This window comes from Stenella coeruleoalba, assembly GCF_951394435.1.
Source record: "Stenella coeruleoalba genome assembly, chromosome: 1".
Lineage (NCBI taxonomy): Eukaryota > Metazoa > Chordata > Mammalia > Artiodactyla > Delphinidae > Stenella > Stenella coeruleoalba.
This window is the reverse complement of record NC_137169.1, coordinates 167571380-167859737: the sequence shown is the minus strand read 5'-3', so window position 1 is coordinate 167859737 and position 288358 is coordinate 167571380. Positions and strand designations below refer to the sequence as shown.

General features: G+C 43.8%; 4 protein-coding genes across 7 annotated transcripts; 2 read left to right on the top strand and 2 right to left on the bottom strand.

Moving 5' to 3' along the window:
* The first annotated feature begins 10107 nt into the window (after positions 1–10107).
* Positions 10108–107612, top strand: LOC307183675 (uncharacterized protein). Of its 3 annotated transcripts, none has more exons than XR_013827549.1 (7): positions 10108–10211; positions 11396–11546; positions 45726–45867; positions 61643–61711; positions 82487–82601; positions 93342–93424; positions 95363–96846. XR_013827549.1 is itself a non-coding variant. In XM_079916520.1 (7 exons), exons 4-7 carry the CDS (start codon positions 61694–61696, stop codon positions 107089–107091), a joined length of 345 nt encoding a protein of 114 aa, XP_079772646.1. In that variant the 5' UTR covers positions 10108–10211; positions 11396–11546; positions 45726–45867; positions 61643–61693; the 3' UTR covers positions 107092–107612. The 3 variants fall into 3 exon arrangements, 1 of the variants encoding a protein (XP_079772646.1); XR_013827550.1 differs by having other exon boundaries at positions 93339–93424; XM_079916520.1 differs by lacking the exons at positions 93342–93424; positions 95363–96846 and adding exons at positions 106319–106505; positions 107067–107612.
* Positions 107613–134678: 27066 nt separating this feature from the next.
* Positions 134679–145501, bottom strand: NENF (neudesin neurotrophic factor). Its single transcript, XM_079937093.1, has 4 exons — positions 145125–145501; positions 137263–137323; positions 136190–136293; positions 134679–135236 (listed from the first exon to the last, which is right to left on the bottom strand). Exons 1-4 carry the CDS (start codon positions 145299–145301, stop codon positions 135060–135062), a joined length of 519 nt encoding a protein of 172 aa, XP_079793219.1. The 5' UTR covers positions 145302–145501; the 3' UTR covers positions 134679–135059.
* Positions 145502–150769: 5268 nt separating this feature from the next.
* PACC1 (proton activated chloride channel 1) lies at positions 150770–193230 on the top strand. Its single transcript, XM_079903061.1, has 8 exons — positions 150770–150910; positions 154979–155075; positions 178030–178239; positions 179658–179809; positions 184688–184830; positions 186071–186215; positions 188734–188841; positions 190514–193230. Exons 1-8 carry the CDS (start codon positions 150875–150877, stop codon positions 190673–190675), a joined length of 1053 nt encoding a protein of 350 aa, XP_079759187.1. The 5' UTR covers positions 150770–150874; the 3' UTR covers positions 190676–193230.
* A 95-nt stretch (positions 193231–193325) lies between these two features.
* Positions 193326–285195, bottom strand: PPP2R5A (protein phosphatase 2 regulatory subunit B'alpha). 2 transcript variants are annotated; one of them, XM_079903047.1, is made up of 14 exons: positions 284266–285195; positions 237124–237320; positions 234362–234463; positions 211110–211202; positions 207584–207714; positions 205226–205285; positions 204193–204301; positions 203106–203159; positions 198635–198670; positions 197971–198021; positions 197563–197682; positions 197347–197474; positions 196339–196440; positions 193326–194541 (listed from the first exon to the last, which is right to left on the bottom strand). In XM_079903047.1, the coding sequence occupies exons 1-14, from the start codon at positions 284447–284449 to the stop codon at positions 194409–194411; spliced, it is 1500 nt and encodes a 499-aa protein (XP_079759173.1). In that variant the 5' UTR covers positions 284450–285195; the 3' UTR covers positions 193326–194408. The 2 variants fall into 2 exon arrangements, with proteins under 2 accessions (XP_079759173.1, XP_079759174.1); XM_079903048.1 differs by lacking the exon at positions 198635–198670 and having other exon boundaries at positions 284266–285194.
* Positions 285196–288358: the final 3163 nt, after the last annotated feature.

Below are 288358 nucleotides of genomic sequence, written 5' to 3'. Positions count from 1 at the left end.
AAATGTTTAATACAGAGTACTAATTAAATAAATTACAGTACAAAGATAATAAATTAACTCAGCAGTCCTGTACAACTATTTAAGATGATGTTGTAAAACACTTAGTGATGTGGAAATATGTTTAAACATATTTTAAACATCTTGAGTTAAAAAAAAAAGAAAAAAGGCCCAAACTTCCTTGATCCTGTTAAGCTAACCCATTCCCTTAATATCTGTGCTGTGGACACACAGGCATTTAGCTCCTGTCAACGTCCACCCTTCTCTTCTTCCCCATTTCCCTTTGGAGGCTGTTCTGGGAAGAAGAAATAGGCTGGTATCAGGATTCAGGGAAAAAAATATTTTAAAAAATGAAAAGAGAAAGAGTATAAAACACTGTTTTGGTTGACCATTTTTTTTTAATTGGGAAAAAGTATATGTGTACATGATTAGAAACTGAAACAGTCAAAAAATACATATGATGAAAAGTCCCTATCCAGTCCTAGGTGCCTTAGTTAGTTTTTCTTATCTTCTTCTAGATATATTTTTTAAGAAAGATATCTATGAAAAGGAACAAACAAAACACAAGAAAGAGAAAAGAAGGAAGGGAGGGAAGGAAAAATAGAGGGAGAGAGAGAAAAATAGAGGGAAGGAAGGGGAAAAGATATAAAGGGGGAATATGGGGAAGAATTAGAATGAGTTTATTCTATGAGGGGTCTAAACAGCTGAAGTTTATTTTAGAATATACGTTAAACATTTGGATCTCAAATGTTCAGCAACCTGCTACTAACTTAATAACACTATTACATGAATATTAAATTATTTACAAATATTTATAAAATAAATCAAGATCAAAAGTGAAGAGCCTTTTTACTTGAGATGCCTTAATGAACAGTGACTGTGTCATCCAACCCCAAATTAGGGTTCCTAGCCTGGCAAGCATTAGTGTACAGGAACGGTGGAGTTGAGCATGTGAAATCAAGACTGTCCTGGACTTGCAGCTCTGATAGAAAGAGCAATGGAAGTTCAGAACCTTAGAAGCGCTCCCAGCCTAGATTTACCCCAACTGGAGAGCGTGTCTAGGGCAGAAGCGCCAAATGACAGACACTGGGAGCCCACATGTTTTCTTTCCTAGCATCATCTTCATATGTTAGGTATAGGACCACATATCCTGACTCTCTTTTACAACCATTTTGGATTGATTAGACATGAATGTATTGGTTTATATTCACTGCTTGAAGTAAGCCTAACAATATTATTTCAATGGGTGGGGAGAGGAGAAATCAGTCAATCCAGATAGTCCACCAAAAACACATCTGGGCTTCTCAGTTGAGGGCAGGTTAGGATTCTTAGTGTGTGTCTCTCCCTGGGGGCCACCCCCTTTTTTTCCATGATGCAAATGTAGAACATTCAAAGGTAGTGTAGTCAAGGGATGAGATTTGATAAAATTAATTTTTACTGCTTCATCAAAGACATTCATTCCTAAGTGAACAGAAATATTTCTGTGTGTGATCAAGCTTGGTAGCTTAAAAATAATTAACTATTTGCAAACAATTTATTTATAAGTGAGCTTATAATTAGTTTAAGACATGCTCTTTTTACATTTAAAAAAAAAACAAAAACCCTTACAGTATTGACCATTCACCATGAGAATGACAGTTGGTTAGAAACCGTAAGACAGTTTATGATATGAGAAGGAATGCCTGGCGGGGGGAAGCAACATGGGAATCAGAACAGAAGGAAGGAGTTAACTTAGGTATGGAGGGAAGAGGGAAAAGAAGGAGACAAAAGCCCTAGAAGCTGAAGCAGGAACAGAAAGAACAAGAGAACAGAGCTATCCTTGAAGTCCTTATCAGAATTTGGAAATCTGTTCTCGCATGTAAAATCAAGTGAGTGTTTTTCCCATTAAAAAAAAAATAGCAGGGTTAACCTTTCCTGATTTCTCCTTTTCTTTTGTACCTTTAAGCGTGTATCTGAGTGGAACTTTTATTTTTCAAGGGTTTATCCAGTCCAACTACTTATCTTTCACCTGCCATCACAATGTCCCAAACTAGGTTGACTTTATTGTTATTACACCTGCAGTGATGATTTCAGTTCAAGGTTCAGCAGGTGAAATTAAGCCTGACAGTTCTCCTGATGTACCTCCAACATATAAACAAATTAAATTTACTGCCATGTTTTTGAGTGAGCCTTTTCTAAAGGGGTTTCTGACTTGAGCGTTCTACTTCCATCTGATTTTAGCAGTTAGTCCCAAGGATGTGAGCGGTTATTTTTCCTTATTAGTGCTGGTGCCTCAGTAGATGAGTCTCTAAGCGTGGCCCCACTTGCTGAGCCCCCCAGCCCTGGGCAGACGGAACTAAAGGCAAGAAGATAAAGCCAAGAAGACCAAATAAACAGAAGAACAGAGTTCTGATGTCCAAAGCTTTTGTGTCATTTATTAATTCTGCAGATACTTACTGAGCACTTACTATGCACAAGCTCCAGGTTAGACACTGGGGGTACAGTGGTGGGCAGATACTGTTCTCCTACCCTCCCAGAGCTCAAGGCTCATCCTCTCAGGTAGGCAAAACAAGTGTTATTAATATTCCCATTATGAGACCAGGAAACAGAGGCAAAGGACAGACACAGCTTTGGAACAGGAATGGAGCTCAGCTTTTCTCTCCTGAGGTCTAAATTGTTGGCTAACGGTACTCAATGGCTCTCAAACTTTTCTCTTACTAATTAGACAACGGAGCTTTAAGAAGGTATTCACCATCCACCATGGGCTTTTGCTCCCCATCTTTAAAATTCAGGAAATGATTTGTATCCCCATTCCTGTCTTAGAAGAAGTAGCCCATTTCTTCACACAACTTTAGACGATTATTATTATGATGATTAATACTGGCAATAAATCGGCTTTAAGAAATAATTTGCTGAAATCTTTAAATCCACCTTTCCCTAGAGTTGGCTATATAAAAACTAAGACTATGAAAAAGTTTGCTTTCATATAAAATGATCAGACATCCAGGTATTCAGATTAAAAAATGCCAGATCTGGATCCTTTCTCAGGGAACTCTGAGTTCACCTGCCTTTCAAGAAATCTGAATCCTTTCCAAGGAAGAGGAACCCAGAAAGAAAGGTTCTTTTCCTGAGAGCATTTTCTTATTCTTTCACTCCTTTCAGCTGTTAGCAGCAGCTGGTTCCCTCAGTGTGCTGAAATGCCCGCTGCCTTGTAAACATTCTCTCTAATACCGCGCATTACTCATAGTTTGAAAATCACTTTGACTCTTGAAACATAATTATGTTAATGTCAGATGAGTCAGCAGGGGGACAGCACGCTGCTCCTACGGCAGCGGCGCCTCCTCCCAGCCTCTCAGCGCCTGAGGCTTCAAAAACAAAAATTTCAAAAAGAGAGAAACGCCCTTTTGGTGGGAGAGAAGAGAAATTATGAATATGGCTCAAAGGACGGCTTCAAAGGAGTCGTCGATTTCATCTTCGCTGCAACATGAAAGGGAGAGTCGAAGTAAAATCGCCAACCCTAGGTTAATCCGTTTACGTGAAGAATAAACAGGAATTTGGAGAGTTTCTCTAGAAGAGCTGTGATTTTCCCGCAGGGATGGGTTGAGACAGGTCACTCTGGTGAATATACAGCGTGATGTTATTTCCAGGGTTCCCCTTGGAGCTGTTTTCACACCCATAGGAGGTGATGCCGGGCAACCCAGGAGGTGCTCGGCGCAGGACTATTACGCTGGGGCATCCATAGGAAATGGGAGGGGGCTCATTCGTACGCGGATTCCAGGCCCTGGCCCGGGTCCCCTCGGCCTCTTTGCTTTGGCGCTGTGCCCACCCCATCAGCGCGACCCCTCAGAGAAGAGTTTGCAGCCACTCTCTTGGGCTGTCCTCAGCATCACTTACAACCTCTCAATTGTTTCCCCGTCCCCGAGCTGCTGGGAAGTGAAGAGGAACCGCGCAGGACAGGGTTGGAGGTTTCAGGGCCTGGATAACCACACCACCACCTGCCCCTGTTCCCAGTCCCAGTCCTAGTCCCACCTGCCAGTAACCCCAACCGACCCCTTCTCGGCCTGCCTTCCCCCTGGGAACTCAGGAAATCATTTAAATACATTTACATGGTGCCTCCCGAAGAGGCTTCCAGGTTCATTATCTCACCCATGTCTCATAAATACCCCTATTTTATAAGTGGGGAAACTGAGGTTCAGAGAAGGGGTGTCCTTGTGCAAGGTCGCACAGCGAGTGGCAGAGCTACACACTCAGACAGTGGGGCCCTTTCTACTCCACCAACAACAGAGCAGGGAATCCACACCTAGAGGCCTGGAGAATGCCAGCTAGGGTTAAAGGACCCCCCAGAGTACGTATCTTTACAGACAAGAAGAGTAACCAAAATCTACAGAGAGGCAGTGACTTGCCCAAGGTCACAGGCTCAGAATGTGACAGAAGCAGCTGCCAAACAGGGTCTCCTGACCCCTGGTCCAGGGCTTTTTCTCTCCAGCCTCCTTATTTCCTCACTCTGGACTTATTCCAGTTTAGACACACAGGAAGAGTCTGCTCTCCGCAGTGAACCTAGACATCTACGCTGCTGATACAAAGCATTCTGTTCCCAAAGCACAAGGCTGCACAAGAGGCAGAGACATCAAGGAGGAGAATTCACTGGAAGGAAAGGGTTAACCACATCCAGTGGCTTTCCATTATGGTATGACTGATCAGTACCCCAGATTAACTACAGCACTGATCAGTGGTACTGTCAGACCATGGCTTCATCCAGGCTCATTTCAAAGGCTCAGACAACATCACTGCCTCAGTGGGCTGCTGATTTGGCCCCAGTGTAGTTATGTAACCTGGGAGGGTAAAATGCCTAATCCAACCTAGAGATTCTGCAACACCCTAATTCCAGGCCTTTTAATACCCTACCCTCGGACCACTTCTTTGGGTGGCATATAGATATCATCTGATGGTGTGCGGAACTCACTTTCCCACTCCTCTCCAGGGTGGGGCTGACCCTGGCCGTATTGGGTATCCCTCCAGCTAGAGGCTTCCTGACCAAATACCTTTTTCCCATGGCATTTCCCCTGCTTAGCCCCCCAAAACAAAGAAAAGTCAAGACTCACATTTTGAGGTGGGTGCCGAAAAGCCTTAGGAAGCTGTGGAACACCCTATTTAGGGGAGAATTTCTCTTGTCATGTCTCCCTGTCTGGTCCCATCCAATTTATCCTTGAGGCATGGTTGGTCAAGAAAAGCTGACCCTGCCCCCTGCTCCCCAAAGCAACCAACAGCTGCTTCTATATTGAGTGGCAATATGATGTCATATCATAGGTGACTAACCCATCGAGGCTTCCCTACGAGCCATCATCTAAATATGACAGCCTTCCATCATCCTGACCTTTTCACGGGAGAAAGCTGAGTGGGGGGCTTAATGTGCATCCCTGGGCTCAAGGCCACGTCTGGCATTCTGTGGCCAGCATCTGTGACTGAGCATGTGAGAACACACATGCCCACTCCCACACACAGATCCCCTTCCTAGTAGAAGGTCACTTTCACTCAAGGCAGCTTTCCTCCACTGGCCTGACTTTGAAATTAGTAACCATCAGAATGTTTAATAATCATAATCATTAAGGGAGGAATTGGGGAGGGGTTGTCTATATTTACTTGTATATCCCAAGTACTGGCTTAGACACTTTACATATAGTTTTTCATTTAATTTTCAGAATGCTCTGAGGAAGGCAGTACAATCCTGTGGAGTTAGAGAAACTGAGGTCAGGGGGGTTAAGAAACTTTCCCACAGTTACAGAGCTGGTCACGGTGGGGCTCAGATTCCAGCCCAAGTCTCTGTGACTCCAGTGTGGACTGAACTCTACATACAGAAGGGTGTTATCACCTCACCTGGATTAAAAAAAAAAAAAGACTTTATTTTGTAGAGCAGTTATAGATTTATAGAAAAATTGGGCAGAAGTACAGAGAGTTCCCATATGCCCCTTATCCGCCCTTACCCACACTCTCCCCAGCTAGATGTACCAGAGTGGTACATTTGTTACAACTTACGAACCTACGCTGACACATCATGATCCCCCAAATCCATAGTTTACATTACAGTTCGCTCTTGGGATTGTACATGCTGTGGGTTTGGACAAATGTACAAAGACACATTTCCCTCATTGGATATCATACGGAGTAGTTTCACTGCCCTAAAAATCCTCCGTGCTCCCCCTATTCATGCCTCCCTCCTCCCTAACCCTTTGCAAGCACTCACATTTTTACTGTCTTCAAAGCTTTGTCTTTTCCAGAATGTCATGTAGTTGGAATCATACAGTACATAGCCTTTTCAGGTTGGCTCCTTTGACTTAGTGATATGCATTTAATGTTCCTCCATGTCTTTTCATGGCTCTATTTATTTATTTTTGGTACTGAATAATATTCTATTGTCTGGATGTACCACAGTTTATTTGTCCATTCACCTGCTGGATCACCTGCGGTTAAAACTTCATTCTACGGTGGTTCATATTAAAAATAGGGATAGCTGCAGGGCCCGGTCTTTCTCTTCTGGACCTCATACCTGCTTCCTCACTACTGCCACCCACACAGCGCCTGTCAGGGGGTGCCACTTTGGCATCCCTTGTCTATGCATCATTTCAGCAGCCTGGGAACCAGCTATTCCTCCAGGACAAGCTCTAGGGCAATCTAAGGAGAGCTCACACGTGCACATCTGCCCAAAAAATCACACATTCCCTTTTCCCTCCATGCCAGTCATACTCTCGTGTTTGCCCTAGAGCCCCCAATACAGTCATTCCTAATATGTCTCACCAGTTCCCACATGGGTTTTCTTTTCTTTTTTTAATTCCAGCCATCCAACCACCCACAAGTATTTACTGAGCACCTACTATATGTTGGTCCTAGATAGTAAGTCTTCAGAGGACATTGAATGTCATTATGTGAGTTTGTATGCAGAGTCACACCCATCACAGCACCCCACTCCGTTAATAAAGATGTTTGATGGGGCGTGTTTGTGTGTGTGAGTGTGGAGGTAAAAACAAAGACAAACATAGTGAGCAAATCAAAATAAGCCTGTGAGACGATCTGAATTAGCATCATCAAATTATAATATATTTATTACATATAACATTATAATTATAGAATTATTATGATGATAAAAACCCTTATATAGCACTTTCTGTGTTTTGGTGCTTCTACATAGATGGTAAACCTACTTGTTGCCTGAAAAGGCTGTACAGGCTGAAATAAAAATAGATTAAAGAAAGTTTCAGATAAATTCTTGGAGGGCAGATCTATAACAAGTCATTAAAGTGGAGTTAGGAATAACCAGGGTGCATTCCTAACCAATGAGCATGATATCACGAAGGGCAAGGGCCATACTCTGGCCCAGCCATCTTAGTGGCTCCGCTGGAGGCTGGTGCTCAAGTGGGACAGAGCTCAGGACTAACCCCGCAGCCATTGCTAAGCAGTCACCATGGACTTGGGTCTACCCAGGGACCCCTGAACTTCCACTACCCTGGGAGCCTGCCCAATGGCTCCCTACCACGCCCCCTCCACCTCCGTCAGGCAAGAAGATGTGTGTGTTGTTCCCTGTTTCTCCCCCCACAAAAGAAGCGCTTTACTTTGTGTCATCCAGTGAGTCACTTGCACGGTTGGGAACAGACCCAGGATTCCTGCTCCTTTCTTTGCTAGGGCTGTTTGCTGGAGATCACAATCCTTCCACATTAGTGGCCAATTACATTTACGGCTCTTAACAACATTTAATGGGGCTTTGGGGATAGGAAAATGATGGGAAGTAAAGGCTGGGAGATAAAAAAATCAAAACCTGAAATGACACACAAGATCTTGATTACGGAATGTTTAAAAATGGCAGTCCAACCCATCATGTCGTTCCATTGGGAAGTGTTCCTAGGTCTGAGGAGGAATAAACCCCTCACCTATCTTGAGGCTGGATGGGAAGGAGAGGAAAGGAGAAGAGGAAGTAGTCAGAGGTCCTCAGAAATTGTATTCTCCAATCTGCCCTACAATTTTATCTCTATTTACTTCAAGTCACTATTTGTCTTCCCTCCCATCATGTATATGATGTATTACAGTTTCTCACACACATATATGCTCACTGTTCCACCTGAGGCTCATAACAGAGGTGTGATCCATGAGAAGAGCAGCGAGCTGGAAGTCAAGTGATTAGGACTCTACATAACAGGCCATGTGACCGCAGGCACATCACCTCACCTGGACCTTAGTCCCCTAGTTGTAAAACAAGGGCTGGCCTGGTTGGCCTGAAGGTCTCATACTGCTCTAAGCTTCCTTATCTGTGCGTCCAGACCCAATACAGAGGGAGAAGCCACTGCCCACAGCTGAGGCCGCCTGTGGTTTTTTCCATCTCCTGCCAAGGCTGCGATGGGAGCACACACAAGGTGTTTGGTCACAGGCTCCAGGAAACCTGGAGAACAGGAAGAGCAGTGGGCAGTGACTTCAACAGCATGATTAAGGGGAAAGGCGCAGGGGACCCAAAGAGAAGAGAGCTTGGTGGTGGCTGGAGCCCTGGGATGCGGGGAGAGGGGTCAGTTCGAAATGTCACTGAGGGGTGAGCTGGGGGGAGGAAGGTACTCCTGGTAGATCTGGCAGGTGTGGCCTGAGGATGGGCTTGTGACACTCAGCCAAGGACCAGTAATGATTGTCAGAAGGTAACAGTGGCTTCATTTCCAGTACACAGGCAGCATTATTTTGCTCAAAACTTTAAGAAGCTGTTGTCATCTCATTTGTTCTTGGCATGACTATACTGTTCCAATAGGAAATTTTCTGTTGCTTTATAGAGAGGGAATTATGATGGAGGAGAAACAAGGTTTCTTCTGCACTTGGGTAGAACTGGCCACTAGTGTGCCAGGCCAGGGCGCAGTAAGCAGGATGTCCTCTCTAGTTTCAAGAGAGAAAAAAGTCAAGGGTGGGTGTGGCAGGGCTGGGACTAGGGTGCGGTGAGTGAGGTGCCTAGGGCGAAAATCTCAAGAAGGAGGCACTTGCTCTCAGGGTCCTGCAAGTACAGGACAGGCACTTGAGAGGCAGTGCCTTCTCACTCACCTGACTGTCTGCCAGGCCTTGAGGCCCAGCCCTCCTGCTCTGGGCATCTTCAGGCAGGGGTTACTTGTGAGTTACTTGTTCAGAAGCACTGGGATTGCACTAAAGGGTGAAAGCTGTTCTATGGGACTCAATACACCCAGAACAAAACATACATTTCACAGCTCACCTTTATCACCAGAAACATTGACTTGGAGTACAGCTGACTTGGAAGTGACTTTCAGTTTGCTAGTCTTTAGCTGTGTAACCTAGGGAAGCATACTTAACCCTGCTGTGCCTTGATTTCCTTCCTCATCCATAAAATGGGAACAATAACATCCACCTCAGAGAGGAGATATGGGAGGGAGGATAACGAACATATCTGCCACATAGTAAACCTCAGTGAATTGTTAGCTCCCTGTGAGGATGCGATAGTGCTGAATGATGAAGCACTGGACAGGGTTCCTACCTCTGGGAGCTTCCACAGGCAACATAGGCATAAAAGGAGGATTGGATACCAGTTCACAAATTTCACATCTAGAGTTTCTTGTTTCAGGTCACACAACTAATGAGAGAGTTTGGATAGAGTCAAAAACAGTGACAAAAGGGCCAAGCTGGCCCAAGTTGATGAATTACATCAATAAACATTCAAACCACAGCCTTTCTCATCAGTAGAGGTGTAAGCCTATGGGCAGGGGCTATAAGTGAAGGGGTAGGAAGTCAAGGGCCACGGAAAACTTCCTGACTTTTGGGTCAAGATCAGATTCTGGTTAATCAAGGAGGGCTTCCAGGAGGAGGTTCTGGGGCTTCTGGGAGCCTCCAATGAGGCTCAGTTGCTCTCGTTTTTTCATCCCTATCTCAACAATCAACTTTTCTCAGTACAAAGGGATATAAAACGGGCTCCGACTCTACGGATGGGTGATTGGGGTCATCTCCCCACGTTTTTCACGATCTGAGGACTGGTCCCTTTAAGGCATCGAAACTCAGTGAACGTTCTACGGCCGGCCTAGCGGCCTTCCCGAGGCGCGCTTACGTCACCTTTCGGGGAAGCGGCTGACGTCAGCGCGTCCTCGGCGGGTGGGGGCGGAGCCATGACTCACCCGGCCGGCGGCGTTGGCCCGGCTGCGCACAGTGCACGTGAGCGCGCGTCGCGCTCGTTTCTAATTTTAGCTCCGGCGGCCCTGGTGGGGTCCGGCGAGGTAAAGGCGGGCAGAGGGTACATGGGGGCTGGGGGCGCGTTTCTCCCCGTCCCTTGCTGCCCCGCTGTTGGTCCTCCTGGAGGACGGGTCCCGGCCCGAGCCGCTGGAACGCCGGCGCTTCCTTAGGCCAGGGCGAAAGGTCTCCTCCGCGTGCCAGCCCAGACCTGAGCTCAGCGTAGGCGTTCAATAAACGAATTGGGGTTCCCTCCTAAATGAGACTCGGGACTTCCCAGAGAGGGCTAGGGTTCTGTAAAGTTCCCTGGTGGATGGGGTGCGGTGTGGACTGAAGTCAGAACGGGAGCGGGGCTCGGCGAGGGCTCGGGCAGGCGGTGTGGACCGAGCCCATCGGGGCGTCGGTCCTAGGTGACCTCGGTGGGGCGGTCGCTCAGCCTTTCTGAGCGGGGCCCTGGGCTTGTCCGGCGTCGCCAACAGTGGTTTGGGGGGGGGGCGGCCGGGCCCCCACTGAGCCGCCGTGTCTGAATCAGTGGCAGTGGTAGGGATGGTGCCTTCGGTGGTGTGAAGGCTGTCCAGGGGTCGGGCTAAGCACAGAGGCCTGAAGGTCACCGGTTGAGGAGACAGCGCCCAAAACAGGCGCTGCATCCTGAGCCCTGGGAGTACCGAGGTGACCTTCCAGGAATCAGATAAAAGCTTCATTTTAAAGGAAGCAAGGCCAGACGTTTTATAAAATCGACACTTTCCCGTTCTTTGGGGCGGGGGGGAGGCCGGAGGCGGGGAGGGAGTTATGGAAAGAAGCTGTCAGCGTAAAGTGAACTACAATTTTGACTTTGCAGAGCGGTCTGACGTATCACAGTGACCTGCATTCTGTTGGTGTGGCATCCTCAGGTTTCACAGGGATTGTCTGTGTAGGCAGCTTATAAAACTGTTCAAGGAACCTTTGACCTTATTAGGTGAAGGGTGTTAGATGTTACAAAAGAATATTAAATAGAATGATAAACTGGGAATATCACATGGTAGTAGAGGAACATTTTCTAATTGTTGGATCATTCAAATTTGTAATGCAAGTTTTTGAAGGCTATAACCTTAAAAAAAAACCTTTTCATATGCCCTTTTCTTAGAAAGAAATGGTGGAAAGTTGTGGAATAAAGGTAGCTTTTAGCATTATGACATGAATGAATGACAGAAATCCATAAATCAAATGTGTAGTTTTCATTTTTTTTTTCCAGAAATACCACATTGGCCTTGGTAAATTGGAGATTTTTCAGATATAAATATGGAAACTGCAAGAGTTTAGGGCATTATTCCTTATTCGGTATCCATCTTAACAGTTTAAAAAGGACTAACAGTTTACAATCCAACAACTGAATACATCCAGAGGTATGTGTAGTGTTTTATATTGTTCTATAGCAACAATAGTCTCTCTGTCCTAATTTTGGCGAGTTGCTACCACATATTCCTCAGTGTAATGCGTATTTGGGGAGGGACTTAAATTGAGCAGGTGTGAATGATGATGAATCATGTTCTCAAACTGAGCTAATTTCCCTTTGTGTGGGTTATTGTTGTGTGTGTATATAATAGATTATAAGAACCTGAACGTAAAGTTTTCACATTCAGAAATTAAGGTTTTTAGTCTGGAAATTGAGTTCTTGCTTTAAAAATACTAACCTTGGAATGGACCACCTGCATCCTGAAGACAGCCTGTTAGCGTTTCTGTGAAGTCTTCCCTTTCCCCAAGTTGTCCCTGCTTTCTTTGAGTCACATCTGTTATTCGGTTGTTCACTGTGCTGTGATCGTTCACTTACGTGTTTCTCCCACTAGACTAAACTCTTGGGGCTATGAACTAGTATCTATCTTTGTATCTCTAGCATCTAGAATAGGGCTAGCATGTAGTAAGAGCTACAGTTTTTGTAGTTTTGTTTCATTGAGTAAATGTGAGTTTTCCAAACCAGATTGCCCATTTGGGGAAGGGAGAGTTTTTTTTTATAGTTGAGAGGACTGGGCAGTGGACCTATATTGCTGCTGTAGGGGACATGGTTCCCTTCTTTTCCAGGCCCACCTTAACCTCTCCCCCAGTCCCACCACCACCACCCATGAGGAAGGAGCCAAGGCAAATAAAACCAACGACCAGACTCTTAAGTTATTTTGGGATCTCAGTAGTGTGCTGTAGTTTTAGATGCAAGATGATAGAACTTTGTCTGCTCTCCAGGCCAGAACTAATCCACACACTGGCATTAGTCAGGTTCTTTTCACAGAGGAATTGGCCAGTCTTTACTCTTTTAAAAAATGGGAATTTCAGAACCTCCACTGCATCTGTGGATAGTTAAGACTGGTTGCTAAATGAAATGTTTACATTTGAAATGGAATCAGTTTCTGCACAATGATATTTCATGCTTATCCTGAGAAAAGATTTAAGAATATAAAATGAAGATATTATTCTCTTCCTTAAAATTGTCAAAAGGAGGGGATATTTACAATAAAGCGTTACTAGCCAAAACTCTTAGTAAACTGGAATTGATGCCACACTTAATTTTATGAAAGGCTGACAGCAAAATAAATTGCTATGAGAGATTTAGTTTTGAAAATACATCATGCATTACAGTGATTACTAGTATTTTCTGTAAAAACTCAGTACCACTGCGACATCCTAAATCAGAAGGGCCACATTTTTACATCCACTGTGTTTAAGTCAAGAAAAAATGATGTATACTTGGAAGATTTTTTAACAAGATTTTTTTTTTTTTTTGCTGTACGCGGGCCTCTCACTGTTGTGGCCTCTCCCGTTGCCATGGCTCACGGGCCCAGGCGCTCCGCGGCACGTGGGATCTTCCCAGACCGGGGCACGAACCCGCGTCCCCTGCATCGGCAGGTGGACTCGCAACCACTGCGCCACCAGGGAAGCCCTTTTAACAAGATTTTAATTAGATTTAGATTTTAATTTTAGAAAGTGGTTCAGCTGAATTTTCCCATACAAAGAGTTACATGAGAGATGAAACAGAGAAGTAGCTTTTGTGATAATAGGGGAGAACACTAGAAGGAAAGAACAAGGGACTCTTTGCTGTTGACTAGGTAAAGCTTTGACAATTCCTACACATGTTCCTACCACCCTCACCAAAAATACGTCTTTAGGTCCTGTTTTACCTGTATTTTTTCCTCAAAAGAGAGCCTTCTGTAATAATAATAAAAATAATGTCGACAACAAGTTCTATTTATTGATCACTATGTGTCAGATACTGTGCTCAATGCTTTGTGAAATTATTTCAGTTAATCCTTGCTACAATCCTGTGCTAAATGGATTTTTAATTATTTCCATTTTATAGGCTCAGGGAGGTTAAAGGGCTTGCTTAAGGTCACATAGTTATTAAGAAACAGCCATGATTTGAACCCAGGTTGTGTTAGGGTTCTCCAAAGAAACAGAACCAATAGGATGTGGATATATGTGTGTGTATATATAATATATACATATATAGAGAGATTTATTATAAGGATATAAGGAATTGGCTCATTTGCTTATGGAGGTTGGCAAGTCCCAAAATCTGCAGGGTGAATTGCAATCTGGAGACCCAGGAGAGCCAAAGGTATCATTCCATTCTGGGTCCAAAAGGCGGGAAAAAGCCGATGTTCCAGTTTGAAGGCCATGAGGCAGGAAGAATTCCCTCTTACTCGAGGAGTCAGCCTTTTTGTCTCTTCAGGCCTTCAACTGACTGAGGGCCACCTACGTTATACAGGGCAATCTACTTTAGTCGTCTACCAATTTCAGTGTTAATCTCATTGAAAACCCACCTCACAGAAACGCCCAGAATAATATTTGACCAAATATCTGGTTAATAAATAAGTTATCATTCAGATCCATTTGATTTCCAAAGCTCATGCTTTTAATGTTATTTCACAATGTCTCCCTCCCACTCTAGGTTTCGCAAAGTAGCTTTAACCCTGGATCTTTTCCCCTCTCACCTGGAATGTCTATCAAAGTTCACCCCACTCATACCAGATGAACACCTAATTAGTGCAGGTGTTTGAATATCAGTAACCAACTCAGAATCCCTTTCCCAATAGCACACACAGCACAGCCATTTTCTTCCTTACAATAACTTCCCAGCCTCCTGATTATACTCCAAGCGTTCTGATTTTCTATGCATGTAACTCTGAACTAATTCCCACCACACTAGCAAGTCTTACCTGACTCCTTCTTCATCCTCTTCCTTGACATCTTTGAAGACACCAAGCCCTGATGGTACAGCCCAGCGAGCCCATGACCTTCCCTTCTCTCAGCTCCCTCCTTAGGACCAACCTTTCTTATCGTTTACTCTTGACTCCTGCCATCATTGTCACTGTCATTTTAGAACTCTAACCTCTACCCCTCCCCCCAAAAGAAGGAACTCACTGCAGGGATTTCACTTGGTTGAGTCTTGTGAACCCACATCCCAGAGATTGCTTATTTAAAAGTACTTCCATGATCTATGTACTTTTAATAAATACTGTTGATTAAATTTATTTACTTGGTTACCATTTTAGAAAGAATAAAAATTCTTAGGGTAATTTTTGCCTAATTGGCACTGTTCTCCTGCATCCTAGGACATCTTATACAGTTATCGTGGATATCATTATGCCAGTCCTTCAGCATTTTTTCATGAACAGTTTCAGAGCATTTGTTTTTAGCAAGTTAATTGTCCTTTAATATCCAGATAGTCATTCCTAACAAAGTAATGCTTTGCATACTTTCTGTCTCATAGATATTTATGCTGTTTTTCATTGTTACGTATTATTAAGATAAAAACATTAGAAAACATTCAAAAAAACACATGGACAAAATCAGATTTTTATTGACATTCAAGAGATACAGTCAAGCCTGACAAGCTTTTAAAACTGAAAATTTTAAGATCGATTTTGGAAGATGAGCTGCTTTGAGAGAGGGCGGTTGTTACAGAGAGTTGTCACATATTATCACTTAGGGGATAGTTCATTCTTCCAAAAGTTAATTTACCAAGCACAACACACTTAAAAGGGTATTTTGATCAAAGCCACAAATAAAAACACATTCCTCTCCCATATTAGAAAAAAATCAGGTATGTATTTTTTGATTGACAATTGACATCTGCCACAGATATATTACTTTAATCAAGGCAAGAGAACTCTTCTTGTTAAACAGTATATTTCTTCTAGGTTTTCCAGGGCTTGGAATTACATTACCTCTCCTAATTTAAATTGACTTGGTGGCCTTTGGTATGTCTGGGAGAATAAAAACAGAGGGTATTAAAGTAGGAATCATAAAAATCTGAGAAGTTTGATGTGTAATTTGGTACTATTTTTACAAGCCAAATTCCAGTGGCAGGGAAGTGACTTTGGTCTCTAAAACAATTCTGAGGCTGGGTCCTTTGTAAATAGTTTATTGGGTGTATTTGCTTCTATTGAAGCTTTAATAAAGAAGAGACATCACTTAATTACCCTTTTCTGTGTTCTTAATAGTGTTTTTTTAAAACCCAGTTTTGTTGAAAACAATCATTTCTTTTTCTTTGCCTTTTTGGAAGCTGAGCTACAATTATGTTTTAGAACGCAGTTGAATCTATCAAGTAATGAAGCTATCTGGTAATTTTTTGTCCTTAAGTATTAAATGAGGAGTTTTCAGCATACTATGAAAGCAGGATTTATGGTAGTATTCTGGAAGTTTAAATCTTTGAAATTTTTAAGAGACTTAGATTGTTATTTTCTGAGATTTTAAAAAAAATAGCATTGCTTTAACAACATTATGGTTATAATAAATGTTTTACAATCCAAATCCTTATTTTTTAAAAAATAACATTTTAATATCCTATTTTAAAATATTGATATATTTATTGAATTATATAACATTGGATTATTAGCATTATAAATAAATACAAAAACTTACTAGACCTGCTTTACTTATAAAAATAAAATTGGTCTTGTAACCTAAATTGTAAATTGTGTTTTAAATTTTGTTTTATTTTTAGCTGGGTAGTTAAGAGTTCAGGCTTGTTTTTTAAGTCGGGTGTGTACTGAGGTAATTTACATGTAGTAAAATTCATCATTTTAGGTATAAAACCTATGAATTTTGACAAACACAGTCATATAATCATTTCCACAATAAAGGCAGAACATTTCCGCCACCCGAGAAAGCTGACTTGTGCCTGTTGTAGTCAATCATTTTCCTGAAAATAGAATTTAAAAGTAAATTAATGAAATAAGACTTTAAAAAACATAGCTGGTACACTGGTTTGGGGGTCATTATTGTAAGCTGGATGATAACTTTAGTGGGAAGGAAAATGTAATGGAAACAAACCTAAGATTTTGAATATATTACTCTAAAATGATTGAGTAGAAGTGTTACAAACAAAACATAAAGGACTGATTTTATTGTGTTTTAGTCCATCTCCCTGATGTATGTTTACTTTTCTTCACTCTATGTCCATCTCCCCAAATATCCTGATGTGCCTAAATCCTTAAGACATTTTCTCTTGCAAGCTTGTATTTTAGTCTTTTCAGTGAATATTAAAAGTGGAATATTGTTTCTGCCCACCTGAAATAAGCAACGGCAAGGACCATGTCATCTTCATTTGTTTATTACCATCTCTTCCATAGAAAAGAAGCTGAAATATTTGTTAAATGGATGAAATTTTACTTTCACTTGGATGGTTTCAAGCTGAGCAGAGAGTGATCTGAGAATGACTTGGATTTTCTCAAGTAAATTTTGAGAGTATTGTTAATACTAGATTAAAACTTAAAACTCATTTAAAAACCTAGGTTTTAGAGTTGGATCTAAATTTGAATACTGCCTTTGTCATTTAGCTATAAAACTTCAGGCAAATTCATTTCTCTTAACATTGGTTTTCCTATCTATAAAAGTCAGAATAAAAAAAATGAAACAAAATACATGTCTCATTAAAACTCTATGAGGGGGCTTCCCTGGTGGCGCAGTGGTTGAGAGTCCGCCTGCCGATGCAGGGGACACGGGTTCGTGCCCCGGTCCGGGAAGATCCCACATGCCGCGGAGCGGCTAGGCCCGTGAGCCATGGCCGCCGAGTCTGCGAGTCCGGAGCCTGTGCTCCGCAACGGGAGAGGCCACAACAGTGAGAGGCCCGCGTACCACAAAAAAAAAAAAAAAAAAAAAAAAACCCTCTGTGAGGGAGAATTTGAGATTAAAGCACTTGGCACAGTGTCTTGCTCATAGCCTAATTCTTTAAAAAATTTTTTTCATTGAGGTATATAGTTGACTATAGTTGTGTTAGTTTCAGGTGTACAGTGAAGTGATTTAGTGATATGTATATTCTTTTTTGGATTCTTTTCCACTATAGGTTATTACAAGATATTGAATATAGTTCCCTGTGCTATATAGTAGGTCCTTGTTGTTTATCTATTTTAAATATCTTAAAAAATATATTTATTTATTTACTTGGCTGCACTGGTCTTTGTTGCGACATACGGGATCTAGTCTCTGACCAGGGATCAAACCAGGGCCCCCTGCGCTGGGAGCGTGGAGTCTTAGCCACTGGACCACCAGGAAAGTCCCTATCTATTTTATATAGACTAGTGTGTATCTGTTAATCCCAAAGTCCTAATTTATCCCTCAACTACCTTCCCCTTTGGTACCATAAGTTTGTTTTCTATGTCTGTGAGTCTGTTTTTGTTTTGTAAATAAGTTCATTTGTATCATATTTTAGATTCCACATGTAAGTGATATCATGTAATATTTGTCTTTCTCTGTTTGACTTCATTTAGTATGATTATCTCTGGGTTCATCCATGTTGCTGCAAATGGCACTATTTCCTTCTTTTTATGGCTGAGTAATATTCCATTGTGTGTGTGTATATATGTGAATATATATATATATATATATACACACACACACACACACACACACACACCACATCTTCTTTATGCATTCATCTGTTAATGGACATTTGGCTTGATTCCATGTCTTGGCTATTGCAAATAGTGCTGCTATGAACATTGGGGTGCATGCATATTTTCGAATTAGAGTTTTTGTCTTTTCCAGATATATGCCCTGGAGTGGAATAGCTGGATCATATAGTAGCTCTATTTTTAGTTTTATAAGGAAGCTCCATACTGGTCTCCATAGTGGCTGCACCAATTTTCATTCCCACCAACACAGTGTAGGAGGGTTCCCTTTTCTCCACACCCTCTCCAGCATTAATTATTTGTAGACTTTTTGATGGCCATTCTGACTGGTGTGAGGTGATACTGCATTGTAGTTTTGATTTGCATTTCTCTAATAACGATATTGAGCATCTTTTCATGTGTCTGTTGGCCATCTGTATGTCTTCTTTGGAGAAATGTCTATTTAGGTATTCTGCCCAGTTTTTGATTGGGTTGTTTGTTTTATTGATATTAAGCAGTATGAATTGTTTGCATATTTTGGAAATTAATCCCTTGTTCACGTCATTTGCAAATATTTTCTCCCAGTCTATAGGTTATCTTTTCATTTTGTCTATGGTTTCCTTTGCTGAGCAAAAGCTTTTAAGTTTAATTAGGTTCCATTTGTTTATTTTTGCTTTTATTTCCATTACTTTAGGAGATGGATCCAAAAAAATATTTTTGTGATTTATGTCAAAGAGTGTTCTGCCTGTGTTTTCCTCTAGGAGTCTTATAGTATCTGGCCTTACATTTATGTCTTTTTAAAAAATTTTTATTTATTTATTTTTGGCTGCATTGGGCCTCATTGCTGCACTGGGTCTTTGTTGCTATGTGTGAGCTTTCTCTAGTTGCGGCAAGCAGGGGCTACTCTTCGTTGTGGTGTGCAGGCTTCTCATTGCAGTGGCTTCTCTTTTTGTGGAGCGTGGGCTCTAGGTACGTGGGCTTCAGTAGTTGTGGCGTGTGGGCTCAGTAGTTGTGGCTCGTGGGCTCTAGAGCACAGGCTCAGTAGTTGTGGCACACGGACTTAGTTGCTCCACGGCATGTGGGATCTTCCTGGACCAGGGATCAAACCATGTCCCCTGCACTGGCAGGTGGATTCTTAACCACTGCACAACCAGGGAAGTCCACGTTTAGGTCTTTAATCCAGTTTGAGTTTATTTTTGGGTATGATGTTAGAGAATGCTCTAATTTCATTCTTTTACATATAGATGTTTAGTTTTCTATTTGTAGACTTTTGTTGTTGTTGTTGTTGTTGTTTTTGGCGGTACGCAGGCTTCTCACTGTTGTGGCCTCTCCCGCTGCGGAGCACAGGCTCCGGACGTGCAGGCTCATCGGCCATGGCTCACGGACCCAGCTGCTCCGTGGCATGTGGGATCATCCCAGACCGGGGCACGAACCCATGTCCCCTGCATTGGCAGGCGAACTCTCAACCACTGCACCACCAGGGAAGCCCTATGTGTAGACTTTTTAAGATGGCCATTCTGACCTGTGTGAGGTGATACTTCATTGTAGTTTTGATTTGCATAAGAAATATATTTTTAAAATAGATTTTGAGCTAACCTTTAGAAAGATAAATTTTTGTGCTATTATCTCTTTTGTGTCCAGTAGAATATGTTTATTTACACATAAATAGCTAAATCACTGACATCCTAAAATTCAAAACCTTAAAAGTAGACTTCTGTTTGTATAGTATTATTAACTGTTCTTTTCCAGGAAGCTTATTAATAAGATTATTTTTCAAAGTAATAAACTGCCTGCCTGCCACTTACAGGCCCGTTATTACTGTGCTAGCATTTCTGTTGTCTTTAGGAGAGTCTAGAAATGTTTGAAATTGAAGCCTGGAAAATGCCACGGTAGTCCGATAGAGTCCTTGGTAACATTTTTATTCTCACCTGAAGTAAATTACTATATATTAAATGGAGATTCAATGAAATAATATTTCTTCACAGTTATATCTACATTTAGCATTGCTATAAAAACATATCTAGCCAGTTTTTTTATTTTTCATGACTACTATTAATTTTTGGCTCTCTTTAAAAATAGAAAAATGTTTTTCGCAGATTTAATATGACTTATAAACAATGGTCTCTGAAGTACTGATTGACATGTTCCTGTAACTATAACTCATAAATTTAGAAACAATCTTTGTAAGTGAGAAAATGTCAGATTTTAAAGAGCTTTTTCCTTTGTAAAGTTTTCCCCAAATTTAGCAAACTATTATGACTTCAGAAAAATCTATACATTAAAAATTTTCAGGAGTGACATCAGCAAGATGGCGAAGTAGGAAGCCCTGGACCCTTCTTCCCCTGCAAACAAACACACCAATTCAGCAACAGTTCATGAACAAATTCACTTTGTGAGAAATCCAGAAATTAAATGAAAGGCTCTTGTACCCTGGCTGAGTGCAAAACCAGGCTCACCTAAGCCAATAGGGAGATTCAGGACACCTTCTCACCATCATCCCTGCCCCCAGCATAGTGCCATATAATCAGGAAGAGACCCCATAGCTCCCAACTTCTCCCAGGAAAGGGAAGGCACTGGTTTGTGTATCCAGCACCCCAGCTTTTCAAAGCGGGCTCCCCAGAGGACTGGCTTCTGTTTTGCAGGTCTTGGAACTCTGGGGGGTCTGGTACAGTCTAGCTACCCGATGGAGAATAGAGACAGAGGCTTGGGCTGGTAGATGTCATAGATCCTTTTTCCTCCTCAGCATAGAGTGAACAGATGAAATATTCTAGCTCTCATCTACCCCTTGGGAGGGAAAGAGTAGATCCATGTGTACAGAGAACCAACTTCTCTGGGGTTGATCAAAGAACTAGAATCTGTCTTGCCAGTCTTGGAACTCTGATAGATCTGATGCAATCTAGCTGCTTAGGAGAGAATGGAGATAGGCTGTGGTTTGGGCTAATAGATACAATTGCTACCCCTGGCACAGCACAGAGCAAGTGGACAAAGCTGTAACTTCCTGCTTCTTCTTGGAGAGGGAAAGCGGTGGTACAGGTCCCCAGAATCTCTGGAAGGGCTGACTGATGGGAGTCTTCTCTTGTACAGGGCCAGTCCATGAGGACTGGGAGAGATGCCTGCTTTGTCTATGCACATACACCAATATAGAGAGACAAGGAAAATGAAGAATTAGGCAAAGGTTTTCCAAACAAAGGAGCAAGATAAATCTCCAGAAACCAACCCTAACTAAATGGAGTTATATATTTACCTGACAGAGAATCCAAAATAACTTTCATTAATGATGCTTACTGAGGTCAGGAGAAAGATGCATGAACAACGTGAGAGTTTCAGCAAAGACACAGAAAATATTTGAAAGTACCAAACAGAAATCATGGAACAGAAAAACACAATGATTGAACTGAAAAATTCACTAGAGGGGTTCAAGAGCAGAAGAAAGGATCAACAAACTCAAAGACAGGTCATTATTGGAAATAATTCAGTCAGAGGAGGAAAAAAAGAATGAAAGAGAGTGAAGAAAGCTTAAGGGGCTTAGGGGACTTATAGGATAATCAAATAGATTAATATACACATTATGAGAGTCCCAGAAAGAGAAGAGATGGGGAGAGAAAGGACCAGAAAGCTTATTAAAAGAAATAATATCTGAAAACTTCCCAAATCTGGGGAAGGAAATGGATGTCCAGATCCAAGAATCACCCCGCCCCCCCAAAAAAAGATTAAGATAAACCCAAAGAAATCCACACTGAGACACATTGTAATCAAATTGTCAAAAGTCAGAGACAAAGAGAATTTTGAAAGCAATAAGAAAAAAGTAACTCGTCACATATAAGACTATCAGTGGATTTTTCAGCAGAAACCTTGCAGGCCAGAAGAGAGTAGAATGATATATTCAAAATGCTGAAAGAAAAAAAAGAAAGCCAACCAAGAATACTCTGTTCAGCAAAACTGTGCTTTAGAATGAAGGAGAGCTAAAGATTTTCCCAAATAAAAGCTGAGGGAACTCATGACTTCTAGACCTACCTTACAAGAAATGCTAAAGGGAATTCTTCAAGTTGAAATGAAAGTGTGCTAAATAGCAACATAATAGCATAAGAAAGTATGAAACTGTGGTAAACATAAATGTAAATGTAATAAATGTAAAAAATAATAAAGATACTTAGATATAAATTGTGACAACAATAACATAAAGTGTGTGTGGGAGATGTTAAATTATGCAGTTTTTGTATGTGATTGAACTTAAGTTGTTATCACCTTTATTTTTTAATTTTTTAACTTTTTTGTTCTGACAGAAATATTTTTCTCATAAAGTGTGAACAGTAGTATGCTACTGTGATTTAAAAATTTTTTTTATTAGATCTTTATTGGAGTATAATTGCTTCACAATACTCTGTTAGTTTCTGTTGCACAACGGAGCAAATCAGCCATATGCATACACATGTCCCCATATTCCGTCCCTCTTAAGCCCCCTCCCATCCCCCGATCCCATCCCTCTAGGTCATGGCAGAGCACTGAGCCGATCTCACTGTGCTATGCTGCTGCTTCCCACCAGCCAACTATTTTACATTCGGTAGTGTATATATGTCGATGCTACTCTCACTTTGCCCCAGCTTCCCCCTCCCACGCCATGTCCTCAAGTACATTCTCTATGTCTACCTCTTTATTTCTGCCCTGCAACTAGGTTCATCAGTACCATTTTTTTTTTTTAGATTCCATATATATGTGTTAGCACATGGTATTTGTTTTTCTCTTTCTGACTTACTTCACTCTGTATGACAGACTCTAGGTCCATCCACTTCACTACAAGTAACTCAATTTAGTTTCTTTTTATGGCTGAGTAATATTCCATTGTATATATGTGCCACATCTTCTTTATCCATTCATCTGTTGATGGCCATTTAGGTTGGTTCCATGTCCTGGCTATTGTAAATAGAGCTGCAGTGAACATTGTGGTACATGGCTCTTTTTGAATTATGGTTTTCTCGGGGTATATGCACAGTAGTGGGATTGCTGGGTCATATGGTAATTCTATTTTTAGTTTTTTAAGGAACCTCCATACTGTTTTCCATAGTGGTTGTATCAATTTACATTCCCACCAACAGTGTAGGAGGGTTCCCTTTTCACCACACCCTTTCCAGCATTTATTGTTTCTAGCTTTTTTGATAACGGTCATTCTGACCAGCATGAGGTGATACCTCATTGTAGTTTTGATTGCATTTCTCTAATAATTAGTGATGTTGAACATCTTTTCATGTGCATCTTGGCCATCTGTATGTCTTCCTTGGTGAAACGTCTGTTTAGGTCTTCCACCCTTTTCTTAACTGGATTGTTTGTTTTTTTGATATTGAGCCCCATAAGCTCTTTGTATATTTTGGAGATTAATCCTTTGTCTGTTGTTTCATTTGCAATTATTTTCTTCCATTCTGAAGGTGCTCTTCTTGGCTTCTCTATGGTTTCCTTTGCTGTGCAAAAGCTTTTAAGTTTAATTAAGTCCCATATGTTTATTTTTGTTTTTATTTCTGTTACTCTAGGAGGTGAGTCAAAAATGATCTTGCTGTGGTTTATGTCAAAGATCTTTCTATGGTATATGTTTCCTCTAAAAGTTTTATAGTATCTGGTCTTACATTTAAGTCTTTAATCCATATGGGGTTTTTTTGTGTGTGTATGGTGTTAGGTAGTGTCCTAATTTCATTCTTTTACATGTAGCTCTCCAGTTTTCCCAGCACCACTTACTGAAGAGACTGTCTTTTCTCCATTGTATGTTCTTGCCTCCTTTGTCATAAATTAGGTGCCCATTTGTGCGTGGGTTTATCTCTGGACATTCTATCCCTTACCATTGATCCGTATTTCTGTTTTTGTACCAGTACCATACTGTCTTGATTACTGTAGCCTTGTGGTATAGTTTGAAGTCAGGGAGCCTGATTCCTCTAACTCCGTTTTTCTTTCTCAAGATTGCTTTGGCTATTCGGTGTCTTTTGTGTTTCCATACGAATTGTAAATTTTTTGTTCTAATTCTGTGAAGAATGCCATTGGTAATTTGATAGGGATTGCACTGAATCTGTAGAGTGCTTTGGGTAGTATAGTCATTTTCACAATATTGATTCTTCCAATCCAAGAACATGGTATATTTCTCCATCTCTTTATGTCATCTTTGATTTCTTTCATTGGTGTTTTATAGTTTTCTGAGTACAAGTCTTTCACCTCATTAGGCAGATTTATTCCTAGGTATTTTATTCTTTTTGTTGCAATGGTAAATGGGAATGTTTCCTTCATTTCTCTTTCTGATTTTTCCTTGTTGGTGTATAGGAATGCCAGAGATGTATGTGCATTAATTTTGTATTCTGCAACCTTACCAAATTCATTGATTAGTTCTAGTAGTTTTCTGGTGGCATCTTTAGGATTTCCTATGTATACTATCATGTCACCAGCAAACAGTGACAGTTTTACTTCTTCTTTTCCAATTTGTATTCTTTTTATTTCTTTTTCTTCTCTGATTGCTCTGGTTAGGACTTCCAAAACTATGTTGAATAAGAGTGGCAAGAGTGGACATCCTTGTCCTCATCTTAGTAGAAATGCTTGCAGTTTTTCATCATTGAGTATGATGCTTGCTATGGGTTTGTCGTATATGGCCTTTATTATGTTGAGGTAGGTTCCCTCTATGCCCATTTTCTGGGGAGTTTTTATCATAACTGAGTGTTGAATTTTGTCAAAAGCTTTTCTGCATTGATTGAGATGATCATATGGTTTTTATTCCTTAATTTGTGAATGTGGTGTATTACATTGATTGATTTGCATATATTGAAGAATCCTTGCATCCCTGGGATAAATCCCACTTGATCATGGTGTATGATCCTTTTAATGTGCTGTTGGATTCTGTTTGCTAGTATTTTGTTCAGGATTTTTGCATTTGTGTTCATCAGTGATATTGGTCTATAATTTTCTTCTTTTGTGATATCTTTGGTTTTGGTATCAGGGTGATGGTGGCTTTTCAGAATGAATTTTGGAGTATTCCTCCTCTGAAATTTTTTGGAAGAGTTTGAGAAGGATTGGTGTTAGCTCTTCTCTAAATGTTTGATAGAATTCGGCTGTGAAGCCATCTGGTCCTGGACTTCTGTTTGTTGGAAGATTTTAAATTATGGTTTCAATTTCATTACTTGTGATAGGTCTGTTTATATTTTCTAATTCTTCCTGATTCATTCTTGGAAAATTGTACCTTTCCAAGAATTTGTCCATTTTTTCATGGTTGTCCATTTTATTGGCATATAGTTGTTTGTAGTAGTCTCTTATAATCCTTTGTATTTCTGCAGTGTCAGTTGTGATTTCTCCTTTTTCATTTCTAATTTTATTAATTTGCATCCTCTCCATTTTCTTCTTGATGAGTCTGGCTAAGGGTTTATCAATTTTGTTTACCTTCTCAAAGAGCCAGCTTTTCGTTTATTGATCTTTGCTATTGTTTTCTTTGTGTCTATTTCATTTATTTCTGCTCTGATCTTTCCTTCTACTGAGTTTGGGTTTTCCTTGTTCTTCTTTCTCTAGTTGTTTTAACTGTAGGGTTAGATTGTTTATTTGAGATTTTTCTTGTTTCTTGAGGTGAGATTGAATTGCTATAAACTTCCCTCTTAGAACTGCTTTTGCTGCGTCCCACAGGTTTTGGGTCGTTATGTTCTCATTTTCATTTATTTCTGTGCATTTTTTATCTCTTCTTTGATTTCTTCAGTGATCTCTTGGTTATTTAGTAGTGCACTGTTTAGCCTCCATTTATTTGTGGTTTTTACAGTTTTTTTTTTCCTGTAATTGATTTCCAATCTCATAGTGTTGTGGTCAGAAAAGATGCTTGATACTACTTCATTTTTCTTCAATTTTCTGAGGCTTGATTTGTAACCCAAGATGTGATCTATCCTGGAGAATGTTCCATGTGCACTTCAGAAGAAAGTATATTCTGCCACTTTTGGGTGGAATGTTCTATAAATATCAATTAAATCTATTGGGTCTATTGTGTCATTTAAATCTTGTGTTTCCTTATTTATTTTCTGTTTGGATGATCTGTCCATTGGTGTAAGTGAGGTGTTAAAGTCCCCTACTATTGTGTTACTGTCGATTTCTCCTTTCGTGGTTGTTAGCATTTGCCTTATGTATTGAGGTGCTCCTATGTTGGGTGCATAAACATTTATAACTGTTTTATCTTCTACTTGGATTGATCCCTTGATCACTATGTAGTGTCCCTCCTTATCTCTTATAACAGTCTTTATTTTAAAGTCTCTTTTATCTGATACAAGTATTGCTACTCCAGCTTTCTTTTGATTTCCATTTGCATGGAATATCTTTTTCCATCCCTTCACTTTCAGTCTGTATGTGTCCCTAGGTCTGAAGTGGGTCTCTTGTAGACAGCACTTATATGGGCCTTGTTTTTGTATCTGTTTAGCCAGTCTCTGTCTTTTGGTTGGGGCATTTAATCCATTTACATTCAAGGTTATTATTGGTATGTATGTTCCTATTACCATTTTCTTAATTGTTTTGGGTTTGTTTTTGTGGATCTTTTTCTTCTCTTGTGTTTCCCACCTAGAGAAGTTTCGTTAGCATTTATTGTAAAGCTGGTTTGGTGGTGCTGAATTCTCTTAGCTTTTGCTTGTCTGAAAAGCTTTTGACTTCTCCATCGAATCTGAATGAGATCCTTGCTGGGTAGAGTAATCTTGGTTGTAGGTTTTTCTCTTTCATCACTTTAAGTATATCCTGCCACTCCCTTCTGGCCTGCAGAATTTCCACTGAAAAATCAGCTGATAACCTTATGGGGATTCCTTTGTATGTTATTTGTTGTTTTTCCCTTGCTGCTTTTAATATTTTTTCTTTGTGTTTAATTTTTGTTAGTTTGATTAATATGTGTCTTGGTGTGTTTTTCCTACGATTTCTGCTGTTTAGGACTCCCTGTGCTTCCTGGACTTGGGTGACTATTTCCTTTCTCATGTTAGGGAAGTTTTCCACTATAATCTCTTCAAATATTTTCTCAGACCCTTTCTTTTTCTCTTCTTCTTCTGGGACCCCTGTAACTTGAAATTTGGTGCATTAAGTGTTGTCCCAGAGGTCTCTGAGATTGTCTTCAATTCTTTTCATTCTTTTTTCTTTATTCTGCTCCTTGGCAGTTATTTCCACCATTTTGTCTTCCAGCTCACTTACTCATTCTTCTGCCTCAGTTATTCTGTTACTGATTTCTTCTGGTGTATTTTTCATTTCAGTTATTGTGTTGTTCATCTCTGTTTTTCTTTTGTTCTTCTAGACCTTTGTTAAACATTTCTTGTATTTTCTCAATCCATGCTTCCATTCTATTTCCAAGATTCTGGATCATCTCTGCTATCATTACTCTGAATTCTTTTTTCACGTAGATTACCTATTTCCTCTTCATTTATTTGGTCTAGTAGGTTTTACCTTGCTCCTTCATCTGTGACATTTTTTTTTTTTTTTATGAGTGGGATTATGTTCCTGTCTTACTGGTTGTTTGGCCTGAGGCTTCCAGTGCTGGAGTTTGTAGGCTGTTGGGTAGGGTAGAGCTGGGTCTTGGTGCTGAGATGAGGAACTCTGTGAGACCTCACTCTGATGAATATTCCCTGAGGTTCTCTGTTAGTCCAGTGGTTTGGACTTGGAGCTTCCACTGCAGGAGCTTCGGCCTGACCCCTGGCTCATGAGCCAAGGTCCTGCAAACTATGTGGGGTGGCCAAAAAGTAAATAAATAAAAAATAAAAGAGAACAAGAACAAAGTAAAAAATAAAATTAGGCTAGGAAACTAACAGATATGTTAGAAACAATATAAAAATATAGATGAATCAACAACTGGAAGGTATATCAGTACCACAATAGTAAGAAAGAGGAGGGAAAAGAAAAAATAATTGGGGGGGGGAAGGGCTTGGCTGTGGAGGGCGGGGCCTAAGCAAGGGCAAGTTTTGGGCAGTGGGAGGGGCCTATGCTTAGGACCCACAGGGCTGGAAAAGGCCCTGGGGGCTGTGGGGGTGGGGCTTAGGCTTAAGGAACAGAAGGGTCTCAGGCGTGCTCCCCACCCCTGGTCTCAGAGGGCAGGGGACCTCACCTGGGAGCCCAGCAGGCTTCCTGGGCTCGAGTGGTCAGGGCAAACGCCCTCCTCTCCTCTCCTGCTCCTCCAGTCTGAGAGGGCCCCTCCTGCTTGCATCTCCTGATCTCCCCGGCCTCCCTTCTATGCCCTCAGGACCAGGGTGGCCAGAGGGGAGGGCCTTGGAGGTCAGGGGGGCTGGCCTGGTAGCTCAGCAGGCTCCCAGGGCCCCAGTGGGTAGAGCAGATGCCTTCTGCTCCTCTCTCACTTCTCCCAGATGGCTCCTCGCACCTGCCTCTCCTGATCTCCCTGGCCTTCCTATAATGCCCCCAAGAATCCACTGTAAGATATTTTACGTAAGCGCCAAGGTAACTACACACAGCTTAAAAATTCCTATAGAAGTTACAGAAAAAAAGAGAAAAGAATCATGGCATACCAATACAAAAAATCCAAATACAAAGGAAGACAAAAAGAGAGGAAAAAACAGACAAAAGAATTACAGGACTAACAGCTAACAAATGGCAATAGTATACTTTCCCCTATTAATAATTATTTTAAATAAAATGGCACAGAGTAGCTAAATGCATTAAAAAAAGAAAGACTCAGCTATGTCTGTGTACAAGAAAGTCACTTTAAGGCTGAAAATGAAGGGAAGGAAAGAGTATTCCATGCAAATGGTAACCAAAAGAGGGTGGTGGTGGTGGTGGTGGGGTGCTATACATATATCAGAAAAAATAGACTTTAAGTCAACTGTCACAAGAGACAAAGGATATTATATAATGATTAAAGGGTCAATCCACTAGGAAGATATAACAGTTATAAATATATGCATCCAACATCAGAGCACCTTACTGTATAAAGAAAACATTGGCAGAAATGAAGGGAGAAATAAACAGCAATACAGTAATCATAGGAGACTTCAATATCCCATTTTCTGGATAGAACATCCAGATAGAAAATCAGTAAGGAAACAGAAGAGTTGAACAACACTATGACAAATGAAACTAATAGACATATACAGAACATTCTACCCAAAGCAGCAGAATACACATTCTTAAGTGCACACAGATCTTTCTCCAGGATAGATCGCATGTTAGGTCACAAAACAAGTCTTAGCAAATTTAAGAAAATTGAAATTGTGTCAAGTTTCTTTTCTGACCACAATGGAATGAAACCAGCAATCAATAGTGGAAGGAAAACTGGAAAATTCACAAATACAAGTTTCCCTCACTATCTGAAACTATAGTGTTCCTATGAAACCTTTTGTAAGCCAAAATGGTGTAAAGTGAAGAAGCAGTTACCTTAGGACACATCTTGATAATGGATGCACAAAATAAATTAAAGCACAGATGCCCACAGGCACAGTTCAAAGCTGTGGTAGTTTGATGTCAAGATGCTGAATAAAGTTTACAGGGAAGAAGCTTTGTGGTGCCTCTCTCACTGCTGGGGGTGCGCACTGCCTCTGTAATGGCTCACTGAAAAACAAGTGCTGAATGCTATTTTCACTTTACGTTTTTTTGTTTTTGTAAAAGTGAAAACCCCCTTCAGATTTCTTTAGGTTAGTGAAAACAAGTACTAATGTAAGTCTTTCATAAAAGTGAAGTGGTGTAAAGCGAACTTTCAAAAAGTTGGGGATACCTGTATGTGGAAATTAAACAGCACATTCTTGGACAGCCTTTTGGCCAAAGAAGAAACCAAAAAAGGAAATTAGAAATACCTCGAGATAAACAAAAATGTAAATAATATACCAAAACTTATGGGATGCAGCAAAAGAAATACTAAGAAGAAAGTTCATAGTGATAAATACTTACATTAAAAAAGAAGAAAGATCTCAAATAAACAACCTAACTACACTTCAAGGAGCTAGAAAAAGAATAACAGACTAAGCCCAAAGTCAGCATAAAGAAGGAAATAAACATTTTATCAGAAATAAACAAAAGAGAAAATAGAAAAAAAGAGAAAAGTCAGTGAAACTACAAGTTGGTTTTGTTTAAAAGATAAAATTGATGAATCCTCAGACTAAGAAAAAAGAGAAGAGTCAAATAGATAAAATCAGAAATGAAAGAAGAGACATTACAATTAATGCTACAGAAATAAAAAGGACTACAAGAAACTACTATGAACAATTATATGCCAACAAACTGGATTACCTAGAAGACATGGGTAAATTCCTGGAAGCATACAATATACCAAGACTACGTAATGAAGAAATAGAAAGTCTGAACAAACTCATGATTGGTGTGGAGATTGAATCAGTAATCAAAAACTTCCCAACAAGTTTGGTTTCACTGGTGAATTCTACCAAACATTTTTTATTTTTACAGCATAAATTCCTTTTATTTATTTATTTTTATATCTTTATTGGAGTATAATTGCTTCACAATGTTGTGTTAGTTTCTGTTGTACAGCAAAGTGAATCAGCTATAGGTATACATATATCCCCATATCCCCTCTCTCTTGAGCCTCCCTATCCCACCCCTCTAGATCATCACAAAGCATCGAGCTGATCTCTCTGTGCTATGCAGCTGCTTCCCACTAGCCATACATTTTACATTTGATAGTGTATATATATCAGTGCTACTCTCTCACTTCGTCCCAGCTTCCCCTTCCCACACCGTGTCCTCAAGTCCGTTCTCTACGTCTGTGTCTTTATTCCTGCCCTGCCTCAAGGTTCATAAGTACCGTTTTTTTTTAGATTCCATATATGTGTATTTAGATTCCATATATGTGTATTAGCATACTGTATTTGTCTTTCTCTTTCTGACTTACTTCACTCTGTATGACAGACTCTAGGTCCGTCCACCTCACTACAAATAACTCAATTTCATTCCTTTTTATGGCTGAGTAATAGTCCATTGTATATATGTGCCACATCTTCTTTATCCATTCATCTGTCGATGGACACTTAGATTACTTCCATGTCCTGGCTATTGTAAATAGAGCTGCAATGAACATTGTGGTACATGACTTTTTTTTTTTTTTTTTTGCGGTACGCGGGCCTCTCACTGTTGTGGCCTCTCCCATTGTGGAGCACAGGCTCCGGACGCGCAGGCCCAGTGGCCGTGGGCCACAGGCCCAGCCGCTCCGCAGCATGTGGGATCTTCCCGGACTGGGGCACGAACCCGTGTCCCCTGCATCGGCAGGCAGACTCTCAACCACTGCGCCACCAGGGAAGCCCCATGACTCTTTTTGAATTATGGTTTTCTCAGGCTATATGCCCAGTAGTGGGATTGCTGGGTTGTATGGTAGTTCTATTTTTAGTTTTTTAAGGAACCTCCATACTGTTCTCCATAGTGGTTGTATCAATTTACATTCCCACCAACAGTGCAGGAAGGTTCTCTTTTCTCCACACCCTCTCCAGCATTTATTGGTTGTATATTTTTTGATGATGGCTATTCTGACCTGCGTGAGGTGATACCTCATTGTAGTTTTGATTTGCACTTCTCTAATGATCAGTGATGTTGAGTATCTTTTCATGTGTTTGTTGGCAGTCTGTATGTCTTCTTTGGAGAAATGTCTATTTAGGTCTTCAGCCCATTTTTGGATTGGGTTTGTTTTATTGATATTGAGCTGCATGAGCTGCTTGTATATTTTGGAGATTAATCCTTTGTCAGTTGCTTCATTTGCAGATATTTTCTCCCATTCTGAGGGTTATCTCTTCATCTTGTTTATGGTTTCCTTTGTGTGGAAAAGCTTTTAAGTTTCATTAGGTCCCATTTGGTTTTTTGTTTTGTTTTGTTTTTGTTTCTTGTTGTACATGGGCCTCTCAGTGTTGTGGCCTCTCCCATTGTGGAGCACAGCTCCGGACACACAGGCTCAGCGGCCATGGTTAACGGGCCCAGCCGCTCCACGGCATGTGGGATCTTCCCGGACCAGGGCACGAACCCGTGTCCCCTGCATTAGCAGGCGGACTCTCAACCACTGCACCACCAGGGAAGCCCCCATTTGTTTATTTTTGATCTTATTTCCATTACTGTAGGAGGAGTCAAAAAAGATCTTGCTGTTATTTATGTCAAAGAGTGTTCTGCCTAGGTTTTCCTCTAAGAGTTTTATAGTGTCTGGCCTTACATTTAGGTCTCTAATCCATTTTTTTTTTTTTGTGGTACGCGGGCCTCTCACTGTTGTGGCCTCTCCCATTGTGCAGCAGAGGCTCCGGACGCGCAGGCTCAGCGGCCATGGCTCACGGGCCCAGCTGCTCCACGGCATGTGGGATCCTCCCGGAATGGGGTATGAACCCGTTTCCCCTGCATTGGCAGGCGGACTCTCAACCACTGCGCCAACAGGGAAGCCCTCTAATCCATTTTGAGTTTATTTTTGTGTATGGTGTTAGGAAGTGTTCTAATTTCATTCTTTTACACATAGCTGTCCAGTTTTCCCAGCTCCACTTATTGAAGAGGATGTCTTTTCTCCCTTTTATATTCTTGCCTCCTTTGTCAAAGATAAGGTGACCATATGTGCGTGGGTTTATCTCTGGACTTTCTGTCCTGTTCCACTGATCTATATTTCTGTTTTTGTGCCAGTACCATACTGTCTTAATTACTGTAGCTTTGTAGTATAGTCTGAAGTCAGGGAGCCTGATTGTTCCAGCTCCATTTTTCTTTCTCAAGATTGCTTTGGCTATTCAAGGTCTTTTGTGTTTCCATAGAAAATGTAAAATTTTTTGTTTTAGTTCTGTGAAAAATGCCATTGGTAGTTTGATAGGGATTGCATTGAATCTGTAGATTGCTTTGGGTAGTGTAGTCATTTTCACAGTGTTGACTCTTCCAATCCAAGAACATGGTATATCTTTCCATCTGTTTGTATCATCTTTGATTTCTTTCATCAGGGTCTTACAGTTTTCTGCATACAGGTCTTTTGCCTCCTTAGGTAGGTTTATTCCTGGGTATTTTATTCTTTTTGTTGCAGTGGTAAATGGGAGTGTTCCTTGATTTCTCTTTCTGATTTTTCATTGTTAGTGTATAAGAATGCAAGAGATATCTGTGCATTAATTTTGTATCCTGCTACTTTACCAGATTCATTGATTAGCTCTAGTAGTTTTCTGGGTACCAAACATTTAAAGAAGAATTAATACCAATCCTTCTCAAACTCTCCCTAAAATTGAAGATTAGGGAACACTTCCAAATTCATTTTGTGAGGCTAGCATTACTGTGATGCCAAAGACAGATGAAGATACCACAAGGAAAAAAAAAAAAAAACAACTAAATGAAATATCCCTAATGAATATAGATGCAAAAAATCCTCAATAAAATACTAGCAAATCAATCCAACAGCACAGAAATAAATCTATGCATATACAGTGAACTGAATTTGACAAGGATGCCAAGAATATACCATGGCGAAAGGATGGTCTTTTCAACAAATGGTGCTGGTAAAACTGGATATCCACATGCAAAAGAATGAAGTTGGACCCATCTCTTACACCATACACAAAAATCAACTTAAAATGAATTAAATACTTAAATGTAGGACCCCAAACTGTAAAACATCTAGAAGAAAACAGGGGGAAATCTTCATGGCATTGGTCTTGGCAATGATTTCATGGATATGACACTAAAAGCACAGGCAGCAAAAACATACATACATACAACTACATCAAACTAAAAACTTATGCACAACAAAGGAAACAATCAACAGAGTAAAAAGGCAACCTACAGAATGGGAGAAAATATTTGCAAACCATATATCTGATAAGAGGTTAATCTGCAAAATATATGTGATAGTTAATTGTGTCAACTTGACTGGGACAAGAGATGCCCAGATAGCTGGAAAAGCATCATTTCTGGGTGTGTCTGTGTGGCTGTTTCCGGAGGAAATTAGTATTAGAATCAGTAGTGTGAGTAAAGAAAATCTACCCTCACCAATGTGGGCAGGCATCACCCAATCCATGGAGGGCCTGAATAGAGCAAAATGTGGAGGAAGGGTGAATTCCTTTCTTCTTGAGCTGGGACTTCCATTTTCTCCTGCCCTTAGACATCAGAGCTCCTGGTTCTTAGACCTTTGGACTCATACTGAATTATACACCAGCTTTACTGGTTCTCCAACTTGCAGGGGGCACATTGTGGGACTTCTTGGCTTCCATACCCATGTGAGCCAATTCCTATAATGAATCTCCTCATATGTATCTATCTGTATTTGTATCTATATATCTGTATCTATATACTATTGGTGCTGTTTCCCTGGAGAATCCTTAATAATACAATATATAAGGAACTCCTACAACTCAATAGTAAAAAACTAATAACCTGATTAAAAAATAGGCTAAGGATTTGAATAAACAGTTTTGCAAAGAAGACATAAAAATAGCCAACAGACATGAAAAAATGCTCAATGTCACTAATCACTAGGGAAATATAAATCGAAACTACAATGAGCTATCACCTCACGCCTTTCAGAATGGTTATCATTTAAAAAAACAAAAGATGAATGTTGGTGAGGATGTGAAGAAATTGGAACCTTTGCATACGGTTTGTGGGAATGCCAAATGGTGCAGCTGCTGTGGAAAACGGTATGGAGGTTCCTCAAAAAATTCCCAGTAGAACTACCATATGATCCAGCAATCCCACTTCTGGGTATCCAAAAGAATTGAAATCAAGATATCAAAGAGCTATAAGCACTCCAGTGTTCATTGTAGCACTATTCACAGTAGCCAAGATGTGGAAACAACCTAAACTTGTTCATCAACAGATAGATGTGATACATATATACATATGTAATGGAATACAACAGATAGATGTGATACATATATACATATGTAATGGAATACATATGTAATGGAATACAACCTAAACTTGTTCATCAACAGATAGATGTGATACATATATACATATGTAATGGAATACATATGTAATGGAATACAACCTAAACTTGTTCATCAACAGATAGATGTGATACATATATACATATGTAATGGAATAATGTTCCATTCCATTACATATGTAATGGAATGGAACATTACATATATACATATGTAATGAAATTCTGCAATCTGCAGCAACATGGATGAACCTTGAGAACATTATGCTAAGTGAAATGTCAGTCACAGAAACACAAATATTACATGATTTCACTAATATGAGTTATCTAAAATAGACTTACAGAATCAAAGAGTGGAGTGGTGGTTGTCAGGGGTTGGGAAAAAGGGGAAATGAGGAGTTATTTATCAACAGGCATAAAGTTTGTTAAGCAAGATGAATAGGTTCTAGAGATCCTCTGTACAATATTGTACCTATAGTCATCAATAATGTACACTTAAAATGTTAAGAGCACATGCTGTGTTAAGAGTCTCGTGTTCTTACAATAAAAAATTTAAACGACTTTTTAAATGTAATTTTCAGTTGTTGGAATCTTGTATTTTCTCCATCAAAAAGTTCTGACGCTCTCTGCTATATAAAAATTAGCACTTAAATCAGTAGAGAAACTAGTTAACTTGGATGTAAGGAGAAAATCTATAGCCATAGGTGCTTATAGCTAATAACTGACTCATTGCTCTCCACAATCCCATCAAATTCATAAGTATATATTAACACTTTGGTTAAACTGGCTAAAGGCTCTCTTGTATGTCATCTACTTATGGGCAGAACCAATAATATTCTTTGTTCAACTGACTTAAGTTTCTCAGTGTTAAATTCATTTTGTGAATGGAATAGAAATAAAATGTTCTTAAACATTTTAGAAACTGGTAAATTGAAAAACTGTTCAAGTACAATGCTTTTTCAGATCTTTGCTTTCTAAAAATCAACTGACCAGCTACCTGAAATGTAGGCATGTGGTACCAAATCTGCCTGCTGCCTCTACTTCTCTTCTCTCCTAGATGGTGAGCTCCTTAAGTGAGAAGTTGTGTTTTTTCACATTTGAAACCTTAGAGCTTATGAAACAGAGACAGCACCCAGTAAATTCTTGAGTGAATTTGAATGACCAACAAATAGCTACAAAAAGTGAATTACTATCACCAGTATTTTGGAATGAATCAGATAAGGCTGTCTACTCTTATCCTTGCTCCTACAATCTCTATTTCATATCCTTGAATAAGCATGGCTCGATTTTGCCTGGATGCTTGGTGTGTGTGTGTAACATGAATGTTTCAATGAGGTACCCACTTTTACACACCCACCCTCTCTTCCATCTCTAGTTTAGGATATTTCTGATACATAGTTTATATGTCCATTGAATAATTTCCCCAAGTAAAGATATATGATTCCTTTATATTGAATTTACAATTTCATACAATTAATTAGTAGAGGGAAAAGATCATCCTAAACTACTTATTTATTTATTTATTTGGCTGCACTGGGTCTTAGTTGTGGCACGTGGGATCTTGCTTGCAGCATGCAGGTTCTTTAGTTGCAGCATGCGAACTCTTAGTTGCAACGTGTGGGATCTAGTTCCCTGACCAGGGATTGAACCCAGGTCCCCTGCATTGGGAGTGTGGAGCCTTAGCCACTGGACCACCAGGGAAGTCCCTAAAACTACTTTTAAAAGAGGGCATTGGCATAGGATGGAGCAAATATCAGACCGCCAGCAATAAACATTCTAAGGGAGTAGGGGCAGGAGTACAACCTGAGCATGGACTTGGGAGACCTGGATTCTGGTACTGGTGCCCCTCTGACTAGATCTGAGATCTATACTGGTCCCTGGGTCCCTGTTTGTGTCCTCATCTGGAAAATGAGGGGGCTCAGTGACCTTTAAGATTCCTTCCAATTCTGTGGTTCTATGCTTCAAATGACTTTTAAATGACAGAGTACTTGATTTGCCAAAACTTAAGCCTTAAGCCTTTTTTGCTTGGCTCTATTGTGCTTTTACCACATTATTGTGATGTAAACATGAGTTTTCAGAATTTCCATTTTTCAGTTGGGAGTCTGGGCCGGGTGACTTTGGGTCATATGATAGATTGCCTAACCTCATTTTAGGCGGTTTCCTTAGATCATCATATGTTTAGGAGGAAAGCAAGCTAGTCTCATCAAGACAAGAGAGCTTATTCTACCCACTGTTATGCTGGTCTAATCAGTTATTCCCTAACTTTTTCAGCCAGATTAAATTGAGTAATCCCACTTTTCACATTTCCCCCCAGCCTCTCTTGTTTGCAGTGTTCTTTAGAACAACTGCAAAGTAAAAATCCCTGTCCATGCTTCATGGTGTAAGGTCCTATCATAACTCCCTTTTTCCTCCACAAGGAGCTCCCAAGTTTTGTTCCCTTTCCAATATTAGAGCACTCTTCTGGATTCTTGATGTTTACCCACCTCTTCTCCACCCTGAACACTGGGTGACTACTCCTTCCATCAGCATTTCAAAAGCTTTGAGGGACAGACCACTAGGTAAAACACAAGGACACCAGACATTGCCCAACTATCTACATATGTTAATCCTGGTTTTTCAAATAGAAGAATGAATGCATGTGCAAACAAATTCAGACAATGGAAGAAGTCTTCTTTTCACTCCAGACCCTGAGTACTTATTTCCAGAAGTAAGGCTTTTGAGTTTTTTGCCATAATTCCTATTTTTCAAATAAGACACACATTATTTTTGTTTTGAGCTACTTTCTCTAAGTGAAAATTACTAGCCTGTTTCTTTTGAGCAGTAAACACACCTGTTACATTACCATTGTTTAACACTTTTACATGCTCTACTTTAATTTTTAAGATGAATAATAGATAAAAATCAAAATTATATTAGAAATGAAAAAGGATGAGAGGACACCAACCTGAAAGCAAAGCTTGGTTTTGGTACAGACTTTACCCCTTGAACCAAATAATTTATAGGAGCTGTCCACTCAGAAATCATATAATTCTGTGACTTTCTACTCCGACACCAACATTTAAATAATAGAATCCTTCAGAATCACAGTGATCCATGTGAGTCTTCTCTTAATGAAAGGGAGGTATGAAGCTTTTTTTGGAGAGTCTGACATACCCCAGATCTAGTGCTAATAATGAGACATAATTACCTCATATAGCTTTTTTTTTTTTCATTTAATAATGCAATTCAGTCACTCTAAGTTTCAGGTTTTAAAAGGGCTCAGACTTTCTATACCTCATTTAGTTTTTAAAGAACTTTAGGTGATAAGCTTGTTCTATCTGTGATGAAATATCTTCAAGATAAATTATGTTTAAAAAAAAAGATAAAATACAGATGAGTGTGAATGACATGTTCCCATTAATCTTTTGTGGTTTTTTTTGTTGTTGTTTTTTAAAGTAGGTCCTTGTATATGCCTAGAAAAATTCTGGAAAGCTACACAAGAGAATGTTAACAATAGTTAATTCTGATAAATTTACTGGGGTTTAGGAATAAAGAAAAAGATTTTTACTTGTCATTTTATATTCTTTTGTACTTTTTTTGAAAACCAAGGGCAGGTATTAATCTAGTTCTTATATCCCCTTTAGGAGAAAAGAAATAAGAGGAAAATTTGAAGAGCTAAGGGAATCAGTATTTGTAGTACAGCTCATTTTATTGTTTTCTTCGTGTGAAGAAAATATTAAAGTAGAAGAAAAGATGGTTGCCTAAGTACAGATAAACCCATAAGGTTTTCTTATAGAGGGGTGAGAGGGGAGAGCCTAGGTTGTCTGCTCTGCCTTTGGAATCTAACTTCCAATTTTTGGCAGATGCAGCTCAGAGGTAATTGGAAGTGGGTGAAACAAAGGCTTGCCTGTGCAAGTATGATGCAGTCACAGTGATTCAGTTCTTGTTGCACAATGTAAGATTCATTCATTTCTTTATTATTCTTTGCTTTGGTGTGTAAAATGTGTTTTACATTTGAATAAAATGCCCTCAAGTATAAGAAAGAATTCTGAACCCCTACATGGTATTCATAATCTAAGCCAACTGTAAAACACAAAGATAATAATCCAGATATAGAGTTGTCTGAGAGACGTAGTATGTGATGTTTACTTTAAATAAAATGGCAGTCCCCTCCTTAGTCCCAGGCAAGAGAGGTCTCTGCCCTGGATCCTGGGCTTCAGAGGGCTTTGCAAACACACACACACACACACTGTACTATAGGATACATGAGTACCTCTATCTCAGGATCTGGTGCTCAGCACAATATGGAATAACCTATAACCCTAAGTATCTACTCTAGTAACTAACACAACTCAGGTCCCAGGGAAACACCTCATCACATCTCCTGCTAGAAGTTTTGTAAATTACACTGCCACCAACATCAGAGTCAGACATTCTGCTGGGTATGAGGAGGATTTGAGTGGAAGCAGTAAGTTCGTGAGGTAATAGAAAAGAAAAAATTCACTTGTCAAATCCTTCTCAGATACCACGAATACAATAGATTCTTCCATGAAGAAGTACCCTTTCTTCCCCTTCCAGATCCTGAGTCCTTCTTTCCAGAGGTAATGCTTTTGAGTTTTTTGCCACAATTTCTATTTTTCAGATAAGCCATATACAACTATTTACATAGCATTTATATTATATTTGGTTTTATAAGTAATCTAGAGATGATTTAAAGTACATGAGAGGATTTACATAGATTATATGCAAGTACTACACCAATTTATATTAAGGGACTTGAACATCTGTGAATTTTGGTATCTGTGGGCAGTCCTGGAACCGATCCCCATGGATACTGAAGGACGACTATATGTATTTTATTACTCATCCAGCATTGTCAGCTCCTTGACAGAATACCTAGGCATATCCAATAATAAGGAAATTCTGTTGTCTTTCATATTTTGCCCATATGAAAACCACAGATTTCACCTACTTTTTCAACTTGTGTGTTGGATTAGTCAGCTTGGGTTGTCATAAGATACTACAGACTAGATGGCTTAGACCAGGGGTCCCCAACCCCCAGGCCAGGACCAGTACCTATTAGGAACTGGGCCTCACGGCAGGAGGTGAGCAGCGGGCAAGTGAGTGAAGCTTCATCTGTATTTACAGCCGTTCCCCATCACTCACATCACCGCCTGAGCTCCGCCTCCTGTCAGATCAGCGGCGGCATTAGATTCTCATAGGAGCGTGAACCCTACTGTGAACTGCGCATGCAAGGGATCTAGGTTCCTTATGAGAATCTAATGCCTGATGATCTGAGGGGGAGCTGAGGCGGTGATGCTAGCACTGGGGAACGGCTGCAAATACAGATTATCATCAGCAGAGAGGTTTGACTGCACAAAGCCCATAATAAATCAATTGCTTGCAGTCTCATATCAAAACCCTATCAGTGAGTGGCAAGTGACAACAAGCTCAGGGCTCCCACTGATTCTGCATTATGGTGAGCTGTACAATTATTTCATTATATACTACAATATAATAATAATAGAAATAAAGTGCACAATAAATGTAATGCGCTTGAATCATCCTGAAACCATCCACCCCCCCACCCCCAGTCTGTGGAAAAATTGTCTGCCACGAAACCAGTCCCTGGTGCCAAAAAGTTTGGGGACCGCTGGCTTATACAACAGACGTTTATTTTTTCATGGTTTTGGAGGCTGGAAGTCCAAGATTAAGGTGCCACAGGGTTGGTTTCTGGTGAGGCTTCTCTTCTTGGCTTGCATATAGCTGCCTTCTTGCTGTGTCCTCACATGGCCTTTCCTCTGTGTACTTGCAGAAAGAGATTTCTGGTGTTCTTCCTCTTATAAGGACACCAGTCTTTTCAGAGTAGGACCTTTTTGACCTATTTAACTCTAATTACCTCCTTAAAGGTCCTGTCTCCAAATGCATTCTTATTGAGGGTTAGGGCTTCAACATATGAATTTAGTTGGGGACACAATTCAGTCCATAATAGGTGTTCTGAAGGTGTATTTGTCAAAGTAAAAATATAGAACATGCTTTAGTTAACAGTTTTTTAATTTATATAACTTTTACATATTTATACATATGGCACATGGTCCTCCATTTGTACTTTTGGGCCCTGCAAATGTAAGGGGCAGGCCTACAACAAAGAATATGCTACAATTTGTGCCTAAAAATGGCTTCCATCAAACCTAGCCCAAGGGGTATTTCCAGAAGTATTTGTCAATGAATAAAGCTGTCTTTCAAAGGGATGAGCTATATTATGATGTAGTAAGAAGGCTCCAAGGGAAATCCCTTTAAGATAAATACATGCATATCAAAAAATATAGGAAAACTATAAAACTTTAAATGAAAAAAAGAGTTGGACACCATAAAAGGTAACTTCATTTGCTAAACACAGACTGTGTAAGGAACTGAAACAGAAGGAAAAGGCACAAAAAGTGGAACTTAGGTCAAATCCACCAAGAAGAGGAATGAGGCAGAGCAGTACTGAAGGCTCAGAGTGATAAAAGCAGAAACCCCCGAACAGGAAATGAAAGTCAAATGACAAAAGATAAAGGGAAATTAAGAATTCTTTATATAAGGAACTAGAGGAATAAAAAGGAAAATATTGCCTTATTTGGTGCTGGAGGGGGAAGTGCACACTTACTAGCCTAGTCAACACAGAGATTCTGAGGGAGTCAGTACTGCTCCATGGAAACAGGCAGGCCGCCTGGCTCCCAAGAGGCCTCCCAGCCTGGCATTTGTTACAGGGAATTATCTCCAAAAGCCCCAGTTTCCGGAATTGTAAGTTGAAGGTAGTAACAGTGGTTCCTGAAAGATCAAATCAGACAATGTTCATAAGGTACTAAGCATAATACTGGTTCCTAATAAATGCTGGCTATGTGGTAGCTGTTATTAATGTCATTACAAACTTATTACTCCAATTTTTTATTCTTTCCTTATGCTATTATTTATTACAGATAATAGTATGGTAGTTATATGACCTTGAAATACACACGTAATTACCGTCCCACTAGATAAGGCCATCATTTGTAATAATCTGTTTTCATCAACACCCTTGACAATGAGCCATTAGTGACAAATTTTACTAACTCAAATTTATAAAAATGGAACAGAAGCAGCTTAAGCAATATTACCAATGTGATACAGTAAATCAGTGACTTAGCTGAATACAAGACTTGCATCTCAGAGTCCTGTACTCTAGCTAGGATGTCCTGCTAGGATAAAAATAGCTATTTAGTTATTTTACATTCTTATTTATAAGCAATATCATGAAGCATAATCTCAACAATGATTTAGACTGATTTAATTATAGAAAAATCTATATTTGCAAACTAAGGACAGCCAACATTGAAGGTACAGAAGCATTTAATAAGTAATTATTAAATATTTTAACAAAAAATATTATTACAAATTTTTCACAAGTTGATACACTTATTAAAAAAAACCTCCTGATCTTACCTATCACACTAGAAGTGTATATGTTTTATATATTTGGCCTTATTTTCTGCCCCTCCATAATACTAATATAAATACTAGTGATATTAATAGCTAATTTTATTCCTTTTTCCTTACACCTTCCCTGCCTTGAAGGTCTCCAGCTTTCACTTATAAGACATTACATAGAAGAAGGATATAAATTGGTGAAGAGTCTACAGAGTGAACATTTATCCATCCCAAATACCATAGTAGGAACCAGAAAGTCCAGACAACTAGAGGCAGTAAACATCCAGACTAGGGGTTCCCGGATTTAGGGTTCAGGGCTCAGTAAATTTTCAAAAAATTGGGGGGATGGGCATCAAGATGCCACCATCTAATTTGCCAAGTAAGGACATTTAAAACAGCAACTACTACCATATACTAACATTCTTTACTAATAGAAAAAATGTGAACTTTAAGAAAAACCAGGTAGGTAGGACAAAAACATCAGAGTAAAGGCAATTAACAAGAAATGATAAGTGATAACCCTAAATCGTTTTCTCATTTTGTTGGAGACCAGTGAAAATGAACTGGCCTAATTCCGTGGACTGGTCTCTGAGAGCTGCTCCAGAGACTTCCAAAGAATCATTTGGGGGCCAAATAAGTGTAAAATACAAACATAACCAGAGGACATTTATTGAGGGGTCACGCTGTTCCAAACCCTGTGCTAAGGAGAGATGACCTACTGCGGCGTTTGCATAGAGGGGCCTGCCCCTGCTGCTTTCTGATTCTAATCACCATGAAACCATTACGACCCAAAAGATCTCACTGCTGAGCTGGTGTTTCCAAAAACATGATCTCTATATGACATTTTTTTTCTTTTTTTTTTTTAAACATCTTTATTGGAGTATAATTGCTTTACATTGTGTTAGTTTCTGCTGTATTCTGGATGAAATTTTAAAACTCCAGTATAACAAAGACTTGAGTGGCTCTTTGGAGGCCATTGCAGCAGGATCTAGCCACAACTAGGATTCAAAGTTCTTTCACAAAGGGACAGAAAGTTACCAGACTTTTTGCCACAAGCTTCTGTGCTATGACAAAGCACTGCTTTGACCAGTGTACTGGCCCTGGTCTGAGACCACAAGAGCCAGCCAGTTATGACAAATCAAAAATAGCCCCATAATCTAAATCAAGACACACGGAGAATGATCCCCCTGAGTCACCCAGACCCATTTGCTACATACTTTATTTTTGGATAACTTTAGTGGGTACAGAAAGTGTTTCATTTGCTGGTTTTTCCTCTTCAGATAAGAGTACAAAGAAAGGAACTAAGTCGTGTGGTTTTGTTTAACTTACTGTGAAGGTTGCATCTAGTATGGATGATGTGATTCCTCAGCTTTGGAGAGCCCATGGCTAATTGGTTGGGATGATGTGTCTCTCTGGACTCCTTAAACTGCCAAAAAGATCTTGGCTCATAATCTGTTGCATAAGAAAATTTTGTTCCGAGGACTACGTGTTTATCGTTCCAAGATCTTTGTTGCCATTCAGAGTGAGAAAACACAAGTAAATGAGAATGTTGATGAGGAACAGAACATGGTAGAGAGCTTGTTTGCCTTATTTAGGCTTATTTCCTATTTGAGATTTGAGTTAGTTGTATAAGTGTTTATAATTTGCATTGTAAATCTTTTTTATTTATAAATTTATTTTTATTTATTTACTTTTGGCTACATTGGGTCTTCATTGCTGTGCACGGGCTTCTCTAGTTGGTGGCGAGCGGGGGCTACTCTTCGCTGCAGTGTGTGGACTTCTCATTGTGGTGGCTTCTCTTGTTGCGGAGCACAGGCTATAGGCACGCAGGCTTCAGTAGTTGTGGCACGTGGGCTCAGTAGTTGTGGCACAGGGGCTTAGTTGCTCCGTGGCATGTGGGATCTTCCCGGAGCAGGGCTCGAACCCGTGTCCCCTGCATTGGCAGGCGGATTCTTAACCACTGCGCCACCAGGGAATTCCCTGTAAATCTTCTAAATGTTTCATTTTAGCAAATGTATTATTATCCTTGTCCTTAAAAATGATTTCCGTGTTTCTTCACCATCACCTGGTTTTCCTACCACTCCAAACATATCCTATAGTTCTTCTTCCATTCACTGCTGCTCAGCCTTCTCTTTGTTCTTGTAAAATGCCAAGATCCTTCTCACCTTAGAGCCTTTGCATTCACTGTTTCCTCTGCCTGCAGTGCTCTCCCTATCATCTTTACATAGCTGGTTCCTTAAATCTCTGTTCAAAATAATTCATTGGAGAAGCCTTCCCTGACCACCTTGGCTGAAATAACCCATCCCTATCAGTCACTCTCTAGTGCATTGCCTTATGTTATTATCTTTACAGCTCTTATGAATGTCTGAAAAGATCTTGCTCACTTATTTGTTAGCTTACAGTTTATCTTCTCTAGAATGAAAGCCCTGTGAGAATAGGGAGTTTGTCTCGTTCGTTCTTATAGCTCAGCCCTGGAATAGCGTCTGGCACATAGCAGCACTCAATAAATATTTGTTGAATAAATGAACAAAAGGATAGAAGAATTCACCAGCTTTTTCATATTTTGTGACCTTTATCCTGGAGAGTTCATGACTAAATGGCACAAAGTCTAAAGTACGTTCCTCGGTTCTCTTGATAATTTTATCAGTAAATATAGGCCAAATGACTGATGATGTCAGTTGTCTGGCATGGCTGTCTGTGATTGGTCATATCACTAAACGGTTGTCACATCTCCACTTCACTGAAATTATGTCGCTTAGTCTGAGAGAGCAATCAGATAAGAACACAAATAAACTTTAATATAAAAAGGAAAGGTTAGATACTGTGATTTAGGATAGATAAAGACTTCTTTTTTTTTTTTTCTCAGCTTGCAGGATCTTAGTTCCCTGACTAGGGATGGAACCCATGCCTCCTGCAGTGGAAGCATGGAGTCCTAACCACTGGACTATCAGGAAAGTCCCAAGACTTCTTAAAATAAAAATATCTAATTTAAATCAACAGCTAACCTGAATATTATTTGTAGAAAAAAACCCACTGAAAGCAAAAGGCCCATTCTTTTTCATTTGTAAAATATTGATATAGAAGTTCCAATCAGTTAGAAAGGTAAGAAAAAGAAATAAATGATATAACTATTTTAAAGTAGAGACAAAATTATCTTTATAGATAACAATTATCTACCAGGAAAGCTTAAGATAATTTTTTAAAAGGACTAATAATGGAGTTCAGTGAGGTACAGTTAAGAAATTATAAGCAGAAATAGTTATTTAGGAAACATGAAGGAAAAAAATAGCTAAAGAATGTTATAGATATTACTAGACTAGCTACAGTTTTTTTCTTTTTGTAGTGTCCAAACATGGCATTAATCTTAGACTGCAGAATATATGACTGTGGACTTTAATACAATATTGTGTTTCCTATGAAAAAGCATAAATTATCACTTGTTCATTCTGCTAACATTTATACTTCTACTCTATTTATAGTTCTGTACCAAGAACTATGTAGAAAATAAAGGTAAAGGAAGAAAACATGGTCCGTGTTCTTGAAGACTTTATAATCAAGTTGGGAAGAAATAACGTACACATGTGAAACTACTAGAAAATTTCTTCTGGTAACATTTATTTAGTAAGTACTTATTCAGCATCTAATGAGAAGGTCCCTTTGCAAGTTGTATGTGGAACAGTGGGTGGACTTACCATAATTATGATTAGAACTCAGTCATTGCCATCTGTGCAAGCCATTGGGGGAATAAGGCAGAAACCATTATAACAATAAAGCAATTAAGCTGAACCTTGAAAGAGGAAGGAAGGCTTTCCGTGAATAGAGATAGACCAGATGGCATTCCAAGTGGAGGGCATGACTGTGGGTAAGAAGAGAAAGTATAGGACATGTTTGTGAACACTGAGTACTCCTGTTTGGCTGGAGCACAGGCAGAGAGGAAAGGGAACTGGCAGGTAAGACCAGAAGGAGAGATTGGAGTTCAGGTCTCAGGATGGGGGTCTTGCATTCCGAATTGCAGAGTTTAGATTATAATTTTTGAGCCTTCAAACATTTCCAAATAAGGAAGCAACCTTACAGCTCAGTTATAGGAATATTTGTCTGATGGCAGCATATGGGTTGAATTGAAGCATTCAATTCAGGATGGAGGGTTTGTTAGGAAGCTTTGGAAAGATAAAAGAACAAATAAAATTTTAACGTATAAAGGAAAAGTTAGACATGATTTAGGATAGACAAATACTTCTTTAAATTATCTACTTTAAACTAACAGCTAACATGATAATTACCAGTAGAAAAAAATACAATACTAAAGGCAAGAAGCCCATTTTTCCCATTTGAAAAGTATTGATCTGGAACTTCTAACCAGACCTGAATTAGTCTGGAGTAGACCCGAGAGACACTGCAGAGGTGATACTGAAGGACTTTGGCATCCAGAACAGTGCCTGGCTTTTAATAGGTATTCAGTAAAAATTCATCAAATGAATGCTTTTCTGTCCTCCCTTTGTAAGTTCTCAGGGGTAAGACCAATTGCCTCTCTCTCTCTCTCTCTCTCTCTCTCTCTCATTCTCTCTCTTCTTTACTTTTTCCACACTACACCCCCCAGAGTCTGGCATTCAATGAATGCCACCTCCTAGAGATGTTGCCTCATTAGAGGTGTGTCCTTAATGAATGTCACTTCATTAGGTATGGGATTGAGAGAGATGGAGGAGTGCAGAAGTATTCAGTTTTGAACTTATTTCAATGTTAGTGGCATGTTTTCTTTCACAAATATTAATAGGGAATTTAGGAGAAGGGGCTGGTTTGGGGGAGATGATTTGTAAACTTTTAAACCGATGCATTTGAAGGACTAGGAGAATTACCTAGATGATGCAATCCAGTAGGTGGTTGAAAATATGAAGATAGAACTCTGTAAATAAGTTGGACTAGGGGTAAAGATCTGGGACTATCTGCATGGAGATGTTAATTGAAACAGTAGGAGTATTTGAGACCACCAGAAAGGAGGTATACAAAAGGAAGAGAAACTGAGTTGAGGACAAATCTTGGGACATACCCGTGTTTTAAATGAGGCAAAAGAGGAGCCAGCTGAGGAGATAGAAGTAAGTTAGAGTTGGGAGGCAAACTGTATTCCAGTTGCCCCACAAAGGGAGAAAATTTTCAAGAGTAGTTCACAGCTGCATCAAATTCATTAGGAAGATTAGTGAGGCTAGAATTCAAGAAAAGCTGTTACATCTGGCAGTTAGCGTGAGCATTTCAGCGTCTACATATGTGTGGAGGGAGTGTAGGAAACAAAATCAGATTTGAATGGACAAGGTATGAGATAAAGGGAGTAAAGATTACTCTCTCAAGAAATTTGGTGGGCAAGGGAGGGAGGAGAGAGAAAAGATAGAGGTGTCTTTGTAGATGCCCCACCATTAAGTGAATAACTTGCCCAAATTTTCAAACTACACACTAGTGCTGTTTAGCGTCTATCTGTCTATAAAGTCCCGTGATATAGTCTGTTGCCAACAAATAGTTGCTGCTGACCTCCTGGAGCAGCAGCATGGACTGGGTTCCATGGAAGAAGACGCAGAAGTGTAAATATAAGGACAGCAAGTTGAGAGAAACTACATATGAAGCAGCAAAGAACCACACAAAGAGCAGAGCCAGAAGTAATCAGCTTGGTTCCTTAACATCACTGACCCCGTGTTCTGTGCCAGGCACTGGGATCTGGCTAAGGGATGAGTCTGGAGGGCGAGTATGGTCTCTGCTTCATGGTGGGATGAGTCTACTAATAGCTTCTAACCTGGAATAGTGAGGGGCTGGAATAGGGAGAGATGTCCCTAAACTGAATTTGGTTTTAATGAGTCAGAGGGGGGAAGAGGAGGCAACTTTCAACCTGTGGGACCCACTTGAAGACAACACAAGCACAAGGACTGCCTTCCTGTGGGCCAGCGAAATCCCCTTCTGACCGCAGTGGATGTGGAGGGTTTAAAGGCGCACGAGATTACAAAGGTGATCCTGAAAGCTATTCGTTGACCGTGAATAGCTACCCCTCCTTAAAGCCTGAAGAAATTGTTTCTTTTCTGCTTGTTTTTGTCTCTCCCCCACTATTTCTCTGAGTTGAAAGCAGAACTATTCTTCTTTGTCATGGTCACACCACTGGTTAGGAAAATCATTTCCTGCCAAAATAAAAAATAAATACATGTTCACAATCTATGATTTTCACGTGAAAGTCCCTCCCAAGATCGGGCAGTGCTTGGCCGTTCACCTTTTTGGAATAGGAAGAAGGAGGAGCTCAACATAGTCATCAGAATCCACCCACTCTTTTTTTTTTTTTTTTTTTTTTTTTTTTTCTCATTCTTTTTAATTTCTGTTTTTGTCAGTTTTAAGGAACATAATATTTATTTATTTATTTTTTTTTTTTAACATCTTTATTGGGGTATAATTACTTTACAATGGTGTGTTAGTTTCTGCTTTATAACAAAGTGAATCAGTTATACATATACATATGTTCCCATATCTCTTCCCTCTTGCGTCTCCCTCCCTCCCACCCTCCCTATCCCACCCCTCCAGGCTGTCACAGAGCACCGAGCCAATATCCCTGTGCCATGTGGCTGCTTCCCACTAGCTATCTATCTTACTACGTTTGTTAGTGTGTATATGTCCATGACTCTCTCTCGCCCCGTCACAGCTTACCCTTCCCCCTCCCCATAACCTCAAGTCCGTTCTCTAGGAGGTCTGCGTCTTTATTCCTGCCTTACCCCTAGGTTCTTCATGACATTTTTTTTTTTTTTCTTAAATTCCATATATATGTGTTAGCATACTGTATTTGTCTTTTTCTTTCTGACTTACTTCACTGTGTATGACAGACTCTAGGTCTATCCACCTCATTACAAATAGCTCCATTTCGTTTCTTTTTATGGCTGAGTAATATTCCATTGTATATATGTGCCACATCTTCTTTATCCATTCATCCGATGATGGGCACTTAGGTTGTTTCCATCTCCGGGCTATTGTAAATAGAGCTGCGATGAACATTTTGGTACATGACTCTTTTTGAATTATGGTTTTCTCAGGGTATATGCCCAGTAGTGGGATTGCTGGGTCATATGGTAGTTCTATTTGTAGTTTTTTAAGGAACCTCCATACTGTTCTCCATAGTGGCTGAACCAATTCACATTCCCACCAGCAGTGCAAGAGGGTTCCCTTTTCTCCACACCCTCTCCAGCATTTATTGTTTCTAGATTTATTGATGATGGCCATTCTGACTGGTGTGAGATGATATCTCATTGTAGTTTTGATTTGCATTTCTCTAATGATTAATGATGTTGAGCATTCTTTCATGTGTTTGTTGGCAGTCTGTATATCTTCTTTGGAGAAATGTCTATTTAGGTCTTCTGCCCATTTTTGGATTGGGTTGTTTGTTTTTTTGTTGTTGAGCTGCATGAGCTGCTTGTAAATTTTGGAGATTAATCCTTTGTCAGTTGCTTCATTTGCAAATCTTTTCTCCCATTCTGAGGGTTGTCTTTTGGTCTTGTTTATGGTTTCCTTTGCTGTGCAAAAGCTTTGAAGTTTCATTAGGTCCCATTTGTTTATTTTTGTTTTTATTTCCATTACTCTAGGGGGTGGGTCAGAAAGAATCTTGCTGTGATTTATGTCATAGAGTGTTCTGCCTATGTTTTCCTCTAAGAGTTTGATAGTTTCTGGCCTTATATTTAGGTCTTTAATCCATTTTGAGCTTATTTTTGTGTATGGTGTTAGGGAGTGTTCTAATTTCATTCTTTTACATGTACCTGTCCAGTTTTCCCAGCACCATTTATTGAAGAGGCTGTCCTTTTTCCACTGTACATTCCTGCCACCTTTATCAAAGATAAGGTGTCCATATGTGCATGGGTTTATCTCTGGGCTTTCTATCCTGTTCCATTGATCTATCTTTCTGTTTTTGTGCCAGTACCATACTGTCTTGATAACTGTAGCTTTGTAGTATAGTCTGAAGTCAGGGAGCCTGATTCCTCCAGTTCCTTTTTTTGTTCTCAAGATTGCTTTGGCTATTCGGGGTCTTTTGTGTTTCCATACAAATTGTGAAATTTTTTGTTCTAGTTCTGTGAAAAATGCCAATGGTAGTTTGATAGGGATTGCATTGAATCTATAGATTGCTTTGGGTAGTAGAGTCATTTTCACAATGTTGATTCTTCCAATCCAAGAACATGGTATATGTCTCCATCTATTTGTATCATCTTTAATTTCTTTCATCAGTGTCTTATAGTTTTCTGCATACAGGTCTTTTGTCTCCTTAGGTAGGTTTATTCCTAGATATTTTATTCTTTTTGTTGCAATGGTAAATGGGAGTGTTTTCTTGATTTCACTTTCAGATTTTTCATCATTAGTATATAGGAATGCCAGAGATTTCTGTGCATTAATTTTGTATCCTGCTACTTTACCAAATTCATTGATTAGCTCTAGTAGTTTTCTGGTAGCATCTTTAGGATTCTCTATGTATAGGATCATGTCATCTGCAAACAGTGACAGCTTTACTTCTTCTTTTCCGATTTGGATTCCTTTTATTTCCTTCTCTTCTCTGATTGCTGTGGCTAAAACTTCCAAAACTATGTTGAATAAGAGTGGTGAGAGTGGGCACCCTTGTCTTGTTCCTGATCTTAGTGGAAATGCTTTCAGTTTTTCACCATTGAGGATGATGTTTGCTGTGGGCTTGTCGTATATGGCCTTTATTATGTTGAGGAAAGTTCCCTCTATGCCTACTTTCTGCAGGGTTTTTATCATAAATGGGTGTTGAATTTTGTCAAAAGCTTTCTCTGCATCTATTGAGATGATCATATGGTTTTTCTCCTTCAGTTTGTTAATATGGTTTATCACATTGATAGATTTGCGTATATTGAAGAATCCTTGCATTCCTGGAACAAACCCCACCTGATCATGGTGTATGATCCTTTTAATGTGCTGTTGGATTCTGTTTGCTAGTATTTTGTTGAGGATTTTTGCATCTATGTTCATCAGTGATATTGGTCTGTAGTTTTCTTTCTTTGTGACATCCTTGCCTGGTTTTGGTATCAAGGTGATGGTGGCCTCGTAGAATGAGTTTGGGAGTGTTCCTCCCTCTGCTATATTTTGGAAGAGTTTGAGAAGGATAGGTGTTAGCTCTTCTCTAAATGTTTGATAGAATTCGCCTGTGAAGCCATCTGGTCCTGGACTTTTCTTTGTTGGAAGATTTTTAATCACAGTTTCAATTTCAGTGCTTGTGATTGGTCTGTTCATATTTTCTATTTCTTCCTGATTCAGTCTTGGCAGGTTGTGCATTTCTAAGAATTTGTCCATTTCTTCCAGATTGTCCATTTTATTGGCATAGAGTTGCTTGTAGTAATCTCTCATGATCTCTTTTATTTCTGCAGTGTCAGTTGTTACCTCTCCTTTTTCATTTCTAATTCTATTGATTTGAGTCTTCTCCCTTTTTTTCTTGATAAGTCTGGCTAGTGGTTTATCTATTTTGTTTATCTTCTCAAAGAACCAGCTTTTAGTTTCATTGATCTTTGCTATTGTTTCCTTCATTTCTTTTTCATTTATTTCTGATCTGATTTTTATGATTTCTTTCCTTCTGCTAGCTTTGGGGTTTTTTTGTTCTTCTTTCTCTAATTGCTTGAGGTGCAAGGTTAGGTTGTTTATTCTAGATGTTTCCTGCTTCTTAAGGTGGGCTTGTATTGCTATAAACTTCCCCCTTAGAACTGCTTTTGCTGCATCCCACAGGTTTTGGGTCGTTGTGTCTCCATTGTCATTTGTTTCTAGGTATTTTTTGATTTCCTCTTTGATTTCTTCAGTGATCACTTCATTATTAAGTAGTGTATTGTTTAGCCTCCATGTGTTTGTATTTTTTACAGATCTTTTCCTGTAATTGATATCTAGTCTCATGGCATTGTGGTCAGAAAAGATACTTGATACTTTTAGTCTGTATGTGTCTCTAGGTCTGAAGTGGGTCTCTTGTAGACAGCATATGTAAGGGTCTTGTTTTTGTATCCATTCAGCTAATCTGTGTCTTTTGGTGGGAGCATTTAGTCCATTTACATTTAAGGTAATTATCGATATGTATGTTCCTATTCCCATTTTCTATATTGTTTTGGGTTCGTTATTATAGGTCTTTTCCTTCTCTTGTGTTTCTTGCCTAGAGAAGATCCTTTAGCATTTGTTGTAAAGCTGGTTTGGTGGTGCTGAACTCTCTCAGCTTTTGCTTGTCTGTAAAGGTTTTAATTTCTCCATCAAATCTGAATGAGATCCTTGCTGGGTAGAGTAGTCTTGGTTGCAGGTTTTTCTCCTTCATCACTTTCAGTATGTCCTGCCACTCCCTTCTGGCTTGTAGGGTTTCTGCTGAAAGATCAGCTGTTAACCTTATGGGGATTCCCTTATGTGTTATTTGTTGTTTTTCCCTTGCTGCTTTTAATATGCTTTCTTTGTATTTAATTTTTGACAGTTTGATTAATATGTGTCTTGGCGTATTTCTCCTTGTATTTATCCTGTATGGGACTCTCTGTGCTTCCTGGACTTGATTAACTATTTCCTTTCCCATATTAGGGAAGTTTTCAACTATAATCTCTTCAAATATTTTCTCAGTCCCTTTCTTTTTCTCTTCTTCTTCTGGAACCCCTATAATTCGAATGTTGGTGCGTTTAATGTTGTCCCAGAGGTCTCTGAGACTGTCCTCAGTTCTTTTCATTCTTTTTTCTTTATTCTGCTCTGCAGTAGTTATTTCCACTATTTTATCTTCCAGGTCACTTATCCGTTCTTCTGCCTCAGTTATTCTGCTATTGATCCCATCTAGAGTATTTTTAATTTCATTTATTGTGTTGTTCATCGTTGCTTGTTTCATCTTTAGTTCTTCTAGGTCCTTGTTAACTGATTCTTGCATTTTGTCCATTCTATTGTCCATTCTATCTCCAAGATTTCGGATCAACCTTACTATCATTATTCTGAATTCTTTTTCAGGTAGACTGCCTATTTCCTCTTCATTTGTTAGGTCTGGTGCATTTTTATCTTGCTCCTTTATCTGCTGTGTGTTTTTCTGTTTTCTCATTTTGCTTATCTTACTGTGTTTGGGGTCTCCTTTTTGCAGGCTGCAGGTTCGTAGTTCCTCCTGTTTTTGATGTCTGTCTCCAGTGGCTAAGGTTGGTTCAGTGGGTTGTGTAGGCTTCCTGGTGGAGGGGACTAGTGCCTGTGTTGTGGTGGAAGAGGCTGGATCTTGTCTCTCTAGTGGGCAGGTTCACGTCTGGTGGTGTGTTTTGGGGTGTCTGTGGCCTTATTATGATTTTAGGCAGCCTCTCTGCTAATGGGTGGGGTTGTGTTCCTGTTTTGCTAGTTGTTTGGCACAGGTTGTCCAGCACTGTGGCTTGCTGGTCGTTGAGTGAAGCTGGGTGCTGTTGTTAAGATGGAGGTCTCTGGGAGATTTTCGCCGTTTGATATTATCTGGAGCTGGGAGGTCTCTTGTGAACCAGTGTCTTGAAGTTGGCTCTCCTACCTCAGAGGCAGAGCCCTGCCTCCTGGCTGGAGCACCAAGAGCCTTTCATCCACACGGCTCAGAATAAAAGGGAGAAAAAGTAGAGAGAATTAGTAGACGTATGAGGAAAGAAAGAAGGAAAGGAGGGAAGGAAGGAGGGAAGGAAGGAAGGAAGGAAGGAAGAAAGAAAGAAAGAAGCAAAGAAGGAAAGAAGGCAAGAAGGAACGAAAGGAGGGAGGGAGGGAGGGAGGAAGGAAGGAGGGAAGGAAGGAAAAAACAAAAAGAAAGAAGATACAGTAAAAATAAAATAAAGTATAATAAAGTTATTGAATTAAAAAATTCTTAATTAGAAAAAAAAAAAAAAAAAGGACGGATAGAACCTTAGGACAAATGTTGGAAGCAGAGCTGTACAGACAAAGTCTTACACAGAAGCGTACACATACACCCTCACAAAAAGAGGTAAAGGGGGAAAAATCATAAATCTTGCTGTCAGAGACCACCTCCTGAATTTGGGATGATTCGTTGTCTAAAGGAGGGAAGGAAGGAGGGAAGGAAGGAAGGAAGGAAGGAAGGAAGAAAGAAGCAAGGAAGGAAAGAAGGCAAGAAGGAATGAAAGGAGGGAGGGAGGAAGGAAGGAAGGAGGGAAAGAGGGGAAAACAGAAAGAAGATACAGTAAAAATAAAATAGAGTAAAGTTATTGAATTAAAAAATTCTTAATTAGAAAAAAAAAAAAGGGACGGATAGAACCTTAGGACAAATGTTGGAAGCAAAGCTATACAGACAAAGTCTTACACAGAAGCGTACACATACACCCTCACAAAAAGAGGTAAAGGGGGAAAAATCATAAATCTTGCTGTCAGAGACCACCTCCTCAATTTGGGATGATTCGTTGTCTAAAGGAGGGAAGGAAGGAAGGAAAGAAAGAAAGAAAGAAAGGACGAAGGTAAAGTATAATAACGTTCTTAAAATTAAAATTGATTATTAAAAAAAATTTTAAGAAAAAACCATGGACGGATAGAACCTAGGACAAATGGTGGAAGCAAGACTATACAGACAAGATCTCACACAGAAGCATACACATACACATTCACAAAAAGAGGAATAGGGAGAAAAATCATAGATCTTGCTCCCAAAGTCCACCTCCTTAATTTGGGATGATTGGCTGTCTATTCATGTATTCCACAGATGCAGGGTACATCAAGTTGATTGTGGAGCTTTAATCCGCTGCTTCTGAGGCTGCTGGGAGAGATTTCCCTTTCTCTTCTTTGTTCTCACAGCTCACAGAGGCTCAGCTTTGGATTTGGCCCTGCCTCTGCGTGTAGGTCGCTGGAGGGCGTCTGTTTTTTGCTCAGACAGGACGGGGTTAAAGGAGCCGCTGATTCGGGGGTTCTGGCGTACGGAGGCCGGCGGCGGGGAGGGAGGGGCCCGGAATGCGGGGCGGGCCTGCGGCGGCAAAGTCCGGCGTGACTCTGCACCAGCCCGAGGCCCGCCGTGCGCTCTCCCGGGGAAGTCGCCCCCGGATCCCGGGAACCCGGCAGTGGCGGGCTGCACAGGCTCCGCGGAAGAGGGGAGTGGAGAGCGACCTGCGCTCGCACACAGGCCCCTTGGTGGCGGCAGCAGCAGCCCCAACGTCTCCCGCCCGCCTTGGGGTCCGCGCCTCCGGCCGCGGCTTGCGCCCGTCTCTGGAGTCAGCGCCCTCAGCCGCGGCTCGCGCCCGTCTCTGGGGTCCGTGCCCTCAGCCGCGGCTCGCGCCCGTCTCTGGGGTCCGCGCTTTCAGCCGCGGCTCGCGCCCGTCTCTGGGGTCCGCGCTTTCAGCCGCGGCTCGCGCCCGTCTCTGGGGTCCGCGCTTTCAGCCGCGGCTCGCGCCCGTCTCTGGGGTCCGCGCTTTCAGCCGCGGCTCGCGCCCGTCTCTGGGGTTCGCGCTTTTGGCCGCGGCTCGCGCCCGTCTCTGGAGTTCCTTTAAGCAGCGTTCTTAAACCCCTCTCCTCTCGCACCAGGAAACAAAGAGGGAAGAAAAAGTCTCTTGCCTCTTCGGCAGGTGCAGGCTTTTCCCCGGACTCCCTCCCGGCTAGCTGTGGTGCACTAACCCCTTCAGGCTATGTTCAAGCCGCCAACCCCAGTCCTCTCCCTGCGCTCCGTCCGAAACCGAAACCCTAGCCTCAGAGCCTCAGCTCGCAGCCCCGCCCGTCCCGACGGGTGAGCAGACAAGCCTCTCGGGCTGGTGAGTGCCGGTCGGCACCGATCCTCTGTGCGGGAATCTCCCCGCTTTGCCCTCCGCACCCGTTGCTGTGCACTCCTCCGCGGCTTCGAAGCTCCCCCCTCCGCCTCCCGCAGTCTCCGCCCGCGAAGGGGCTTCCTAGTGTGTGGAAACTTTTCCTCCTTCACAGCTCCCTCCCACTGGTGCAGGTGCCGTCCCTATTCTTTTGTCTCTGTTTATTCTTTTTTCCTTTTGCCCTACCCAGGTACGTGGGGAGTTTCTTGCCTTTTGGGAGGTCTGAGGTCTTCTGCCAGCCTTCAGTAGGTGTTCTGCAGGAGTTGTTCCACGTGTAGATGTATTTCTGGTGTATCTGTGGAGAGGAAGGTGATCTCCGCGTCTTACTCTTCCGCCATCTTCCCTTCTTCTTGGACAGCAGAAAGCAGGCAGGACATGGCAGACATCTTTGCTCTCCACCCACTCTTTTACCCACAAACTGCAAGGAGGGTACAACAGCCTCCCCAGATGCCTTGTTATCTTTGGTCATCTTTGTCATGAGACCAAGACTGTGCTCCTTGAAGACCCACGTGATTCAAAGAAGTTGGTTGAACTTTATCCTTCTTAATACCACTTGATATCAGACCCTTTTCTTAAGAGCCATTTCATTTTTAATATTAGGGTTAAGCAAAGTGACTGCTAAGATCCCTTCCAAGTATAAAAGACATTAAGGGCTGGGTGTTAACTAGTGAACTCTCTCGAGGGGCACTATTAGCTTGTTTACTCCACTAAGTCTAAAATACAGGGAAACGAGGCTTCCAGAATTCAGGAGAGCATGGTTGTAAGGAAGTGACTGTATAATATTCTACCACAGGCCCTATTTCCTCAGGATAAATGAGAAGCAGAGATGTCCACTGAGACTGAGGACTGTGGGTCTAGGCAGTAATTTAGAGGACTCACGCGAGTTCTTTCACCTGTGATATTCCAGAATGACATCCTTGAGCTTAATGCGGTACTTTGCCCATCTTGTTTGATTAAAAGTTTACCAATAAACACAAATTTTCAGGAAAGTTCTGAAGGCTTGGAAACTGTGTAATTAGTATGAGATATTCAGTGAAGAGTGGCAAAGAATCCTGTCATCCAATCAGTCTTTAATATCTGTGAAATGGATGTGCTAACAGCTGCTGTCTAGAAAATCACAACCATTCCAATGAAGGTGTCAGGTTAATGAGTTTTGAAGAATCCACAGCATGACATTTCTATTCAGTATGGATCAGATAACTAACTTTTGGGATTTCTCTGGGGTCATATGGGATTTTTAATGTATAAACTCAAGGGGTGGATCTAGGAAAAGGCCTAATGTCCAGCAGCAAAAACAACATAGTCTTCTTAGGCATCTCAGCATAATCATCTCAACTCTGGAGAAGGGACTAACTAGGTGGATGTGTGTTTTTGGTCTTCAGTTTTACCCCCAAATTTGTATCACATAAGACTGTAGAGCCCATCTGGCTGGAGTCTCTCCCTTGCTGGCTGGAATGGCACGTTGCAGGAATAGTGGGTGAACCCTCAGGAGGAGCTGAGGGTCCTCCTGAGCCAACAGCTCGCAAAGAAACTAAAGCTCTCAGTTCTATAACTGCAAGGGATGGCTTGACCACATGAGTGGTTGGAGAAGCAGATCCCTCTCCAGTCAAACCTTCAGATGAGAGCCAGCCCTGGCTGACACCTTGGCTGTACCCTGTGATACCATAAGCAGAGAACCAAGTCAAGCCATACCCTGACTCATGACTCACAGAAACTGTGAGATAATACATGCGTGGTTGGATGCTGCTAAGTCTGCAGTTATGTTGTTACACAGCTATAGAAAACTAATACATATTCCCCCGATGTCTGCTGAACCTCCTCCCTCAGGCCTACATTGACACTAGAGTCCCCCAGGGTATGCCCAAGGGGATTATGGAGAGAGAAATAACGGCGGGGGGGGGGGGCAGGTGAGAGAAGGGAAGCAATAAAGGTTAGTGACCCACTCAGCTTTTCTAAAATGGAATGGGTTAGAGCATACTTTTCTGAGGCTGTGAGAACAGCCTTGTCTCACCTCAGGATTACACTGAGCTCCAGGCCATGACTAACTGCTCCTCAGAGGCTTATCTCCATCTACTCCCCAACAGAGAATTAGGAACCTAAGATCACCCAGTTCAGAAAAGGCTAATATGTAACACTTATATCACCACTTTCTAATGCAGCACCCGTGGCAGACATAACTAATCAATCACAGTCCTTCCAACTGAGCCCCTTCACAGAGGACCACAGAGAAGATGGGATTTACTCAAGGTCACCCAGCTAGTCACTGAATGATCTAAGACAAGAACCCAAAATAATAAAAACAAACAAAAAAAAACAAAGTAAAATAAAATGATTTTTTAAAATTAAAAGATAAGACAAGAAAAAAGTTTTTGTATCCAAGACTCAGAAGCAAATGGTGCAGTTGTGCTATGGTGATGAACACCCTGGAGATAGAGAAAGATTTCTTTTGGCATCATTGTTTCTGGCAGCTATGGGCTCATGGCTCAGGTAGGCAGGTTGCTGTCAATGAGATGAACCAAAACCATACATTTTGTGAAAAGTGGTCTCTGTTCCTGAGTAGAATCTAGATTCCCTTAGCAGAGGCTAAAGCCAGGAAGAATTCTCACTTTCATTTACAATGGGGCATTTTCTGATTCCTCTATTTTTTTCTTCCTCCTTTTAAGTTAAGTGTACCACAAAATATTTGGCAAGAGTCAGCCGTAGTATAGGGACTCAGAGCTCTCACTCACTGTGTGTTACAGGTTTCTCACAGGCTCTCTCTCCGTGCCTTACAGAGAAAGCAGGACCAAGGAGAGGGCCTTCCACCCTCCACCCTACCCAGTCGCCACTGGAGACCTTACCCCTCCCTGTTCCAGACTACCTGCTGACCTTGTGTTGTTTATTTTCTCCTCCCAATTGGTGCTTGAAGCTTACTTTAATTCAGTTTCACCTGGATACAAATGTTAATGGGACTACAGCCCTATTTCTAGACATGAGAACTTGAATCTTTCACTCTGTCCAGATCTAACCAATGGAGATGTGGCAGGGGAACAGTTTGCTTTGAGTGAAGCTTTCCTTGTTCTCTTAGAAGAAGGTGACTCTTGGGTTTGCTCTGGCCACCAGATCAAGTCTGGAGTTCCAGGGTTTCACCTTGCCACCTGTTTCAGTGTGAGCTTGATAAATCCACATGAATTCTGAGAGATTACCGTATTTCTAAGATACTCAGTTACTACCAGTGTAAAAGGGGGAATAATGTTCCTCCTCTTCTGGGGTTGTTATGAGAATTATGAGGTAAGGTACTGGAAAGTGCCTGACACAGTGCTTCTCAAGAGTTTGGCTTTTGTCAGCTTTTCTTTGAGCTTCTGAAAGCACTCTTTCTCCTGAAAAATGCTCGAGGATGCAAGTTCAGAGTGACACATTCTCTTAGTATCATGAGGAATACAGTTAATGAGAAATGACTTCAGTTTACTGCATCTGCTAGTAATCCTGTGATGCCATCGCAAAACAAAAAGCACATGACTACTCATAAGCCTGTGGTACCTGAAAAAGAAATTGGATTTTGACTCAGAAAATCAGGCTATGCAGCTAATCGCTCTGATCCAATAATGCGGCCCTGCAGAATGGCATCATCAGCCCTGGGACACAGAGGAGGAGGGAGGGCGAGCAGGGAGAGTAAGCACTCAGGGAAGGGAAGCAGCTGCCCAGTTCTCCAGACACACAAGCCAATTAAAAATTCATAAGGAGATGTTTTATATCCAATGTCTAATACCACTACTGGGTCACAAGCTGATCTGAGCCAATCAATAGTATTCATCATCCTGAAAGGAACTAGTGATTGCATGTTTATGAGAACTGGGATGTTTTCCAAGCCAAGGCCAGTTTCTGGTTACTTGGAATGTGTCACCCTTAGAAATATAGAACTTATTGTGAAAATGGAACCCAAGACCTTTTAAAAAATTATTCAGAGAAGAGGAGGAGAGGTACTTTTCAAATCTAGGGGGAAAGTGTTTAAATTCATTTTTAAGTCAACTGAAGGACTAGTTTTTAAATTGAAGCTACTTTTTTGTTTCAATCTTTGGTGGACAGTCTTTGTATATGATTCCTTTTTACTTAGATCTAGAATTTTTTCTTTTTCTTTTTTTTTTTTTTGGCGGCGCCGTGCGTGGCATGCAAGATCTTAGTTCCCTGACCAGGGATTGAACCTGTGCCCCCTGCAGTAGAAGCACAGAGTCTTAACCACTAGACTGCCAGGGAAGTCCCTAGAACTAGAATTTTAAAAATAACACTTTAGCGTACGTGTTCAACTCCTCCAAATACAAGTGGAAATGTATGAGAGTGAAATCACAAAAAGAAAAATAAATGGAGTCCACTTTATCATTATACATCACTAAGTTCCAGGTTGGTTTGATTTTAAAAAGCTTTTAAAGATCATAGAACTTCAACTTGAGTTTCATGGTTTGCTTTTTACACAGGCAATGATTTAAAGGCAGAGGGAGGTAGAGACAGCAAGATGAGTCTTAAAGGTTATGTGCTCAGAAGTCTGCTGAGGATTTCAGGGGAAACCACACCACAGTCTGGTTAGATGGGAAAAGCACTGAGAAAACCAGGGCTTCCAGGTGTGGCTAAATGAGAGCACTTCCTGAGGTCTTCAAAGTAGATCCTATTAAACGCCATCCCCCCACGCTCGCTCACAGGTGCATTAAACATCAAGAGCTCACAAATGGAAAGCCTTGGAAAATCAACTTATGAAGCAGGAAGGTAGGAAAGGAAGAAGGTCAGAATGGGATAAGGCTTTCATCCTCTCCCTGGTGATGGTGTCAGGAAAGAAGCTGTGCCCTTGCATCTGTGTAAATAAATAAGATTTCTTTTAATGGCTGTGAAAATAACAGAAGACCATTGTAAAACAAAGAAAAAAAACGTAAAAAATAAGAAAAGAAAAATCATCCATAATCGTACTGTCCTGAAAAGTCTATTTAACAAGATGGAGTATTTTCTTCCAGTCTGTTATATCTGTCTTGATATAGATATAGGAAAAAAGATATAGTACATTGGAATTTTTCTGTAAATAGTTTTATATCCTGCATTTTCAATGCATATTTATTTTGTAATCATTTTCACATGTCAGAATTTTCAGATGTGGTATCTTATTGTTCAGTTAGGAGTCTGTTAAAAGGATATGCCATGCATTTGCAATCCCCCAGAGTCAGTTCATGCAGGCATTTATAGCCTGCCCATCTCTGTGCATTGAGCCCTTACTTGACTGTTTATTTCTGTTGCCACCACTGAAGCCTGCCCCTTTCCCCACTTACCAATTATGTGACCTTGGGAAGCTTCTTAACTAAGCTTCAGTCTCCTCACCTATAAATGGGGATAATTTTATAGAGTATTACATAATGATCGAGTAAAAGAATATATGTGTTAGTTTCCTCCCCTCTGCTCTTTCTTGGTTTTCAGGCTTCTCCCAGAAGCAGCTATAGAGTAGTGTTTAAGAGCTTAAGCAAGTAACCTAGGCTCTCTGTGCCTCAATTTCTTCACATGTATTTTGGGAATAATGGTACCCATCTCTGCATTCATAGGTTTTCAGGGAGGATTAAATTGATGATCAACATAAGGCACTTTGTGCCCGCACAAGTAGGAGCACAATAAATGTTGCTTCTTCCTTTATAATCTTACAGGATCTTTCACGAACGTCACTTCATTGTTTTCACCAGAGCCTGAGCTCCTCTATGGCGTCACAGTGGACGGTAAGTTCCCCCCGTGGGCTGCCTCTTGGAGTCACTGTCTAGTGAGCCTCCAAGCAACCCAGAACCCAGGGCTGGGCCCCTCCTCACTGTAGCCACACCTTGCGGTGGGCTCCAGCCCCGGAGTCCCCTAGCAACCCCTGCTTGTCCCGTACCGGAACAGAGGAGCCCTTTGGAGGGAGTGGCTTGAGAGGGAGAGACCACCTTAACCGCAGATCAGCATCCAGGTATTAGCCAGAGGGAAGAAAGTCTGGCTATGAGAGAACTTCTGAGAATTGATTGAGTCAATTTTCAGAAAAGGCCCTGAGGGAGAGATAACCTCAGGGAAAGGCCATAGCGACTTTCTCTTCTTCTTGGGCCTTTCTTGGGGGAGGTCTCTTTCTGACAAGAGGTGGTAACAACCTTGCTTTGGTGCCACCAGGCAAGATCACAATGAGAGGACAGAATTCACCCAGAAAGCAGGGTGTGGCAGCAGTCTTGAAGGGTGTCTGCCCTGCCCCCAGCCTGCATGTTGTGCTCCAGCAGAGGTTCTCAAAGCATGGTCCTTGGGCTAGCAGCATCAGCGTCACCTAGGAACACACGAGAAGTGCAAGTTCTCTGTCCTGCCCCAGACCTGCTCAGTCAGAAACTGGGGGAAGATGGGGAGAGGAGAGGAAGTCTGGATTCCTCTTTCCCAGGCCCTCTCTGAGGACTGGCTAAGTTCCTGCCGGACATTCTTATCTCCACTTCTTTTGTTTGCTTGAGCTGATTTCAGCAGATTTCTGAACTAAAGAGTTTTGAGTAATAAAGCAGGGGTCATTCAAAGAAAAACAGTAAGAGAAGCAAAGCTTTGAGGTGCCTATGCCCCCTGCTTCAGCATCCCCCCCTTTGGGTGCCCCAAAGCCGCTGATCAGGAAGCCTGGTCGTGACTAGTGCCCGCTGTCCCTTCTTTCTGGGCAGAGAGACAGACCATGCCAAAGTGGTTTGTCCCTCAGAATTCTGCCCAACGAAAAAATCAGGTATGGGCACAAATACTTATGTACAAAGATGTTCATCTCAGTATTATTTATACAGGACAAAATGGAAGGGTGGAACAACCCAAATAGCCAAGAGTGGAGGTCGAACCAATTATGGCATGTCCATATAACGGAATATTATGCAGCCACAGAAAATGATGTTTTTATAAAACACTTGGTGTCAAGGGGGAAATGGTATCAAATAATGTTAAGTGATAAAAGATGAATACAAAACAGTATGTACAGACTAAACCCATATACATGCATAGAAAAAAATCTAGAGGTAAACACAGAATGTTAACGGTGGTTATCATCTCTGGGTAATAGTATCATAGAGTCTTTTTATTTTTTTCTTTATACTATTTGGTATTTTCCAATTTTCCACAGTGAACATGTATTACTTTTACAAATAGGAGAAAACGCAATGACAGTGTGTGAACTTGGTTGGCCATTTTACCCCTGCAAGTCTCCGTTTCTTAAACCTCCGTGGCACCTGCCTAGGAACCCTCACCCTGCCTCCTGCACCCAGGGGAGAGAGTGTGATTATTGGCAGCTCCTCCCTGACAAAATATATTCTTCTTTAATCTCCACTTTCACCATATTGTTTATCAAGAATCAGCTGGATCTAAGAGCTGTTTCATTTCTTTCCCATCCTCTGACCACCTTACTTTGGTGACAGCAGTGACTAGCTATGTTGTCATAATTGGAACAGGCTCAGATGTGACCATGCCAGGCCCAGACTGCAAACAGATCTGGCAGAAAAGGAAAACAAGCAAGGCACGAGTGGGCCATTAATGCACAGGGGAAATGGAAAGAGGTTCAGCTGTGCCACTGGGGCTGGTCTGAGTCGGCCACAGGCAGCTCTGCCATGGTGCCCTGAGGACCGAGCAAGCTCTGGCAGCCAGTGATTCTTGGAGGTCAGCTGGCCCAGCCATAGGCAGATTCAGGCAACCAGAAAATAACACAACAGCCCAGTACAACACCTTGCGTATGGGGATACTCAAATATCTGTTGAGTGGAGGAATAAATGAAACTTCATCACAGACTCTGGTGATCAAGACCCTCCATCAGAGGATGCCCTCAGGGCCAGGGGTCTGGGCACAGACAAGCTTGCAGGGAAAGGGGGCTGGGGAGAGAGCTCGGCTATGTATAGAGAAATGGTGCCGGTGGGGAAAGCAGGAGCCTTAGAATCCAACCGAGATTTGAATCCCACCTCTATCACTAAGCGACTGGGTAATCCAGGGCAGTTTACCTAACCTTCCTTGCCTCACTTCTTCGCTGGCTACCTGGGGATAACTCTCCCCACCCTGAAGGACTGTTTTTGGATGTTTCCATGAGATAATGGAAGGCATGTGAAGGACTGTTACAGGTGTGCTCCCGTGGCTCAGCCTGAGAGCAGATTAAGGCAGGAACTCTCCTGTGCTCCAGGAGACATGGGCTCTCCAGGAACATGGGCAGGTCGCTGGCACCAGGCACCGACTCTAATTGGCCACAGAGTCCACAGCCTCTGCACTGCCTGGTTCAGAGGCTGGCCAGGTCCAGGCCTGGAGAAGGATCCAGCAATGCGCTGGGGAAGAGGGATGCCAGAAGCTGGGAGATGAAGAGGGGGCTGGCTTCTGAGGCCAAAAGAGTAGGAAACAAGAGTAAGGTGAGGGCGTGGGCACCCAGCAGGATCCTCAGGCAGAGGATATAAATTTGGTTTACTCTTTCTCAAGGGTAGATTTTGAATCTCGTTTACTTGAGGTGACGTGTCTCCATGAGGAATTTGTACAGCTCTTTGTTGGGTGTGCTTAAAGGCCACTCAGACCTCCTCCTAGACACATGCTGTTTTCGGAATGGCTTCCTAATGTCATAGCAAAGACCTGAGGCAGGTTGTCTTCAGAGATGAGAGGTACTTACCCCCACACACGCAGTCCTTCTTCTCACACCCACTGGCCCTTCTTCCCAGAGCTTTCTTGTTGCCAAGTCCTGCCCTCACATCTCTGGGTTTATCCTTACTTGGAAAGCACACTGTATTCATTGTTACCTGGCTAATCCACCAACCCTGTCATTCCTACCTGCATCTTGGGCAAGATATGACGACGCAGCACTTCCCACTCTCTCGTGGCTGCCTTCTGACATAGCCTGTACCAGACCATGAGCTTCCTCAGCGTGGGGGTCGTGTCTTATTGTCTGTCTGCGCTTTGCAGATTTTAGCGCAGTGCCTGTTGCACAGCAGGCGCTCGACATCGGCTGGGTGAAATAAAGAGCGAAGGGGTGTAGCAGACGCTGTGGATCGGCTGCCCAAAAGCCTTTCTCGACCTTCTCCCCTTGGTTTCTTCTACTGAGGGGTTGGAAACAAAATGCATACTCAATTTTCCTAGCTACCCTTACAGCAAGGGGTGGCCATATGAAACAGTTCTGGCCAACGAGATGTAAGTGCATGTCTTCAAGGAAAGCTTTCTCTCCAGAATAAGAGGCAAACCTCTCTAAGAGAAAGCCTTTGATCCTTTTGCCCTTCTCTTTTCTTCCTACCTGGAATGCAGACATGACGTCTGGAGGCACAGTAGCTATCTTGCAACCTTGAGGCAACAAGCAACAGTCAGAAGGGCCAAGTGAAAAAGAATGAAGTATTATGATTCCTGATGGCATCACTGATGACACTGATGATTATTGCTAGGCTGACCAACCTCATGGTTTGTTTGGGACTGAGGGGTATCTAGAGATGCAGGACTTTTGATGCTAAAACAGGAATGGTCCTGGACAAATCTGGACTTTGGTCACTTATCCTATTCTATCCTAGCCCTGGACTGCTTATTTACAGAGACTTTTTATTATATAGTGAGAAAAATAGGCCCTATTTACCTCAGACATTGTAGTCAAGTTTTTCTGTTATTTGTAGTCAAAAGCATTCCAGTGGATGCACGTGAAAGTTGGTATTTCTAAGATTCAACAAACAAACATGTACAGAGTTGCAGGTCATTAAGTGCTAGCTGCCTTCACAGAGGTTATCTCAGTTGAGTTTCATTATGATTCTTCATGGTAGGTTTTGTTATACCCACTTTACAGATGAAAAAACTGAGGCACCCAGAAATTTAGCCCACCTGGAATCCAAGTCCTGTACATTAATGCAATGCCCTTTTCCCCCATAGCCACTCTGGCTCATTTTCTTTTAACTCAATGTGTGATCACTTAATGTTATTCTACGAGTGGGCATCATTCTTTTTGAATGAATGAAGTCACTGTGAGTTGCAGTATTGCCTTCTCTTTATGGTTTATTTCTGGATAAGTCAAAAAATCCTGGTGATTCGGCTTGTTTCTCCATCATTACCGTTAATGAATAAGAGAGAATTGGTTTGCATAGATTTAAAGAAGTTTTTAAAACTATTCTTGAATGATTCAAAAGGTACAAAGGGGGGTGTAGTAAAAAGTCTCCTTTCCACCCCTGTTGCTTTATAGATGAATATTAGCAAAACTTCCATCAGTTTTAAATTGATGGTTTTGAATGTGGACCGTAATGAATAGTCCCTTAAATGTGTATTCAGCTTTTGAGATTACAGAATACTTTCAAAGGCACAGTCTCGTTTTCTCTTTCCAGCTGAGTGGGGAAGTTTTCTTTAGACTCCATTCACAGTCACAGCTCTTGGCAGATCTTCGTCCCCACCCAAACCCCTGCCCTTCCCTATTCCCAGAGCCCAGGACTTCCCTCTGGGTCCCTTGCCCCTTTTGTAGGCTATCTGTCTATGACCAAGGCCACACCCTGGCTGGTGCTGGGTCTGTTGGGGCCTCCTGGGTACAACCATAGGCTCTTTATGTGTTCTTTGTATCACTCACTGCACCTGGAAGAGGCCTCTCCCAGAAGATGCTCTGAAAATGCTGTTGGTGGGCCCGCCGACTGGCCAACCTGCTCTTGCACATGTGTAGCCTATGAAATACCCTCTTCAATCAGCATACCTGACTTATTTTCTCTGACAGTTTGCATATTTATTTATAGCTTGCCCCTTATTAAAAGTGATGCTTATGAGGAGTCTGTAATATCATGGGAAGATGTTATTACATTAACTGAAAAAACATAATATATCTATATCTATGTATACCTACATCTATATATATCATATAATTAAGACTCTCATTACGAAGTCTACGTATAGAACAATTTCTGGAAATAACTCAATATTTCCTCCCTCTCAGCTCAACTGTACCTCTTCCCCCAAATTTCCTCATCTCAGTTGGGATCTGCCAGTTCCCAAGCCAGGCTCCTTAGCGTTCTCATCCTCGACTCCTTTGCCTCCACCCCCATGACCAGCACAACTGGCCACCTGTCAATCACAGCTGTCACTAAGTCCTGTCCATTCTCCTCCTTAGCTCTCCCAAATTTCTCTGCTTTTCTCCACCCCCACAGCAGCCTCCCGAGTTCAGCCCTCACCATCTCATACCCAAGTTTTGGAAACATCCTTAAAACTAGGCTCTTGCCTTCTAAATCTTTCTCTACCTTGATCCATTCTCCACATTTCAGTCGGGGTCCTTTTTCTTTAAAAAAAGAAGAGTTTTGCAACCCCCCCCCCCCCCCCCCCCCCCCCCCCCCCCCCCCCCCGCTTACAGGTCTGATTGTATCCCATCGTCCTCAGGAAACTGCTGAATTCCCTTCACAGTCTGGCTCCGGCTCCCTTCTCCAGCCCCTCGCTTGCCTTTCCAGACTCTGCCCACCGCCCACTAGCTGTTTCTGAACCCCTCGCCTCCAGGTCCTGCACAGCTGCTCTGTACGCTGTGCACCCTCCCCTGGGCTGACTTCTGCTGATGCCTCAGGCCTCAGCCTCACCAACTTTCAAGGAATAAGGTTAAGACAGAAAAAGTCAACCAAGTTAGCTGAATAATGATCCTGGGTTTTCCTCATGATGTATATAATGACCCAGTCAATCCATCAACCATTCATTCATCGAAGAATCATTAATTCCGCTCAGATTTATTAGACATAATACATCTAATGGCCCAGGGCACCACTGGTTCTAGGTATCAGCCCATATGTCTCTTTCTGCAGGTTCGTTCATTCAGTCAATCTGCATTTCCATCTTTCATTTGTATTTACTCAACAGATGGCCATGAAAAAATGAACAGAAGGGTCCTCAAGGGTCATGATGGGGAGGAGAACACAGGCTTACAAACACATCACCATGCAGCATGGTCAGTGCCATGAAGAGGAAGGCAAAGCACTGCAGGAGATCAGAGACAGTCTCACAGCAGAAGTAAGGCTAAATTGACAGGTGTTAACAGGGAGGTAGGGCATGAGAGATCAGGAGACAAGGAATCAAGAGAGGGAGGTTCTTTCCAGAAGAGGAAATAGCAGGTACAAGGCTTAGAGATTCATTAAAACCTGGCTCTACCGGGACCCGAGTAATGTGTGCAGGATGACTAGGGTGCTGGGAAACATCCATCCCCTACATCCTGCCTGCTGCTGGCACCTCATCCTCCATCAGAATGGAAACACTTTCTCCTTCCTCCTTCTCCAAGTCCTATCCATTCTCAGCCCACTCAAGACCTACTTCCTTCATGAAGAAGCCTTGTTGGACTGTGAACCAAAAAGATAGGCATTTAATTCCATTCTGTTTTGTACATTGCCCTTTAAAGATTTCATAACAAATCTCAGCTTCCTACCAAACTGTAAAGTCCTTGAAGAGAGGGACTGTGATTTATACTTATTCTTAAATGCCTCTGGGCGTGCAGGCAAGAAACCTAGAGCTTCTCTGTGAAAGCTCATTGAAGCAACCTTCCAGGCCTGCAAAGGCAGCCCTAACCTCAAGCAGTTACTGGTGAGTCTCTTAATACGTACCTTCCGTCATCATCTGCTGTGATATCGATTATAGGCTTGTGCTGAGGGCTGATTAGATGCCATTAGCGTGCTTTTATGATTCTTGGAGAAGAGGCAAGTAATGATGCTACCAGGAATTTAGGGGGATTCCCATTAGAAGTCCCTAGTTCTAATCATCCTTTGAATTTACTGTTAATTAACTTCTCACCCATGGGAAGTAAAAAGTGTCATCTGTGAAGCCCTGAACTTGTAGATAGAAGAACCAGGTCTTTTTGTTCCATCTCTACCATGTATCAGCCTTGTGACCTTTGACAAGTCACCTATGCAATTTTTAACCTCCGTTTCCCCCATCTTTAAAATGGGAATAATAATACCTCACAGGGTTATAACTGCTCTCACAGGGCTATTGTAAAGATTAATTGTGGTAATAGATGTGAACTTGATTGGTAATATGTCATTTAAAAATCAGAAAGCACTTTTATCTTTATTATAAATGAACGTTCTCTTCCCTCTGTTTCATTCTCAGCATTCACAATCCAGACACAATCTCTCCACAGGGAAGTAAGTGAACTGTACTGATTTTTAAAAATATTTATTCATTGATTTATTTGTTTGGCTGCACTGAGTCTTAGTTGTGGCGCGCCGGCCTTAGAGTGCACGAGCTCAGTAGTTGCAGTGCACGCACTCTCATAGTAGTCACAGCGCACAGGCTCCAGAGTGTGCGGGCTTGGTAGTTGCGGCACGCAAGCTCTCTAGTTGTGGCACACGGGCTCTAGAGCATGCAAACCCAGTAGTTGCAGTGTGTAGTCTTAGTTGCCGCACGGTATGTGGGATCTTAGTTCCCTGACCAGGGATCGAACTTGCATCCCTTGCATTGGAAGGCAGATTCTTAACCACTGGACCACGAGGGAATTCCCTGAACTGTACTGATTTTAAGGAGAGAGTGTGTCTTTCATCTCGTATCTAGGAGATCTACTGTAACAACCTTCTCAGGCCACCATAGATGTTGGGATAGTTGTGTCTGCCTTACTTGGGGTTGTAGGTCCTCAGGGCAGGCCTGCTGCACACCATGTGAGCTGCCCTATCACGCTCAGACCACAGTGGAATTGCACCCACTAAGGAAGCTGACCAGGCTCAGCTCTTGGAACATTAGTTTTTCCCAGGGAGAATTCTCTATTCCAGGCTATCCTCTTCCGAAAGAGAGTTCTGCTTAGATTTTTCAGGGAATGTGGTTAACAAATACAAACAACAAAAGTGGGCCCCAAACCTAAGACCCTAAATGAGAAGGGGAGGAGGGGACTCTGGAGGGAGAGACAGTCACGTCTACACAGCCGGCACTAATCTAACCAGTAATCAGAGGCCTGGACTCAAAGCCTATCTCTGATACAGACTGGCTGTGTGACTTTGGGAAACTCACCCAACCTCTCTGAGTCTCTAAAATTATACCCTGTAAAATGAGCATAGTAATGCCTATCTTTTGGTGCTATTTAAGGATTAAATTTGTATGAGTTTTACCAAATGGAAAGTGCTATGTGACTACGAGTTGACTATAAATTTATCTGCCTAAAGGAATCATTCACAATAACCCAAATGAATTGTGTGTCTCTAGGCCTCCATGAGGTTGTCCGTTAAGGGGCTTTAAATGCGACTCTAAGAACCACCTCAAGGTCTGAAAAGGCATCTCTTGCAGATGAGGGGCGTGCCATGAAAGCCAGTTGGTTTCCACAAGAAGCCGAAGGCCACCCCCGGCTGCCTTTGTTCCCTGTACACAGCCCCTCCCTGGAAGAGCACCGTTGCATCCCCTCATGCCTACCTGTACTCCATGCTTTATGGTTCCTAAGGCCCTTCCACTTTTTCATTCTTCCAATAAACCTGTTAGGTTAGCAGAGCAGATACACCCTCTCTTCGCCCACATGCACTTTTTATGGATCACTTGCCTGAGGCCACAGAGCTCAAAAGGATAGCTCCTCTGCAGCCTGGAACCCCCAGGTTGGAGGGTCAGCTGGGATTTGAACCCAGGTTTCTAACAGCCTTGCTGCCCATAGCCCAAGCCATGAGCCCAAGTTTAACAAAAGCCCTATGGGCCGCAGTCTTGAGGGTAAACAGACCCCCTCCATTAACACAGAGTTCCTTGGCAACCCTGGCTAGACCTGGGCACCTGCTTCCACCCATGGGTTTTTATTTTCTTGCATTTGTTTCCCAGGGAACCAGCAGGCGCTTGCTCTCCCCGCTTTGGTCCTTTCTCCCCGAGTGTAATTGGGAGCGCCCTGCTGGCCTTGCGCTATGATGAATGGGCTTCCTCAGGCAAGCGGGCAGTGACTGAAGCCCTGCCAGCATATGGGCCCTCCTCTGCAGCACCACACTCAGATGCGATTAGCTCCGAGCGTCACAGTGCTTGGCAACAGTTCCAGGAGGCAGCAAGGCCTTTGTTCAGGCCACTGTCCTGTCAACTGGCTACAGTTCATTTGGCTGCCAGCCTGCTTGGCCTTTTGCATCATCCTGGCCTGCTCCCTCCTCCCTCAGCTAGTGGTTAGTCCATCATCCCAGATTTTTCAGGGAAGATTTGGGGTGTGCCTGTGAAGTTCCTGTGCCTTCCCCTAAAGCAGCTTTGGAATTATCTAGACCATGAGCAAATGCTGCATTTAGGAGGGCGGCTCCTGGGACTTCTCCTGTTTGCCAGTGCAGAGGAGGAAGGACCAAGCGTGGCAGAATTTGGCCGAGCGCCAGGCACTTGGATCTGTACAGCCAGTGTTGGTGGGCGTGGGGGGTGCTCGGCGTTTGTTGCTTCAGCATGTTTTAGTGGAGCACGTACTATGCGCCTGGCACGTTCTAGACCCTGGGGATAAAGCAGTGAGCAATGCAGATGAAAATCCCTGCCTTACGGGGCCAACATTCTGAGGTGGGAAGGGGAGTGAGGAGAAGAGACAGACAAATAAACTTAAAAATAGCTATGTGAGGTGCTTCCCTGGCGGTCCAGTGGTTAAGAGTCAGCACTCCCAATGCAGGGGATACGGGTTCGATCCCTGGTGGGGGAGCAAAGATCCCACGTGCCAGGCCACGCAGCCAAGTTAAATAAATGAATGAATGAATGAATGAATGGCTCTGTTAAAGGTTGCTATGGAGAAAATTAAAACAGGCAAGAACCTGGCCGTAGGGGACCCTCTTCCCAGCACCCACACAGTGCGTCCCTGACTCTGATCTGTCCAGCTCGTCAGGGCTGGGTCTGAGTCCCACACCTTCCAACTGCAGCTGATGGGGGCTGCTAGGATGGGAAGCGCTCCTAGAATAACCCGCCAATCCTGCCGGCAGGAGTTATGCCCCAGGAGGCAGACTCCACCCAGTGCAACTCCCTCCACCCAACCCTGCCAGGATGTCCTCTTCTGCTATATTTTCTCCTCCTCTCTCCCCCAAATACTGACTATCTGAACCCAGCCATTCAGACCTGCATAGTCCAGTGCAGGGACTAGTGGGGAGACCAACTAGCAAACAGACCACGATAGTACAGAATGCTGCGAGATCTGGCAGGGCCTGTGTAGGGTCTCTGGGAGCCCTGAGGCGGGGCTGGGGCAGAGTTTTCTGTAGGGGGCTGTTCTGTGTATTGTAGCACGGTCGACAGCATCCCAGGCCTCGACCTGCCACATGCCAGTACCACCCTGCCCCCAAATCAGGACAACAAAAATATCTCCAGACATTGCCAAATGTTCCCTTTTGCAAATTGCCCTTCACTTGAGAACCACTAGTTTAACTCAACGTCACTCAACTTATTTGACCAAGAAGCACCTTTTATTTTGGGGAACATCTGTTAACACTGCACGTGACTGTGTTATTCCGAACACTCCAGGAAGTGCAGCCCAGGGGAGGGTGCACAGCATACAGAGCAGCCGTGCGGGATCTGGAGGTGAGGCGTTCAGAAACAGCTAGTGGGTGGTGGGCAGCGTTTCCCAGTTACTTCCCTACCGCAGAGTCAGGGACTTGGGATCTGGGCCCTGGGTGGCCCTCTGGCCATACCCCGCACCACATCGGTCTCTACTTTTTACTTCAGTAAAGCCCAACAGTTGGCAGCTGCCTGTATGCACTCTGCATTTTATGCCCTGGGCCTTTGCTTGGGCTGCTCCCACTGCCTAGAGTGCCCTCCCCACCTGTTCTTGCCTGGCTCACTGAGTCATTCTTCAGGATTCCACTTGGGCGTCACCTCCTGCAGGAAGCCTCCCCTGATGCCCAGACAGGACTGAGGACCCACTTTGCTCATGAACTCCCTCCTCTGAGACCTGAGACAGGACCTGTGGTCCTCTAGTCCTCCAGCCCTATAGTGTTGGTTGTTTGGGGTTATGGGCCCACTTCTCCCACTTGACCTTCAAGACAGAGGCTCTGTTTTCATCTCCAGAACCTGGCAAAGAGTCTAGCACAGAGTAGATGCTCCATAGATGGCAAAATGAATTGACAAGTAAACAGAGCACAGAGATGGATGAGATACAGAGAGTGAGGACAAGAGAACACAGGCTTGGAGGAGGGTCAGAGCCAAGGGGCAATCATCCTTCTACAGCAGAAGGGGCAAATGATGAAGTGGCCTGCCCCTCATTCCTCTTTCCTTCAGGCTAAACACTTCAACTGCCTTAACCTTTCATCCCGCATCCACCTCACTTCCCAGCCCTCTAATCATCTTTGTCATTCACATTCCTCCGTGCCTTCTCTGCACTTTCCAAAGGCCACTTTTGTGTTTAATGTGACGTGTTCAGAGCAGCAGGAATACGAGCCTGTTTCCCCGAGAGCATCACTTCCACTTAATTAGCTTGGGATTCCACAGTTCCCGAAGCCTCACCGCCACTGGCCTGGTGGCTGTGGGAGCAGCCCTGCCTCTGGGCACCAGCAAATTGTTCACACAGAGAAGTGAATGGAGAGAACTGAACTGGTGATTATGCTAATGATTTCCTTTTCTGTGTCAGGACTGCTCCACAGGGAGGCTGGGCTTCTGGGTCTAGAGGGCAGAGGTGCAGGATGTGGAGGGGGTACCAGGCCTGGAAAGACTTGGTGCTCTGAGCTGGGGGGTGGGAAGTCCACACTAGAGGAGACATCTGAGAGATGTGGCATCTTGGCGGAGTTAGTGCCCTCAACTGTGACGGGGGCAGAATAGGGGTCCAGGGCCTTCACAGATTCAAGGCTCTCGAATCCACAGCGGTCCTGTGAAGCCGTGATGGCAGGTGGAGGGACAGTCCCTAGGTACCGGCTAGGAGCTAGAACACAGGAGCAGCGAGGAGGTCATTCCAACCCAGATCTCGTTAACTCCCAGTCCGAAGGACTTCCATTACCCCACAGCCCTTTCTCCTGGTGGACTCAGTGTCAGAGACAGAGGAGGTAGTGCTGGGGGCAGAAGCCCTTTAGCAGCCCTGATATCACATGACAGAGGCCCAGTGCGTGGCCAGCCAGCCTTAGACTCCCAGGCTGCGGCACCCTGGCCAGCCTGTCGGCCTCTCTCGTTGGCAGTGGCTTCAACCAGTTGGAACCTGTGGTTTCTCCTCATGTGCCTTCTGTCCAACCTGCCTGTGCCGCCCGCCTCGGCTCGCCACACGGCAGCTGCCTCGGGAGCCACGTGGACCCCTCACCCTTTAACAGCCCAGCAAATTCCGGCCACATTGACTGCTGTTCATCACTGGGGCTGGCTGGTGTTCGTCAATCAGACCATCATCGGTCAGTCAGTCCGTCAGTCAACAAATGTCTGTTGAGGGCCAGGCACTGTTCTGGGTGATGGAGATACAGAGGAGAATGAGGCAGAGCTCCTGCTCTCGGGGAGCTTGTTCCCATCCTCAAGGAGTGGGGTGGGGACAGTTTAGTGCAGGGAGAGGCAGAGGACCCTGTGGGCTCCAGGACCTGCCTCGCTCTTTAATGAAGTCCAGCTCCACTGCAGACACTCAGAGGTAGCTTTTAGGTGGGCGATCCTGAGCAGGCTGCTGCCTGGGCTAATGCCCCCTGGTTCCCCCAGGATGCATGGAAGCAGCAGGAGATGCCTCTCACTCACACACGCACACCCACACACACACATACACTCTCACACACAAGCTCAAGTATGCTTAGTAAGAGGCCTGGGGGTTCCTGAAGGGACACAGGGTCTACCAGTTCTGCCCCTGGTGGTGGGTTGAGGTCATTTAGCCTGGAAGTGGTTTCCAAAATTGACTGCTCTGGCCAAACTTCATGCCACATTGATGGGAGGCACCAGGTGGAGAGATGAACAGCACAACTGGACACCCAGGTGCAGGATGGGGTGAGTGACCTGAGCCCTCTGGGCCTCATTTTCCTCTGTGAAGTAGGGACTGCACTAAGCCTGCCTCACAGGAGGGTGTGTGTGGATTAAAGATGCACAAAGTTAGCATGGAGGGCACATGGCAAGGGCTCAGTAAATGGCAGCTCAGTTGCCTCCCTGCCCCCTCCAAAAGAAGCCTTCTCTCTGCCTTCTCGTTCACACCTCCTTGGCAACTGTCCAGGGTCCCAAGAGTGTGCTGCCTGGGAAGAATTCAGTTACAGAAATACTAGGCCACATCCGGAACTTCCCTGCTGGCAGCTGGTCCTGGATCCTGTGCCTCCCCTGGGAGCGCTGTGCTGCGTGTTGCTGGCTCTGTCACGCCCCTGGTGGTGGCCTCGGGGAAGTCACCCAGACTCGCCCAGCCTCAGTTTCCACCCGGTCAGCTAGGGATAAGAGTATCTCCCTCAAATGCTAGTTGAGAGTATGAAGTAATACAGTGTAGGAGTGGCCACCTTTCTTTATTCTGAAGAAAGCATGAGAGGACAGAGCACCAAAGGAGAGGACAGCAGGAAGCCAAGTGGAGGAGCCAGGAGCTGAGGGGGGCACGTGGGGCCCGACCAGAGTCAGCACAGAATCCTAGCAGCCGCACGCGGGAGCTCTCACTGCCTGCTGGCGCTGTGCTCAAAGCTCTGTACCCACCGTGCCTCACCGAATCCTTACAAAAGCCTCATGGGTTAAGTATTATCCCATTTCACAGGTGGAGAAATGAGAGGCTAGAGAGGTTAAGGAAGCTGCCTAAGATTGCTCAGCTTGGAACAGGCAGAGCCAGGATTCAACCCCAGCTGTCTACCACCACGGTCCCTCCACAGTGCTGCCAGCTCGGGTGAGGGGCAGGGTCTGTCCCAGCTGGGCCTGGAGGCCCTGAGTCACTGCATCCCTCATCTGTGAAGTGGGTGTGAGCATTCCAGCTCTGAATGGAATGTGTGACATTGACTTGAGGGTCCTTGCCCCTCTCTAGCCCTGAGAGGGAAGCACTTTGTAAACAGGGGATTACCTATTGGCCCTGCCGCCTTGAGCCAGATCTCTTGTCCTGCCAAATTGTTGGAATGGTTCAGTGACAAGTGTGTTCTTAGGAAGAAATTTATGATGCCTTTTTCAGAGTGAGTCACCGAATCCCTGTGGTGAGAGGCACGGGGGAAGGGCCTTCTGCAAAGATAGGCTAACTCGCCCTGGGCCTGGCTGCCTCCTCAGGCCCACCTGAGGGTGAGTGCTGTCCAGTGAGGGTGAGGGCAGGGGGGAAAGGGAGGAAGCCTCCAGCTGGGGAAAGTGGATGCCTCGCAGTGGATTTGTATAGATCTCAAAGGGCTCCAGAATTCACTTTCTGCCTGCCACCGAATTTCCTAGGGTGCTTCTGAGTCAGGCTCCGGGTCACTCCCCGAGTCCTTTCCAAGGCTTTTGCATAACCCTCCCAAAACAAGGTCAGCCAAAGAATATTTCACAGTTTGGGTGAATCCTCTTCTCTCTACCTTTGAATCACAAAAGAGGAAGGTGATACAAATTTAAACTTAAGAGAGAGGAAGATTTAGCTTAGGTGTTGCAGTTCTGTTGGGATTGTTTTTTTTCCCTTAAAAACTATACACTGCCATGTTCATGAGGAAAGCTCCAGCCTTAAAAGTTGACTCTTTCGGTCATAAATGTGACTATGTTAGAAGGGCTAGTATGAGAAAATGTCTGTTGAAGAATAGCAGGTAATCTCCTTAGACAGATGTCACTGAAGGTCACCTGACAAGGCCGACCCTCCCCTGTCTGCTCCTGGGTGCAGCGTGAGGACTTCTTTGATGTACCCAAACCCACAGATTAGGATGGAGCACACACACAGGCCTCAGGATACTTGGTCTGCAGACGTTGAAATGCCCATAGCATGGACACTGTGAAAACCAGCTCCCTTCACTGGTGGTCACTTGTCTAGTCATCCATATTTTGCAAACAGCTAAAGGTCAGGATGCAAAAGCAGACTGCTGGGCAGCAAAAATTGGAGTCCATAGTGTCGTTCACTGTGAAGCTCACCCCCTCTCCAACAGGAGAGCCCATCTGGCTTTTTCAGGTACTGTTGACTCCTACTTTAATCGTAATTCTAACATGATAAACACTTCTATTTCTCAACCCAAACCACATTAGAAGGGTATAAGTTCGAAGGACAGAAGAGCCTCTAGAGCTGAGATGTTCAGTATTTTGAGGGTTAATGACCTCTCTGAGACTCTAAACTGTGAACTCTAGCCCCAGAAAGATGCTTTCACATCCAGTGTGTTCTGTGCAGTACCAGGTGGTTCTTAGCCCCTGAGGCTCAACCATAAAACCCAGATTAAGAACCCCAGCTGTAGAGACTGGCACACCTGTGAGCTGACCGCTCGGACCTTGGAGAGCAGACCCAGTGACTCTAACCCTGCTGCCTGTCCCCCGCCTGATGGAGCAGACGCTGCCATCCCTGACAGGTGGTGGTGGTCCTCACAGTGGCCCTGTCAGAGCCCAGGTGTGCTTGACGCACCCACCTAAGCAAGCAGGGGTGCACGTAAAACACTTGCTGAGTGTGTCTGATGTGTCAGGCGCTCTTCTAGGTGCTTTATCTGTTTTAATTCATTGAATCCTTGCAACAGCCCTGGAAGTTATTTCTGTAAAACCCTGGACTTAAACTCTTTTTCTCAAACTCCATCTCTAGTGGTTAAATCATTAGAAATGTAATATTTTTCCAGAAAAATCACTTACTGATACTATTGGACACTTGCTTTGTATCAAACACTGTGCTAAGTATGGATTTTACATGTGTTAATTCATTTATTTTACATTTTTATGGATAAGGAAATTGAGGCTCAGAGAGTCTAAGTAATGTGCCTAAGGTAATAGGGCTGTAAGTAGTGGAACTGGGATTTGATCCAAGTTTCTCCATTTCTAAACCCTTCGATAGGAGTTATTGTGCTCTACTCCTCTCTCCATTGTGGGGTTATGGTCTGTATACTCACAACTACCTAGAACGATGGAGGTTTGGTTAGCAAAGTTCTGAAAAGAGTGTCTTGGACAGTTCCTTCAATGGATCTATCGGGGCCTAGCATTAATTTGCCCACTGCTCACCCATGCTGTATAATCTGCCAGTCCAGGACACAGACCCTGGTGGTGTGGGGTAATACAAAGAGCAAGGAAGACTTCCAGTTAAACATGGAGGCTTGATCTCCTGCATTTATTTTCTCTCCCTCTATCATAGATTTTTTTTTTTTGTAAAGATGACTGCAACAATTTTTCTTATTCTTGCATACATACCCCTTTACAGTGCAACTTTGCCACTCTTCCCATCAAGAAAAAAGGTCTTGAATCTGGGTTGACTTGCTTTGACTGATAGAATTCAGTGGAAGTGATACTGCATGACTTCTGAGGCTCGGCCTTAGGAGATCTTGCAGCTTCTGCCTTGAATCTTTTGGAACGTTGCCCTGAGATTCATGTCTTAAGGAAGCTAGTCTAGTTTATTGGAAGATGAGGGGCCAGTGGAGGAGAACCGAGGCATCCCTGTCAACAGGCAGCAGCAGCCACCAGGCTTATGAACGGTCCAGCTTGTATTTTCCAGCCCAACCAACTGCTAACTGAATGCAGCTGCATGAGCGAGCCCAGGTGAAACCATCAGAGGAACCACCCAATTAACCCACAGCATAAAGAAAAGTAGTAAATTATTGTTGTTATAAGCCACTAAGTTTTGGGGTGATTTGTTATAATGATCATGGATAACTGATACAGCCCTCCTAAATTCTACGTCATTCACCTCTTTCCCCAAATAGCCACTAATAGTGGAATTCCAAAGGCTTTAAGCCAAAAGGCTGAAGAGAAGAGAGAAGACCATTGCAGGGGAAAGACTTCCAAACGCTTTTCAGATGGGCATGTGGGTAGAGGAGCAGTCTCTGAGTGGAGCTGGGAAAGTCAGAGTCCACATGTGTACAAGAGAGGAAAATGATGAGAAGTGGACCAAGGAGCCCCACAGAGTGAGGCCCAGGGCTCAGAAATGCAAGCACCACCCCCTCCTGGTCTCTTTTTCCATGCAAGAGACCAAAAGCCATTATCTGGAGAAGATGACTTGGAGATGCTCTGGACTCCAGGACTAGTCACAGCAGAGGGTGACAGTGAGGTAGGAGCTTGAAAACTGGGAGAGTAATCAAAAACTAAGTAAATTATGGCCCCTTAGACTCTCTGCCTGCTCCCAGGACACCAGCAGCTAAGTGTCACTTCCCCTCCAGGCAGACGATGGAAGATTCTTCTCTGGATAGATTGAATGCTTCATCACCCCCATCCTCTGTTCCTAGGAAAGGATCTCCACAAAATGTTACCTGAGGTTTCCCAGTAAAACAGCCTTCTAGCCATCTGGTCACCCTACTGTGAAGCCTACTAGACTATAGGCTTGCCTTGCTCTTTAATATGGAGGGTCATCAGACATTTGAAATGAAAGAGAGGTCAAAACAAACAGAAAAGAAGGAAACAACATACAGCAAGCCGAAAAACCTTAAAATAACTTTTTAGAAGAACCTATAAAGTAGTAACCTCAGGAAAATATGACATAAAAGTAGAACTCTGTGAGAAAGGAACAGAAAAGAAAGAGTTCTTGAAAAATTTAAATATGATAACTAAAGTAAAAAAAAAAAATCTCAACAGAAGGTGCCCAGCACAGTAAGCAAAAAACCAGTTCACCCCAGAAGCACATCAGTATCAAATTTTAGAACACAAAGGATAAAGAGAACATCATGAAAGCCCCAGAAAGAAAAAAAACCCTAACAGACAAAGGAATGGGAATTAGAAGGGCATCAAACTTCTCTCCAGATACACTGGATAGAGCGTAATGGGAAAATGCCCTCAAAATTCTGAAGGAAAATTATTTCAACCAGGATTTTATATTCAGCCAAATGATCAATCAAATGTGACGGGAAAGTAAAGACACTTTTAGACATGCAGGACTCAAAACCTGGGCTCATCATGAAAGAGGAAGCCCATGGCATCCAGGAACAGGAGCTCCAGCAAAGGAAAGGGCAGAGGGAAGTCTCAGGACCAAGAGCAAGGAGCCAGCCCAGCCTGAGCAGTGGAACCAGCACAGGGAAGGGAAGTTTCCGGACCAAGGGACACAGGGCAAGGACTGGCAGATTATACAGCATGGGTGAGCAGTGGGCAAATTATTGCTAGGCCCCGATAGATCCATTGAAGGAATTGGGGGAAATTGTTATACGTAGAAGAAACTAAGAAGTGGGAAAAGGGTGGGGGATTATTTTTGAAAAAATGCATGAGAAAAGGTATTTAGGTGGATATTTTGAAATCTAGAGTAAAAAGCAGAAAAAAAGAAGCTACTGAGTTGGAAGTGGTTGCTTCTGGGGAGCAGGGCACAGGAGTAGAGAGGGTTGAACTATGGGCCACTGGCTTTCACCATGCCTTTTAGCCCTATTTGATGTTTAACTATGGGAATAGGTCACTTTAATCAAAGAAACATACATTTTTATGCAGAAATAAAGAGCATGGTCTCTAGAGTACAGTTACCTGGGTTCAGATCTCTCTTACTCTCTTACTGATGGCAGGGCCTGGGTTGAGCCAGTGGCTCCTTATCTACCTTGTTTACAAGGTAGATAAGTTTCCTTATCTACCTTGTAAAACTGAGGTGAGGGTTAAACATAATTTCTGTAAAGGGCCTGGCACAGAATGTATGATCAATAAATCATAGCCATTATGATTTTTAAGACTTCTGAGAAATTCCATGGTAGAATGAAAGCAAACTCCACTGCCCCATGTTTGGGAGGAGCTGAGAAAACCTGGATAAATGTCACCTTTGCATTTGCTAGTATGTTCTCCAGCTGTTGTAAAGCTGCAGACATTCTGCGGGCTCCCACCCCATCCCCTCGCTCTCTTGGTCATTAGTGTCGTCACAGTCACTTTCCAGAGTGGCTTAGGAGAAGCTGGGCATGCAGCAGAGAGTGGCTTTTCACATAAAGGCCCGATTCATTCCCAGGGGCTGCTTGCAGGTTTTCCTTCTGAAACAGTCGTCCCACACAGCAAGTTGCCTCCATGGGAGGGATCCAAAAGCAGCACCAGGTAGGGACATTGGTGCAGGGCAGGCAGAAGGCAGCTCCAGGCTCAGCTGGGGGCGGGGAGCACGTGGGCATCAGGCAGAAAAGTCCAGTGCCTGACCTGCCAGCGTCCTGGGCTCAGAGCCACCACAGTGATCTGGTGCCCCACCCAACTAAGGGGGCCTCCAAGGAGGGCCTGGGGCTGCGTTTGCTCACCCCCTGGCCTAAATATATACACATACTTATTTAAACAAACATATTGAATGGGGAGAAGTCTGGAGAGAGAGAGGTACCCTAAGATGTTAACCAGAATTCTCTCTAAATGGTGGCATTTGCAGTGATTTTCATTTCTTCTTACTCATCTGTATGTTTCAATTCTGGTAAAATGATCATACATTCCCTTTGTAGTTTTAATTAATAATAATGACAATAAAGAACAAGGTGATGAATCCCTGAAAAGGGAGTGGGTACATGAGGAAGGAAAGTTCTGTGGCCCCTAAAACGCACAAATGACCTTCAGCCTGAGAGACTTGGTAACAGCAGGGAAAACGCCAGCCCCCTGCCAGCCAGTGTTCCAAGAATTCAGAGACCCCCGCTTTGGGAGGGGTGCAAATGGGTGGTGGCGGGGCAGAATGACAGAAAACAGCTAAAGCCTCAATAACCCCTAATGCACGCAAGGTGCTGCTCTACGCTCGAACTCACTTAATCCTCACAGTGACCTCTTGAGGTAGGGTCACTTGTCATCCAACCTTAGTTTTTCCTTTTCTCCTTCACAGGTCCAGCCAAATAAGAGTGACTTGCTGTCTCCCATACGTGACCCTTAGTTTCCACTTCCCTGGAATTTTGTCTCCATGCCTTTGTTCAAGCTCTTTCCTCTTCCTAAACGCTTCTTCTCCTGTTTTCACACGCATAATGTCTCTCTGAGAGGGAGAGCAAGGCAGGATACTAACTCTTTCCTCAAGTAACCTCCGTCCCCTCTGAATTCTTAGAATTCTCACTTGGTAACACCATTCTGCCGGCTTCATAATTAGTGCTGCAAGTTATGTTATAGTACATCAACCCAGGTGCTCGGAAGAGGCATACAGAGTGGGGCAAGACGTGGTCCCGGCCCTGAGGGGCTTTCTGCCAGCCTAGGGAGAAGATACCAACACAGCCAAGTACCCACAATAGAGAAAGGCCTTTAGACTAAGTGCTAGGGAGAGGAAGAGGGTCTGGGTTCTGCAGGGAGGCCTCCCAGAGGAGGTCAAGTGAACCAAAGGGGCCTTGAAAGGTGCCTGGGATTCCAGCAGGTGGAGAGGGAGAGGAAGGGGCCCCAGCGAGGGAGGCAGGAGGGGTGATGCTGCGCTGTAGTTTAGGGAGCGTGAACTGGTAAGGGCAGGGTTCCTGCTGGCTCATCTTTACCTTCCCGGAACAGTTCCTGGCCACAGGACACGTCTCTCCTGGCCCATGGTGAGTGTCACAGGGCCAGCCACAGTGAGCATCAGAGACACCAGGCTGATGCATTGCCCTGGGAAGAGCCTCCCTCCCATCTCACCAGGTAGTGCCCATAGTGTGTAGGCAGAGAATATCTATAAGTGAGTGGTGGGCAGCCCATGAAAGGACTCCTGGGCCTGCTCCCAACTGTCAGGGCCCTCTGTGAGCTGCAGCAAGGCACTTCTCCTCTCTGATCCTTTGTTTCCCCAGCTGTCAGGTGAGATGACCTTGAAGGTACAGGGAATCCTGTGGCAAGGGGATGAAGCCCATCGGCCATGGAGCCAGGATGCCTGGGCACAAATCTCCAGCTTCCTGAGTGACATCAGTAAGTAAATCTCTCTAAGCCTCAGTTTCCTGCGTTGTAAAAGGGAACAGTAATACTGCAAAACCTGATCAGAACATCATATGTAGGATCCCAAGAATTCCACTGCACAAAACTTGGAGTCTCATTACAGTGAGGATTAAGAAAAGATGGGGCACTTGGAGCTAATCGCATTGTGTCTGTTCAATTATTATGAGGTGTTATAGTAGGATTCTTGTGGATTAAATGTATATATATATATATGTATATACAATATATTAAAAACACACAGTACATGTGCAATGGAAGTGACTAGCAGTAGTAGAACAAGAGCGCCCCAGCTGGCTAAGTGCGGGCTCTCGGAGAGAGGAATAGTGGGCTGGCTGGGAGCACGTCAGGGTCGGACTCTGGCAGGGCTGCTGAGCCTGCACTCCCTGAGGCCAGGAATCCTGACAGCCTGGCTGCTTCCAGGGCTGGTTTCGCTCTTCCCAAGGTTAGATCCTAGAAATCCTGGGGAAAACTCTTGACTGGGACATTACCTCTGGGCAGGCAAGAAATGTTCTTCAAGTTCCCATGAGATAACTGGAGGACAGAGATGTCAATTAGAAACCACTCTCCCCTTTTTGTGTGTGTGTGGCAGGGGGGTGGTACGCGGGCCTCTCACTGCTGTGGCCTCTCCCGTTGCGGAGCACAGGCTCCGGACGCGCAGGCTCAGCGGCCATGGCCCACGGGCCCAGCCGCTCCGCGGCATGTGGGATCTTCCCAGACCAGGGCACAAACCCGCGTCCCCTGCATCGACAGGCAGACTCTCAACCACTGCGCCACCAGGGAAGCCCCACTCTCCCCTTTTTTGTTAAAAATACTCAGAATCGTGTGCGTTGTTAGTATCCCAAGCACTTATTCCCCTGTTAGCATCTATCACAAGAGAGAAGTTAAGCTCTTTTTCCACGGAAGGAAAGCAGTGTCAGAATAAAGCCAGCTCCTACCTCTCCAGCCCTGGCCCTGGCCGTCCCCCCTCCCTGGGCGGGGACTGCAGAAGGCTTGCTGCGGGGGGGGCAGGGCTGCCAGCCTCCCCACTCCCTACCCCTCACTGTGACGAGCTACCTCAGGCTATCGCAGATGCCCCCATGCCAGGGGCAGCTCAAGTAGGAGGCTGGATCCCACGTGCATCCTGGACAAGAGCTAGGAAAGGGTTTCCTGCTGCGATCTGGGCACAGCTCCATTCTGCATCTTATAAGCACAGGTATCAGAGTGGGAGAGGACCCTGGAGAGCCTCCCATTTTACTAAATGAGCTAAAGCCTAGAGAGAGGTTGTCCATGCCTCCCTGGCTCTCTGTCCCCTTTGCTGGTCCCTTCTCACCTCCCAATCTCTAAATGTTGGTGTGCCCTGGAGCTCAGAGCTTGGATCCCCCCACACCATCTCACAGACCTCACCCAGGCCTGCAGCTTTATGTACCATATGTATGTGCCTGCTGACAACTCTCAAATGTACATCCCATTCCAGACTCTATTCTGACCTCGAGATTCATACATTCAGCTGCCCACTCAGCTTCTCCACTGGGATGTCTAATAGGCACCTCGCTGCTCATGGGTCCAAAACTGACTTCCTGATCTTTTCTCCTCCCATAGTCTTCTCCATTTGAGTTCATGACAGCTCCATCATTGCTCAAGCCAAAAACCTTGGAGTCACTCTTGGCTTCTGTTTCTCTCATACTCACGCCCGATCCATCAGCAAACCCTTCCACATACATGTAGATCCTGATCACTTCTCCCCATCTCTCCCTCACCCTGCTCCAAGCCACCATCAGTCCTGCCTTGTTTGCAGTAGTCTCCTTAGTGGTCTCCCTGCCTCCACCCTTGTGTCCTGTAGTCTGTTGTGAACCATCCCAGGAGGCAGACTATCCTGTGAAGATAGAGGTCAGCTGAGGTTTCCCCTCAGTGCAATGCCCTCCAGGGGTGCCCCATCTCATCCAGAGCAGTGGTCCATCTTATCTTTCCATCTACACTCGTAGGGTTCTCTGCCCGCTCACTCCACTCCAGCCCCAGTGGCCTCAAACCCACCAGGCGTTCTCCCACCTGAGGCCTTGGTGTGTGCAGCTCCTCTGCTTGGGACTCTTCCCCCAGGTTTCCGTGTGCTCACTGCCTCCCGTCCTGGGCACAGCCTCGTTCCTGTCTGTATGCAAATGCCACCTTTTCGGTGAGGTCTTCCCCAGCCTGATTAGTTACAATTGCACCCCCTCCAATTTCTGTCCCCACTTTTTACTTTCTTTTTCTCCATGACGCTTATCACCGTCAAACATACTATAAACTTTATTTATTTTGTTTATTATTTATCTCCTCTAATGGGAATGTAAGTCCCCTAAGGTTAGAGATTTTTATCAGACACAAAGTGCTCAACAACTGTTTGTTAACTGAGCGAATGAACAGGAATCAATGGTTCTGGTGCGTCTGCATCAGCTTTTCCCATGAGGACCATTGCACTTAGCCGATGAATGGAAGAGCAAGAAAACACCTAGATCATCAAGTTCAATACCTTCTTCACTTGAGGGACACTGAGATTTAGCAAGGAGGAGGATATCCCAAAACATCACAGCACATTGACTTTAGAGCTGGGGCTGGGAATGGATCCTCCTGTCTCCCAAACAGAGCCTGTCCTCTGGTCCCCCTGCCACCCACGGAGGTCACTCCCTTCTGACAGCAATTTCCAGTCTCCTGAGCTATAAAATTAGAACAAGGAACCTACAGAAAACAAGGAAATGAAGTATGGGGCAGGGGTATTTTTAGGCTCGCTGGTTTCTAAGTGCATACATATATAGAAAGGTCTATACACATGGCTATATATAGGTATTAAATCAGGAAGTAAGTTGAGTGGTGGGTTAGCTTTTCTGGGGGTGGCCGAGTGAGGCTGCTGCAACACGGACAGTTTTGAGCCAGAGCAGCTGATTCCAAGGGAACTGGCCCTGCTGAGTCATCTGGAAGCCGCACACCTCACATTGAGTGTTCAGAAAGAGTCTGAGGAGTGAGAGCCTTCTTTTTCTTCCCTTCAGTCAGCCAGAAGTACCAGTGAAACTCCAAGGCCCACCCAGCATCTTATGGTGAAAATCTCCCCAGTGCTGGCTTGCCGTCTTTGGGGGCAAATGGGGATTCTGAAGGGGGAGTTTGAGCAGTAACCTGGAGCCTCTGTGTCCCCAGTTGACCAGAGACACCTCCTGGGCTCTGGTCCCTTTGTCCACCAGGAACTTTCCAAGACTTCAGACCAGGCCTAAAAGATGAGACCTGGATTAGCATAACGCACTTCCTAATGGTCAGACGTTCTGTTTATCATGTATGGATCTCATTTTATATAACAACTTACTAGGAAGGTACTTTTAAAATTGTCTCCATTTTATCGTTGGAGAAACTGAGGCACAGTGTGAGTAAGTGATGTACCCAGGTCTCTCAGCTTAAGTGGCAGACCCAAGTGGTCTAGCTCTACAGCCCATGCCCTTAGGCATCAGGCTGTGCTGCACTGGCAAGAGGGCAGGAAACCTGGGTATGTGTAGAGCATTTGTGGGGCTCTGAGATTCATGGCTGCATCCAGGTTTTGATGCTGCCGATCTTTGACTGGACTTTGAGCTAAGCAATGAACATGTAGCAAGCACATTGTTTGCTTGTGGAAAGTGAATGGGGGCAGGCCTGTTCCTCCCACTTGGGGCAATCCAAGGGAAGTATCCTGATTCATGCTGTAGAAATAGGAGCTAGTGTCCTTTTGCAAGGCAGGAAAAGGACCAAGCACTAAAGCTGGGGCAGATCCCTGCCCTCATATAGCTTATGTTGTAGTTGTGGGACACGGACAATGACCACAAACAAATAAATGAGATAGTTAAGATGGTTATAAAAGCCCTAGGGGCTTCCTTGGTGGCGCAGTGGTTAAGAATCCACCTGCCAAGGCAGGGGACACAGGTTCGAGCCCTGGTCTGGAAAGATCCCACATGCTGCGGAGCACCTAAGCCCGTGCGCCACAACAACTGAGCCTGCGCTCTAGAACCTGCGAGCCACAACTACTGAGCCCACGTGCTGCAACTACTGAAGCCCGCACGCCTGCAGCCCGTGCTCCGCAACAAGAGAAGCCACCACGATGAGAAGCCCGCACGCCGCAATTAAGAGTAGCCCCAGCTCGATGCAACTAGAGAAAGCCCGTGCACAGCAACGAAGGTCCAGCGCAGACAAAAATAAATAAATAAATAAAATTGTAATAATAATTAAAAAAAAAAAAGCCCTAAACAAAATAAAACAAGGTAATGGAATGGTTATGGGTTCAGCTGTGTTCCCCCAAAAGTTATGTGTTGAAGTCCTAAACCCCAGAATATGACTTTATTTCGAGATAGGGTCTTTTACTGAGGTAATTGATTTAAACTGAGATCATTAGGGTGGGCTCTAATCCAGCATAACTGGTATCCTTATAAAAAGGGAAAACGTAGAGATAGGTACCCAGGGAGAACACCATGTGAAGTTGAAGAGAGATCAGAGTGATGCGCCTACAAGCCAAGAACACCAAAGATCGCCACATGCCACTAGAAACTAGGAAAGAGGCATGGAACGAGTTCTCCCCACAGCCCTCAGAAGGAACCAACCCTGCTGGCCCCGTGATTTTGGAAACTTCTAGCCTCCAGAACCGTGAGACGATAAACCTCTGTTGTTTAAGCTACCAGTCTGTGGTGCTTTGTTATGGAAGCCCTAACAAACTAACACACAGACAAAGAGTGTCTGGGGGAGAAGAGGATTAATTTAGCTGACAGATTGGGTTAGGTCTATCCGAGGAGGTGACAACTGGGCTGAAGCCTCAGTATTGACAAGGAGATGCTCATGTGAAGATACACACCTCAGACATGGAAACTAACTTGGCATATCTGTGGGAGAGACGGAAGGCCCGTGTGGCTGGAGCAGGGTGAGTGAGGGCAGAGAGGTTCAAGGAGAGGGAAGACAGGATAGAACCTTCGTGGAACGTGCTGGGAATTGGCATTTTACACTAATTGCAATGGGAAACCACTGGAGGGAGTGACGTGAGACCCGACTTTCCCCTTTGAAAGATCCCTCTGGCTGCTCGGTGGAAAAGAAATTTGAGGATCGGGTTAGGGGAGACCAGTTAGGAGTGTGAGGTTCACGTTCAGATGAGAAATGAGTACCCTTGGCTTAGGGCACTGGCAGAGGATGAGGGAGAAGTGGTCTGGTTGGTGATAAAATCTGGAGAACCCCAATAGGACTTGCTAGTCCTGGGATGAGAGAAAAAGAAAGGTACCTACGATGACCCCTAGGACTTTGGGCTAAGCAGCTGAAAGAGCAGTGGTGCTTCTTACGGTGGGAGTGGATAGAGTAGGGAGTTTCTTGAAGAGAAACAGCCAGTCAGCTCCCACCCAAATGAGATTTATAAGATGAGGCCAAAACAAAGATTAACGCGGCATAGTCCCTGTCCTAGAACTCAGAGCCTGAAGGAGGCAGACACATAAACAAATAATACCAACACACCGTGTGAAGTAGCTGGCAACACACAGCTACAGGAGTGACTCTGGGGAAGTCGGACAAAAGAGGAAAAGGTTTCTGTTTTACTTTTTCAAAATAATTTCGGACTTATATAAATGTTGCAAAAACAGTACAAAGAATTCCCAAATACCCTTCACCTGGTTTCCCCAAATGTTAACATCCTACAAATTTACAGTACAGTCATCAAAACCAGGAAATTAGCCTTAGCTACAGACCCCATTCACATTTCATCAAGTTCCCCATTTGTGTTCCTCATCTTATCCAGGAGCCAAACCAGGATCACCCATAGCACTTAGTTATCGTGTTTCTGTAGTCTCTCTGGCCTGGGATAGCACCTTCATCTACTCGTTCATGGCCTTCATACTCTTGAAGAGTACTAGCCAGTTATTATGTAGAATGTGCCTCAATTTGGGTTTGTCTGGTGTTTCCTCAGGTTGTGCATTTTGACAAGAACACCACAGAAGTGATGCTGTGCCCCTCTCAGTGCATCATATCAGGCGGCACATGAGGCTGATATGTTGTGGTACTCGTTATGTTGACTGTGATCACCCGAGTAAGGTGGGGTCTGCCAGGTTTTCCACTGTAAAGGTAGTCTTTTCCCCTTTGCTACTAATAGGCATCTTGTAGGGAACTACTTTGAGATGATGTAAGCATCCTGTTTCTCATCTTATTTTTACCCACAAATGTTTGTTTCCGTTGATGAGTCTTGCTTAAAACAACCACGACCGTGGGTGTCTGCCAAATGGTGGTTTTCTATTTCCTTCACACCTTCTAATGTTCATCAATTGAAATTTTTCTGTAAGAAAGGCTGTCCCTTTTCCCTTACTTGTTTATTCAAACATTTATATCAGTATAGACACATTATTTCCTATTTTTCTCTTGTTCTATAAGTTATAATCTGTTGTGATCTTTTTTTTTTTTATTTGCTCAAATTATCTCAGATTTGGCCATCGGGAGCTCCTTCAAGTTGGCTACTGTGTTCAACAGGAAAGTTTTGAGTAAAACTTATGACAAAGTTATGATAATGAGGCATAGGGACTTGTAAGGAGAAGGGAGAGGAGAGGCTTCCAGGCCTGGAGGGCAACCATGGGCTCTATACCCAGTGCTCTCTGAGGATGCTTGCCAGCCTCTGGGCTGGCTACTCCTGACCATGAGGGTCAGGAAGATGCAGCCACGTTCCTTGCTCAGGTAGAGAGACCTCCACTGAAGGTGCCCCACCTCTATCACGACCTTCCCAGGGACCAACCAGCAGGCTGCAGCTGCTACGGCACTTGGGCTGTTAATGCATCTGCCTGGCTTTGCCCAAGAGGGGCCCTCCGCCATGTGCACGGACACCTCCACCTCCAGCCACCTGCTGCCTGCTGCTGCCCCACCAGACCTGCCGTCACCCAGGGGCGTGGGGTCCCCACTGCTCAGCCCCTAGCTGACTGAAGCGTGTTCCTTTGACCTCCTTGCCTGAAGGGGTTGTATCCGGGGAGGTGGCGAGGCTCTCAGAGCTGTGGGGTGACAAAACCACTTGGCCTGGAGACCATCTAGGTGAGACTGGCTATCGTTTTGACTGGCTAGCTGTCGTTTTTTCAATCTAGGGCCTCTGTGAAGTCTTGAGGGGATGCCCAAAAGGTAAAGTAGGTTGGAGCGGGTGAAGGGTCGGGGGACTGGCAGTTGGATGACCATCCTTCTGGTCCAGGCCCCTCCCCAGTTGACAGGGATGGAGCTGAACCCCAAAGGGAAAATGGCTTATCTAAGGTCACGGGGACACTTGGTGGCTAGGCAGGACCAGGACTCAGTGCCCAGAATCCTTGTGTCCTCCTCACCATTTACACATTCCCAATCTGCTCTGCTTCTTGTTTATCAATGGCTGATGAGGCCGTAGTCTGTGTTTCCTTGTCCATTTCCCTTGTTCCCATGGCAGGCGGAGAGACGGAGGCCAGTCTTCCAGCCCCTTCTGAGGCAGGGCCTCTAGGCACATGAGCAGCACTGACCCTTCACCCCCAGGGAAGGGGAGCTGTCCTGGGTCATTTAGCAAAGCAAGGCTGAACTCACCTTGTAATCTCTCCTGGCTGGAGGCCCATGACCTCACCCAGACCCATCACTGAAGGGCTAGAATCTGGCCACCTTTTCTTCCTTCTCTCCCTTCTCTTCCTTCAGTTCAGAATGGGAAGCCTCCTTTTTTTCCTCTTTTAAATTTCATATTAACCTTTAAGATAGGGTAAGCATTCACGTGACTCAAAATTCAAACTTTACAAAAGTTACACTGTAAGAAGCCTCCTTTCCAATTCTGTCCTTTGGACTTCCCCTCCCAGGGGCAGTCACTGTGGTTCATAGGATTGCTGTGAATTAATCCACAGAAAGCACTTAGAACCGTGGCGGGCACATGTTACACACACAGTGCGTGCTGCATCATTGTTTTTATTTTTAACCTCAATCATAGCTTTATCTCCCACACCCAGCACCCGAGTTTCACCTCCTCAGGCTCCCAACACTGTAGCCCTACTAGTTGTGACCATTTTGAACTGGGCCCATGCCTGGTGACCTTTCTGCATCCTGTCCCTGCTACTCCTCCAGGCTGGGCAAGCCCTCCCCACCCTGCCCCCTGCTGAAATGCCACCTATTCTCCAAAGCCCAGCTCAGATGCACCTTCCTTTCAAGGCCTCAGTCTCCTCCTCCTTTGTATTTCCCCATCCTTCTCGACTTCTGTGGTTGACTTTCCACAACCTCCTGCATTCATGTGAGAATCATATATGCTTTTGCCGTCCCCCAACTCAGCTGTCAACTCCCTGAGGGCAAGGCCGGGATCTTTTTCATCTCTGAGTTCCCTGCAGCACTTAGCACGGAAACTTCCACGTGGGAAGTGAATAAATGCCTTTAAATTTAACTGCAAATTTGAACTCATTGGGGCTGCAGAATGTGGGCATGTGAAGAAATACGTACGCTGCCCAAGGTAGGACTCATTACTTCTCCATGGTCTAGAAGCCATACTTTTATTTTTTTTATAAATTTATTTATTTTTATTTTTGGCTGCGTTGGGTCTTTGTTGCTGCGCGCGGGCTTTCTCTAGTTGCGGTGAGCAGGGGCTACTTTTCATAGTGATATGCGAGCTTCTCATTGCGGTGGCTTCTCTTGTTGCGGATCACAGGCTCTAGGCGCGCAGGCTTCAGTAGTTGTGGCTTGCGGGCTCAGTAGTTGTGGCTCACGCACTCTAGAGTGCAGGCTCAGTAGTCATGGCGCACGGGCTTAGTTGCTACGCAGCATGTGGGATCTTCCCGGACCAGGGCTCGGACCCATGTCCCCTGCATTAGCAGGCGGATTCTTAAGCACTCCGCCACCAGGGAAGTCCCTAGAAGCCATACTCTTATAATCAGAACGCACCAAGTTTTTCCCAAACCTCACAGGTGGGTTGGAGACCTGCTTTCTTCTGCTCACTCATTCCCTGTCATTCTGCATTTGATTTAACAAATCCTATAGTCCTGCAAACAATGTTTGCTTTGCTATAGCATCCAACTGTCTTTCATTCCTCCCAAAAGATAAGGAGCAGGTGACAGAGAACCAACTGTAGTGCAGGACCTCATTAGCTTTGGGGCACAGACACACTACATGAATCAGAAACTTTCTACTCCTCACATAATGTGGCTCCAACAAATCTAGTTAGGCTACTTTGCTTATAACCAAAATCTTCCTGAATACACTTGTGACCGTATGTGTGACTGGAGCTCAGAGAAGAGGGCAAGGTCACCAGTCTACATATCCATAGGGACTGTGTTGGGTTACATGTAATAGAAATCCTAAATAACTAGTTTCTTCTTCCCTCATGTAACATAAATCCTGACGTCTGGTGGACCACACCCCCCATGGCAAAGACTTCCTCTACTCTTCTGCTCTGCCATGCTTAGGATGTGACTTCCATCTTCCAGGTTGCCATATGGTCATAACATGCCACTGTGGCTCCAGACATCACATTCGCATTCCAGACAAGAAAGATGGTAAGGGGCAAAAGGGCACAGTTGAGTCAGCCTCCTTTAAAGAGGTTTCTCAGAGCCTCTCCCAGCAACTTCTATTTACATCTCACTGGCCATACCTGTGACCCATGCACACCCTAACTGCAAAGGAGCCTGGGAAATGTAATTTCTTAGCTGGGCACATTACTCCCCCAAATAAACTTGGGGTTTTGTTAGTAAGGAAAAAAGGGGGAGTAGGGATGGGGTTGGTAGTTAACTGTCTCTGCCACAATTGGGACAACTAAGGAAGACTTCATGGAAGAAATGGGCCATAGTAGGATGAGATAAGAACTTAACCACATGCCAGGCACTTTATTAAAACAGGTTGGGGAGGGGAAGCTTCTGGTATCTTCACATGCCAGGGAGCGGTTCCAGTTTCCGTTTTAGAGATAAGGAAAATGAAAGCTAAAGCTATTCAATAATTCACTCAGGGTCATGTAAATGGCAGTCTAGATTCAAATTCCAGAATCTGCCAGGCTCCCTTGTCCCTGCCAGCCTCACCTGTCATCTGCCAGACTCAGTACATATGTAAGAGGAAGGAAAGAAGAGGGTTCAGAGATGGGGAGGCTCTCGGTGTGTTTCCAGGACAGAACTCTGACAGAGTCAGAAGGAAAAGAGAATGGAGAGGCCCAGATTGTTCCAAGTGGGTGTTTTCAAATGTAAGGATATCTTACTTACTTATGGGCTAATTGCCAGAAGAACTTAATCTGTTTTACACTTAGCATTAGCATGAAATAAAAGTCAAAAATCAAATGGAAAACTGAGGAGACGTGTGGGGAATGAGAGCACCTTTTGTTGGGGACCCCAGAGACAGGGAAAGGGAGAGGATGGGAGGCCCATGCCAGGCTGGAGGGCGAGTGGGGCAGGGGGTCTCTGCTCACGCCAAGTCCCTCCTGCTCTGGGCAGCAGGCAGCACTCTGCCACCTGACAAGAGCTGGTGAGGCCTGACCGGCGAAGAGCGTGCCGGGCTGCTCTGGGTCCCGGGAACATTCCCGCCTCAGGCTGGCGGACTGCGCGCAGAGCGAAGGGGTCAGATGCATCTCTGCCCCTTAGGAGCTGGGTGCCCGAAGCAAGTTACTTCTCTGACTCTCACCCTCTGCATCTGAGAACTGAAATAATCCTACCTTGCAGGACTTTAGGGAGAAAAAAACAAGGTGTACATAGCCTGGCAAGTGCTTAGAAAACAGAACCTGCTAATTTCGTTCACATAATTATTATCATTGCTTTTGTCATTGTTGCTGTCTAGTAGATGATGGCACCATCGACTAAAGCCTGGAATATAGAAAGAGGAACGGCCTGGTGGAGGTAGCAGGGGAGGCTGAAGATAATCAGGTACAGTATTGCCCTTTCAAAGAGAAGCTGGATCCTGGCCCTGGCCTCGATTAGTTAATGCATCGAAGGGTTAAAAACAGGAAACAGAAAAAAACCGTATTCCAACCCTGTATAAATTTATCAGTAAACAGTCTGGTAAGCCCCTGTGATGTGCTCGGCATGGTTCTAAGCTCTCTGACAAATATATAAAAAGTAGAGTAAAAACTCAGTTAATCCAACCATTGGGAAATTGTGGCAGGTGAATTTTCTGGACGCCTGAAAATTTACCAGCCCCACACACTTTAGGCACTTTTTTCTTAATGTTAAAAATTGTGGACGGAAATATTTTTTAAGCGCACTGTTCTCATCCCTGGCTTCCTAGTGACTATCGAATACATCGTCATTGAGAACGACATGTGCTCTGCTGTCTTGTGATAGCGTGATGACCCTGGAGGCTGTGGGGTGAGGCTGGCTGTTTGCTTCTACCCTTATGGTCCCTGCACGCTATTTTGTTTTTACATTTGCTTTTATAGTTTTTCTAGGTGTTCTCTCACTGTCAGGCTTTTGTGTGTTAATTTTCCCTTCTCTTTTTGAGCCTCCCTTCTAGTGCTTTCACTTTATTGCTTCTGATGTGCTCTAGGTTTGGAGACCAGACATAAATGCTTCATCTTTTATAGCCCATCTCAGCCCAAAAAGGAATTAAGGGAACTATTACAGTTTATCAAGTACCTACTCTGTGCTGAGCATTTTACCAGCTGTTTTGCAGCCATTATTTCATTTTTTACCACAGCCCTGTGAGTTGGAAATTTTTATCTCCATTTTTTAGAAGTGTAGACTGGGGCTCAGAGAGTTTAAGCACTTTGCCCAAGGTCACACAGCTGCTGGTGAGTGGCCTAGCTAGAATTCAGATGCAGTGTGTCTGGTACAGGGACCATCCATGCTTTTCCCGGTGTGCTACACTGCTTTGAGTCTGTGGTAAATCACATGCTGTTCGCTGTTGCTTGTTACTGTGTTGCGTTGTGATAGCGTTATCTTCCTAAATATTATAGAACGTAAGCCCCTTGAGGGCAGTGACCTGGCTGCCCACTTACATACTGCCCACACCATTGCCTAGTGCCAGGATCCAGGTGGTCAACAGCTGCTTTACAAAGAGTGGGAGCCTGGAAGAATGGGGGCAAGAGAATGGAGTGGGCCATTGCCCCTTGGCACCCAGCACCTCATACCTCCCTGCTACCTAAAACCTTCAGCTTGCCCCAGATATTCGCTCAGCATTTGCTGAGCCCAAATCTCCCTTAGCTTGAACCAGCAGCTGCAGAAGCAGCCCACGTGGTCCACTCTGGGTTGGGAAGGAGGAGTGGCTACCCAGGCTACTGGCCTCCCCCTGGGGACCGACCAACATGGAAGCCAAGCCCCGGTGAGACACTGCAGGGAGGTAGCAGCCCAGTGGGGAAGGCTGGTGTTGGGTCCAGGATTTTCACTAAGAAATTCTAGAGCGGGTACCTCTGAGTAAACTCCTACAGAACTTCTTCCCTGAAAGGAGAGTGACTGGAATTCCAGTGGATCCAACTTTCCAGCCCAAGCAAACAGCAGACCAGTATCCCAGCAGGGCCTGATTTTGCTAGGTAATGCTGGCTCTGAGTCTTCGCTTCTGTGACTCAAACTTTGAGGCGAGAAACTGCCCCATCACATGACTTACGGATTTCGCCCTGACAGGACAGTTTCTGTTTGTGTTTTGGTTCTCTGTCAGACGCTCTGAGCTCAGAGGGGAACCCCACCCTCCGTGTGACCCGGGCACACTGGCCGTGTCACGTGACCACAGTTGCCTGCGAGCCAAGCATTTCTCTGGGTGACATCATGCCCTTGCTGATTGCCCAGGTGTTTCAGGGCCTCCCGGGACTGACACGGAATTTGCATCACTTCTGATACTTGGCTCTTGATTTGTTTGTCTTTGGTTAATAGCAAATCTGGATTGGGGTCGAGGGAAGTTGTTGAGACAACCAGACAGCAAACACGTCCCACAGAAGCTTGGCGGGACTTGGACCTGCGGCTCCTGCCCCTCGTCAACCCCAGGAGCCATCACAGGTCTTCTGGGCTCAGGCCTGAGGCAGAGAGGTTGCTGGTTCAGACTCTCTAGCACCATCCCGGGACTTACTTCAGATTCGGGACCTCTCTGGACCAGCCTCGAAGGCTCAGAACCAGGCGTTGCTGAGACTTATGCTTTTACGTGGCTCTCTCCTCACTTGCCCCCTCTTCAGGGGGGCCAGCGCCAGAGGACCCTGGATTTCTCTTCTTCCCTCTGCTCTGGCCATTTGCCTGGAGTCAGAGCTCAGCCTTCCCACCTTCCACTAACCTTGGGTCCATGGGCAATCACTTCCCAGACCCATGGAGGGCCAGGACTGAGGGACTCTGCAGAGACCCCCCCACCCCCATTACTTTATGGGGAAGGAAACCCAGGCTGGAGGGTTTCTTAATCCATTTTTCTCACCCACCAATTTCCAGCAACCTTCGCCTCTCTGGCCTCAGTTTGCCCATCTGCCGAGGAGTGGGAAGCAAACCCCATTCTCCCAACCGCAGGATGAAGACTGGGACCCGCTGAGTTTGTGAAAGGGCCTATTACCCCATTGCTCCAGAGGTTCTCAAGCTTGAACATGCATCTGAATGCCCTGGAGGGCTTGAAAACAGAGGGAGGCTCCTCCTTCCCACCCCAGGGTTTCAGTAGGTCTGTGGTGAAGTCAGAGAATTTGAACATTTTCAGACGATGCCGATGTGGCTGGTTCAGGGACCACACTTTGAGAAGCACTGCTGTAAATCTCCGGAACTCACCCCAAAGAGAGGCGGTGTGTGCTGGAGCCTCTCACGCTGGCTCCAGGAAGTCGGTAGCTTGAAGTCAGCCACAGTGGGAGTATTCACACCTCGGGAATCAGTAAATGCTGCAAACCAGTTTTGTTTGTTTTTTTTTGCCAGGGAGCTAGCTGGTAAACATTTACCGGCACACCGCTGGGTAAGAGGGCAGCCTTTCTCTCCCTCTGTGCCCCAAGACTGGGGTGCCGTGCCTCAGAAACAGGACAGGAAAGCTCAGTCAGAACTCTCTGCGCCTCCATTTCATCGTCTGTAAATTGGAAACACTAATAGCAACTACCTCACTGGCCCACAAGAATTAAGTAAGAAGATACCCGTGAATCACTTAGCAAAGTACTCAGCATAGAGTAAGTGCTCAAAAATATTCGCTCTTGTCCTTAAAATCCTTCGGATTATAGGGAATCTGTATTTTGTTCCTACAAGATTACAAAGTTCTATATAACTGTACTCCTGGGAGGGGTGGAGACCATGCCATTCTGAGCTTCACAGCTTTGGGGTGCCTGCTGGTACCTAGTCCTCCTTCTCTGGGGACCCCCCCATTGCATAGTGTGAGCCCCACCCAGCCCCCGTTTGTAATGTGTGACACCCCTGGCCGTAGCTGCTTACAATAGACACTCTGGGGTTCTCAGAGTCTCTTTCCTGGGAACTTGGACCTGGAGCCCAGAGCCAGCCTGTAACTCACCACCTCAAGGTCAGTGGGGCAAGCAGGCTCTGCCAGCAGCCAGAGGGACCAAGGAAGGGCTGCACAGAGAAGGGGTGGAGCAGGTGGGCAGAGGCAGGCACGGGAGTGAGGTGGAGAAAGAGGCCTGAGGACACCCCCGCCTCTGAATCTGGGCTCGTCTAGAAGTTCTGCTGCCCTGCCCTGGGCCTGCATCCTCTCAGCCAATGTCCACTGTGCTTAAGTCGTATCACGTTGGCTTCCGTTAATTGCAACCTGAGAGTCCCAGCTTCTCCACTGACTCTGCTCTTTGCTCACCCCCACCTGCCCCAGCACAGGCTTGGGGCCCGTGCCTGCTCGGCCCGGCCTGCTGTGGACCTTGGGCAGGACTCAAGGCCTCGCTTCTTCCATCTGCTCGTTGAATATGGACTTGGGCGGAAGTGAGCCTCCTTCTGAATTTTCCCCGTTATATGGAGAGAAATGAATATTCCTGACATTACCTACTCCGTGTCACCCCTGCTTAAGACCCTGCAGCAGTCCCACCCCACCCCCGCTGCTCTTGGATTGACTCCAGGCTCCCTTCCTGCATTCTAGACACTGTCTGAGCCTCTCCTGGCCCCTTTCAGACCTCCACTCTCACCTCTTGACTCTGAGGGATATGGACCTGCTGGCAGTTCCCCAAGACCGCATGTTCTCTTTTGGCTTCTCTCTGTGCAGAACAGAATTTCCCCAAGCCTACAGCCAACTACCAAGCATTCTTCAGGCTCCCCCTTCGGTGTCACTTCCCCTGGGCCATCTTCCCTAGCACGGCCCTGGCTGTGCCCCTGTGCCTCGCACCCTGTGCAGTCTCCCATTGGCGCGGCCTGTGCCACACCACAAGATCCCGAGTGCAGGGGCCAAATGCAGGCCCCTCTTGTTTCCCCAGGTTCCACGTTGTAAGGGCTCAGTGGATGGTTAAATAAATGTTGTGACCTGAGGAAAGGGGGGCTCCAGAAACTCAGGGGCCATCACCGTTGTCCGTGGTGACCTCCAGAAAGTCAAGTTTCCAGAGGGAAGAAAAGGAGAGGAAGGGGTGAAGGCAGCCCTAAAATGGGTCAGGTAGAGTGCCTGCTGGGCGATCAGATAGAGAGCTCTCCTGGAAGAGAAGGTGCAGATTGAAGAGAGAGTGACATTGGCAGGACGGAGGCAGTGTGAGGTGTAGCGGGTAAAAGCACAGAGTCTGGAGGGAAGGTGAGGAGGAGAAAGAGGAGCACGAGCCCTGGACATTGGACTCCCCTTCCTAGACCTCAGGCTGTGCTTGTTCCCTAGAGGCTCGGGCCGCCGTTGCCCATGGACTTGCTGGTGGCTCAGCCGCACGATCGACACGTGTGTCTAACCTGAAGGAAGTCCCCTGTAACCTGACCTAAAGGAAGCTGCTTGGAAAGTTACCGCAGATACAGTTCTCCAGGGATTCCCTTGCCCTACTCAGCTCGCGAAAGCCCCTCTCCAAAGCCAGCCCTGCTCGGAGGCCCTGGACAGGGAGTGGTCACGGTGTCCAGTGCCGGGCGGCGCGTCAGAAGGCCCTTGGCTTCCCCCTCACCGGCTCCAGGCTGGCTCCTTTGCGAGGCCAGCCAGAGGGCTGGATGGCTCACCTCCCTTGGGCACAGGTCCCATCACAGCATTGCTCCAGCCATGGACGTCATTCCCCAGTTACCGCAAAATAGGGTTACAGTTTCTCCCATGGTGTGGAAATCCCAGGAGCCCTCTCAACCACCTGGGCCGAATGCAGAAGTTGGGCTTCTGGTCCATTAAATTCCCAGTCCAGGAAGCCTCCGGTATGAGGCTTCCTTGTAATCTGTGATCTATTTTCAGGGCTGCCCAAGAAAGACTTCATTAGTTTAGACATTAGGACTTTAATAGATGATTCTACTAAAGTTGGGTACACAAAGAAGAAGCTGAGAGAGTTTAGAGAAAGCCTACATTCACCTGCCTTCCCCAGCAACTTAAGAGCTAGTTTTACCCCTAAGAGCTTATAATCTAGATGGGAAAAGAAAATGAAGGTGCATTACATAAAATTGTGGAGAACAATTAAATATTAACCGGTGTGGTGCTCGCTGATTGCAACAGGACTATGATGTGGCTCAGAGAGCCAGTTCTGCGTCAGAGAATTCACGGAGAAGGGGGACTAGAGCTGGGCCTGCAGCGGGGGGATTCGGGTCAGTGGAGAAGAGAAGGCAGGTGTTCCGGGGAAGGGGACCTGCATGAGCAATTGCCTGTAGAGTATGCGGGACAGGAGGCCTGGATTAAGCAGAGGTTGTACATTAAATGCAGGAAGATAAGATTAGCGAGAGGGTGAGAGAGGGGATGCGTGTTGCAGGAGGTGGAGGCGGGGGCAGTTATGAAGTGTTTGCACGCCTGGCCTGCTCGAGGAGCTGGGGCTGATGGAAATGATGGGAGGAGGGCGGGGTGAGGGAGGGGAAGCATTGGAGGGCTGAGGGGTGGGGAGGGAGCTGAGGAAATTTCCAGCAATTGCTGGCCACCAGCAGGCATGGGCAGCTGACTTGAGGGCTGAGGGAGCGCTCTTCCCTCCGGGCCCCGCACCCTGCCTGGGCGGCAGGAGCTCTACAGGCCCCTCTGATAAGGGTTGCCAGCAGATAGGTCACCCGCTGCCCCAGGTACCCAAGGTGGCCAGCCTTTCACAGGCCCTGGGGAGCCACTGCAGGATCCGGCACTTCAACAGGCATTTTGAGGGTAGCTGCTAGGCGCAGAGCACCACAGGGAAACAGAGAGAAGTGAGGCGGGCTTCCTGCCCTCCAGGGAGCCCAGTGTGCGGGAAGAGAACAGATGTGGCCGACAGCGCTGACGGGAGGCCAGGTGCAGGCTGAGTTCCCAGGCTGCGGGGGAAGCAGGGAGTTCAGTCCTGACTGGAGAAGGAGCCTCTGCGGAGGGCGTGGGGTTTGTACACCTCAGAGAGTGAATTAGGGGCATTCTCTGCGCGGCAGGAAAGATGGGTAGACAGGGAGGGAGAGCTTCCAGTGAGAGAGCAAAGAGAGCTCAGGCAGAGGCTGCAGACCTTGCGACCTGCCCGCAGGAGGGTCCGGCGACCTTGTAAGGGAGGCTGGGGACAGAGGTGGAAGTGTGGCTGGAGGCAGATGCCGTGCCAGGTCGGGAGAAAGAAGGTCTGCGGGTCCAGGGATCCGCGCGGCATTCACGGGACGCCTGGTTTGAGCTGTAGATGTCAGGGCACAGGGAGGAATAGACAGGCCCAGCACCAGCAGTCCCCAGGCCAGTGGAGGAGGCTAGAAACAGGGACTTCTGCTCGGTGTGGAGAATGCTCGAATTCTGTGGGTGCACAGAGGACGGCGTGGTGAATTCTGCCCCAGACCTGGGGTGCTGTCGGGCTGGGAAGATACGTGGGCTGGGCTCGGGGCCCTGGGGAGAGGTGAGGGTTTCCTGGGTTGAGGGAGAGGGGGTTTCGGGCAGAGGAGTCAGCACGACGAAGGGGTTGAAGCTAGAAAAGAGCAAGGCACAGAGACCAGCAGGGTAGTGTAGCCAGAGCTGCAGGCTGTGTGTGTGTGAGAGAGACAGACAGACAGAGAGACAACAGGCAGAAAGAAAGAGGAGGGAGGGAAATGGAGAGCGAGAGAGCTGGGAGGTGAAGCTGAAGCGGAAGATTGGGGGCCAGCCTGGGAGGCCCTCAGCTGCCCTTCCAGGGGAGCTGGGCATCACTCTTATGCGATGAGGAGCTGAAGCGTCTCTGAGCGGGAGCAATGTGCTAGGAAGTGAATTCTGACCTCTGCATGGAGGAGGATGGAGGGGGCAGAGCCAGGAGGCAGGGACACGTTGGGGGCCGGGGCACTCCCACCTAAGAGGAGAAACACAGAAGATAAGAAGGTCTGTGGGAGCAGGATGTGAGTTCTGTCTCGGACATTTTGAGTCTGAATCGCGTGGGGCGATGTCCAAGAAGAAGTGGAAAATGCTGGAAATCAGGGCAGAGGTCAAGCCCCTGAGGAGCGCTGCCTCAAAGCCTGAACGGGACGAAGAGAACATCTAGGAGGTGGCCACAGCGGTCACGTGCCAGATGGCCCCGGTGGCAGACGCGGGGCAGGAAGGGAGGGCCCCTCGGGAGAGACGCGGGTGGAAGGAGGGTCACCTGTGCGGATATAGAGCACGTCATTAAACCTGTAATGATGTCAGTGATTTTGGAAAAGGAGACACACGGGGGGCGGGTGAGTTTGGATATGAGCCTGTTTAGTCTTGGGGGGGGTGAGACATTGTTGTCAGGGTGCTCGAGCCACTTACCCTATGCAGAGGTGCCCGATGTGCATGGAAGGAGTGAGAGGGAGGATAGGGACCACAAAGTGGCCGGCGGGGAAGGCAGTGATGGCCGAGCCTCTAAGAGCATCCAGTCCCCTGGCCCCAGCTGTCACCCTGACCCTGTGCGTGAGTGAGTGAGCCTGGTGCCACACTCAGCGGGTCCTGCTGGGAGTGGAGGGCTCTGGTTCTCATCACCGAGCCCCATCCCCGCCCAGAAGCCCCTTTCCCATGCGCCTCCCCCACTGTTTCCTGGTGATTCCTGATGTGGGCCGGGACCCGGCAGGACTGTCCAGGTGTGCGTCCTGCCACCAGTAGACCAGGAGCTCTCTGAGCATGGGGACCCATGTCTCCCTTCTTCCTCTTCCCTACAGAGTCCAGGACGGGGCCCACGCATGCCGGGGGCGGACACCCCACGTGGCACTCAGTCTCCCAGGCAGACGGGGGTGCCTCAGATCGCGTTTCTTCTCGGCAGGAATTTGGGCCAGATCCCACAGGCACGCAGACTTGTGAGTGCCCCAGACTCCTGGTTGGACAAGGTCACTCAATCCAGGCAGCAGCGTAGCTTTCTCCTGACTAATTTACCTCATCTGTTCCAAATGGATGAGACGCCCAGGATTTGGGGTGAAGGGGCAGAAGAGGGTTCTTTTTATCCAGACCTGCTCAGTCCACCTGTCCCAGAGTCTCCACGTTATTAAATGTTTTCTGGTTCCTATGGCAACCGAAGCACACAGCCAGGATTTTGTTATTGTTCCAGGGAAAAAAGGGAAGGGCCACAGCGTGAGGACTGACGTCCGTGCACCATCCATCACCCAGGCGGCTGAGTCACCACCACGGTCTGGTGCGTCCATGGAGTCACCTCCCTGTGGTCTGAGGCTCCCACTGGCCTTCCCTCTTTGGCAAGAGGCTGGTCCCAGTCTGTGTCTGTCGGCGAGCGTGGGTAACTGGGCACCCTGGTGTGCTGAGTCCTGCCGTGTGCACTTCTGGTGGCTAGTGGGGTAGAGAGGACATTTCCTGAAGGAGGCACAGTCCTGCCTCCAGGGAGTGAGAGCTCGTGAGGCTGGGGATGCATTCCCTGTCCTTTCAGAGCACACGTGTATTCACAGACAGTTTCTAGGGCCACCTAGCAACTGACTTACCATACGACCTCAACCAGGTCACCTGGCCGCTCTGAGCCTCAATCTCCTTATGTAAAAGATGGGGAAACGGGTACTTTCTCACCAGGCTGAGAGGGGAGAGAAATGAGACTGTGCCCATAGGAGCTCCGCACCAGCCTAGTTTCCACAAAGCACTCGATAAGCATGCACTTCCGTGGCCGCTGACCGGCTAGCTGCTGGCCGCACACCTCAGGACCGCCCGGAAGGTGAGGCAGAGGGAGCGCTTCTAGTCCTTGAAAACACATGCCAGCCCACCGTCGGGCAGCCATGGGCGGCCCCGATGGACGCAGCCACCTCCCTCCACCACCGCCAAGGATTGGAATAAGACGCTTCACTTGCCCAGACACAGAAGGGAACGGAACAAGAAAGTCAGTGGGTCAGCCGGAGGGGTTGGGTCGGCAAAGGTGTGGGAACGAAGGAGGGGCCGTGAGGCAGGCAATCCGGAGAGATGGTGCTTAGGCCACCCAGACCCGCTGCGGTCTTTGAGGAAGGCCCTCGCCCTAAGGCTGTGTTGGCCAGGCACCTTCTGATGACGGCCTGGCTTTCTGGATAGAATTTCCCACCAGAGAAAGGCTGTCAATGGGAGAACATGCCTCTCAGGCCCGCTGGATGGCTGCTTCCCACCGGGGCTGGCTGAGTCAGATTGGAGGTATTTATGCTCGTGTTGGGTGCAGGTCAGCCCTGAGCCCAGCCGTCTCGAGCGTCTAACCAACACAGGTTTCTAGCTTACAAAGTGGAAACTGGGCTCCGGGAATGGGATGACCACAGAAAGGAAGTACCCCCCAAAAGGAGTCCAGCCTTCCCCTAAGGGAGCCCCATAAGACACCCACTGTACAGACTCATCTGACAGCTCCCCCTCCTTGGCATGTTCCACGCTGACCTCTGCCAGCTGCCATAGCCAGGCCAGCTGACAGCTGCCTCCCCCGGGCTGGCCCTACGCAATGCTTTTCAGACTGAGAATCGAGACCCATAAGTGAGTCATGGAATTAATTGAGTGGGTGGGATGAGCATTCTTCATAATTAGCCAGAACAGGGTCACGTATATCAGAGTGCCTCGTGGGGGGTAAGCGTGAGCGTTATTTCATGAGCCTCGTGTGTGTGTGAACACGTACTATATGGATACCGCAATAGAAAGATAGCACATTCTGATTGGGCCGTTTGGGGGCATTTAATAAAGGAACTATTTACAAAGACATGGGCAGGGTGTAGGGAAGTCACAAGAGAATTGTGAGGCTTAGTTACCACCCTCAGGCTTAAGGCTTGAAGGTGGAAGGTGTTTCCAGAACTTGGAAACAGAGAGAGCGATGAGGCGAAGGCTCAGACAGGACCTGTGATCATCAGCCCGATGGGGAATGAATGCTTACCCTCACTCCTCTCCCTCCCTCCCGGCTCCTGCTGGGCTGCCCACTAATTGAGCCCAGGCAAGCCTGAGGGCCAGCAGCCACGGACCCAGTCCCTGTGTGGAAAAGGCCAGTACATAACGTGTGCGTGGGATGCAATGTAAAATGGTACCGCACCTCTTACTGTGAGTCTCAGTTAATGAAGTTTTAAGCACCCTGGAACCATGTGCCTGACGCCGAAATTACTGCCAGCAAGAGGCAAAACGTTTCTGAATGGCCCCAGATCAGGGCTTTGGATGGCAGCTAAGACCAGTGAGGACAGGGCTGTCCTGTTCTCAGCAGGTGGGAGTGCACCCATCCTCCAGATGTGCCAGGATGGAGATGCCCGACAGTGGGGCTGAGCAGAGCCAGCGTCACAGGCTGGGGCTGAGGTCACAGAGGAAGAAGGGCAGGAGAGGGGAACGGGTGGGAGAGAGGAACAAAGGGGCCTGTGGTCAGGACACCCACGCCAGGCAGTTGCTTCAGCTCCCCAAGGACAAAGGGCAGGGTTCTATTTCTAGCTCCCGTGGGAGCAGGAGACAACAACCTTCTTGCTTTTCACACACTTGAGGTCGGCTCACTAATCCTCGTGTGGTTGTTCTGGACTCACACAAAACCGTCTCTGAGCCTCGTTTCCACGGCCCACACCACTGCCGAGTCCATCGCGGCAGGGTCACATGCAGGCGACTTCACGCCTTCCTCGCCAAGTGTGACCGGGCTCCGAGGCCGAGTCTCCTGAACCCCAGAACATTCCCCCACGAGCCCACTCGACACCCACCTTCAAGTGCCCAGTTCCCAGAAGAGAGACTCTTCCGGAAAGGAAATGGTTTCCTCTAAGGACTAAAAAAAAATGACAACAGTGTTCACGACAGCTCGGAACTCTCATTTTACCCTTGCTGTTTCCTTGGACAATAGAAAGCAACTCTGCCTTCACGGACCTGGTTTCCTCCTGGCTTACTCATCAACACATAAGGCTGAGGTGTACGTGAGAGTTCATAAAGTGCAGAGCATTTTGCCCTTTGAACGTTCCTCCTCCAGAATTTCTTCATTTCTTTCTGCCATGTTCCTGGTACTGGCAGGGATGGGCCAGAGTCTCGAGAACACGGTGAAGGTGTTTCCTGCCCAAGCCAGCAGGACCTTGGGCCAGACCCTGGTGTTAGATCCTGAAGACACCCCAAGGAAATGGCTCACCAATGTCATCATTTTTTTTTTTTTTTTTTTGCGGTATGCGCGCCTCTCACTGTTGTGGCCTCTCCCGTTGCGAGCACAGGCTCCGGACACGCAGGCTCAGTGGCCATGGCTCACGGGCCCAGCCGCTCCGCGGCATGTGGGATCTTCCCGGACTGGGACATGAACCCGCGTCCCCTGCATCAGCAGGCGGACTCTCAACCACTGCGCCACCAGGGAAGCCCAATGTCATCATTTTTAAGTCAACCAAACAGAAAGTGGTTGCTTGACTACTTCATCAGTCTTAACCGAGTCATTATTAAACTATAAGTTACAGGAAAAGGAGAGAGAAAGTCCAAGGGGATCAGGGTCTTGCCAGTGTGATGCTTACAATTTGGACCGTGACTTGTGGAAATGGGCGTGCGAGTGGCGATGCCTGGTTAGCATCCCTTCACTGCTTCTCTTTATTCTTCACAGCTCTGCCATGATCCACGAGGCGCTAACTCCCTCTCTACCTCTTGCACTTTCAGCCACACACGGTCAGTGGTTGACTCGACTCTCTCCTTCCGTAACTTGAGAGCACTCTCAGAGGGCGGGAGCTCTGTCTTATTCACCTCATGCTATCCCCATGGTCTGCACCAGTGCCTGGGCTGTCAAAACTCTCCATGAAGTATGTCTGGGGTGAAAACCTAAGTTTTTCAATGTGGAAAAAAAAAGATAAAGAGCTAGCCGTGGCTTTCCAAACTTTTATTTTTTGGCAGTGAAAACTTTGATTCCAAAAGAATCTAACCTAAGCTCCAAAATAAATAAAAGCAAAGCAGGACACCCAAGTAAATTTGCCAGGTTTAGCAACTAGAAATGCCAGATAATACAGTTAAGATTGAATTTCAGAAAAATAAATAATTTCAAAAGGATAAGTATATCCCAAATATTGCATGGGACATACTTATACCAAAGAAAAATTTTTTCATTTGTTGTTTGTCTGATGTTCAAATTTAACTGAGTATCCTCATTGTAACTGGTGGCCCTCTACCCAGACCCCTGCACGCATGGGACCCCCAGGGTGCCCTGGGGTTGTACAGTCTGGTTTGTGAACCACTATTTGAAGAAACATTGTGACTCTCCCACACTGCTGTCCTTCTCCCGTCTCTGGAGCTGCTCTCCCTCTGAGCAGGACCAAGGCTTACTTCCCAGCACCTCTGCGTGCAGCCCAGGTGTCTCTGTGGCCCTGGGCTGTGAGGAAAGGCTGCTGCTAAAATCGGGCTCAGTTTCCTGAAGCATCAGAGTGTTAAGTGTCAGAATGGCTGGAGAGGCAGCCAACATTCATGACAAATAGCTATGCCAGTTCACACAACCATTTCAAGCCCAACATAGATTTCTTCACCCTTTGTTTTCACCAAAGTCCTGACGTTCCCTGAGAGACTGCTGGCTCTTCCGAGAAGGCGTGATGGAGCTGGGGCTGTCCTGCTTCCTCCTCCTTGCTCCCCGGCCCTGTCCTTCTGGGGTGAACAGAGGGGCCACCACATCCAAACCAGTCACCCTGGTTCTGCTGGGCGGATACTGGTGGCCTCTGTGGCACCAAAGCACAGGTGAGTGGGGAGATGTCTCACCTCCCTCTCTTCCGTGCCCCCCTCCTAAGAAAAGCAGTGAAGGGGCTCCTGGGAGCATCACGTGAACTCCTGAATGCCTTCCAGAACGAGCTCGCTCTGGAGAGGGAGAAGGGGAATCTCAGCGCATGATGTCTGCTGATTTTTGCCTGACCACCCTGCACCCCCTTCCCAGATGGTTTGTCCACCAGTGTGTGGTCTTGGTGGGGGGCAGACAGTCCTCTAGGCCCAGGTGTGACTCAGGCTCGGCCCATGGGATGCTCCGCCTTGGGGCTTTGACCCTCGGGGGAGAAGAGGGCAGTCAGAGATGACTCTAAAGGACGTCACCGGATGTCCCTCTGCAGCTCTCGGGTCCCGTGCTTCCCAAACCTGCAGTGCTTTCTGAAACTAGAGACACGGGCACCGCTTTTCCTTCCAGGTAAATATCATGTAGGATCATAGTCCCACCATGGTATGTGCAGAAGGGATAAGTATCACTTCTGGGTGGAAATGGTGTTAAAATTCAGTCCATAATTCACCACGATTTTCCCCCCTCTGTCACAGAAGCCAGCAACTCTCCAGATGGTAGCCACTCCATCAGCCTGGGTCCTGGAATGAGGACAACTCAGACAGTCCCAAACCAACTCAAGGTGACCTTTTGGAGTAAACAAGAAAGAAACCGTTTGTGTGTCAAGGCACTGAGAGGTTGGGGTTGTTTGTTATTATGGCATAACCGCTCCGGTCCTGACAGACACCCAGGCACCGTCCGGGACCTCCTGAGTCTCGATCAGCATGGGAGCTCTAGCTGAGCCACCTTCTCAAGTCCCACAGTCGTGATTGTGGAGATCAGCGAGGTTTGTGAACCCGCGCTTCACTCCACACTGATCCTGAGGCACAGCTGAACTGTAGTGGGTTGAGTGGTGACCCCCCCCCCCCAAACATATCCACATCCTAACCCCTGGAACCTGTGAATGTTACATTATTTCAAAAACGGGGCTTTGTAGACGTGATAAAGAATCTTGAAAGAGGAGATCATCCTGGATTATCCAATAAGTACAATGACAAGTGTCCTTCTAGGAGGAGGCAGAGGGAGATTTAAGACAGACACAGAGGAGAAGGCCCTATGAGACAGGCAGAGATTGGAGGGACGTAGCCACAGCCAAGGAATACCGACCACCACCAGCAGCTGGACAGGCAAGGAATGAATTCTCCCCTAGAACCCCAGAGAGGGTGTAGCCCTGATGTCACCTTGATTTCCAGAACTGTGAGAGAATACATTTTTGTTGTTTCAAGCCACCGAGTCTGTGGTACTTTGCTTCAGCTGCCAGTGGACGGACAGCGTCCACTAATCCTCAGGGACCTCCCAGTCTCACAAGGGAAATTGGGGCTGCACCAGAGAGAGCTGGGCAGCAGGGGCAAGGCAGCCAGAGCTGGGCTGACTGCTTGGGAAATGAACTCTGGTGGAGGAGAAGTTTGAGCAGAGGTCTGGGGGGATGTGCACTGGAGCTTAGTAGAGAAGGAGCGGGAGGGTGTTTCAGAAAGGGACAGGTAGGTGTGGACACCAGGATGGGGGCCAGGCAGGTATTCCAGCCACAGAAGAGCAGCAGAATCTGTGCTGGGGATGAATGAATGGAACAGGAGGGCTGGCAAACTTGGTCTTGAAACCCAAGCTGGCCTTCCTTCATATCAATCTTTATAAAGCCAGAATGGTAATTTGAAAAATTGTGCTTTCAAAATAAGCCAAAATAGTTAAATTCAAAATTGTATCTATGCCCTGACCACTACACATATATATGTGCATATATACATACAGACAGACCAAAACATAAGAAAATCATGGGATAACCTTAGGAATTTTTTTCCTTCATTTTTTAACTTGTTACTGAAGTTGCAACACTTTAATAAACAAAAGAATCCCAAAATAAGAAGTTCTGGGTTAATATGAAATTAATAATGAACTACTGAGCGTTCTCGAGGAAGGGTGGGGTGGGTGATCAAAATAATGGTTAAGGAAGGTAGTCGGGTCAGTCCTGTGCATAAAGGAGAGGAGACGGAGCGGCAGAGGCCAGGAGACCTACAAAGGGGCCGTGCAACATTCCAGGAGTGAGGTGTAGCGAGGCCCAACTAGGGATGTGTGTGAGGACGGAGCAGTGTCGGAGCAGCGCTCACAGCCTCCGGTAGCTGCCAGGCCAGACGCTCGCTACACTCGACTGCCCTCTAGTGGCCAAATCCGGGAAGCCAGCCACGCCTTTCAAAGCTACCTCCTAGGGATAGAGCATTGCGGGAACGTGAAGAAGGAGCTCCGGGCTTTCTGGTGTCAGAGAAGGCTTCCCAGAGGACACGATGCTTCCTTCCACTGAGCATGGTAATTCTTTATAATGGGGCCAGTCCAGCTGTCAGAGACCTGACAGGCAAGGCATAAGGAATGGCATGGGTAATAGCCTAAAGTCTTGAGCCTATGTTGCATCATCAGGGAACGCAAGGTATTTGGTAGGACTGGAGAGCAGGGCTTGTACAGGGTGGTGAAAGGTGAGGCTGAAGAGGGGAGATGAGGCTCTGCCTCCAGTGGGGGTTGAAATGCATCGTAGACAGTGAGAAGGCTTCCAAGGGTTTAAGCAGGGACGTGATACAGGGACAAAAAAAGGTAACATTATTAAATTTGCACTTCAGAAAATCAATCTAGCAAAAGTGTGGAATATGGGCTGGTGGGAGGGGGACCAGTTAGTCCAGGACCGAATGCACACTGAGGGTTGAGAACCCTGCATCTGAAGGTCTTTGCTGTTCACCCCCTGTGCTCGCTCCTGAGGGCTTGCAGGACTGGAGAAGTGGTAAAGTGGCAGAGAACTGAAAGGCAGTTAACTTGTGAAGATAAGCACAGGAAACAGGTGACCCGACAGAACTGTGCTCTAGAGAATGATGGATCTTAATTTATTGAGTGCTCTTGAACCTGAGGATCAACCTGCTGACTTTGGGTGGGAGTGTTTTGAATTCTACCTTTGATCTCTCTTGGTGCAGGGCTCTTCGTTGCCATATGGCGTCTCGGGGAGTTTCACACTAGCCACCCCTTATACCCCACATAATAGGAGCTGCTCTCTGCTTTATACTGCCCGTCGCTGGCTGGAGTTGGAGCCTAATTTGTGTGGCCAGGTGAGCTGCCTTCCTGTTTAGCACCAACAGCTGGCATATTGATTAGGTCACAACCCTAACAACTAAATACTGTTATGTTCCCATTTTACAGATGAGGAAATCAAGGCCCAGAGAGGCAGAGGGACTCACCCACAGTCACACAGCTGAGGTGACAGAACCAGAACTGGGAGGCTGGCTCCTGAGTCTATGCTCTTAACCACTTGCCATTTGACCCTCTTTGTGCTGGTTGCACAACGATGCCCAGAACCACATTGAGGAGTGTTTTGCCTTTAACCATCTTCTATCCTGTTCACCACCCTTGTTCAACCTGTTTCCCACTCCCTGAAGGGTATTTAATGGCTAAATGAATCCCAATCAAATATTAACTAGAAGAGAGGCACCTGAGCCTTCTCCCCCGGAACCTTCCCTTTCTGCTCAGAGTCCCAGTGTTTGTCACAGCATCTGTGTTTGCAGAAGGTTCATGGGTGCAGACATCCCTGCAGGACGGATGGGAGGACACAGCCTCTGGTCTGAGGAAATTTATGTCTAAAGGGAGCCGAGACGGATGAACTATTCCGTTTGCTCCTTTTGCTCTCTATCAAGCACAGTCAGCTAGTGTTTTTTAAACTGTGAGTCGCCACACATCAGTGAATCATGACAACCTTTTAGTGCGTCTCAAATCACATTTTATTTACAAGAAACTAATTAAAATTTAAAATATCATGTGCATTTTATGTAGCATGGTTAAGAATTGTTTTAGGGGGCTTCCCTGGTGGCACAGTGGTTGAGAGTCTGCCTGCCGATGCAGGGGACACGGGTTCGTGCCCCGGTCCGGGAAGATCCCACATGCCGCGGAGCGGCCAGGATGTGAGCCATGGCCGCTAAGCCTGCACGTCCGGAGCCTGTGCTCCGCAACGGGAGAGGCCACAGCGGTGAGAGGCCCGTGTACCGCAAAAAAAAAAAAAGAATTGTTTTAGGAAATTTTATTTTAGCTGTGTGCACCTGCATGTGTGTGTGTGCACACGCACACTTGGCTACGATATAAAATATATTTCTTACTGTGAGTCCAGTCAAAAAAGTTAAAGAGCCGCATAGCTAAATGTTTTTCTCCTCTGCTTTCACAATACTTGTTTACAGGAGCTTTACAACCCATGTTTTTTTTTTTTGCTCGAGTTAATCTGAAAGTGAGTTTCTATCAGCCAGTCTACACTGGCCATGATGGAACAGAGGAGGGGTGAGGGGTGCTAAGACAGCACACGGAGGGAAGCTGTTGGCCACAGAGCCGGGGTTCCACTCCTCGGCCACCAAATGCACCACCCAGATGATGACCCAGCGCGTCACCTGCTTAACTGAAGTCACCTGTGCTTCATTAAAACCTTGAGGCCTGTGAGCAAGTTAAATTGTTTGAATTAACACAGCTTGTTGGAGCCAAACTTAAGCTATATTTTCATAGGGCATATTTGTCGTTAAAATCCTACTGTAATATTTATATTCAAAAAATCCAGTTAATGAATTTGTCATTTATTCTTCCCTGCTTCGAATCAACCAGTCCTGGCATATTTATAGGACTTCCTCCTCGCATCCCAGGCACAGACCCTCGGCTGTGTGGTGTGCACGGGAGGCTGGTCTGGCCAGCCCCGGGCATCACAGGCCTGCTTTGGCAGCCTCGCGGAGGCCCCTCCTCCCGCCCCGCCCCTGCCCGGCTCCACTCTGAGGCCCTGAAGCTGGCTCTTTATTCAGGGAAGACAGCCTTCCACTGTAGGGCAGCCCAGACCCTGGGGTCCCTGGGATCCCCCGTGCTGAAGCCAGAGAAATGCCCCCACATCTGTAACACATTCATCTTTCCTCAGCAAGCCTGACACTCCTGACCCACCTTCTGGGCAGGGTAGATCATTATAGAAGTTAGAACATGAAATCAGACAGCCTGGATTCTCATCTCAGATCTTCTGCTGATAAGATAATGCCTTTGGGCACGTTGTGTAACCAAACCAAGGTTCAGCCGCCTCACCTGTGAGATGGAGGCTGCCAATAGCACCTATTTCATCATGGTGCCGTAGGGGGAAATGACGTAACACAGGTAAGGCATTTGAGCTCCATACTTAGCAAACGGTAAGTGCTCACTAAGTGTTACGGGCCGTTACGGTAATGATTATGATTGTTACAACAGTCTTCCAGGCAGCCTCAGGGTGGCTGTAGTCTGAGAGCCACACAGGGCCCCTCCAGGTTAACTCCCAGCGTCCATCTCTCCATCACCCACTGACTTTCCCGCCTTAAGCCCTGTCGCTTCCCACAGGGCCCCTCATGCCTGCCGCTTTCTCGCCTCTTCATGGCCCACTACCCACCTCTCAGCTTCACTTCCTCCGTTCTAAAGCCCGCTTTGAAGCACACGTCTCCTCGGTCCTTGCCGTGGCCTGAACAAGATAACGTGGGGTGTGGTGTGAGAGGCCCTGGGTTCGAGTCCTTGCTTTGCTTTTTCCTGTCAGGAAGCACGGCTGTTTGCTTCAAGTAAATCAAGACAGGCTGCAGAGGGATCCTGAGCCTGAGACTGTACTAAAAGGGAGGGTCCTGCCGGTCAGGCAAAGCCCAGGGCCGAAGGTGTGTGACGAGGGCTCCCGGCTGTGGGGCGTCCAGCAGGCAGAAGGAACACTGACTCAGGGAGGGAGTGGACTGGAGGCAGGCAGGCAGACCCTGCCATCTCCTGGACGGGGCTCAAGGAGCCTGGAGGGGTCAGGGGACCCACAGTGGGAACCGGGCCTTGGGTTGGGGAACGGAGGTCAACGCCCAGACACGTGAACTGGGCAGGTCTTGTTTTTGTGGAAGAAGTTTGGATGCACACCGGGTGGCTGAAGGGTCACCGTCTCCAGAATCCACATGGTGCCCAAGGACATAATGCAAGGATTGATTGGCTGTGGTGGTCCGCACCGGGCCCTGCTCCAGATCAGCCTGGATTCACTCCCCGCAAAGGGAGCTACGTGGAGAGAGGCCTCGCTGGTCCCTGAGGCTTCCTGTGTCCAGACTAGATGGGTATGGGCTAGCCAGAACAGGGTCAGAGCTGGCTCAGCTCTAGCGGAGCCGGGAAGGCAAAGGCCTGGGAAATAGAGTCACGGGGAAATACTGTGCTGCTCAGAGACACATGTCCTCTGAGCCGCCTCTAACTCATTTCTGTGAGACAGAAATAGTGATGAGATTCCCCAATACCTAAGCTCCTGGGTGTATTATGGAGATGAATGTAAGAAGTAGTTTGGAAGTAGCTGAACTAATGTTCTTATATTGTCATTACTGTCCCTTGTGTAAGTACACAAGGATTTTACTAAATTTCACTACAGTGTAAATTGATACAACACATCGGGGAATTCACGAGGGTTCCTGAAATCAGACAAGGCTTCTGAGCAGGAATGGCACTGAGAATGGGCCCAGCCGTGGTGAGAGTAAGTATCTGTGTGGGAGATGAGGGAAGGGAGTTACCTAGGCTCAAAACCGGTGACACAACTGGGCTTGAATTTTCCTGAACCAGGTGCCTGCCTGCCTCGGTGCTCAGGGGCGGTGCTGCCGTGACTGGGGACCCCAGCCTGAGGCCTGCCTCCTCTGAGCCAATCCTGGGCGTGTCTGGGGAAGGCCTTTGGTCAACGTGGGCAGACCAAGTTCAGTCGTGGAGCAGCAGAGCTGATTCAAGGCTACCCCTTGAATCGGTTAAAGGAGCCGAGGCAGGGGAATGGGCATCACACCGGCACGTCTCTTACATTTGAAGAGATTCTGCGGGCTTGTAGTTTTCATAGCCCCTCATACCTTTCATCCTCTCAACAACTCAGCCCAATTATTATCCCATTTTTAACTGCATAGGCAAATAGGACTCCGAGCGATTTGCCTAAGGGCAAACGGCCAAGTTGGGACTAGAACACAGACGCTGGAGCCCAGATCCAACCCATGTCCCCAGAACATTTGGAGCTCAGTGTCCCAGGATGGGGGCAGGAGCCAGGATCAGACCCAGGCTGTGGCCAGTAGCTCAGAGGACCAGAACCTGGCAGTTCCAAGCACAAAGTCATGTGCCGAATGTCTTGATGGGTTGAAACCGTGTCTGGTGGCAGCATACGAGAGATATGTCCTTTCTTTTTTATAGTTTTCTGTACTGAGCAGAATTCTTGCATAAACAAGCTTTATGTTTATAATCAGACAAAAACATAACATTATTTTTCTGGGGCTTGGGTGGTAGAAATCTGCATAGAGCCGAGTTAGGGCCCTTCATCGACCAGCAGCTGCTCTTGTGGGCAGGTCTCTGGCTTCCTCGTACCTGAGTCCCCTGATGCTCTTTTCCTGATGATGGTTTCAACACTTCTAATTTCCAGTTCTCTCAGCTCAGTCCCCTTTCTGGCAACCACAGCTGCCCTCCCCCATCCTTTGAGGGTTTTCCAGCAAACCTTTGCACTCAGTTCCTTGGCAGAAGATCAGGGGATCACATGGCTGAGTGACTGGTGTTTTCTGAATCATGGAATGGAAAGAAACACTACACACAAAGCCAGCACACAGACCCTCTGTTGCAAGCCTGGTAATAGCGCGGCGTGGAAGTGATTCATCTGAGACCGCCTGGCGTGTGCACACGCATTGGAGCGAGGTCAGTGCAGTGTTCGCCTTCTCCAGTGACTAATGGGGCTTCTCAGGCAGAGGGAAGCCCCAGGCCCCTCCTAGGTACACCATGGAGCCTAGCAGCCCTGTGCCCCAGGCTCTGGGGCTGCCAGAGAGGTGTCTGGGGAAGTCATAGACAGGCTGGGGCAGGAGGTGAAAAGGGTGGAAGATTTGGGGGATGGGGGTGGGAATTACGGGAGGAACTAGGCAGACAGGTGTAGGTAGAATGTGGTCAGCCTCTCCTGAAAACCAGGAAACAGTCTCTGACGTCTCCACTTCACATCCCAGAAACACCCCAGGGCCCACCAGGTACGGGAGACACACACTCACCAATGTCAGAACGCACCTAGTAAATAATTCATGCACTCAAGGAGTCCCTATGAAGTCCAGGCATGGTCTCAGTCCTTGACTTCAGCCTCCCAATAGCCCTATGAGAACGCCAGTGAACCCATATGGCAGATGAGAACATTCTGCACAGAAACATGAAGTAACTTGCCCAAGGTCACACAACCAGCTAAAGGGAATTCTAACCCAAGTCACCCCATTCCAGAGTCTGCGCCGAGCCCCCCCTGTAGGCCAGGCACTGCTCTACACCTACATTATCTGTCAATGTCCTCGTAGCAACAATGCGAAAAGGTATCATTATCCCCCCTTTAAAGATGTGACAGCTAACACTCAGAGAAGTTAAGTATGTTGCCTGAAGCCACACAGCTGGTATGTGGTGAAGTGGGGACTCACCCAGGTCTGTCTGACTCCAAAATCCATGATCTTTACAGGACATCTATGTTCTCATCATTTTCTGGGACCGTGCCCCTCTTTTCTGTGTCTCCCGCTCCCCTACCTGTGGTTTGGATTGGTTAGAGCTTGACGCAACAGTAGTAGCCTCTTGGTTATTCCACACAGGGTCCTCTTGTTGGAGAGAGAGGGGAGAGGTTGTGGCCCAGTGCTAATGGACCGACTTGGAGAGTTTGGGGCAGGTGGGGAAGGATGAGGGAGGTGAGGCAATGCCGGCTAGCCAGCAGATCCAGTGGATCTCACCAGGCTCCGTATCAAAATCCCCTTTTAGGAAACACAGAGGCTAGGCGTGGTGGAGGTCTGGGTGTGGGGGGAGGAGGGTGACTCCAAGGGGCAGCTAGGTCTGAGAAGCCCTCATCACATCCAGGGCCATTCTCTTCCCCATGGAGCACTTCCCCTTGGAATCAGCCCGAAATTAGAAGGTAAATTTGGGATCCCAAACTCGTAGTCCATAAGCCTCATAGATAGATTAGATGTAGGTTTTGTTTGGCTGGATTTATTTCTCTTGTTGTCACTTAAAGTTGATGTCTTTAAGCAACATGTGCATTCTCCAGTTTGCCACAGACCCCACCACTCCCTATTGCCTCACACCATCCCACTCAGTCAAGTTACCATGTTACTGTGGCCCATGATAACACTGGAGTCTGAAACCCTTGAGACATAATTTGGTATCAGCGTTGCACCTGGGAGAAAAAGAAAATAGATGTGCCTCCTAGACCAAAATGAAGACACTGAGGTGCTGGGAAGGCACAGTCAGGTCCCCCCTGAGCAGCTGCTCCTGGAACAGTCAGTTGTAGCTGGAGCAGAGCTCAAAATTTATTACAGTCTCTGTTTCTCTGGGACCTGGACCCATGTGTTAGTATCCTGTGGCTGCAGTAACAAATGACTACAAACTTAATGGTTTAAGACAACATAAGTTTATTATCTTACAGCCTGGAGGCCAGATCTCCAAAATCAGTGTCACTGGGCTCAACTCAAGGTGTCGGCAGAGCTGCATTCCTTCTGGTAGCGCTAGGGGGGAAACCCGTTTCCTCGTCTCTTCCAGCTTCTAGAGGCGGATGTCATCATCGTCCCCAGAGTTAGGGTGGGGAAACTGAAGCTCAGAGGGTTCAGCATTGTTGCAGGCAGTTCGGGGACAGAAGGTACATGCAAAACAGAGGCTGAAGGGCTTGATGAAAAGACTATGTACAGACGTGTGGGCAGAGTCAGGGGACCAGCATGGGCTGGTGGGCGCCCAGAGCCTGCAAAGCAGGAGGCTTTTGCCGCCCTAGGCCTCTAGGATCTGGTGTGTGCTGTAGCTATAGGAGAGGGTTGCCCATGAGGAGTGGGGGCCTTTGGGAGAGACGTCAGCCACTGTCAAGCCCCAGCCCAGCAGGGAGGGCGTCTGCAGCTCACTCTCCTCTCATCCAGCTGAAGCCAGAGACGGAGGGAGCCCACCAGTGCAGCTTTAGGCCAGCCTCAGGGACATAGAGCTGGAGGGCCCAGTGGGGAAGAGTACAGCATCTTCCTTGGGGTCATACAGGCAGTGAAGAGCTGGCTCTACACTGGTTCTTATTAACCCAGAGGAGATTTCTGGCAGGGAGAGAGACACCTGGTGATAGTTTGGCCTTTTGCCTTTAAAATCATTTCATGCTGCTGAGTCCCCACTCCATCTATCCCACCAATCTGCCCCCCACACACAAAAAAAACACCTTTGGGTTCAGGTTGCCCACCCAACTCCACTAATTGATTTGGGCTCAGTTAATCCAAACTGGACAAAAGGACTCCATTTCAACCAGAACCAGGCATATCTAGAAAGCAAACTTGGCAGCAAACAAAAATTTATAAAACCAAACATGCAACCCACGTTGAAGAGAACTGGCTTGAGATGACCCGTTGCTTTGGGTCACCTCAGTCATTGATGCCCACATGTGTGGAAAACCAAGCCCTGAGTTCCTTACTGTACATGCTTGGAGTCTGTCACATGGAAATGCATGTCAATGGACACACCCACAGGTGGAAGGACATGTAAAGGCATATCCTTGGCTTTCCTAAGTTAGAAATTATTTTATTGGGCCTGGCTTCAAAAGGGGCCAGAGGTCTTTGGTGGGGAAGGAGGAGAATCTTCCTTTTCTTCATTTATTTATTGCTTGCATGATTTTTTCCTGCAGGCACCAATGACTTCTCTAGTACAAAAATGTTTCCAAGAAGGCTGATGATCAAGGCAGCCTGGGGACACGTGCAACCTGGAACTCACTGCTCTCCAGACCCTCTGGTTCTTTGTAAGTTGACAGGCCTTCTCTAAGTGGACAGGTAGGGATGTGGGGTGGCACGAGGAGAGGAACAGGCTACAAAGGGATCTGCACGTCCACAGCTCCCCTTCTGGAGCTGCAAACCTGTTATTTTGCATTCTTCTGACGGTACTGCCCTGTGCAGCTCCTGATCTGACACAGGCTTCTTTGCCACCCCACCACTAATGTGAGGTTCCCCACTTCCAGCCTCCCGCTCAGCTGACAGTCCCCCCCCAGGCCAGGCAGCCCACATCCTGCCCTGCTTCCCCTGGGATGAAGGCTGGGTCTTGTACCCTCCCTGGATTGGGGCAGCCAGGTTAGCTCACCAGGTTGAAGGGTGGAGATAGAGAGATTCGTATCCTGGGACTAACTCTGAAAAGCCCAATGTTATGCCCAACAGAAAAGCTCTGCTGTCCCCAAAGCCCCTGGAGCCATCTCAGGGTGGCCAGGGACACCTGACAAAAGCCCTAAACCCCACACAGTACCAGGGATGGTGGGTCTGGCTGTGACCTCCCAAATAAACCCCTGCCCACGACTGAGCTGGTGACTCTCCAGTTCCTGTCAAGCTCGGCTCAGAAGCGCCGACCCAGCTGCTAGCCTAACACCCCAGGACAGCCCTGGCCCTCATTCTCACCTAGGGACAGCGACTAGAGCCACAGCAGTACCTTGTATGTGAACAGCACTAGACAGTGTTCAAACCACCATGAGCTCCACATAAAACCCCACAAGGAAGGACGGGCAGAGGTGCCACCTGCATTTGCACAGGTAAGGAATTTGAGCCAGTTACCTGGGCCCCATGCTGATGAGTGGGAGCCAGAACCAGAGCCTTTGGACTCCCAGGCAAGGGCTCTTTCCCTCAGAAAGCAGTACTTCCTGGTGTATGTCGTGCTTCTGGGACCCCCAATGCCCCTGCGTCTGAGAGCCAGGGAAGCCCAGCCTCCGGACTTGGTGCCCCCGACGCTGTGCACGCAGCCCTGAGCTAGCCCTGGCCACTGCCCTCTCCAGCTGACGACACGCAGCGGGCTCGAGGCTGCAGTCCTGCTGTGATGTGGCCACTGTGGGCCCCTGCCTCCAGCCCACGGCCCTGGTTGAGGACCTAGAAGGTCATGTGAACAGAGGAGAGCTGTGGGCTTAGGATAGGCCGAAGGTTTGCCAAGTTTTGAGGCCACAGAAGCATGTCCTTCAAATGCACGCCCATTCAAACCAGAGGAACGACACCGACGAAGGCCCGGCTGGGCCCTGCCTCCCCGACCCGGCCAAGGCATCCCCCTTTTCCCCAGGCCCTGGAGCCACCTGCAAGGAACACCTAGGTCACTTCATCGAACAGCTTTAAACGCCATCCCAGAGCCCTCCTGGCTGGGCGCTCCCTGCCTTGGGGAGCCCTTGCCTGTTCTGGTTCAACACCCGCTCTCTGCCCGCCAGAGTCCCAGAAACCCCCGTGGGGTTGTGTCCCTGAGCATGCCAGGCTTCAGGAGGAGGAGGACAGCGAGGAAGGGGCAGGGGACAGCTTTCTGATTCTTCTCCCCTAGAAATCCTGCCTGAGGCTCTAGTATCCAGAGGGAGGCAGAGGAGAAATGGTTCCTGCGCGTGGGGGCCTCCCCGGCTGCTGGGGAGCGTGTAGGGGGTGCACACACACATACACACACAGGTGCAGAAGTAGGTCCAAAAGAGAAACCCCATAAAAGCAAGCCCAGGCTCCCCCAGCCACGCAGAGCAACACATCCCAGTGAAGGGCCGCTGGAGTGAAGGTGGGCCAGAGCCCGGGTGAGGCAACGGGACGCCCTCCCAGGAAAGGCCTGGGGGGAGAAAGGAAGACCCCTGAGGCCCATCAGGTCACACACCTCAGCCAGCAGGAGAATGCCAGGCAGCCTGCGCTTGGCACACAGGTGGGGCAGGGATGCTTCTCCCAGGTGTGCCCTGAGCTGGTAGTTTGGGTTGGGGTGAGTGAGGGTTACGGGGGCAGGGCGGGCAGCCTGTCAGCGCGGACCCACAGCAAAGGCATCAAATGGGAGAGGAGACAAGTAAAAGACCTTGTGAAGCAGAGGGGAAGAAGCCTTCTACCCACAAGGTTAAAAAAACAAAACAAACAAACAAAACAAATGGGAGAGGAACCGGCACCCCCCCTCCCCCCCTCCCCGTACCCAGCCCCTGCATGTAGCCAATGTTAAACAAATGATGTTTGAATGACAGAAGGAAAGGAGGAAGGAGGGGAGGGAGGGAATGGATCTGTTTAGCTGCATCATTCTCCTTACTGAGGGAGGAAAAGAAGAAATAAGACAGTCATCAATGAGGACTATTTTTTTATTGAACAGTTTTACTGAATAAATGGTTTCGAGCTTGTAAGCATTAAAGCCTCTGAAAAGAAACAGTGACACGAATTCTGGAGACGTGAGTTCAAGGAGCTTCCGGACCGGTGCTGAGTAAGAACCCCACCACCGTGACCCCCTCACCCTCCGCGGAGCTGCAACAACCCGGCGACCAGGGCTTCCCAGAAGGGCCACCTCCCTGCCCCACACACAGCTGGGAGCCCAGCCAGCCTGAGAGGTGGGCGGGATCCTGAGCTTCCTGCCAAGGGCCAGCAGGGCCCAGGGGTCTGTCACACGGGCCTGACTCTCAGGCAAAGCTCATCTCCGAATCCCCCTCCCCAGCTCGGCTCCAGTGGGAGGGCCTTCCAACCCTCACAGCACTTTCCTCCCCTAATTGTCCCCCTGGAGACACCTGAGGCCACGCCCCAGCACTGCCTGTCCCGGACCCACGTCCTCCTTCTCGGAGCCTGGACTCAGAGCTCCCCGGAGCGAGAAGGTTCCTGAACAGGCTGGTCAGGCCTCCACCCTTTTCTGGCAGATGGTGTGAGGGGGCAGGGCAAACGGGTGATCCTGGGCACAAGAAGGCTGTGTGTGCCTCGTGGAAAGAATCTGTGAGTGAGATAACCTTCGTCCTCACACAGAACAAGCCTCCGCGTTTAGGGGCATCTTCTGGGCCCTACCCTGTGAGCGGCGCCTGTGCTTCTGCTGCTCACCTGCACCCCTGCTTCAGCGGGGCTTGAGGGGCGGGCGAACCAGACTGTCCGAGGCAGGGGTGAGCGTTCAGCCATGTGTCAGCTCGAGGTGGGAGGTGGGCGTCCCAAGTGACCCAGAGCTGAGAGCTCAGCTTCAGGCCTAACACAGGCCCAGCTGTATACGCCTCTTTGAAAACTGTGCCGCTTCTGCAGAGCCGCCGGGCCCACCACCTTGGAGGATGTCCACGACAGAGTAGGCAGTGGTGGAGGGAGGTCTGTGGCTGCAGAACATCCGTTCCCTGGCCTGTCCTCACAGCCCTCCATCCACTCGCCCCTTCGGTTCCCACCCCCAGATGCCTGTCCCCCGTCCCCACTGAAAACACCGTCCCCGGCTGTCACCCCACCTCACAAAAGACAGACGTCTCCACCGCCGGCCCAGCACACCGTCCTGGCCCTTCACCTGAGATGACTCTTGAGGACCCCCTCCATGTCAGGGCCCAGGAGGAGCAGCGGGCACCCCTGTTCTCACAGCCTGAAACCCTGAGCCCTGCAGGGAGGCTTGCTGGGGTGCCTGGGGGGCTGGGGTGAGGGCTTGGGCCTGGCTCCACAAAGCCACCGCTTTGTCTAACTAGGTGTGAAGGGGGCCTCTGTGACCCAGGCTGAGGACCAACCCACCAAACGTGATTTCTGCGGGGCAACCAGTTCTGAATCCTGAGCCACCCGCTTGCAGAGGTGCGCGTGTCCAGGATTTGTGGTGATTTGGGTGCTAAGCGGAGGGCAGAAGGCATGGCCCAGACCCACGGTGGCTGCCTACCATGGGCACACGCCCAAGCTGCTCTCCCGGCCCCCCAGGCCTGCACCCTCGCCCTCAGTCTGTCCTCTGCAGCTCCCATCATCCCTTCCAACTTCGGCTGCCCGTTACCAAAAGACCCAGCACATTGCTGGGCCAACGGAGCTTTGAAAACACAGTCGATCCTCCCTGTTCCCGGATTTAATATTTGCAAATTCACCTAGTCACTAAAATGTTTTACCCCAAAATCAATACTCAGGGGTCTTTCCTGGTCCTTCATGGACACATGCAAAGTGGTGACAATTTGAACTGCCTGACAGCACGTTCCCAGCTGAGGTCACAAGGTGATACTCTGCCTTCTCATTTCAGCTCCCCGGCTGGAAACAAGTCTAGTTAGTGTCACTTTTGGTGATTTCACAAGGATGTTCCTAAGCACAAGAAGGCTGTGATGCGCTTTATGGAGAAAAGATGAGTGTGAGACAAGCTTGGCTCAGGTGTGAGTGATTGTGCTGCTGGCCATGAGTTTGACATTACTGAATCAACAATATATATTAGAGTGTCTTTAAACAGAAATACACATAAAACAAGGTTGTGTATTAATCAGCGGATGAAGCTTGTGTCCAGAGGCTCACAGGAGCCTAACCCTGTATTTCGTCTAGGGGCAAAGGTTTAGTGTTTGTTAGGTCAGTGTTCCCCCAACTTTACAGAGCGTAACTACCCTGAACAATGAGAATCCACCATCCAGGTGCTATGCCTGGGCCCACCCGGATTTAGCTTATCAGGATCTCCTGGGCTTGGGGCCCAGCATCTGTGTTTGTCAAAGCTCCACAGGTGATTCTGATGCAGGGCCTGGGTGGGAGCCGCTCCAGTGATTCCTTGAAGCGCCCATGTTAGACCTGCTGGGCCTGGATGGTGGCAGCCCTGAAACAACCTTCCGGCACCACTGGGAGGTGATGTGTAGTGTGATTTGGTGAAGAGGACACAGGACTGCCACGGTCATTGGGACCTGAAGACTCTGTGTGACTTCAGGCAGGTCGTCTAACGCTCAGGGCCTCAGCTTCCCCACCGATATCATGAAGGTAATAACACCTGTGCGTGGTGGGGTTTTGCTCTGACCTTCAAGCATGTTTTGTGGGCTGGGACACCAGGAGTCCACTGGTGTCTTTTGAGAGAAAACTTGTTCCCAGAGGAAAGGAGATGGCCTCGGCCGAGAGTGATGAGCACGTGTCTGGGGAGGGACAGCTTGGGGGACCACCCCTTAGGTTCCACCTCCTGGGCTTTTCTGGCAGCAAGATTCAGACTCAGTCAAGTAACTTCAGGAAAAGAGGTTTTATGGGAAAGAAAGATGTTCCTGGGAAAGGAAACGGAAACCCCCTGGATCCCAGCAGCCAGTCTCTGTCCCTCCCCTAAAGGCACCGAGTCTCCTGTTCCCTCTCCTCCCCCTGCCCAGTTTCTGCCTCAGTGCTGGTCACTCTTGGTTGTGTATCTCAGGAGTGCTTCTCTCAGCTAGCTCAGTTTCTGCGACCCTCCACTGGCGTTTTCCAAGGCAGGAACGAATGGGTCCACCTTTCTGGGGCACGGTTGCTGGCTGGCCAGCCCTGTGGGTCAGCTGCAGGGGTGGGTGACCGTGTGGGACTGGCCACCACCCTGTGCCTCTGTCCTGCGGCAGATCCTCCCGAGCCCTCTGCGGCCCGAACACACGCACAGAGTGACGAGGGAAGCTTCTGGAGCAGCCCAGGGCCTGGCCTCCCGAAAAGCTCTGTGGGCAGAACAGGCCAGAGGTGGGATGCCGCCTGTGGGGGGGGTGCTGAGACACTGGAGCTGAGGTGGCACGTGTCCCCTTTCCCCTCAGCGTCCCTTCTCCTGACACGCAGAGGCCCACACAGGGAGGAGGTGAGAACAGACCACTGACCTCTCCAGGACAAGCTGACACCTCCTTCTCAGGGGGCAGCAGTTACAAACCACCTGCGGGGGTAGAAAATCTGCTTTTGATCTTTCCTCAGCCCCCTGTGGCCCAAAAGGCCCCCAGAGGCCAGGACATGGCTTGAGCCACCTGACACTGGTGTCGGAAAACCTAAACATGTATCATGGAGGTGGCACTGCAGGAAGCATCACCACCCCGAGGGCGAGGCCAGGGAGGGGAGCTTGGAGGACTGTCAAAACTTAGAAACGGGGGCACGCCCCACAGGGCGGGGACCCAGGAGTCTGGGCTGGCGGCCCCCATCAGCCGGTGTGACTTCTCTGGGGTGGAAGGGGCGCAACGATGTTGGTTCTGCAAGTGCTGGAGAACTGCAAACTGGATTTAGCTGCTGCTGTGGGGAGGAACCCCGCTGCTGGGCAGAGGAAGCCCGGGCTGTGGCGCCGCTCGCGGGGCGGGAGCTGAGCAGGACAGAGCCTGTCTCCCTCCAGCGCGCCACGCCTCTGCTCGCGCCTCCTACTGGCAGAGTTGAACCGCGAGCAGCTGCCAAAGCCAGAAGCTGTCGCCGGGTCCCCGCCCCTCGGACGCGGACTGGAGAAAGACCAGCGCTCCCGGAGCGCGAGCTGGGCCTGTTCTGCACGTGTGTGCACGCACACACACACACACACACACACACAGATATACGCACCGATAATACACAGACACACACGGAGACACACACACAGATATAAACACAGACACACACAGGTACACACAGATATACACACTGATAATACACAGATATACACACTGATAATACACACACACACAGATATACACACTGATAATACACACACACACAGAGATATACACACCAATACAGACATACACAGAGATATACACACAGACACACACACAGATACACACACACAGATATACACACCGATAATACACAGACACACACAGATATACACACTGATAATACACACACAGAGATATACACACAGATACACGCACAGACACACACACACACATACACACACAGAGATATACACACCAATACATACACATAGACACACACAGATATGCACACAGATACACACACAGACACACAGATACACACACAGACACACAGATACACACACACAGATACACACATTGATAATACACAGACACACACACAGATATACACACCGATACATACACACAGACACACACACAGAGATACACACACACAGATGTACACACCGATATGTACACACAGACACATATAGACACAGATATGCATACAGATAGACACAGACACACACACAGATACACACACAGAGATAGACACACAGACACACACACAGATAGACACACACAGATACACACACACCACACACAGATATACACACACAGACACACACAGAGATATACACACAGATATACACACATACATACAGATAGACACAGACACAGATACACACACACAGATAGACACACAGACACACACACAGACACACACAGATACACACACACACCACACACAGGTACACACAGGCACACACAGATACACACACAGATATACACACCGATACATACACACAGACACACACACAGATAGACACACAGATACATACAGATAGACACACACAGACACACACAGACACACACAGATACACACATAGAGATAGACACACACAGATATACATACACAGATATACACACACACCACACACAGATATACACACACAGATACATACATACAGACATACACACAGATACAGACAGGTACACACAGACAGATACATACCACACACACAGGTATACACAGACACACAGATACACAAATACACACACACACATAGATACACAGACAAAGATATACACGCACACCGAAACCACAAGCTCCCTCCCTGCAGGCTGGATTGTGGGTCCTGCCCCTTGAGTGTCAGAGCTAAGTCAGCAAACCTCATGGCCTTGACTTGGGGGAACTTCTCTGATTCTGAACCGCCAGCCCCTGGGCCCATTACCGCCACACCCCCAAACAGCCCCATGGTTTGAGATCCTGTATCAAAAGGAAGCTCAAAATTCTCCATCTCTGGAGGATCATCTGGGCCTGGTGGGTAGGCGACTTCGGCGGTGCCCACCCCTGTTCTGGAGGAGAGTCCCAGGAGCTGAGATAGAGCCAACCATGCACTAAATTGCTCATCATGCGGGAAACACGATGAAACTCCTTTACCAATAGAAGGTATGGGCTAAAAGCGTTCTTCAGGGCTCCTTTTAAATGTCACTTTCTCGGAGAGATCGTCCCAGCCCGCTGTGACTAGGTCGCTCTGCCACCCCACTGTTCTCCATCCCTCCATTCAGAGCACCTGTTATGGTGGGCAATTCTGTTCTTTTGCAGCTGGTTTATTGCTGGTCTCCTCTAGACAGCAGACCCACAGGGCAGGGCCAGGCCGGCCTCCTTCACCACTACAGACTCAGGATGTGGCACAGTGCCTGCCTCGTAGTAGAGCTCTGTGAGGGTTTGTCAGATGAATCAACTTAACAATATAAAATGGTTCTAGATGAGTTGTGATAAATTGATGGATGATGGAGCTACGAATTAGCGGTGTGTGTGGCATAACGAACTCTGAAAAGAATGCTGTGGAGGGCAATTACTCTCCTCTCCCACAAACCGTTTCCAGATTGAGAAGACGGCGGGCAGGAGAATTGTTCTGCCCTCTGCGGCGTTTCTGCTGGGATTGTGGTCCTGTACACCCATGGGGATTAGGGCCTAACCCAGGCTTCTTCCTCGGCACAACTTTCATTCCTGACCCTCCGAAGGCACTGGGTTCATTGAGTGTTAGAGCTGGTGGGACCCCATAGATCTCAAAGATGCCTCCATGTCACAGTCACTGGGGTACATTTAAAAACCCCAATTTGTGGACCCTAAGCTAAGGAGCTTAAGTCCTGACTGTGCCGCATACTGTGTGAGCTTGGGAAAGTTACTTAATCTCTCTGTGCCTTGATGTCTTCACCTGTAAAATGGAAATAATCCCAACCTCAGAGAATTATTGTAAGGATCAAAGTCAACAATGTACCTAAAGCTCTTGGTGCAATGCCTGACTCAGTAAATACTGAATAAATGTGGCTATTATTGTAATGATTATCTCACCACTAGTTAGCGGCTGACGTGGGGCGAGCATCCAAGCCTCTTGATCCCGGATCTAGTGTTCTTTCCAACACGTCACTCTGAATGTGCACACGGCCTTCCCTCTGAGGCCAGGCTCACACTCGGCAAAGAGGACCTATGGCCGCTGCCCTGGGACCCTTTAGTCAAACTGAATGGAAGAGAGAACTGTACGTGAGAATGAAAGGCAGCTCTAACCCCTGGGGAACAGGCAGCTGGAGAACATGGGAGTTCAGCAGGCGGGTTTTGGGTCCTTTGGGAAGCCCTTTGGCTGCTCCTGTGAGCATTTCATTATGGAAATATTGGGAACCAAAAATAGATGTTCTTAAGGGGACCTTAATCCTCTGGGCTTTACAAAACAGCTGCTGGAGAGTTCCATGAACCAACCACCGAGGGGCACTACCGTTCCATGCAAGTGGTTGCTGGTGAGCCGGAACTGGTCAGAAGTTTCCCTGAAAATCCCAACACCTTTCCACAACCTCATTCCGGAGCCCGTCCCGCTCAGGATCCTGTGGCTCGGGTCCCCACAGATCACCAGTTCCTGGTCCTAGAGATACCTCTTCGCAGCTCAGCCCACTGCTCTCCTCCTCGGGGACCCTTAAGGGCCAGGACGGTTCTGGCATCTATTCTCCTGGCTTCTTCCCTCCACCCCACCCCCAGGACTAGCACAGCACTGGATACATAGCAGGCATGTGCTGGTTGGTAGATGGCCATGTGAAGTCCGATGTAATTGAGACGTTGTGGAAAGGAGGCTGCCTGCGCTTTGGGGGAACGGTGAGAGTGTGGAGTAATATGGATCAGAAAGAGGGTTAAGGCTGATGGTCAAGGGGAGGGTCATGGCTAAATGGGAAAGCAGGGTGAGGGGACTCCACCGGGGAGGCAACAGATGTATTTCAGAGATCTGGGTAATGAGAAACCGCTCCACGTCCAGGTCGAATCCTGACCTCAGGGTCCTGGGCGGCAGCACCAGGACGTTATGGGGGTGATGAGCCCGAGCAGCCCAGCACTGCTCAGCTGACCTCCAGGTGGGCATTGCTGGCCCCAAGGCCATTGTAGTCTCTCCTGTCTTTGGGGTGGTTTGCAGCTGCCACTATCAGGTGTGGGGCTCCCACAGGTGGGCTTGGATCCCACTGCCTCCTTCTGGGTGAGGCTCCAGGGCTCAGCACCTTGAACCTGTATCACACGTCCTTAGTCCAAAAGTCTCCCTCAAGAGACCCTCAAGGATTTTAGAGTCTCTGCCACGAGCCTAGCATATCGCATCCTAATTCCACCTGCCCAGAGGTTAGCCTCGCCTAGAAGACTTGATTTTCAGGTGCAGTATAATGAGGCAGAGTGGAAAGAACATAGGAGGGGAATAAGTCTTGTGTTGGAATCCCAGCTCTAGACCTGTTAGGTGTCAGAGGTGTGTTTTCCCTGAGACCAGTTTGTCATCTGTAAAATGTTACTACCTCCTTGCAGAGGATCTGATGAAGGAGTAAATACCTAGGGCACAGGGCTCATGCCTGCAATCGTCCCTGACACAGCAGTGAACTTAGACAAGAGGTCCACAGAGCCCACAGCAACACTGACTAATGGCATGAGTGTGTAGACGGACAGGAAGCCAGGTCCAACTGGGAGGGGTGTGCAACAGGGTGGGCTTGCCTGGGTGGCAGTGACTGCAGCCCTGAAGGTGCAGTAAACTCAGTACCCCAGCAGGAAGGGAAGTGAGAGGAGAGCAGGAGTCTCGCTCAGGAATGGGGAGAAGCCAGCAGCAGCATGATTGACAGGTCACCCACCAGCCACCCACTACAGGCCCTGGGCGTCCACTTCCCAGACACCTCAGGGCCACACCCCAGACTCTGCCTCTAACCCTCCCCTCTCAGCTGCCGCTTCTCCCCTCTCTTGGTTCTACTGGAGCCCGGCTTCCCTCAGGTGGTCTGCGGCTCACGCGGCTTCACCCTTTGCCAGTGCTTTTTTATTTTATTTTATTTTATTTATTTAAATATTTTAATTTGATTTTTGGCTGCGTTGGGTTTTCATTGTTGCACGCGGACTTTCTCTAGTTGCGGTGAGGGGGGCTACTCTTCGTTGTGGTGCGCGGGCTTACCATTGCCGTGGCTTCTCTTTGTTGCGGAGCACGGGCTCTGGGCGCGTGGGCTTCAGTAGTTGTGGCACGCAGGCTCAGTTGTTGTGGCACACGGGCTTAGTTGCTCCATGGCATGTGGGATCTTCCTGGACCAGGGCTCGAACCCATGTCTCCTACGTTGGCAGGCGGATTCTTAACCACTGCTCCACCAGGGAAGTCCCTACTGGTGCTTTTTTAGATCTCTTCCAGCACCCTCTGCAGCTCATGCCTCTAACTCCCATACCCCATGGGCCTCTAGAACCTCAGCCTGCGGGAGCCCCAAGTCCTCTAGTCACCCTGGAGGGGAGCTGGGGTGGTGCCGAGAGCGGGGTCACTGCAGGGCCTGGGCTGAGCCGGGCGGAAGCTTGGAACACGGAACAAGGCCGTGGGCCTGGCTGCAGGGTGGGCACTGAAGACCTGGGCAGAGACCCTGCGGGTGAGGCCTGGGACAAGCTCAGCACAATGGGCACCTGTGACATTAGGCCTCTGGCAGCAGGACAGAGTCTCCAGCTAGCAGCCTCCGAAGTGAGGCACTGGGCAGGGCGGGGCAGCCAGTGGAGGACCCCAGTGACCCCACAGGGTGGGGACGGGCCAGCAGCGCAGGGACTGACAGGGGTGGATAGTCTGGGCAGATGGGCAGCTCCTTTGGCCATTTTTTCCCTTTGGGCTTCAGAGCAGGTGGTCCCCAGAAAGCCCTGAGAGAAGAGGCAGCTCAGATGGGCCCTGCCCGGCCCAGACAGGACAGCAACAGTTGGGGCAGGGCTTCTTTCCTCCAGCCTGAAGGCTTCCCAGGACTGTCTGTGCTGGTTACCATCTACTGAGATGGTTGCCAGGGGAACCACTTACTATTTGTATATGTTCCCACATGACAAGGCTGTGCAAAGGCTCAGGCGTATCTGGTCCAGGAGAGATCCCAGAAGCAGCGATGCCCAGCGGGCTCTGGAGACCTTGGCCGGAGGGCAGGAGCGGTCGTGAGGCCCCAGGATTCAGACCTACATCCCTGAGTGTAGGGTGAGGCGGAGGGCTGCCAAGAAGAGGGTTGCCCTGGGTGTGGGAGCACCAATCCATTCACTCATTTATTCATTTCATCGAACACAGAAGGTGCTGGGCGGTGTGCTAGGTGGTGGAGAGAGCTGAGAACAGGGCAGGTGCCTCCCAGCCTGGTGCAGAAAATTAAAACACAATTGCCTCCACAGGAGTATGCTGGGTACCTTCTTGGCAGAGAGAGATCCAGGAAAACTTCCTTGTTGAGGTGATATGTAAGCCACGAGAAGATTTTGCAGGTGATGTGGGCAAGGGGGAAGAGCATTCCAGGCAGAGGGAGCGGGATGGGAGAGGGGCCAGCGGAGATTGTGAGGGAGACGCCTCCTAGAACTGAAGTCACTTAACTTCTGGAGTGTGGGGTAGGGTGAAAGCTGGGCAGGGACCCAAACCATCAGGTACGGGCAGGGGTGGGCCAGGCTGCACCACAGTGGGTACCCCCAGGCACACCTGATCGTAGGCCTCTGGCAGCAGGACTGCAGTCCGGGCAATGCCCTGGGGGTAGAGGGGCCCGATTCCCCATTGCGCTTCGGACTCTGGGAGAATTTCCAGGGCTTCTGGGGAACCAGAGAGTCTGACCTATTAGAGGTTTCATCAGGGCAGCTGGGTTACTGCTCATACTTCTGGGCTGAGCAGCTAGACGAGAGAGAGAGAGAGAGAGAGAGAGAGAGAGAGAGACAGAACTGTAGCTGGTCACCCTGACTTCAACCCCAGCCTTTTGCCAAGGCCCCAGACAAACAACTAAATGTTTCTTCTCTTCTGGGTCCGTGACCCTGCTGGGAAGTCCAAGAAGCCACCAGTCCTTGAGGTGAGGGTGGAATGGAGTGCAAGGGGGCAGGAAACAAGAAGGTGACACTGGCCGGTATCAGGAGTCTGCTCTCACATACATGCATACTGCATGTGTATTACATGCACATTACATACACAACCGAGCCTAACCCTAGCGCCAGCCTTGTGAAATGGGTATTTTGAACGCCCCCTCTTTAAAGGTTAGGAAACTGAGGCTCAGAGAAGCTAAATAACTTCTTCAGGATCATACAGGTAGAAAGTCATGAAACCAGGATTCAAACCAGGTCCGTCTGATGCTAAACCCTGTCTCTCTCTACAAGACAAATGTGATTTACTGCTATGTGTCAGGCACTGAGCTAAGTACTGCAAACCAAAAGACGAGATAGCATCTCTTCTCTGAGAATCTAATGAGATCATGTGGGAGGAATGACCGCAGATCGTGTTTTCCCAGAATGGTCCATTGCCCCTTGACTCTGGGCGGAACTCCGTGGCTGCCTCGGCAAGTAGAAGTGATGCTGCCTGGTGCCGAGGCCGGGTCATAAAAGGAGGCACAGCCCGGACCTCGCGCTGTGAGAAGTGACACGTGGAGAGAGCTGGAGCTCGGGCTGGCAGCCAGTCACCACGGGACCTGTGGGTCCCACTGCTCCCTCTCAGAGCTCCTGACACACACAGTCTCTGAGCACGAAGAGTAGCTGTTTCACGCCACTAGATTCTGGGGGTGATTTGTAAGCCGTGGTCACTGGAACGAGAGCTTTGTGAACCATAAAGTGCTATACAAGTGTCAGATGTTATTAGTAAAACTGAGTTTGGCATAAGGGGATTGTGTTAGTGTCTTAGGAAGTAAACTTTGTCTTGACCAGGGTTCTCCCCCAAAGCAGAGACTGAGCAGGGGATCACATTTTGGAAGTGAGCCACGGGATCGGCCAGGTCAAGGGTGTGTATGGAGCTGATTCCTGCTGTGCCCAGCTGGGGCTCAGCATCTCCTGGGACCCCTGTAGAACGGGCCTCAGGGTGTGGGACTGGTGTACTGGCTCCAGCCCTGTTGGTGGAGGGTTGGTCCGGGGGGTTAAGGCCTTGCGCTTGCCATTGGGAATGCCTCAGAATGGCTCAGAGCAGCTTGCGTGGCAGAGGAGTTGAGGGAAGAGAGCTGAGTCTGTCACTGAGGGATGACACCACACGTGCTGGGCTGACCGTGAAATGGAGCATAAAAAATGAGCGACACATCGTGGTATCAAGGCAATGATTACATCTGATGTCCCGGACGGAGGCCTGCAGGGCCAGCCTCTGCCTGGATAATTTCCCCACCGGTCGTGGGGCAGCCTGCCCGGCCTGCCTCTCCAGAGAAGGCTGGGCACCTCCAGGCCTGCTTGAGCAAGGCCTTCGTGGCTTGGAAGCCTCCAGGAGCTGACGGAGCCCCAGCAGGCCATGCTTGTTGGAGTCTGGGGCTTTGAGAAGCGGCCTTTTGAAGGAAGCCAGTGTAGAGGGTAAGGCTGCTTTATTCAGACCCTTAGTTTTTCTCCTGGAAGCTAAGGCGGTGGTGAGCAGACCCCCTTGGAGCAGATGCCTGAAGGTCATGAGGTGTCTGAGTCTGGAGGGCATCCGTCCAGGCTGGGACCCGGGCAGGATGCCCTCTGCACGACCGTACCTCTAGGAGCTGGCTTGCTGGTCAGGTCCCTCTGCCTGCTCTCCTGTTGACCAGTCAGCTCCATCGCTCTCCCCTCTGGGACGCTCAGTACTTAATGGTGTGATCTTCCAAGTGGAGAACGAGGCTGTCTGTTCCCAGGCCTTGTCTCCTGCCTTTAAACCTTTAAGCCTCTTCATCCCTGTTATGGGCAGGGAGCTGGCTCCATTCCACCTGTCGGGGAGGCCCGGGCAGCTGCCCGCCAGGAGCACAGAGAGGGAGGGGTGAGTACCCTGGCTGCGGGAAACACGAGGCAGGAGGAGCTGGCTGTGTAGCGCCTGGGAGACGGTGGAGATGCACCTTGCAAGAGGAACTTAGATTTGGGGAAGGACTTAATGAATTACACCAATATCAACAACACTCCAATGTGCCGGGCACTTACCTTAGGCCAGAAATTGAGTGTCCCTTCTGAGAGGTTGAACTTGAACCTGTGTGGTTAAGAACCCAGCCCACAGGGCTTCCCTGGTGGCGCCGTGGTTGAGAGTCCGCCTGCCGAAGCAGGGGACACGAGTTCGTGTCCCCGTCTGGGAAGATCCCACATGCTGCAGAGTGGCTGGGCCCGTGAGCCATGGCCACTGAGCCTGCGTGTTCGGAGCCTGTGCTCCGCAACGGGAGAGGCCATGACAGTGAGAGGCCTGCGTACCGCAGAAGAAAAAAAAAAAAAAAAGAACCCAGCCCCCATCCACTCTCCCATCGCCTTCCCCTCACCTTCGCCTCTCCTGCGTAAAGGTCATAGCTCCTTTCTTCCTTCTTCCTTCCAAGGTGGTGCGTGACCTCCCCACTATGCCTGGGGTCCCCCGCTGGGAGGAGGTCTTGTCTCTGCAGCTGGTGAGGCTGGTGCAGCTCTGTCCCTCAGGTCTGCTGAAGGGTTTCCTGGGATGCAGGACTTTCAGTGTAAAACCCAGCAAGTCGGGAAAGGTTGGCCACCCTAGGTGAGTCTGTGCTTTCGTGTTTGGGGGAGACAATCTCATCAATAGGCAATTACAGCAAAGCGGGTGAGTGCTAAGCTATAGGGGACCTCAGAGGAAGGCTTCCTGGCAGAGGTACATCCAAGCTGAGTCTTGCAAGGATATAAACCTTTAAACCAAAGAAGACATGACAAATGTGGGAGAAGGGGTAAATGGGGCAGCAGGCTTTGGGCTCCAGGGATCTCTGTGTTTTTCCTTAGGTCCCATAGACACCAATGATGCAAATCCCCCCACCAGCCTGCATCCCCCTCCCCTGAGCTGTACCTACCCTGAGTGGAGCCTGTTTGGGGTGCCCAGATTTGTGTGTGCTCTGTCCTGGCAAACGCTGACTTGGAATATCCAAATGAGAGACATTCTTATTCAGAGAAGACCCTTGCTGGGGTGTAGGAGGTGGTCTTTGAAGGGCAGGGCAGGGAACTGGGCAGAATTGACCCAGGAGTGGGGATCCTAAGACCCTGAGGGAAAAATGTGCTGTGATGGGGGCAAGGGGAGGAGAGGGGAGCGGGGGAAACAGTGGTCCTGGAAAGTTCCCAGGGACCCGAGTTTGGAGACCTTGCCCACCTTGCAGAGACGGGGCTCCAAGGGATGGAATCCTAGCCCATCCGTTGCTTGGTGATGTGGGAAGTGGGTGGTACATAAGTAAAAGTCATCTCTTGGGAGTTCCCAAGGACTTATAACCATTTGTATTCATTCATACATCATCTGTTTGGGGGCAAAATGTCCCAGTACAGACTACCTTGGCCACGTGAACAACTTCCTGAATTCTAGGCCAAAGAGTCCTTCTGATAAATTCTAGACCCATTCCTCTTGGATGGCCAGCAAGCTCCCTGCTTCTGGAGTGGGACCCAGGAGTTCACCATTAGTCTGGACACACCAAAGACTAAAGCAAAGGTCAAACGTGGTCCTCCAAAAGGATCTGGATGAGTCCTCCCTGCGGTGACTGGTAAGGCGTAAGTGGTGTTTCTCAAAGTACATCTGGGCCCAAGTGTATCACAGTCTCCTGGGGAGCTCATTACAAATGCAGTTCCCAGGCCATGTTCTAGAAATACTAAATCATAATCTCTAGGGGTAGGACATAGGAATCAGCATTTTGAACAGTCACCCTAGGAAATTCTTCTGCTTAAAATTCTTCTATGTAAAAGGTCTCTCTTGGGGGTAGTTGCTGTTTGTTTAAATAAAAGACAAAGTTGTATGTCAAATTTATCTCTACCGTAAAATTTCCAGGATTTCTCAACCTTGGCACAATTGACATTTTGGACCAGGTAATTCTCTGCTGTGGGGACTGTCCTGCGCATTGCAGGATGTTTAACAACATCCCTGGGGGACTTCCCTGGTGGTCCAGTGGCTAAGACTCCATGCTCCCAATGCAGGAGGCCCGGGTTCGATCCCTGGTTGGGGACCTAGATCCCACATGCCGCAACTAAAAGAAAGATCCTGCATGCCACAACTAAGATCTGGTGCAGCCAAAATAAATAAATATATTTTTAAAAAAGTCTTTAAAATAAAACAAAAACATCACCGGACACTAGATACCAGTAGCATCCTACAGTTTTAACAACCAAAATTTTAAAAATAATAGCTCCAGACATTGCCAAATGTCCCTTAGAGGGAAGAATCCTACCCTCAAAAGGGATTTCCTTATGAAATCTGACCTGAGTCCAGCGTGTTGCATGTGCTTCACCATCTTTGGAATGACCTCCAGGGCAGGCTTGGCCCATACCGGACCCCGCCCTCCTCACCACCTTCCAGCTGCAGAAGGGGCTGAAGCCAGTTCATACCGTCACTCCCCTTTAATAGCTTTCTTTCCCATTCTCCACCCCTCCACCTAATGCACCCCATTTCTGCCACATCTCTTGGATGCTCCTGCTGCCCAGCCCCCTCACAGGCCAGCAGAGACAAGGGGTGCTGACGAGGCTCCCAGGAGAGGGCACGTGTGGAAGAATTCTCCTTTTGTGAAAACAGGAAGTTTATTTTGGCGCTTATTCTGAAGTACACATGGTCATGGCAGAAAACTTGGCAAGTACAGAGCAATATAAAGAAGCAATAAAGGTCACTTGTAATTCCTCTGCCCCCACAGCATCCGTGTTGACACCTAGGAGGTGTCCCCCCTCAGCGACTATTACCTCCCTGGCTGGTGTGTGGGCAGGATACCCAGGTGGGTAGAACAGTGGACCAAGGGCAATAAAGGGCATTCAGCGTTCCAGGTTAAACGTCTGCTTTATTCAGATCCGGTGACCAGAGGCCCCAGCAGCCTGTTTTGCAGGAGGGTTTGCATCTGAGTGTCTCCCTGCCTCACCCTCCCAAGAACGGTCTCCTGCAGATCAGAACTCGTCCTTTATGTCGAAATGGGGCTGGTCTTCAGGCTTGAAGTCCAGGTTGGGGCTGCCGTCCTCGTTGAGGATTCTTCGGGCTGTGTAGCCAACGATGGGATATTTGGCTTTGTACACTTTGGTGAAGACATCATCCAGGGATTCCAGCTCCTCGGATGTGAGGCCCGTCTTGGGGAGAAAAGCCCAAGAAATACAGGGGTAGGAATGAGTGACTCGTGCTTGCCACCGGCTTCTCGCCAGCCCCTACCCCGACTTTACTCGCCCCACGCCCCCTAACGCGAGGGAAAAAGTGTTTCAGAGAACAAATCGTGGACAATTTTTTCGAGACAGCCCTGTGTGTGCGTGTGTGTTGCGGAGGTTACGTGTGGGGGGTGCAATGGCTGCACCGTGTTTGTGGTCTGACTGATGTAGGAATTAGACTCCAGAGAACCCCCAGCCTGGTCGGCGTCGGGGGGCGCTCTGCGGTCTGCAACCACCTCCTCCTGCGCGATTAAGCCCCCTGCCCTCTACACTCCTCCCCTTACAGATTTACACACCCTTCCCCCTCTCTGTAGTTTCTTGATTTGTTTCTGTAACGTTGCAGCTTAAGAGTGTGACTCACCTGAGCACAACAGGGGGTGAATGCCAGCCTTTCTGTTGGGATTACTTAGACCCCGAAATGGTTTTTGTTAATGCTATTTTCTCCTTCACAGAAATATGAGCACGGCGGAGACTCTGCTCTCCCACCCTGTTCCTCCCCTGAGCTACCGGTAGTGGCCTGGAAAGCGGGTCTCAGAGACTAACAGCAAAGCTACCAGAGGCTGGGGGGTGGCAGGTGCAGACTGTCAGGGGGATGGGGCAGCCAGGGCAGCCTGGAGCCAAACTCTGAAGATCAACTGAGTTTGATCTCAAGTTCACAAGAGTTCACACTTGACTCTGCAGGCAGTGGGGAGCCCCGGAACGTTTTTGAGCAGGAGGGGCACAGGCAGATACCTACTTTAAGAAAACAACTGGCTACCTCTGGAACAGTAAACAGACTAGTTAGGAAGCTTTGCTATTGCCCAGAGGTGGGGCGTGGGGAAGAAAAAAGGCCATGGCCAAGGAGGTGGGACACTTTGACAGAGGCTCATTATCTGGCTCACAGTGTCGTGGGTGAGGTCTGCAGGATCCAGGGACATCTTGGCCACCCCTCTGGTGGAGTCCTTCCCGGTCAAGGCGTTGTAGGGGGCTCCTCGTCCGTAAAACTCTGTAGTGGGGAGGAAGGAAGAAGATGTGAGTGCATGTGCACAGAGCAGCCAGGAGCCTGTACACGGCACGGGGCGGGGCTTCTGAGACCCCACCCCACCCAATCCTGCAAAGGCTCTGCTGAGGAGAGGGACATCAGTGAGGATGGGAAGTCCAATAAGCCGCCCCCAGCCTTCCCACTGGATTCCGCTAATTCAGAATATGGAATAAGTCACACATGCTGCGCTGAGAGGTGATTTTTTTTTTTTTAATACAGAATGAAAATAATCCCTTAAAAATATTTAAAATGTAAACAAGAGGGACTTCCTACTGGTGGTGCAGTAGGTAAGACTCCACGCTCCCAATGCAGGGGGCCCAGGTTCCATCCCTGGTCAGAGAACTAGATCCCACATGCATGTTGCAACTAAGAGTTCACATGCCGCAGGCGAGCCACAACTAAGGAGCCCGCCTGCCGCAACGAAGACCCAGTGCAACCAAATAAATAAATATTTAAAAAAAATGTAAACAAGAAAAGTGTTCTGTCTTCCTAAATGTTCATGGAAGCCAAGTCTACTTTCATACATCTTTTGTTTGGTATCAGATAAACAATGAACCATTACAAGACTACTTCCACGATATCAGTTGTAGTTTCCATTACGGAAAACATGAGATGGCACTAAAACGTTCTATAATGTTCTAGGATCACGACTCTTTGCTAAGTAATACTTTTCCTCTCACTGCTTTATCTAGGGTAAATCATCCAGTTTGACTTTGATTCAATAGGCAACAGGCAGCCATGGAAGGCTTTTGAGCAGAGCATGACATCATTAGAAAAATACTGTTGAAGTACCTCACTGACAAAGATTGTGAACTCATTCTGGGGCGGGGGGAAGGACCTGCCCAGCATTCCCTCCCTTCCCTCACACCTCCAGCACCCACTCAGGCTGCCACGCTCCCCAGAGGTAAGGATTCATAAAGCCAAGCCACTTACCCTTTCCAGAAGTGACATCGAACACCACCCCTTTGACTGCCATGTAGATGGGCTGATCTTCCTAGGAAGCAGGAGAGAAGCTGTGAGGAGACAAAGAGCCCAGCTCCGCCAGTTCAAGTGAGTAAAATCTCTTCCCATCACAGCCGGTGCAGAGGGTGGCGGGTGAAGTTACAAGCCGGTCCTCAGGGAGCTCGCCCCACCTGCGCAATGTCATGCCCACTCACAAAAACCTGGAAAAGTCACGAAGCATCATGACAAGCCTATGGCAATACCGTTCCCAGGAACTGAAGCAGCTCCGTACAGATAAAAACTCAAAAGAATATTAAATGAATTACTTAAATCAGTCCATGGGACTTCCCCGGCGGTCCAGTGATTAAGACTCCACGCTCCCAATGCAGGGGGCATGGGTTCGATCCCTGTCTGGGGAACTAAGATCCCGCATGCCGCGTGGCATGGCCAGGAAGAAAAAAAAATTAAATCAATCCAAATTTCATCTTCATCAATGTACATACATGGAGGTAATCAGTGTAAATGATTTATTTTATATCAATATTTTGCTTCCTACAGGTAATATTAGTTCATACAAACATTTTCATGTATTGAAATAACCAAAACAGCTGTCACTTAAACAGTTCTATTTTATTTTAGTGATACTGTGTACCTGTTTGTGTAGCTATTCTATTTTGGGTCATTTCCAATTCCTGAGAACTATAAACGGCTGCATTACGAATATCTTTCTACAAGGTACTTTCTAATTTGTTATCTCCTTGAGGCCTATTTCAATATATTGAATATAAGTAGATGAACAACAAAATCACTCTTTATATTTTACCAGTTTGTCCTTCAAAAAGCCATTTAGGGTGCTAGAAATATACAAGCAATACTGTTTCCTTGCAGTTCCTTGGCTCTTACACTTTATTTTTTCCTATATTCCTGGGTATACAAAAGGAAAGATAGAAAAAAATGTAATTCCCAAGCGACAGATAAGGACTCTGGAGGAATTTTAAGTTAAAATCAGAAGAGGCCTTGAAGATAATCTGTCTAACAGCTTCGTTTTACAAATGCACCTTCATCATCCAGGCCTGGGGAGATTATGAGACCTACCCAGAGTCACAGAGCAAATCAGAGGGAAAGCAGTTTCTGGAATCTGGAGCCCAGGAATCCAAAGCTCAGTCCCCTCTCTGGCCTGCCCCACCAGGGGGCACACAGCACGAGGACAGTGCACTTGCCTGGGACCAGGAGAGGGTGGGTGTCCTGGGAAGTTCATTCAAAAGACCCAGGGCCACGAAGAAAGACACAGGGAGTGAGTGGGTTGGAGGTACCCAAATGTTAGGGAACCAGGGGAGTCACCCGCATCAGTGAGGCAGGGCCTTTATCTTTCCTCTGGGTTTTGGGCTTGCTTGGCCATCTGGCCTTCCTCCCTACCTGTGGCCAAGCAGGGCCAGGAGAGAGTGCCACGTGAGCTACCATGACAAAGGGATACCAGAGCAGTGCGGCAGAGGAAGGAGGGCCTCTTCCACACCTGGGAGAGCCCTGGAGCCTGGGTGCAGGCAGGAAGGCGGGAACTCCTGGGCCTCCAGCACCCTCAGACCCTGCAACAGAGGCTGGGGACGGAGCAGAAGTTCCTCACCGGTGACTCTTCTTGAAAAGGAGAGAAACGACTACAGACGTTTTCTTCTGCAGAAATACCTGGGCCCTCCAGTGGTCTAAGGCCATGTTTTTCTAACTGCAGTTGGCATTGGTAACATTAGTGGGTCATGGAATCAATTTAGTGATTTATCAATAGGCTTAAAAAAAATGAAATAGGAAAAACAAAGTTCAAAATAGAGCAGAAACTAGAGAACATTAGAGTGCTTCACACATAGTAAAAATGAGCATAGTTTCACGGCACTTTTGTTTCAGTTGTGTGTGTGTGTGCACCAGGGTAGGATGCAAAATACATTTAACACAGCCAAAACGTCTGCAAGCCGTCATTTTATTGTATAATTAGAGAGGGTGGTTTCACCTCTTTACTCACCTGCCTCTATCCAACAGCCTTCACTGTCTGTATATTCTTTATTGTCTGTCCAGAATGATTCTTTCAGAAGAAGTACAAGTCCTACTCTTCACTACTTTTTTTTTTTTTTGCCATACGCGGGCCTCTCACTGTTGTGGCCTCTCCCGTTGCATAGCACAGGCTCCGGACGCGCAGGCTCAGCAGCCCTGGCTCACGGGCCCAGCCGCTCCGTGGCATGTGGGATCTTCCCGGACCGGGGCACGACCCCGTATCCCCTGCATCGACAGGCGGACTCTCAACCACTGCGCCACCAGGGAAGCCCTACTCTTCACTATTAAGTTTTAGAAAAGCAGAAAACAAATGTCACCCCATCCCCCCTTAGTACAGATTCCAGGGAGAGCTGGTGAGTGAGCACAGACAAATTCCATTTACAAAGAATAACCCTAAAGCCTAGAGGGGCCTTGGGTAAGCTCAGGGTCCAGGGTTGCCCTAAATAAACTCAGAAGGTAAACAACATTTCTGGTCACGCTTGCCCTCTGATACCTTCTTCTTAGCTGAACCAATATACCCCCGAAAAGGTCACTGCCTGGAGTGATGGAAAGGGAGGCTCTTGGGGGTTCATTTCATTTGTACAAACTGGAGAAAGCACAGCCTGGTCCACCTCTTTTACTCACTAGCTGTGTAACCTTGGGCAAGTTACTCAACCGCCCTATGGCTCCTTCCTCACCTGATAAATGAGATGACGCTAATAGCTCCTTCCTCACGGGTCATCATTAAATGATTTAATGCTTTAAAGTGGTTAGGACGGTGCTTGGCAGAGTTGGTGCTATATTAAGTGTTTGTTAAATACAGACATCTGGTCCCAGGCCCGGAAGTCATGCTGGGGGTATGGGGGCAGGCGGCCCTCCCCTCCCTGCATTTGGTATCCTACGGTGCAAGTAAGGCAGAAAACATATTTTCTGAGGATGGCAAAAGTCAGTTTTGCCCTTGGAGGGTGGAGGATGACATTTGCTCGGGACCAAAGAGAACCCTCGAAGTCACCCCAGCCGCCCTACCCCAAAGCTAACTGCTTCATGACATCTGCTTTCCTTAATAAACCAATCCTCCCCCGCCTTTTTCCTCCATCGCTAAGGCAGGGGAAAATAACATTCACGTGCCAGTGACTCGTCTCCGTTGGGGAAAATTCTGCAGATTCCAGCGTCTGACATACAGGTTAGAATGCCAGCAGCAAAGAAGGGATATATACACCTCTCCCCGCCAGTCCTGCCACACATTTATTTCCCGAGGGAGAACGATGACCAAACTCACGAATGGCTTGTGATTTATGCTGTTTTTCTATTCTAAAAGCTCGATGTGAGGGTAAGTCATACAAGAATATTATTTTGCTCATGTTGCCTGGGCTGGGCCCTCAGCCACTCATGCTGGTTACTAGAGGCTTATAATTCAGGACAATTAATATATTTCAGGTGTGATCAAAGGGAGGGCAGAGAAATTCATATTTACTGAGATTCCACTGTGTTAGGTTCTCTCCATATGTTATACATGTTTACTTATACTAACGGATGTCACTTAGGTCAATTTTTACAATGACCTTCTGAAAAAGGTATTACTATACCTGTTTTGTAGATGGAGAAACAGGCTTAGAGTTTAAATAACTTGCCAACAGTTTCTCTGCTGGTAAATAAATAGCCAGAATTCAGACTCACACCTGTTTGATTCTAAAGCCCTTCCCGCGACATTCGTCCTTGTCGAAAACTTGAACGCCAGTCTTAGACCTATATAATTTGTAAACAGTGAAGCCCTGCTAAAAGAACCGCTGATGTGACATGGCGAAAGCTGCCAATGAAAACATGTGATCAATCTCTCTAGTTATAAGGGCAGCTGAAGAAATCAGGGTCCACAGGAAGGCCCTCTGGACACATGTGACCTTTCTCAACCTACGTTCATTTTTGTTCAACATGCTTACTCTGTGATCTGTGTGTTATCTACAGGAAAGGTCCCTGAAATGACCTCCTCTTTGCAAGCCTTACTAGGATTACTGGGAGAATGGGCTTTGAAGAGGCACCGGGGAGGCCGGATTTCAGCAGGTATTCCAAGAGGACTAATTCATGCCGGAAGCACACGTGTAGCTATCTTCACACTCCCACGTGGGAATGATTCAGGGAGCCACACTGTGGATCACTCTGACAACCTAAACTGCCCGAAAGGGATAAAGGAGCACAGGGCCTCGTGCAGTAGATCCAGAACACAGTAGGTTCGGTGAAAGACACCAGCAGCCGGGACCCCTGTCTTTCGTGATTTCCAATCTGAAGCGTCCCCTGAAGATACTAGGCAGCTTCCTGTCGGGGTGCGCGAGCTCTCACCACAAACCAGGCAGCAGAATGTGGAACAGGTGGGTCTGCCTTGGCTCTCGTCCAAAAGGATTATAACAGAAATGAGAATTCATAGCTAGTTGTTTCAGAACGACTTGTTATACAAGGTCCACAATCCCATAGCAGAAACCCTTGGGGGTCAGATGTGTTTTAGAATTCAGAGTTTGTCAGATTTTAGAAAGGTGTTATGGGGCACATGCCAGAACACCTACCGGGGTCTGACGCAGCACCCCATCGTCATCTCTATCAATATTTCCACAGTAAAGCATAAACATGGATATTCACACTAAGTAGGATAAATAAAGACTATAAATAGACTCATGTAGCTCCAACAAGGTTCCATCACCAAAGGAGTTCAGATCAGGCAGGGTTTTGCTGTCAAATGACGTAAAAAAGAAAAAACCTTCCGGGACTTCCCTGGCGGTCCAGTGATTAAGAATCTGCGCTCCCAATGCAGGGGGCACGGGTTCGATCCCTTGTTGGGGAACTAAGAACCGGCCTGATGCACAGCGGCGCGGCCAAAAACAAAAAACCTTCTGCTTTTCAGAGCTTATCTGATTTCTGAATTGCATAAGAGGATTATGGGCCTGTTATAGTGCCTCTTGTTTGTATCTTTAATAGTAAGCTAATAAAAATAATAGCAGCTAAGATTGATTAAGGCTTACTATGCTAAGACTACACTAGGCCTACTACGCTATGCACTTTGCATATCGCCATCTCATTTAATCCTCACAAAACCCCTATGTAGAGTAGGAACTCTTATCCTGTAGCCATTATCACAGTCAGTTTTATGTGTCAATTTGGATAGGCAACAGTATCCAGTTATTCAGCACTTATCTAGGTATTGCTGTGGAGGTATTTTGTGGATGTGATTAATATCTACAATCAGTTGACTTTGTGTAAAGGAGATTATCCTGGATAATCTAGGTGAGCCATCAGTTGAAAGGCCTTAAGAACAGAATTCAGGTTTCCCCGAGGAAGAAGAAATTCCACCTGTGGGCTGCAGCATTGCTCCTGCCAAGGGTTTCCGGCCTGCCCTTCCTGACAGCCTGCCCTGTGCATTTCAGACTTACCTAGCTAGTCTGCATGATCACATGAACCAATTCTTGCAATTAAAAACATACCCATATACATATTTTTTTCACTCGTTCTGTTTCTGGTGGAACCCTGACTGATAACAAGTACCACAGATGAAAATAGAAAATTGAGACTCCAAGAGGTTTAGCTATTTGCCCAAAGGGACTCAAACCCAGATATGATTCAAAGGCATAACGCTCTAACTATACTATTTGTATAATGTATTATACAAACGGTAACACTTCTGAGAGTGAAAGGTGGTGCTATTAATAATTATCCCAGGGCTTCCCTGGTGGCGCAGTGGTTGAGAGTCCGCCTGCCGATGTAGGGGACACAGGTTCATGCCCCGGTCCGGGAAGATCCCACATGCCGCGGAGCGGCTGGGCCCGTGAGCCATGGCCGCTGAGCCTGCGCGTCAGGAGCTTGTGCTCCGCAACGGGAGAGGCCACAACAGTGAGAGTCACGTGTACCGCAAAAAATAATAATAATTATCCCAGGACAATAGGCATAAACCAGAACCATCTAGGGCAAACCTCAGACATCCTCTGGGCGCCACACCCCAAACAATTCTTTCCTTAACCCGCTTCCATCTCAAGCCTCTCTCTCTCCTTCTGGCAGTTGAGTATCAATCAATAATATCAGCATAAAAAAGCCAAGGGTCTTTTCTCAGTCCTCATCCTGAACCCTGGGCATGGCTGCTGCATGCAGTCTCCACTAGGAATTCTCTCTTCCCTTGGACTCTGTGCTGGGGGTCCCCAAGATTACCCCCCCCATTTGGAGATTCACGAGTACTCATGGAACTTAGCATATAATTGTACTCAGAGCTACGTTTTATTACAGTGATGTAGTAAGGGTCATAGGGGAAAGGACACAGGTAGAGTCTAGAGGAATCTATCTACCTGTGGACTTCCTTACACTGTCTGCCTCCCATGAGGGGCCACATAGAGCACATTCTTTCCCTGGCAACAAAATGCAGCAACACGTGTGCAATGTTTTTGCCCAGGGAAGCCCATGAGAGACTCAGAGCCCAACGTTTTTACTGGGGACCGGCCATGCAGGCCCTCTCTGCCTAGCAGTGTTCAACATGAATGCACAGTTTCTACGAAGAGCCCAGACCGAGCCACCTTTATCTGTTAGGGAAATGCAGAACACCCTGGAAATCCAGACATCAGCCAAGGCCTTTCTAAGGACTGCGGGCCTGTTATGTTAACTCTTTTCTGCACAGGTTCCCTAACCCAGTACCATCTGGTTCCCTGCTGCTCCAGAAGATGGTGTCCCTTAACATCCAGTCACATGCCTGTCTCCCTCCTTCTGTGTTCTCGATGACTCAGGCTTCTAACCAACCTCTCTTTACAGCGATGCCCAAACTAAGGGCCAGGTTTCTAAATCCCCCTGGAGAAACTAGTCCAGCTAAGGCTACTTAACTTGGGGGTTAGGGGAGCCCACACCAGAGTGTTTTAACAAGAGAATAATAGGTTCCTTCCTTGTTCTACCACTAACTGGTGGCATGCCTCAGTTTCCTCACCTGTAAAAGCAGGAGGTTGATTCCTATCAACTCTGAAATGCTGTAATTCCCTGATTTCCCCACCAAACTGTTCCCCCCACCTCCTGATCCAATATCAGCTCCATGGCCCTTCCCATGTGCAGCATCCTGTTCCCACCCTCCAGGGCCATCGCACTGGGCCCCAACAACCCGAATGGTCAGATGGCTGTGAGGAATATCCTAGACACGTCCAGACTGCTGACCGATGTGGACTGAAGTGGGTGCGTCTGGGGTTGGGGGTCGTCTTTGTCTCTAACCTCCGATCTCCCCCCCTGCCCTCTCCCCCAGCTCTGGCTCAGCCTCAAGAGCACAGCCATTAAGAGCCAGTGTGAGGAGTCAGCTGCAGAGGGGCACGGTAAATGAGGAAGGCAAAGTGCAGGGAAAGTTTGGATCAACCATGGACCTGCCCCCATTCCCGCCTAACCCGGGGAGCAGGCCTTGCTTCCCTCTCTCCCTCTCCCCCCACTCCCCCCAGGAGCGGGCAGAAGTGTGTGCCCGCAGCTGATGCTTACATTGAAAACAAAAAAGTTCTGAGGTTCGTGTACAGACCACCAGCCAAAAGTCTCTAGGAAACAGCTCTCGGGAAGAGAGGGCGAAGCGCGGGGTGGGGTGCTCTGGCTGGGGAAGGCGGAAGCAGGGAGCCCCGAGTGCTGGGGACTCCCGCCTTGTCCCCAGGCGGCGATCCAGGCCTGGAGAGAGGAGCCCGGCAGGCTTCGCGCCCAGCTCGGAGACGGGGCTCCGGGAGGGGGCGCCCGCCGAGGCCCGCGCCTCTCCCTGAGGCCTCCCCTCGGCGCCGCGGCTTCCTGGGATCCCCGCCTCCCTCTCCGCGAGGCCGGACTCGGCCCGTTCCCTGGGCCGGCGCTTCCCCGCTCACCTCCTCCCCGCCGTAGCGGGCCAGCTCCTCCTCCGTGAAGAGCCGCACCGGAGGACCCCGCTCGGCAGGGCGCGGCGCCTGCCCGGCCCCGGCTGCGAGGAGCCCCGCGGCCAGCGCCAGGACCAGGGCCAGCGCGGCCAGCCACCGCAGCCGCCGCCCGGGCGCGGGGCCTGTCATGGTGAGCCCACCGAATCGGGCCTGGGGCGGCCTGGGCGGCGGGGCCCGCGCGTGCGCGCGCCCCGCGGCCCCGGAACCCCACCCCGCGCGCGCCCGCCCGGCGCCCGGAGGCCCCGGAGCCGGGAGCCAGGAGCCGGACTCCGCGCCTTCCACGCGCTGCGGGACGTGCTCGGCCGCTGGGACGCCGAAGCCGGAAACTTGGAGCTAGGATTCTGGGGGCTCCCGACTCCGGACTGCGCACCGAAAGTTGCGCCAAACAGTGGCGTCTGTTACAGCAGTTCCTTGATTAGGTACAGAGTTGACACAGCCAACATTCCAGCACCTAGGAAGAGAGATTTACAACCTAGGACCCCAACTTTATTAATTCACTTTTACTTTTGGCTGATTTTTTTTTCTTCCCAGTTGTGTTTAAATTTCGAGTCCCCAAAGGATTTTTGCAGAGGGTAGGGCACAAGACATGCACTGAAATAATTATAGCTAACATTTGTGCAAGGATTTCTTCACTGATTTATTCAGCAAATACTTTTTGAGGGCCTCCATGTACCAGGTCACTGGAGGCACATCGCTGAACAAGACAGATCCACGCCCCATGGAGCTTACATTCTATGGGCGAAATAGACAAACACGATACATAAGTAGTATGTTAGATAGTGAGGAATGCTAGGGAGAAAAATAAAGTGGGCAAAGGGATAGGGAGCATTGGGAGTTGCAATTTTAAATAGGCTGACCAGGGAAGGCCCCAATGAGAAGGCAGTATTTGTATGAACATCTACAGGAGGTGAGGGAGGTAACCTGGGGGAGGACAATCCCTGCAAAGGGAAAACTGCTTAAATGCTGAGGAAGGATAGTGCCCGGCTTGTTGGAGGAACAGCGAGGAGGGAAGAGGGGTAGGAGGGGAAGTCAAGGACTGAAGCAGGGAGCTACTGTTATAATCCAGGTGAGAGATGAAGATGGTTTGGCCCCAGGTGGTAGCAAGGGACGTGGTGAGAAGTGGGTGGATCACGGATTTGTTCTGAAGGTGTAGCTGGCAGGATTTGCTGACAGACAAGACATGGGGTCTGAGAGACAGAGAGGAACCAAGGATGACCCTGAGGGTTTTGGCCTGGGCAACTGGAAGGATGGGGTTGCCACTTACTGAGATAAGGAGAGATGGTAGGAGCAGGTCTTGGGGAAGATCAAGATCAGGCTTGTTCAGTTTGAGAACACTTAGATAGCCAAGTGGAAGGATCAGGTAGACAGTTGGCTATATGAGTCTGGAATTGGAGGAAGAGTTCCAGGCTAGAGATATAAATTTTGGAATCCTTGGCATATAGGTTTCATTTAAAGCCACAGAATGGATGAGATTGTCAAGGAGCGGCACGTGGATCGGAAGGAGGGAGGACCAAGGACTGAGTTCTTGGGGTTTGCCAAGATTTTGTGGTTAGGAGAACCGGCCACCAAAGATAGGCTTGCTGTGTGCCAAGCACTTTTACGTGTATTATCTCATTTAATCCTCACTGTAGCTCTAGGAAGTAAGAAATATTATCACCCATTTTACAGATGATGAAGCTGAAGTACACAGACCTTAGGTGCCTTGCTCAAGGTCACACAGTAGGTGGCAGAGCCAAGACTCTGAGCACAGGCCCTGTGTCCCAGAGCCCCTGACCGCCAGGCTACACCTCCTCTCAGTGACCGCACCTTCTCATCCATGTACTTCAACAGAATGGGCTTCTAGTGCAGAGCAGCCTAAACAGGGTCTGTCCACAAATCATCTGAATCTTAATTTCCACATCAGTAACGTACCAGCCTGCCTCCTGGATAGGGCTGTGTCAAAAGTAAAAATGGTATGGATGTGAAAAGCTGTGTAAGCTGTGCCGTATCCACATTACACCACGTCACAGGGTCTCCAGGTTAGAAGAGGCTCTTCTAAACCCTTAGAATATCACCCTCTTCCTGAGGCATCCTGTTCCAGCAGTACGGGGTGCTGCTTCTCTGCTTGAGCCCTTTCTCTCCCTGCAGCTGGATTTGTTAGGAACTGCTCTGAGCCAAAAGAAACTCCCTATAATTTCTACTGATCAGATCTAGCTTCCTCGTCCCTGAGACACTGAGTGTGAGTCTATAATTTAATAGCGTGCTCATATGCCCTTGGATTTCTCCAGGCATCCCCCTGATTGCCCTTCCCTACTTGAACCCAGCTTCATTTTTCCAAATGAATCAGTAAGTTATCTGCAAGGAAAACAGAAACTAATCTAAGTAAAACAGAATGGCTGTAATGCAGGGAGTTGGTTACATAGGTGATGCAAGAGGCTGAGAAGCAACCCCAAGGGAGCCCAGAGATTAGCAAAGCAGGAAGATTGGCAACATCCTGGTGTTTTTAGAGTTTAGGAGCCTGGGTCACCTAACCGAAGCTACAACCACCAAAAAACCTTTGCACCAGGGGCTAGAGCTATGGAAGGGAAGCTGCCAGAGGCAGAGAGCAAGGGAAGGAAAAACCTTGGCTTCCCCCTTGCGCAGATCCCCTCCAGCCTCCGAGCAGTGCTTCGACTGAACCCAGTGGAAACCCAGCCTTCAGGGCCAGCCCCGGTAACCGAGAGCTGAGCAGGAGAGGTGAGAATGGGATCTGAGAGCAAACAAGCCCAGGATCAGCACAACCCAGTCTCCAGGATCTGGCCTCTGCCTGCCCCTCTGACTCTGTCTCCTAAGTGCCCCTCCATTGGTCCCCTCCAGCCACATTGCCTTCTGCTTGGGTCCCAGCCTGGGCCTCTGTACTGTACCGGTGCCCTCTTCCTGGGGTGCAGGTCATCATGACCCTCTTGTCACTCAGGTCTCAACTCACAAGTAACTACCATCTTGAGGCCTCTCTTGACTCCCCACAATCAGCACCTCCCTCCACAGCTGCCGTATCACGTGCTATCACGTGGTCCCTTTTCCTTTCTTTAGCGCTCTTGTCACTATGTGAAATTATTTTGTTCGTTTATTTACTAAACTACTCGTTGAGTACCAGTAACTGCCAGGCGCTGTTGGAGGCACTGGGATACAGCAATGAACAAGACACATAAGCACCCTGCCTTCGCGGACCTTATATTCTAGTGCAGGGAGACTGAAAATGAAAGTCAGAAGGTGGTACACGCTGGGGAGAAATATAAAGCAGTGTAGGGGCACGAGCTGGCAATGGAGTTTGCAGGGTGCTTCAGAGGAGGCATTGCTGATAAGGTGATGTTGCGAGAAAGACCTGTAGATGGTGAGGAAGTGAGTGGCCTACAGCTTCATCACTGCAATCTCTGCTTCTGTCATCACAGGGCATTCACCCTGTGTGTCTACCTTCCTATCGTCTTCCATCTTCCTGTAAATTCACAGGTTATAACAGACGAAGGGATCACCTTGCTTAGTGTGATCTCAACTAATGACATCCGCCACAATTCTATTTCCAAGGAAGGTCACATTCTGAGGTACCAGGGGTTGGGACTTCAACATATCTTTTTGGGGAACGCAATTCAACCCATAACGGGAATCCTTAGGATGTAGATGGTAATTCAAGCCATGAGACTAGAGGAGACCACTTTATTAGTCCCTAGGGAGTGAGTAGAAAGATCAGAGACCTAGCTTGAGGAAGGCGACCCTGTAGAGTTGAGGGGATGAGGAGAAACCAGCAAAGGAGACTGGAGAAGGAGCAGCAAGTGACGTGGGAAGCAAAGTGGGAGCGTGTGGTGTCCTGAAGCCAGGGGAGGAAAGTGTACAAGGAAGAGGGAGGATGACCTGAGTCCAGTACTGCTGATAGATCGAGAGGAGGATAGGCAAATGGCCATCTGATTTGACAACGCAGAGGTCATTTGTAACCTTAATAAGCACCGTTTCAGTGGAGTGGAGAACATAAAAGCCTGATTGGTGTGTGCTCATGTGGAAATGGGAGGAAAGGACTTGGGGACAGCAAGTACAGAAAATTCTATTAACGTGTTCAATGTCTGTTTCTTGACTCTAGCATGGAAGAGTCACAAGAGCAAGGACCTTGGAGTACCCTATTCATGTCTATATCCCAGCGCCTGGCACACTGTATTTGTTAAACCATGTCAGATATTGTATTTGTCAGTATCTCCTTCAAATGTGGGAGCCCATAATTTTCCAGTTTGCTCATACCAACAAAGAGTAGAGAGAAATGATAGGGCTGGACTAGATTTCTCTGGTTCCTTCTAGTTCTAAATTTCTATGATTGTGTGACTTGTTCTATCAACCTCCCTTGTAGTAAAGCAGTAAGTAATTCAATAAGTTGTTTGTTGTTGTTTATTTGTTTGGGTAAGCAACTGTTAACTGAAATGGATGCAATAAGTGTTCCATTCATAAATTTAACAAACATTTGCTGAATGCCTACAATGTGTTAGGTGCTATATATATTGTCCCATTTAATAGATGTGAGAGCAGAGGGTCTGGGCTGGGGTAGGGTGGTCAGAAGAGGTGGTGGAGGCCTCCCAGTACTAACACTCTGAAGGTCCAGGCTGCTCTGATGTGGTTGGTGCTACTATGGTTGCCACTGAGGAGGGAAGAGGCCCTGAGTGCAGGGGTTTGCAGAGTTGCAGCTGCCCGGAACACAGAGCAGCATTCACCAAGACATAGGCAACCTCTATCTGCTTCACTACTAAGCAGCCCAGGGCAGCCACATAGAACAGCTGTTCAGGCAGCAGGAAGAGGGGATGATGTGGGTCCACCCTGCCACAGGGCAAACACCCAATTTTCCACCACAGTCAGGGCAGGAGGCTTTTGCTACTGTGAACAGCACCTTTGGGTTTCGCTGCAGGACCTGTTTTGGCTCAAATAAGGACCTGTGAAGCAGGGCAGGGTTTAGCAGTTGCATTCTAAGGTGAACAGAGGATGGCTCAGAGTATTACAAGACCTGTGGGAGGAGGGCAGAGCCAGGACAAGAATCTAGAGGTCCTGACTCCAAGTGTCTGCCCCAGGAATAATGGAAAGAACTTGGATTTTGTCATCTGTTCCTGGATTAAATAATCTTCACTTGTTTATGGCCTTCTCCCCATCCCTTCTGAAACAAGGTACCTCAGTTTCCTCACCTGTAAAACAGAGAGAAAAATGTATTCTTTACAGGGTTCCTCGCAGGATGAAAGGCATAATGGGCACGAACGTGCTTATAACTATGGTTATAACCTACAAGGCCAAGCTTCCTCTTTCAATTATAGATTAGGATCTCCTATCTGTCTGACTTGGCCCCCTTGTTCCACTTTCCACTCATTTTCGCCGTCCTTCCCCCTCCAATAAAGAGAGGAAGTAAAAGAAGAGGAAAGCACGTGCGTCTAACGTGCGGGTTAAGCCTGGCTCTGGGTAACTCAAAGGCTTCGCTACTCCGGGAATGCTGAGTGGGGCCCTCACGCCCAGAACTACATTTCCCAGCAACCCTTTCGCGGCTCCAGCGGCGGCGGGGGCGAGGCGCATGCGCCGAGTGCGCCCCGCCTTGTCTCGAAGCCGCTCCTGCGGACCGGTTTCGCCTCGGAGAGCCGGCAGGTCTCGGCGCTGCAGCCGCGGTGCTCGCCTAGCTGCTTCCCGGGGATCGCAGCGGGCTCAGGTTTGCCTTAGGTCCGGTCAGTGCCATGATCCGCCAGGAGCTCTCCACATCCTACCAAGAGGTACAAGGCAGGGGCGGGGGCGAAAGCAAATTTTCCTGTGAGGCAGAGCGGGTCCCGGGGGTCTGGGCTGCTGGGCTGTGGGGGGCGTCCGGGCGGGCAGAGCCCGCCTCCGAGTAGCGGTGAGTGCTTTGGAGGAGGGGTCCCCGCGTGCTGAGCTGCGGCGGAGCAGGAAGGAAGCGGGGCGCCGAGCCTCCTCCGGATGCTGCCTTTGCTTGGCAGAAGGATGGAGCCGGGGCCCCGGAGTCTCGACCCTTAACCATCAGGTGAATGATTAAAGCCTCGTCCGACCCAGGCAGCAGCGCGGTCCGCCGGGCGGACTCCCCCCCGCCCCCCACGCCGAGGTTCTTTGCAACAAGTGGAAACACCCGCGCCTTCCTCCCAGCTGGGCAGAGGCGCGGTGGGCATCAGCCCCCTCCACGCCCAAGGCCTCGTGGCCCCTGCAGCTGCTAACGATAGCGATAATTACAGCTCGTTTTGATGGCCAACCAACTTTGAAAATGTGCTTTCACCGACAGAGCTGCTTCTCGCCCCGTTCCGTTTCTCTCTCCACTTTCACCTCCTCCCACGACTGTAACTCTAACTTTCCAGTTCTTTGTCTCATTCTTGTCTGTGCTGCGCTGCAGGCTGCGGTTCCAGCCCTTCCCTCAGACCAGCTCCTCCTGCTGACTCTTACTGACACTAGTGAACTGCTCTCCTTCTCCTCCTCTAGGGTCCCAAACCTTGGTCATTTCTAGTTCTCTTCCCTCCCCTGTGTCCCTCACCGTGCTCCCCTCCCTTGGCAAGTTCAGGCAGTTCCATATCCTCAATCCTCAGGTTTGTGACCCCAAGTCTGCTCTAACCAACTCTCCCTTCGGTGTCTCCCATGCTGGGCCCTGCCTTGATCTCCGAGCATTCCTTTTTACATACACCTGATGCTGCTGTTGGTCTACCCAGAACAGTCCAAACTTCTTACAAGTTTTCACAGCCCTGCAGCCGTGTCTTCTGTTACCTTCGTCATCTCCTCACCCACCTAGGTTCTGGCGGCACTGGAAAGTCACCGATTAAAAACGTGCTCCTGCTATGCCTATGCTCACACCATTTCTTCTTCTTTAACCCCTTCTCAAACTCCTTTGGTTAAAATTCCCCCCATTGTGCAAGGAGGGATCTCAAATCTCACATGCTCCATAGGGGTCTCACTTCCCAGACGAGTCTGTCATCCTGCCAGTCCTTCTCATGTGAACTGCTGCTGTCTTGATCAATACTGATCAATACTGATGTACATTTCTCCCTTTGTAAATGATACTGTGTGGAGTATATAAAGCAGATGCCTTAGCCCCGTAGTAGAAGGGGAAGCCAAGTTGAAGACAGACGAGATTTGCCTGAGGCTTGCCATTTTGTAGTGTGGGATCTGGGCTAGAATCTGACTTTGGGACAAATTTCTGTATTTCTCCTACCATTTCCTTTGTCCCAAAGGAGCCTGATGGATTTTAACCAGTGCTGTGGTTTCTGTGGCCCCTAGATTCTGTACCCAAGGCAGTGGGGGAATCCTGGGAAATGAGTTGTGTCTTTCCTTGACTCTGAAAGTTTTCAGGTTTGTAGGGAATAGAGCATAGTGGGTAGATACTAGGACTTTTAAGTCAAAAAACCCGCATTCCTATCCTGCCTCGCCTCTTGCCATTTGTGTGACTTTTGTCAAGTTACTTAACTTCTCTGAGCCTCAAGTTTCTTCGTCTGCAAAATGAAGGTAATGATAGTCCCTATCTCACAGGGCTCTGAGGGTTAGATGAGTTGGTCTGTGAAAGTGCTCAGCTCAGTGCCTGGCAGTCGTGACCCCTCAGTGAATGCTAGTTCTTATTAGCAGGGTGTGGGCAGCTCCTGCTTCTGGGGAGTTTTGGGGTCCTGGTTTACAGGACCATGTCCCTTACCATTCACACGCAACCTGCATTATCTCCTTACCGAGCAGGGCTCCTAAAATATTTATTAAAATATAGGCGGTTATCCTGCTTGCAGGGGTAAGGCCGAGGGTGGATTCAGTTTCCGTTGGTGGGAGACACTGGAAGGACCCCTCCTCTTACTTTCGTTAGTGGCCCGTTCTGAAGTCCCTGTCTCTCACCTTCTTCAGAAGAAGGAGGCCTCCTGAAGCTTTCTTGTGTGGGTCATTCTGAGAGTGGACCTAGCTCCGAGTTAGGTTTCTTTGCTGGGGGGAGATTTGGGTTTTGCAGGATGGGGCATTGGAGAATTTGGCCAGGGCCGGGCAAGGAGGTGGGTTTATTATGGCTGCAGGTAGTCAGCAGGGGAACTGGGCTAGGAGTGTGTTAGGGTTAGGCTGAACCTGTGCGAGGCTTGGATCAGAGAGCGCTGGGCCTTCCCAGGACTAACATCCTCCTTGCCCTTTGGCCAGCAAAAGGGAAAGAGCCCTGGGGACCTCTTGATCTGTGTTCCTTCCCACTGTGGGCCTGTGTTTCATGGTGTCATCTTTCACGTGTTGGTTTTCTTTTCTTTTGGGCTTTAGGGCTTTAAACTAGAGGCTTTACCTGATTCTAAAGGGGAGGAGCAATAAAGACGCAGACGTAGAGAATGGATTTGAGGACACGGGGAGGGGGAAGGGTAAGTTGGGGTGAAGTGAGAGAGGGGCATGGACATATATACACTACCAAATGTAAAATAGATAGCTCGTGGGAAGCAGCCACATAGCACAGGGAGATCAGCTCGGTGCTTTGTGACCACCTAGAGGGGTGGGATAGGGAGGGTGGGAGGGAGATGCAAGAGGGAGGAGATATGGGGATATATGTATACATATGGCTGATTCACTTTGTTATAAAGCGGAAATTAACACAACAATGTAAAGCAATTATACGCCAATAAAGATGTTAAAAATAAATAAAGGGCAGGAGCAGAGGCATGGAGAAGGAGATGGAAGAATATTAGATACGTAAGAGCTTTGCTTTAACTCAAGTTTCTTAGAGGTGAATTTTTAATGATGTCCTGCGACCTTAAGTGTTGACCCTGTGAGCCTAAGAAAATACTTGGGAAGTCTGTCCCCTCCCTCACCTCCCAATCCAGTGATAGGTCCTCCTCTAAACTCTGGTCTTGGTGTTTCTTGGTTTTCTCCTTAATGCTGTGGAACCTTGTTGGTTATCATTGTATCATCGTCGCCATTTGACAGGTGAAAACGCTGATGAAGTGAGGTGGAGGTTGCTTGCTATTAGGCTGCTAATTAGCACCTGTCTCTGGGTGGTCTGCCCTCCCCACTTTGTTCTGCCATTTGCAGCCTGAGTTGGTGGACTTTAGCTCTGACACCAACTTCTGTTCCCTCTGCTCCCTCAGCAGACTCTAAGCTTGCATTTCCTCCTTCTTTGGGAAGTGATTAAGAGCATGGGTTTTGGAACTAGACTAACTTGGATTTTGCTCTTTGCTCTGTGGCCATGGAAAGTATTGTGGGTTGAATTGTCTTCCTCAAAAAGGTATGTTGAAGTCCTAACCCCCAGCACCTCAGAAAGTGACCTTATTTGGAAATAGGGTCATTGCAGATGTATTTAGTTAAGACGCAGTCATGCTGAAGTAGAATGGGCCCTAACCCAGTACGAATGATGTCCTTATAAGAAGATTGACCATGTGGAGACACAGAGACTCCGTGTGAAGATGGAGGCAGAGATCGGAGATGGGATGCGTCTACAAGCAAGGAACACCAAGGGTTGCTGGCCATTATCTGGAGCTGGAAGAGAGGCATGGAAAAGGTTCTCCCTCACAGCCCTTGGAAGGAACCAACCTTGCCATCACCTTGATTTCAGCTTTCTAGTCTCCCTAACTGTGAGGGAATAAATTCCTGTTATTTTAAGCCACCCAGTTAGTGGTGCTTTGTTACCGCCGCCTGGGAAACTAACACACAGAAGTTATTTGAATTTTCTGAGCTTCAGTGTGCTAATCTGTAGAATTGGTATAACATACCCTATATCATGTGATTTCTTTTTTTGTTTGTTTGTTTTTTGATGACAGTTAAGTGAGAAACAGCTTCTGCTTTCTTATTCTAGTCCAGAAAAGCAAAGCTGATGTAGCTGACTTCCTTGCCCTCTTTGTTTCTCCCTTTAGCTGAGTGAGGAGCTGGATCAGGTGGTTGAGAACTCAGAGCAGGCGGACGAGCGGGAAAAGGAGGCGGTCAAAGTCCAGGGTCCAGGGATCTTACCAGGTAAGTGGGTTCAGCGCTGGGGGTGGAAGTGCCGGCAAACGGTGCTGAGCCACTGCCGCAGCCGGAGGCCCCAGTCCAGGCTCCTCGCCAGCTGGGGACCTGTGTCGGAGGCACAGCCCCTGCCTGGTGTCGGATCTCAAGTATTGCCCTCGTTTTAGAGCTATACATATTTAACCAGCCTTGGGACAGAGGATGTGTCCAAGCCGGCATCTGCTCTTTTCTGTCCTCTAGTTTGAGCCAGATCCTGAGGCCAGGCCATTGGATACAATGACAAGAACTTTGGGTCTCTGTTTTTTTGTTGCTTTTTCCCAGGGACGCTGTCAGCAGTTGAGCCTCTAATACCTGGGTCGCTTCCCAGGGCACTCTGGGCGATTATCTGATAGGCCTCATCCCCGGACATCAGGCCTGTCCAGTTTTGTCGCCCAACTGGGTGGTCCCATCAGTAAGGTGGCATCTTGTAGAGCCTTGCAGGAATGTTGGATACCGTCAACCACTTCTTCATCCCGGATACGCTCTGCTCCCTTCGCTTCCATGATGTGACACTTTACTTCTCAGGTCACTCCTTCCAGCCTCCTTTGCAGTTACCTACCAGCTCTTGGGTGTTAAATGTTTCTCAGAGGCCTCCTTCTCTCAGTCTCTGGCAGGTGACCTCACTCAGGCCCCCTCCCCTGCTTTAGTCACTGTTTGCTCACACGTGACTCCCGTGGTTATATCTCTGGCCCAGAGGTTACCTGTTCTCATATCCTGTGTATCCAGATTCCCAGATGGTGGCTCTGCCAGGATGTCCCAAAGGTCCCCTGAACTCCACACGTCCAGAATTGACCTCATGGCCTCCCCACTGCCAGCTTCGCCCTCTTCCAGTGTCTCCTGTTTCCAGGAATGGTACCATCACCACCCAGTTGAACCCGAAAGTCATTTATTTTTCCTTCCTTCCCTACTTCCCCTTCTTCACTGCTCCTCAGCCATGCTGGCCTTCTTTTACTTTGGGCCTCCTTCCCACCCCTGGGCCTCTTTTTAGTTTTATTCCTCTGCCTGGAATTCTCTTCCGTCTGTCACCTTGTTAATGCGTAATCACCCTTCAGCTCTCAGCTCATTCATTTTTTCCCTGCGAAGCCTTCTCTGACCTCCTGGCTAGATCACCTCCCCCGTCACTCGTAGCCTACACATCTCTCCCTTGCAGCTGTTGCTGATGGAATGGTATATGTGTTTGCCTGACTGTTTGATTAATGTCTGTGTGTTCTACTAGACCGTAAACTCCACCAGGGTGGAGACAGTCCCTTTTGCTCCCCATTCAGCCCTGGCCATGCAATAAGGATTCATTGAGTGAATGAGTGAGTGAGTGAGTGAATGAATGGAGTCCCAGCCTGACTCCAGCTTCTTGGATGGATTGAGGGAGGTGGGCTTCTGCTCCTCTGGATTCCCATATTTGTAGGGGAGGGGAACGGGATAGGAAATTCTGTGATTGTGCCTAAGCCTTAGAGAGGACTTTGTAGAAGGAAGGAGGCAGGAAGGGCAGCTCATGTTTACTGACTGCCAGGCTCTGTCATCCCCACTGCCCATTTAATTCTCATAACAGCCCTGGGAGGCGGTCATCCTCATGATTCCTGATGAGGCCCTGAGGCTCAGAGAGGCCAAGTGAAGTGTGGGAAGATCACATAGCTGGTCAACAGACAGACTGGATCAAGCTCTGTCTGACCGCAGACTCTTTCTACTGCACCCGTGATTTTTAAAAAATATCTTAAGCATCCTTCTATTAAAGCCCAATGTGTCAAAGGTCGTAGCCTGACTACCCTCACTCTGACTCTGGGCATTGCCTCTGAAGCCCTCAGGTCCCAGGGAGAACTGTTCAGAAGCCCTGTATGTTAGTTTCTATTGTGTGTGTAACAGGTTACCACAAACTTAGTGACTTAAACAGCTCAGGTGTATTATCTGAGAGTCCTGGAGATCAGAAGTCCAAAATGGGTCTCACTGGGCTAAAATTAAGGTGTCGGCAGGCGAATTCCTATCTGGAGTCTCCATGAAAAAACCCATTTTAGTGCCTTTTCCAGCTTCTCGAGGCTGCCTGCCTTCCTTGGGTCATGTCTCTCCTTCCCTCTTCAGGTCTTCCTCACATCTCCTCGTTCTGCCTCCCTCTTCCATGTTTAAAGAGCCCTTGTGATTACATTGGGCCCATCCAGAGAATCCAGAATAGTTTCCCTGTTTTAAGGTCGGATGATTAGCAACTCTGATCCCATCTTTGCCGTGTAACTTGACATATTTATAGGCTCCAAGATTGAGGACGTGGACATCTCTCGTGGGCCTTTATTCTGCCTACTGCACCCTGCACTGCTCTCTTGCCCCCAGTCAGAAGAGAATAGATGGTGACAGCAGGAAGAGGAGGGAGGCCAGACTTGGAAAGATGAAGTTTCCTGTTGTGTTTCCTTTTATAGATAAATGCCAGGCAAATTAGGAAGTGGCCGTGATGACCTTCGACCTTGGCAGCCTCTCTTTTGCCTCAGGTTCCTGGGGCCTCAAGGCCTGAGATCAGTCAGGGCAGGCAGCCAGACCTCAGGCAGAGCAAATTTCGGGTAGTTCCTTTGGCTGGCAAAGAGCCTTCCCTGCTTTTGGGGAAACCCTCCTGGGCGCATCTCCTGTTTAGACTGCAGACAATCCAGTGCACAGAAGCCCCTTTGGCTCGTCTCAGTAGTGACTTGGCCCGAATTTGATGACCTGGTGTACAACTTTCAGAGCTCACTTCCTGCCTCTGAGTCCCCTAAGAATAATAAAAATAATGGTTAATGACAGCAGCCACCAATGATTAGGTGCTTTCCTCTACTAAGCCTGGGTAGGGCTTTTTCTATATACTTTATCCCATAATCTTCCCAGCCACCCTCTGAGGGAGGCGGTTAGTCCTAGTTTATAGACAGAAACCTGGGGCACAGAGAGGTTAAGTACTGTGCTCAGAGTTAAAGAGTAGCAGGGCTCAAATTGAACCCAGGGCTGTCTCTGAACGTGTTCTGACTCTGGCTCAGTTGTTCCTGGATGAGGTGCTTTCTTGTTCCAAAATCCTCCCCTTCCTTCACCAGAGTCACTCATGGATTCCTTCACCCTTATGCCCAATGCTAAAACCACGAAGAAGGTGAGTGAGGCATGGCCTACTTCTGGGAACTCAGGCCATGTGGAGAGAGACGGGAGGTTACCCAAAGAAGAACTTGCCCTCCTTCTACACAGCCTGCCCCGAGCTACCTAATGGGGTCTTTTTCTCCCTGTTACCTGCTTTCTAATATTCAGTACTTTTCCTTTGTAGCATTTAGCACAGCTGAGAGTGTCCATTTATTGACCATAATTCTTTCGTTAATTGTGTCAGCCCCTAGGCCCTGCCCCTGAGTTTTGTGAGGCACAAAGGTTTGTCCCCTCCCTACCCCCATTGTAACTCCAGTGCCTGGTAGAGTGCCTGGCCCTCTGTAGGTGCTCAGTGTGTATTGGTACCCTGGGAGAGGGAGGTGGGGATTTGGAGCAGGAAGGCATCTCATGTAAGCCAACTTGAATGAGTGAATGAGGGCCAAAGAAATGCTAGAGACAGGTGCCTCAGGAGTGAATGAAGGAGGGCTGGTTGGTGAAGGAAGTGGGATTAATCTGAAGGAGGGTGATATATGGGTGAAAAAGAAGGGCTAGCCAGGGAGGAGGGGTGTGTGCGCAAACACGTAGAGATGGAAATGACAATAGGGTGTTTCAGAGTCGGTGGGTGGTACAGTGGTTGGAGCAGAGGGTTGGTAGGAGAAGCAGAGGGAGGTGAGGTAGGAAAGCTCAGCTGGGTCAGACTGGGGGTGGCTTTGAGTGTCGGGGTTTGGACTTTCTCTAGGGGGCAGGCAGTGTTTAAAGGGAGTGGAGCAGAGCAGTAAGAGGAGTGAAGTGGGCATGTTAGGAAGATCAGTGTGGCAGGTTGTGGGCCTGGATTAAGGTGAAGTGAGACAACCGTGCCATGTCAAAGGCTGAAGGCTGATGTGATAGGCTGCTTTGATGTAGGGGAGGGGGTAGAAGAAAGAACCAAAGAAGACTCTGAGGTTGGAAGCCAGGTGAGTGGGAGAATAATACCACACAGAGACAGAGTCCGGAGGGGCAAGTGGCTGGAAGAGAAGATGCTCATCTGCGGTGCACACACCACGCTTCAGTTGATGTGGTGGGTCTGGTTAGAGATGGCCTAGAGGCAGTGAGAGGTATAGGATTGACCGGAGAGAGGACCCGTAGTGGGCGGTTTAGGGGCCTGGAAGAAAGCCAGGGACACAGAACGTGGAATGAGCAGAGAGGGCCATGGAGACTGAGCCTCAGAGGATGTCCACACTTGGAGGTCAGAAGAGGAGGTGGAGCTGGAGTTGAATGCAGGGCCTGGAACTAAGAGTAGCAGGACAGGAAGACAGTATGAGCATTTAGCAACTGAGGTTTGAGTTAAGCATCTAGCGCCCAGGATTATGTTCCCAATGTTACTCTCTGAGATAAAGAATTCCATACCATAATGTGGTAAAAGCCTCAGTCTGTTCGTTGCCTCTCTATCAGGGGAAGCACAACCACTTATTATTCTTTTCAAAGGGAGAGATGAGACCAGACATGCTAATTGAATAAGCAGTTTATTACATCAGAGATGTAATCACATTGAGGAAAACAGTTAATTCGTCATTACAATCAGTTCTCCATGGAAACAGTTGTATATTAATAGAATAGATAAAGATAAGCAACCAAAGGAAAAATAGGTAAATTGGACCTCATCAAAATGAAAAACTTTTGTGCATCAAAGGCTACTATCAAGAAAGTGAAAAGATAGCCCGCAAGATGGGAGAAATTTTCAAATCATATATCTGATAAGGGACTTGTATTTAGAATATATAAAGAACTCTTACGCTCAATAATAAAAAGACAACCCAATTAAAAAATGGGCAAAGAATCTGAGTAATGTTTCTTCAAAGAAGATATCCAAATGACCAATAAACACATGAAGAGATGCTCAACATCATTAGTCATCAGGGAAAGGCAAATCTAAACCACAGTGAGATACCACTTCATACCTACAAGGATGGCTGCAATCAATAAGATGATGATTAACAAGTTTTGGTGAGGATATAGAGAAATTAGAACCCCCATATGTTGAAAGAAGTCAGATACAAAAGGTCACATATTATATGATTCCATTTATGTGACTTGCCTAGAATAGGTAAATCCGTAGAAAGAGAAAGTATTGTGTTGGCCGGAAAATGCCTTCGGTTTTTAAGTAAACATAAAAGACACATTTTTCATTTTCACCAAGAACTTTATTGAACAATGTATTCACCCTTTTGTGCCACTACCTTCTGCCATTTTTCAGGCAACTTCATAATTCCACATTCCCAAAACTTTTTATCTTTTTGAGCAAGGAACTGTTCTAGGTGCCTTTTACAGTCTTCCAGGGAATTGAAAATTTTTCCATTAAGAGAATTTTGTAAAGACCGAAATAAATGGAAATTCAAAGATGCAATGTCTGGTGAATACGGCACATGAATCAGAACTTCCTAGCCAAACTGTAACAATTTTTCCTTGGTCGTCAAAGAAACATGCCATCTTGCGTTATCCTGTTGGAAGATTATGTGTTTTCTGTTGACTAATTCCAGATGCTTTTCCACGAGTTCTGCTTTCAGTTGGTCTAATTGGGAGCAGTAGTTTTTGGAATTAATCGTTTTGTTTTCCAGAGGAAGCTCATAGTAGAGGCCTCCCTTCCAATCGCACTGTATACACAACATCACCTTATTTGGATGAAGACGGCCTTTGGTATGGTTGGTGGTGGTTCATTTTGCTTGCCCCATGATCTCTTCCATTCCACATTATTGTACAGTATCCACTTTTCATCGCCTGTCACAGTTTGTTTTAAAAATGGGACATTTGGGACTTCCCTCATGGTCCAGTGGCAAAGAATCCGCCTTACAATGCAGGGGACGCAGGTTCGATCCCTGGTCAGGGAACTAAGATCCCACATGCTGTGGGGCAACTACACCCGTGTGCCGCAACTACTGAGCCGGTGTGCCTCAACTAGAGCCTGTGTGCTGCAAACTACAGAGCCCGTGTGCTCTGAAACCCGTGCGCCACAACTACAGAGGCCTCGCGCCCTGGAGCTTATACGCCACAACTAGAGAAGAGAAAACCCACATGCCACAACTAGAGAGAAGCCCGCGCACTGCAACGAAGAGCCCGCATGCCGCAACTGAGACCTGATGCAGCCAAAAATAAATAAATTAAATAAATAAGTAATAAATCTTAAAAAAAAAAAAAGCGGAAAATTTTCATTATATTAGAGACTCGCGTGTGGAAATATGGTCAAGAAGGTTTTTTTGGCTCAACTTATGTGGAACCCAAACATCAAAACGAATAACATAACCAAGCTGGTGCAGATGATTTTCAACGCTTGATTTGGATATTTTGAGTATGTCAGCAGCTATCTTCAGTGTGGTATAACGTTGATTGTTCTCAATTAATGTCTCAATTTGATTGCTATCAACTTCAACTGGTCTACCCAACCATGGAGCATCCTCTAGCAAGAAATCTCCAACACAAAACTTTGCAAACCACTTTTGACACGTTCAATCAGTCACAGCACCTTCTCCATACACTGAACAAATCTTTTTTTTGCATTTCGGTTGTGTTTTTACCTTTCTTAAAATAATAAAGCATAATATGCTGAAAATGTTGCTCTTTTCCATCTTCCATATTAGAATGACTACACAGAAATTCACAAATTTTGATAAGTCTTTTTTTAAATGCACGCTGATATGACAGCTCTCACAAACAATCTAACAGAATTGTTTTGAACAAAGTTAAGGACAACTAAGTGCTACCAGAGCCATCTTACGGAAAAAACTGAATGAAACTTTTGGCCGACCCAATAGATTATTGGTTACCAGGGACCAGGAGAAAGGTGGAGTGACTGCTAATGGGTGTGGAGTTTCTTTTTGGGTAATGACAACGTTCTGTAATTAGTGGTTATGGTTATACACCTTGTGAATATTTTAAAAACTACAAAATATATTCACTTTAAAAAGGTAAATTTTATGGTAGGTAAATTATATCTCACAGAAAAACCAAAACAAAATTAAAACAACAAACCCACCACATCACTAAAAAGAAAAAGAGATAAAGAAGTCATTTCTTCTTCACAATCTGAATGCATCTTAGCCCAGTGCTCTCTGCAAGGTAGAGTCTTGCAGGGTTGTGGTAGTCAGCCAGTTTCCTTTCCTGTAAATAAAGGTCCCACAATGTTTTGCATATCCTCTTAATGGCCTGACTTACATTCTGGGGCAAGTTTGGGTTTTTGAAGCAATTCTGTCATGGGTTTTACAAAACTCATAAATTACCTTTCCCAAGAAAATCTTGTGCATTATTTTTCTCTTCTACTACTGTGACTTTGCATATATATATAAAGGATGTATACTTTTAAAATACATTCATCCTGCTTGCCACAAAAAAAGCCAGAGTTTGGTTTTTCTGACTGCAGAGTGTGTGGGACATTTTCTCAGATATCCAGCACCCGTCTAAAAGAATGGTAAAATGAAACGGTGTCTACTTTTAGAATCGGAGTGTCACGTATAGCACGTGTGGATGATAAACAATTCTACAGTGTTTTATTTACGTTACATGCCAATTTGTGGATCAGTGAAGGGCCTGTGAAGAGGCTAAACCTGGCTTCTGTGAATGAAACAGAAGAGACTCTGGGCCCGTGTTCCCACGAGAGTAATTTGTCCAGGTACCCCTGCCAAACAAATACAGATGGTGCAGTTGTCATGTGACCTTTCTGTTAAATTAGTTTTTTGCCTTAAACTTTTTGCCTTTTTGCCTTAAATTAGTTTGTTTTTTGAAGTTTCGAGAATAAGTAGGGAGAAAGTCACCTCTTTCCCTACCCAAAGGCACCATGAAGGCAGAACATTTCAAATCATGTTCTGGCTGTGATAGCGGAGACACCTGCCCACAGATGCCTGTCATTGTTCATCATGTTGTACAGCCTAGACGTAATATGCAGTTTACCTTAAAAATGTTCTGCTTGTTTTGAGGTTATGTTTTTTCAATCAGATCTTCTTTTATCGTCATTAGTAACTGAATCTTAAGGACTGATGTTTACTGTCGTGTAGCGGAAGAGCATGCGCTAGGAGTCAGGACTCTAGGACCCTCATTCTGTGCCAGGTGTTGACTGTGGGACCAGGATCACTGCACAAGGAATGGGGTTGGACCAGATACCCTTTCAGGTCCCTACCAACTCTTAAAAATTCTGTTCAGACGTTACACACCAATTCAGTCCTTCACTTTTATCTTGTGATCTTTTCAATCCCCCTCAGAATGTAGCAACCTGAAACCTGTTGCCACTGCAGTTATGAGCAGCTCATGACAGTGAATGTGCTTTTACCTGCCATGTTTTTCTTTTAACATCTTTATTGGGGTATAATTGCTTTACAATGGTGTGTTAGTTTCTGCTTTATAACAAAGTGAATCAGTTATACATATGCATATGTTCCCATATCTCTTCCCTCTTGCGTCTCCCTCCCTCCCACCCTCCCTATCCCACCCTTCCAGTCGGTCACAAAGCACCGAGCCGATATCCCTGTGCCATGCGGCTGCTTCCCACTAGCTATCTACCTTACGTTTGTTAGTGTGTATATGTCCATGACTCTCTCTCGCCCTGTCACAGCTCACCCTTCCCCCTCCCCATATCCTCAAGTCCGTTCTCCAGTAGGTCTGTGTCTTTATTCCCGTCTTACTCCTAGGTTCTTCATGACATTTTTTTTTCTTCTTAAATTCCATATATATGTGTTAGCATACGGTATTTGTCTTTCTCTTTCTGACTTACTTCACTCTGTATGACAGACTCTAGGTCTATCCACCTCATTACAAATAGCTCAATTTCATTTCTTTTTATGGCTGAGTAATATTCCATTGTATATACGTGCCACATCTTCTTTATCCATTCATCTGATGATGGGCACTTAGGTTGTTTCCATCTCCGGGCTATTGTAAATAGAGCTGCAATGAACATTTTGGTACATGACTCTTTTTGAATTATGGTTTTCTCAGGGTATATGCCCAGTAGTGGGATTGTTGGGTCGTATGGTAGTTCTATTTGTAGTTTTTTAAGAAACCTCCATACTGTTCTCCATAGCGGCTGAACCAATTCACATTCCCACCAGCAGTGCAAGAGTGTTCCCTTTTCTCCACACCCTCTCCAGCATTTATTGTTTCTAGATTTTTTGATGATGGCCATTCTGACTGGTGTGAGATGATATCTCATTGTAGTTTTGATTTGCATTTCCCTAATGATTAATGATGTTAAGCATTCTTTCATGTGTTTGTTGGCAGTCTGTCTATCTTCTTTGGAGAAATGTCTGTTTAGATCTTCTGCCCATTTTTGGATTGGGTTGTTTGTTTTTTTGTTAATGAGCTGCATGAGCTGCTTGTAAATTTTGGAAATTAATCCTTTGTCAGTTGCTTCATTTGCAAATATTTTCTCCCATTCTGAGGGTTGTCTTTTGGTCTTGTTTATGGTTTCCTTTGCTGTGCAAAAGCTTTGACGTTTCATGAGGTCCCATTTGTTTATTTTTGTTTTCATTTCCATTTCTCTAGGAGGTGGGTCAAAAAGGATCTTGCTGTGATTTATGTCATAGAGTGTTCTGCCTATGTTTTCCTCTAAGAGTTTGATAGTTTCTGGCCTTACATTTAGGTCTTTAATCCATTTTTTTTAAACATCTTTATTGGGGTATAATTGCTTTACAGTGGTGTGTTAGTTTCTGCTTTATAACAAAGTGAATCAGTTATACATATACATATGTTCCCATATCTCTTTCCCTCTTGCGTCTCCCTCCCTCCCACCCTCCCTATCGCACCCCTCCAGGCGGTCACAAAGCACCGTGCCGATATCCCTGTGCCACGTGGCTGCTTCCCACTAGCTATCTACCTTACGTTTGTTAGTGTATATATGTCCATGCCTCTCTCTCGCTTTGTCACAGCTCACCCTTCCCCCTCCCCATATCCTCAAGTCCATTCTCCAGTAGGTCTGTGTCTTTATTCCTGTCTTACCCCTAGGTTCTTCATGACATTTTTTTTTTCTTCTTAGATTCCATATATATGTGTTAGCATACGGTATTTGTCTTTCTCTTTCTGATTTACTTCACTCTGTATGACAGACTCTAGGTCTATCCACCTCATTACAAATAGCTCAATTTCATTTCTTTTTATGGCTGCGTAATATTCCATTGTATATATATGCCACATCTTCTTTATCCATTCATCCGATGATGGGCACTTAGGTTGTTTCCATCTGCAGGCTATTGTAAATAGAGCTGCAATGAACATTTTGGTACATGACTCTTTTTGAATTATGGTTTTCTCAGGTATATGCCCAGTAGTGGGATTGCTGGGTCATATGGTAGTTCTATTTGTAGTTTTTTAAGGAACCTCCATACTGTTCTCCATAGTGGCTGAACCAATTCACATTCTCACCAGCAGTGCAAGAGTGTTCCCTTTTCTCCACATCCTCTCCAGCATTTATTGTTTCTAGATTTTTTGATGATGGCCATTCTGACTGGTGTGAGATGATATCTCATTGTAGTTTTGATTTGCATTTCCCTAATGATTAATGATGTTAAGCATTCTTTCATGTGTTTGTTGGCAGTCTGTCTATCTTCTTTGGAGAAATGTCTGTTTAGGTCTTCTGCCCATTTTTGGATTGGGTTGTTTGTTTTTTTGTTAATGAACTGCATGAGCTGCTTGTAAATTTTGGAAATTAATCCTTTGTCAGTTGCTTCATTTGCAAATATTTTCTCCCATTATGAGGGTTGTCTTTTGGTTTTGTTTATGGTTTCTTTTGCTGTGCAAAAGCTTTGAAGTTTCATGAGGTCCCATTTGTTTATTTTTGTTTTTATTTCCATTTCTCTAGGAGGTGGGTCAAAAAGGATCTTGCTGTGATTTATGTCATAGAGTATTCTGCCTATGTTTTCCTCTAAGAGTTTGATAGTTTCTGGCCTTACATTTAGGTCTTTAATCCATTTTGAGCTTATTTTTGTGTATGGTGTTAGGGAGTGATCTAATTTCATACTTTTACATGTAGCTGTCCAGTTTTCCCAGCACCACTCATTGAAGAGGCTGTCCTTTCTCCACCATACATTCCTGCCTCCTTTATCAAAGATAAGGTGACCGTATGTGCGTGGGTTTATCTCTGGGCTTTCTATCCTGTTCCATTCATCTATCTTTCTGTTTTTGTGCCAGTACCATTCTGTCTTGATTACTGTAGCCTTGTAGTATAGTCTGAAGTCAGGGAGCCTGATTCCTCCAGCTCCGTTTTTCATTCTCAAGATTGCTTTGGCTATTCGGGGTCTTTCGTGTTTCCATACAAATTGTGAAATTTTTTGTTCTAGTTCTGTGAAAAATGCCAGTGGTAGTTTGATAGGGATTGCATTGAATCTGTAGATTGCTTTGGGTAGTAGAGACATTTTCACAATGTTGATTCTTCCAATCCAAGAACATGGTATATCTCTCCATCTATTTGTATCATCTTTAATTTCTTTCATCAGTGTCTTATAATTTTCTGCATACAAGTCTTTTGTCTCCTTAGGTAGGTTTATTCCTAGATATTTTATTCTTTTTGTTGCAATGGTAAATGGGAGTGTTTTCTTGATTTTACTTTCAGATTTTTCATCATTAGTGTATAGGAATGCAAGAGATTTCTGTGCATTAGTTTTGTATCCTGCAACTTTACCAAATTCATTGATTAGCTCTAGTAGTTTTCTGGTAGCATCTTTAGGGTTCTCTATGTATAGTATCATGTCATCTGCAAACAGTGACAGCTTTACTTCTTTTCCAATTTCGATTCCTTTTATTTCCTTTTCTTCTCTGATTGCTGTGGCTAAAACTTCCAAAACTGTATTGAATAAGAGTGGTGAGAGTGGGCAACCTTGTCTTGTTCCTGATCTTAGTGGAAATGCTTTCAGTTTTTCACCATTGAGGATGATGTTGGCTGTGAGTTTGTCATATATGGCCTTTATTATGTTGAGGAAAGTTCCCTCTATGCCTACTTTCTGCAGGGTTTTTATCATAAATGGGTGTTGAATTTTGTTAAAAGCTTTCTCTGCATCTATTGAGATGATCATATGGTTTTTCTCCTTCAGTTTGTTAATGTGGTTTATCACATTGATTGATTTGCGTATATTGAAGAATCCTTGCATTCCTGGAATAAATCCCACTTGATCATGGTGTATGATCCTTTTAATGTGCTGTTGGATTCTGTTTGCTAGTACTTTGTTGAGGATTTTTGCATCTATGTTCATCAGTGATATTGGCCGGTAGTTTTCTTTCTTTGTGACATCCTTGTCTGGTTTTGGTATCAAGGTGATGGTGGCCTCGTAGAATGAATTTGGGAGTGTTCCTCCCTCTGCTATATTTTGGAAGAGTTTGAGAAGGATAGGTGTTAGCTCTTCTCTAAATATTTGATGGAATTCGCCTGTGAAGCCATCTGGTCCTGGGCTTTTGTTTGTTGGAAGATTTGGGTTTTTTTTCTTTCTTTCTTATTTTTTTAAAAATCTTTATTGGAGTGTTCGCCTGTGAAGCCATCTGGTCCTGGGCTTTTGTTTGTTGGAAGATTTTTAATCACAGTTTCAATTTCAGTGCTTGTGATTGATCTGTTCAGATTTTCTATTTCTCTGATTCAGTCTTGGCAGGTTGTGCATTTCTAAAAATTTGTCCATTTTTTCCATGTTATCCATTTTATTGGCATAGAGTTTCTTGTAGTAATCTCTCATGATCTTTTGTATTTCTGCAGTGTCAGTTGTTACTTCTCCTTTTTCATTTCTAATTCTATTGATTTGAGTCTTCTCCCTTTTTTTCTTAATGAGTCTGGCTAATGGTTTATCTATTTTGTTTATCTTCTCAAAGAACCGGCTTTTAGTTTTATTGATCTTTGCTATTGTTTCCTTCATTTCTTTTTCATTTATTTCTGATCTGATTTTTATGATTTCTTTCCTTTTGCTAACTTCGGGGTTTTTTTGTTCTTCTTTCTCTAATTGCTTTAGGTGCAAGGTTAGGTTATTTATTTGAGATGTTTCCTGTTTCTTAAGGTGGGCTTGTATTGCTATAAACTTCCCTCTTAGAACTGCTTTTGCTGCATCCCGTAGGTTTTGGGTCGTTGTGTCTCCATTGTCATTTGTTTCTAGGTATTTTTTTATTTCCTCTCTGATATCTTCAGTGATCACTTCGTTATTAAGTAGTGTATTGTTTAGCCTCCATGTTTTTGTATTTTTTACAGATCTTTTCCTGTAATTGATATCTAGTCTTATGGCGTTGTGGTCGGAAAAGATACTTAATACAATTTCAATTTTCTTAAATTTGCCAAGGCTTGATTTTTGACCCAAGATATGATCTATCCTGGAGAATGTTCCATGAGCACTTGAGAAAAATGTGTATTCTGTTGTTTTTGGATGGAGTGTCCTATAAATATCAATTAAGTCCATCTTGTTTAATGTATCATTTAAAGCTTGTGTTTCCTTATTTATTTTCATTTTGGATGATCTGTCCATGGGTGAAAGTGGGGTGTCAAAGTCCCCTACTATGAATGTGTTACTGTCGATTTCCCCTTTTATGGCTGTTAGTATTTGCCTTACGTATTGAGGTGCTCCTATGTTGGGTGCACAGATATTTACAATTGTTATATCTTCTTCTTGGATCAATCCCTTGATCATTATGTAGTGTCCTTCTTTGTCTCTTGTAATAGTCTTTATTTTAAAGTCTATTTTGTCTGATATGAGAATTGCTACTCCAGCTTTCTTTTGGTTTCCATTTGCATGGAATATCTTTTTCCATCCCCTTACTTTCAGTCTGTATGTGTCTCTAGGTCTGAAGTGGGTCTCTTGTAGACAGCATATATATGGGTCTTGTTTTTGTATCCGTTCAACCAATCTGTGTCTTTTGGTGGGAGCATTTAGTCCATTTACATTTAAGGTAATTATCGATATGTATGTTCCTAGTCCCATTTTCTAAGTTGTTTTGAGTTCGTTATTGTAGGTCTTTTCCTTCTCTTGTGTTTCTTGCCTAGAGAAGTTCCTTTAGCATTTGTTGTAAAGCTGGTTTGGTGGTGCTGAACTCTCTCAGCTTTTGCTTGTCTGTAAAGGTTTTAATTTCTCCATCAAATCTGAATGAGATCCTTGCTGGATAGAGTAATCTTGGGTGCAGGTTTTTCTCCTTCATCACTTTCAGTATGTCCTGCTACTCCCTTCTGGCTTGCATAGTTTCTGCTGAGAGATCAGCTGTTAACCTTATGGGGATTCCCTTGTGTGTTATTTGTTGTTTTTCCCTTGCTGCTTTTAATATGCTTTCTTTGTATTTAATTTTTGACAGTTTGAGTAATATGTGTCTTGGCGTATTTCTCCTTGGATTTATCCTGTATGGGACTCTCTGTGCTTCCTGGACTTGATTAACTATTTCCTTTCCCATATTAGGGAAGTTTTCAACTATAATCTCTTCAAATATATTCTCAGCCCCTTTCTTTTTCTCTTCTTCTTCTGGAAGAAGAGAAAATTGAATGTTGGTGTGTTTAATGTTGTCCCAGAGGTCTCTGCGACTGTCCTCAGTTCTTTTCATTCTTTTTTCTTTATTCTGCTCTGCAGTAGTTATTTCCACTATTTTGTCTTCCAGGTCACTCATCCGTTCTTCTGCCTCAGTTATTCTGCTATTGATCCCATCTAGAGTATTTTTCTTTTCATTTATTGTGTTGTTCATCACTGTTTGTTTCATGTTTAGTTCTTCTAGGTCCTTGTTAAATGTTTCTTGCATTTTGTCTATTCTATTTCCAAGATTTTGGATCATCTTTACTATCATTATTCTGAATTCTTTTTCAGGTAGATTGCCTGTTTCCTCTTCATTTGTTAGGTCTGGTGCGTTTTTATCTTGCTCCTTCATCTGCTGTGTGTTTTTCTGTCTTGTCATTTTGCTTATCTTACTGTGTTTGGGGTCTCCTTTTTGCAGGCTGCAGGTTCGTAGTTCCTATTGTTTTTGGTGTCTGTCCCCAGTGGCTAAGTTTGGTTCAGTGGGTTGTGTAGGCTTTCTGGTGGAGGGGACTAGTGCCTGTGTTCTGGTGGATGAGGCTGGATCTTGTCTTTCTGGTGGGCAGGTCCACGTCTGGTGGTGTGTTTTGGGGTGTCTGTGTACTTATTATTATTTTAGGCAGCCTCTCTGCTAATGGGTGGGGTTGTGTTCCTGTTTTGCTAGTTGTTTGGCATAGGGTGTCCAGCACTGTAGCTTGCTGGTCGTTGAGTGAAGCTGGGTGCTGGTGTTGAGATGGAGATCTCTGGGAGATTTTCGCCTTTTGATATTATGTGGAGCTGGGAGGTCTCTTGTTTGTCCTGAAGTTGGCTCTTCCACCTCAGAGCCACAGCACTGACTCCTGGCTGCAGCACCAAGAGCCTTTCATCCACACGGCTCAGAATAAAAGGGAGAAAAAGTAGAGAGAAAGAATTAGTAGAAGTAGGAAGAAAGAAAGAAAGAAAGAAAGAAAGATGGGAAGGAAGGAAGGAAGAAAGAAAGAAAGAAAGGAGGGAGGGAGGGTAGGAGGAAGGAATGAAGGAAGGAAGGAGGGAAGGAAGGAAAAAAGAAAGAAGATAAAGTAAAATAAAGTAAAGTTATTAAATTAAAAAATAATTATTAAGAAAAAAACGGACGGATAGAACCTTAGGACAAATGTTGGAAGCAAAGCTACACAGACAAAACCTCACACAGAAGCATACACATACACACTCACAAAAAGACGAAAAGGGGAAAAAATCATAAATCTTGCTCTCAAAGTCCACCTCCTCAATTTGGGATGATTCGTTGTCTATTCATGTATTCCGCAGATGCAGGGTACATCAAGTTGACTGTGGAGCTTTAATCCGCTGCTTCTGAGGCCGCTGGGAGAGATTTCCCTTTCTCTTCTTTGTTCTCACAGCTCCCAGGGGTTCAGCTTTGGATTTGGCCCCGCCTCTGCGTGTAGGTCGCTGGAAGGCGTCTGTTCTTCGCTCAGACAGGACGGGGTTAAAGGAGCCGCTGTTTCGGGGGCTCTGGCTCACTCAGGCCGGGGGGGAGGGAGGGGCGCAGGTTGCGGGGCGAGCCTGCGGCAGCGGAGGCCGGCGTGACGTTGCACCAGCCTGAGGTGCGCCGTGTGTTCTCCTGGGGAAGTTGTCCCTGGATCCCGGGACCCTGGCAGTGGCGGGCTGCACAGGCTCCCCGGAAGAGGGGTGTGTATAGTGACCTGTGCTCACACACAGGCTGCTTGGTGGCGGCAGCAGCAGCCTTAGCGTCTCATGCCCGTCTCTGGGGTCCGCGCTTTTAGCCGCAGCTCGCGCCCGTCTCTGGCGTTCTTTCAAGCAGCGCTTAATCCCCTCTCCTCGCGCACCAGGAAACAAAGAGGGAAGAAAAAGTCTCTTGCCTCTTCGGCAGCTCTAGGCCTTTTCCCGGACTCCCTCCCGGCTAGCCGTGGTGCACAATCCCCTTCAGGCTGTGTTCACGCAGCCAACCCCAGTCCTCTCCCTGCGCTCCGACCAAAGCCCGAGCCTCAGCTCGCAGTCCCACCCGCCCCGGCGAGTGAGCAGACAGGCCTCTCGTGCTGGTGAGTGCCGGTTGGCACCGATCCTCTGTGCGGGAATCTCCCCGCTTTGCCCTCCGCACCCCTGTTGCTGTGCTCTCCTCCGCGGCTCCGAAGTTCCCCTGTCTGCCACCCGCAGTCTCCGCCGGCGAAGGGGCTTCCTAGTGTGTGGAAACCTTTCCTCCTTCACAGCTCCCTCCCACTGGTGCAGGTCCCGTCCCTATTCTTTTGTCTCTGTTTTTTCTTTTGCCCTACCCAGGTACGTAGGGAGTTTCTTGCCTTTTGGGAGGTCTGAGGTCTTCTGCCAGCATTCAGTAGGTGTTCTATAGGAGTTGTTCCACATGTAGATGTATTTCTGATGTATCTGTGGGGAGGAAGGTGATCTCCGCGTCTTACTCTTCTGCCATCTTCACAACAGCCCACCTGCCATGTTTTGAAGTGAACCTGTGGTCTCACATGGACCATGGGGGCTGGGAGTGCCTTCCAAGCAAAACAGCTATGGGCAGGTCCCTGTGCACAAACCACTGTACTTTGGGTCCTGTGGCCCTGCAGCCAAGCTACATGTGACTGATCAGGAATCAGCACCAGAGCTAAGGGAAGCCATCTACAGGCTGGGTGTGGAGAAGGGCAGTGTCTTGTGATGTGCCTAATGGGGTACCCTATACAGGATACTCTCCAGGAGGGGGTCTGCATGCAAAACTCAGAGAGAGGGACTTCAGGAGTAAAGTGGAGCAGGGTCAGGAGAGGAACACAGCGGGAAGGCAGGTGGCAGAGCTGTGAGGGTGCAGAAATTGACACAGTCCCACTAGGGACCTACTAAACAATAAGCAGCCAAAGTAGAATCAGAGACAAAGGAAGTTGAAAAAGTGAATTGCTTTAATTCCTTTTGGAGAACTAGAGCTGCTTTGTACCTTGGCTTCACTCTCAGCTACCCAAGGGATTTCCTTGGGGCTTCCTGGTTCCTCTTAGAGTAAACAGCCATTGTCAGCAGTAACCTGTTCTTCACAGCCTGAAGGAACCACACAGACACTTCTGGGAATTGCCATTCCTGTAAAGTAAGAATTTTCTAAACTATTTTACCAGAAATAATAAGGCACACCAGTTGGTTTTTTTAGATTGGATAATTTCTTTTATGTGCCTGAAATACACTAGTATTCTCTGACCAATTCAGGGTAGCTAGTAAGCATTGTAAGACTTAGTTCATCTGTTATTTGGGTTATTCATTCATTTAACAGACATGGAAACATTACATGACTACTATATGAAAGACACTGTATTCTGCCCCACCTCCATTTTATCTTCAGTGTATATTTTTTCTAGTTAATTATTATGAGATTGTCATTCCATGCTCTTCATCTTTGTTATCTTCATCATTGAGGGCTTCATTTTTTGAGGAGTAGTGGGTACGTTCTGGGTCTCCAATAACAGTAATTCATTGAGCAGGCACTCTATAGTGCATTTTACAACAATCTCTCATTTGAAATGATTATTTCCTTTTCACATGAAGAAAGTTAGCCTTAGGAGCATTAAGTAACTGTCCTGGGTCACAGAGTAGTTATATTTAGTAGCAGAGCTGGGGCTGGAGACCAAGCTCTTACTCTACCACTGGCCTAGATATCTGGTCTTTCAGTTCACAAAACAAATGAATAATGAACACCAAATTATTTCTTCCTCAAAGTCCTCCTGGTGCTTTAGGGACAGGGCTAATGCAACCTCCTCCACAAAGCCTTTGCTGATCTCTGCCCTTAGCCCTGCACTCCCCATTCAGCCCTCCAAGAAAAGGAAATCTTACATTTTACATCTTCACATCCTTCTGAATCCTGTAGCACTTGTAGCACAAACCATCAATCCTTCTCTCTTGGTATCTCCCTGAAGCCCCTAGTACAAAGTGTTGCATGTAGAGTTGATGCTTGATGTATGTTTGTAGAAGTAAAGAATGAATGATTTCCTTCTCTCTGTCAACCTAGGACATTTAAAATTGCTGTGCTTGGGCTTCCCTGGTGGCACAGTGGTTGGGAGTCTGCCTGCCGATGCAGGGGATGTGGGTTTGTGCCCTGATCCGGGAGGATCCCGCGTGCTGCGGAGTGGCTGGGCCCGTGAGCCGTGGCCGCTGGGCCTGCGTGTCCGGAGCCTGTGCTCCGCGGCGGGAGAGGTCATGGCAATGAGAGGCCCGCGTACTGCCAAAAAAAAAAAAATTTCTGTGCTCCTCTTGCTTTTGTGCTTTTAAATAAAAGAAAATGAAATAATTATGAGCAAATACTCTTCTGTCTTTGTATTTAGAGTCCATCTCTTATAGACATCATCTGGTTGGATCTAGTTTTTAATCCAGGCTGACAGTCTCTGCCTTTTAATTGGAGTGTTTAGTCCATTTACATTTACAGTAATTATTGATATGGTTGCATTTGGTTCTACCATTTTGCTGTTTTCTATTTGTCTTATATGTTGTTTCTCTGTTCCTTCTTTCCCAAAAGTTAGAAAACCTTACAGTATTGTTGTATAATTTTTGCTTTAGAGAGCCTAAAATTTTAAAAATATGTAAATAGCTTTTTATATTTACCTACCTATTTAACATTTCCAGGGATCTTTATTCCTTCCTATACATCTGAGTGTTACCATCTAGTGTCATTTCAGAATTTTCTTCAGCGTGCATTGTAATGCAAGTCTATTGGTGATGAATTCTCTCAGCTTTTGTGTTTGAAAATAACCTTATCCCCTTCATTTTTGAAGGTTAGTTTTGCTGGAATTTTAAAATTCTCAGTTGAGAGAATTTTTTTCTTTCAGTACTTTAAAGATGTTCCATTGTCTTTTGACCTTCATTACTTATGATCAAAAGTTAACCTATCATTAGATATAATTTCCTGTATGTAATATGCGTTTTTTTTTCCTGGCTGCTTTCAAGATTTTTCTCTTACCTTTGCATTGGCTGTTTGACTATGATTTGTGTAGGATTGGTTTTCTTATTTATCCTGCTTGGCATGTGTTGAGCTTCTTGGATCTATAAATTGATGTTTTTTTCTCCAGTTTTGGGAAGTTTGGGCCATTAGTTTTTCAAATATTTTTTGTGATCCATTTTCTCCCTTCAGTTACATGTTGTTAGACTGCTAGATATTGTCCCACAGTTGTCTAGGATCTGTTAGTCTTTTTCTTCAATCTTTTTTTTTTTTTTTAGATTGGATAATTTCTGTTCATTTAACTTCAACTACACTGGCTTTTTTTCCTTGTCAACTTTTGCTGTTAAAGACTATGCTGTGAGTTTTTCATTTTATTTATTTTTCTTTTCAGCTCTAGAATTCCCATTGGTTCTTTTCTGCAGTTTCAGATTCTCTATTTCCCCTCTGTTCATTCCTTATCCTTACATTTTCTTTTAAATCCTTAAAGTGCTGTAAAACTCCTGTCTGCCAATCGCAACATTTGGGGTCATCTTGGCATTGGTTTCTATATACTGCTTTTTTCCTTGTTTTTGTGCATGTCTGGTGATTTTTTAATTGAACACTAGATGCTATTAATGACACGTTATAGAGGTTCTGGATTCTCTTATGATCCTCTGAAGAAGTTTTGTCTTAGCAGGTAGTTAAAATGACGAGACTCAAGTTCTAATCTATGTTCCTTGCATTAGCAGCAGCTGAAATCTCCACTCAAATCTTTTGGTTTCCACCTGCTGCTTTTTTGCTGGCCCTCCTGGTGTCTCCAGTCAAGAAGTTGAGCATATTTCATTTGCAGATTTGGGAGTTGACTACCCTATGTGGCTCCCTCCCTTTCAGGTTTCCCCCTAACTTTCTCTGACTGCTCTGCCATCCTTGAACTCTGTTCCACTGTCACCCCCTCATGTGACTTTTTCTCTGTGTGTATGCATCATTGGTGTTTCTCCCTCTTCTTTTTTTGGGGGGGGGGGTGGAATATAGTTAATTTACAATGTTGTGTTAGTTTCGAGTGTACAGCAGAGCGATTCAGTTTTATATATATATGGTTATTTACGCTTTTTCAGATTCTTTTCCATTATTACAAAATATTGAGTATAGTTCCCTGTGCTACACAGTAGGTCCTTGTTGTTTACCTATTTTATATATAGTAGTGTGTATATGTTAATCCCAAACTTCTAGTTTATCTCACCCCACACCCCCTCCAGTATCCCCTTTGGTAACCTAAGTTTGTTTTATGTGTCTGTGGCTCTATTTCTGTTTTGTAAATAAGTTCATTTGTATCTTTTTTTTAGATTCCACATATAAGTGATATCCCATGATATTTGTCTTTCTCTGATTTACTTCACTTAATATGATAATCTCTAGATTCATTCATGTTACTGCAGATGGCATTATTTCTTCTTTATGGCTGAGTAGTATTCCACTGTGTGCATATATATATATATATATATATATATATATATATACATCACATCTTCTTTATCCATTCATCTATTGATTGGACACTTAGGTTGCTTCCATGTCTTGGCTATTGTAAATAGTGCTGCTGTGAACATTGGGATGCATATATCTTTTCGAATTAGAGTTTTCTCCAGATACATGCCCAGGAGTGGAATTGCAGGATGATATGGTAATTCTATTTTTAGTTTTTTAAGGAACCTCCATACTGTTCTCCATAGTGGCTGCACCTATTTACCTTCCTACCAATAGGGTAGGAAGGATCCCTTTTCTCTACACCCTCTCCAGCATTTATTATTTGTAGACTTTTTAATGATGGCCATTCTGACTGGTGTGAAGTGGTAACCTCACTGGAGTTTTGATTTGCATTTCTCTAATAATTAGCGATATTGAGCATCTTTTCATGTGCCTTTTGGCCATCTGTATGTCTTCTTTGGAGAAATGTCTCTTTAGGTCTTCTGCCCATTTTTTATTGGGTTGTTTGTTTTTTGGATATTAAGCTGTATGGCCTGTTTGTATATTTTGGGAATTAATCCCTTGTCAGTCACATAGTTTGCAAATATTTTCTCCCAGACCATAGGTTGTTTTTTCATTTTGTTTATAGTTTCCTTTGTTGTGCAAAAGCTTTTTAGTTTAATTGGGTCCCATTTTTTTTTTTAATTTCCATTACTCTAGGAGATGGTTCAGAAAAAATATTGCTGTAATTTATGTCCAGGAGTGTTCTGCCTATGTTTTCCTCTAGGAGTTTTATAGTATCCAGTCTTACATTTGGGTCTTTAATCCACCTTGAGTTTATTTTTGTGTATGGTGTTAGAGAATATTCTAATTTCATTCTTTTACATGTAGCTGTCCAGTTTTCACAGCATCACTTATTGAAGAGACTGTCTTTTCTCCATTGTGTATTCTTACCACCTTCATCATAGATTAGGTGACCATGAGTGTGTGGGTTTATTTCTGGGCTTTCTATCCTGTTCCATTGATCTGTATTTCTGTTTTTGTGCCCCTACCATACTGTTTTGATGACTGTAGCTTTGCAGTGTAGTCTGAAGTCAGGGAGCATGATCCCTCTAGCTCCATTCTTCTTTCTCAAGATTGTTGTGGCTTTCAGGGTGTTTCGTGTTTCTGCATAAATCAAAAAATTTTTTGTTCTAGTTCTGTGAAAAATGCCATTGGGCTCTCGCTCTTCTTATAAGGATACTAGTCCTATTGGATTAGGGCCCATCCTTATGACCTTGTTTAACCCAATTATCTCCTTAACTGCCCTGTCTCCAAATATTGTCACATTGGGGGTTGGGGCTTCAACATAGGACTTTTGGGAAGGGGCTGGCATCGGGACACGTTCAGTCATTTACCATCTAATTGCAGAATGCCTGCTCTATTCCAGGTACAGCGTGAAGGGCTAGGGGTTCAGTATGGACAAGACTGGCCCTGTCTCTGCCCTCGTGGAGCTCACAGCCTAGGGGGATAAAAAGACATGTAGACAGTAGCATTGCAGAGTGATGACAGTGGACATAGGGTGCCCTGGGAGCACTGAGGAAGGGGTGCCCAAATCAAGTTATGGGGTCAGGGAAGGCTTCCTTGAGGAAATGCCTTTCTAAACTGAACCCTGAAGGATGAGGTAGGAGTCTGCAGGAGCAGTGCCTCAGGCCAGGCTTGGGGTGTGAGGGGCTCCAGGGCTGAGGAGGGCACACTGGGAACAGTTGTTTAGTACAGCTGGTCCTGGGGGAGTGGAGTGGTCAGGGGATGGGGCCAGAGAGGTAGGCTGGGGCCGGCTCCCTTGCTGGGTTGTAACTGTCTGTCCCTCTACAGGGGCGCCTCCTTCAGCTCAGGGTCCCCCTCCTGGCAGAGCAGGTGTGTGGTGAATGTTGACAGGGGCCGCGTGTTGTGATTCGGATGTGAGGGCTGAGGTGGGGAGGTTGGTAAAGCAGGTCGTGGGCCTGGAGGTTGCCCACCTCCTCTGGCTCACGTGTGTGTCATTGTCCTTCAGCCCTGGACAGCGAGTCCGCCTGCAGCAGCATCCGCTTTAGCAAGGCCTGCCTGAAGAACGTCTTCTCCGTGCTGCTCATCTTCATCTACCTGCTGCTCATGGCCGTGGCCGTCTTCCTGGTCTACCAGACCATCACGGACTTCCGTGAGAAACTCAAGCACCCTGTCATGTCGGTGTCTTACAAGGAGGTGGATCGCTACGATGCCCCAGGTAGAGCCTGCACCAGGCAGACATCAGGCCCAGGCCTGGGGCATCGACTTGCAAATACTCCCTGAGCTGCCGTTGCACTCCTGGCGTCCTGCTGGGCACCACGGGCAGGGCAGAGGAGTCCGAGCACAGTCTAGGTGTGGGTTATGCACCCCAAGAGCTGCTGTTGGTACCCAGCAGAGTGTCACGTGCAAAGGAGGGAGGTGGGCCGAGCCTGGAGTGGTCGCTGCAGGACTGGGGTGGGCAAGGAATGCTTATGCTCAGTGGCAGGATATGAGCTGGGCTTTGGTAAATGGAAGACAGTTTCTCTGGGAGGGGGGTCTACAGGAGCAAAGGTGAGCGTAGGGAGGCAGAGGGCTTCTCTGGAGAGGATGAGTCTAGCCTGGCTGGAGCCAGAGGCCAGTGATGCGGAGAAGTGGGAGTTACAGGTGGCAGGGAGGCGAGGCCATCCAGAGGTGGGCGGGGCCCTGCCTGGAGAGGGGCTCCCAGGCCACATCATCCGTACCTCTCCTGTCCCTGCGAGGGGCTGTCTCTGCCGTAGAGCGGGCTGTCTGCTCCGGGGCAGTGGGGCTGGCACTGGGCTCTGGCAGCGTGGAGTGGACCGGGAGGTGTGAGCTCTGTGAGCTCAGGCTCTGCCCACAGGATGCCCCCGAGTGACCCTCGGATGGCCTGTTCACAGGGCAGAGCCGGAGTCTCAGGTCCCCTCTGCCTGGGGCTTCTTGACAGGTGTGCTGGTCCCAGTGCGCTTGCCTGTCTTTGCCTGTTTCGTGATTGTTCCTCTTCTCTGTCTGCTTTTGTCTCTTTATGTGTGGGTTTTACTCTCTCTGTCTGGTCTCTTGGTCTGACTCTGCCTGTGTCTGGGGCCACGTGCTGCTCTCAGTGTTTCTACTATTGAGGTTAGAACAGCTGCTGTCCTTAGAGCTTTGAACGAGGTGCCTTGGCTGCGGGAGGGGGAGGGATTTGGGGCCGCGACTTGCACACTTGGAACTCCCAGTCTGGCAGGAGATGCGAGACGGAATGAGACCTGGGGAGTCCCACAGCCGAGGGCTGCCCAGTGAGTCTGCAGGTGGGCGGCGGTGCGGGGGCCTGGCAGTGCCCGGCTTGGTCTCGGAGGCCTCCTTGGAGGGTGTGGAGCAGGGTTCTGAAGCGGGGCGGGTTTTGGTGCAGGCACTGGGGAGGCTGTATCCCCGGCCGGGAGGGGCTTACCGAGGGGGCAGTTGTCTCCTCCATTAGAGCAGGGCTCTCTGAGGGCAGGGTGTGTAGCTCCCCATCCTCTGTGACACTTTTCTTCTCCCTCGTCTGCAGTCACCCAGGGAGTCCTGAACTTAGGTGGTTGGCGGGTGTGAAAAAATATATGTGACATGATTTTAGGGGTGTGGTGAGGGACTGTGGCCGTTCACTTTTCCCTGCTTGTCCCCCAGGCATTGCCCTGTACCCTGGTCAGGCCCAGCTGCTCAGCTGTAAGCACCATTACGAGGTCATTCCACCTCTGAAGAGCCCCGGCCAGCCAGGAGACATGAACTGCACCACCCAGACGATCAACTACACGGACCCCTTCTCCAATCAGACCCTGGTAACTCTCGTCTCCCCGAGCTGGGTCTGGGCAGCGTGCTCCGTTGGCCTCGCACCCTGGGAACCCGTCTTCTTTCTGCCAGGTGGCCTCCCCACTCCCCACATCGGTGCGGGCCCTCGGCCCCTGGCAAACACTCCTAAGTGGAGTCTGGCCGCGGCTGGCTCACCTGCTTTCAGGGAGGGCAGTGGGGCGTTCGGCCTCCTCTGAGTGACCCTCCGGGATTCCCGACAAAGTGATAAGATCCTGTCCTGGATGGAAGGGTGGCAGGCTGCAGAGTGGGGCCGGTGTGACACAGCCAAGTGGGTCCCATAGCTGACTGCCCGACAGAATTGCCAGGATCCCTTCCGAAAGCAAAGATTCTGGGTTCCATGTGGGCCCACCTGAATCACTGTTCCTGGGGGCAGGACCTAGGCATCCATATTTTGGAATAACTCTGCTGGTGTAAGAAGGAGCACTGGTCCGGGAACAAGGACCCCCGCCCTGCCGTCACCCACGGCTCCGCTCAGCTGGGGAGTGGGCGGTGGCCAGGAACAGCGTCTGCACAGGGTTCTGGAGGCAGGGAAGGAATTTCGTATATATTTACATCTTCTCCTTTTCATCCCATATCCTTGTTTCCAAAAGGATTGAACAGGGCTGAGTAAGTTTTCCAGCTCAAAGAGAGGAAGGAAAGGTTTTCTAGGCAGAGGAACTGCACCAAGGCATAAAGGGAGGAGACAGCATGTTTGTTTGTGCCTCTGAGCAAAATTCCACAGGTGGGTGTTTCTGGAGGGCCAGGTGCCCCCAGAAGGGCGGTGGGCGGTGAAGTTGTGGACAGAAGTACCGGCCAAATGAGGAAAGCATGTGTATCTGCTGTGGAGAAGGACCTGCTCCTTTGGGTGATAAGGAACTACAGGTGGGCCTTGAGATGAAAGAATCCCACTAAGACTTTTTCGTTAATATTTGTTCTAGACCTCCTCCTAAAATCCTGCTGAAATGATTCCCACTCCTGCAAAAAATAGAATAAGATAAAATATCAGTAACAGCCCTGCAAACCAAGGACGGGTATCATCTGAGGACCAGAAATTTTGAGGAACTGGTGTAAAATATAAATAGCACACTGGGTCAGATTGATGGAGCAGAATCAGAGAAAACCCATGCCCTAAAACAGACGCTGGAGAGGACTGCTGTAGAGGTGAAAGCTTTCCTTCCAACTGCTGGCTCTGTGTCAGCACATTAAAGAGCAGGGCTGCTGTAGGGCAGGTCAGGATAATAATTACAGGACCGCCTGCCAGGCTTTTAGCCCTCCCCGGGGCTCGCAGAGCTGCTGGGGACAGTGTTTGCTCCGGGGAAAAGGCTCTGGGCCCATTCTCTACCTAAGCTAAGGGGAGGTTCCCTGCTTGGGCATTGGGCCAGCAGAGAGAAACAGAGCAGAACTTGAGATTGGACGTCCACAATGGAAGGAGAGAGCCATCAGAAAGGAATCTTTTCCCAGAAGAGAAGTACGCAGAGCGCCTGGCCTGCTGGCCTTCTCTGTTTGCCGCCTCTGAGCGTCCTCACCGTCAGCCCCAGGCAAGGGCGAGCCTGGGAGAGGGCCTGTTAGGAAGAAACCCAAGCCCAGACCTGTACTAGTCAGCCTAACCCTTCACTCAGAAAGAAGAATGGAGAATTAAGGGCCGCTAGACTTTTACACGAAACCAACCACATAAAAGGATGGAGAGGAAAAAACAGAAAGGACTCCAGGGAAGCGGAAGCTAATTTAAATGAAAAGGAAAAGAACTTTTAAAAATTTTAATGAAGAGCTAGATAATACAGTACAAACGCTGTCGGTCTGGATTCCCCGCTCTCTCCGTTCCCTGCGTACCGACTGGATGCCCGTGCGTGCTTACATGGCACTGCAGGTACAGGCTCTCCGGCCGTCTTTCCTCTCGGCTCCCCCATTGAGTAGTACGCTAACTAGGAGCCCTGTGTCCCAAACCTGTTCATGCCAGTGTTATCTGTTATAATAGTTACATAGTTTAAGTATTATAGAAAACCATAAAGTAAGGGCACAAAATGGGAGTCATTTCCATGCAAACTTAAGTTGCCTGAAGTTACCTGTCTCCAGCCCTGGGTGATGGGCAGTCTTCACCATTGGGGCTCCTTGCCATTCACAGCCGCAAACTAGAGAGAGCTAACCCGCTCCCTGGGTACCAGGTCCCCTCCCTACACAGTGCAGAGCCGCGAAGGAGGAGCAGAGGGGCTCAGTGGAGCTCCTGAGGGAAAGGGAAGAGCGGGAAGCATAGCCGCCGCCGAAGCCTGATGGAGCCCCTTGGGTGGGACCTGTGAGGCATCCTGCCTCGGCCCCCGGGAGGAAGGCAGAGGCGGGTGGCAGGGCCTGCACCTCGGCAGAGACTCCTACGTCCTGGATTGCCCTGGCCTTGTCCACTGGGAGAGCCTGCCTTGGCTGTGATCCTCTGGGCCCGTCCTCTGGAGTGGACACTAGAAAACAGGCCCTCCCTGGGCCCCGCGGCTTTGGGCTGTATAGGTTGGGAGGCTGAACAGTCCTTATCCTTCTGCTGCCCGCAGCCCCTTTGTTTGCAGTGAGATGTCTGCAGAAACGTGGCTGTTTACATCCTGTTGAGTCCACGTGAAAGCATCCCAGCCAAGGGGCTCATCTGGTCCTGCTTCATCAATCTTCAGATTCTCATTTATTTTCTAGTCTCTACCTCTTGTACCCTCAATTAAATCTCGTTAGTTTTTACCACATGCCTTGCTCTGGCGCAGTTAGGGTCACCGCCTTTCCAGCCTGTAGGACCCATGTCTGTTTCCTCACCGCCTGCCATATTCCCGGTGTCCAAATGTGAAGGTGATGCCTTATCTTCAGGTGGTTGTTCCCTCAGCACTCCAGTTCTGGAAAACAACTTAGGTTGGTCAGAGTACAGGCTAAGCTCCTGTACAAAAGCAAACACTCCAGACAAACACAGCGGCTGAGATAAGAGAGGGCTGTTTCCTTCTTGGGGGACGTCTGTGTGTGCGGGCAGTGCTGCCTCGCAGGATGGCCAGTGAGGGCTTCTGTCTGTCGCTCTGCCATCCCCGGGCGCCGTCTCGGTCCTCGGGGTCAGTGCTGACCCACCAGCACGTGCGTGTGCACTGCCCCATCTCGGGAAGGTGAGCAGTGGAGGGCGGGCAGTTCCCCGCTAAGGGCCTGGCGTGGGATTGTGTGAGTCACTTTCGTGCTCATTCCAGGAACTTCGTCCCATGGCCACATCTGAGGCCAGAAATGCACCTCCAGTGGGCGACTATATCCTGCTAAAATCTGCAACTGGGGAAGCAGCACTGGTTCTGCAGGAGGAAGTGGATCATGGAAACTGGGGACAGTTAGCATTCTCTGCTGCCCCTTAACCTGTCATGGAAAGGTTGAAAATAAACAGATGGGCAGAGATCTCTTGGGAAAATGCAGAAGACAGCTGCAGAAGAAGTGGAGTGGCAGTTTTACTGTCAGTTAAAATGGAATTCCAGATGCAAATGGTTAAAAGAGGGCTGTTTATGTGGACAAGAGGTTCAAACTCCACTTCTCCCCACTAAGACTTAACAGCCATAAATTTTTATGTGCAAAACAGCAAAACAGCATACCCTTTGTATTCCTCAGGCAAAACCTGTTAGAAATAAAAAGTACTATCACCTTAGAGTGTTACTAACACCTCTCTCAAATTCACAGTTCAAACAGACAGAAAGTAGTAAGGATAAGAAGTGAGAATTGAATTGGCACAATTAATAAACTTAGAGTAAGTGCATGTTGTAACACTGTACCTGTCAGAATACTCTTTTCAAATCTCGGTAGAGTATTTATAAAAGTAGATGTAAAGATGTTTCTCCCCAGTTAATCTGTAAATCCAGTGTCATCACAGTTAAAAGTCCCAGTTGAATTTTTTCATGGAACTTAACAAGCTGGTTTTAAAGTACATTTAGAAGAGCATGTGGGGACTTCCCTGGTGGCGCAGTGGTCAAGAATCTGCCTGCCAACGCAGGGGCATGGGTTCGAGCCCTGGTCCAGGAAGATACCACATGATGCGGAGCAACTAAGCCCGTGAGCCACAACTACTGAGCCTGCGCTCTAGAGCCGCGAGCCACAACTGCTGAAGCCTGCATGCCTGGAGCCCATGCTCTGCAACAAGAGAAGCCACTGCAGTGAGAAGCCTGCGCACCACAATGAAGGGTAGCCCCTGCTCGCTGCAACTAGAGAAAGCCCGTGCGCAGCACAAAGACCCAACGCAGCCAAAAATAAAAATAAATTTATTTTAAAAAATAGAGCATGTATATGGAATAACCCTGCCAGGTTTTGGGGATGGGAGTGGGGAGTGATGTGGAGGGGACCTGCCCAGTCAGATACCAGAATGAGTAAACATTCAGGGGTCAAACCTGTGTCTGCCCACTGTTTGGGTAGTGAGAGTGAGATCCCTATTTCATACCATAGACAAAACTGAAAGGCAGGCATATGTGTATCTAAATGTAAAGTTTTTTAAAAAGTGCTATGAAGAAATACAGGAGAATATTGATATAATTTTGGTTTCCCTTAGCAAGCAAAATCTAGAAGCTGTGAAGAAGATTGACAGATTTCACTACATCACCTTTAGAGCTTCATATAACAAATGGCATTAAAGCAGAGTTAATGGGAAAGTGACGAACTGGAAAAAAACAGTTGTACCTATACCAGATGGAAGTTAGTACCCTTTCTAAATAAAGAGCTTCCCCAGCACTGCCAGCCAGTGAGGCTCGTGGCAGGAGGACAGGTTGCCGTCAGGCCTGGTCCAGACGCTGTTCCTGGACGTGGGGTGGGGTGAGGAGCCCTGTGTGCCCAAGGCCAGGTCAGGACCACCCACGCGACTCTCCCGGCTGAGACTCTGGCCTTTGTCTCCGCAGAAATCCGCCCTGATTGTGCAGGGACCCCGGGAGGTGAAGAAGCGGGAGCTGGTCTTCCTCCAGTTCCGCCTGAACCAGAGCAGCGAGGACTTCAGCGCCATCGATTACCTCCTCTTCTCCTCTTTCCAGGAGTTCCTGCAAAGGTGGCCTTTAGAGCTCAGGGCGGGCTTGCTCGACACTCCTTCTCTCATTCCGGCCGTGCTCATCCCTAGGCTGGGGCAGAGGGTGCAGGGAAGCAGGGCTGTGGATGAGCCACTGGCCTGGAGGAGGGCCTCTCCACGAGGTCAGGCGAGCCCGGTGTAGGGGGTTCCGAAACGCAGCGCTGGTTGAGTCCTGGAGGGAGGTTGGTGGGGCCCACCGCTCCTGGCTGGGGCTGCCGAGGACGGGGTTTTGTGAGCCCCCTGGAGGGCAGCTCCTGCCCTGGGCCTGGCTCCCCACGGTGTCCTGGAACTGGGTCCAGCCCTGCGTGAGGGCTCAGTGCCTGTTTGCCACGCGTTTCTAACAGGAGGATGAAATGTCCTGTTCGTGGGTGGTGCCACCTCGGGGGCCCAGAGTGCTCGTGTCGTGGGCCGTGGGAGCGCTTTCGGCACAGGCCTGAGCGGGGGTGACTCAGTCCCTCCAGGTCCTGCGTGGCCCTGGGGCTCCATTTCAAGGAAGCCGGGCGGCAGCTAGGGCAAAGAGGAGGCCGCTCCGCCAGCTGACGAGGCCGTGAGCTGCCACCGCCGTTCACACCCCAGCGCCCCAATCCTGCCCAGCTTGGAGCCCGGGGCCTCCTCCTCGGCACCTTCTGCCACCTAGAGTTCCCTCTCCCTTCCTGCTTGAAGCTGGCCGTGTCCCCTGCCTGCCCAGCCCCTTTCTGCTCCCCTTGTGTGGGTCCTCAGTACCGCCATGCGGTTGCCACCTGCCTGTGCGCGTTATGATCCTGCCACGTCTGCACCATCCTGAGTGGGTGTTGTGGTGTCCTGCCTGGCTGAGAGCTTCCTGGGGAAGCCTCTTCCCTTCTCTGGAGCTTCAGGGAGGCTGAGGGCCAATGAGGGCACCCCAGGGCTGCTGAAACCCAGATTTCTCTGAGGCGCTGGGGGCGCGTCTGCAGAATGCGGTGCCGGCTGCTCCGGGAGCAGATGCTGGGGTTGGGTGGGTGGGAGTGGGGAGGGCTTCTCCTGCCGGGAGTCTCAGCGACCGTGCTCGTGCCTTGAGGCAGCTGACAGCTCCCCCTCCATCTGGAAGCCAAAAAGCCGGCCTTTGAGGAAGGGGGCAGTGGGCAGTGGGAGCATCCTGGTAGTACCAGCAGAGAAACCAGCTTGACGTAGGGGCTGGAGTTTGAGCCTGGCCACGTTCGAATCCTGCCTGATTAACGTGGACCTTTCTTCTCTGCCCTCCAAGCCCAGACAGGGTAGGCTTCATGCAGGCCTGCGAGAGCGCCTATTCCGGCTGGAAGTTCTCGGGCGGCTTCCGCACCTGGGTCAAGATGTCCCTGGTGAAGACTGAGGAGGAGGACGGGCGGGAGGCGGTGGAGTTCCGGCAGGAGGTAGGTGGCGCTGGGCTCGCTTCGCATGGCCACTGACTCCACCCTTGAGTGCAGGGTGGAGGGAAGCTTCGCAGAGCGGGTGACCGGTGCACAGGGTCTTTGGGGTGAGGAGGCCTTCGCCAGGATGAGAGTGGAGCCGGTGCCCGGGAGTCTGCATGTTCTTCTGCAGGCAGGGCACACCCCAGGCCCTTTCCCTTTGTCGCTGCAGCCCTCACAGTGCACACGGCGGAGTGTTTTACAGAGTGGCGCCTCATGTGCCTCAATCTGATGCCTGTTTTTATTCTGCTCTACTCCCCCGCCGCGCTCTGAGACGCTGGCGGCTGCATAAAAAAGTTGACTATTGGCAGGGCAGAGACTGGGTATGGTAGCCTCTGGAGTGTGGGGTGCGTGGTGATCCATTGGGACACAGGAGGAAAATACTAGCTTTCTTTTTGTATTAATTTTTTAAAATTAATTATTTTTGGCTGCATCGGGTCTTCGTTGCTGGGTGCAGGTTTTCTCTAGTTGTTGCGAGCGGGGGCTACTCTTCGTTGCGGTGCGCGGGCTTCTCATTGCGGTGGCTTCTCTTGTTGCGGAGCACGGGCTCTAGGCGCGCAGGCTTCAGTAGTTGAGGCATGCAGGCTTCAGTAGTTGTGGCTGGAGGGCTCTAGAGCACGGGCTCAGTAGTTGTGGCGCACGGGCTTAGTTGCTTTGCGGCATGTGGGATCATCCTGGACCAGGGCTCGAACCTGTGTCCCCTGAGTTGGCAGGCGGATTCTTAACCACTGCGCCACCAGGGAAGCCCCTCTTTTTTGTATTAATTTTTAAAACCTCATCCTTTCTCTATTTTTGAATGTTTAAAATGCATGTAACATTAGAACGATAATAGTGATGTTATGTCCTTTCTAAGAAAGTTATAAATATGTTGGCACGTGCTCAGAATTCTTTACTAATGGGAAGCCTGATCAAAAAGCTTTCAGCCCCCTGACCTGGGGCCAGGAGATAGGCCGTGATCCTGGGGGCAGCTGGAGAGGATGTTGGAAGACAGCGTGGCACCGGGGGTGGAGGGATGGAGGGACGGGACATTTTGGTTGCCTCAGCAGGGCTGGTAGGCAGTCACCACCCAAAGCAGGGCCGCACCCCTGCCTGTGGGGCTTCCACCTCTGCAGGGGTGCTGCCATCTTGCCAGCATTCCTGCCCAGGGCCCGGCCATCCCGCGTGTCGGTGGCTGGGTGCCTGCAGAGGCAGCGAGGAGACGGCTCTGTTCTCGCATCCCCTCCTCCTCCTTGGAGGTTTTCCATTTGGGCTGGACTCCGAGGGGCAGCTTTAGGAAAGGGCTGGCTTGGAGAGGGACCCACTCCAACCGACAGGGTGGATGGAAGCCGGGCTCTCGTCCGGGTCTGCCCCTCCCCACGCCGCGCTCCTAGGACGATTCCAGATTGGAGGCCTTTGGGAACAGCTTGAAGCCATTTTTCTTCAGAGGGACAGGGCTTTTTTCCTGCCTTGGGCAACGACCCTCTGGCAGTAGGTCCTTATTCGTATTTTGTAAGATAACTGTCATCTCCCGGACTTTTACGCCACACTTTTCTCCAAGAACTCCAAGTTCTTTCTCATCCGGCCCCCAAATCAGCGGAGAAAGGGAGACTCAGTGTGTTCACCTTACAGTTAGGTCTCCCCAGGCTACCCCGGCTCTCCTGGTAGCTCTAGCTGTGATCTGAAACCGGCGGGCCAGACCCCTGTGAGCCTGTGCACTGTAGAATGTTTGTGTGCCTCTCAGCATCATCTGCATTGGAAGTCTTTGGTGGGGGATGTGAACTCTTTTGAAAAAAAATTTTTAATGTTTTTCTATCATGTTTTAAAGTTTAAAATGCTTTTCCTGTGTGTTGTTTCATGAGAGCCTCTCTACAACTCAGTAGACAAAAAATGTCCCCCAAATGGCATTTTGTCCCCCCATTTTATGAGAGCAAAGCAGAGGCTCAGACCAGAGGATGGCCCAGCCAGACTCTGGAACCCGTCTGCTCTCCATTTCACCTCACAGCCCCTGTAGAAGCTGTAAGCAGGCCTCACCAAGCATGCCTGCTCACCGTGTGTTTCCAGGGAGTGCTCAGCTGGGCAGAACTGCGAGGCTGTACTTGGTCCCTGCAGACTGGAAGGGTTGAAATACTCAGCTCTTCAGGTCAAGTATTTTGACATTTGGAATTTTTATGGCTTTTAGTTGTGAGTCTTACACAGTACTTTGAAAATGGTTTAATCAGGTACAGATACCTAGCAACAGATTTCAGTGACAATCCAAAACACCTATTGTGCACCCCAGATCCTGTCCGTTTCCTCAAAGAATGATGGAAACCAGCGTAAAGCCTTGGCTCTGGGACCGGTCTCGGGATATCGTGTAGAGGAGGGTTTTGGCTCTCTCCCTCCAAAAGATGGTGCGAGGAGAGCCGAGGTCTCAGCTCCGCTAACTGCCCTCTCCTTCCCTGTGGCCCTGGCCAGGAAGGGACGCAGAAGCGGTGTAACACTGTTTTCTCTCCTCTCTACCTAGACCAGCGTGGTTAACTACATTGACCAGAGGCCAGCGGCCGAAAAAAGTGCTCAGTTGTTTTTTGTGGTCTTTGAATGGAAAGATCCTTTCATCCAGAAAGTCCAAGATGTGAGTATCATCTCCGATCTTGAGAGGGGACTTCCCACCCCAAGGCATGTTGGTGCATCCTTGCAGGCCGTCCTCATCTTCTGTCACAGCGCAGATTTCTGTGTCTTTTGTATTTATGACATTCATTTTCTGTATCATTTGTGTTTAATTGATCTCATCTTTAACCCTGGACTCGTCGCTGTGAATGTGAGGGCTTCGTCTTTGTTCACCGTTTATCTGGTGTCCAGCGTGGTGCTTAGTCCAGCGTAGCCACTGGGTAGTGATAGTGAATGAACTAAGTAGAAAGCATTAAGCTAATAATCTAGATTACTGCTGTTGGAAGCCGTTCTCCTTTATTGGTTCTCTGTAGGATGAGAGTCATTTTTTATTTGTCGTAAATCAGAGCAGAAAGGTACTAATCAGAACTTAAGAGAGCATCAGTTGATGCCAGGTCCCAGACTCACCGTCTCAGAAGGGGAGGGGTGATGGGACGGCTTTGCCAAAAGAACATTCATGAGACGCCACTTACCAGAGCCAGTCCCAGATCTGATACTGTTTGTTGTGTAGATCATCACAGTATGTCCTGATGTGCTCGTGGGTTGGGGGAAGACATTTCAAACCTGAGGCTCAAACAGGCAGGGTCTCTGTGATGTGGATGTGCCCCATGATCCCATCACCGCTGTTAGTCATGGCCTGGCTGGGCCGTGTACACGTAGGCATGTGCAGACTCCCTGAATCAAGACTCCACGTGGAAGAGTGAGCGCCTTCAGCTCCACACGTAAAATGTGTGATCCAACGTTTTTTAACCTACTGTGTTCAGTATGAAGTCCTATTATGGACCAAGTAAAGCCCCGAGCTCGAGGCCGACTGACTTGCATCGTCCCTCAGCTTCACAACTGTCCTAAATGGTGGTGGTGGTCGGTGGTGGTGGTGTAACTTTCATAAGTGAGCCTGAGGTCACCCTGCTGAACTGGGTCTTAAAGAAGTGCTGTGTGTTTATCAAGCGGGGAACTCAGACAAGCCATGACCTCGGCCTGAAGGAGTTGCACAGTCAGTGAGAAAACAATCTGGGCTGTAAAGGACGTAATTCCAGACAGTAAGGACCTCCCAGAGGGGTTTGTGGGATAAATCTCTCTGCTCAAGTCAAGAGGGTTTTGGCTTAGTGGTCAGAGGAAGCTGTGAGGGGCCTGGAAGGATTAGTAACTCAAGGTGGGAGGAAAGCGTCCCGGGCAGGGCAAATTGGAGGGGCCCATCTGCAGGCAGGAGTCCATGAGGTGAGTGGAGGACAGGCAGTCGCTGGACTGGATGGGAGGGGAGGTGAGAGTCACTGTGAGATGGGAAGCAAACAGGAACTGACTGTACAGATGGGGTGTATAGTTGGGAGGAGATCTGTCTCAAAGCAGGGTCAGTCACATTGTGGGTTAAGCCAGAAATTTAAAGCTCAGGACTGAGTACCTTGTTTGTGCAGAGCTTTTTGAAAAAAATGTTTTTTCTTTCAGGATCAATTTATTATAGGGAGGGATTAGTATTTTTCTCCTCAAACTGAGCTATGGACAAAGTATGGAGTTATGGCAGTTTTAGAAACCAGTTGTTTTTCTTGTTGCCTCAATAATTGGAGGGGCTCTTTGACAATAACACTGAAAATCAAAAATGGAAGCCAACAGAGAAACTTGTGTTTGTTTCTGTTTTGCAGATAATCACCGCCAATCCTTGGAACACAATCGCTCTTCTCTGTGGGGCCTTCTTGGCATTATTTAAAGCTGCAGAATTTGCCAAACTGAGTGTGAAGTGGATGATCAAAATTAGGAAGAGGTACCTTAAAAAAAGAGGTCAGGTAATGAACCACATAAGCTGAAGTCGCTTGCGTTGTTTGAAGGACAGCCCGAGTTCATGGAAGTTCTCATCACTTCTGCTTTGGTAAACCTAGCTGCCAGCAATCCTGTCCTCACTTGAAGAAACGAGCCTTGCTGGGGGCCTGCCTGTCACACTGCAGCTTCTAACTGGTCCTCAGAGAGACTGTCTAGAGCCCAATGGAACAGATCCAGTGGATGACCTTAACTGTTATTTAAGTATTTAAATTATTAATGAACATTTTTTGACATATGACATGAATAGGGTGTGTGGAGGATGGAATTAGATATAATCCAGTTTCCTGAAGGTTTTTGGAAGCTGCCTTCCTTCTCGGTTTGGTGTATAGTTAAGGTCTAACAGGATGATTAAGGCTCTGACCTTAGGTTTTTTTCTTGAGATTTTTTTAAATGGACAGGAGAGTGTGATTTTCTTCTCCCCCACCAGTGACTTCTTTCGGTGTGGAGGTCATGCTGTGGAACCGGTGTACCGTGTGTGAGGAATGCAAAACCCCTCACGTCTCTGGTGCCATCTGCCAGCCCCTGACACGCTCTCTTGTTTAATATTAAATGAGACTTTTTTTTAAAGCTACTAGAAAAACTAGTAATTAGATCTCTTGTGGACTGACTAGCCACCTACCTGTCTGGCTAGAATGTTGGTTGATGCAGGTGTGAGTTCGGACTGATTAACATACAAAAACACTAGGACATGTGTACATAGTAGGTGCCTACTCAGTGTATTTTGATGATTTCATTAATAGGTGAATAAAAGTTAGGTTAATACAAAAGGAATCAGTGTGCCAGTATGCATATCTGCTAAATCAATAGGCACCAGTACGCTTTCATTCCGTGACCTCCAAATAAGAGGGAGCGTGAGACTGGACTTCCACGATGGACGGGTCTGGACTCCCGAGGTACATCATGACCACGTCCAGGGAAGGGCAAGGTGGGCAGGCGATAGATGGCAGGTGGTCAGAAAGTGACAATAAAGCCCCATGAATAAGCTGTGTTAGCTCTTCCTGTCCTACAAACCCCCCACCCATCTGAGGAAGGGGCCCTCAGGATGACCCTCAGAGCTTTCAGCCCAGCCTGTGACAGAGATGAGTAACCTCTGGGTATTTTTCACACGGTAGCCATTGGCTGATTTAAGGTTATGAAGATTATTTCCAGAGTTTTAAATTATTTACATGCCCTTTGCCTCCAAAGAGGACTTGGCAGCATTTCTTCAATTTTGTAACCCGGTTTTAGATAATTCAAAGAGAACAACTCAAGTGTATGAGTGGGGCAATTTTAATCTCGTATCTAGTTAGCAGCAAGAAACTGTGGTTTTTGGTTGAATTATTAAAAGTGAACTTGTGTAAGGAAATATTCCCTGCTATTTTTCTATGGCACAGAAGCAGGTACAAACCTTAGCCTAGGTCCTGTCTCTATAAAATCTTATTGTAAGGCAAATGCAAAGCCAGGCATTAAAGCTTACGTTAGCAGCACTGAAAAACAGGTATGTGTATTTTTAAATTCTCTCTAAAGATGACACACCACTTTAATATTAAATAGCTAACAAAATTTGCTCCAATGAACATATTAAAACTGTACTTCCTGTACTGTAGAAAGTTGAGAGACCTCTTGAACGTGCTTTCAAGTAAGCGGCTAATTAATTAGGAAGTGGGCATTTCTAGCTCTCTCTTCCACAACAGCTGTTAGCTGCAGCCTGCCAGAATCTACTCTGAATGTATGCCTAGACCGTCCACAAAATAGACATTTAGACCCAACCGTCTCTTCTGGGGAGGCTGGGGCTTGCCTTTTGCTGTGTTCTGTAGCAGGGTCACCCTTTCCTCCTCCGTGTGCTGCCCCCTCGTTGTCAGTGATCCCGGCCGGCCTTAGGTGAGTGTACAGCATCTGACAAGAGCACTGGGCCTGGACGGCTGAGGTGGCGGCCATTTGAGAGCATCGTAAGATAGGAGCCACGTCCCGAAAGGAAGAGGAGTTTCTCCTGGTCTCACGGCGAGCAGAACGAGGTGCTTTCACGGTGACCTAGGAATAGTGTGCTAGAGTTGTTTTTCGTGGATGTGAAAGAGTAGAAGCAGACACCAGTAGTTGAAAACTTTGTAACGATCGCCCTGCCCCCATAAAAAACACTGCTGTTATTACTTATTATAGATTTTGAGATTTATCCTCCTAGGTCTAGTTCATTTTATTATTTTATTTTGGCCGCAGCATGTGGATCTTAGTTCCCTCACCAGGGATCGAACCCGGGCCCTTGGCAGTGAAAGCATGGAGTCCTAACCACTGGACCACCAGGGAAATCCCATGGGTCTATTTCCATTAAAACTATGTACATATGTACACACATTTAAGGTAAGTTAAACCCATCCTCCAAACATAAAGGGAGATGAAGGAAGATGGAAGGATATCCTAGAACTTAGAATTTTATGTGAAAATTCTATACAACAGATATACTTTGGTAAATGGCTAGAACACTCGACTCTGGCACACAGTCTTCCTAGTCTTTAACTGGTGTACAACCTGCAATTTGCCTTAAAATTTTCTCTATATACACGTATGTATGTACGTACGTACGTATGTATATATGTATGAATGAAGGGGGGCAGGCTTCTTCTGAGCACCTAACCTTAGTGCTGAAAAAAAGCAAAGTCGACGTAAGGCAAAATACAAACATAGATTTATTAAATGCTGCTCAATCCCCCAATAAAGATCTTCCATTACAAAACAGTTTTCCACACAACTGCAAGTTAAGAGATTGGAATGGTACTCTGATAACAAAATGTGAGAAAATACTTGACCAAGTAGAAACATATACGACTTCTCTATAGTCAGCTTTTTCAGAACCCTACAGAGGAAGCCTACTGCATTTCCTTTACACAAAGCCAGGCAGTGACAATGAGCGCTCTGCATCACCACACCGTGGGACTCAAAGCCTCCATCCCTGCATCAGGAGGTACTGGAGAAGGGCAGGTTGTGAGGACTGGAAAGGCCCTGCCTTCAGCCTTTGGGAGGAAGAGGAGGAATGAACTGAGAGGCAGGCTGTGTTCACGGCACTGCCCCCACTAATCTGTGCTCAGCGCTCTGGGGAGCTGCAGATGAAGGGGGATGTCCATAAGGATCGATCTGAAGAATTTGGTTTACATTCCCAGCTTCTTTTATGTATAATTTGTGCTTTAGAAAGCCTGGAAATTTAAGGTTTTGCTCAAATTCCAGAGTACAGTAATATCTCTCTGTGAAGGAAGGCTTAGGGGCAAGTAATTCCCTCCGTCATATTTCTGGGAGAGATGAAGGGAAGGATAAGAAGTACACCTTAGTTTTACTTTAGGAAAGTCTTTGTCCTGGGATGTAACTAAGGTCTGCAGCAATGTGAAAGCACGTTATCAAAGGGAAAAATACACAGAGCAGACTCTACTGTATCTATGTGCAACACAACCCAGACAGAATTCAAGTCATGATTCTTACCACTCCCGTAATGATTTCACTCATATCACAGATGATAAAGCTCATTCATTTCTGTGAAACTTCAGAAGAGGGACACAAATCAATGATTAGACGAAGGTGACAATATACTATGGCCATGATATAGCACAGAGCTATGTTGAGTCCATATATTTTTTTTCATTTACAGTTGCCAGAAAAAAAATTGGCCTTTTAATTATACTGATGAGGTTTCATAATTTTTACATATTTCAGAAAAGTGTACAAAACCACCTATCCAACGGAGGTGGAAGGCTTTTTTCATTCATCAGTTGTATTGCTGAGAATACTGTGCATGTTGTAAGCACTGTTCTGCTTTTCTAGAGCTTTCTTCAGCTTTAGCTCCTCCAATTTTTTCCATAATTCTTCACGTTCCAATTCCTTCTTTTTCTCCCTGTAAATCAAGACTTTTGCAGTTAGAAACTTTTATTTCAGAGCTTGAAGAAACATGCTGTTTGGCAGTTGGCTGGAGAACAGACTGTTCACTCACATTTCACTTAAATCCCTCTACTAAAGCATTTGAGACTGTATATTACCTAGAGCACCGCGTTACTCATCTTCATCTCCTGAGAGTAATACCACATCCGTGTGGCTCCTGTACCGACTGAAAGCTATTGTTCGCCTTCCCTCCCTGCATTTTATCACCACCACCACCACGACTGTGGCATCTGTGCTTTATGGTTGGCAGAGTACTTAGTCACCCCCTGCAGTAAACCCCTTGCAGTGGGGTCTTGCCGACAGACTGAAGGGCTGGCCACGAGTCAGCCTGGAGCCGTTTCCAGGTGGAAGCCATATCCTTTTGGCTCCACGTCGCTAGCTGCCAACCAGTCTGTGTCTTACTATGTCTTGTCTCCTGCATGTCAGAAGGAGACTTTAAAGTTTGAATAACCTCTCTAAAAAAGCAAAACTCAAAATATGCTGCTTCAACTACTTAATTTCAGTTCTAAAGAGAACATTTCTGAATAACTTGGACCAAACTATTCTGAAGGGCTGTATGAACATGTGAAAAAACCATGGGCTTACCGTTCTGCAGTTACATATGTTTTAAGGGGACAAAAGTGCTGATTTACGCAGCCAGTAAGATATAATGATCGCTCTTAGTTATGTGAAATATGCATTTTTCAAGTATAAGTTTCATATGATCCTAGTCATTTTTCCTTCTTCACATTGCTTCCTGGGACTCAAACTATGTACCTAATTTCTATTCCTGCCTGAAAGGTGCTATTTAAAAGAAATAATGCATTGAGTTAGTTACTGATGGACTAGGATGGCCTTGAAGAAGAGAGATCCTTTCTCTACTTGCCACCAGAAAACCAGGACTAGGAACTTACAGTCAAAATAGATCAGCTTTTCCAAACAGAATAGTTAATACACTTATTAGAAATAAATAGGCTCAGGTACAGCAGTTATTGAAACTGAAATAAATATATGAGAAGGAAGTGATTTTTAGATTATTTTGTAGTAATTTATGAAATTTTCAGAAAGAGGTAATCACTAAGCCAAGTTCCTAAATGCTAATGTGTGTGACCATTTATTCACTAAAATATATATTGCAAGGAACAAAGTATCAGTAATAGTACTCAGCCACAGACATATCCTTATGTGAGTCTCCCCTTCCCCAAAGGGAACTATACTGACTTTAAAATACCACTCTGTTAAAATGTGAAGCTTAAAAACTATCAAGTTATTGTGCAGGGAACAGATGAAGAATAAGCTCACTATGGACGCCCATGTGGACAAAAGCAATTCTCCTAAATGTGAAAATAATTATGTAAAATAGTATTTAAAATCCAGCATAAGTTGTATTTCACAATGCAGATGTTATCATACTGATAAAGTCTAAGGCTCAGAATGAGATAAACAGAATTTATGATCCACATTAAAATCATAATCTAACCATTAGGAGTTTACCTGGAAATGACTTTAAAGTACTTATTAGAGACATTCAAATTGAAATGCTAAATGTAAATGGCTTTTTTCTTTTTTGAATTTTATTTTATACAGCAGGTTCTTATTAATTATCTATTTTATACGTGTTAGTGTATATATGTCAATCCCAATCTCTCAATTCATCCTACTGCAGCAATTGGCTTCTTAAACATAATTTTAACTTAGAATACCTTATTGGACTCAATCACATTCAACTAATCTAAAATGTACAGATAAGTCTATAAATAAAAATGTCAAATACCTTTGTCTTTCAGCTTTGTATGAACTAGTAAGATCATCGAAAAGCTTGCCGTTCATCTCCATGAGGGTTTTCAGCACATTGTACACCAGTGCTACAATGGTCCTAAAATGAAAACAAGCCAGTGCTGGGTTACTGATGCTGCTAACAGATGGGAAATGTAACACTATCATCTCTGAAATGGGTTGGATGCTAGCTGACTCAGTCAATCCATTTTAGAGCTGACAAACTGAAGTTCAAGAAGTTTAGTAATTTGCTCAAGGTCACACAGCCAGTGGTAGTAGAGATGGTACAGTCCTTCCCACTGTATCATGCTTAGATTAAACCCTAAAAATGTTATGGTCAGCTTCCTGTCTGCTCTAGAGTCTACTATCACAAACCCTGAGTAACAGCATTAAAAGAAATTTGAAAAAGATCCAATTACCGTAACTTGTAAGAAGAAAAGTAAAACACAGGATAAGGGTGTTACAGAATTTAGAATGTATGCAATCTCAACATCACTGATGTGACCTTGAGCACTGAAGCTTCCCCCTGGGCTAGGCCAGCTATGGAGGTGAGACTGGATACTGGCAGCACACAGTCGCCTGTGCATCCTCTGCAGATGTTGGGTTGGTCTCCCCAACAGGGTTTAACCACACACTAGTACAGAATGTCACACCAGACAGTCCCTAGATTTGCAATTCTAAGTTGAAATTAAGAACATACAGGAGTTCAGGGTTTCTGAGCAAGAGCCACCCATTCTCCTTGCTTGGCCCTGCAATAAACCTTTCTCTGCTCAAAAAAAAAAAAAAAACAACAAAAAAACCAAACAACAAAAAAACCCAGAACATACAGACACACATACAACTTCATAAAACACAGTGCAGAACAGAATAAAACTATGTGACGTTAACCTTGGGATCAATTCCAAATCTGTACAGGTTTCATAAGTATGAGTTATGAGATCAAATGACAAAGGGGTCAAAAAAACAAAAACACAAAAATAACACAATCAACATAAAAGACACTTACGGATTCCAGTGTTCTTTGGAGATTTTGTACAAACTGCCAAACATAATTGGCAGAATTTTATCAATATTCTCCTCAATCAAACTAAGAATATATTCATTGTTCCAGAAGTACAGCGCCCTTTCTGCAACCTAAAAAAAGACATTTAGAAATGTCAAAACTAAAAGAGAAAAGAAGTAATAGTATAAAATAAAAACGGCTTCACTGAAAACATCATACCTGAAAATGAGAACTGGATACACACTTGGATATCTGCTTAAAAAGGGGCTCTTCAATTTTTTTGAATTGTGTTGGTTCAATGACATCTAAGATTTCTTCAATTTCTCCTAAAAACATCACCTAGGTTAAAAAAATTTTCTTTTAAGAAACATGACAAATTACATGATGTTAATATAGAAAACACAAATGAGAAGGTTAACCTACAAATTAAACAGTGGATGAAAAAACTCTTGACAGTATACGCAATTTACTATGATGTACAGATATTCTACCAAGTCTCTCTCATCCCCACAGAACATCTCCCCCTTGGTAGCAGTGATGATACACCCAGCCCAAAGAAGCATGGTTTAGAGCCCTGAGATTGAGAAGTTCTAATAAAATGCACTGTTTTTGTTGAATGAAATGCACCTCTTTCTGACTGCATGTTTTTGGCCAAAATTTCAACAATCCTCTGATCACCTGCAAAAAAGGGAAAAGTTTATTTAGCATGAATTAAGCAAAGAAGCTGGTTAATCTCAGGAAATTTTAAATAATTGTGATAATATCAATATTCATTCTGAAGGAGAACAACAGTATTCAATAACTATGTATATCCCCTTACTCTGCTCAGCTTTAGACTTCTACCAATTCAACAGATACTTATTGAGTGCCTTTGTACCAGATACTGTTCTAGGTGCCAGGGACACACTGATGAATAAGACAGAAGGAGGTCCCTGATTTTCATGAAGCAGGAAGACCAACATAAGTTAGCAATTAAACTTATAAATAAAATAATTTTAATAGTAGTTAAGTGCTACTTTCTACTAAGAAGATAAAGTATGAGATAATGACTTGGTGGGGTGAGGAAGGGAGGTTATTTTAAGGAGAAATTAAGGAACAGATAATTCCTGTTATTTAAACCATTATGAAGCACCCAAAAAAGCCAGAAAGCTTCCCAATTTATTTCATGGCTGGCACAGTCTTGATAACCCAAATACAACAAAACAAGTGATTGTGAATTTAAGTAAACATAGTTGCAAAAATCTGTATTAAACCAAATATAACAGTATATTAACAGAATGCTGCTACCTACCCAATAACTTATTCCAGAAATTCCAGGATGGTTCAACTCATTATAGTTATAGGTTAAAAGGGGGAAAAAAAAACTGTATGATCATCTCAAAAGATTCTGAACAGTTATTTGATTTTTTGATTGATTATATATTCTGATAACAATTTAGTAAGCTAGAACTAAGAATTTATCAGAAACCATCAGCAATCAACTTATATAATGGTCTCTTGGAAATTGGCAGTAAAACCATTTGGGCCTGGTGCTTTTGTGGAAATAAATCTCTGACAGCCTTTTAAGTAAATTTAGTTATTGGTCTTGTCTAGTAATGAACACTCATCCAAATTAAAACTGGGGAAGAACACTGTTCTGGAGCCAATCCAGTAAGATAAGAATCTGATGAATAATGTTGAAAAGGGATATCAGAATTATACTTATTTGTCTAAGTGTATGATAATTATATACCGCTTAAATATTAAAAGATGAAAAATTACTAGAATGAGTAGGAAAATTCAATATGTGGTCAGATAAAAGATAAGTACGTAAAAATCAATACCTTTTAAAACAAAGTATCAGTTGCAATAATCAGAGAAAAATAATTAGAACAATAAGGTAGCATGGAAACTGACAGAGAAGATATATGACACAGAGGAATATCTAGACAGACTCAAGTATATATGAGGTTTTAATATATGACAAAGGCGGCATTTCAGTTCCTGGGAAACAGCTGAATTAGTCAATTAATTGGTGGTACTTGAACTGGTGGCTCACCAGTTAGGAAAAAAATGTAGCTCCTTTGGTAGGCAGACTCCTGAAATGATCTCCTATGATCCTTACTTCCTGAATTCACACTCTTGTGTAGTAGAGCCCTTCCTTGAAGTGTGGACTGGCCTCTAACTGACTTGCCTCTAACCAACAGAATGTGGCAAAAGGGACAGAATGTCACTTCCATGAGAAATTTACAAAAGATTGTGACTTCCATCTTATGAGCAGACTCTCTAGGGGCCTTCTTGTCTTGCAAGCTTTGATAAAGCAAGCTGCTATGTTGGAAAGGCCCAAGTACCAAGGAATTGAGGGTGGCTGCTGGCCAACAGCATCTGAGAACCAAATGCTAACAACAGTCACGTGAACTCAGAAGCAGATCCTTCCTCATCTGAGACTTTATATGCAACCCTATACCTGGCCAACACCTTGACTGCAGCCTTGTGAGAAACCCTGAGGCAGAGGACACAGCTAAGTCATGCCTGGATTCCTGATTCACAGAAACTGTGCAATAATAAATGTTTGTTGTTTTAAGCCACGAAATTTTGTGATAATTTGTTATGCAGCAATAGAAAACTAAAACAATTCCTTACCCGTGTCACACAAAAATTTCAATTTCAAATGGTGGAGTGGGTTGAATGGTGGCCCCCAGATATGTTCATGTCCTAATCTCTGAAATCTATGAATGTGACTTATTTGGAAAATGGGTCTGTACAGATATAATTAAGGATCCCAAGATGAAAGCATCCTGGGTGGGCCCTAAATCCAATGACAAGTATCCTTGTAAGAGATAACACAGAGGAGAGACCGAAGAAGAGGCAGCAATGTGATATTGGAGCGATGCAGCCACAAGCCAAGAACACCTGGAGACACCAGAAACTGGAAGAGGCAAGGAACGGAATCTCCCCTAGAGCATCTGGAGGGAGTGCAGCCCTGCCGACACCTTGATTTTGGACTTCTGGCCTTCAGAACTGTGAGAGAATAAATTTCTGTTATTTTAAGCCACCAAGGTTGTGGTAATTCGTCATGGCAGCCCTAGGAAACTATTATAGATGGAATAAAGTTTTTACACGTAAAAACTAAATCCATAAAATAACTAGAATATGATACTAGAGAGTATTTTTATAACCTCAAAGGGTAGAAGGATTTTACTTAGCATGACATCAAGGCCAGAAGCCATAATGATGAATAGATTCCACTACATAAAAAATTTTTAGTTCTTTAAAAAGGCAAATATTAAAAACAGTATATTCAAAGTTAAAAGGAAAACTCCAAATGGGTAAAAAATTTTGCAAAATATAATAGGCAAAGGCTTAAAAGTAGGCAAAGGACACAGAAATATAAATGACTAATAACCATATAAAAGGATGGCTGTAATTTAAAAAGCCAATTAAAATATTTCATACCTATTAGACTAGCAAAAATTTAAAACAATATTCAGCACTGGCTGATAAGGGAAAATAGGCACCTTCCCACACTGTACTCTTTGACCCAGCAATACGGTTTTAATTTCAGTAATTTGGTTTTATATTTTTTTGAATTTTATTTTATTTTATTTTTATAGAGCAGGTTCTTATTATTATCTTATCCATTTTATACATATTAGTGTATACATGTCAATCCCAATCTCCCAAGTCATCCCACCACCACCACCCCCACCACTTTCCCCCCTTAGTAATTTTTAAAAATTTTACATACAGTAAAATATTTTCTTTTTTTGGTGTACAGTTCTCAGGGTTTTTTATACACACATAGATTTTTTTTTTTTTGTAACCAACATTACAGACAGGACACAGAATAATTCCAATACCCTAAAACATCCCCACACCCAGCAACATGCTTCTAACAATGAAAACTCCAATAACTCAAGTGTCCATGAATTGGGGATTGATTAAATATGTTATGATAATCCATATAATGGAATTTGATGTGACCAGTGAAAAAATGAAGCAGATTAATACGGAAGGGTATCCACATTATATTGACAAGTAAAAAAACCTAGTCAGCACTGTCCCACTGTTTAACCTATACATAAATATATGTACAGAAAAAAATTTATAGAAATATATTCACCAATTTATATGGTTATCTTTAGGGGATCCGATTTTAAGGAACTTCCTCCACATTATGCTTTATGATTTTGTCTTGTGTGAACCAAATTAACACACTACTTTCATAAGTGGAAGTAACAATTAAGTCATTTCCATTTTGGAAAATAAAATAATTTCAATAGAAGATCTAGGGACATAAAGAATGTAATAAACTACCTAAAGCTCTGACTTATTTAAAATTTGTAGGAAGCTTTGATATGAACGCCAGGCTCCTAGAAAATGAGTATTAGGGCTCAAACCCAAGTACTATGGCCTTAATTTTGGTGCTAGAATGGCCTATAGTAGAAATTACAAGATCTCTGTATCTGCAGATCTTTATGAATTGAAAAATATTTTCCTTTGTCAACTTGGACATTTTACCTCCTCATGCTGCTCCTATTTCTATTAACCCAACTCATCTAAGCCAAATGTCCGGCCCTCATCTCTCTCCCTAACCTTTTACTCTATAAAAAGAAATCAGCTGTCTCCCCGATCCACTCCATATTAACTTAATTATATTTATATCTGTTTATTATTCACCAAGCATGAACCATGTTATGGGTTTTCTTTGTCTCAATTCTAATGAGAGTTATCATGGATTTGCATTAAGTTTTACTTCACTTTAGAGGTTTATGTGATTTCATGTAAATACTGGGCTTCTAATTCTCCTATTTGTCTTTAAAAACTGTTTTTAGCTGTTTCCAGAAAGAACTGCAAGCCTAAAAAGTCTAAAACTCTAAACATCAGGGAGTGGAAAAATATCTTTCGTTCCTTTACACAGACAAAGCTCAAGTCAAAGGGAGAACACTAAGTACATAATTTTTTTCAAGTGCCCCTAGCCTCAGAAAACTCTAATATAAAGAAAATCATACAATTTAAATCCTTCAAACCCCTTGCTATTCTTCAAGAACTGTTAGTTTAAATATTTAGGATACCTAGAAAACACTCTCTCAAAATACTTACTTCACCAAGGTTAAAATGTTGTTTTCTATGTTTTTATCCTTTTCTGTTTTTCCCTGAACTTATGTTTTTCTTAAATCTTCAATTTTCATGATAACATTTTTATTCTCTCCTGAATCTTTGTATTATAGACAATTAGTAAGCAGCAGAATTCAAAGACTGAATTGCTATGTTGATTCATAAAGTAAACAATCTTTAATTCCTAGATTATATCTTAATCACCAAAGGCAAGGAAATGTTTTCAATCCCTATCATGTGGTTTACCGTTAATAAGAGGGGAAATCCTATTTCTAAAGAAAACACAAAACTCAAGGGAATAGTTTTGGGACCCTTAAAGTATGTTTTAATTTCAAAAGGTGAATGAAGATTAAAAAGACTATCACTGAAGGTACCATGTATATAAAATTTCACTGTAGTCATTTGATCCTGTCCTCACACATCTTAACTACTATATATTAACTTTAATCTACATTTAAGTTACTCAAGACATATATTATAACTCATGAGAGCTCCCCATCCCAATCTTGTTCTCTGAATACAGATTAACCTCATTTCCTTCTTCTAAATGATTTTAGTTTAAAATATATTATTACTACTGTTTGGTACTCTATAAGGGAATAAAGAAAGCTAAAATAAAATGCTACAGTGTAGACCAAAAACATAAAAATAAGTAAAACACTTACAGGTTCTGTTAGTGTTGTATCTTTCTCCAGGAACTGTACAACACAGTAGGCTAGCTAAAATACAAGGGACAGTTTATAAATATTACTGAATGAAATAACATTTAGTAATGCAGGATTTTTATATTTAGCTAACAAAACGACCTCATTTTGACAAACTTTATCGCAATATATAAAAATGAATATACTCATAATTGTGCAAGTAACTTCTACTTCAAAAAAGATGTCCTTGGGCTTCCCTGGTGGCGCAGTAGTTGAGAGTCCGCCTGCCGATGCAGGGGACACGGGTTCGTGCCCCGGTCCGGGAAGATCCCACATGCCGCGGAGCGGCTGGGCCCGTGAGCCATGGCCACTGAGCCTGCGCGTCCGGAGCCTGTGCTCCGCAACGGGAGAGGCCACAGCACTGAGAGGCCCGCGTACCGCCAAAAAAAAAAAAAAAAAAAAAAAAATCCTGTTTTCAGTAGTAACTTCTGAATATTAAGTTAACTGAAATATTAAAGAAAATGTAGTTGGACATATCAATCTTTCGATATCATTTAGGTGGCAGACCAGTTCTTTGGGGAATTAAAAGCACTGCCTTTGTCTTACAAATCAGAAGTGTAAACTATAGCACACTAAATTAATAGATACTTACACAGATAAATAAAGTTGACTGAAATAAGACTAGAGCTAACAGTTTAGTTTTTCAGCATGTTTCTAACATGTACGCCTATGCCGATATGATATTATTCTTTGAGTATTAATGGAGGAAACTAAAACCATTCTCTAACTAGGTCATTGAGGCTAGATGGAACATTCTGCAGATATGTGGGATTTATCGAAGTCACACAGTGAGTTAGGTCAGGGCCTGGACCAGAACAGAACTTGATCTTTCCTATATCTATACTTACAGTTCATTCAGCTTATTTAAGAACACTAAATATCATAATGCTTTAAAAATTATGATATAGTAAAAATTTGTTTTGGGCAACTTACAAAGCAAATTGCTTAAATATACTTAAAATTGCCACCTCAATACTTCTCAGTTTCTCTGCCTTTATATCAGTCTTTGAAACAACATTCATTTCACCTGAAATCTCCTGCAACTTACCTGAGCATGAAACAAAGCTAATCCTTTTGCAGTATGCATAGGAATAAGAACCTTCATTAGAAATTGTTTATGTTCTGCTTTCAGTGGCAATGCAAAGCCATTGATAATACTGGAGGGAAAAAAAGGCAGGGGAAGGGTTACGTAGTTACTACTTTATTTCTAAAAGTTATTACATCCCCAAGTACCTAGGAACTGCTCTGCTTCAGTCCTGGTGTTGAATGACTTACTCATCTGCAAACTACGTTAGACTATCACTGTGAAGTCTGCTCCTTTAAGTCATTCAGTGATCCCAAAAGAAAACGAGGACTGCCAATTTAATGTCCCAGTAAGCAACTTTATGTTTTCTATAAAGCCTATCACTTATTCATGCCTTTATTTTTCTTCTCTAAAGCACCGGAGAGTCAATATCACAATATTGTTAGAATTTTCAATATATTCTAAAGTAAATGGGTAGTTTCTCTTACTTTATTGAAAGATCTGAAATTAAGAAGTAGTTCTCTCCATAATCATTCTCTAAGTATTAACAGAGGAGACAAAAACCATTGTCTAAACATAAATAGAGGGTCTAAACTTCTCTCATGTTAATACTGCTATGTGGTGAATAAGGAAGGCAAAAATATTCATATAAACTAAAATCAAAGGCTGTAGATTCTTCTAAAAAGAACAGATGTACAGGAATGATCTATCAACACCTGAACAAGAATTCCTGTAACTTCACCAAATATTCACTATAACTTATTTCATCTCTTCCCAAGCAGATCCTATAGGTTTCTGAGGCAGTCTGGCAAGATCAGGCATAAAATATGCCACAGCTTCAAAAGCACAAGTCTATTCTGAAACAGATGTCTTGCATGGCACTATTTTAATATGCTGACCCCCTAAAAAGCTATAATAAGAATTCAGTTGAGAAACTATGCCTTATACTATATATTCAAACTCTAAAATATGAAATAATTTCTCCAATCCCAGCTATTTTAATACAGAAAGCATTCAAAGTTACTTAATTCTTAAAAAGAACAAAAAACTGACCTACCTTCCTAATATTTCAAGGAGTTCAGCAACACCATTGAAATGCTCTGTTTCATATATAAACCTAAATTTAAAATAAAGATAGATATAAAGAAAAATCAAACATCAGAAAATTAAACTGAGAGAAAGATGTAGGAAGGTACAAAGAAATCTAAGGGGCAAATATACGAAATGTTCAAGCACACTTTAGGAATGAATTCTTTGTAAGCCATTTGGCCCCCAATCACTTACTTCTTAGCAATCTTATAAAAGGTCTATTTCCTATTAAACCACATATACTTTTGCTAAAATTTGCTATATATTAAGATAACAATATAATTTCATCTGGAATATTTTATTTTACTTTAAAATTTATAAGAAAGATGGGTCTTCTCAAAGAAATACTTTTTAAAATAGGAAACCTCTACTCATACATAGGTAACTCTAAGAGAAAAGGACTCATGTAATAAAGCCACTTTTACTCAGAATTTCTCTAAGCCTAAACTACACAGGCTGACTAGCTTTCTAAGATTAGGGTCGCCTTTAAAGTAGGGAGTCATAGACTCAAATGATGACAGGATAGGCAGGGCAGATACCATAAATGATGGGCAGGGCCCCAGAGAGAACGACAGAGAGCTGGACAAAGATGATCTCTCTAGAGGAGGCAATATTTCTCATCTCTGACTGTTACAGTGTGAAAATGCTAGCCTAATTTTGCCACATTGTCAACTCAAACAAACCAAACCTGAAATTTGGGTATTAAAGCAAAATCTCCTAATCTGAAGCAACTAATCAATAGATTTCATTGATAAAGTAGTCAAAAGATAAATTTAATTAGCTTTGTCAGAAAATTGAATGAAAATACTGCCAAGAGCTACTGATTTAAATAGTATTTATACAAAATTTTTTAAACAAGTGCTCAAATACATAACCAGACAAACTCTCCTCTCAATAAATTTTAAACATCAGTAACACTGGTATTATCTATTAAAACTGTCTTCATTACTACTATCCATTTAGATGAGAAGTTACAAGAAAGAGTTAGATGCAATCAAATGATATCCATAAAACAGGCTAAAAATGACTCAAATACTATCAGTTAAGTTTCTAAGTTTCAGACTTTAAAAATTAACCTATCGCACTGCTGGTGGGAATGTGAATTGGTTCAGCCACTATGGAGAACAGTATGGAGGTTCCTTAAAAAACTACAAATAGATCTACCATATGACCCAGCAACCCCACTACTGGGCATATACCCTGAGAAAACCAAAATTCAAAAAGAGTCATGTACCAAAATGTTCACTGCAGCTCTATTTACAATAGCCCAGAGATGGAAACAACCTAAGTGCCCATCATCGGATGAATGGATAAAGAAGATGTGGCACGTATATACAATGGAATATTACTCAGCCATAAAAAGAAACGAAATTGAGCTATTTGTAATGAGGTGGATAGACCTAGAGTCTGTCATACAGAGTGAAGTAAGTCAGAAAGAGAAAGACAAATACCGTATGCTAACACATATATATGGAATTTAAGAAAAAAAAATGTCATGAAGAACCTAGGGGTAAGACAGGAATAAAGACACAGACCTACTGGAGAGCAGACTTGAGGATATGGGGAGGGGGAGGGGTGAGCTGTGACAGGGCGGGAGAGGGGCATGGACATGTATACACTAACAAACGTAAGGTAGATAGCTGGTGGGAGGCAGCCACATGGCACAGGGATATCGGCGCGGTGCTTTGTGACCGCCTGGAGGGGTGGGATGGGGAGGGTAGGAGGGAGGGGGACGCGGGAGAGAGGAGATATGGGAACGTGTGTGTGTGTGTGTGTGTGTGTGTGTGTGTGGCTGATTCACTTTGTTATAAAGCAGAAACTAACACACCATTGTAAAGCAATTATACCCCAATAAAGATGTTAAAAAAAAAAAAATTAACCTAAAGGGGCTTCCCTGGTGGTGCAGTGGTTAAGAATCCGCCTGCCAGTGCAGGGGACACAGGTTCGAGCCCTGATCCGGGAAGATCCCACATGCCGCGGAGCAACTAAGCCTGTGTGCCACAACTACTGAGCCTGTGCTCTAGTGCCTGCGAGCCACAGCTACTGAGCCCGCGCACTACAACTACTGAAGCCCCATACCTAGAGCCCATGCTCCGCAACCAGGAGAGCCACCGCAATGAGAAGCCCGTGCACCACAACGAAAGAGTAGCCCCCGCTCGCTGCAACTAGAAAAGCCTGCAAGCAGCAATGAAGACCCAACGCAGCCAAAAAATAAATAAATAAAATAAATAAATTTATTTAAAAAAATTAACCTAAAAGAACTGGAATAAAAAGAAAATATGGAAGGGGTAAAAAAGTGCTGTATATGAATATACAACCAATTTACCTGAGGAAAATGTTGTTAATTTGTTTTCTGATGAATGCTCTTAATCCAAGAAATTTCCCATAAATTCGATGCAGAACGGTCTTCAGGAAGTCGCGTTCTCTGGGATCTTCACTATCAAAAAGCTCCAGGAGCTTTAAAAAAAATCTGAGAAATTACTTTTTAAAAATAATCGAGCTAAAACTTCACTCTATTCTAATTTTGATTTTAAGATAATCCACAAAAGCTTTAAAAGTTTTAAAAAGATTCTGCCTCATCAGATTGACTTTATTCTTGCTAAATAATGAAATAAATAAGAGCTTATGGAGTATTTTTTTAATTTCATTTTGAAAAATGACACACAATAAATAATATAAACACTTCAAGAAGTGGAATATTGTTTTTTGGCCTTGCCACTCATTTTAAAATGCTGACCTACTCCTGACTACTAAACACGGCTCATAATTTTAAAGTGTTGAAATGTGAGAGATTTTTAAATGTTTTTTGATAGTATGTCAAAACTACATACAGAATCTTAAGCTTGTAGACCACAAATTGTTAAATAAATGAAGTTTAAAAAATACACATGCACAAATGCGTATTTCTAGTTTACTAGGCAAATTTATACAAACTAAGGCTTCTTTTTTTTTTGTGATCTTACACTAAAAACATTCAAGTCACCATGCCAACAGCTCAAAGATTAATATTTAGCTAATAGGTAAAATATTGGTAGATATATGCTAACAGAGTGAAAATCATTCATGAAATAACACTGAAATAAAAGATGAGACTACAGATTTTTATTAAAGTCAGCTTAGCAAATGGCTGAAAAATTTTAAACCAGTTCAAATTGGCCAAATCAGCATTTTCCTACACCTCTACACAACTCTTCAGCAAAGGCAGGACAAATAGATCTTTGAAAAATTTAAAATCAAAAGCTCAAATTTCCATTTTAAAATGGTAAAGAAACTGAAATTCTTCAGTCAAAAAAAAGTATTACTGTATTTTAAATGAAACACTGATTTTCTTAGGAAAAAATATACAAAACCTCTCTTTATAGAATACAATTACCTATGAAGTTGTCAAGGAATTTTATGTTCTGTACTTTGGGATTGATAATTACAGTCATGATGGCATGCTCTGAACCTTAAGTTCTTTTTCCATTCTGTCTTGAATTATATGTAATTGTTTACATGTGTATCTCTTCTACAAGAGTGGGTATTCTTTGAGAGTAGTGATGACTTTAGTCACATTTATATAACCCTGAAGTGTCTGGCTTATAGTTTGCATTTGTTGTTTGCTAGATTATTAAGTACTGCATGCGGCTCCAGCAAAAAATATCCACAGAGTATGAGAATTTATGTTAATATACCTAATTAAGTCACTTTAAATTATTCTAATTAAAATAGCTAAACTATTCACTTAAGACACTCAAATCCAAGTTCTGATGTTGGGTTTACTTGGAAGATATGCTTTGAAATTAATAAAAGGAACCCTTAATTGTTAAGTTTCCTATGTCTAATTCAAGAACAAACATAATGTAATACAAGTTGATCCTCAGGGTCAACGTAAAATAGTAGAGAACAGTTGTTAGCTAAGTGTCAAATCTATTTAAATAAGTTATTTTGAAATATTACAATCTAAATAAAACAATCTATTTATATATAATCAAATCCTGATTGTGCCATTTTCTAGCTCTGTGAATTTGGCTATGGTCTAGCTCTTTATATAAAAGCATATAAGGACAGTGCCTGGCACATAAAAAGCACTCAATAATTCTTAGCTTCCTTCTTCTGAAATCCTATGATTTGAACATAACCTGGAACTACACACTTGTTTTCTTCTCTTGAAATGATAAATGTCCAAATTTATACTTTAGATTTTTCTCCTGTACTTGTAAGTCTTAAACTTACCACCTAATCAAATAATTTCAAAATACAAAAGCTGAGAATTCTCATAGTAATATTTATGGAAGCAACATACTAAGAATACCTCAGAGCAGTGATCTGTGAAATCACAGTGATATAAACTGCTAGAAACAAATTATTGGGCCTTGGCTTCTCAGATATTTCAGGCACTCAGAGTAGAATGTAGAAAATGGATCCTACCCTACCAGTTTTCTTCTTGTTCCCCCTCAAATCCAATGAATAATCCAGCAGCCAAAACACCTCAAGCTCCAGAGTGAGGAAGCCCTAAGGCAATTGTTCCACTCAACCTGCTATTATCTTAAATACAATTTAACATGGCATTACTGAAGTTCCTTAATACACTGTATTCCTTCTGTAGCACACAAGAGCTATAGAAGGAAATAAATATGCATTCATTTGCAATTACCAAAATAACATAGCTCCATTTAATCTGACTGCTTTTAACTTGTTATTGAAATGAAATTAACATTTTACTGTTAACACACACCTAATATTTCTTCATAGTTTATGAAGAACTACTTGAATGACTGAAGGACATATTCTTGACAATATTCTTCATTTATCAATACTTCACAGCTACTAGTCAAAATACTTTATCTGGTAATTACAGGAAATGACCAAAAATGAACTCCAAATACGTGGAACTCATGCTTGTATAATCTTTATGCTAGGGGACACACAATGGTGGGAAGAGGGCAGCAAACGTCCTTGTAATGATCTTTAATCCTGGCCTCAGCACTTCATTACAGCCCTTCCACCCATCTCCTACCTTTCTTTAAAATGCTAATTAGTTTAGAAGAGGAGAATTCCTAATGAGACCCAACTTACAGATACGTATTTCAAAAGAGAAAATGGACCCACAGAGGTTTGGTCTACTTCACAATTTTGTCTAGGGCCAGCAAAGACCACATAGTTAAAAAGAGGCCTTTAAATTGTTGAAAAGATTTTGAAAATAAAAATAAACACATTCTGAGAAACTAATTTTGAGTATTTAAGGTTCCAAAAGAACCAACTAATAATCAACTTATAAAAAGAAAGAAGGTATCACACATGTTTAACTCTATCTCCTTTTCTTCTTAAAGATCCCATTTTATCTGTGGTTTAGGAACTGGGTGGCTAGAATGCCTAAGGTGGGAAGGGGGGGAAAAAAAAGGAAAGGTAAGTGACATTTGATGATAAGAAAGGAGCATAAAGCCCAAACTTCTAACAATAATTCCATTTCTATTTTTTCCACCCTCTGTCATTTCAAAGTCACAGTGCTTAGAACCATATGTCAAGTTCAAGCTCAAAGACTTAAAAATTTTAGAAAAGGTTTCCCCCTTGGTTATACCAAATTTTCTAAGTTAGATATTCCAGAAAGGCTTGCTTTTCTGGTCTTTATAAAACAACTATGAGGATTTAGGATTGGATAGGATAATTTGATTGATTTCACTAGAAGGCCACCCTTGATTAAAAAATACTCTTGTGTTCTCAAAGCTACTTACTTTTATTTTCATTGCCTGGCAAGAATATTAAGTGCTGTTAAACAGAAATCCTTAAAGTTTTGAAAGACTATTTTAATCACAAGTTAATAAACCATTGCTAAGATGAATATAAAAATTTAAGACAGAAGAATTCCTTACCTGTTGTACAAACTTCTGATCAATGTATCGCTTTGCAATGCTAGGCTGGAAATCAGGGCTCTCCAAAAACCTTAAGAAGAATTCATACACCAACTACAAGACAAAGTGAAATAAAAGTTAAGATGGTGCCTATAAAATTTTACCTTAAGTCATTACTTCACACCAAAAACATACCTCCCTTACTAACTTAGTAAGGATATTTCAGATCTCATTAAAAAATGTCATGAGTTGGTAACAGTTTTTAAAAAACTAAATATATATGCACAGTTTGGTCTCCTAAGCTAGTAGATTTTGGGATTTATTTACTGTGTTGCATCATTCATTGAAAATATTAACTTACAGGAGCCAGAAAACAAAGATAATACCTAAAAAATATTTAATTCAGAAGACTATTTTGCACTCCATACTCACTGGGAACCCTTCTCCAGTGGACCACTAACCTACCTCAGCTTAATCTCCAGAGTTCCTTAAATGCAGGATCAGAAACCTCCAGGTAAGAGTAAACTGAATTATAAGGGGCAGTGTATCAATACCAACTAAAAAAAAAGAGAAAAACTTCAAGTCTTTCTATAAAACTACAGTGGGAAAAAAATCCACACTTGGGAAGTAATGAACCAAATCATATAAGTACAGGGCTCAGGAAGAAATGTCTGTGCACCACAGTGAATAAACTAGAAGTCCTAACAAGCCTTCTACTAAAAAGTGCCAAACATCTTAAAAATACAGTATTCCCCGCTTAACCATGGGAGCTAAGTTCCAAGACCCCCCCCCCCCACTGGATGACTGAAAAACCTCAAATGGCACCAAACCCATATCTTCTAACCACAAATTTAATGACTTTTCCATCTTAACTAAGCACTGTGGGCATAACTTTTGCAGTCTGAGGTGTGACAGCAAAACTAGCACGATTCTTTTTCCTTCCTCAGAATTTCACAGATAGAAGATTCATTCTTACCATAGATCTTAGCAACCTCAGCATATGCTTTTTTTCTTTCCTTATTAAGTTGAGAACTTTCGCCTTTTGCTTAAAGGAAGCACTTTACAGCTTCTCTTTGGCATGTCTAAACTGCCAGCATCACCACTCTCGCACTTTGGGGCTGTTACTCAGTAAAACATAAGGGTTACTTGAACGCAAGAACTGCAATACCATAACAGTCGATTTTGGTAACAGAGGTAGCTCCTAAGTGACTAATGGGCTGGATATGCTGGACAAAGATATGATTCACATCTCGATGGGAGATTTCAACATGATACTCAGAATGGCACACAATTTAAAGCTTATGAATTGTTTATTTCTGTAATTTTCCACTTAATATTTTCGAACTGCGGTTGATCCCAGGTAACAAACTGCAGAAAGCAAAACCGTGGATAAAGGGGGACTATTGTAATAGCAAAATATTCACTTGCTGCCACAAATCAGAATTAAAAGTAATGTTTAGTTCAACTTACCTACATCACACCTACATCAACCTTTCAAGGAGAAAGGCAAAAACACTAAACTTTTTTTCTATGGTAACCTAATAGCTATAAAAGGCAGGAGTCTAGCCCAAAATGTGCCTTAATTTACTAGCTATTAAACAACATATCAAGCTGGCACCCTAAAAACAAAAAAGGAGGATTAGATCCCAAAGTAAAAACAGTCATTCAATAAACATTTAGGTAGCCAGTTAGGCCACAATACAGAAGGGAGGCGGGGAAAATTGCTACATGAAATTTACAGACCTCACAACATACAAAAAGCATTACCAGATCTGAGCTCTATCATTCACCACAGAATAGCAAATTTTTACTGCAGTGAGTTCAATAATATGCTAAGGCTAACAACAGTTTTGGGATCTGAGTAAATATTGTTTTGTTTGATTCATCTTTGCCCAACTATGCAAAAAGAGTGATGCTTATCTGGTCTAATTATTATCTAATTTAATATTTAATGTTAAGTGTGAATTAAGAATATAATGAGGGCTTCCCTGGTGGCACAGTGGTTAAGAATCCACCTGCCAATACAGGGGACATGGGTTCGAGCCCTAGTCCAGGAAGGTCCCACATGCCGTGGAGCAACTAAGCCCGTGCGCCAAAACTACCAAGTCTCTGCTTTAGAGCCTGTGAGCCACAACTACTGAGCTGGAGCACCACAACTACTGAAGCCCATGTACCTAGAGCCCATACTCTGCAACAAGAAAAGCCACCACAATGGGAAATGTGTACAATGCAACGAAGAGTAGCCCCTGCTCACTGCAGCTAGAGAAAGCCTGTGCGCAGCAACGAAGACCCAATGCGGCCAAAAATAAATGAATAAAATAAATAAAATTTTTAAAAAATTACCATTCTACCCACTACCAGTACATCCCATCAGGGGAATTGCACAAGCCTCTTAGATAGCCTCATCCACCAGAGAGCAGAAAGCAGAAGCGAGAAGAACTACAACCCTGCAGGCTGTGGAACAAAAACCACGTTCACAGAAAGGTAGGCAAGACGAAAAGGCAGAGGGCTATGTACCAGATGAAGGAACAAGATTAAGCCCCAGAAAAACAACTAAGTGAAGTGGAGATAGGCAACCTTCCAGAAAAAGAATTCAGAATAATGATAGTGAAGATGATCCAGGACCTCGGAAAAACAATGGAGGCAAAGATCAAGAAGATGCAAGAAATGTTTAACAAAGACCTAGAAGTATTAAAGAACAAACAAACAGAGACGAACAATACAATAACTGAAATGAAAACTACACTAGAAGGAATCAATAGCAAAAGAACTGAGGCAGAAGAACGGATAAGTGACCTGGAAGACAGAATGGTGGAATTCACTGCTGCAGAACAGAATAAAGAAAAAAGAATGAGAAGAAATGAAGACAGCCTAAGAGACCTCTGGGAAAACACTAAATGCAACAACATTTGCATCATAGGGGTCCCAGAAGGAGAAGAGAGAGAGAAGGACCCGAGAAAATATTTGAAGAGATTATAGTCGAAAACTTCCCTAACATAGGAAAGGAAAGAGCCACCCAAGTCCAGGGAGGGCAGAGAGTCCCATACAGGATAAACCCGAGGAGAAACACGCTGAGACACGTAGTAATCAAACTGGCAAAATTTCAAGACAAAGAAAAATTACCAAAAGCAGCAAGGGAAAAACGATAACATACAAGGGAACTCCCATAAGGTTAACAGTTGATTTCTCAGCAGAAACTCTACAAGCCAGAAGGGAGTGGCATGATATATTTAAAGTGATGAAAGGGAAGATCTACAACCAAGATTACTCTAGCCGGCAAGGATCTCATTCAGATTTGATGGAGAAATCAAAAGCTTTACAGACAAGCAAAAGCTAAGAGAATTCAGCACCACCAAACCAGCTCTACAACAAATGCTACAGGAACTTCTCTAAGTGAGAAACACAAGAGAAGAAAAGGACCTACAAAAAGAAACCCAAAACAATTAAGAAAATGGTCATAGGAACATACATATCGATAATTACCTTAAACGTGAATGGATTAAATGCTCCAACCAAAAGACACAGGCTTGCTGAATGGATACAAAAACGATACTCATATATATGCTGTCTATAAGAGACCCACTCAAGACCTAGGGACACATACAGACTGAAAGTGAGGGGATGGGAAAACATATTCCTTGCAAATGGAAATCAAAAGAAAGCTGGAGTAGCAATACTCATATCAGATAAAATAGACTTTAAAATAAAGAATGTTACAAGAGACAGGAAGGACACTACATAATGATCAAAGGATCAATCCAAGAAGAAGATATAACAATTATAAATATATATGCACCCAACATAGGAGCACCTCAATACATAAGGCAACTGCTAACAGCTCTAAAAGAGGAAATGGACAGTAACACAAGAATAGTGGGGGACTTGAACACCTCACTTACACCAATGGACAGATCATCCAAAATGAAAATTAATAAGGAAACACAAGCTTTAAATGACACAATAGACCAGATAGATTTAATTGATATTTATAGGACATTCCATCCAAAAACAGCAGATTACACTTTCTTCTCAAGTGCGCACAGAACATTCTCCAGGAGAGATCACATCCTGGGTCACAAAACAAGCCTCAGTAAATTTAAGAAAACTGAAATCATACCAAGCATCTTTTCTGACCACAACACTATGAGATTAGAAATCAATTACAGGGAAAAAAACGTAAAATACACAAACACATGGAGACTAAACAATATGTTACTAAATAACAAAGAGATCACTGAAGAAATCCAAGAGGAAATCAAAAAATACCAAGAGACAAATGACAATGAAAACACGATGATTCAAAACCTATGGGATGCAGCAAAAGTAGTTCTAAGAGGAAAGTTTATAGCTATACAAGCCTACCTCAAGAAATAAGAAAAATCTCAAAAAAACAATCTAACCTTACACCTAAAGGAACTAGAGAAAGAAGAACAGACAAAACCCAAAGTTAGCAGAAGGAAAGAAATCATAAAGATCAGAGCAGAAATAAATGAAATAGAAACAAAGAAAACAGTAGCAAAGATCAATAAAACTAAAAGCTGGTTCTTTGAGAAGATAAACAAAATTGATAAACCATTAACCAGGCTCATCAAGAAAAGAGGGAGAGGACTCAAATCAATAAAATTAGAAATGAAAAGGAGAAGTTACAACAGACACTGCAGAAATACAAAGCATCCTAAGAGACTACTACAAGCAACTCTATGCCAATAAAATGGAAGAAATGGACAAATGCTTAGAAAGGTATAACCTTCCAAGACTGAACCACGAAGAAATAGAAAATATGAACAGACCAGTCACAAGTAATGAAATTGAAACTGTGAATAAAAATCTTCCAACAAACAAAAGTCCAGGACCAGATGCCTTCACAGGTGAATTCTATCAAACATTTAGAGAAGAGCTAACACCCATCCTTCTCAAACTCTTCCAAAACATTGCAGAGGAAGGAACACTCCCAAACTCATTCTATGAGGACACCATCACCCTGATACCAAAACCAGACAATGATACTACAAAAAAAGAAAATTACAGACCAATATCACTGATGAATGTAGATGCAAAAATCCTCAACAAAATACTAGCAAACAGAATCCAACAACACATTAAAAGACTCATACAACATGATCAAGTGGGATTTATCCCAGGGATGCAAGGATTCTTCAGTATATGCAAATCAATCAATGTGATACACCGTATTAACAAATTGAAGAATAAAAACCATATGATCATCTCAATAGATGCAGAAAAAGCTTTTGACAAAATTCAACACCTATTTATGATAAAAACTCTCCAGAAAGTGGGCATAGAGGGAAACTACCTCAACATAATAAAGGCCATATACGACAAACCCACAGCAAACATCATTCTCAATGGTGAAAAACTGAAAGCATTTCCTCTAAGATCAGGAATGAGACAAGGATGTCCACCCTCACCACTATTATTCAACAGATTTTTGGAAGTCCTAGCCACGGCAATCAGAGAAGAAAAAGAAATAAAAGGAATACAAATTGGAAAAGAAGAAGTAAAACTGTCACTGTTTGCAGATGACATGATACTATGCATAGAGAATCCTAAAGAAGCCACCGGAAAACTACTAGAGCTAATCAATGAATTTGGGAAAGTTGCAGGATACAAAATTAATGCACAGAAATCTCTTGCATTCCTATACACTACCGATGAAAAATCTGAAAGAGAAATTAAGGAAACACTCCCATTTACCACTGCAACAAAAAGAATAAAATACCTAGGGAGACAAAAGACCTGTATGCAGAAAACTATAAGACACTGATGAAAGAAATTAAAGATGATACCAACAGATGGAGAGATATACCATGTTCTTGGATTGGAAGAATCAATATTGTGAAAATGACTATAATACCCAAAGCAATCTATCGATTCAACGTAATCCCTATCAAATTACCAATGGCATTTTTTACGGAACTAGAACAAATCATCTTAAAATTTGTATGGAGACACAAAAGACCCTGAATAGCCAAAGCAGTCGTGAGGGAAAAAAGTGGAGCTGGAGGAATCAGACTCCCTGACTTCAGACTATACTACAAAGCTACAGTAATCAAGACAATATCGTACTGGTACAAAAACAGAAACACAGATCAATGGAACAAGATAGAAAGCCCAGAGAGAAACCCATGCACTATGGTCAACTAATCTATGACAAAGGAGGCAAGGATATACAGGGGAGAAAAGACAGTCTCTTCATTAAGTGATGCTGGGAAAACTGGACAGCTACATTGTAAAAGAATGAAATTAGAACACTCCCTAACACTATACACACAAAAAATCTCTAAATGGATTAGAGACCCTAAATGTAAGACCAGACACTTTAAAACTCTTAGAGGAAAACATAGGAAGAACACTCTTTGACATAAATCACAGCAAGATCTTTTTTTGATCCACCTCTTAGAGTAATGGAAATAAAACCCAAAATAAACAAATGGGACCTAATGAAACTTAAAAGCTTTTGCACAGCAAAGGAAACCATAAACAAGACGAAAAGACAAACGGCAGAATGGGAGAAAATATTTCCAAACGAATCAACGGACAAAGGATTAATCTCCAACATATATAAACAGCTCATGCAGCTCAATATAAAAAAAACCAACCAACCCAATACAAAAATGGGCAGAAGACCTAAACAGACATTTCTCCAAAGAGGACATACAGATGGGCAAGAAGCATATGAAAAGCTGCTCAACATCACTAATTATTAGAGAAATGCAAATCAAATCTACAATGAGGTGTCACCTCACACCAGTTAGAATGGGCATCATCAGAAAATCTACAAACAACAAATGCTGGAGAGGGCGTGGAGAAAAGGGAACCCTCTTGCACTGTTGGTGGGAATGTAAATTGATACAGCCGCTATGGAGGACAGTATGGAGGTTCCTTAAAAAACTAAAAATAGAATTACCATATGATCCAGCAATCCCACTACCGGGCATATACCCAGAGGAAACCATAATTCAAAGAGACACATGCACCCCAATGTTCATTACAGCACTATTTACTATAACCAGGTAATGGAAGCAACCTAAATGCCCATCGACAGACGAATAGATAAAGAAGATGTGGTACATATATACAATGGAATATTACTCAGCCATAAAAAGGAATGAAATTGGGTCATTTGTAGAGATGTGGCTGGATCTAGATACTGTCACACAGAGTGAAGTAAGTCAAAAAGAGAAAAACAAATATCGTATATTAAGGCATATATGTGGAACCTAGAAAAATGGTACAGATGAACCGGTTTGCAGGGCAGAAATTGAGACACAGATGTAGAGAACAAACATATGGACACCAAGGGGGGAAAGTGCTGGTGGGGTGGTGGTGGTGGTGTGATGAATTAGGCAATTGGGATTGACATGTATACACTGATGTGTATAAAATTGATGAGTAATAAGGACCTGCTGTATATATAAAAAAAAATTTACCCTTAAGAAAAAATATAACAAGAAAAAATAGAAGTTGATATTAGTTTTTTATTTATAAATAATTTTCTGATCAACCAACTATATAGATAATTTTGCTTTGGGCTAACACATGCAAAAAGATATACAAAAATTATCAGAGTCTTGTGAAGTGTTAGTACATTCTCACAAACTGCTATGCAGTTTCACTGGCACAACCTGCTCAGTGCCTATTTTCATCTCTAATACTGGGCTACTGTGATATTGTGATAAAATAAGAAATATATATTTGGTCTTCATCCCTGGTTATTGGCAGAGGGCTCCTAAACCCGTGGAATTTCCTGAGCGATAAAGCGTGAGAAGAAGATCTTTTGTTATTCATAATAAGCCCCTTCCAACCACAGTTTATGGTTATGAGTTTATGCTAATGAGGTGACTCTGGAGGATGAAGGCTGGTTATCAGAGGAACCAACCATAGTATCAGAGGGTTGGAACTTTCAGCCCAAGCCCCCATCCTCCACGAAGGGGAGAAGAAGATTGAGTTTAACCACCAATGGCCAATTATTTAGTTTATCATGCCTACGTGATACAACCATCAGAAACATCCTAAACAAAGGGGTTTGAAGAACTTCTGGGTCGGTGAACACGTCAAAGTGCTGGGAGGGTGGTTCATGGAAAATCCAAGCCCCTTCTCCACACCTTACCCTATTCATCTCTTCTATTTGGCTATTCCTGAGTTATATCCTTTATAATAAACTGGTAACAGTAAGTAAAGTGTTTCCCTGAGTTCTGTGAGCTGTTATAACAAATTATTGAACCAGAAGAGTGGGTCATGGTAACCCCAGATTTATAGCCAATTAATCAGAAGTATGGGAGGCCCAGACTCTCGACTGCCAACTGCAGTGATGGCAAGACCCCAGTCTTGATGGACTGAGCCCTTAACCCCTGGGGTCCTTGCTAACTCTGGGTAGTCAGTGTCAGAATGAATAAATTGTAGGACACCCAGTTGATGTTCACAGAGAACTGAAGAATTTCTTGGTGCGGAAAATCTATATATTTGGTGTCAGAAATGTTGAGGGTAGAAGAAACAAGTTTTCCTTTAACTATGTTTAGTATGAACAGATAGCAGGTAAGCTCTGAAAAGCTCATTCACGTACTGGGGAGGTAAGACAAAAATAAAAACATATAAAATGGTATATACACAAAAACTATATGGCACAAACTATGAGTTCAGGAGACATTTAGAAAAGGGCTATATCACTGTGGAATAAGGTCAACAGGAAAGTTTTAAGGAGGACATAAAACTTGAGCCCTGCATTAGGTGTGATTTTGGACAAATCAAGAAGAAAGAGGAGGGCTTTTATAAGAAAGGTAGATGTCTCAAGAAGAAGATGGTGTAGCGTAGGGGCTGGTGGGTATGAAATCAGAGACTCTTTATGCAGATTCCAAGTTAAAAGCTGTGGTAAGGAGGGGCCAAGTTAGCCCTGAGTCAAGCATGGCATGAATTCAGGGCTTAAGGCTTATTAGTTTTAACAGTAATAGCATGTCTTTAACAGTAATAGCATGGGAGACTTACATGACATCAAGCTCCAGATCAAAATGAATCCTCTAAATCACATATACAGTTGAAATCTGTGCCTATCACAGATCTGACATATCATTTCTTACACAGGTTTCATCTGCATCACTTACCTGACACAGTGAACATTAATTAAGTGACCAGTCAAGATGAGTAGCAAAAAGCTTTTATGCAACCAACTTAGCACCACTGAAGAGATGATGACAAAAGGTTAAATACATGTTCAGTAATCCCAAACAGAGGCAGAAAAACACGAGTGACCTACAGAGCTAAAAATCTTCAATATGGCACAACTAAGACCATGCTTCTATAAAACTTTACCCCGCCCCCACTGTCACTCTCTCTATACCCTTTATTCTGCATTACTTTTTTTCTTGTATTTATCACACCCTGACATAGTATTATTTATTCTTTTCCCCTAGAGTGCAAGACAGTTTGCTTATTACTTCAATGCTTTACCCCCAATATTTAGAATAATGCCTGAAACACAAGAGATGCCCAATAAATATTTGCTGAATGAATGAAAATCATAGTTGAGAAACTGTATTTGTATTTCTGTATTAAAGTTTCTCTATGTTCTTCCACATGAAAAAATAATTTGCTCCAAGAACCTAACAAACAGTGCTGCAAAGGGACAATAGATACTTTCAGCAATGGGCTTATTTCTCTAATAAAATGGCAATCTTCACATATGTTCAAGGTCCTCCTATTCCTTTAATCCAAAAAATACCCTAAAAGATGAAAGATAACTAAAAAGTGTAAGGAAAGAAGGATAATCTTAGCATTCTATTCAGTACTGACTGTGTCCTTCCTAAGGCAGTTAAAATAAAATACGTAAAATTCTGGTCTTTACCAATAAAAGATTTTAGAAGGCACACCACAAAAGAGCATAGATCATTAATGTATTTGAAAATAAGACCTATATAAAAACCTAAAGGAACTAGAAATGTTTGGCTTAGAAAGGCAGACTTAAAAGCAACTTTAATGATTTACAAATACACAGAGGCTCTTTTTCAAGGAGTATGCTGACTGAATGTTTTCCAACCTCCATTAAGAGGAAGCTAATTTAAATGGGGCTTTAAAAATTGATTTAATATTTGAAAGAATTTATGTAAGAATTAACGTATACTAAATTCAATGACGGATATTAAGTGCCCAGAACACTGCCTGGTACATAGCAAACACTAACAAATCTTAGTCCTATAAGAATCTGGGTTGTTGTTTTTTTCTCCTTTTAAAAATAGGACATATTCTGCACAAACCTTGAATAGCTTAAATATGATCAGCCTATTTTTCCGCTGCTCTTTTAACCATAATAATTAAAAAGATAATTAATAACAAATAACTATTTACAATTAAAAAGGTCAAAGTAATGAAAATGTTTCTCAACCTTAAAATAAGGATAAAAGATGTTCCTTTTCTATTTCTGTGCATAAGTGTTGGTGCACTAGGTCACAGTCCCTATAATTTTTGATTCTTAGAACATGCAAATATTTAAAATATAGCATCTGGTCAAGAGCTATTTGGATGTGAAGGTGTACATAATAAAATATATATGTCCCCACTTTAAATTTCTACTTATACAGATCATAAAGAAGAGCCTCTAGTTCCTCAAATCAAGTTATCCTAAAATGGTCTGTGTTCTATTCAGTATCCTACATAATTACATCTTAATTATCTGTGCCAAAAAAAGAAGATAGTTGATAAAAAAAAATAAAAATACTACATAACCTGCCTGTATTCCAAGCTAGTATAGCAGTCATGCCTCTCTAATTATCTAGAAGTAGGCATATAGAAAATTACTATCTTGTTGGTCTTCAATAAATACAAAGCAATAATACTTAGGAAAGAAAATTTAAAAATAACTTATAGCTGTTATACATCAATAATTATCATATAATACTCAGTAAATTAAAAGATATGGCCAGATAGTGATCCCCAGTGCTAAAATGGCCTTTCTTTTGTTCTTTTCTTCTGTGTTTCTTTATTCCATTTATTCCATTGTTCATTAGTATTTCCATTACAGTGTGGGAAAAAAAGTAAAAAGAAATTGTAAATTAGCACCTTTTTAGAAAATTCACAAAAAGTTGAAGAAACAAAAATTTGAAAGGTCTGAAATTACTTGAGATTATTCCCCTCATTAACTAAATTTAATATTTATTTTTCATCCTGGCAAATCAATTTCTAGCATCAAAGACCTGATAAGCTATATGTAAAATGTAAACTTTTAGTACAAAAAAAAAATTCCAGGTGACATGATTCAAGATATATTAACAACAAGGAATGAAATTTTCATTGAGCAAACTTCCTCAGTGCTATACTCTCTATAAGTTCATTCATCAGAACAGCTTTAACATTCCACTCTAAAAAAAGTATGATGATGTAGCTACTGACAAATCCTATCAATCAGTTCACTTCGCATTTAACAGACCATCTGACTGCCAAATTTAAAAACTGTATACCAAATTTTAGTTACTAGAAAGATTTTTAACTATAAACATATATATCCAGAGCAGAGCCTTTTAATCAGAAGACCATGGCTATGTAATATTTCTTGGGTATCTATGAATTTGTCTTGAGAGAAAACTCATTTTTAAAAAATCATATTTTGAAAGCAACTCACCATCTCCTAAAATGTTAAGAACCACTAGTTCCAGTGAATTTAAGTAAACTTCAAATCATACCAGTGAAAAATAGAAAGCACATTGTATATATGGCTGAATATTTACTGTTAATTCCCAAGGGCATATAAAAATATCTTAATGGAAAAATTCTTTTTAAAAATTCAAAGACTGAGATTTTTTTTCAGGTTATCCAACTACATGTGATTAAAAATATATATAACTTACTGGCTAATGAGAATTTCATGCTTTTAAAACCTTTGCATCATTAAATCTATTATCACTAATTTTATACCAACTATGGCATGAAATTTCAGATGAACCCTGTGCAGTGCTATTAAAACATAGTTTACCACTTCAGTTTTTCTATTCTATAAGCTCTAATGTGCTGATAAATCTCAAAAATTTTATCAGTTTACACTAATCCTAGGATTCCTCTTCCATTTTATTTGGATGTATAGGTGCTAGACAGAGTGAATAAATAATGAGGCAGACTATTGCTTTAAAGTGTCCCAAATAGTTTAGAATATAAATTTCTTTCTCATCTTTTATAATAAAAATAGAATGAAATGGCACTAATAAATATAAGTCCTGGTAAAATAAAAACTCAACAATACAATCTGGAGGAATTCCCTGGTGGTCCAGTGGTTAGGTCTCCACACTTTCACTGCTGAGGGCCTGGGTTCAATCCCTGGTTGGGGAACTAAGATCCCGCGAGCCATGTAGTGCGGCCAAAAACAAACAAACAAACAAACAATATAATCTGAAGCAACACCGAGCACCCATATATAAAAGCAAGGTTCCTCTCTATCTCCCAGGAACTATGTAGAAAATAGCTGATGTTATCCATCCTATGGTCATTAACAAATCTATCATTTTTCATTTTATTCAGGATAGACTCTTGCCTCCAATGGTTCAAGCCTGTGGCAGGCATTGTTGCTTAGCTAATCTAGCACCCATTCCCTTTCCCCTGCATGTCTCTACTACTGAAGCTGGAAAAACTAAATATTGATTCTGTCAGTCTGCCTTTCAACCAGAGTAATGGAAAAATGAAAAAGAGTATGGAAAAAAGAAAAATTAAAGACAATCCAACAAAATGAAGAAAGAGATAAGAAAAACAAAAAGATTTCAAGAGAAAGTGATATATATAGACAGAAGCAAAGAGCCCACATATGAATAGCAGGTATTCCCAAAGAAGAAAACAATGGGGTAGAACAAAAGAAATACTAAAAAGTATTATTGAAGAAAACTTTTCAAAAATAAAAGTGTTTTTTTTTTCAGCAAAAGAACACTATTCAACTGGGAAAACTGATGTAGAAAAAAATCAACACTTATGTATAGACCAAGAAAAGCAGTTGGCAGGACTTCCCTGGTGGCGCAGTGGTTAAGAATCCGCCTTCCAATGCAGGGGACACAGGTTCGAGCCCTGGTCCAGGAAGATCCCACATGCTGAGAAGCAACTAAGCCTGTGTGCCACAACAACTGAGCCTGCACTCCAGAGCACGCGAGCCTCAACTACTGAAGCCAGCACGCCTAGAGCCTGTGCTCCACAACAAGAGAAGCCACTGCAATGAGAAGCCCATGCACCGCAGCAAAGAGTAGCCCCTGCTCGACGCAACTAGAGAAAGCCTGTGCACAGCAACGAAGACCCAGTGCAACCAAAAAACAAAAAAAAAACCAACTGGCCATTAAAGGAAAAATATCCTTTGGGCGCCAGGCATAAAGACCAAGAATATAAGAGGAAAAAAATCAGACTGAAATAAGAAGACAATGGAATAACATATTTAAGGTACCTAAGGAAATTAAGAAGCTGAACCAAGGATTTTATATCAACTCAAATTGATCTTTAAACATAAATGCTAGAGACAAACTGAGATGAAACATGCAACGACTCAGGAAGTAGTGGTCCCATGAGCCCTTCTACTAAAGAATGAGCTTCAAATTACCAAGAAATGGTCAGAGAAACTTTTCATAAGGATTGATAGTAAATATTAAATATATTACCTGTAGAACTAATGACAAGTGTTGGGCATAAAGGTGACAGAATAGTATAAAATCAGTTATATATTCTAACTATGTACAACTATCAAAAATAGGGAGTTGGAGGAGGGGAAGGAGAAGAGTATGGGAAGTAGAAGAAGCTCTGAATTGTCATGTAAGTATTTACTGTGAAAGTAAAAGACTCACCCCCTGCCACTTTCCCCCCTTAATGTCCATACATCTGTTCTCTACATCTGTGTCTCAATTTCTGCCCTGCAAACCTCTTCATCTTTACCATTTTTCTAGGTTCTGATTATATGTGTTAATATACAATATTTGTTTTCCTCTTTCTGACATAACTTCACTCTGTATGACAGTCTCTAGATTCATCCACGTCTCTACAAATGACCCAATTTCATCCCTTTTTATGGCTGAGTAATATTCCATTGTATATACGTACCACATCTTTATCCATTCATCTGTCGATGGGCATTTAGGTTGCTTCCATGACCTGGCTATTGTAAATAGTGCTGCAATGAACATTGGGGTGCATGTGTCTTTTTGAATTCTGCTTTTCTCTGGGTATACGCCCAGTAGTGGGATTGCTGGATCATATGGTAATTCTATTTTTAGTTTTTTAAGGAATCTCCATACTGTTCTCCACAGGGGCTGTATCAACTTACATTCCCACCAACAGTGCAAGAGGGTTCCCTTTTCTCCACACCCTCTCCAGCATTTGTTGTTTGTAGATTTTCTGATGAAGTCCAATCTAATTGGTGTGAGGTGATACCTCACTGTAGTTTTGATTTGCATTTCTCTAATAATTAGTGATGCTGAGCAGCTATCATGTGCTTCTTGCCCATCTGTATGTCTTCTTTGGAGAAATGTCTATTTAGGTCTTCTGCCCATTTTTGTATTGGATTGGTTGTTTTTTTAATATTGAGCTGCATGAGCTGTTTATATATTTTGGAGATTAATCCTTTGTCTGTTGATTTCTTTGCAAATATTTTCTCCCATTCTGAGGATTGTCTTTTCGGTTGGTTTGTAGTTTGCTTTGCTTTGCAAAAGCTTTTAAGTTTCATTAGGTCCCATTTGTTTATATTTGTTTTTATTTCCATTGCTCTAGGAGGTGGATCAAAAAAGATCTTGCTGTGATTTATGTCAAAGAGTGTTCTTCCTATGTTCTTCCTATGTTTTCCTCTAAGAGTTTTAAAGTGTCTGATCTTACATTTAGGTCTCTAATCCATTTAGAGATTTTTTGTGTGTATAGTGTTAGGGAGTGTTCTAATTTCATTCTTTTACAATGTAGCTGTCCAGTTTTCCCAGCAACACTTAATGAAGAGACTGTCTTTTCTTCACTGTATATCTTTGCCTCCTTCGTCATAGATTAGTTGACCAAGGTGCGTGGGTTTATCTCTGGGCTTTCTATCCTGTTCCATTGATCTACATTTCTGTTTTTGTGCCAGTATCATATTGTCTTGATTACTGTACTTTTGTAGTATAGTCTGAGGTCAGGGAGTCTGATTCCTCCAGCTCCATTTTTTTCCCTTAAGACTGCTATGGCTATTTGGGGTTTTTTGTGTCTCCATATAAATTTTAAGATTTTTTGTTCTAGTTCTGTAAAAAATGCCATTGGTAGTTTGATAAGGATTGCACTGAATCTGTAGACTGCTTTGGGTAGTATAGTCATTTTCACAATATTGATTCTTCCAATCCAAGAACATGGTATATCTCTCCATCTGTTTGTATCATCTTTTATTTCTTTCATCGGTGTCTTACAGTTTTCTGCATACAGGTCTTTTGTCTCCCTAGGTAGGTTTATTCTTAGGTATTTTATTCTTTTTGTTGCAGTGGTAAATGGGAGTGTTTCCTTAATTTCTCTTTCAGATTTTCCATCATTAGTGTATAGGACTGTAAGAGATTTCTGTGCATTAATTTTGTATCCTGCAACTTTACCAAATTCATTGATTAGCTCTAGTAGTTTTCTGGTGGCATCTTTAGGATTCTCTATGCATAGTATCATGTCATCTGCAAACAGTGACAGTTTTACTTCTTCTTTTCCAATATGCATTCATTTTATTTCTTTCTCTTCTCTGATTGCCGTGGCTAGGACTTCCAAAACTCTGTTGAATAATAGTGGTGAGGGTGGCAATCCTTGTCTTGTTCCTGATCTTAGAGGAAATGCTTTCAGTTTTTCACCATTGAGAATGATGTTTGCTGTGGGTTTGTCGTATATGGCCTTTATTATGTTGAGGTAGGTTCCCTCTATGCCCACTTTCTGGAGAGTTTTTATCATAAATAGGTGTTGAATTTTGTCAAAAGCTTTTTCTGCATCTATTGAGATGATCATATGGTTTTTATTCTTCAATTTGTTAATATGGTGTACCACACTGATTGATTTGCGTATATTGAAGAATCCTTGCATCTCTGGGATAAATCCCACTTGATCACGGTGTATGAGTCTTTTAATGTGTTGTTGGATTCTGTTTGCTAGTATTTTGTTGAGGATTTTTACATCCATATTCATCAGTGATACTGGTCTGTAATTTTCTTTTTTTTGTAGTATCTTTGTCTGGTTTTGGTATCAGGGTGATGGTGTCCTCATAGAATGAGTTTGGGAGTGTTCCTTCCTCTGCAATGTTTTGGAAGAGTTTGAGAAGGATGGGTGTTAGCTCTTCTCTAAATGTTTGATAGAATTTACCTGTGAAGCCATCTGGTCCTGGACTTTTGTTTGTTGGAAGATTTTTATTCACAGTTTCAATTTCATTACTTGTGATTGGTCTGTTCATATTTTCTATTTCTTCGTGGTTCAGTCTTGGAAGGTTATACCTTTCTAAGAATTTGTCCATTTCATCCAGGTTGTCCATTTTATTGGCATAGAGTTGCTTGCAGTAGTCTCTTAGGATGCTTTGTATTTCTGTGGTGTCTATTGAAACTTCTCCCTTTTCATTTCTAATTTTGAGTCCTCTCCCTCTTTTCATTGATGAGTCTGGCTAATGGTTTATCAATTTTGTTTATCTTCTCAAAGAACCAGCTTTTAGTTTTATTGATCTTTGCTACTGTTTTCTTTGTTTCTATTTCATTTATTTCTGCTCTGATCTTTATGATCTCTTTCCTTCTACTAACTTTGGGTTTTGACTGTTCTTCTTTCTCTAGTTCCTTTAGGTGTAAGGTTAGATTGTTTATTTGAGATTTTTCTTATTTCCTGAGGTAGGCTTGTAATGATATAAACTTCCCTCTTAGAAATGCTTTTGCTGCATTCCATAGGTTTTGGATCATCGTGTTTTCGTTGTCATTTGTCTCTAGGTACTTTTTGATTTCCTCTTTGATTTCTTCAGTGATCTCTTGGTTATTTAGTAACGTATTGTTTAGTCTCCATGTGTTTGTGTTTTTTACGTTTTTTTCTCTGTAATTGATTTCTAATCTCATAGCGTTGTGGTCAGAAAAAATGCTTGATATGATTTCAATTTTCTTAAATTTACTGAAGCTTGATTTGTGACCCAGGATGTGATCTATCCTTGAGAATGTTCCGTGCACACTTGAGAAGAAAGTGTAATCTGCTGTTTTTGGATGGAATGTCCTATAAATATCAATTAAATCTATCTGGTCTACTGTGTCATTTAAAGCATGTGTTTCCTTATTAATTTTCATTTTGGATGATCTGTCCATTGGTGTGAGGGGTTGACGTCCCCCACTATTATTTTGTTACTGTCGATTTCCTCTTTTAGAGCTGTTAGCAGTTGCCTTGTGTATTAAGGTGTTCCTATGTTGGGTGCATATATATTTATAATTGTTATATCGTCTTCTTGGATTGATCCCTTGATCATTATGTAGTGTCCTTCCTCATCTCTTATAACGTTCTTTATTTTAAAGTCTATTTTATCTGATATGAGTATTGCTACTCCAGCTTTCTTTTGATTTCCATTTGCATGGAATATGTTTTTCCATCCTCTCACTTTCAGTCTGTATGTGTCCCTAGGTCTGAAGTGGGTCGTTGTAGACAGCATATAGATGGGGTCTTGTTTTTGTATGCATTCAGCGAGCCTGTGTCTTTTGGTTGGAGCACTTAATCCATTCACGTTTATGGTAATTATCGATATGTATGTTACTACTACCATATTCTTGTTTTGGGTTTGTTTTTGTAGGTCCTTTTCTTCTCTTGTGTTTCCCACTTAAAGAAGTTCTTTTTGCATTTGTTGTAGAGCTCGTTTGATGGTGCTGAATTCTCCCAGCTTTTGCTTTTCTGTAAAGCTTTTGATTTCTCTATTGAATCTGAATGAGATCCTTGCTGGGTAGGGTAATCTTGGTTGTAGGTTCCCTTTCATCCCTTTAAATCCCTTCCCGTTTATCACTTTAAATATATCATGCCACTGCCTTCTGGCTTGTAGAGTTTCTTCTGAAAAACCAGCTGTTAACCTTATGGGAGGTCCCTTGTATGTTATTTGTCATTTTTTCCCTTGCTGCTTTCAATGATATTTCTTTGCCTTTAATTTTTGTCAATTTGATTACTATGTGTCTCAGCGCGTTTCTCCTTGGGTTTGTCCTGCCTGGGACTCTCTGTGCTTCCTGGACTTGGGTGGCTATTTCCTTTCCCATGTTAGAGAAGTTTTAGACTACAATCTCTTCAAATATTTTCTCAGGTCCTTTCTGTCTTCTCCTTCTAGGACCCCTATAATGCGAATGCTGTTGCGTTTAATGTTGTCCCAGAGGTCTCGTAGGCTGTCTTCATTTCTTTTCATTCTTTTGTCTTTAGTCTGTTCCACAGCAGTGAATTCCACCATTCTGTCTTCCACGTCACTTATGCGTTCTTCTGCCTCAGTTATTCTGCTATTGATTCCTTGTAGTGTATTTTTCATTTCACTTACTATATTGTTCATCTCTGTTTGTTTGTTTTTTAATTCTTCTAGGTGTTTGTTCTTCAATTCTTCTAAGTCTTTGTTAAACATTTCTTGCAGCTTCTCGATCTTTGCCTCCATTCTTTTTCTGAGGTCCTGGATCATCTTCACTATCATTATTCTGAATTCCTTTTCTGGAAGGTTGCCTATCTCCACTTCATTTAGTTGTTTTTATGGTATTTTATCTTCTTCCTTCATCTGGTACATGGCCCTCTGCCATTTCATCTTGTTTATCTTTCTGTGAATGTGGGTTTTTTCCCACAAGCTTCAGGATTGTAGTTCTTCTTGCTTCTGCTTTCTGCCCTCTGGTGGATGAGGCTATCTAAGAGGCTTGTGCAAGTTTCCTTAAGGGAGGGACTGGTGGTGGGTAGAGCTGGCTGTTGCTCCGGTGGGTAGAGCTCAGTAAAACTTTAATCTGCTTGTCTGCTGATGGGTAGGGCTGAGTTCCCTCCTTGTTGGTTGTTTGGTCTGAGGAGACCCAACACTGGAGCCTACTAGCCTACCTCTCTGGTGGGGTTAATGGTGGACACTGGGAGGGCTCACGCCAACGAGTACTTCCGAGAACTTCTGCTGCCAGTGTCCTTGTCCTCATGGTGAGACACAGCCACCCACGGCCTCTGCAGAAGACCCTCCAACACTAGCAGGTAGGTCTGGTTCAGTCTCCTATGGGGTCACTGCTCCTTCCCCTGGGTCCCAATGCACACACTACTTTGTGTGTGCCCTCCAAGAGTGGAGTCTCTGTTTCCCCTAGTCTTGTCGAAGTCCTGCAATCAAATCTTGCTAGGCTTCAAAGTCTGATTCTCTAGGAATTCCTCCTCCCGTTGCTGGACCCCCAGGTTGGGAAGCCTGACGTGGGGCTCAGAACGTTCACTCCAGTGGGTGGACTTCTGTGGTATAAGTGTTCTCCCATTTGTGAGTCACCCACCCAGCAGTTATGGGATTTGATTTTATTGTGATTGTGCCCCTCCTACCGTCTCACTGTGGCTTTTCCTTTGTCTTTGGATGTGGGGTATCTTTTTTGGTGAGTTCCAGTGTCTTCCTGTCGATGACTGTTCAGCAGTTAGTTTTGATTCCAGTGCTCTTGCAAGAGGGAGTGAGACCACGTCCTTCCACTCCACCATCTTGAACCAATCTATATAATAAATTTTTATTACCAATTTTCCAATAATTATGAGGAGTGAGTTGTCACACAGTGACATTAGGGCAAGAAGACTATCCCTCTCTCAGTCTCAACTAAAAAAATGTGCTACAGAGATGGACTTTTGCAATGGCAGAGTGAGGACTTCAGTAAATTTGCTGTCTCACAAAAAACAATGAAAAACAGTTTGAGCTGGCAGAAGAAAGGTCAATAGAGAGTATCTAGTTTGAGGTGTAGAAAGAAAGATTGAACACAAAATGAACAGAGCTTCAGAGACCTATGGGATACCATCAATCATACGAAGATATACATAATGGGAGTCTCAGAGGGAGAGGAGAAAGATGAACAAAAATAGCTGAAGAAATAGCTAAAAACAACCCAAATTTGATGAAAAGTATTAATTTATACAATGAACTATTAAGTGGAGCTCACTGAAGTCCAACTAGAATAGTCAAAGAGATGCATATCTAGAGACATCATAATCAAACAGACAGACAGTTAAAGACAAAGAAAATTTTCAAAGCAGCAAGTAATAAATAACTTATCACATACATCAGATCCTAAATATTTTTAATAACTGACTTCTCAAAAGAAAACCATGGACACCAGAGCACCAATAGGATGACACCTTCAAAGTGCTGAAGGAAAAAGGCAGTTAGCCAAGAATTCTATATCCAGCAAAACTCTCCTTCAAAAATGAAGGGAAAATTAAGAGATTCCCAGATCAACTGACAAACAGGAAATACTATTGTGCCTTACAGGAAATACTAAAAGGAATCCTTCAGGCTTAAATGAAAGGACACCATATATAACTTGAATCCACTGGAAGAAATAAAGAGGTAAAGGTAACTACATAGGTAAATAGAAAAGACAGTATAAATGTACTTTTATTTATAACTCTTTTGTTCTCCTGCTTTACAAGACAACCACATAAAGCAATAATTACAAAACTGTGTTGATAGGTGTACAATGTATAAGCATACCTTGGAGATATTGCAGGTTTGGTTCCAGACCACCATAATAAAGCGAATATTGCACTAAAGCAAGTCACATTATTTTTTTTGGTCTCCCAATGCATATAAAAGTTATGTGTACACTATAGTCTCTTAAGTATGCAATAGCATTATGTTTAAAAAAAGTGTACATACCTTAATTTAAAAATACTTTATTGCTAAAAAATGCTAACCATCATCTGAGTCTTCAGGAAGTTGTCATCTTTTTGCAATAATAACATCAAAGATCACTGATCACCATAAAAAAATATAACAATGTAAAAGTCTGAAGTATTCCAAGAATTATCAAAATGTGACACTGAGACATGAAGTAAGCAAATGCTGTTGGAAAATGGTTCTGATAGACTTGTTCAACACAGGATTGCCACAAACCTTCAATTTGTAAAAAATGCAATATCTGCAAAGTGCAATAAAGTGAAGTGCAGTAAGATGCTATTTTATGTCTGCATAAAGATCTAATTTGTATGACAGTAATACCACAAAGGAAGGGGGAGGGAATGGAGGTATCCTGGACCAAAATTTTGTATACTACTAAAATTAAGTTAGTATTCAACCAAACTAGAGCGTTTTAAGATGCTAATTGTAATCCCTAGGGTAACTACTAAGACAGTAACTCAAAAAAATATAGTTAAAGAAACAAGCGAATTAAAATGGTACACTAGAAAATACCTATTTAATACAAAAGGTAATAATGGAGGAATAGAGGAACAAAAAAGATATAAGACATAAAACAGCAAAATGGAAGACATAAATCCTACCTTATCAGTAATTACATTAAATGTAAATGGATTAAATACTGCTCAAAAGGCAGAGACAGTCAAAATTGATTAAAAGAAAAAAACAAACAAACAAAAAACGGGTTCCAACTACATGCTGCTTACAAGAAACACTATTTATTTATTTATTTATTTGCCATGCTGTGCAGCTTGCAGGATCTTAGTTCCCTGACCAGGGAATGAACCCAGGCCCTCAGCAGTGAAAGTGGAGAGTCCTAACCACTGGACCACAAGGGAATTCCCAAAAAACACAATTTAGATTCAAAGAAACAAACAGATAAGAAGTAAATGTATGGAAAAGACATATCATGCAAACAGTAACCAAAAGAGAGTTAGGCAGTGGCAGTTAGACAGTAAACATCAGAAAAAATGAACTTTAACACAAAAACGGTTATTAGAGTTATAATGATAAGGGACATATCCAAGAGGAAGATAAAACAATTATAAACATATGCAGCTAACAATAGGGCCCCAAAAATTCCTGAAGCAAAAACTGACAGAACTGAAGAGAGAAATAGACAATTCAACAACAATAGTTGGAGACTTCAATATCTCACTTTCAATAATGGACAGAACTAGACAGAACATCAACAAAGAAACAGAAGACTTCAACAACCAACTAGATCTAAGAGATTTCAACACAACACTCCACCCAACAACAACAGTATACGTGGTCTTCTCAAGTACACATGAAACATTCTCCATGATAAACCATATGCTAGACCATAAAAAGAAGCCTCAATAAATTTAAAAGGATTGAAAACTTCAAAGTATATTCTACACCCACAATGGAATAAAATTATAAATCAGAAAGAAATCTGGGAGTCACAAATATGTAGAAATTAAACACATTCCTAAATAACTAATGGGCCAAATAAATCACAGAGGAAATCAGAAAATATTTTGAAATGAATGAAAACAAAAACACAACATATCAAAATCTATGGGAAACAGATGTTAAACAAAAACTTGTACATGAATGTGTAACATTCTTAACAGCTCTAATCACAACACCCAAAAGGTAGAAACCATCCAAATGTCCATCTACTGATTAATGGATAAACAAAATGTGGTATGTCCATACAATGGAATATTATTCAGCCATTAAAAGGAATGACATATTGATACACGTTACAATATTGATAAACCCTGAAAATATTATGTTAAGTTAAAGAACCCAAACACAAAAGGCCACATATTATATGACTCCATTTATATTAAATATCTAGGACAAGCAAATCCATAGAGACAGAATGTGGATGAAAAGCTGCCAGGGGCTGTGGGGGTGGGAGAATGGAAAGTGACTGTTAATGACAAGGGGGTTTCCATTTGGGGTGATGAAAAGGTTATGGAACTAGATAGTAGTGATGGTTGCATAGCATTAAAAATGCACTTAATGCTACAGAATACACTTTAAAATGGTTTAAATGGTAAATGTTAAGTGTATTTTACCACAATAAAAAAAGTGAAAAGCAATATTTTGAGAAAAGAAAATGTTAAGAAAACATATTAAAAGTCAAGTACTTTAGGGCTTCCCTGGTGGCGCAGTGGTTGAGAGTCTGCCTGCCTATGCAGGGGACGCGGGTTCGTGCCCCGGTCCAGGAAGATCCCACATGCCGCAGAGCAGCTAGGCCCGTGAGCCATGGTTGCTGAGCCTGCGCGTCCGGAGCCTGTGCTCCATGACGGGAGAGGCCAAAACAGTGAGAGGCCCACGTACCGCAAAAAAATAAATAAATAAATAAGTCAAGTACTTTAAATAGACACTCAGGTCTAAAACAGAGTTCTGTGATTTCAGCAGAATATCATAAATGTAAAAATTGTCAATACAAAGTTATGTTCCATACTTGTATGTGAGGCCAAGAGGCCTCAAGTGTGGGCTCATCCTCTTCTGGATCAAAATCTGGATTATCACTTGGAGGAAGAGTTCGGAAGATGTTAGCACTGATCTGTAAAGAAAAATAAATTTAGATTCATGTTCTAAATAAACATATGTTTTTGTTGCTTAATTGAATTAAAAAATGCAAAATGAAATATTTTTAAGATAACTTTATTTAAGAAAAAGGTTAAGTTGTGGCTGTAAACTTAGTTCAAAACCTATAAATCTCTTCAAGATATGAAGGCAGCCATTTGTTTCTCTCTTTTCTCTGTCCCATAATTCTGACTTCTATAGATATCAAACTTCGTACAGATTACCTCTAGACTCCTCTTCCTTAAATCACAAGTTTTTCTTTCCAAGTTTTGCTTTTAAAAAAAAAAAAAAAAAAGAGGATGTGAGGGAACTGGGGGGGTGGGCGGAGCATAAAGTTCCTAACTCTCCCTATCCCTAACTTGATTCTTTTCATCTTTCCACAACTCCCCTCATATCCTAACCCAGCCATTTACTTACCTTATAACCCAAGAGTTTGGTAAAATATCTCTTACACATACACATAACGCTAATGAAGAGGAAGATGGGGGTAGAATACTTTCACTGTCATTACAGACATAGTTATTCACTGCCATTACAGTCATAGTTATAATACCCCATGATGACTTAATTTACTGTATTTCATTAACTCTGAGCATTTTTTTAAAAAAAATATTAATCTCTCTGAAATAAGGATATGCTTTGAGACTCTTCATTTCAGAGTCTTCATTTTAGGTTATAATTTCATCTTTCACATTGTCTGTCTTAGTACCAAAGTAAACTACATATCCTTTTTCTCTAGCAAAGGATGGATTGTGAGCCCAACGCAAAATTCGTTGAAGAATGATGAACAGACTGACAGACCAAATGGTTTAGTAAACATGTAAGGCCCTAATTTTGAGGGGTTGGTCATTTAAGATAAATTATTTGGGGACAGAGGATGAGACAAGCGTTGTTTGGTGGTGCAAGCAAATTCCCAACCATTCTTATGAAGTAGCATCTATGGTAATCCAAACAACTGCTAACAGTCAATTACTATAACCATAAGACTTAGAAAGTTATAATCCAGAATTTGATTTGCTAGAACTCAAAGCCAGTACATGAAGGCAGAGCCAATAAATAGTTTGATAAATATCAATTTCACAGAGTGGCAGAAAGTCATAGATAGAACTTGAAAAGGAACTATATCCCATAGGAGGGCATAATTTGCCTTTGAAATCATACTTATTATTGTTGGTAGTAAAAGTTAAACCTTGTAGCCACCAATAAAATTAACTGTATACAGCAAATACACAGAAGAGCTTTAAAGAACTAAGCGGGTGAGTTGGCTTCTTATCTAGAAATTAAGTACCCAGAAGTTAAAAAAAAAAAAAAAAAAGGACAAAACACACACATCTTTTTACTTGGGAAAAGAAATTAAATCTCGGAATTTATTAGTAAATAGAAAATTACAAAATAATTTAACTCAAATATTTGAGTACTTTCAATATCTGAGGCAACAACTTTAGAGAGATAAAAATATCTTCCCTAGGATTTTCAAAATTCCTGAATACAAACCATTTGAAATCAATAAAGTGGAAATATTGCATTTTCCCCCTGAACATTTTTTAATGACAAACACAAAACAAAATACAAAGTCTATCAATAATCAATACTTATATTCTCAAACTATCTCTTTTAATTATCTGTGGAATTGAGGAAGCTAATTTCATTTTGATTAATGTTCTCTCTAGAGCTAATCTTTAAAAAAATCTTAAGGCTTTTATTTTGTTTTTTAAAAAGAAAAAAACGAACCAAAATGTCCTAAGTCCTTTTAATTGGTCTTCTAGTACAATATGATGAAAGAAAACTCAGCTAGTATATTAGGGTCAAATTTAACTTTCCTGCACATTTTGCTCTTCCCCCAGAACATATATCAGGCACAGGGAAAGAAATTAAGGCAACTAAATTGTATAGTTTATAGCTTAGATTATACTTGCTATAACCTTCTATAACCAACATTTAAGCTTAAATTGTGTACTCAGTGATAATTATTTCAAATGAATTTTTTGTATTTCGTTATGCACCAAAATACAAAAACCACAAGTCTGAAACAAATTTCTACAGTTTGATGGAGAATATGGTTAAATAATTAATAAACAGTATCCTAAACAACCTTACTTCAATACTTTTCACAGCAGATATTTCAAACTTTTGTTTACATCATTTAACTTCTTAAAGGTCCCACGTTTTGATTAAAATTCAGTGTTATAGAATCTACATATATGATATCAAAATGTCCTAAATAAGATTTATTTTAGACCTGACTCCCTTATCCACTGCTGAGAGCCCCATAGTTTTTCATTGGTCTTTTCTTCCCCCTTTAGATGTTCTTTCTCCACAGCTATTCAGCTGCATGTTAATTATCTATCAATCTGTATTATCTTGAGCTTATATCTTTCTCCTAAGCTCTAGATATGCACTATCCAATGTGGTAGCCACCAGCCATTGTGGCTATTGAATTCCCAAACTATTATAAAGCAATGACACCATCATTGGAATGGATGGATAATCTTTCAAATGGACTATTTAAAAAAAACATTCTTTTGAGCACATTAATTATTGTATATTTATTAAAAATCAGTCTCATTAAATCATAATTACACCTCAGATCTTACTTGAATTTATATAAATCTGAGGAACTTAAGTCTAGAGGCTTACCATTTTTACTATATCAGAATACGCTGATTCAACAATTACACCACGATTAGTTGAAACATACTCAACCAGTTCATTCAATGTTGCTCTTTTAACTTCTTTGCTCTTCAAGTCTGAAACAGAGTCCATGAAATCAAAGAGTATGCAACACTGCTGCAGCTTCTGACAGAAAAGCTCTTGTTGTTCATTTGAAGTGGCATCTGTAAATAAAAATAAAGAGAAACTTAGAAATGACCTACTCAGAAGTTACCTTCATGTTTGCCAATTTTGTAGAAGCTATTCTCGTACATAAAGTAAAACTTCTCTCAAAAATCTAGTGAGAAATTTACCCATCTAATCCCATTATTCACGCCAGACATGAATTTCTATCTTCCTCCTCTCTCACTACCCACAATCAATCATTAAATGTTATTGATTCCGTTTCTTTAACTTATCTGGAATCTATCCTTTTCTTGTCATTCCCTCTGCCACTTTAACGGCCCTCACATTCATCATTTAGACTACAGCAATGACATCCTAACTGCTTCTCTTGCCTGGGGCCATAACCTGCGATTCCTGATTTATCCTCTAAGCTACTTCAAAAGCTAAAATCTTGCTAAAATGAGAATCATTCTGATCATACTCAATACTTTTCAATGATCCTCCAAAAATTACAGAATGACGTTCAAACTCCTTAGGATTGTATACAAAATGAAGCTGCCTATGGCCAAGAGTCATCTCTCAACACTATCTAGCATGCACCTTCACTTTAGTTAAACCATGCTCTCTGCAATTTCCTGAAGATTTTACACTGTTTCCTCTGCCTGGAATGCCCTTTTCCCACATTTCCACCCTGAGAACTCTCCCCATTTATTAAGTTTCAGCATAAGCATATTCCACTCTCAGAAGCCTTCTCTATGGCACTGAAGCTAAATTGGTTGGTTAATCCACACTGACCCAAATGTATCTTAGGTGCTATCTCTATTGTAGTATTTACTGTGCGATATGGCAGTTATATTTTACATGTATTATACTCTTAGATTACGAGGCCCCCAAAGACAGGAAACAAGTGTTCTCCCTTTCTTTCTCTCTCTCTCCCCCTCCCTCCGCCCTCTCATTATCTAGCACAGTACCTGCCACACAACATGCATTCAGTAAATGTTTATTGTTTTATCTTCTACTGAGTACAAAAATATGGGCACATTATAATCATTTGATTCTAACAAATGTATTAAATCTTTTTGTTTGCAACATTCAAAAAGTAATGAAGGGCTTCCCTGGTGGCGCAGTGGTTGAGAGTCCGCCTGCCGATGCAGGGGACACGGGTTCGTGCCCCGGTCTGGGAAGATCCCACATGCAGCGGAGCAGCTGGGCCCGTGAGCCATGGCCGCTGAGCCTGCGCGTCCGGAGCCTGTGCTCCGCAACGGGAGAGGCCACAACAGTGAGAGGCCCACGTACCGCAAAAAAAAAAAAAAAAAAGTAATGAAATTTCACTTCTGAATTTCAAATCTATAAACAAGGACCTTCAGTTATTCAGCTCAATTATTTGTTTCTTGAACTACTGAGATTAAATTTTTAAAAATCATGTATTCTGATACTGAGCTCATAGTATACAACAGTATTCCTTCATTCAAAACCAATGCCTGCTTTATATAAAGATAGAGGTAGAAATCTTCATAAAGATGATAACCTAACCAAGGATGCCCATGCTTTTTAATTCCTCTGGGGCAGGAAGCCAAGTGAAATTACTTTGCAGCTATATTCAAGTGCTGTCCTTAAAAAGCTGAGCTAGATAAGGTACTGCTAAAATATAGCAGGTAAGATATCCTAAGCCCACTCACACAAAAAAGACAAATACAGCATATCCTTTTGATTAGTCAATTTTGTTCAATAACTTGAAACATAATATTTACAAAAAAAACAAACATAGATATAAAGAACAACAAAATTCACATGACTTTTGAAGTAAAAATATAAAGATTCTAAAAAAATTTTGAATTTGCTGCAACCCATTTATGGCTATGCCAGCAGAAACTTCTTCTGTGGTAGTGCCACACTTATAAAGAATTTGCATAACACTCTATGTTCCAAAATCAATAATGGCTCTCTGCTACATGAAAGCCAAGGTCTACAATCCTAAGACAGGCGTCAGAGTTCATGTAATATTGACAGAGTACATGACATTTTTGATGATCACTTCCATAAAGTTTTTGATTCAAGAACACCTTTATTTGAACTGTTCTTTTGTGGGAACATTTTTATGTATCCTTTTTAAAAAAAGACCATTAAATCTGCAACTACTTTCAATACCAAGTCATTTGTTAAACAGTTATCTTTACCCAGAAGTTTATTAAACCTCATTCTACTGCGGGTGAGAGTGAAGCACCATCCGGCATACACACTGCATATAATCTTACCAGTCATAATTCACTATACTAGTTCATCCCAAAACGACCATCAGTTATTCTAAGCAGAATCTGCTCATTCCCTGAGACGTTAGCCGTATCTTAAATGGCCTTTTTCTTAAATTCTCTCGGGGTTTTCTCCCTTAAAGTTAAAAAGGTATCCACTTAAGATTGGTATTTAGTTTATTTCAGTTACTAAACAGACGTCTGCTTAATACAAATACTTGGCTTGAAAAACTAGAAGATGGACACCTGTCCTTTTTGTAAGCTTCCTAATCAGGCTAAACTTATTAGATTGGGTATGTATTACACATTAGAGAAGTGGGTATTAATTTGGGCTGTAAGAATCCTTCTCAACTCACACTGTACAAGAAATCCCCATAGTTCTCTCCATTACTCAGTAATAACTCTATCTATTTATAAATATATCTACATCCTTATTGTATAGCTTTATACTGTCTATTATAACACATATCTTTATATATAGTTAAATTCCATTATAATGATGGTTTGGGGAAATAGGTGCCATACCTTTAGAAGGTAACTCAGTTTAAGAGAGTTAAAAAAATTTTTTTTTTTATTTATTTATTTATGTATGTATTTATTTTGGCTGTGTTGGGTCTTCATTTCTGTGTGAGGGCTTTCTCTAGTTGCGGCAAGGGGGGGCCGCTCTTCATCGCAGTGCGCGGGCCTCTCACTATCGCGGCCTCTCTTGTTGCAGAGCACAGGCTCCAGACGCGCAGGCTCAGTAGTTGTGGCTCACGGGCCTAGTTGCTCCGCGGCATGTGGGATCCTCTCAGACCGGGGCTCGAACCTGTGTCCCCTGCATCGGCAGGCAGACTCTCAACCACTGCGCCACCAGGGAAGCCCCTTAAAATATTTTTAACCTTTTTTTCCTTATGCTAAAAAAATACAAACTCATAAAATATCCCAGTTCAATCAGAGATCACCTTAGATAGCCAGCGCTATTCTCTCCTTCCGCCTCCAAACCACCTTCTCTATGTGAAATCACTCCTCTCTCTGTTCTCCAAAGGCCATATCTTTGTTCAGACTCTTCCCTACCTGAAATACCTTACCAGATTCCTCCCCTATGTTTCCAAATCCTACTCACCCTTTAAGAATAAACTGAGGGCTTCCCTGGTGGCGCAGTGGTTCAGAGTCCGCCTGTCCATGCAGGGCACACAGGTTCGTGCCCCAGTCCGGGAAGATCCCACATGCCGCGGAGCGGCTGGGCCCGTGAGCTATGGCCGCTGAGCCTGCGCGTCCAGAGCCTGTGCTCCACAACGGGAGAGGCCACAACAGTGAGAGGCCCACATACCGCAAAAAAAAAATAAAATAAAAAAGAATAAACTGAAATCTCACATTCTCCACCAAATTTCCCTTAGGTAGGTCAGGGTAAACTGATCCCTCCCTTCTCTGGACATCTATAATACAATCTTAGTCATACACTTGAGCATGCATTAACTTTGGGCCTGTATTTAATGAATATTTCTTTTAGCACTCATCAAAAGAGTTCAGGTTCCTCAAGGGCAAGGATCATTCACTGAGCAGGCTTTCCTTTTTATCTCTTTTACTTCTAGCATAGGGTATATAAGGAGCCAACAAATGTGTATTTGATGGTAGAAAAAACTCTGAATTTGAAGAATAAGATTATGCACTGAATTAAAATAGGCTATAGAACAAGGAAAAGAGGCTGCATATCAAAGCTGGCATAAATAGTGAATTATTACATCATATCTATGCTTAAGAATTTATAACAATGACCATTTTTATCAATACCCTACCTTGATGGTTGATTTAAATGGATTAAATGAAATAATGATCATGAAGGTGAGTGCATATATGTCAAAGGAGATACAAATGGAAGGCATTTTTCTCACCACAGGCTAGTAGCCTACAGCTAACATGTTAGAAGACACAAAATGATTTTCAAGACTGACAAACAGTAGATTCAGGAACATGTTATATATAAAACGGAAGTTTCTTTTTCTTTTTTCTTCTTTCTTTTTTTTAGGAAGTTTCTCTTTCTGGGCACCTAACTCTTGAGTCTCCTTGGGAAGAAATTAATGTTTTTCATAGCTTCTCCATTTAGTAATCCGCTACTTAGCCTAAAGATTTTTTTTGAAGTTGCTTTCTCCTCCAGAATTATATCCCAGCATTACCTAATATTTGGATGGAACAGGTCACATCTGGATTTTCCCAAACATTAGATATATTTAGAAAGCAGTTAACATTTCAACTCCTTTGGCTCTGAGTTGAAATAGAAATGTCCAAACCTCAATTATTTTTAGGTATTAGGGAATAGAAAAATCTTTTCCTACCTAACCCCTCCTGTAGGTAATACATGTTCTATTGAACAGTCTACTGTGCTACATAATAAAACATAATGCTGCGAACATTAGCGCTTCCTTCATGCCAAATACAACTGTTTCCTATGTCTATTTATTTAACTTTCAAAGCAGTCCTTTAAGGTTAGTTTTGAAAGTTAGAGATGATTTCCTGCCTTCAAGAGCTTAGAAGCAGGTTGGGAAGACAAGATACAAAACATTAAAAAATAATGCTATCAGGCGATAAACAAATGTAAAAGGTATGGTTGTTTACCATACACACACACACACATATACACACAATCTATTCTCTATATAACCTGGAGTCAAAAAGAATTTGAGAGCACTTACAAGATTAAATATAAGGAGAACAATTAAAAATAAAATCAGGATTAATTAAAAGCAGGAAAGCTATAGATATTACAAGGTATTTGACTGCTATATTTAATCACTTTGTGTTGAGTTGCTTTTCAACTAAGGTAAAACAGCGGTGGAAGAGGTGATCAGATTGTAAAAGGTTAAGTGAGAGAAGAGAATGCTCCTGTCGCCTACTGTTGGCTGGCCTACTTCTAGGTTCAAGACAAGCAATCTTTTCATATAGATCGAAAACATTTTTATAATGGTTACCCTAGTAAGAAAAGATGAGATCATTGTTTTCATCATTAAAAAATTATAAAATATTTCACACTTGTCGATGTTTAATATAATCGCAACTCTTTTATTTTTTGCGGTACGCGGGCTCACTGTTGTGGCCTCTCCCGCTGCGGAACACAGGCTCTGGACTCTGGACGCGCAGGCTCAGCGGCCACGACTCACGGGCCCAGCCGCTCCGCGGCACGTGGGATCCTCCCAGACCGGGGCACAAACCCGCGTCCCCTGCATTGGCAGGCGAACCCTCAACCACTGCGCCACCACGGAAGCCCCTAATCCCAACTCTTAGGCACCTTTCTGAAACATCAATTTTCAGAATTTTTTTATAAGAAAAAGAGACAAAAAGCAAAAAATATATTTCAGTAAGCTGAAAAAAGATCAGACTACATTCTGGCTATATTTCATAAATATGAATAATAAATACTTTGTGAGGAAAAGAATGGGTAATAATTCTGTTCACTAGGGAATTCCCTGGTGGTGGAGTGGTTAAGAATCCACCTGCCAAAGCAGGGGACACGGGTTTGATCCCTGGCCCGGGAAGATCCCACATGCCGTGGAGCAACTAAGCCCGTGCGCCACAACTACTGAGCCTGTACTCTAGAGCCTGTGAGTCACGACTACTGAGCCCACGCACCACAACTACTGAAGCCCACGCACCCTAAAACCCGTGTGCTGCAATTACTGGGCCTGCGTGCTGCAACTACTGAAGCCTGTGCACCTAGAGCCCGTGCTCCGCAACAAGAGAAGCTCGCACACTGCAATGAAGAGTGGCACTCACTTGCCACAACTACAGAAAGTCCGTGCACAGCAATGAAGACCCAACGCAGCCAAAAAAAAAAAAAAAAAATTCTGTTCACTAAATGTAAAAAGCACTGACAGTATCTACACTGACCACTTTATACTTCAGCTTCCCCATTACAAGCATGCTTGCAAATGAAGTCTGTCATACTCAGTGGTGTTTCAGTATGGCAATGCCTTACTTTTAGGCAGTTAGGTCACATGCTGTTTTTACTTGGCTATTTTTACTAGGCTTATGTTGATTATCCATTTGCCATTCTCACATGTGGATAATAATATCCATTCTGATTCCTATAGTGATAACTTCCTCACCTGGGATTCTCCCTGCAATATTAACTGATGTTATCCATCAGAATTCCACTTAGAGGTTCAAAAATAAAAATACCCCTGGAAACATACTAATTCACAGGAAAAATTCATAATACCTTACAGTGCTACATCATATAGCAACTGGAATGGTGGATGCTGACAATGTAATTGTTTTGCAACATGCCCCAAGTACAACACAGTATTTGCTAGTCACTCTGAAATTAATTACAGGAGACCCCAAAATTTTGTTGGAGCAGTTTAAATCTGGACTTCTTGGAAAGATGACACTGTACCTATTTCAAATAAATATTAATTTCTTCCAAAATGTGTATATGAATCATGACCAAATAAGAGATGAGCATTTAAGATCCTGGTGACAGCCATTTAAATAAAGAGAGGGACTTCCTGGCAGCGCAGTGGATAAGACTCCGCACTCCCAATGCAGTGGGCCCTGGTTCGATCCCTGATCAGGGAACCAGGTCCCACATTCATGACACAACTAAGAGTTCGCATGCCACAACAACTAAGAAGCCTGCCTGCCGCAACTAAGGAGCCAACGTGCGGTAACTAAGGACCCCGCAAGCCACAACTAAGATCCCAAGCAACCAAATAAATAAATATTAAAATAAACATAAATAAATAAATAAGCAAAGAGAAAAACCCAGTCCTATACACAAACCTATTAGCATACCTTGACCTCCCCCTAAGTATTGATCTGGGAGCAATTCAGACCACCATTTATGATCACAATATAGCATATTCAACAATCTTAAATGTCTTCAGTCTTTATGTTGCTTCAAAGAAACCTAATCACAACTTAAGAATATAATGTAACAGACCTGAAACACCAATATATTATATTCATATTTATATGCATCTCTTCACTAACAATATCAGAGCTAAGGATTTACTAAAAGTGCTCGTCTGAAAAATATTATTAAATCCCCAATATAAAAAGCTCTTCATGTAAAGTATTAAAAGATGCAAGAAAAGCTACACAATCAAGGAATTATCTAAAGAACAGATATGTTTGCAAAACACATAATAGTTAAAATCTGACTGGAAGATGAATTCTTTTTTTTTTATAGGGCAGGTTCTTATTAGTTATCCATTTTACACATATTAGTGTATACATGTCAATCCCAACCTCCCAGTTCATCCCACCACCACCACCCCACGCCACTTCCCCCCTTGGTGTCCATACGTTTGTTCTCTACATCTGTGTCTCTATTTCTGCCCAGCAAACCAGTTCATCTGTACCATTTTTCTAGATTCCACATATATGTGTTAATATACAATATTTGTTCTTCTCTTTCTGACTTATTTCACTCTCTATGACAGTATCTAGATCCATCCACATCTCTAAAAATGACCCAATTTCATTCCTTTTTATGGCTGGGTAATATTCCATTGTATATACATACCACTTCTTCTTTATCCATTTGTCTGTTGATGGGCATTTAGGTTGCTTCCATTACCTGGCAAGTGTAAATAGTGCTGCAATGAACATTGGGGTGCATGTGTCTTTTTGAATTATGGTTTTCTGTGGGTATATGCCCAGTAGTGGGATTGCTGGGTCATATGGTAATTCTATTTTTAGTTTTTTAAGGAATCTCCATACTGTTCTCCACAGGGGCTGTATCAATTTACATTCCCACCAACAGTGCAAGAGGGTTCTCTTTTGTCCACGCCCTGTCCAGCATTTGCTGTTTGTAGATTTTCTGATGATGCCCATTCTAACTGGTGTGAGGTGATACCTAATTGTAGTTTTCACTTGCATTTCTCTAATAATTAGTGATGTTGAGCAGCTTTTCATGTGCTCCTTGCCCATTGGTATGTCTTCTTTGGAGAAATGTCTATTTTAGGCCTTTTGCCCATTTTTGGATTGCGTTGTTTGTTTTTTTAATATTGAACTGCATGAGCTGTTTATATATTTTAGAGATTAATCCTTTGTTGATTCATTTCCAAATATTTTCTCCTATTTTGACAGTTCTCTTTTGGTCTTGTTTGCAGTTTCCTTTGCTGTGCCAAAGCTTTTAAGTTTCATTAGGTCCCATATGTTTATTTTTGTTTTTATTTCCATTACACTAATAGGTGAATCAAAAGAGATCTTGCTGTGATTTATGTCAAAGAGTGTTCTTCCTATATTTTCCTCTAAGAGTTTTATAGTGTGTGATCTTACATTTAGATCTCTAATCCATTTTGAGTTTATTTTTGTGTATGGTGTTAGGGAGTGTTCTAATTTCATTCTTTTACATGTAGCTGTCCAGTTTTCCCAGCACCACTTATTGAAGAGACTGTCTTTCCTCCATTGTATATCCTTGCCTCCTTTGTCATAGATTAGTTGACCATAGGTGCGTGGGTTTCTCTCTGGGCTTTCTATCCTGTTCCATTGATCTACATTTCTGTTTCTATGCCAGTACCATATTTTCTTGATTACTGTAGTTTTGTAGTATAGTCTGAAGTCAGGGAGATTGATTCCTCCAGCTCCGTTTTTTCCCCTCAAGCCTGCTTTGGCTATTCGGGGTCTATCGTGTCTCCATACAAATTTTAAGATGACTTGTTCTAGTTCTGTAAAAAATGCCATTGGTAATTTGATAGGAATTGCATTTGATCTGTAGATTGCTTTGGGTAGTATAGTCATTTTCACAATATTGATTCTTTCAAACAAAGAACATGGTATATCTCTCCATCTGTTTGTATCATCTTTAATTTCTTTTATCAGTGTCTTATAGTTTTCTGCATACAGGTCTTTTGTCTCCCTAGGTAGGTTTATTCTTAGGTATTTTATTCTTTTTGTTGCAGTGGTAAATGGGAGTGTTTCCTTAATTTCTCTTTCAGATTTTTCATCATTAGTGTATAGGAATGCAAGAGATTTCTGTGCATTAATTTTGTATCCTGCAACTTTACCAAATTCATTGATTAGCTCTAGTATTTTTCTGGTGGCATCTTTAGGATTCTCTATGTATACTACCATGTCATCTGCAAACAGTGACAGCTTTACTTCTTCTTTTCCAATTTGCATTCATTTTATTTCTTTCTCTTCTCTGATTGCCGTGGCTAGGACTTCCAAAACTATGTTGAATAATAGTGATGAGAGTGGCCATCCTTGTCTTTTTCTTGATCTTGGAGGAAATGCTTTCAGTTTTTCACCATTGAGAATGATGTTTGCTGTGGGTTTCTCATGTATGGCCTTTATTATGTTGAGGTAGGTTCCCTCTATGCCCACTTTCTGGAGAGTTTTTATCATAAATAGGTGTTGAATTTTGTCAAAAGCTTTTTCTGCATCTATTGAGATGATCATATGGTTTTTATTCTTCAATTTGTTAATATGGTGTACCACACTGATTGATTTGCGTATATTGAAGAATCCTTGCATCTCTGGGATAAATCCCACTTGATCACGGTGTATGAGTCTTTTAATGTGTTGTTGGATTCTGTTTGCTAGTATTTTGTTGAGGATTTTTACATCCATATTCATCAGTGATACTGGTCTGTAATTTTCTTTTTTTTGTAGTATCTTTGTCTGGTTTTGGTATCAGGGTGATGGTGTCCTCATAGAATGAGTTTGGGAGTGTTCCTTCCTCTGCAATGTTTTGGAAGAGTTTGAGAAGGATGGGTGTTAGCTCTTCTCTAAATGTTTGATAGAATTTACCTGTGAAGCCATCTGGTCCTGGACTTTTGTTTGTTGGAAGATTTTTAATCACAGTTTCAATTTCATTACTTGTGACTGGTCTGTTCATATTTTCTATTTCTTCGTGGTTCAGTCTTGGAAGGTTATACCTTTCTATGAATTTGCCCATTTCTTCCAGGTTGTCCATTTTATTGACATAGAGTTGCTTGTAGTAGTCTCTTAGGATGCTTTGTATTTCTGTGGTGTCTATTGAAACTTCTCCTTTTTCTTTTCTAATTTTATTGAGTCCTCTCCCTCTTATTATTGATGAGTCTGGCTAATGGTTTATTAATTTTGTTTATCTTCTCAAAGAACCAGCTTTTAGTTTTATTGATCTTTGCTACTGTTTTCGTTTCTATTTCATTTATTTCTGCTCTGATCTTTATGGTTTCTTTCCTTCTACTAACTTTGGGTTTTGTCTGTTCTTCTTTCTCTAGTTCTTCAGGTGTAAGGTTAGATTGTTTATTTGAGATTTTTCTTATTTCTTGAGGTAGGCTTGTATTGCTATAAACTTCCCTCTTTGAACTGCTTTTGCTGCATCCCATAGGTTTTGGATCGTCATGTTTTCATTGCCGTTTGTCTCTAGGTATTTTTTGATTTCCTCTTTGATTTCTTCAGTGATCTCTTGGTTATTTAGTAACGTATTGTTTAGCCTCCATGTGTTTGTGTTTTTTATGTTTTTTTCTCTGTAACTGATTTCTAATCTCATAGCGTTGTGGTCAGAAAAAATGCTTGATATGATTTCAATTTTCTTAAATTTACTGAGGCTTGTTTCGTGGCCCAAGATGTGATCTATCCTTGAGAATGTTCTGTGCGCACTTGAGAAGAAAGTGTCATCTGCTGTTTTTGGATGGAATGTCCTATAAATATCAATTAAATCTATCTGGTCTATTGTGTCATTTAAAGCTTGTGTTTCCTTATTAATTTTCATTTTGGATGATCTGTCCATTGGTGTAAGTGAGGTGTTAAAGTCCCCCACTATTATTGTGTTACTGTCAATTTCCTCTTTTAGAGCTGTTAGCAGTTGCCTTATGTATTGAGGTGCTCCTATGTTGGGTGCATATAGATTTATAATTGTTATATCGTCTTCTTGGATTGATCCTTTGATCATTATGTAGTGTCCTCCTTTGTCTCTTGTAACATTCTTTATTTTAAAGTCTATTTTATCTGATATGAGTATTGCTACTCCAGCTTTCTTTTGATTTCCATTTGCATGGAATATCTTTTTCCATCCCCTCACTTTCAGTCTGCATGTGTCCCTAGGTCTGAAGTGGGTCTCTTGTACACAGCATATAGATGGGTCTTGTTTTTGTATCCATTCAGCGAACCTGTGTCTTTTGGTTGGAGCATTTAATCCATTCACGTTTAAGGTAATTATTGATATGTATGTTACTACTACCATTTTCTTAATTGTTATGCATTTGTTTTTGTAGGTCCTTTTCTTCTCTTGCGTTTCCCACTTAAAGAAGTTTCTTTAGCATTTGTTGTAGAGCTCGTTTGATGGTGCTGAATTCTCCCAGCTTTTGCTTTTCTGTAAAGCTTTTGATTTTCCGTTGATTCTGAATGAGATCCTTGCTGGGTAGAGTAATCTTGGCTGTAGGTTCCCTTTCATCCCTTTAAACCCCTTTCCATTCATCACTTTAAATATATCATGCCACTCCCTTCTGGCTTGTAGAGTTTCTTTTCTTTTTTTTTTTTTTTTTTTTTTGCGGTATGCAGGTCTCTCACTGCTGTGGCCTCTCCCACTGTGGAGCATAGGCTCTGGACGCACAGGCTCAGTGTTACGGCTCACGGGCCCAGCCGCTCTGCGGCATGTGGGATCCTCCTGGACCGGGGCACGAACCCGCACCCCCCATACCGGCAGGCGGACTCTCAACCACTGCGGACTCTCAAAGCCAGGGAAGCCCTGGCTTTTAGAATTTCTGCTGAGAAATCAGCTGTTAACCTTATGGGAGTTCCCTTGTATGTTATTTGCCGTTTTTTCCCTTGTTGCTTTCAATGATTTTTCTTTGCCATTAATTTTGTCAATTTGATTACTATGTGTCTCAGTGTGTTTCTCCAGCGTGTCCTGCCTGCGACTCTGCACTGCCTGGATTTGGGTGGCTATTTCCTTTCCCATGTTAGAGAAGTTTTAAACTATAAACTCTTCAAATATTTTCTCAGGGCCTTTCTCTCTCTCTTCTCCCTCTGGGACCCCTATAATGCGAATGTTGTTTTGTTTAATGGTGTTCCAGAGGTCTCATAGGCTGTCTTCATTTCTTTTCATTCTTTTATCTTTAGTCTGTTCCACAGCAGTGAATTCCACCATTCTGTCTTCCACGTCACTTATCCATTCTTCTGCCTCAGTTATTCTGCTATTGATTCCTTGTAGTGTATTTTTCATTTCACTTACTGTATTGTTCATCTCTGTTTGTTTGTTTTTTAATTCTTCTAGGTGTTTGTTCTTCAATTCTTCTAGGTCTTTGTTAAACATTTCTTGCAGCTTCTCGATCTTTGCCTCCATTCTTTCACTATCATTATTCTGAATTCTTTTTCTGGAAGGTTACCTATCTCCACTTTAGTTGTTTTTCTGGGATTTTACCTTGTTCCTTCATCTGGTACATAGCCCTCTGCCTTTTCATCTTGTCCATCTTTCTGTGAATGTGGTTTTTGTTCCACAGGCTGCAGGATTGTAGTTCTTCTTGCTTCTGCTGTCTGCCCTCTCAAGATGAATTCTTTAAAAACTTAACTATCTTCTATTTTATTATTATGACTGAAACTTGATCGGACTCAAGAATTCTTACCACTGTTGAGATCCATGGCCTTAGGCAGAGAGAGAATCAAGATAATTCTAGAGAAGTGAGGCATTTCATCTTTGGAGAATTATTAACACAACTTTTAAAACTCACAAAAGCCCAGCTAGATTTTTCCTACTTATCTCTAAATTGTTAAGTTTTTCCAGTACTCAACTTGAAGATGTATCTGGCTCACACTTTAAAAAATAGTGCTCTAGAGAACTGTTTTTCAAAGTGTGGGTTGCAATGCGTTAGTGGGTAGAATAAGATAACTTTAGTGGGTCACAACCAGAACTTAAAATAAATATAAAATATCAGCATATTGCATGTAAGAGTGTTATTTTATGAAACATTATATGAGAACTGAGTTGTAAAATAAAATGTGTTTCTTGTTATAGTTTTCAGTCAAAAAAAAAAAAAACCCTGTAAACCACTGCTGTACAATATGTAAAATACAATAAGATCCCACACTACATAGCACGCCCAAGATCACAAAGAATATCTGTAATAAAAATGGGATTCAAATCACCTAGAATGCAAGGAAAACAAGTGTTATATAAAACTACTGTCTTTGAAATGTCAACTGTTCCTTTAATAGCTATCTTCTAAATCTTTACCCACTTACAGATCACAATGCATATACTTAAAAATGGCAAATTTGTTTATCTCCTTCCCTTTACTCTAAAACAGAAGTCCCCAACCTTTTTGGCAACTGGTTTCACGGTAAACAATTCTTCCATGGACCCGGGGGGTGTGGGGGGTTTGGGGGTAAGGTAAGGATGGTTCAGGCAGTAATGCGAGAGATGGGGAGTTTTGCTCGCCTGCCGCTCACCTCCTGCTGGGTGGCCCAGTTCCACAGACCATTACTCGTCTGAGGCCCAGGGTTGGGGACCCCTGCTCTAGAAGATTAGACCAGAAAAAAGAGAGAGAGAAAGAGAGAAAGAGAGAGAGAGAGAGGTGGGGGGGAGGGAGGGAGGGAGGGAGAGGGATAAATCCACAATATCAAAGAGAATAGAAGAATGGTCTCCCAGGCAAAAGACAATCAAATTTCTGGAAAATTCGAAGGACATTAAGTGGTAAGTGACAAAACCAAAAAAGAGGAACTCATATCCTAGAATAAACAGAAAAGGTATTACAGGTGAGTTTCCTACAGAACTACAGATTAGAAACACCAGATGAAATAGAAGACGGATTAAGACGTGAACTGAAAATAGGGGGGATGACATAAATCTGTATGTGCTATGCAGTTTACTACCCCACTCCAAAAGACAGTGAAGCATTCATGCTCCAGGCAAAAACAAAATCAAAAAGAAAACCCAAGAAACAAAAAAACAAAAACAAAACCTGGAAAGTTCTTCCCTAAAGAAACTGAATAGTCCCAGAGAAATATTCATACATTCTAGCTTTTAACTAGTTCCCTGCCCGATTACTCTAAACAAAACTAGACCGTCAACAAATCCCATCCAACTTCTGAAGTGACTTTTTTTTTGTTCACTCATACGTATCAACAGATTATAAAGGATCACCAGATATTTGAGGAAAGCCTATAACATGAAAAAAAACTAAATCAACAGAGGAAAAAAACCTAAACAAAGGGATAATTTAGTTAACACCAAAATTTCAGATGCCCAGGAAAAAAGAGTAAAAGCTTTCAAATTAAAAAGTCACGCAAAAAAGAACCAGAGGCAGATCTCCATCAGGCTTCTTGTCAGCAAGAGTGATGCCAGAATATAATGGGGCTCTGCCACTAGAATTCTTTTTTTTTTTGCGGTACACGGGCCTCTCACTGTTGTGGAGCACAGGCTCCGGGCACGCAGGCTCAGCGGCCATGGCTCACAGGCCCAGCCGCTCCGTGGCATGTGGGATCTACCCAGACCGGGGCACGAACCGGCGTCCCCTGCATCGGCAGGCGGACTCTCAACCACTGCGCCACCAGGGAAGCCCTGCCACTAGAATTCTTATGCCAATCTAGAACTCTGTAACTAGCCAAGTATCAATAAAGTATACGGGTTCAAAAAGGGCATTTTCAGACATGCAAATACTTGGAAAACTTAGCACCCTCATATCCTTTCATAGGAAATTCTGAGGACATGATGTAGCAATAGGGAGAAAGAGAAAGGAATGGAATCCAGGAATTAGGGAAATTCAAGAAAGCAGGACTAGAGAACAAGTGGATCAGTTTAGAGCAGGAGGAAAGAAGGCCCCATGAGAGTGGTCTCTAAAGCAGAATCATTAGGATATCTTACCACATGGAGATTTGGAGGAAAAAACCATATGTTAAAGGTGCAAAAAAAAGACAATTAGAAACTCCAGGAAATACTAAAAATAGTATATAAGAAAGGAAATATAATTACATTATGCAGCTCTGAAGCCTACACAGTCACACAATATAAACCTTGTTCACTGGCTTTCAACTTTTAGAATTAACTTACAATTTACAGAAAACTTAATTATGGCTACAGAAAATGTTATTAGCCTTAAAAATGTAAAGATGACAAAAGCTGAGGGTAAAAGGAGAGGAGGAGAAACTGAGGGGCACTACCTTTCCAACTTCATTTCCCATCATCCCCCCCTTTACATCCCACATTCCATTTATACTGATACTTAAAGTTCCCCAAATGGCCTATTTGCACATGCACTGGTTGGGATGCACTCTCCCATCATTATTCTTCATTCTCTGCAGAAGCAAATAAAGACAATGCCCATCCAAATACTACCCAATGAGTAAAAAGCTTTAGCCAAAGGATTTTAAGTCTACCAGGACCATTAAACACGACTATATCCTCTGTTGTGAGACAGAGAATCAGGTATGTTAAGCCTAATAACATTAAATATTTATAAAACTTCCCTTGTTCTAATTCCATGCCTATCAAGTGTAGTAGTTCTAAAATTAGTCCACAAATTATTTTGACACTCCTCTCTTCAAAAGGTGGAGCCTACTTCTCCTGTGAATGTGGGTTGGACTAAAGTGACTGGCTTCTAGGGAACAGACTGAGTATTGCAGAAGTGCTGCTACATGACTTCCAAGTCTGGGTCATAAAAGTGAGGCTATGTGACTTCCAAGGTGGATTCTTCCTGGAAATATCTTCGAGTCATGAGAGACCTCAAGGTTCACAAATAAACTATTTGAGAAAAATAATACCTATGTAGTTGAGTACATAGCCTAGCTGATCACACTGACTCATTTGTTATTAGAAAACTTCGTAAGAATTTTTTTGAAGTAAATTAGAGTCTTTAGAAAAGTATAAGGAAGTTTTACACTGTACTCTCTGGTGTCAGTTTACGAAACCTATTTAGAAAGACTACCACCAAATCAAGAGGTATTTAAGACAAGTTCAGGTTTTCTAACATTGTACAACTGTATCTGACTACAGAAATATCATGGAACGTGAAAACTCTCATTCTCAACCACATGGGTATATTTCCCATGGTGTTCATGATGAATTTTCAATGTCTGAATTTATTCCTCTGCCTTATACATGCAAATACATGGTTTCTTCTTATACACAATACAAATATAAATTAGCCAAGCTCATGACACAGTAATAAATGCCAATTTATTAATTTAGGATGAGAAATTATTCCATGTAATATATTAAAATACTCTAATTATATTAGAATATAATTAGACCTTAGGCAGACCTACAGGAGAAACCAATCCATAATCAGAATGATGTCTGGTGTATTAACTTTCTATTGCTTAATAATAAATTATCCCACACTTTAGTGGTTTAAAACAACAATTATTATACTATCTATCACGATTTCTTTGGGTCAGAGATTCAGACAGGATACAGCAGAGACAGCTTATCTCTGCTCCATGATGTCTAAGGCCTCAGCTAGAAAACTAGAAAGCTAGGGACTAGACTCATGTGAGGACTCAATCATTCATATGTCTTGCAGTTGATTCTGGCCTTTGGCTGAAGGACTAGTTGGGGCTAGTGCCAGAACCCCCACATGTGACCTCTCCATGTGGCCTGAGCTTCCTCATAATATGGTGACTGGGTTCCAGGGGCAAGTAATTTGAGAGGTCTAACGAAGGACAAATATGACTTTTATGAAGAAAATTATAAAACTTTTAAGAAATATATCGAAGACATAAGTAACATACATTGTATCCATGGATGAGAATATTCAACATCTTCTCCAATGATTCTATACAGGGAATAAAGTTTGGATTGCAACAGGGTGTTTTGTTGGAACTTGAAGACTTGCTCTTAAAATCCGTCTGGAAAAATAAAGAGCCAAGAATAGCCAACATGATTTTTAAGATGAAGGGAACAGTCATCTTACCACATATAGTAATTAAAACTAAATGGTGGGGGCTTCCCTGGTGGCACAGTGGTTAAGAATCCGCCTGCCAATGCAGGAGATACGGGTTCAAGCCCTGGTCCGGGAAGATCCCACATGCCGTGGAGGAACTAAGCCCATGCACCACAACTACTGAGCCTGCGCTCTGGAGCCTGTGAGCCACAACTACTGAGCCCACGTGCCACAACTAAGACCTAATGCAGCCAAGTAAATAAAATATATAAAATTATTTAAAAAAACAAAATTAAATGATATTGTGCAGGAATAGACAAAAAGACCATGGGGGGGGCGTGAATAAGGTACCTGGAAACATGCCAGCGTACATACATAGGAGGTTAATATATAATAGAATTGGTGTTTTAAAAAGTCAGTGGGGAATTTTAAAATAAATTATGCAAGGACCACTGTCTATGCATATAAAAAAATTAGATTCCCTCCTTCACATCATTTATAAAAATTAATTCTAAGAGAACTAAAAAACTAAATGTGAATAGGAAAATTATAAAACATTTAAGTGTTTTATAACCAACTCTGGATGGTATCCAGAATGCACACAAAAAAATCTATAAATCAGTAAGAAAAAGGCAAATAAACCTATAGAAGGGCACATGAAACACAACTGACCAATCAACATATGAAAAGACATTTAACTACACTGGTAAGGAGAAAAATGTAAATATGTATTATATAAACTATGTATATGAATTTATGTATGAAATGCCATACATCAGTTCATACCCATTGCATAAGGATGACAAGAAGTGTGGCCAAGACTTCTGCTTCTGGCAGATTAATCTTCCTATAGTAAACTACTGAAAACTGGACAAAATATATAAAATAATTGTTTTCAGATGTTGAAAATCAGGTAGTATGGGACTTCGATCCCTGAGAGAAGGAAAACAGAGTGACTCCCATAATTGCACCAGTTCTACCTGTTAACACTTTCCAGATTGCAGCATAGGGAGAAGCAATATAGCTTCAAAATAGCCAGCAGCCTTACTGAGCTAAATAGACAGAGTAGATCAGGGCTACTGAGGTGGCTGGAATTTGTATGGAAAAGTACTAGAGAGAAGGTAACTATACAGAAAAGGAATTTTCTACTTTTCTATTTATATTGAAGTAATGATATGATTTTTCTCTTTTATTCTATTTATTCAGCAAATCAGTTTTTAATGTAAACCAGCCTTGGATTCCTGGCATAGATCCCACATGATCATGATGTATCATCCTATGTATATGTTGCTAAATTCAATTTGCTATACTTTTGTATAAGATTTTTCCGTCTATGCTCATAAGGGATATTGGTCTGTAATTATCTTTTTTAATAATGTCCTTGACAGGGTTTTTAATGAGGATTCAATTAAATAGATATGACTTATTCAGACTTTTGTTTCTTCTTGTGTCAGTTTGAGAAAGCTGTTTATTAAGGGATTTTCCCAATTCCTCTAAGTTTTCAAATTTACTGGCATTATTACATACCTGTAAGCTATGAAATCCTAGATAATTGTAAAGTACTAATTTTTACTGTAAAAGAAGCTAAATTTTTAGACCACAGGGAGATCAACTTTTAGCAAGACAAGGTTAAGAGATCCACAGACCTGCTCTCCAGTGAAGCTGATTAAAATCATTTTTAAAACAACCTTTTAAAGCCTCTGGAAATGGTCCTAAGGCAAAAAAGTAAATGAGGAAACATCTATCCAAGAATATCTATGAAAATTTAGTAAGAAAAGCCAGTCTTGGTATCTGAACCAAGACAGCCTCCTCCCAGCTCAGTAGGCAGAAACTCCACTCCAGAGAGGTGCAGTCAAGAACACAAGGCTTCAAAAAAAAAAAAAAAAAAAGGGAACACAAGGCTTGGGGCTTCCCTGTTGGCGCAGTGGTTAAGAGTCCGCCTGCCAATGTGGGGGACACAGGTTTGAGCCCTAGCCTGGGAAGATCCCACATGCTGCAGAGCAACTAAGCCCGTGTGCCGTAACTATCGAGCCTGTGCTCTAGAGCCCGCCAGCCACAACTACTGAGCCTGTATGCCACAACTACTGAAACCCACGCACCTAGAGCCCCTGCTCTGCAACAAGAGAAGCCACCGCAATGAGAAGGCTGCGCACCGCAACGAAGAGTAGCCCCCGCTCGCCACAACCAGTGAAAGCCTGCGCATAGCAACGAAGACCCAACACAGCCAAAAATAAAAGTAAAAAATTAAAAAAAAAAAAAAAGAACACAAGGTTCCCTCTACCTCCAGCTCCCAGTCAGAGAGCTTTCTTCAGATGTGGAGCAGAATGCTGGCATTTCTCATTCTGCCCACAGCTACCTGTTGCTGAGGCCAATTTCCAGGCCAGTGTAGTTGAAAAGAGGGGCTCCCTTCTTCTCCCCAACCTGTATTTCTGGGACAGAGACTCTATATTTGGTGCAGAACCACTCACTGAGAATACTGGAGCCCTGATTACCTGAGTCTTGGCCTGTAATGCTATGGTTCCATACTGGAAGAGGAAAAGCCAAGATCTCAGGCTACTGCCCCCTCTCCACCTCACGTTCAGCTCCTAAAGTGTGTTGTCCCTTAGAGAGAAGTCTGTTATTTTCCCCACCACCAGCTCCAGAGCCCTGGCTCAGAGATTTTGCCTGGGGCAGTGGGGTAGTGGGGAAGCAAGCTATGTCTCTTTCCAAAGACTGCATTTTCAACAGAGCATGGGAAAGTTCAAGCTTAAATTCAAGCTTAACCCCTCAAAACAATGGAGGTTGTGGTAAAAGGTAATGGAGACATTTGCAGATTCAATGAGGATATAAGGCTAAACTCTAGGCTGGCTAGTTTGCAGGTCAACACCAGGGAAAGGAACAGCTTGGAGGAGCCCTCTTGGTGTCAGAACAAATATCAAACACTGATGTCAGGAAATATTCCTTCAAAGGAGCCCAAATTTGATTGGATTGCTCTGTAGAACAAGTATGCTCCATGGCATTGTTGAAAACAAGTAAGCAATTAGATGAAAGTCACTGGAATTTAAAGCTGGGGCTGTGGTCAGGAGAAGACAAAGAGAGCCCTGTCACAACTACTGTTATCTCAGGGGGACTATGGGCATACCCAAAGCTGCCTTGCTGAGGAACACCAGAGGCTTAATGCTGTGGTGGAGGAAAACGTCACCCAGTCACTAAACAAACAAACAACAGTAACAGGCCCCAAAGGGTAGGACCAGTACCCAGGGCTGCTAGACTATGTTGTCTAAAATGTCCAGTTTACAACAAAAAAATTACAAGATGTGCAAAGAAACAGGAAAGTATGACCTATACACTAAGGAAAAAAAAAAGGCAACAGAAACTGCCTGTGAGAGAAATTAGATGTTGGATTTAACAGAAAATGACTTCAAAGCAGCTATTGTAAATATGTTCAAAGAAATAAAGGAAACCATGGTTAAAGAAGTAGAGAAGATGTGACAATGTCAAATCAAATAGAGGATACCAATTAAGAGACAGAATTAACACACACAGAGAGAGAGAAACAAACGGAAATTCTGCATCGAAAAGTATAATAACAAAATGGAAAATTCACCAGAGGGGCTCAACAGTAGATATGACTGTCAGAAGAAAGAATTACAGAACTTTGAAGATAGAATGATAGAAATTAGGAAATGAGAAGAACAGAGAGGAAAAAATAAGAGATGAAGAAAAATGAATAGAGCTTCTTGGGACTTCATCAGGTTTGACAAATGCACATAATGGGAGTACCATAAGAAGAGGAGAGAAAGGAGCAAAATTTTAAAACTTTGAAGAAATAATGACTGAAAACTTCCCAAATTTATTGAATAACACTAACCTACACATTGAGGAAGCTTAACAAACTCCAAGAAGGAAAAATTCAAGGAGATCCACAAATATACATATCATAGTAAAAATGCTGAAAGTTAAAGACAGGAGAAAATCTTGGAAGCAGCAAAAGAAAAACAGATTGTACAGGGATAAGATTAACAGCTGACTTCTCAGCAGAAACAGTAGAGGCCAGAAAACAGCAGAATAACATATTTAAACTGCTCAAAGAAAAAAGCCATCAACCAAAAATCCTGCAAAGCTCTCTTTAAAAAATGAAGGCAAAATAAAGACATTCCCAGATAAACAAAAAAATGAGAGAATTTATCACTAGCCAACCTTCCTTAAAGGAATTTCTTCAGGCTGAAAGCAAATGACTACAGAAAGTAATTCAAATTCACACACACACACACACACACACACACACACACACACACAAAGAGCAACAGTAAAGGTAATTATATAATTATAAAAGAGAGTATAAATGCATATTTTTTCTTTCTCTCTTAATTGATTTTTTAAATTGTATAAAATAATATGTATACAATGTATTGTTGGGTCGTTAACATATAGATACCTAATATATTTGCCAGTAACAGTACAAAGGAGGTGGGTGGGAGCAAAACTGTACTGGGCTAAAGAAATAACTACTTATGGTAAAACAATAATTATAACAATGTATGATTGGGTTTGTAACATCAATAAATGTAACTGTATAACAATAATGCCACAAAAAGGAGGAAAAGGAAATAGAGGAATATAGGAGTAATGATTCTATTATCTCACTGGAACTAAATTAATATAAATCTGAAGTTGATTCCAATAAATTAATATGCATATAGTAAGCCCAAAAGCAATCACTAAAAATAAACTAAAAAAGATACAGTGAAAAAAAATTAAACAAACATAAATGCTGAATTGGAAAATATAAACTTAATATTAAAGAAAGCAGTAAAGAGAAAATACAGAACAAAAAAGACATGACATATATATAAAACAAAAAAATAAAATGGCAGATATAAATCCAACCATATCAATAACATTAAATACAAATGGATTAAGCAATCCAATCAAAAGGCAGAGATTGTCAGACTGGATTTTTTAAAAAATGACCTAACTATATGCTGTCTCCAAAAGATATACTTTAGCTTCAAAGATATAAACAGATTGAAAGTAAAAGGATGTAAAGTGATATATCATGCAAACAATCACAAGAAAGCTGGAGTGGCTATACTAATATCAGATAAACAGACTTTAATGCAAACAAAAAAATTTACTAGAAACAAAGAGGGCCATTTTATAATGATAAAATGGTCAATTCATCAGTAAGATGAAACAATTATAAAGATATTTGTACCTACTAACACAATGCCAAAATACATGAAGGAAAAACTGACAGCTTAATAATAGTTGGAGACTTCAATATCTCACTATTTTTCTTTTGGCTGCATTGGGTCTTCGTTGTTGCGTGTGGGCTTTCTCTAGTTGTGGCAAGCAGAGGCTAGTCTTCCTTGCGGTGTGTGGCCTTCTCATTGTGGTGGCTTCTCTTGTTGCAGAGCACGGGCTCTAGATGCGCGGGCTTCAGTAGTTGCAGCACGCAGGCTCAGTAGTTGTGGCTTGCGGGCTGTGGAGCGCAGGCTCAGTAGTTGCAGCGCATGGGCTTAGTTGCTCCGAGGCTTGTGGGATCTTCCCAGACCAGGGATCGAACTCGTGTCCCCTGCATTGGCAGGCGGATTCTTAACCACTGCGCCACCAGGGAAGTCCAATATCTCACTTTCAATAATGGATAGAACATTGAAGCAGAAAATCAACAGGAAACAGAAGACTTGTTCAACATAATAAACCAACTAGACTTAACAGACTTCTAAAGAACACTACAGAATTTTTATTTACTATAGAACACTCCACCCTATCACAGCAGAATATATATTCTCAAGTGCACATGAAACATTCTCCAGGACCGACCATATGCCAGGTCATAAAACAAACCTCAAAACATCTAAAAACACAGAAATAATACAAAGCATGTTCTCTGACCACAATGGAATAAAATTATAACTCAATAAAACAGAAAGAATATTTGGAGAATTCAAAAGTAAGAGGAAATTAAACAACACACTATTAAATAACTAGTTGATCAAAGAAGAAATCAAAAGGAAAATCATAACATACTTTGAGACAAATGCAAATGAAGACACAAAACATATGGGATGTAGCTTAAACAGTATTTAGAGGGACAAATATAGCTGTAAATGCCTATATAAGAAAGAATAAAGATCACAAATCAATAACCTAAGCCTTACAATGGCAAGTGACCAAGAATATCCAAAACAATCTTGAAAACCAATCCTTTGGGGTTAATTCTGAAAGTTAGAGATGATTTACTGCCTTCAGGAGTTTAGAGGCAGGTTGGGAAGGCAAGATATAAAACATAAAAAGAATAAAGTAGAAAGACTCATACTTCCCCATTTCAAAACACACTGCAAAGCAACAGTAATCAATACAGTGTGGTGCTGATTAAGACAGATAGACAGATCAATGGAATAGCATTAAGAGTCCAGAAATAAAATCATGTGCCAACTGATTTTCAACAAAGGAACCAAGACCATTCAATGAGAAAAACATATAGTATTTTCAACAAATAGTGCTGGGACACACACAAAAGAGTAAATTTTAACCTTTACATCACATTCCATACAAATATTAACTCAAAATGGGTCAAAGACCTAAATGTGAGAACTAAAACCATTAAATTCTGAAAAGAAAACATAAGGGTAGATCTTCATAACCTTGGATTTAGAAAGGATTCTTAGATATGACACCAAAAGCAGTAAGGGAAAAAAAAAGATAACTTGGACTTTTCATCAAAATTAAAAACATCTGTGCTTCTAAGGACATCAGCAAGAAAGTGAAAAGACAAAGGGACTTATATCAAGAATATATAAAGAATTCTTACAACTCAATGATAAAAAGACATATAATTCAATTAAAAGTTGGGCAAAGGGGCTTCCCTGGTGGCGCAGTGGTTAAGAATCCGCCTGCCAATGTAGGGGACATGCGTTCGATCCCTGGTCTGGGATGTGTGTGGAGCCCACATGCCGTGGAGCAGCTAAGCCTGTGCACCACAACTGCTGAACCTGCGCTCTACAGTCCGCGAGCCACAACTATTGAGCCCACGTGTCACAACTACTGAAGCCCGTGTGCCTAGAGCCCGTGCTCCGCAACAAGAGAGGCCACCTCAACAAGAAGCCTGCGCACTGCAACAAAGACCCAACACAGCCAAAAATAAATAAATAAATTTATTTTTAAAAAAAAATTGGGTAAAGGATCTGAAGAGCCATTTTTCCAAAGAAGGTATAACAAATGGCCAATAAGCACATTAAAAGATGTTTGACATCAATAATCATTAGAGAAATGCAAATCATAACCACAAAGAGATATAACTTCATATCCATTAGGATGGTTATAATCAAAAAGTCAGAATAACAGTGTTGGTGATGATGTGAACGATCAGAACCCTCATACACTGCTGGTGAGAATGTAAAACAGTGGGGCTGCAGTAGAAAACCGTGAGGCAGTTTATGAAGTGATTAAACACAGAATTACCACATGACCTAGGAATTCCACTCCTAAGTGTAGGTATACCCTAGAGAAATGAAAACATATGTCTACCCCAAAACTTGTACACAAATATTTATAATAGCATTATTCATAATAACTAAAAGGAGGAAAAAACATAAATGTTCATCCACTGATGAATGGACAAATAAAATGTGGTGTTAAAGCCATTCTATGGAGTATTAATTGGTCATAAAAGGAATGCGGTAATGATATGTACTACAACGTGACAAGCTTTGAAAACATTATGCTAAGTGGAAAGAAGCAGTCACAAAAGACCATACATTATAGGCTTCCATTATTGTAAAATGTCTAGAATAGGGAAATCTATAGAAACAGAATTAGATTAGTGATTGCTTAGGGTAGGGGTGGGAGGGATGAGGGGATAGTGGGGGTAATAGTTAAGGAGTATGGCATTTCTTTTTGAGATGATGAAAATGTTCTAAAATTGACTGTAGTGATGGTAGCACATATCTGTGAATATGCCAAAACCCACTGAATTGTACACTTTAAATGGTGAATTGTATGGTACATAAATTATATCTAAATAAAGGTGTTTAAAAAATTTAGTCCAGTCCTGGTCTCTAAAATACTTTCCTATCAAATACTTAAGACATTATTGAAAGAGAGTAAAAGTTTAAAGATCAATTGTAGTTTAAAGATCAAATACACGTAAAAATAACATAAACTTCATTCTACCATAAATGTACAATATATACAATGGATGCTTAGAATATCCTTGTTTTTGTCTTTATGCTGCCTATACTAATTTATAATACTAAATTAGAAATTTTCACGGAACATGTAAATGAAAATTCAAAACCATCACATAAGAGATAATAATAACACAGGCAAAACAGTCTCTGACATAAATCATACCAATGTTTTCTTAGGTCAGTCTCCCAAGGCAATAGAAATAAAAGCAAAAATAAACAAATGGGACCTAATCAAGTTTATAAGCTTTTGCACAGCAAAGGAAACCATAAACAAAAAGACAACCTATGGACTGGGAAAAAATATTAGCAAATGACGCAACTGACAAGGGCTTAATTTCCAAAATAAACAAACAGATCCTACAATTCAATAACAACAACAACAAAAAAGCAACCCAATTGAAAAATGGGCAGAACACCTAGACATTTCTCCAAACACAACACACAGATGGCCGAAAGGCATATCGCTAATTTTCAGAGAAATGCAAATCAAAACTACAGTGAGGTACCACCTCACACTGGTCAGAATGGCCATCATTAAAAAGTCTACAAATAATAAATGTTGGAGAAGGTGTGGAGAAAAGGGAACCCTCTTACACTGTTGGAAATGTAAATTGGTGAAGCCACTATGGAAAACAGTATGGAGGCTCCTCAAAAAACTAGACATGCCACATGATCCAGCAATCCCACTCCTGGGCATAACTATAAATGTTCATAGAAGCACTATTTACAATAGCCAAGACATGGAAACAACCTGAATCTCCACTAACAGATGAATGGATAAAGAAGATGTGTTTTATATATATATATATATATAACATATATATATATATTATATACATAATACAATGGAATATTACTCAACCATAAAAAAGAATGAAATAATGCCATTTGCAGCAATATGGATGGACCTAGAGATTATCATACTAAGCAAAGCATGTCAGAAAGACAAAGACAAATACCGTATGATATCACTTGTATGCAGAATCTAAACTATGACACAAATGAACATATCTACAAAACAGAAATAGACTCACAGACATAGCGAACTGACTTGTATTTGCCAAGAGGGAGGGACGAGTTGGGGAGGGAAGGATTGGGAGTTTGGGATTAGCAGACGCAAACTATTATATATAGGATGGATAAACAACAAAGTCCTATTGTATAGTACAGGAAACTATAGTCAATATCCTGTGATAAACCATAATGGAGGAGGAGAGCTTCAAGATGGCAGAAGAGTAAGACGCGGAGATCACCTTCCTCCCCACATATACATCAGAAATACATCTACATGTGGAACAACTCCTACAGAACACGCACTGAATGCTGGCAGAAGACCTCAGACCTCCCAAAAGGCAAGAAACTCCCTAGGTACCTGGGTAGGGCAAAAGAAAAAAGAAAAAACATAGACAAAAGAACAGGGATGGGACTTGCACCTCGGGGAGGGAGCTGTGAAGGAGGAAAGGTTTCCACACACTAGGAAGCCCCTTCGTGGGCAGAGACTGCGGGTGGTGGAGTGGGGGAAGCTTTGGAGCCACGGAGGAGAGCGCAGAAACAGTGGTGCAGAGGGCACAGTGGAGACATTCCCGCACAGAGGATTGGTGCCGACCAGCACTCACCAGCCCGAGAGGCTTGTCTGCTCACCCGCCGTGGCGGGCGGGAGCTGGGAGCTGAGGCTCGGGCTTCAAAGGTCGGATCCCAGGGAGAGGACTGGGGCTGGCTGCGTGAACACAGCCTGAAGGGGGCTAGTGCACCACAGCTAGCTGGGAGGGAGTCCGGGGAAAAGTCTGGACCTGCCTAAGAGGCAAGAGACATTTTCTTGCCTCTTTGTTTCCTGGTGCGCGAAGAGAGGGGATTAAGAGCGCCATCTAAAGGAGCTCCAGAGATGGGCGCAAGCCGTGGCTATCAGCGCAGACCCCAGAGACGGGCATGAGACGCTAAGGCTGCTGCTGCTGCCACCAAGAAGCCTGTGAGCGAGCACAGGTCCCGCTCCACACCTCCCCTCCCGGGAGCCTGTGCCGCCCACCACTGGCAGGGTCCCGGGATCCAGGGACAACTTCCCCAGGAGAACACACGGCGCACCTTGGGCTGGTGCAACATCACGCCGGCCTCTGCCACCGCAGGCCTGCCCCGCATCCGTACCCCTCCCTCCCCCTGGCCTGAGTGAGCCACAGCCCCCGAATCAGCTGCTCCTTTAACCCCATCCTGTCTGAGAGGGAACAGATGCCCTCAGGCGACCTACTCGCAGAGGTAGGTCCAAATCCAAGGCTGAACCCTGGGAGCTGTGCAAACAAATAAGAGAAAGGGAAATCTCTCTCAGCAGCCTCAGGAGCAGCAGATTAAATCTCCACAATCAACTTGATGTACCCTGGAATACCTGAAGAGACAACGAATCACCCCAAATTGAGGAGGTGGACGTTGGGTGCAATGATATATATTTTTTTTTCCCCTTTTTCTCTTTTTGTGAGTGTGTATGTGTATGCTTCTGTGTGTGATTCTGTCTGTATAGCTTTGCTTTTACCATTAATCCTAAGATTCTGTCTGTCCGTTTTGGGGTTTTTTAATTACTTAAAAAAATGTTTTTCTTAATAATTATTTTTTATTTTAATTACTTTATTTTATCTTCTTTCTTTCTTCCTTTTCTCCCTTTTATTCTGAGCCGTGTGGAGGACAGGTTCTTGGTGTTCCAGCCAGGCGTCAGGGCTGTGCCACTGAGGCGGGAGAGCCAAGTTTAGGACACTGGTCCACAAGACACCTCCCAGCTCCATGTAATATCAAACGGCGAAAATCTCCCAGAGATCTCCATCTCAACGCCAAGACCCAGCTCCACTCAAAACCAGCAAGCTACAGTGCTGGACATCTTATGCCAAACAACTAGCAAGACAGGAAAAACCCCATCCATTAGCACAGAGGCTGCCTAAAACCATAATAAGGCCACAGACACCCTAAAACACACCACCAGACGTGGACCTGCCCACCAGAAAGACAAGATCCAGCCTCATCCGCCAGAAAACAGGCACTAGGCCCCTCCACCAGGAAGCCTACACAATGCACTGAACCAACCTTAGCCACTGGGAATAGACACCAAAAACAATGGGAACTACGAACGTGCAGCCTGCAAAAAGGAGACCCCAAACACAGTAAGTTAAGCAAAGTGACAAGACAGAGAAACACACAGCAGATGAAGGAGCAAGGCAAAAACCCACCAGACCTAACAAGTGAAGAGGAAATAGGCAGTCTACCTGAAAAAGGATTCAGAATAATGATGGTAAAGATGATCCAAAATCTTCGAAATAGAATGGAGAAAATACAAGAAACGTTTAACAAGGAACTAGTAGAACTAAAGAGCAAACAAACAGTGATGAACAACACAATAAATGAAATTAAATATTCTCTATAAGGGCTTTCCTGGTGACGCAGTGGGTGATAGTCTGCCTGCCGATGCAGGGGACACGGGTTCATGCCCTGGTCTGGGAAGATCCCACATGCCGCGGAGCGGCTGGGCCCGTGAGCCATGGCCGCTGAGCCTGCGTGTCCGGAACCTGTGCTCTCCAACGGGAGAGGCCACAACAGTGAGAGGCCCGTGTACTGCAAAAAAATAAATTAAAAAAAAATTCTCTAGAAGGGATCAATAGCAGAATAACTTAGGCAGAAGAACAGATAAGTGACCTGGAAGATAAAATAGTGGAATAACTACTGCAGAGCAGAATAAAGAAAAAAGAATGAAAAGAATTGAGGACAGTCTCAGAGACCTCTGGTACAACATTAAATGTACCAACATTTGAATTATAGGGGTCCCAGAAGAAGAAGAGAAAAAGAAAGGGACTGAGAATATATTTGAAGAGGTTATAGTTGAAAACTTCCCTAATATGGGAAAGGAAATAGTTAATCAAGTCCAGGAAGCACAGAGAATCCCATATAGGATAAATCCAAAGAGAAACACGCCAAGACACATATTAATCAAACTGTCAAAAATTAAATACAAAGAACAAACGTTAAAAGCAGCAAGGGAAAAACAACAAATAACACACAAGGGAATCCCCATAAGGTTTACAGCTGATCTTTCAGCAGAAACTCTGAGAGCCAGAAGGGAATGGCAGGACATATTTAAAGTGATGAAGGAGAAAAACCTACAAGCAAGATTACTCACCCAGCAAGGATCTCATTCAGATTTGACGGAGAAATAAAAACCTTTACAGACAAGCAAAAGCTAAGAGAATTCAGCACCACCAAACCAGCTTTACGACAAATGCTAAAGGAACTTCTCTAGGCAGGAAACACAAGAGAAGGAATAGGTAATAGGAACAGACATATTGATATTTATTTAAATGTAAACGCATTAAATGCTCCAACCAAAAGACATAGACTGGCTGAATGGATACAAAAACAAGACCCGTATATATGCTGTCTACAAGAGAACCACTTCAGACCTAGGGACATATACAGACTGAAAGTGAGGGGAAGGAAAAAGATATTCCATGCAAATGGAAATCAAAAGAAAGCTGGAGTAGCAATTCTCATATCAGACAAAACAGACTTTAAAACAGAGACTATGACAAGAGACAAAGAAAGACAATACATAATGATCAAGGGATCAATCCAAGAAGAAGATATAACAATTGTAAATATTTATGCACCCAACATAGGAGCACCTCAATACATAAGGTAAATACTAACAGCCATAAAAGGGGAAATCAACAGTAACACAATCATAGTAGGGGACTTTAACACCCCAATTTCACCAATGGACAGATTATCCAAAATGAAAATAAATAAGGAAACACAAGCTTTAAATGATACATTAAACAAGATGGACTTAATTGATATTTATAGGACACTCCATACAAAAACAACAGAATACACATTCTTCTCAAGTGCTCATGGAACATTCTCCAGGATAGATCATATCTTGGGTCACATATCAAGCCTTGGTAAATTTAAGAAAATTGAAATCTTATCAAGTATCTTTTCCGACCACAATGCTATGAGACTAGATATCAATTACAGGAAGAAACCTGTAAGAAATTACAAAGACATGGAGGCTAAAAAACACACTACTTAACAACCAAGAGATCACTGAAGAAATCAAAGAGGAAATCAAAAAATACCTCGAAACAAATGACAATGCAAACACGACGACCCAAAACCTATGGGATGCAGGAAAAGCAGTTCTAAGAGGGAAGTTTATAACTACACAATCCTATCTTAAGAAAAAAGAAACATCTCAAATAAACAACCTAAACTTACACCTAAAGCAACTAGAGAAAGAAGAACCAAAAAAACCCCAAAGTTAGCAGAAGGAAAGAAATTTCCTTCCTAGTGCATTCCTATACACTAATGATGAGAAATCTGAAAGTGAAATTAAGAAAACACTCCCATTTACCACTGCAACAAAAAGAATAAAATATCTAGGAATAAACCTACCTAAGGAGACAAAAGACCTGTATGCAGAAAATTATAAGACACTGATGAAAGAAATTAAAGATGATACAAATAGATGGAGAGATATACCATGTTCTTGGATTGGAAGAATTAACATTGTGAAAATGACTCTACTACCCAAGGCAATCTACAGATTCAATGCAATCCCTATCAAACTACCACTGGCATTTTTCACAGAACTAGAACAAAAAATTTCACAATTTGTATGGAAACACAAAAGACCCCAAATAGCCAAAGCAATCTTGAGAAAGAAAAACGGAGCTGGAGGAATCAGGCTCCCTGGCTTCAGGCTATACTACAAAGCTACAGTAATCTAGACAGTATGGTACTGGCACAAAAACAGAAATGTAGATCAATGGAACAGGATAGAAAGCCCAGAGATAAACCCACACACATATGGTCACCTTATCTTTGATAAAGGAGGCAAGAATATACAGTGGAGAAAAGACAGCCTCTTCAATAAGCGGTGCTGGGAAAACTGGACAGCTACATGTAAAAGAATGAAATTAGAACACTCCTTAACACCATACACAAAAATAAAGTCAAAATGGATTAAAGACCTAAATGTAAGGCCAGACACCATCCAACTCTTAGAGGAGGGCTTCCCTGGTGGCGCAGTGGTTGACAGTCTGCCTGCCGATGCAGGGGACATGGGTTCGTGCCCCGGTCTGGGAAGATCCCACATGCCGCGGAGCGCCTGGGCCTGTGAGCCATGGTCGCTGAGCCTGCACGTCCGGAGCCTGTGCTCCGCAACAGGAGAGGCCACAACAGTGAGAGGCCACAACAGTGAGAGGCCCGCATACCGCAAAAACAAAACCAAAAACAACTCTTAGAGGAAAACACAGGCAGAACACTCTATGACATAAATCACAGCAAGATCCTTTTTGACCCACCTCCTAGAGAAATGGAAATAAAAACAAAAATAAACAAATGGTACCTAATGAAACTTAAAAGCTTTTGCACAGCAAAGAAAACCATAAACAAGACGAAAAGACAACCTTCAGAATGGGAGAAAATATTTGCATATGAAGCAACTGAAAAAGGATTAATCTCCAAAATTTACAAGCAGCTCATGCAGCCCAACATTAAAAAAACAAACAACCCAATCCAAAAATGGGCAGAAGACCTAAACAGACATTTCTCCAAAGAAGATAGACAGATTGCCAACAGACACATGAAAGAATGCTCAACATCATTAATCATTAGGGAAATGCAAATCAAAACTACAATGAGATATCGTCTCACACCCATCAGAACGGCCATCATCAAAAAATCTACAAATAAATGCTGGAGAGGGTGTGGAGAAAAGGGAACCCTCTTGCACTGTTGGTGGGAATGTATATTGATACAGCCACTATGGAGAACAGTACGGACATTCCTTAAAAAAACTAAAAATAGAACTACCATATGACCCGGCAATCCCACTACTGGGCATATACCCTAAGAAAACCATAATTCAAAAAAGTCATGTACCAAAATGTTCATTGCAGCTCTATTTACAATAGCCAGGACATGGAAGCAACCTAAGTGTCCATCAACAGATGAATGGATAAAGAAGATGTGGCACATATATACAATGGAATATTACTCAGCCGTAAAAAGGAACGAAACTGAGTTATTTGTAGTGAGGTGGATGGACCTAGAGTCTGTCATACAGAGTGAAGTAAGTCAGAAAGAGAAAAACAAATACAGTAGGCTAACACATATATATGGAATCAAAAAAAAAAAAAAAAAAGGTCATGAAGAACCTAGGGGCAAGATGGGAATAAAGATGCAGACCTACTAGAGAATGGACTTGAGGATACAGGGAGGGGGAAGGGTAAGTTGGGACAAAGTGAGAGAGTGGCATGGACATATAAACACTACCAAACATAAAATAGCTAGCTAGCTAGTGGGAAGCAGCCGCATAGCACAGGGAGATCCGCTCCGGTGCTTTGTGACCACCTAAAGGGGTGGGATAGGGAGGGTGGGAGGGAGGGAGATGCAAGAGGGAGGAGATATGGGGACATATGTATATGTATAACTGATTCACTTTGTTATAAAGCAGAAACTAACACACCAGTGTAAAGCAATTATACTCCAATAAAGATGTTAAAAAAAAAAAACATAATGGGGCTTCCCTGGTGGCGCAGTGGTTGAGAGGTCGCCTGCCCGTGCAGAGGACACGGGTTTGTGCCCCGGTCTGGGAAGATCCCACATGCAGCGGAGCGGCTGGGCCCGTGAGCCATGGCCGCTGAGCCTGCGTGTCCGGAGCCTGTGCTCCGCAACAGGAGAGGCCACAACAGTGAGAGGCCCGCGTACCGCAAAAAAAAAAAAAAACCATAATGAAAAAGAATATATATATGTATAACTGACTCACTTTGCTGTACAGCGGAAATTAACATAACCTTGTAAATCAACTATACTTCAATAAAATTTTTTTAAAAAGATAATAATAATAGTTTATTAACATGGCTATGTAGTATTGGTTTTAATAACTGTTCATTGAATAAAAAAATATTATTTTCAGTACAGGAAGATAATTTTGAGTTTTCCCTCGTAATATAGTTTTGCTGGTACTGTCTCAAATGAATCTTACCAGAAAATCTAGTCTATATTCGGTTCTCTCAAGACCTCAAATATAAAGAACACTAAAATTTTAAAATATTCATTATCATAAAGCCTTCCATTTCTTGTCCATTTTCATAAAAGTCAATGTGATAAACTAAACTTCTTAGGGATAACCCAATTATTTCAAGTTGTTCATTGTTAATCCTCTATTTTACATCTAAGAATAGTTTGAAGTACTAGATATCATAATTTGTAACAGAAATGAGTTTTATAGGTATAATTTTCCTTAAAGAAAAAAGATAACATATTCCCTATTACTGTTGCTCACATACTTGAAATCTAAAGTAGGCTCTCATATAAGATTCGTGCTACAAATTACAGAACAAGCACCGTATCATAGCAACCCAGCAATACCACTACAGTGACACGCTGAGGATGCAATCCAAGATTCTAATTTAAGAAACTGGCACAGAATATAGGACATGCAGCTTTTTTTGGCAATACCCCTAGAACATTAATAACTAAGAGTCTAAAATCAGCTTTTATTTGAAACTTCAGAGGATCAAGCTTTTATAAGGTAACAATGGAAACGTTTATTAACAAATGATTCACAGCATTGTAACTACATATGACTTAGGTAAGGGTCTATGATTTCATTAAAATTGAAAATGGTGGGAAAAATTGTAGATATCACATCTTAGGAATTTGAATACATGAAACCTACCAGTTTGATAATGCATTCTAATATACAAATATATACCATTTTAAGAAAACCCCTAGAATACTATCTAAAACTTTAAAAAGCATAAATATTTACATGCTTTACTCAATTACCATTCAAATACAAATACATTCACAACTACTACACTACAAAAGGGTTAAAATATACTGTTCAATTTTTATTTCAAAAAATTATGTTTCCTCTTGTTATCAAAACCACTTTAAAGGGGCTTCCCTGGTGGCGCAGTGGTTGAGAGTCCGCCTGCCGATGCAGGGGACACGGGTTCGTGCCCCGGTCCGGGAAGATCCCACATGCCGCAGAGTGGCTGGGCCCGTGAGCCATGGCCGCTGAGCCTGCGCGTCCGGAGCCTGTGCTCCGCAACTGGAGAGGCCACAACGGTGAGAGGCCCGCGTACCGCAAAAAAAAAAAAAAAACACTTTAAAGAAGATAAGAACAAGAAATGAAGATGAGCTGGTGGGGCATGTTATATGGATTTCTTGGAATGTAGAACCTTGAGAAGCAGAATACTGAAAAACAGTCTCCTAGAAGAATAAATGGAATATTGTGTCATCTGTTTAATTCAATTTGAATATAAAATCTATTCATTAAATAAAGGTTTTTAGAAGCATCTTTGTTTCATTTGGGACCCTTGGAGAACAAGAAGTGTTTTAAAACAGATCTTTATAGATGGTTTCCATAGCTGTGATGAGGTTCCATCTTGCAGCTAACTCTACCTGCAACTCCTAAGAAACACCTGCTACTGTGTTAGGAAAAGGATTACCTACTTTAACAAGGTGGTTCAAGTCTCTAGGGCAGGGCCTAAGGGCCACAAAACAACCCACCCACTTCCCTCCTCCATCTGACCAGAGACGGGCTTCAGCATGGCGGTGGTGCTGCAAATCCAAGGACCCTGAAATTATATACAAAATATTGTATATGATATTTTCTGAGATGATGGATTTCTTTAATCAGATTTTCTAGGAGATCCATGTATAATCTCCCCAAAATTAAACAACAGTACTCTTAGAAGTTATTTCCTCTCCTTTTAACATAAGGAATTTTCATAATCAAGGTTTAAAATGATTTGACTCAGTATTTCCAAAAATAAAGTTTAATCAGAAACAATTCTAGATTTTAATTTTTTTCTTTCAGAAACATGCTATTTATAGTATTCTATTAAAGTGAAAGTAATGGGTTATAGAACAACATACATTATATGATCTCACTAATGGGAAAATATAGGAAGATGTTCAAAATTTTAGAAGTTTCCTCTGCCTGGGGATTTTTACTTTCTATTGACTTGTCTTTAAGAGTGAGTCTGTAAGTTTTTACAAAAATAATAAAGCCATTATACAAGAAATAGGGTAGTTAAGAATATGACATTTCTCACTGCATAGTCTTTAAATGACTTTATTTTAGAAAACCATGAAAACTGAGACTCACTCATGACTCACAGCAAGTACTGTATCCTAAAATAGTCATTCCTATTCCACAGGAGAAGCTACTTTTCTAGATCTTTTTTTAAAAAAAAGAAGTTCTCAAAATATCAAAATATGATTATGTGTAAGCTTATACAGGTGGTTCAAATTAAAAACAGAATTATCAAAATATATGAAATACCAAAATCAGTGCCTGGGTATCTGGTAGCTAAGTAAAACCTGGGTTATTTTTACCTCTCCTACATGAATGATAGAAATTTCCTATGAAGGAAATATGACTGTGAAAATTAAATGCACCTTAAAAGCATTTCATTGTTACATCTGCTACTTTATTTCCACTTTGGATTCAAATTTAGTCACAAATGTATGTAGAAAACTACTTAGAGAGATGACATATTGTCTAATTTCAGTTTTTCTCAGTTTTCAGGAGACTAAAATCAGTAGAGTGATAGATGAATTGGCCCAATTGACTTTTATATCCAAGTCTCAGTTATCTTGCCCCAATTTATTTTCCTCCCTTGAATTGGGAAATAATGATCAGAAAGACAGTGCTATGTTAATGTGGTCATAGTTTAAAAAAAAAAAGTTTTCAAAAACTGTGTGTACATAGCTTGTGTATAGAACAGAGAAGCAAAACTAAGTAGAATCTAATCAGTCTTGATATTCCATAATAATTCCATAATTCCTCAAAGCTGCTAATTACATATCATTATAACTTTAAGTGAGCAGAGACTCCAAATTATAAATCTAGCTCTGACACAAATGTGCTGAGTGATTAAAAGTTCATTTCATCTTGTTTCTCAGTACTCATTCATAAAACAACTGTTCTCCAATTTCTTCCTCAGAAAAACTTTACATTACTTTAAAAAAGGGAAGAATTGTGCTAAAAGGGAGACCTGCAAAGATCAATGAAGCATTTTTATACCAGAAGAATTTAAAAAATAAAGATCCTCTGCTTTACAGGGTCTTAGAAAAACCTACTTTCAGTACCTGCCCAGGACCTAAAAGAAATCATTATCTCTCTTGTAAGGCTCTCAACTACAAATATTTCTCCTTTGCACTGTTAGAAAATAACATGCTAATTTTGCTTTAGTGCAGACAATACATATCTTGGTTTCATATTACAGAGGACGAATCAATTGAGAAGATGAAGCTATAAATGACTTGCACAAGAATATAACCTACCTGTTTTGGTTTCTTCATCAACAAAATGCTAAATTTGGGGCTGTATGTAAACTATTACTCAATTATAAATCATTATAAATTTGTGAATTACTGCATGACACAAAACGGTGTTTTTCTTTAAATGAATTTAATAGCATTTGCTTCATTATTTCATTCAATAAATATTAAACCAAGTACTGACTGCCTAAATTCTGGGAAGGAAGATATGGATCTCAGGTCCTGGAGCACTTTACTTATAGTCTAAAGGCAGAAAACAGCCAATTAACTAACCCTACTCATGAACCTGTCCCAACAAATTTTGTAATCTACCTCACACATATACCAAGGACATCTTGCCACTGCGCAATGACATTCCACTGAATGGGGAATACATAATCCCATTTTGCCCAAAAGACCAAGTGGCCAGCATCCCAAACTATGAACATTTTCTAATAAACAACGTTGAAAATCTTTTTTTTTTTTTTGCGGTACGCGGGCCTCTCACCGTTGTGGCCTCTCCCGTTGCAGAGCACAGGCTCCGGACGCACAGGCCCAGCGGCCATGGCTCACGGGCCCAGCCGCTCCGCAGCATGTGGGATCTTCCCGGACCGGGGCACGAACCCGTATCCCCTGCATCGGCAGGCGGACTCTCAACCACTGCGCCACCAGGGAAGCCCCGTTGAAAATCTTTTAATGAATGTTTAGAAATCATAGAAATTACCAATGGGCACTCTGTGATTCACACATCCAAAATTCTATTTGATGTTTATACCTAGGTTTCCAAAAGACATCTCAAACTTAAAATCTCTAAAATATAACTCTGGATTTTCCCTCTTTATCTGGTTCTTTTTCTAATGTATTCCTTCTCAGTGGTGGTAGACCTATGCAACGCAGCTGTCCAAGCTAAAACACCTGGGAAACATCTTTGGCTCCTACCTCTGCCTGTCCATCTCTCCCAAACAATTCATCAACAAGTCCTAGCTTAGTTATATTGTGAATATATCTCTTCTCTCCATCTTTACTGCTACCACCCTAGCCCTAGCCACATCATGCCTCATCTAGTCTATTAAAACAACCTCCTAACTGATCCTCCTTCTAAAAATCTTGTTCTGCTACAATCCATTCTCCACCCAGCAGCCAGTGATACATTTTTTTTGTTTTAATTGTCAAGCTTCCTGAAAGAGATGTCCATACTTACTGACTTGGCTTTCCCAATTTCCATTCACTCCTCATTTCTCCTTAGAGAAGTCTGGTTTCAAGTCTATCAATCCTCTGAAACCCCTCTAGAGTCACAAATGTTGCCTGAAGACTACCAAACCCATGGAAACATTTCCATTCTTATTTGACTTGTTAGCAGTTCTTCTCACTGTTACTAGCCTCACCCCACTCCCAATTAAAAACATATTTTCTTCCCTTGACTGCCTTGTCTCTACTCTCTCCTGTCTTCCACTCAAGCTGCTGCTCCTTCTTCTTTGATCATCATCTAAATGATGGTATTCCTTGCCCTCTTCTCATTCTATATACATTTTCAGTAAGCAGTTGCATCTCTTCAAATGCCACCTTTAATCTAAAGCTCCTAAATTCTTATTTTTAGCACAGATTTTTCTACTTAGCTCCAGACCCAAATATCTAATTTCCTACTAGACTCTTCACTTCTATTTCCACAGGCACTTCAACCTGTCCCTGTCTTCTCCCACATCAGATCTTCCACTCTTTTTCCCTTTCAGTAAATTGCTACCATACATCTAGTTGCACAAGTTAGAAATGTATCATCATTGATTTTTCCCTCTCACCAAGTCCCCCTGTGATACCACCTATCCCCACTTAGATAAGGCCACCATCATCTCTTGCCTGGATTACTGGGCCAGCATTAACTAGTATTCTTCACTCTCATCTCCCAATATACTCTTCACACAACTGTCAGGAATAAGTGCAGGACATGGCATCAAGGCTGTTACCTAGACACTAATTGTCGCTTCAGTCTCTTCTCTAGCCAGTTCCCTATTATAATATTCTTTATCACGGCCACATATATTGCTGGCAGTTCCCAACATACGCTATGCTCACCTACCTCTGGGGTTGCCCATACTGTCCTTTAGGTGGACCTCTTAGAACCCACGTGTCTTGGTCTAACACGTCTGGCCTTTCAGGTCTCAGCTTACCTGTCACCTTCTCCAGGAAGCTTTCCCTGATCTCTCTCCTCTCTCTCCTCAAAACTGAGTTGGGTCCCTCACACACCCCCCTAGGCTTTCACTGCTTACTCTTATCACAGCACTTGTCTCTAATTGAAACCACCGGCTTACATGTCTATATTTATCCCACCAGACTCTAAGCCCCTAAAGACATTTAATTTTGAAAGAAAAAGCATTCATCATTTTATTCACTTTACTGAGTAAAAGTTTTAATCTCTACAATGGTTCACCTAAAATTTAAGCACTATGAACATCAAAGAGGAAAATATTTCTGTACTAGACTTTGAAAGCAAAGTATGTATCTAGTTTCACAGCAGGCAAACAAAATCTTCTTCCTCTGGCTAATTATAAGAAGAACAGTAGTACAAGTTAAAAAAAAAAAGCAGGGGCTTCCCTGGTGGCGCAGTGGTTGGGAGTCCGCCTGCCGATGCAGGGGACACGGGTTTGTGCCCCCGTCCGGGGGGATCCCGCAGGCCGCGGAGCAGCTGGGCCCGTGAGCCATGGCTGCTGAGCCTGCACGTCCAGACCCTGTGCTCCGCAACGGGAGAGGCCACAACAGTGAGAGGCCCGCGTACCACAAAAAAAAAAAAAAAGCAAATATATATTCCTATAGAAATTATATTTTATTTTACTTATGACTTCAACAGATGTTTATCTTTAGAAAAGTCTGTTTGGAAAATTATGTTTTAAAAAAACACCCAGTTTTGCTAAATCAAAATTCAGAGCTTATGACAAAAACTGTCTCATCCTTTTGACTTTATCAATTTAGAGGCACAGGATCAACCATGAGTTCAAATAATCATCATCTTCTGGTAACATCTATAATTCTAGAATATCCGTTATCAATGAGTGTGAATCAAAGGCAAATCCAATTAAAAAGAGAAAATGTATCATTTTTAAAGCTATATTTAATATTTTATTATCCTGTACTACAAGTTAAGCCCAGTCATTAAAAAATTCTAGTTTCATACACCTAACATCTTTTTAACTATCGTTTATGCAGTTTCCTCACTAAGCAAAATCTGAGAGAGTATCTAACAGCTTAAAAACCCTGTACTTCTTCTCCCTACCTTAAAGAAAGCTTTTCTGATGAAATGACAAGATAGCTATTTATTTAGAACAAGAGTGAAACTCATTCCCAATGAAAGCTAAACCAGAATGACTTCTGAGGTCCCATTCAGCACTGGAAGGCTCAACTAGATATAACATCACAATAATGTTACAGTAAATGCAATTAGCATCACCATTCCAGTAGGAGGAGTGAGTTCCCAAGAAATCCCTTGCCTTCAGTATCCAAGTTAGAAATAGGTTCTCTGAATTTTATGTGAACCTATCATATGTGGCAAACTACAAAAAAAAAAAATCCTAATAGATTTCTTTAAGAAATCTGATCAAAATTGCAGGATTTCTAAAATTCACCATTACACGAAAAAACCACATAAACAAATTCCTTCAAGGAAAAGTTCAAAAATATATATAAAAAGTGGTTTGAAACTGCTCATTAGTGAATATCCTGCCCAGACAAGCAGAGCTTATTTCACATAAACCTAGCCTGTCATGTAAAACTCTTTCAGTAAAGCATTTAGGTTCCCTATCACATAATAATGCACTGAAAGTAATTATATATTTAAAATCTGTTCCTTTCATCTCCTTCAAGGACATCCTTATAAATAAAGACTGAGCCTCAAATTTAGAAATTACTGGAAACTAGTTATTTCAGTTTACCCGATATTTACATAGTTGTCCACATCTGGAAGTCAACCCAGTATTACTTTTCCACACAGACCTTACACAATACTTTTCCTAGAAATAAATCTATCAATAATGTTACACGTCACTTAAACCAGTCACTGGCAAAGCACAAATACAGCAGCAAACAATCCTTTCTTTCAAACCTACATTTACTATTTATTATCATGGTACTGAAAACCCAAAATTCATAACTTTGAATCAGATTTACGCACAAATATATTAAAACAAAACACAAAACAGAAGAGAATCCATCTGCTGGTAGATAGCACAGAACACCACTGAAGGAAGCATAATCAATAACGGGGGATGTGTGTAGAGGGAGGGCCAACAGGTAATTTCTTAATCAAAACAGTGACTCCGCCTACATGACCACACTTATTATGCACAGAACACCGTATTTGGTACTATAATAGGATATGAAAACACAGATAACTTCTGCTTTCACAAAAATTTTACCATCTCATTCTGGAGGGAGAACATCACATCATAACTGACACTGACTCAGCACAACAAATCAACAAATACAGGTATCATTCAAACTGGTTAGCAGAAAGGCCAAAGACAAAAGAGAGTTATGGAATATAAGTGGCCCCAGGTCCTTGCTGCCCTACCTTCAGTAAAAAACTGTGGTCAAGATTAAGATGATAGATGTAAAAACACTCTGACGAAAAACATTTCTTTTTCCTTTTTCTTTTTCTTTCTAAAATGCCCTGTTTATTCTGCAAAAATCTGGAATACTTCACAAATCTGTGTGTCATCCTTGGGCAGGAATCATGCTAATCTTCAATAGTTTCAGTTTTAGTATTATGTGCTGCCAAAGCAACCACAAGAAAAACATTACTTGGCGCTAAATAAATATAAGGCATGACCAAAAACAGTTATGATCAACAATATCTCATCTGTTCAACATCTAATAGTCAACATATACACTAGTAATATTAGTTCTAAATCTTCAAGAGGCAGAACAATGCTGTGAACATACAGCAAATATCAGCTTTACATTCCAAATTGGTTGGGATTATCATGCTACCCTGAATGATGAGATTAAAACTAGGCAAACTGCTATCATATGTTCTCATTTTTACTTGACAGCTCAGCCACAGCTCTGAAAATCACAGAGAGAAAAAAAAAACACGTGACCACCTTGTATCAAAGGATAATAGCTGGTTTTTAATTATGATAACTACAGTAAAATCCAATAGAATCAACTCATCACACCTAAAACTCCAGAATCCAAGAGCACTATCCCCTTCAGGAAAGTAGCTGATTAGCCATAGGGGGCAGCAAAGTTAAGAGAGTGAAAAGTAAATAGCACGAGGTGAAGTGAGGGCAGGAAATGTTAATAGGCTGGGTAATGAGCCGCAAGTATCCAGAGAAAAGGACAAAGTCTCAATTAATGAATTAAATCAATAGACAGATAATGCCAAACCAGTAATTCTCAACCCTGGCTGCATATCAGAATCATCCTGGGAGCTTTCAAAAATACAAATGCCTGCATCCTACCTTAGACCAATTTATTTAGAATCACTTGAGGGTAGGACCCAGGCACTGATGTTTTTTAAAACTCTCTAAGTGCACAGCCAGGGTTGAGAACACTGCTAAACACATAAAATTAAAATAAGGTAGTTTATATCCCCAGCTTTTTACAATTTAAAAAGTTAAAATTGTAAAAACACACAATCTATTATTTCCCAAATGTATGATTTTTGTTGATAAACCTGTCTTTGTCATCCAAAGAGAGGCAATACCTCATTAAAGACTAATTCATTTTTGTGATTTTAGCAGGGGAAAATATTATTCTTACAAGTAAAAATGATTAAACTGAAGGTCAAAGGGGTTAAACAACTAGCCCAAACCAACTGTGACTCATCAATGATACAGGAAGACAGTTTACGTGTACTATTTACAGGATGGTACTCTATCCCAGTGATCACACTATTTTACTTAAATACATTTTACTGGATTCTCACTTTACAGGCACTTCATAAAAGGATCCAAAATTCAATTAAGAATCAGAGGAGGTAACAACATTGGGGGAAAAAGAAATTTGACCCTAAATAGGAATTCTGAAGATGTTAAATTAGACTTAAATGGAAGTTTTTCCTTCATGTGAAGGCCAGCAACAGACACTATATTAATTTCTCTAGAAGTATATCCTTAAAAAGTTTTTAAAAATTTAAAAGTAAGTCTACCAGAAGAAATATAATATTACTTCCAGAAGACAGTCCTAAAATAGGTAAAATGTTATATCCCTTTGTAAACAAACATTTTTAACTTATTCAGATGAATTTCAACTCTCCTTTATTGCCACCCCAATTACTAAAACGGGTTTTGGGTTTAGATGGAATGAAATTAATTTTGAAAAAAATCTATAAACCTTAAAAGTTCAGTCAGTAGTGTCCCTCACCAGCACAAAAAAGTTAAGTTAGTTATGAAATTTCAAATCGTGTCGTTGTTCTTGTTCCAGATACCCTAAGAGACCACATACATCAAGAAAAACAAAATTTTTTTTTCCCTATAGGTAAGCAAAGCACTTCAAATGAGCACCACTGTTACTGGACTCAATACCTCCAGTGGGACCCAGGTTCTAAGAATATACCAACCAAGAAACTGAGGAAACTTGGTAAGTTCTTTACCTCATCTGAAGGGGACTTCAATCTCAAAGCCAGTTTCATTCTGTTCTTTGCCATTTACTGGCTGTCTCCCATAAGAAATGCACATCTATACAATTCTACTGGCTAATTCAATTTCTCTGCTTGATAAAAAACTTCTAACTACAACTTTCAATATTTTAAATAGTCACTCTACCCTATTTCCACATCCACACTTATGCCGATGTTACAGCTTCACCTCATTTCACATAAATCATATGTGAAAACTGATTATAAACAAATTATACATTAAGTACACTAGCAAAGTTTACTATTTATGTGAATCCTTCATTTAGAAAATACCTTTGATCTGGATTTTCAAATATCAAACAGAATGGGAACTAACATTCTTTGCCTATTTTTAGGCACTAATTACATTATTTCACTTAATCCCCCAAATCCTGGGGAGATAGAAGGTATTATCCCCATTTTAGAGATAAGGAAAGCAACTCAGAAAGATTAAAATTTTACCTTTGACCCAGGGCTGACCCCAATGACCCAACTCTATGATACTGCTCAAATTTCACAAAGCAGGATAACAGCAAAAATACTGAAATCATTTAACCTGGGTACCGGTGTCAGGTGCAACACCATCCAGATAAGTAATCACAGGCCTGAAACTAAGCTGTTTAAGCCTCAGCTTTCTCATCTGCGAATAATACTGGTCTTGCACAGAGTTGCTGGGATAACACAATGAAATATAATTTTTGTAAAAATACATTGAGCTACGGATTGTCACAATATTACCTTAGGTGTGAAAAAGCAAGGGCTATCGGGGATTAGATGTTACACAACTTTGGACTATTTCACTTATTATGAGCAATACTGTTTTTATAATTTAAAAATATAAATAAAAGTGTAAAATAATTTGTAAATGCTATATAACTGTATGGCATCTACTATTTTACCAAACCAATCCTTCTAGAGACTTACACAAAAAAGGTTAAACAGACTGAAAAGCTTCCAATTAACTGATTTTTTTTTTAAGTTAAAAGTCTCCTAACTGTTGGTTACCAGAGGAAAAGTTTAAGGTAGAAAAATTAAGTACTATACTAATGAAAATTTAAATACAGAAAAAAATGATTGACAGAATGTTCCTACCTTTATTTTCTAATACCTAGTTCTCAGAGGAACTTACAGAATTAACATAAGAAATTTCAAGTATTTTGGAAAAAAAAAATTTTTAAGCTATAAAATATAAGGCAGTTAAGTTTGATGACCCACATAACAGTTTCTCATTTTTAAAACATCCTTTTAACAAGGCTTGTTTTTTAAATACTTTCTGTAATAAAACAGAATTTTCTCTGAACATTTTCACCATTAAAATCCTGCAACCCACTTACTAAATTATTTCACACGAATAACTTCTTATAGATTAAAAAGTGGGATTATTTTGTTACTCTTTACCCATAGCATGCTTTAAGGAAAATAGCTGGCACCTTTCCAGTTTAGATTCATGTGAACAAAGTGTAACGTAAGCAGGTTGGCATAAACACTTAAAAGATTTTGGATGGCCACAGACATTGAATCACTCCACAGCAAGATTATATTTCAGAGCAGGAAGAAAAATTCTCTTTCATACATGTATTACAGGGCTTTCCACTGGTTTTTGTTAAGGCCACAAATGGAAAAAACTACTACTGACAGAAAAAGCACTCAACGTTGTGGTATCAAAGACACTGCCAAAGTACCAAATGAAGCAACTGAATTTTTAAAAAACCACTTTTCAAGCATTTTGGCATCTGGAGTACAAGTAGTTTTTCCTAGTGGGTAATCTAAGTAAGAATCTTATTCTTCAATTAAATTTACATAAATTTATCCTGAATACGTAACTTTGCTTATAAAGAATACTATATTTTCATGTAAAACACATAGAATAAAACTAAAGTTCCAATTTTATTTTTTTCTCTACTAGTGAGCAAAATACTATAAATAAAACATTCAATGACACCTTCAACTTGTTGAACTATACACCGTGAAACCTGGATGAATACTGACTCTGCATATTTTTGCTAGGCTTTTAAAAACAAAATATATTAAAACTGCATCTCCTGGCTTGAAGCAACCATATATCTAATATTCAATTATTTTTATTAAATATAAGTAAATATTATATTAAAAAAGACAATATAAGGAACATCTTACTAAAAAGCAAATTAAAGAAACATGAAAGAAAAACACTAGCACCAAACCTTCAAACTGCAAAAACAATTTGCCAATTTAATGAAAAAAAATTAAAAAGGTAAAAATATGTTTTAGTTAAGTTTAAAATTTTAAATTCATGAATAGTAGTTCAATGTCCTAATAGGTAAGATGATATTCTTTTATAGCTATGACATCACTCAAGTATTAGTCTTGGCAATGCCTACTACCATTGTGGTCTACCATTGACTATGCTATGTAAATTTTCACAATTTTTGTATGCTAAATAGCAAATGATAAATGCAGTACCACAGGCTACACATCTTAAATAAAACCTTCTTTCAAAAGTCAGTTTGATTCTGGCTGTGGTATGTCTTTAATTTAGAAGCACCCCAAGAGGCAGGGCAGTGTAGGATCTGAATGGGGTTCCAGAGCTATTGCAGGTCAACTGTGATTTGATCTGGGGTTTTCTTTAGACTCTTAGCCAAACTAAGGCTGGATTCATAGGCCCAAAGACAAATCAGAACCAGACTGGCCTTAAAGGGGATGCTGGAGCTTTTTCAAACTGATAGAAAAACCTGCTGAACATTTATCTATTTCAGTATGAACTTTTCATTTCCTGGCCTTGCAAAACAGATGATCTAGATTTCTATCAGGTTTCTTTTGTCGAAAAGAAATTTCGAATGTTTAGTACCATTATCATCTTGTTCCATGATATTGCCTATCTCATAAAAAGCAAAGACATTAAAATTATAAAATTAAAAGGTAGTAATCCACAAAGAATAAACTAGAACACCAGGAACCAATTTCTTTCTTTCTTTCTTTCTTTTTTTAATCCTCTAAACCTAGTGGGAAAAAGCAGTGAGCCAAAAGGAGTGCCAAGTTCTCCTGCAAGGCATTGACACGGATACCAATCTGAATTACTGTACAAACCTACAAAGTCCCTGGAATCACTGCTTGGCGAACTAAGTTCCCATTCCATTGCAAAGCGACACTATCTATCCCTTAACACCTCTCCAAGTTTACCGTGTGTATCTTCTAAGACGATAAAGTATTTTAAGTTTTTCTATTCTTTGGGCTAAAGGGAACATTTAAATCTAATGACCCAGTAAGTAAGACACTACACTGGTCAGATTTTTTAGGCTTTTTCTATCTAAAGGCCAGGTAACTCCTAACTCCTATCTAAAGGCCAGGTAACTCCTAACCGGTGTGTGCATTAGGATTCCCGGTCTGTAAGACTCTTAGGAACCATCAATGGGAAGGAAAGTTAGGGAGAGAGTGCGTACAGGCACTTTATAATTGGAAAAGTAAAGGATTGGCTAAGAGTGGCCGAAAAGAGGAGGCAGGTCTCAGAAAGGGAAGGTCGGAACGTAAGACAGGTTGTTAAAGCAAGATGGGGACGGGCAAGGCTCGGGGAAGAAGAGTGAAGCACTCTACCCCTCGGGCCGCAAGAGGAGAGCTCCAGTCGCAAGGGCAGGTAAAAGAGCGCGCAGGTGGGGAGGGGTGCCGACCTCCTCCAAGACCGGAAGAGCTGAGGTGAACCCAGAAGTGAGAAAAGCAAGGCTCTTAACAGCAAACCTGTTTGAATCAAAGGGGGTGAGAGGACGCCAAGGAAGCATGGGGAACGCGACTCACACACTCCGAGCCCCAGCTGGGCAGAAGAAACCCCCAGAAAGAAATGACTCTGGCGGCGCGGAGGCGAGCCCCCACGTTCCTCCCCGGGCTGCGCCCTCGGAGGTTACCTTTGAGCTGAGGCAAGGGGTGCAGCTCCGGCTGGCTGCCCTGGCTGCGGAACTGCGACGAGCCCTGCGAGCGCTTCTGCCTCTGCGCTTTGCGCACCGATTTCCGGGTGAAGCCGTCCACTTTCTCCGAGGCCGAGATGGCGGCGCTGGCAGCCCCCGCCGGCGGCGGCGACGACGACGACATCACCACGGCCCTGGTGCTTGGCAGCTCCGGCTGCTGCTTGCACGGAACGGGCAGCAGCAGGAGGAGGAGGCGGGGGAGAGGCGCCGAGAGCTCGCGCCCCTCCGCCCCGTTCCCCCGGCCGCACTGCCCTCCCGCTCCCGGGCGCCGCCGAGCTTCTCCTCGCCGCCCACCGACGCCTCACGGCCACATCTCAGTGCCGGAGGTTCCTGGTCCCCGACGCGCGGCGAGCTCCCGGGGCTGACGGAGGCGAGGGCGGGGGTAGAGGGGGGGTGAAGAAGTTGTTGACTCCGAGTTCGGAGGGCTGGTGGACGGGAGCCCGAAGTTTAGACAACTGAGGCGAGGACGCTGGGGTGCGGACGTCGAACGCGCCTCTCGTCCCTGCAGCCTGGGTCGTCAGCCGGCCGGCCCGCCAGCACCTCAGTGGCCGCAGCTAGCGCAGCCCGCCCTGCCTGGAGCCTCCTCCCGAGGCGCTGCCATCGCGGGTCCCCTCCGAGCCGCTGTCGCCACCGCCGCGGTGTCCGCTCTTCCCTGTCAGCGCCGACCCCTCATCTCCCGGGGCGGTGAACCGCCGCCCCGGCCCTGGGCGCGCACACACACTCGCTCCTCGAAGCGCCGAGCAGTCCGAACCCCCTCCCCCACGCGCTCTTCCGCAGCCCACAGAGAACCCCTGGCGGGCGACCGCTACAACTTGAGAAGGTGCTGGGTAGAGGCAAGGGGGGAGTGTGAGTGCGTGTGCGCGCGCGCGCTAGGGCGCGCGGCCAGGGGGAGGGACCGCGCGGGGGATGGGGAGGGAGGAGATTGACTGACAACTTTACGCGGGGTCCCGCCAGCCTCTCGGAGGCCCGGGAAGGAGTAGGGGGTGGGAAAGCACGCCAGCTCCCTCAGCCAATCGCAGGGCTAAGCGGCAGCAACGGGGTGAAGCTTGGCCTCCTGCAAGGGCTATCAAACTGGGAGGTTAGGCAGAGGAATGGGGCGTGGTTGTATGACGGACCTCGGCTACAGCCAATCGTTAGTGAGGATGACAAGCGGAGTGCCACTCTCACGTCAGAACAGTGTAACTAACTCTCTAATGATTGAGGGGAGGTGCGCCTCCACCAGCGATCAGCTTTGCACGCCTGCGCGAGAGCTCCAGGCTATAATTGCGCTCCTGACAGCCTATGAGAAGACCGGGAAACTAGAGGAGGGAGTTTAGAGAACAAAATAGACTGTGCCCATCCTTCCCTCCCCTCTCTACTGGCCAATGAGGAACTGAAGCGACTGGTGGAGAGCTTGGGGGCTGGGGCGCGAAAGAGAGCCAGGTGTTACATCACTGAAAAGGGGTGGAGCAAAGGCCTGGTAGGGGGTGGAACAAGCAGTGTGATCGATGGCTGAAGTAGTCCCACGGAGGAAGACGAGGAAATGAACTTGTCCAATCAGAGCGAGGTGCTGGCCTCTGTGGGCGGGCCTTGGAGCCTCGCCTGCCCTAAGCCGCGCACTTGGAAGTTAACGGGATAAATTTATAGCTCTCTGGTGGCTCTAGCACTGCACTTCCTGAGAGCTGTTCTAGCGCGAGTTTGGGCAGTCTGGCGTACACTACTGAAAAGAGTTTCCCAGATCCACACCCTGCAGGAAGAGATTTATCATTTCCAATTTAGTATCCTACTAATTTTCACTCTTCTTCAGCCGGAGGCCTTCAGCTGCTCCAACAGGAAGAGTACAAATTGGCTGATCTGTGGTTTGTGGATTTGAGGGCTTGCCATTTACTCTTACTGGGATCCCCTGTAGATTCCATCCAGACTTTAAACTTTTTAAGGACAGGGACTACTGGTCATCTTAGTTTTTTTGTGTGGCGCTTTCTGTATAATGATGCTTAATAAAAATAAGTGAGCTGAACAGTCTGTCTTCTCTGCGGCTTGGCGGACCCCAATCTCCATTTCTCTTCCACGAGCCCCAGACCTCTTCCTTTCGACAAAATTAAAATGGTTGCCATATATTTAAGCAAAACTATCTGATGCATATGTACCGAAGATGCCAACTTTGGGTAGGAAGTTGGATTCCAGATCTAAAACCAAACACTACTTTAAAATACTTCCTTCCTTACATTCACTGAGTGGTGAAATCGTACACAAGCCTCCTAGTCAAGGAGGTTCAAACCTCAGCAGCGTCTTTGAGACCTTCCTCATCAAATCAAGTTCCAGATCGTGTTGAATCTACCTTCACAAACGTTCAAACCAAGCCTTCCTTACAATTTGCACAACCAACCCACCAAATATAGTTCAGGGCTTTCAAAGTCACTGCCAGATCAGTCTTTTTAAATGCCAAATTTTCTTATTGGCATGTGTGAAGAACCATCCAGTACCTACAGAATAAAGTCCCAATTCCAGGCTCTTCTCAATCTAACTCGTGGCTGTCTTTCCAGGCATAAATCGTGCCATGTCCCTACACAAACTCTTTTTCAATATAGACACATCATTCTACACACTGATACCCTAAAAGTATAGTGCTTCCTTGACCCTCAGCTCCAACATCTTGAAATAATCCACTTTTTTCCCCATCTTGTTGAGACCTAACTGTTTTTCCTAACCCTAGCTCAACCCCTATCTTTTATGAAGCCATTCATGATAATCTGGCCAAAAGGGATGCCTTTCTTCTTTGCATTCCTATAGCATTTATTATCTATAACACTCACAGGGTCTGTCATCATATAATGTCAGCGATGGCAGGCACTCTGCTCTTTCTCCCCTGGAAGTCTGTAAACACTAAGAGAGCAAGAACTCAGTTATTTTATACCTATGTATCTTTTACTGAACAAAGGCTAGATATGCAGTATGTAACAGTCTAATTTTTAGTTCTCAAGAACAAGGTTTCTGAAAGCATGATCATTGGATCGCCTGCATCAAAATCCTCTGAGGTGCTTACTTAAAATGCAGATTCCTGGACCTTACCCCAGACACACAGAATCAGAACCTACGGGAAAAACACTGAGAAATCTACTTTTAATAATCTCCCTAGGTCATACTTATGCACACAAAAGTTTGAAACTACTATTATCTAGTCACCTGGATTTTATTTAGAATAGATTATAAATGTCTAAAAGTCAAGGGTAGTACTATTTATAATAAAGAGCATTTACATAGGATAAGAAGGGGAAATAAATAGCAGAGCACACCAATAAAGCTAAAATTCATACTGGAATATGATAGATAATAAATAATGGAAAATAGAGACCAAATAAAATAGATAGAAAATAGACACTAGAAACAAATTATTGGGAGGCTTGGAACCAGCAAAACCGTCAGGGCTTTCTGAAACAGCCTCTTGGAGAAGAATTTTGAGAAAAATTTTAAATAAAGAGTGAGTCAAAGCCTAAGAAGAGAGAAGGATGGCATTCCATGTTGAAGTCACCAGACATTTCGGGGGAGATGGAGAATACAATAGCCAAAGAATCAAAAGCCCTGACTTTATTAATTATCAATAGTTTGGGCCTGTCGAGTCACTCACCCTCTCTGAGTCTTAGTTTCCACATTTGTTTATCAGAAAAAAATAAGTAACCAGCCTTCTTTACAACGTTGACATGAGTTTTAAATGTGATACGTAAAACAAAGCACTTGGGAAAGTGAATATTTTGCACATGATAATTTTATAGACATATGTATTTATTGAACATTTATTTTCCATGTACTATCTTAAGTAAATAAGGTATCTGGGTCCTAAATAGAGATTTGTTCACTAATAATCATCTAACAGAAAACTGCAATCTCAGTGCTGATCTGTATGTAACTCTGACACAGGAAGAGTGTCAAGGATGAGTCCATGCTGTATCACTCCTGCCTTTTCCCATATGTGAAGACCCATATGTGATTCAGAGGTCAAGGCTTCATCACTGCAAATTCTTTGGTTTACTTTATCCCCACATGACTTGAATTCCTT

What these genes read in the sequence shown, in the direction of transcription:
- PPP2R5A (XM_079903047.1), bottom strand. Translation starts at nt 284,449, where the DNA reads ATGTCGTCGTCGTCGCCGCCGCCGGCGGGGGCTGCCAGCGCCGCCATC. An exon ending in ATTCTGATATAGTAAAAATG is followed by an intron (nt 234,464 to 237,123) that starts GTAAGCCTCTAG and finishes TTTTCTTTACAG; the next exon opens with ATCAGTGCTAACATCTTCCG. An exon ending in ATACAACACTAACAGAACCT is followed by an intron (nt 198,671 to 203,105) that starts GTAAGTGTTTTA and finishes AACTATAATGAG; the next exon opens with TTGAACCATCCTGGAATTTC.
- NENF (XM_079937093.1), bottom strand. Translation starts at nt 145,301, where the DNA reads ATGACAGGCCCCGCGCCCGGGCGGCGGCTGCGGTGGCTGGCCGCGCTG. An exon ending in CCCGCTACGGCGGGGAGGAG is followed by an intron (nt 137,324 to 145,124) that starts GTGAGCGGGGAA and finishes CCTGCTTCCTAG; the next exon opens with GAAGATCAGCCCATCTACAT. An exon ending in CAGACCTCACCCACGACACT is followed by an intron (nt 135,237 to 136,189) that starts GTGAGCCAGATA and finishes TTTCTCCCCAAG; the next exon opens with ACGGGCCTCACATCCGAGGA.
- PACC1 (XM_079903061.1), top strand. Translation starts at nt 150,875, where the DNA reads ATGATCCGCCAGGAGCTCTCCACATCCTACCAAGAG. An exon ending in CCTTCTCCAATCAGACCCTG is followed by an intron (nt 179,810 to 184,687) that starts GTAACTCTCGTC and finishes TTGTCTCCGCAG; the next exon opens with AAATCCGCCCTGATTGTGCA. An exon ending in CGGTGGAGTTCCGGCAGGAG is followed by an intron (nt 186,216 to 188,733) that starts GTAGGTGGCGCT and finishes CTCTCTACCTAG; the next exon opens with ACCAGCGTGGTTAACTACAT.
- LOC307183675 (XM_079916520.1), top strand. An exon ending in CAGCTTCCTGAGTGACATCA is followed by an intron (nt 82,602 to 106,318) that starts GTAAGTAAATCT and finishes TTTTCACCAAAG; the next exon opens with TCCTGACGTTCCCTGAGAGA. An exon ending in TCTGTGGCACCAAAGCACAG is followed by an intron (nt 106,506 to 107,066) that starts GTGAGTGGGGAG and finishes CCTCTGTCACAG; the next exon opens with AAGCCAGCAACTCTCCAGAT.